This window comes from Pangasianodon hypophthalmus, chromosome 12 (genome assembly GCF_027358585.1).
Source record: "Pangasianodon hypophthalmus isolate fPanHyp1 chromosome 12, fPanHyp1.pri, whole genome shotgun sequence".
Classification (NCBI taxonomy): domain Eukaryota; kingdom Metazoa; phylum Chordata; class Actinopteri; order Siluriformes; family Pangasiidae; genus Pangasianodon; species Pangasianodon hypophthalmus.
This window is the reverse complement of record NC_069721.1, coordinates 17,023,184-17,311,541: the sequence shown is the minus strand read 5'-3', so window position 1 is coordinate 17,311,541 and position 288,358 is coordinate 17,023,184. Positions and strand designations below refer to the sequence as shown.

Below are 288,358 nucleotides of genomic sequence, written 5' to 3'. Positions count from 1 at the left end.
GGCTGCCACATCCCAAAACCTATTAGTGGACAAAAACAGCTCTTACCAGTTTACCAAGCTTGATGCGGAGTTACTTTAAATGAACTTGAACTTTGATGGACATCCGTGACTGCTGGCACTAAAGCATGAAAGTACTATAAAGACATATATCAAACTCATGCACATTTTGTCCAATCCTCTCAAAATCCCCAACTATGTGCAGAAGAAATGTAGGTGGTTAATATAGAGCTATCTATAGCTATATGGACATTTCATAAAATTTCTCAAACTCATTATCTCCAGCAAACTGAAGAGATCTTCAACAAACTTTAATGTCTCCCACATTCATATGGTTTACTTTGTCTTGAAAAGATTCACACAATTTTAAATGTTGCTTATGCCGGAGCATTTTCATAAAACAGGGCGCAAAGGCATATCATAAAAAGATCTCTAAATGCTCAAAGATTTGTCCTGTCCTTATCAAGCATGAAAACAGTACAAAATTCTGCACATTGCCAGATCCTTTCCAAACTTTCCGGTCATTTGTGTGAAACAGCACTCTAAGTGCTGTTTCCTAAGTTTTGCCCACAGCCACAGATGTGAGTAATTTAAATAAACTAGTTTTTATGAGACAGCTGATGAAACAGAGTAAATAAAAAATCACTATACACATCACTGCACTGCAGAGTGAAAGCCCCTTGTACTGCCTCTCTGCCGTTGCCATTTCAGAAATGCTGTTTACGAGTAAGCTCTGTTTATGAGACAGCAGATAAAGTGTAAACCTTGAGAACTATAGTCATATTTTCCTTCCTTGTCTCATTAGCACCTCTCCAGTCCCATGGGCTGAGCAGTACAGTGCAGAATCTCGTGATAACTACCAGCCCTGAGTTAGCTGACAGATGCTGTGTAGCATCAAACCCTTCAATGCGATTACTCCACAACAAGATCCGCAATAAATTCAGTAATGGCGACTAAAGCTGTGTCAGAGAGAAAAGTGGGACTTCTCATCAGTGGTTTCGGAAGGACAAAAGGAAGACAGCTGCACCTCCACTCTGTACTATATGCCCCGCCTGACCCATTGACCCAGTAATCAGAAATATCACAGCGTAATAAGCACATGGGTGGCCAGGTCTTCAGTTCACACATCCATCTCCCCCATAGAGAGTGTATTAAAGTACAGAAATAAACCTCATGCCATATTAACTGCTGACTATAAATACATTCAAGACAAGTTTGTTCCACATGACTTCAATGGTTTCATTCTTATACTACTCTAGGACACTAATTACAGTTACATATATTTCTAGTAAAGGTCTTTACATACCAGGTATATTTCTGTCTACTGATTTTTTGTATGCATCTTTTTTTTTTTTTGAAACAACAATTTCGTCATTCAAATATTTATTTCAAAATGATCCCAAAGAAATTTGGAAACTAGATCACAAACATCAGCTATTAGATCACAAAATTCTATCACTATATCGCTATACTACATTCTACTACATCTACTGAGAATAGATTTGGAGTTCGAGTCATTGTCGGGAAGGCTCTATTTAGCTATTCACTCCTTGGGTAAAGCTCAGTATGCAGCATTTGAGTATTTTATTCACTTGTCAGTCCGTAGTCTTTTTCTAAGAACTCTTTTTGTGGTAAGCGAAGGTGAACTATAAATACTCTACTCTTGATTATAATCTGCCCAGTGAGGTTTTCTCACATGTAGTCCACCTGAGCAGCCTGTGTTTATTCTAAAGCCTCAGGATTAAGATCCAACAGCAACAAGGCACACTCATGACTCTGTAGACGTCATTCCTGAGGCGTCTGTATGCGTGCTTACAAATTCTGGCATTTCAGAAGTACAGCAAAGCTTTTTTGCTAGTATTCATTTATTTATGCAAAATCAGTCCATTACTTCCAGACATTTCTTACCAATGCATCTCTCTAACACTTTACATTAACTAATTATTCACTGCATTAGTTAGCAAAAATTAGCAATTATTGCTAAGCCATAAATAAAATTAACACAGTAATTAACTATGTTAACATGTTTTCATTGATGTATGTTTAAATAGTAACCAAGTACTCCTGCATCAAGTAATGTTTAGTCTATCCATGATTAAATGTAAGTGCAGATAAATTAAAGTACAACAGCTAACCTCGGGTCAGTGAGTCTAAATGATGAAATTCACCAATGAGTCTCACTTATAAATTATACTAATTAACCATAATAACCACAATATTAATTAAGTCATTAGATTATTATTGGATGGAATAAACATTGATTAATGCAAGTGTTCATTATTTGGCCTATTTGTTTTTTTTACCTAAAAATCAGTAAATACAAGCATTAAATCTTTGAAAGCATTACTTATGTATAATGTATCAGCGCTGAAGTTCATTGCGTGTTAATGTTAGTTATTGCTGTAAATTTATATTTAGTGTAAAACACTGCCTTTAACATGTGGACATAAAGTTATAACCTCAGGTATAGTGAATGTCTGCAACGTCACTCACTATGCAGCAAGAAACATTACTAAACTTCACTCAGCTTCTACATCAACTCACATATCAGCAATATCAGCACACACAGCAGTGCTGAACAACAAGGCATATCTATATCAAGCATCTCCCTGCCACACTATGTCCAGTCTTAGCAAAAAGTTAAGGATTACGTAAGAATGCTGCACGGTGCTTGCCAAGGCTACATAGTTAGCCCTCTCTGGATGAGTCACATTTCCTTTGTGTGATATGAGCTTATTCTTATTTCACCTACTCCCCAGTCGTGCATTCCGTCACTCCTATTTTTAACCCCATCTTCATCCCTGACCATCCAGCTCCCACAACTTTGGCACATTAATCACATCCTAAGCAAATCTTCTGTTAGTGCTGGCATAAACAGTGCTGTTCTGTGTGCGTTAATCTGTGGGACTCTGGGATGCTGATGAGAGATTTCTTGATGTCTCTGTCTTCATTAAAGCTGCATCTGTGCTGGTTTCAGCTCTGCTGAATTTCACAGTGTTACTGTGAGCATCCCACATTGTGTTATGGCCCTCCTACTGAACAAGACAGCATCATCATGAAAGTGTTGACCAGTCATGTGCAATGAAACACTCGCCTGCAGCAGTACGGGGAAAAAAAGGCTGTCTTCTCTTATCTTCATGTAGTGTAAGCTTGATTTGTTTAACATGGTACAACATAATGTGCAATAGGACAAAAAAGCAGTTGTACAAGGTAGTAACTAGATAATACAGATACAATGAAAAAAGCAAATCATTATTACTTGATATATTTACCTGGGCCTCAGTGACATCAAATGCTACTTTTTAGGACCATGTTCTAACATTTTCTGCAAGTCTATCATTTGATTCCTATATAAGTAACCTAACTTTAATATTACCATTTGAGAAACCTATTCAGAATAAGACATAAGCAATCCCTACACAAGTCTGAGGAATTAATGCATGCTTTCATAACATCTAGACTACCTATTTATTAAGGGTGTAACAAATTGCCACTATTCGTATTTGTAATTGTATCTGTTCAATGCTTCAAATATTCGTATCTATATCTGGATTTAAACGTGAAGTGGGTGTGGCCAAAAAAATTGGAAAGCGTTTTCTTTGCCCAAGCACCATGCCCATGGAAAACACAGGAAAACACGGGTAAATGCTAGCACTGTTACCAGTGTCAGGTCTGTGCATTCTGGCTCTGACAGTTCCTCAACCTCAGCTACATCACTCGGGTTTGTTTGAATTATTGCTCTCAACTAGAGATTTGCACAAGACTGTTTTTTAAATCTGGTTCATGGAGATATTGTTTTTGTTTGTACTTCTTATCTACTGTCTGGCTGTACTGCTATCTCATTAAGCAAAGCTCGGTTAGTTCCTAAAGCTGCAGCTTGTACCCTTACTAGAAAAAGTCAGAGCATATCACCCCAGTCTTACTCAAGCCTCACTGATTCCCTAATAAGACAAAAGCTCTGAATGTCTTAGCTCCAGGCTATCTTGCTGAGCTCCTGTTGTAGTATTATCCATCCGGAGCATTCAGCTAAGACAGGCCTACTGCTAATCCAAAATCTCACTTGTAGCTCAGCCGGTGGAAGATGTTTTTCTTATATTGCAGCCAATCTCTATAATAGTGTTCCAGAGAACATCAGGAATGCTAGCTTTTTTATTTTATTTAATTAGATCATCTCATTAATGTGCTTATCTCACATACCTAATCTCATAATACTTTTTAAAGCACAACTAAAGATTATTGATGCCTGTATGTTTGTAGTTATTAATTTATTAATATTTTATGTCTCAATCCTTGAAATATTCTTAGATTTATAATTAATGCCTAAATATTTCATTAATATGCTTATCCCAAATAATAATAATAATAATAATAATAATAATAATTATTATTATTATTATTATTATTGTTGTTGTTGTTGTTGTTGTTGTTGTTATTATAATATTGGTGGTGGTGTTGTATTTACTTAAAATGCTATGCAAACTAACACCCACACACCCACCCACACACACACACACACACACACATTTTCCTAATCTTGGAACCAACTGAATCCACCCATGTAGTTTGATGGCATCCACAAGGTCACATTCTCTTCCAGGATTCTCTTCTCTGTTCACAGTGTAGATGGGGTGTAGATGGGAGTGTAAATGGGGGTTTGGTTAAAATTGTAATGCAATTTCTCTTCAGTGACAGAGCAGCTGTCAAACACTGTGCCAGCATGTGTATTAAAGCAAGAGAAGTATTCTGAGCTTGTTTTTCTGCATTACATTTAAAGAAGGTACTTCCCCTAGAGTGTGTAGTGTGTGTGTATCACTCTGTGTGTGTGTGTGTGTGTGTGTGTGTGTGTGTGCACTGAATATAAATTAGTGAATCTCATTTCATGGTCATCTCAAAATCACCATCTGAAGCATGAATGTTTGGCCCAAGCAAAGCTGCAACAGCATGGCAGTCACATTTTGTCTAGATCTTAATCCTCATGACCCATGGGGATAAAAGAATGGGGATCAGAACTGCTATTTTATGAACTGATTGAGCTGACTAAAAACAGGAATTCAAGGCATTATGCATGAAGATACATTCAAAATAAAGTAAAGAGAGAAGTAAGGAGATGAATATTAGCCAAATCTTAATATGGAAATGAAACACACCTTTTTTCATGTCCTCTATTATGTATTATTATTCACACTGTAGTTCCACTCTTCATCCATGTTTAATGTCATATCTCATCCACACAAAGGAAAGATCTCCCTCATGTTAAAATCTTAATGACGGCACCAATAAATGAACTGAAAAAGAAAATGGTCCTTACATGTTTTATGAGTAATGAGATTTTCAACTTCATACAGGCCAAGAGACCAACATAAGGGCAGAAAAAAGAGAATAGAGAAAAAGAAAGGAGGAACAGGGGATAACAGGAAGGTTGAGCACAGGAGGAGAAAGGGATCATTTCATCTTATGTTGTCTGCTCCCCTTGCCCCTCTTGTCTCACTTGGTGAAATGTTAATATGACAGAGAGCACAAGAAAGAGCTGTGGCTCAAAAATAGGTCAGAAGCAAAAGAAAGAGGGGGAAAAGAACAGCTTGCCCTCTGATTTACATGAGAGAGAAAGAGAGAGGGAGCACAGATAAAGAGAGGTTAATGCAGGATCAAAATGAGCTAGTTTATAGCAACAAAACTGACATTTAACCTTAAAATCCTGGCTTATTGTTTAGTTTTGAGAGGCTGGACAAGTAAAAAGTAGTGGGGTTAGAATAAAACTGTGCTGGCTAAGTGCAATGACATTTTTTATAATGATATACAATTTGATATTTATTTATAAATATCTGGCCGAGCTTACAACAAACCATCTTTTGTGATTTTTTGACTTTTATGTGGGAACTATAGGACACGGCTAATTCCTTGCCCGATAAATTTGGCAAGTCTGGTATTTGATTCATTTTGTTATATACTGATAGATTCTATTAAGTATATAATGCTTCCTGTGTAATGATGCATTGACTTCCTAATTTACATCAAGTTGCCACAACTAAGTTATTTGCCCTTATGTATGACGAATAAAATAATTCAGTCAGATGTATTTAGTATGTATTTGACTAAAGTAGCCTACTGAGTAGTAGCACTGCTTTAGCGCTTCAGTACTATATGAACACACAAGTCAATACTATTAACTACTATTGAATACTTGGTAATTACTCAGTAAGTAATAAAGTAATGGTTTGGTAGTTCATTATGAACTATACAATAATTACAAAGTCTTATATATCTCTTGGAGACCTACTGAGATTAATTACTAATCCCCTCAGCTCCTCAAATACTGTCTTAGCTACCTACTGAAGAACTACTAGCTGATGCTGCCTAAAACACTTCAGTAACGACAATATAATTATTAAAATATGTAAGAGGTCACCACATGCCATATTCACCACCATCCCTTCTGAATTCTCTTCGAACCTTTATATGTGACATTATGAGCCAATTTGCACATTGGACTATAAATGAGACTCAAGACACTTGTGTCTAGTTCTTGTCTGCAGGCGTAAGTGTGCCAGTGTTCCTTCTGAATAATCACAAAGACATGCTGACATAAATATATCACTCTGTGATATGTGTCCTAATTCCATAGTTTTTGAGATATAATTTCCAAATACTACTGAATGAGTAAGTAATTTGAGTGTATTAGATAATGACTGAATTGTCACTGTGTCCTTCCCTAGGAGGTAAGGATGATCTGGAACAGTACTGTGTCACATTATAACTCACTGCTAATGAATAGTTAGATAGTAGTTCTCCAGGAAATTGGAATGTATTGCTGAGATCACAATGAATTACCAAACTATTATTTTACTTCTTACTGAGTAATTACTCAGTATTCATTAGTAGTTAAGCTTAGGTGTTGATATACTACTAATTTGTTCCTGTTTAGTCCCTGCATATTTACCTATGAGTTAAAAGCATTGTAAAGTATTACTTATTTCTGCTTAAGTGGGGTGACATTGATAGTGTACATTCACAAAACTGAGTTGAAAGAAACAGGACAGGACTTTTCAGACTTTGCCTGCAGTCACTGAACTACTGCATCTATGCACAAATTAGACTCAGCAGGGAGTAACATTAACACGATTCTTGACCACAGTAGGTTTGAAAATATGACTGTGCAGCAGTTTTTGTGTGAACTGCACTTCCTCATTTCGTAGCATATAAGCTCAACAGATAAAGCAATATTTTGTCTTGCCAATATCCTTGTTGTTGAAGTTCTGAGCCTTGTTTAAATCTACTGCCTTTAATGTGTTTTAAGCCCTTGCTTTGTTTACGTGACTACTCTTTGGATTATCCTTTAGTTTCATTATTTCATGCTTGATTGTGTTTGACCATTGCTTGCCTCACTGTTTTGAGTACCGAACCGTGTTTTAGATTCCTCAATAAGGTCTCTCTAAATGAATGCTAAACCCTCCTCCTTAGGCTGGCAGATTTCTATATATCACATTATCATCAAAGTTGACCTCCATTATAGCCTATGCTCTGCACAATTTAGTGAGAAAAGCCAGTGGGCCCAAATCTTCACTCTTCTTCACTCCTGACCTCTTAATCACAAGCTTGGCCTCTTTATTCTACAAATGCAATTTGCACTTCATGTAATTTTCATTCGGGCCCTCTGTGTTCGGGATGGCCTGTTACTGTAATACAATTATTAATGGATTAATGCTTTTATACAGCCTCACTGCAGACCATGACCCTCATTACCACATGTGGCACTGTAGAAAGAGAAATTCTGCTCTCCAAGGAGGTCAGTCCACTTCTCTGCAGCTTTCAGCTACCTTTCATGCAAAAGCGCTTCTGTGCCTCACTCTCACGCTTTCTCTACCAGCTGTGTACACAATATCTGACTTTATAGACCCACACCAAGGGGTCCTAATCGGCTCTTATTACTGCTGTAATCACTCCTATGTGATGCTCAGTCCTACAGAGAGAGAGAGAGAGAGAGAGAGAAAGAGGGGGGAGGGGGAAGGGAGCTTGATAGTAAAATGTATGTGTGCATGTATGCTTTTCCTCTCGCTTTTTATGCTTTATGAACAGTGTTAACGTTCAGTCCTCCCACCCTTCAGCACTCGAAAAACATATCCAAGGCCACTGACATCTCTCTCTCTCTCCCTCTCTCTCCCTCTCTCTCTCTCAGCTCTAATTATACTGAGAAGTAGGCTGCTGTTCTAGTTCAGAGCACCCAAGTGGGTGGCCTGATTCACCATCAATGGAAGGACAGAGGGAAAATGTGAGTACATGTACACTCAAGGCCAGATGTACTAAACTGTTTGCGCCTGTTTTTAGCTAGAATTAGGCCGCCTTCTGTGAAAAAAAAAAACTGACAAAGTCAGTTCTGCACCGAACTGACAAATGTGCAGTTTAAATACTGTTCATGCGGCAATACACAAACTGCCCCTCTCCCTCATACATATTACACAAAAAGTGGGAAGAAAAAAGGGTGGAGAAATGGAAAGTGTTGCTCATCACATATTCGGTTCAGTGTACTACAGTTCCATGTGGTTTTGTCCGGCTCCCAAACCATGTGTAAATTTGAGTTTGTGTTGCTTAGAGCTTTATGGGTATTTTTCTGCAGATGGTTTGCCAGCGTGAGTTTTTTTATTCATCCTCATTTTCATATGTCAAAAAGTATAATAATAGGGTACCATTTTAAGATCTTGGTGACAGAACAAATCAGGGAAACTGCATCTGTTAATATTGATTGTCAATTGGGATTTTTTGGCACGCGATCTGGCAACCCCAGCCATAGCACATACTGTATGTCAGAAACACATTCATCAATTTTTCTCAGATCTAACAAAGAGAACATTGCCATTTTCCCAAGACTGAGTCAATTACAGGGAAAACAAGGAATACGGTTTAAGTGCACATTTTTATAAGCTGATTCTGTAAACAGCAAACTGAATTGCCAGTAAAGTGCTGTAAAATTTACAGTTAACAACTGTAAAACATATGAGCAGTAAAGTACTGTAACATCTTACATAGTACTATAAGATATCACACAACCCACTACATTTCTTCAATGGAGGATACAACTGAGCTGAAGAGTCTTGATCTAGGACCCAACCATGACAGTTTGGTGGTGCTGGGATCTGAAAATACAACCTTCTGATCTTAAACGCAAAGCCTTAACCACTGAACCATCACAACTAGCACTAGTAATGCATATTGGCTCATCCACTTCTACCACTGAATTAACTCCACTAAAAGACTGAATCAATGGGTGGTAGTTGAGCTGGTTGTGGTGGCTCAGTGGTTAAGGCTTTGAGTGTCAATTTAGAAAGCTGTGTGTTCAAATCCCAGCCTTGCTTAGTTGTATCCTCCATCAGCCAAATGAGCAAATGTACTAGATTATGTGCTATTTCAAACCATTTAAGATATTACCCCGGTTGCCAGTAAATTACTGCAAAATCTACATTATTTTTTTACAGTGTGTGTCCACGTTCTTGTTCTTGGTCTTGTGTACATTATCCATGTTACTGAGCTTGCATTTTTGCTTTTCTCTTTTCTCTGAGCTTTTTGACAGCACAAAGCCTTTAGTATGTGGTCCCAGGCACAGGTTGCATGGTGAGCTACATGATGCCTTAGTAAATTAAACAATAATGTACTGCGAGCACATTCTGCAGCTGCATCATTTTTTGTTTTGCACTGTGCCCCTTGATGCGTGTATATCTGGCCCACAGGTTATATCTGGTCAGTTTATAAGGTGAGGGGTAGAGTTGGGCCAGTTGTAACACTATCAATTGGTCCAATCAGCAACACGCTACAGTGGTGACACTCACTCTGCACATGCTCAGTAGCATCCTCTGTCTGCTTGTAAAAGAACAGCAGCTGATTCACAGGTTTTATTATAAAAAGTCAGGTTTTTTGGAATTCTCCTCATCTGGAGAACATTTTGAATTTTTTTTTCTGCAAATTAACCAAAATAAGCAAGTTCTGATCAATGTCTAGTTGACAATGCAAAGCTGGTTAGCTAGCATATCACATTTCAAGATGGTTGACTGTGTGGATTCAGTAGCAACAGTGATACCAGTACACCTATGAGATTCTATTTCTAATTCTATTCTAATTTTTTTTTTTTTGAAACACAAGGATGGCACAAGGAAGAAGCTAAAAAGCCCCAAGCACATCAGCTGTTATTCACAGGATTCATGTATTTTTGCGTTATACAGTGCCCAACATTTAGGCACCCAATTAAAAATATATATTTTGTATACTTTAGCAAATAAAGTGCTTTATCTGGTGCAAACTTTGTACAACTATATGAGTTTTCTATTGTATGGTAATATAAATATATACTTATCTGTTATCTGTCCTTATCCGCAGACTTCCCACAAAAGTAATTGAGATGTTACAGCCGACCCCACCCATGGTTCCTTTAATTTAATTTTATGCATCCTCTGATATTAATATGAAAATGATATCTGTGAATAGTATTATTTTATGAATAGGTATCAGATGACTGTACCTACCATGCATTTACAAAATGGAACTGTGAGTTAATTTATTCATATGATTTACCAAAAGAGTAACAAATGTTACAACAGACCCCTCTCTCCCCTACACATAACATGTATCTACATCCATTGGCCAGTTTTTTAGGTAAATCTACCATAGAGGTGCACTTGGTAGGTAGACAATTACTGACTGTAGCCCAGAATACACAGTGTTCTGCTTTTCCTGATGTGTTTGTACAGCACAACACCCACTAACATGTCAGTGTCACTGCAGTGTTGAGAGGTCCACTACAGAAATAATATCTGGACGGAGATGGCCCTAGGGTGGCTGCTTTTCACTGATGAACAGGGTGGGTGGGGATGACAAATGCATAATAACTGTAGATACAAGGGAGCTACCTGTGCCTAATAAAGTGTATATTTACGCATATAGTAGTGTGTGTGTGTGTGTGTGTGTGTATGGAAAGCATTATCAACAATTTTCTTTAAATCATTTGCTTGGGTTGTCTATTTCTCTTTTCTCTGCATGCTCTGCATATTTCTCTTTTCCCTCTTTCTTTCTCTCTCCCTTTCTTCATATACACACATTTACCAAGATGTTTACAAAGCCACAAATCTAATTCCATCATTAGCGGTTGCCCAGCAACGCAGTCTCCTAAATGATCATCTTATCAGACTTATCTGGTACAGAGCGCTTTCAAAGTGAGATTGTAATTATCGTCTTCAACAGTTTTGAGAAACCTTGCCCTGTTCAGACAGTAAGCTCTTCCTGTATCAGACAATCAGCACACTCATCCTCACAACCATTTCAGATCCTAACATCATCCCCATTCCACACCTCCCATCCACACAGGCAGAGAGGAAGCAGAGCAGAATTAAAGTCTACTTTTATTTAAAGAAAAATGTGACAGCACCTAAGTTAGAGAACTAAGGAAAAAAAGGGGGTTAGAGAGAAGAAAGAGAGAGTGAGAAAAAGAGAGAAATAGAGAGAGAACATTGGCAACATGTTTACTTGCATAACCATGAGTAGCTTTCAGCGAGGCTGAGGCTACGGTTGCCAAGCAACGGCATCCGTGCAGCAGCTGCATTGCGCCATGGAGTTGGGAATATTGTGTGTGAAGTTGACCGTTTCCCCTCCCCCATAAACCCTCAGGACATTTCATTAGAAAGGTGTGGCTCTGCTCTCAACACAACAGACATCACATATAACTCATGATTAAAGTTTATTTTTATAATGTGAAATTGCGGCCACTTTTGAAGTAAAGCAAACCTCAAACCTAAACAAACCCTCACACACAGACACCTACACACGTGTACGCACAGTTCCACAGATCCACATATCCAGCAGGCTGTCTAGATACTGATGTGCTGACTCACTCCTTGTTTGGAGAAGCCGAGAGGGGGGCAATGGGGGACAGAGAGTGAGGGGAGGCTGCAAACCTGCAAACTTGCAAACTGTAGATCAAACCGTTTTTTTGGCATTATAAAATCCACAGTAAACAGAAACTGATCTCATATATTTTGTAATTACACAATTTGGCACCAAAGTGCACACAATTTAGCATCAAAGCAAACATGCTGCAGCTCCTCTCTTCTCTACAGCAGTGTCTGCAGTCATACACTCCAGTACTACGATGTTCCACCTGCATCTTATGAGGCAGCACTGACACCAACTGGTCATGAAGACAAACACCAGGTCACAGATACAACGACGCACATCAAGAGAAGCAAGCAAGGGTGTTCAGCTGTTTGACAGGTTAATGCACTGTCCCCCAACTCTAACCTCCGTCCAGACAAATTTGGCTCTGGGTGGTAACCTTAGAACCATTGTCTGTGCTGGACCCTTGGAAATGTCCTCAGAGACACCCCTTGTTTACAGGAATAATAATGAACATGTATAGGGATTGCGCACAGCTGGATATATCTTACATACTGTATACGTCTGCTCAGGCTTAAAACCTGTACAAAATGGAAAAAGTTTAAGGAAAAATAAACTTATTGCACTTGTGCAACTGAGGCTGTTTTGTGCCCAAGTCTATTTGAACCCAGCTGATGGAACAAAATAGACCAGTTAATAGAATGAATAAATAAATAAATAAATAAATAATAAAATATATTAATGTTATGAATATTTAATAATTTCATAGTTCTAGATTCTTCAGTTTCCTCCTGCCTCCCAAAAACATGCTGGTAGATGAATTAATTTGTCCCTAGGTCTGAATGAGTGTATGCCTGGTGTCCTGGGATGAACAGGCATCCCTTCTAGGGTGCATTCCCATTTGAGTATTTCAGAAACTGATAATCTCTTGGGATTTTCCTGCACATCACAGAGTTTGCACAGAAAGCTGTGAGAAACAAAAAAAACATCCAGTGAGTGGCAGTTCTGCGCGTGAAAACACCTTGCTGTTGAGGGAGGTCAGAGATGAATGGCCAAACAGGAAGGCTACGGTAGCTCAGTCAACCACTCCTTACAACCGTGGTGAGCAGAAAAGTATCTCAGAACATGTTGAACCTTGAGGCGGATGGGCTACAAAAGCAGAAGACCACACTGGGTTCCACTCCTGTCAGCCAAGAAGAAGGATTTTAGGCTATAGTGGGCACAGGTTCACGGAAACGGAACAGTTGAAGATCTGAAAGATTGGAGTACATGACTGTGTACAGTGTTTATTCAAGTAAACAGATGGAGGTATAAAATGTGTGCTTGTGCTGTTTAAGGAATTTTTAAGAAACCTTTAGGTCTTTGATGATGATCAGGTCACACTGTGAAAGTAATTCATGCAGAAATCCAAATTTCAGCAGGGTCCACAAACATTTTCTCATCCTTGTATATAACTGATTTCAATGAATACTCATGCTGATTTGAAAATGAAGACACACAATACAAAGCTATAGATTCCTCCACCTTTTTACTTTTTGGAAAACACTGTAAATCCTTCAGACCAAGGATGACTTGTATACTGACTTTCTATTTTTTTTTAAAAAGGGGCCTAAATACTAAGACTGTTCTTACACTACCATTAACATTTTGTGCATGAATAGGTCTGTTGAATAAATTAAAGAGTTTCCTCTCTGTGTAGCCACACTTCTGAAAAGCAATAACCTGAAGGCATACTGTTCCTTGTATATTTTCTCCAGACATGCATTTTAAATCAGACTAGCAGCAGAAGCAGGGTAGAACAGGTCTCTTCAGTTTGTTAGGAACACCTCAGTGTCCAGTAGGTCACAGCAGCAGTTGAATAAAAGTGAGCTTGTTGGTGGAGGAGACCCCACTGTGCTCATCTTTAGTAACATGATTTTTGTGGGCGTCAGGCTTTTTTTGCTCTCCTTTTTGGGATCGTCTTATGCATGTAAGTAGCCTGATCCCTTTTGCTTTCATTTAGTTTTAAAATGGTTCACAAGCATCCTATAGGCTCTATTCTATTGCTAAACCTCGTTGGTTTATGATATATTGTTATTTCATTTTAATGGAAAATATAGAACACCGTCTTTTTGCAGAATAAGATATTATAATATGTTATGACATAATCAGTGCATGAAAAGCCATTAACAGTCTTAAAAATATTTCTTCCTGTTCTTGACTTGACCTCAGTTTATTGTTCGTTCGTGCTGCAGGCTTGTGTGATTCTCTACACTTGGCCACATGTGATTAATCTTTAGGTGAATGTTACATCACTGTTAGTGAAGGGGAAAGACAAATACTTAATTGCACTACATGAAAGTGGCAGTGTTCACTGTATTGCACTATACAGTGCAGTGCAAAGGTTTGTACACCCTTAGGACAAAATGAAGAAGATAAGTTTACTTTATATCAACAAGGTATTTAGGTGGTTATATTTCTGAGATGTTCTTCTAATTCTGTTCTCTAATAACCCGCATGCCCACCCCTTATAACTGCCTCCAACATCTTTCATATCCAATGAACAGCTTTTGTATCCCCACACATTTTTCTTGCTATATGTTTTATCTCTGACAGATTATTCAGATCAGGTCAGCAGTCTGAAATCTGACAAAACATAGACTTGATTTGTGTCGATTTTGCCTTATGTGTTGGATTGCTATCTTAAAGGACACACCCACATTTCTTTTTGAACATTTTTGGAAACATATTTTATGCAGATTATTTGTATAACAGATGTATATTCATCTTTGTTTTCCTTAAAACCATGGGGGATGCAAACCCTTGTACAAATTTAAATACAGCCTACAACAATTACAACAAATTCTAAGAGCTTACAGTCGGGTGGTGACTTGACCTTCAATCTGTCCTCTGTGGTAGTGATTCCAAAATGCTTCCAGATGAAAGAAGAAATCTACCACCTCCAGCATTCGCTGATCTCAGAGAGTAATGTAACAACTCTGGCTGATGGTAATGGGCTTTATGATCCGGAGTGTGACCCCAGTGGACTCTTCAAGGCCAAGCAGTGCAATAACAGTGATGTGTGCTGGTGTGTGGACAGTGCAGGTGTGCGCCAATCTGACAATGGTGACAGAAACCTTCAGTGTGAGGAGCCTGCTGGTCAAAAGTCAGTGTAAATACATTCTGGCAGTCTGAAATATTAGCCTAAAATGATTTACTTTAAAATACTTAGCACTGTCTTCTCCTACAGCTGGGTTCGTATTGAGATGAAGCACAAGGAGACCAGCAACCCCTTGGAGCCTTCCCAGTTGCAGAGGTGATTTGGAGACTCTGTGATGATTTCCCCTGAATTGTGGCTTTTCTGGATATATAGTTAATAATAAACAACTGCATAAAAAATTCTAGTAATTGGAACGTGGTTACTTATTTACAGGGCTATTGCCAGTGCCATTCAGGAACGAGACAATGTAGATCCAAATCTGAATAGCAAAACTGAAGTCAAGGTGAGAATGAATAAGAAAAAAAAAACACAGTAATGTCTTCCTATTTAATCCATCAATTAATGCATCAATGTATATCTACACTATATGGCTAAAAGTTAGTGGGCACAGTGCAGAACTTTTCCACATCAAAAGAATTTATATATCAAAATTTATTTCTCTGGTGCAGTATGATGTTGATGCTCGTCTCATCACCATAGAGGTGAGGAAAAACCCAGATGATCAGACACAGGATCTGTCTCTATTGACCTACTACATGGAGAAAGATGTGAGAACACAATACTTAAGAAGTGTTCATACATGCACTTCAGTTCTGTTGTTATTTACTAAAAATGGTTTATTAATTTCCACAAGGTTGTGGTGCAGTCACTCTTCAATGACCAAATGAAGTTTGAACCAACAGTGGAAGGTGAAAAACTGGAGATTGAGAGCATCATGGTTTACTATGTGGATGAGAAGGAACCCACAAAAAGCAAGCAAACGCTCACTACAGGCTTTCTAACTGCCACTGGTGTGTTCGTCATGGCAACTTGTGTTGGACTCCTCATTCTGGTCGGTCCCCTTACATCGCTAATGTTCTATATTGATAGATGACAGCGAGATATTAATGTCATTTGTGTAAATCAATGTAGAGTGCTTTTCCACATCTTGTAGTGTTATAGCCTAGGACTGAAATGGGCATAATTGAGATTATGCTATATGTCATTATTCTACAGATTTTCTGTTTACCAAATATCAGTCACTGGGTATGGAGGGCATTCATCAAAGAAACAACCATGTGTAACTCTGAAAGAAATGGAGAGATCTACAACTCAGATGGGAGAAGCCTTTCACACAACAATCATAGCCCAGACATTCCATAAAGCACAGCTTTATGGAAAAGTAGTGAGAAGAAAAACATTTCTGAGGGGAAAAAAATAAATACAGTTTAGAGTTTGACAAAAGGCATGTAGAAAAAGGTTATCTGGTCTGAGATCAAGCATGAACCTTTTATCTGTGGTACAACGTGCTACATTTGGTGGAAACCCAACGTTGCCCATTACCCTGAGAACATTATCTCCACAGTGAAACATGATGGTGGTATCATCATGTTGGAACACTACAAAATGTGGAAAAGATTAAGGGAGTTGAATACTTATGTAAGGCTCTGTATGGCCTTGAAGTATTGAAGTATATTTGATTTCTTTTGAAGTGTTTGTGTTAGTATGCAGTTACTGTACTTAATGTTACAGGAATCCAGAGTTTACCGATATCTTTCCTCCTCCTTTAGTTCCTGATCAGAAGACAAAAGAGGAACCAATATGAAAAAGCTCAGGTGAGGTTACCGATGGCTTTATTTATAGACATTCTGTAATCTAATCTGTTAGAATTTACTACACCTCAAAACACTGACTAAATAGGATACCTTTTAATTAATTCAAACTTTCTTAGGAGGTATGTGTTATGTTAAGCATTTGTCATGTGTCCGTTTTGGGATTTTATTCTGATAAACACTTTGTGTTGAGTCCAAGACAAAAGAAAATGTTAAAATGTTGAATTTCTTTGCAGACAAGTGAAATGGAGGAGATTTAAGTACTAAGCTGAACTTCAAGCTGGTGGAAAATGATGACACAACAAAACATCTTATGATTATAAATGCATAAATTGTTTATGATTATATATTTATGTTATTGTCACTTTGCTTCTCTTTTCCTTTTTCTCTACCGTTGAGTAATATATTTTAAATGAATCCTTTCAAATAAGTTCCACATTGTACTGACACTGGATAGACATTGTGTATTTAATATTACTCATCATCATTGTCACTGTCATCATCATCAACAATATTATCCGTGTAAGACTTGCCAAATATCCCATTGAGAATTGCTTAGTTTTAAGAAGAAATGTTTATGTTACAGTCTGAACCAATAGTCAAACTGTATAGCTTTTGTTTCAGTCCTGATCACTGAAAGAAAAACAACGCCGATACTGTAGATTAGTCTGTACTCATCACTAGTTAATCTGTATCATGACTGTAATGTACTGTAATCAGATGCTTATGTATCTGATAGATATAAAGTATAAATCAACTCATATCATTAAATACCATAAAACATAGTCTTATATTTTATATTAAATATTACACTTCCAGAGATTTGAAAATGTATGGTTTATATTATTACAATTTCACATTTTATTTTGTAAAGATTTTTTGTCACATACAAGGAGCTATATACAGTATATTCATTGTGTAAACAGTTACACCAATGTATTGCTGGAATTATTACACTTTTCAATAACAAAACAGTTAAAATTAAATTAATGGTGTTCATAAAAATTGACTTCTTGTACTGTGGATATTTATGGACATTAGTCTGTGCATTTACAATTACGTTGTTGATTGCAGTAGTCTGGAAAACTGAACACTAACAGTAAAAGGCCCTACAATGCTAACATCTACTGGCTTTCCGTGAACTCTGGACATTCATTCATTCATGCATTCATTCAGTCATCTTCGGTAACTGCTTTATCCTGGTCAGTGGAAATCGTGGGACATCAGTCCAGCGCAGGGAACCAGGCATACACATTCACATCTTGAGGCAATTTTAGTGTAGCCATTCCACCTAGTAGCATGTTTTTGGATGGTGGAAAGAAACTGGTGAACCCGGAGGAAACATAGGAGGACATAGGAGAACATACACAGAAAGGCCACATGGACGGTAACTCTGAAGCGGCAATGCAATCCACTGTGAAGCTCTGTGTTGTTATATATATATGGAAGTGAGACAATTTTATTTAATGATGTATGCCTGATGGTCTGTATAAAGATATAGAGGCTGTTTACGTTTCAGCAAATCCACAAGTATCTCAGGTCATTCCTGTGGGAAAAAAATATTATAGGAAGGGGATTTTGGTGGATTTGCTCATGTTCAACAACATTAAAAATGTAAAATCCAAATATACAGTACCAGTTGCTACAGAAACACTCCTAATAATTTATTAATGCTAAATGTTTACATCTTTTCCTTTGAGATATATAAAAAAAAAGTATTGTCTTGTTATTCATGAATAAAGGCACGTATATAATTGGCACTTATGTAACATAGTACATAATTGTGCTAATAATGTAACTGTGACTTCTTTTATTTTATTCAAAGTAATTAAAAACAAATAAAACATGGCTAAGACACAGAGAAACTGTAGTAAGCTTTTAGTTGTTGCGTCACTGCAGGAAGCGTGATGACGTGTTTCCGGCTCTCGTGCTGTCGGTGGCGGGAGATTCCAGCATGGCCGTGCAACCAAAACAGAACTTGTCCATGGACAGTGCGTCCGAAACTGGGTTTCTAAACTTTTATTTTTCCATGCCAGAAAAACCCGACACTACGGTGAGGATATTCGATCGCAGCGACTACTACACCGTGCACGGAAAAGATGCTAGCTTTGCTGCAAAAGAAGTCTTCAAGACGATTGGAGTTATTAAAATGCTCGGTGCAGGTGGGTGTGATTAGCTAGCTAACCATCAAGGCTAAGCTGGGTAGAGAAATGTAGCTCTTATGTTTACCTTACTTAACTAACCTCCTGAAAGTGTTCCTGCAAACCTGTTTACATGATCACATTTTCTCTGAAGCTCATTAGGAATATTTATGTAGGTGATTAGCTCAATTAGCCGGCGACGGCTAGACATTTAGCTCTCATATTAGTAATAGTTAGCAGGATGTACACTATATGGTCAAAAGTATGTGGACACCTGACCATCAAACTTATATGTGGGACTTTCCCCAGACTGTTGCCTCGAAGTTGGAAGCACACAATACACAAAAAAGTAGCATTACAGTTTCCCTGGAACTTATTGGAACTAAGGGGCCCAAATTTGTTCAAGCATGACAATGCGCATGTGCAGAAATCAGCTCCATGAAGACATGGTGTGCCAAGGGCCTGCACAGAGCCCTGATCTCAACCCCTCTGAACACCTTTAGGATGAACTGGAATGCTGACTGCACCCCAGACCTCCTCACATGACCTCACTAATGCTCCTGTGGCTGAATTAGCAACAAATCCCCACAGCCACACTCCGAAATCTAGTGGAAAGCCTTCCCAGAAGAGTGGGGGTTATTATAACAGGAAAGGTGGACTAAATCCGGACTGGGACTTTCAACAAACACATGTGGGAGTGATGATACGCAAACTTTTGGCCTTATAGTTTATTTCCCTTTCTGGATAAAAACAACTCGCCTCTTTTACACTAACAACACAGATTTGTTTTACTTACACCACAAAGTTATTCAGCTTTAAATACAGCTACTGGTGAATGTAGCAGATTTATTTACTGGAGACAAACTTTTTATTCCTGAAATTTTAGCAGCTGTCTTCCATAGAAAAAGCCTGGAAACCCCAGAGATGCCATTCTCAGACCTGAAATCAGTCACTGAAATTCGCGCGCAATTCATATACAATGAAACCAGTGCAGTGTATACCATTAACATGATCTCACCACCACTTTGCCACCCCATGTCTAAAAACCTTTACACTGTTAAAATATAGCTCCACATGTTTGTGCACTTTTTCATTTTATTGGAATTAGTTTAGATCTAAGTTGATATTATTTTTATGCTTTTGCCAAGAACGTCTGCTGGATAGGTTCAGGGTGCTTTTTTTTCCCCTGAAATAGCACTTTATGTGAAGAATTTGATGTAAACTTTTCTAACCTATAATTCAGGTCATCCATATATTTGAATTGTTCTCCCATGTTGTTGGAGATGTTTGCTGTGTTGTGTAGTGTTAATCCTGAACTCTGGTTGTGTGAAACGCAGGCAGCAGGAGGCTGGAGAGTGTGGTGCTTAGTAAGATGAACTTCGAGGCGTTTGTGAGAGACCTGCTGCTGGTCAGGCAGTACCGTGTGGAAGTGTACAGGAATAAGGCAGGAGGCAAGAGCAGCAAAGATCACGACTGGCAAATAGCCTACAAGGTAAAGTTACTCTGAACTTCATCTAGACACTCGGCCAACTTTTATTATCTCCATGACAAGGCTTGAACACCTAACCACCTTCTGTACAGTTTTCTACTGGTATGTGATTCATTTTGCCATGTAACCTTACAATTAGGCTCAGTCAGTATTTTATATATATACTCTGTAGATACAGTATTATTGATAGATATTGATATTTATCAATAATCAGATATTGATTGTCTGATATTGATATTGATAGATCCATTATCAAGTTTATTTCACAGTCAGATCTATAACCTGTGATTGCTGTACAGTTTGTCTGTTTTCACCTCATCGAAGCCCGGCAAGGTAAAATGTACAGTTGTATAGACATTTTGTCTGAAGCCATCAGTTCAAATAGTGATACGATACTCAGAACGAGTGCAAACATTGAGGAAAAAGCAGTGGAAAATAAACAAAGGTACTTTAATTAAAAAAAAGTGGCAGATGATTGATTACCCAGTTAACAAGCTAATCTTTTGTCAAGAATGTCAGTGTAGTGATGATAAAACTTAAGTTTTCTGTTTTAGGAATTTATCACACTTGTGGTTATATTACCTCTGGTTTGGCACAATTAACTATTTCAATCTCTCACACTCACCGTTTTTCTTTGCAGTAATGAATTCTAGTACGTTTGTTCCAATTACACATAATACTTAAATAATTAACAAATGAATAGTTTCATTGTTTTGTACATTTAAAATGTACATAGTTACATTTAGGGTGTTGCTCTATTTATTGGCCACTGTTATGTAAATGTATTGTGGCCTATTTTAGTACCTGTGCTTCTACTTTGTTTTTTGTGACTGTTCCATCTCCATGTATCTGGATGTGTGTTTTAGGCCTCTCCAGGAAACCTGACCCAGTTTGAGGAGGTTCTGTTTGGCAGTGGAGGAGGTTTAGGGGAAGGGGCTGCTGGAGTGGTGGGGATCCGTGTTGGAACAGGGAGTGATGGACAGCGTGTCGTGGGTGTTGGATATGTTGATAGCATACTCCGAAAGCTTGGTGTCTGCGAGTTTCCAGATAACGACCAGTTCTCCAATCTGGAAGCTCTCCTGGTGCAGATCGGCCCCAAAGAGTGTGTGCTTCCTGCCGGAGATACAGCGGGAGATCTGGGTAAACTAAGACAGGTATCTACAGTGGGAATCAGATGTAATGCTTTGATTTTGTGTGTGACATTGACATTGTGTGAGCAGCTCCCACAGCTGATGTGGTGCTTTTTTTTTGTTCATGCTTCAGGTGGTGCAGCGTGGAGGCATTCTGCTCTCAGACAGGAAGAAGGCAGAGTTTACAACCAAAGACATAGTTCAGGATCTGAACCGTTTACTGAAGGCTCGCAAGGGAGAGACGGTGTCTAGTGCTGCACTCCCAGAGATGGAGAAACAGGTTAGTGGTGATGTGTAGACGTTTTAACTTTTGAACAATGAGAGTCTCAGGAATAAGCACTGTTTATACGCCCGATAATGTGGGGTTTTCACTTGCAGTAGTAGAAAAAGACAGAGGCACAGTGGCTTAGTGGTTAGCACTGTTGGACATCACGTGTCTGCCTTGTGTGCGTGGAGTTTGCATGTTCTCCCTGTGCTTAAGGGTTTCCTCCTCAAGTCCAAAGACATGCATTTTAGGCTGATTGGCATTTCCAAATTGTCCATAGTGTGTGAATGGGTGTGTGAATGGGTGTGTAAGCATGTGTGCGATTGTGCCCTGCGATGGGTTGGCACCCTGTCCAGGCTGTCCCCTGCCTTTGCCCCAAATCCCCTGGGATAGTCTCCAGGCTCCCAGCGACCCTGTGTAGGATAAGCGGTACAGAGAATGGATGGATGGATTACAACCAGTAAACATTTCAAGTATGAACTGTAGCTTGTTCCTTCTCAGTAGACAGGTGATTAGTAAAAAAAAATGCAATTAGTAAATAATTCTAAAATGTACAGAGATAGATATTTTTCTATTGGATGCACAAAATGTTTTTTTTTTTTTTTTAAAATACTTCATCAAGGTCCTGAATTGTCAGCACTGCCAAGTCATAGATAAAGTTTACAGTAGTTTATATGTTTTTTCCACAGATTGCTATGTCCTGTTTGGCTGGTGTCATAAAGTATCTGGAGCTTCTTTCTGATGAGGCCAACTTTACTTCCTTCAAAATGACCACATTTGACCTCAGCCAGTACATGCGGCTCGACAACGCTGCTGTGCAGGCGCTTAACCTCTTCCAGGTGAACTTATTAATATATTTACATATAATATCTGAATTGGTGCTTTTTACGCTAATGTATGTTTGCGTGTATAAATAGGGCTAATTGTCTTATTCCATAATATCGTGTCTTATTCATGTTGCCTCTCTGTGCTGTTACATATTTGCTTTTTGCTTATTCTTTACTATTCTTATTTGTAGTACGGTGGTAATTAAATTGACACTGTATGAATATCTAGCCCAAGCGTGCATCCTAGGACTACACCGACAAAGTGCCAGTGAAAAATTGTCTTCCTCTTCTCTTGATGTTTTGCCTCCAAACCACAGTGAAGACAAACAACCTCCACATCCTCAGAGTCTTTATTTAATCTTTATTACTACTAATAATAAATCTAATGTAGATAGCAAGCTAGGCTAGATAGTTAGCTGATACTTGCTGCAACTGATAAGAGTGTTGCTGTGGTTAAATTAGGGGCTTTTTCATATCAGTACAAAAGGAGCTCCAGCTAGTGCTTTTTCTGACCCAACAAAAAAACACCAAGAATGAAAGCACCTTTAGTCTCTAGATGAAAAATGACTCTTAGTCATCCACTTCTCAGTGATTCTCTTAAATATTAAAGCAGCAGTGTTCTACATTTCAGAAACATTTTAGTGAGATCTCCTAGTTTTTATCTTCAGCATTATCATTGTAGGATTCAGTCCATTTACTGTAATTTATTTGTCCTTGAAGGGTTATTTGTCCTTTATTTGTCGTAGCTGTGTTTTGTCCATTTCATAAAGTTTTTGATAGATCCATATGTCCTGACTGACTACTTGTCCTCTTTCCGCCTTGAGTGTGACATCACAAGAAATATGACTAGCATGAGAATATGGTCAAGAACTTTGGCTCATTAAATTTTTTTCTCCATAGGCTTCCTCTGATGATCCAACAGGTACACACTCCGTAGCAGGACTTTTGAACAAGTGTCGAACACCTCAGGGCCAACGACTGGTCAACCAGTGGCTTAAACAGCCTCTGATGGACAAAAACAAGATTGAGGAAAGGTGAGACCATTTTACCATGATCCATCCTTAATTTATGAATAAATAAATGAGGATGAAAATCTATATTTAGATTAGAGAACTGAGTGGAGCATCAGTGGTACTGTATCAGAACTAGGAGTGAGTCTGCCATGGCAAGAGTTTCAGTGCGGACTGTAGTTAAAGCGTAATCAGCTCTTAAGGAAGGAGCAAACATTCTTAATCAGTCATGCTGTTTGGTTATTTCAGCCAATGCCATGCTGGTGAATTACTTCCACCTTGTGTTCATGCATGGTTTTGCAGTCCTGAAACATCAGTCATATTGATTAGGGCTTAAATGATCATGATTTTATGTGTGTCTTTTATTTATATATTTATAAATATACACTGAGCAGTGTCAGTGCTTAGATTCAAAGATCTATCTATCCATATATATATATATATATATATATACATATATGGATAGATAGATCTTTGAATCTAAGCACTGACACTGCTCAGTCTCATTGTGTTTAAAATATAAATTAAATACATGTTAAATATACTATGACAAAATAAGATCTTGAATATTTAAATCATTGTTACCACTTTAGGCAGCTATATAGACAGCTAAAAGATCTTAATAGGATACCTGTGATTAATACCCCAGAGGATTAAATAACAAAATCTAATGTTAGAAAATGTGCATACCCAATTATCAAACCTCACCAGTATAGTTGATTATGTTTAATTGATTAAAAAAGCCCAATATTGTCATCAAAGTTAAATTTTTTTTTTTTTTTTTTTTTTTTAATATATAAACATTTCAGAGGGTCTGAAGACATTCTTTCCTGGACAGATTAAGATTTAAAAAAGAGTTTTATTTCTGCAGTAATGACACAACATTAGGGATTCTGTGAACCTATGTATTCCTACCCTTTGTCCCAGGGGATAGTGAGGGCTAAAATGCCTAGCTTTATCGTAGAACAGCTGAACATGCTTGCAGGAGAACACTAACGACTAAGTTCTGTATACGTGAATGCATTGCACTGTATTAACAAGGAATGAGGACCAAGCCTTGGCTTTATAGTGTTCTTGTGAGTTTTGTGAAACTATTGGGATAAAAACTTTTGTCCCAGATGTGGAAATCATCTCTGATCTTGTATTTTGCCTCCTGTTTGCTAAACGTTCTTTGTCTACTAGAAACAAGCAATATATATTTACATTTACAGTATTTGGCAGATGCCCTTATCCAGAGGGATTAACTGAAGTGCTTTATACATCAAAAACAGATCCTCATGCTAGTACACATAAGTCAGGGTTTAAGAATACTATCAAGGTTAAACCCTCTTAGAGAGACAATAGTACGAGTTCGTATAGCCCAAAAAAAAAAAAAACTGTACAGGTTGATAGTTTAGAATCTTGATGCATGTCTTCCTATACACAATATAATTAATGTACCGTTACTTACACAAAACTAGAATAAGCTATATGTGAACATACACCATACTGTGTGGTTTGGTGTAAATTGCTAAACTCTTTGTCTGCCTCAGGCTTGACCTTGTGGAGAGTTTTGTGGAGGACTCGGAGCTAAGACAGAGCTGCCAGGAGGACCTGCTGCGTCGGTTGCCTGACATGAATCGCCTGGCTAAAAAATTTCAGCGGCAAAACGCCAACCTGCAGGACTGTTATCGTGTGTATCAGGCTGTGGGTCAGCTGCCGGCGCTGGTGCTGGCCCTGGAGAGACATGCTGGTATGACCCCAAGCCTCTTTTATCCAGTGTTATATCCACACAAAGATGACTCAACACGTTACTTTGACAAGATTTTTGTGTAGAGATTTGGAATAATTTGAGTAACCCTCTCCTCAGGTCTTTTTCTTGTGTAAGTAAATGTGACTGGTAGCGTATTTTAACAATTCAGTAATCTTTAACAGTCTGTATTTTAAAGCTTGTATTGGAGGGTTATGCATTAATGCATTTAGAACACAAATCTCCATCCTTTCCTACCACTGACAGGCAAACATCAAGTCCTGCTGAATGCAGCGTTCATTACACCCCTCAATGACCTCATCTCTGACTTCTCCAAGTTTCAGGAGATGATTGAAACTACACTGGACATGAACCAGGTCAGCCACTTTTGTCTGGTTATCTCCGCTGTTCTGTACAAGGTCATTCTTTTTTTCTCATGGTTATTCTGTTAATGCTGTTTGTGGTCCATTTATAGATTGAGCACCATGAATTTCTGGTAAAACCCTCCTTTGACCCCACACTGAGTGAACTGAGGGAGAGCATGGACCAGCTGGAGAAGAGCATGCAGGCAGCTCTAAACAGTGCAGCCCGAGAGCTTAGTAAGAAGGATTCTGGTTAGATTTGTGTGTGCTGCTTTTGGATAAAGATTTTTTTTAATAGTCTTGGGTATGAGTAGGCAATGAATTCAGTTCTCATTATGTAAACATGTAATTTGCAAATTGTCAAGTCCTGTTTGATTGTTGTTTTTTCTTTGATCAGACAGAAAACAACAAGCCTATTACTTATTTCTGTTAAAATAAGAATCTGTGGCATGTTGCTGTCTACAGGCTGTTTATTAAGCATATTATTTTATTATATTATGTTATATAAGCAGTTATAACTAGTTTTGTAGGCTTGCAGTTAAAGCTGAGTGCTACCCAAACAGAGCCCAGTGACGATAAAGAAAAATGAAAAGTTAGAATACAACAAAAATACAACTTCATACTAAAAGATACTATCATTTAACAAGGTGCCAGTATTTAGGTGCCTGCCGAAGAGGCATGTTGTGCCTTAGGTTCTAAATCGTCGTTATGTTATACTCTATGTAGTAAGCACATATAGTTAATGGAAAACCATATGAGATTCAGTCAGTGTTGGAGATGCTTAAATAAAATTTACAATAAGGTGGGGTTAAGCTTGCTGTATTTAAATAAACTTTCATGATAAACAACACAAAAAAATTTTTATTTTGTTTTCCTACATCCAGTTAGCTTTTCTTCGGTTTAAGAGATAAATGTGTAATGTGGCTGTACTGTTGATGCAACAGTTATAAAATTAAAGGCTTATTAGTATTCAAATGCATCTAAATGCCAAATTTATTTAATGCCTATTAATAGCTTTCAGTATTATTCAGCTGTGCAAAATGAGTTCACAAATGTGTGGGTTTTCTTAATGTGCTTACTCGACTGCAAATGATTCACAATGCCCTTCACTATTTTTCACACACTTGTAAAAACACTGCCTTGTTGCTAAATAGTCGCATCTTTTTTTTTTTTTTTGCTTCAATCTGTCTGTTTGTGCTGTAGGTCTGGAGGCAGGCAAGACGATAAAGCTGGAATCCAACGCACAGGTAGGATACTTCTTCCGTGTCACCTGCAAAGAGGAGAAAAGCCTGCGCAACAATAAGAAATTCACGACCTTGGATGTGCAGAAGAACGGAGTGCGCTTCACCAACAGGTGAGAGGTTAATCCAGATAAAGATTAGTGTGATAGCGTGACCTGGGTTTAGTGTGTGATAACAGGAAGGTGATGCTTTACTGCTTTGCAGTAAGCTGAGCTCTTTGAATGAAGAGTACACCAAAAACAGGGAAGAGTATGAGGAGGCTCAGAACGCCATTGTAAAGGAGATCATCAGCATCGGTGCTGGTAAGGAGCATACCTGTCTTAACGGCCTTTCGTTAGTCTGAATTAGCACTGACAGGGTCCTGGACTGATGTTGTATTTGGTCTCTAGGTTATGTAGACCCACTGCAGACATTGAATGACGTGATAGCACAGCTAGATGCAGTGGTGAGCTTTGCGGTCGTATCCCATGCGGCCCCTGTGCCCTATGTGAGGCCTACCATACTGGAGAAGGGTACCGGCAGGTTAGTCCTGAAGGGAGCACGTCATCCTTGTGTGGAAGCCCAGGACGATGTGGCCTTCATCCCCAATGATGTGACCTTCACTAAAGGAAAGGAGATGTTCCACATCATTACAGGTACACTGCTGTCGACTGTTGTCGATTGTTGGAAAATTCAATTTCATGGTTATTTGGAGCTGAAGAGTAGGGTGGAGCAGCAGGCCATTACAGGGGGTGTGATCTATACCAGCTGACATTACATAAATCTTACAAACATATCAGAGGCTTAGAAAGGCTTTATAAGGCAGAAAGCTGTATGGATTAAAGTCACCATAATGGATTTCTGTCATATATTACAGTGCCTTTATTCCAGTGTAACTACAATCTCTATGCATGAATGATTCACTTCACATGAAGTGAACACACGGGATTTAGATGTGTAGTTACAGATGTAACTAAATGTTGTAATAAATATAGGAGGGTTCTTTTGCACATCTTCAGTTAAAGCAGAGGTCAGACCAAACGCAAATAAAATTTGTCAGGCAGAAAAGTCAGGGACGCAGGATGTGAAAGATGCACTTTTACTTCTGGTAGCAGTTACTTTCACCTTTACGCCATCTTTATATAGATGAAGCCTCAGTCTTGTGAGCCAGAAGAAACCAAGAAGGCAGGACTGTGGTCTCTTTGGTTGGTTAAAAAAAGAAAGAAAAAAGAAGGAGCTTGTGATTATTATATAGCCTGGCTTGGTGCAGATCTTGGGGAAAATGTGGCTGTTTGATCTATTGACAAATGCTAGTGTTTTGTTTTGGGTTTTCTATTCTGTTTTTACTATACAGTTCTGTTTTTCTCTTTGCCTGCTAAGATTTTCTTGTGTGCAGTGCTGGTGTCTTTCATGCAGAGGTGTGTAGGGAAAAATGGGGATTTTGGAGGTCACAGCTCAATGCTATCTAAAACAGTATTACAACAGATATATATATATATATATATATATATATATATATATATATATATATATATATATATATATATATATATATATATATTCAGTCAGGTCCATAAATATTGGGACAGTGACACAGTTTTGGTAATTTTGCCTCTGTACACCACCACAGTGGATTTGAAATGAAGCAGTCAAGATGTGACTGAAGCGTAGACTTTCAGCTTTAATTCAAGGGGTTTAACAAAAATATTGCATTAACCGTTTAGGAATTACAGCCATTTTTTACAGAGTTCCTCCATTTTCACAGGCTCAAAAGTAATGGGACGAACTAATATAATCATAAATATTAGGATTATTTTTATTACTTGGAGGTAAATCCTTTGCAGTCAATGACTGCCTGAAGTCTGGACCCCATGGACATCACCAAATGCTGAGTTTCCTCTCTTGAGATGATTTGCCAGGTCTTTACTGCAGCCATCTTCAGTTGCTGCTTGTTTGTGGGTCATTCTGCCTTCAGATTTGTCTTCAGTAAGTGAAAAGCAGCTCAGTTGGGTTGAGGTCAGGTGACTGACTCTGCCATTTAAGAACATTTAATTTCCAAGCTCTTGGGCTGCTTTCACAGTATGTTTTGGGTTGTTATCCATCTGTACTGTGAAGCGCTGTCCTATCAGTTTTGCAGCATTTGACTGAATCTGAGCAGAAAGTATAGCTCTGTACGCTTCAGAATTCATCCTGCTACTTCTATCAACAGTCACATTATCAATAAACCCCAGTGACTCAGTTCCATTGGCAGCCAAACATGCCCATGCCATAACACTGCCTCCACATGTTTGACGGATGATGTGATATGCTTTGGATCATGAGCCCTTCCTTTCCTTCTCCATACTTTTCTCTTCCCATCATTCTGGTACAAGTTAATCTTGCATCAGAACTGGTCAGGCTTTTTTTAGAGGTTTTTTTTTAGCAAAGTCTAATCTGGCCTTTGTGTTCTTGAGTGTTACCAGCGGTTTGCATCTTGAGGTAAACCGTCTGTATTTACATTCATGAAGGTGGCTCTTGATTGTAGACTTTGACAATGATAGGCCTACCTCCTCCAGAGTGTTCCTGACTTGACTTGGTCTCCCAGGCCTTTTGGTGTTGCTGAGCTCGCCAGTGCATTCCTTCTTTTTAAGAATGTACCAAATTGTTGATTTGGTGACTCCTAAAGTTTCTGCTATCTCTCTGATAGGTCTGTTTTGGTTTTTCAGCCTAATGATGGTCTCCTTCACTTGCATCAACACCTCTTTGGACGGCATATTGAGAGTTCCCGTGAACAGCTACCAAATGCATATTCAACACTTGGAATCAGCTCCAGACCTTTTATCTCCTTAATTTATCATGATATAAGGAGGAAACAGGCCACAGCTGGCCATGAAACTGCTTATCAGTCAATTGTCCCATTACTTTCGAGCCTGTGAAAATGGAGGAACTCTGTAAAAAAATGGCTGTAATTCCTAAACGGTTAATGCAATATTTTTGTTAAACCCCTTGAATTAAAGCTGAAAGTCTACGCTTCAGTCACATCTTGACTGCTTCATTTCAAATCCACTGTGGTGGTGTACAGAGGCAAAATTACCATCACTGTCCCAATATTTATGGACCTGACTGTGTATATATATATATATATATATATATATATATATATATATATATATATATATATATATATATATATATATATATATAATATACGTACATCCACACTGTATAATGGGGATCTCCTACACCCATTAAACTTTAATAACAAAAAAAAATCTAAGTCTCAAAAAAAACCTCAAAGTCTCAAAGACGTGTGTATTCCCATTCACAAGTCACATTTTGCGTACCCTGTCTGCGTAACACATTTAACACACTGTGCTTTTCTGCTCTTCCCTGTAGGTCCAAATATGGGTGGCAAATCCACCTACATCCGTCAGGTGGGTGTGATCGTGCTGATGGCGCAGGTTGGCTGCTTTGTGCCATGTGATGAAGCGGAGGTGAGTGTGGTGGACAGTGTGCTGGCCCGTGTTGGTGCAGGGGACAGCCAGATTAAAGGAGTGTCCACATTTATGGCTGAGATGCTCGAGACAGCCGCTATCTTACGGTCAGTACTTATGACCTCTTAGCATTATTATTATTATTAACCACTTACAGCGCAGTGTGTTACATGTATCTCATTAGAACTGTTTCAGAAACCACTTTATAGACAAATAGATGAACATTGAAATTAAGCATTGCTAGGTTCTTGATGGCAAATGTCTCAGCCCTGATCTTCATTTTTTCATTTTTTTAAACATCAGTTCTGCCACTGAGAACTCTCTGATCATCATTGATGAACTGGGAAGAGGGACTTCCACATACGATGGCTTTGGCTTGGCTTGGGCCATCTCTGAGTACATTGCAACACGCCTGAAGTCCTTCTGCCTATTTGCCACTCACTTCCATGAGCTGACCGCTTTAGCACAGCAAGTATCTACCGTGAACAACCTCCATGTCACTGCACTGACCACAGACAACACTCTCACCATGCTCTACAGGGTGAAAACAGGTCAGTCATGTTTGATAGTATAGGGTCAAAGGTGAAGGTGGTTTGCCCTGTCATATTTAATATTAAAATTAAACCTACACTTTACTGATTAAACCCGGCTTTAGACTGTGATTACAGCAGTCTTTTTCAACATAATACTCATCACATTATACAAGATGATCTCAAAAAACTTGAATTCTATAACAGACTTTGCTGTAGTGTGTGTTCACCCTGTCAGATTATAGGATGAAGAGTTTCTAATGATGGCCCATTAGTGTGTTTTGTTTACAGCTTGCCATTGCCACTACCATATTTGTGGCTGTCCTGTGAGTTTCATGTCATCCTATGTCATTCTTCTGTTGATGTTTCTTAGACGGGCGTCGAAGCAGTGCTCACACTCTCAGATTTTAATAAAAAATTTTCAGAAACTGCCAGAACTTTGTTGTCGGCTGCCTTTGGTCACGGTAGCTCTAAATTTGTTCTAAGGCTGCTGATCTCAGCTCATGGCTGAAGAATTCTTTAATAGTGTGTGCTTACTGTCTATGACAGCAAAATCAGGGTAAACATCATACAGATTAAACCAGGCTTTAAAGGTATAAAAAGAACAAAAATTTATAAATGGCAAATGTAAATAGTATTTATAACAGTATTAGTATAAGTATAACAGTATAATTTACTATTAGAATATTTTATAATACAATTTTAAAATAGCATTTTAAAAGGCATGATCTTGAAAAAACGCCTTACAGATTAAATCCAGAACAACTATAACAGCAAAATATAGAGAATTTAGTGTTTTTGTTGCCGTATAATTCTAATTGTGGAGTTTTTGTATGATTTGTATCAAATTTCTTGTATGAAATTACAAATTATACAGTCCTAATGTATACTGTAAAGGCAAGAAATTATTTCACATTACATATTACAAAATCCTTTTTGTCTTTGATCCATGGATCTTGTGTATTTAATATCCGGATGTGCCCTCTGATCAGGTGTGTGTGACCAGAGCTTTGGGATTCACGTGGCTGAGCTGGCTAACTTCCCCAAACATGTCATTGCGTATGCTCGGGAAAAGGCTTTGGAGCTTGAGGAGTTTCAGGATATCTCCACAGTTGACGAGGATGCTGGACCTGAAGCTAAAAAGCGCTGCATGGAGAAAAAGGTGAGGCGATCAGTGTGTGCATGTTTTTTTTTGGGTTTTTTTTTTTTTGTACATGCTCTGTAATTTATTGGATGCTCTGCAAAACCTAAAACATACTTCTATTTTTTCCTCCTGTTGATTCACCCATAGGATGGGGAGAAGATCATTGAGGAGTTCCTGAGAAAGGTGAAGGCTCTGCCTGTCGAGGACATGACTGATGAGGCTATCAAAGCGGAGCTGCGCAAACTGAAGGCTGAGGTGGTCGCCCAAAACAATGCCTTTGTTAATGACATCGTTTCACGTACTGAGAAAGCGAAAACTACATTGGCATAAGGCTTGATGAATTGTGAAATACGGTTCCCCTTCCATGTGTATAATACTCTAAGAATAACCTATAGCATAAATTTGTTTTAGAGTTGCGTCCTTTTGCATTTCATTGTTTTTCCTAGTAAACATGTACTGTATTCTGCCTGTTTCTTTTTATTGCTTTCTACCATAATGTTCTCAAGTATTTTTTTTGTGTGTGAGGAAGCTTTTGGTTGTCTTGGAAGATGGTTTAGTTCATGTTCACTCCAACAGTGCTGCATTGTAGAGAAAAATAAATCAAGGAAATTTTGCCATCTAGTGGGTGAATCATATATCAGAGAATTGGATACAGTGTGACCCTGACCAGGATAAAGCACTTACTGAAGCTGAATGAATGGAAATGCCCTCTTAATTCATTTGTGTCATTTCACAACAGGCACATTTTATCATAAGAAGCAAACTATGGAATATTTGTGCCAGGATTTTGATTTTAGTAAATTTTCATATGTGGGTTTAACATTAATTTGAATTAAAAATTTGTTAAAAAAAAAATCAAACAAGCAAATTTCATCTTTGTGTTTTGACAGGAAAACACACATTCACCATCAGCCACCCAATCGTTAACTGATGATTAGCTGAAATGACTTAATCCTTGCTAGTTTACTTTTCTAAAGTGCTCAGATGTAGCATGTGTAAATATTTTAATCCAAATTGAATGAACTATATTTAGAATGTGTTGTCAACTTAAAAACTTGATTTTCAATTTCAAAATAAACCATAAAGATTTTCATATTTACATAATCCTAGCAATCCAAATCCTATTGACTGAGAATAATATTCCATACCATTTGGAACTTCTTTCACACACACACACACACACACACACACATCTGGGTTTGTGTGTAGATCTGGAAAACCGGAAAAGTAGGATGTTTAAATGCAATCATTTCTAATCCAGGAGAAATATGGAAATTTCTGAAATGTACAGGAGATAGAATATCTATACTGTCACTGTAGTATACACTACTGACACTACAGACTTATTTTCTGTACTAATACAGCCTCACTAATACATTTCATATTTCTCAGGTTGTTGTACATGAAAAACAATCTTAGTACCATAGTTCTGAAAGATTAAAAAAGGAAACTGAGATAATCTTTAAAAGGTTTTGTTTTTATCAGGAAAGTGAAAGAACTCTATATAGGCCTTATCTTACAATCAGATCATTTCTAAGTTGGACTACACTTATTTATTTAAAAACACAGACACTAATGTAACGTGTCAGCACTCTCGTATACAGTATGATAGTGGCTTTATGCAGGATTGCACATTTTACTTTATATGTGGCATTGTTTAAAGTGCTGGAGGTTAGGATTCAACTCACTTTCAGCCCAAAAGATCCTCAGTATGATCCATCGATCCTCAACGTGTTATGCTTTTATACTGTTTCTGTAAGGGGCTGTAAACTTTTCAGCCACAGATTGATACCACAGACTGTGATAAAGATTCAGTTTAATGTCCTTCAAAAGATGGAAATATGTCTTTTGGTTCAAATCATACCAAACACAATAGACACTGCTCCCAGTATCCCAATGACCTCAAAGCAGAATAATCCATTGGTTAAAACGCAGATGAGAAGCCTTGCCTCACAGTGCCAGGGTTCTCGGTGTGAGCCTAAGCTTGGGGTACTGTCTGTGCAGAGTTTCACATGCTCTATATGCATGTTCTTCCAGTTCTCTGGCTTTCTCTCACCTCCCAGAAACATGCTGGTAGGTGGCTTGGCGATGCTAAATTGGCCATGAGTGCAAATGTGTGTGAATGTATGCGTGCATGCATACATCCAGGGTGTATTCTCACCTCACACCAAGTGTTCCTGAGATCCAAATCCACCGTACTCCTGACCCTGATAAAACTCTTACTGAAGATGAATGAAACTTAAGAGTACACACATTACAATAAAATGCTTATATTGTTAAAAACTATGCAATATGTGTTAAATGACATGAGTGATAAGGCAAAAAATACAGTTTATATATGATGATATGATTCACAATACTTCGCAAGTATCACAGTGTTTAGTGTTGCTGAGGCATTGCTAAACAAGCACCAACAAAACAGATGTTTTCACATTTTCAAAATGTAGTGAGTGTATGTAGTGTGTGTATGTTGTGAAGAGAAAATTAAACAATTGGACAAAAATAGGGCTGTAGTGAAAATATGGTGCAGTGGGTAACATTACCACCTCACAGCTCCAGGGTCCCCGAGTAGATCCTGAGCTCAGTTACTGTCTGTGTGGAGTTTTGAGTGTTCTCTTAGTGTCTCCTGTGTGGGCTTCCTCTAGGTTCTCCAGTTTCTTCTATCCATCCATACTCTGTACCCCTTATCCTACACAGGGTCACGGGGTAGCCTGGAGCCTATCCCAGGAGACTCGGGGCACAGGGTGGGGAACTATACCCATCGCAAAGCACAATCGCACACACGCTCACGCAACCATTCACGAACTACAGGACGACCTGGATGGGGTGCCAACCTACCGCAGAGCACAATCACACACACTCACACACCCATTCACACACTACGGACAATTTGGACAACATAAAACTATGTAATCTGGAAATGCCAATCAGCCTACAACACATGTCTTTGGACTGGGGAGGAAACCAGAGTACCAGGAGGAAACCCCCAAAGCATGGGGAGAACATTCAAACTCTGTGCACGCAGAGCAGAGGTGGGATTCGAGTCCCCAACACCACCGGTGGGAGGCAACAGTTAGCAACAAAATCTGGGCGAGATCTGGCTTACTTTAGGCCCTTCTGGTTTAATTCTGGCACAGTTTTTTTTCGCAGTCTTGTGTGAAACAGCATTAGGCTGAGCTCTGGCATGAGTTTGCAGCTTAAGGGCCATTTGAGGGGAGTGGGCCGTGGTGGTATGTGGGCCTAAATTCAACCAGATAAAGCCCACAACAAATTTTGCTATCTGTTCTCCTCAGTTTCTCCCAACCTGAAAAAGCCCATGCCGGTAGGTGTGCTATATTACTCCTAAGCAGGAATAAATGTGAATATGTGTGTGCATTGGTGCACTGTTCTGGATTTATTTCCGCCTCACGTCTAGTGTTTATAGGTATGACATTTACAAATAAATAAAGTAATAAATTAAATAAACGTATGTCATTTGGACTGATAAGTTAATTACATAAAACAGACTAGACCAGCCAGTCTTAATTACTTGTTAGCATGTAAAAAAGCAGTGACACGTCATAATGCTGACAATACTCAAAAAATGTGTAACTTGATGCTAGTATATCGCGGTAACGATACAGTATTGTCATATCGCCCAGCTCTGGGAGGTTAAGGGAGGTTTTTTAAGCTAACATCTGACGTCATTTTAATCACGTACGCATACGTGTTGTGCGTTCACGTTATAGTATATAGAGTATTTAGAATCACGTGACGCCCATACCCTCTGCTGATATTTAGGGTTGTTTATTGAGAGGCTACAGAAGAGGGCTAGAGGATGCACAAGTGTAATTCGGAGCGCGAGCGGATGCAGTGCGTGTGTTCCATTGGCGAATAGAGGGATCCCTTGTGATGTCCTCCCCCTCCCTCTCTGGCTCTCGCGTGCGCGCGCGCGCTGTCTGTGAGTGCGTTAGCGTTAATGGCTCCTCCTGCGCGAGAGAGAGACACCGAGCTCCAGCACCGAGCAGCACAGGGGGAGCTGTCCCAACACCCCGAAAAAAAAAAAAAAAACTAGCTCTCCGTCAGCGAAATTTGAAGTGTTTACGCATTTGAGTTGGTTGATTTGAAACCGAGGACCCCCATGTTAACGACGGAAGAGGAACGTTAGAGGAAAGCGTTGTGAGTTTTTGAAACAAACAAACAAAAAAAATCAACTCGCCAAATGAACTCCGTCAGAGCGACCAACAGAAGACCCAGGCGAGTATCGAGGCCGCGCCCGGTGCAGCCCGAGAGGAACAACGGCGAAAGAGGTGAGGCGCGCTGAACACGCCACCACATAACGACGATATCCTCATTTTATAATCTTTTCACGCAGTTGCGTCGGCGTGGTTTTCCACGAGCCGGCTGTTCCAAAGCCTCGAAGAGTGAGACGCTTCAGCAGGAAACATCGAGGCTTATATAGACCGCGCCATACAGGCCAGGCCAGGCCGCGCTTTGTTTAGGCTTACAAATATTAGCTTCTCTGCTAACGCTGGGATTAGAGCTAAAACTCAGAGTCATTGTTAAGTTGCTGGACGTTCAATTAAATAAATAACGCCTTGAATGGACACACATCCTAAATAGTGTGTTTTATTGTTCAGGGAACAACAAAAACTTGTGTTTGGATATTAAATCTGCGTTGCGCAGCTGGTTAGCTAGCTAGCCGGTGGGCTGCCATTTTGGAGGGGGGGTTGTATATGTAGTGATAGCTAATGCTAGCTAGTTTGTTAGCTAACTATCTATCTATCTCTCTCTCTCTAGCCACCGTCAAGCTTGTCAGGCAAACAAAATATCCAAATGAGTGTTACAGAAAAGAAGGAAGGATACACAGTGTGTGCGTGTAAAACTGTGCCTACTGGGTTGCAGCATTGTTTAAATTCGCTGTTGTTTTATTTCAAACAGATTGCACAGTAGCTAGCTAGCTAGCTCGGTGAGTAATTAAGCTAACTAGCCACCAGCAACTACGCAGTTGGGTTCACGCTGAAGCAGTGTGAAAAGAATTGCTCGTATTTCAGGATTGCATTTGTTTATGCTGGGTAACTGTCAAGCCAGCCAGTGTTGGTCTTAAGGTTCATGTCAACAGTAGGTAGCTAACTGGAAACGCCATGGTTTCACTAAACATCTCGGTCGACAAGGCCTCGGTTTGCTTGCAGCCATAGACTACTTTATGTGGTGATCAGAAAGCATCGGTTTAACCCTTTTCAGCCAACAAGGATCGTCGTCTGGTGGGTGTTTTGTGGCTTCGGTCGCCCACAAACACGTAACCCTGGAAGGTAGACCTACCTCTGTGGGTATTGTTGGTCTTTGTATTGGGGTTGTCAGACATTTTTATTGTTAGTTGATTGCAAGTGGGCTGATCAGCTGAGCTGATCAGTCAGTTGGTTTCCTATTTGCAGTAACTCGTAGTCCATTATTATTAACCATGCTGGCTGTCTGTCTGTAGTGCATGCACTGTTTTTCATATGATTTCGTATATGATAAGTGCAATCACCTTTCATATTCTTTAATAAGGATGCATTGGGCCAACAATGAGTATCAAGTCTGATACTGCCCTGAAACACTGGGTTGGTTTCAGATTGGCTTGTATTCTGTGAACATGTGGTGTTAACTTGCACAACACAGGGCATGAACTGTACTAAAGAATATTATTATCCAGCCTGTGATGTTTCATATAACTTGGTAATAGAAGCTTGCAGAGCCTAGGCTGGTTAACTGTAAGGATATAGTCCATATATCAGATATCGACAGGCACTCGGTTCTGATAGTAGTTAATGTGTTTGTTATATAATATTAAGTCATTATGTTTTTGATCCACATTCAGGTGTTGATTCATTCATTTTGACAAATACATTTCAGTTGCATGTCTGAACATGCAAACCCCGTCCATTAGTAAAGTATATTCTGTACCATGTTGTACATGTAGCCATAAATCAGCCAACATGTTACTTTTTAGAGAAGACCATGAACTTCATGTTTACCTATCAGTATTGCAAAAACCACTTTACTGTTGGAAATGCAGTGACATGGACTCAGACAATATTAAGCATTTTGACATCTTGTCACCTTTTGCCACTGATTAGGCTTGCCTGATATAGGTGTAAGAGGAGAAAAGTTATTTCCAGTGACAGTACATAAGACTAGAGCATCTTTTATGTTGTTTATCTTTAAATTTTGGATGTTGTCTCCAGGTACCAAATGTGCAGTAGGGAGGAACAGACTGTAGACCTCTCAGGTGATCAGTACAGCAGGTAGGTAGGGCATTCGCACACAGAGGTGATGAACAGGTAGGGATTCTGCAGTACGGGTTAGTATCTAATGCAAAAAAAAAAAAAAAAATCTGCAGATTTAGTAGTTTATTAGGTTCAAGACAGAATTTGATGGATAGTCCTAATTTGCAGAAGAATAGTTGTAAGGTGGTCATTGTCTTATTTTCAATTTTTTTGCAACATCAAGTCTGCCACTATAGACGAAGTGACACGATTCCCTAGCCCTTTGCATTTAGATCAGTGGTTTTTGTTGTAGGCCTCGGATGATTTTCCTGCGAGCGTGTATCTATTTTTACACGTCTGTCCTGCTCTGTTACAGCTAATCTAGTTTTGACTTTTTAGTGGGCTTCTCAGTAACTGTGAGTTTGGCTGCGACGTTTTCCCCGGAGGACAGCATTATAAAAGGGGTTACCCACCCCCAGGCAACCTTTCCCCACTGAAATCTCCCAGAAAGGGGAAAAATACTATAATTTTACAGCATAGCTGTAGAGGGTGAGAGGTCCTACTGTAGAATGTGAAATGCAAAGCTGATTGAGGTTTTTCTTCTTTTGTCCCTCGTCTTTGCAGATGAGGACGTCCCTGCAGATATGGTTGCAGAAGAATCTGGTCCAGGAGCTCAAAACAGTCCATACCAACTCCGCAGAAAGTCCTTGTTGCCCAAGAGAACCGCGTGTCCCACAAAAAGCAGTATGGAGGTAACAATCAGCTGGGGAAGCAAACACCACACCTTACATATGTACATTTGTACATGCTCTTTTAAACACAGTAAAAGACACCATGAAATGAAAATCATAACACAGTTTCTTCTGTAAAGTGGGGTGTTTCTGAGTGAAACAGGCTTAGCCCTTACACTTACATATAGCTGGCAGGGTTTTCTGTTGGCGGCGGGGCATGGGGGATCATGATATCACTGGTTAAAATAATTTTTGCCTGCATGTGAATGGTGGCATAGTTAAAAAATCATAACACGCTTGGAGCTGAACAAAAGTTATAGTATTTAAATGGAAGATTTAGTAATGTAAGTGATTGAAACATTTAGTGTCAGAATTGATTTCAGATTGTCTTTACATTCCTGTTTGCAGGGAGCCTCCACTTCAGCCACAGAAACCTTTGGTCATAGAGCAAAACGTGCCCGAGTGTCAGGGAAGTCCCAAGACCTTCCAGGTGAGTGAAGAAACGTATGATGACTTCTCATTGCTCTGAAAATATAGATGTAACATCTTTTATAGGGATTTGACAGGGGATAGACACTTGAAGAAAAGAAATGCCAAATACTTTAGCCCTTACTGCTCTCAGTTTTATGAACAACTAATAGGTAGTATTCAGATTTCCTTCACATTTCTGTACTGTCCTTGGTCTGTGAAATGCTTCTGTACATTTCATTATCATGGTGTCCTAACGGTGATTCACTAATTTAATATCTATAAGCATATAGTGGTTTCTTTGCCGTTGTTTTATTTCATGCAAGACCAACATATACAGTTTGTAAGTTACTGTTGCTAAGGAGAGGAATTAAAGGGTCTTCATCACAACTCTCAAATGATAAATAATAAAATGCCCTCTTACTGTCAGATTCTAGAAGTTTGATATTTTTTTTTCCCCTTTCCCTTCCCCTCTCTCTTCTCTCCTCTCTCTCTCTTTCCCTGTAAGAATTTGTATTAATATTGGTGCAGGGGTGCTGGTACAGATTTCTCACTGTGAATCCCGGGAAGCTCTGGTCTGTGCAGTTTTGTTTATTAACTGCTTGACGCTCAGTGGTTTTAACAGCATTAAGCCGTGGACTGTTCTGTTTCTGTTTCATGTGCGTGTCTTATTTGAATTTCATAGATCGCAGGCATGTCAGTTGTTCTACATTAGCATAAATGAGGTAGGACAATAAAAGGACAGCAGCGGCACTCTGGTTTAATTTCTGTCCTGTCCTATCCTCTAGCTTCCCCTGCAGAACAGTATCTACAAGAAAAGCTTCCAGATGAGGTGGTCCTGAAGATTTTTTCCTACCTGCTGGAGCAAGACCTGTGCCAGGCTGCTTGTGTCTGCAAGCGCTTTAGTGAGCTAGCTAACGACCCTATTCTCTGGTAAGCAATCGATTTTGGACTATTTAGTTTTTATAGGTAATCTTCAGTCTGTTTTGTCGCTCTTAAATAAGAAGCATTCCTGCACATTGTATTTACGTTGCTACACAATATGCTGCTTGTTGCCCTTTGCAGTACTGATTGTACAGAAAGCTATAATATGAAAATAAGCCAACAGACAAATCACATCAGCATTTTGTATTGCAGTATGATGTTCCAGATGAGTGTCTGTGGGTGTTGAATCATGAGATTAGTGTGATCACAGGAATATTAATGTTTAATGCTCTACAGTAGAAATTTGAATTAGATGTATAAAAATAGTAATAAATTTACTGTAACGGGTTCACATAGTGAAGCATAATGTAATATTCAGCTAATATTTTTTGATTGTCTATAAAGAACCTTATTGACCTTGTTTTATTTATTATTGTAGTTCCAGTTCATTTGGATGTTTTTTCTTGATGTGTACCACAGGAAGAGATTGTACATGGAGGTGTTTGAATACACACGGCCCATGATGCATCCAGAGCCAGGGAAATTCTACCAGATAAACCCTGAAGAATATGAGCAGCCGAACCCATGGAAGGAAAGCTTTCAGCAACTGGTATGAGTGTCTTGTGAAATGTCCCGGGACATTCTTTAAAAAAAAAAAAAAAGGGTGGTGGGGGTGAAGGATTTATATCTTCTGCCATTTGAGTCACAACTGAACATTGAACATATTGCTTTGGTCTTTTTGGGTCTATGCAGTAATTTAATTGTTAACCTTTTTTTATTTTTTTTTTTTTTATTTTTTTTTTTTATAAAAACAGTATAAAGGTGCACATGTAAAGCCTGGCTTTGCAGAACATTTTTACAGCAATCCAGCCAGATACAAAGGCAGAGAGAATATGCTGGTATGAAATTCTTGTTGCCTTTTTCTGAATGAATAAATAAATAAATAAATAAATACATATACATGGCTTGCTTATCCAACCCATATACCAAACCTAATATTTTGATATATCTGGTTTGCAGTACTATGACACCATTGAGGATGCATTAGGAGGAGTACAGGAGGCCCACTTTGATGGGCTGATATTCGTTCATTCTGGAATCTACACAGATGAATGGATCTACATCGAGTCTCCCATTACGATGATCGGTGCAGGTGAGTCTAGTTTTTAACTAGAGCAATTCAAATACATTTCTGATGTGTGCCAGATAACGGATCTGAAATATTTTCTCCTTTTTTTTTTTTTTTTTTTTTTTTTAATAAACAGCTCCTGGAAAAGTAGCTGATAAAGTTGTCATTGAGAACACTAGAGATTCAACATTTGTGTTTATGGAGGGGTCAGAAGATGCATATGTAGGTTACATGACCATTAGGGTAAGTCTTGCATATCCCTCCCAGGTTTTTAAACTCCTTGTTCTAACTAAGGTGGCAGGATAACTAAATATTTTGTTTCACACACAGTTTAACCCAGATGATAAATCAGCTCAGCACCACAATGCACACCACTGCCTGGAGATCACAGTGAACTGCAGCCCGAATATTGACCACTGCATTATCCGCAGCACCTGCACAGGTAACCTCACGTCTTAATGTGTTTTATTCTTTGTTAACCCAACTTGGCCCTGTTTGCTCAGAATGTAAGTGAATGTTTTAAAGCTTGCAAAATAAATCTTTCATTTAAGAGCTTGAAAAATTAATAAATGTAGTAGTCTCCTTGTATTGGAGTAAATATCAAAATGTACCTAATAAGTCGCTGCTAATTTTATATTCTAGACTCTTTGCATATTTGCTACTTGAGCTTCACTAGTCTATGTACTTTACTTCATGGAGATTGTCCCTGTGATTTTACAGTGGGGTCAGCGGTGTGTGTAAGTGGCCAAGGTGCATGTCCCACCATCAAGCACTGCAACATCAGTGACTGTGAAAATGTGGGGCTCTACATCACCGACCATGCGCAGGTAAGAGGCAGATCAAAACCTGCAGTACCATGCAGAGCTGGTTCTCGCTTTTTTTTAGGGCCATCAGCAGCAGAGTATTATTGATGAAGTTGACTATAATTGTGTCATCATTTCATCAGAAGAAAAACCCACTCAAAACAACTTGCATAACAATATTTATAACTGTTCAGTGGGCTAAGTAGTGGTCACGCTGGCTGTGTGCTTATTCTCTTTGATCTTTATTTCTGACTGCCCGCATGAGAGTAAAAACTTCCAGCAGGATCTTGGTACTGATGCAGATGGCAGTGGGTATTAGCCCTTGCTTCATTTCTGCCTAAAGAGACCAGCTCACCCACCTCCTCATCTGTACACTCTAGCTCAGACTGACAGGGGTACAAAGCCTCAAATTTAACGCTAATAGTACTCAGATAAAACCATTGAGCTTGTCATCTTCTAGATCACTAACTAGCTGAGCCGAGTTTGTTGCTGACTATGCTCCCTACCTAACACAGGGCAACTGTGTTGTGTCGCTGCATTGCATTCTGGAGCTTGGAGTCTAACTTTTAGCTGAACATTGGCAAAAACTGATATCACTTTTCTTTGAGATCATAATAAATATTTCCACAAATATTTCCAGTGTTTTTCTTTAAACAATGGAGATGGAAATGATTTAGGCTTGAAATATGCTAAAATAAATGTTAGCTTCTGTTTTGAAGAGGAAGTGCTCAACCACATGGAATGTAAATATAATGTGTGGAAATGAATACACTCCTGAGTAAAGACTATTGTCTAAATGTATTGTAAAAACTAACCCCAACCAGTCAGTCAGTGCACAGCTCCATGGGTGCATGCATGTACCAGTGCCCTACATGATTTAATACCCAGTGTGCTGAAATTAGACGGCTACACAGGTACTGCCTTAATGTGGTACCGCATAATGCAGTCTGGAAAATTTAATATTTGCCACCACAACAGGACCTACTGGTCTTGTGTTTGGATACACACGTTTGAAGCTAGTAAACATTAACTGCTTTATTTGTTCAACATTTTCAGTTAGTCATGGCAGTAACATGGCTATTGTGGTGAAGTCACAAGTTTGTTGGTATTTTTGCCAGACTTGTAGATGACTGCAATGTTTACTTGTAATAGCTGATTATTCAAGGGAGCCCTCTTGTGGACTCAGGAGGTTTAAGCAGTAAGCATTTACTTATACTTATTATAACTAGACAGCCCTGAAGGATATTATATCTAATGTAACACTGTATTGCTGCTGTGTAGTTACTCATAACTACATGCGTGGGTGGTTGTTTAAGTGTAATCCCTATTTAAAAACCAGTGGTGTCCTTACAATGCATGAATATTCACCATTTATTGAAAGTCAAAGTAGACATTTTAATAAATATATAAGCAAAATAACATCAGGTTATGTAGGACAGTGAACACTTTTAAAATTGTAAGATGTGCTGGGGCCAACAGTAGAGAGCTGGCGTTGTAATTGGGTTTGTTTGACGTTTCTAGGGCATTTATGAAGATAATGAAATCTCCAACAATGCATTAGCGGGGATCTGGGTGAAAAACCATGGCAACCCCATCATCAGGAGGAACCATATCCATCATGGCAGAGATGTTGGCGTGTTCACATTTGACCATGGCATGGTAGGATCAAGGCTCCATTTTGACTTTATGATCTCATTGCTCTCTACCAGCCATTAAGTGAAAACACTTTTTTGTCTCCCTCTACAGGGCTACTTTGAGAGCTGCAACATCCACAGAAACAGAATTGCAGGTTTTGAGGTAAAGGCGTATGCCAACCCCACAGTGGTGCGCTGTGAGATTCACCATGGCCAAACAGGAGGCATCTACGTCCACGAGAAGGGCCGGGGCCAGTTCATAGAGAATAAGATCTACGCTAATAACTTTGCTGGTGTGTGGATCACGTCAAACAGTGACCCCACCATTAGGTTAGTGTTCCTTATTTGTCCATTTCATTTAGTTTGGTTTTCTGATGTATGTATTCAGATTAAATAATGGACAGGGTATGCTAGAGATGCTTACTTTTGTCTTAACTGTTACAAGACTACAGTTGCTCAGTAATGTGTTGTATTTTTCCTCCAGGGGTAATGCCATCTTCAATGGAAACCAAGGGGGCGTTTACATATTTGGTGATGGCAGAGGTCTCATAGAGGGCAATGATATTTATGGAAACGCCCTGGCTGGCATTCAGATCCGAACTAACAGCTGCCCTATAGTCAGACACAACAAGATACATGATGGGCAGCATGGAGGAATCTATGTGGTGAGTATAGGTTTATTTAATTAGGAGGGTAACCGTATTTTTATGGATAACTTTATCTAGCTTTAATTGTTATAGAATGGCTGCAATTATATCCAGCAATGTTTTGGGGTCTTGCTTAATGGTGTGTGTAATGCTCACATGTGTTTGTAGCACGAGAAGGGCCAGGGTGTTATTGAGGAGAATGAAGTATATAGCAACACTCTGGCAGGAGTGTGGGTGACCACAGGGAGCACACCGGTGCTCAGGCGGAACCGGATACACAGTGGCAAACAGGTGGGGAGATCCTTCACCTTTTCCATCTCATGTCTTCCTTTACTTTGTGATTTATGACTTTCATTCTGAGTTCTGAGTGATTTCTGTTCATAGGTTGGAGTGTATTTCTATGATAATGGTCATGGAGTATTGGAAGATAATGATATCTACAACCACATGTACTCTGGTGTACAAATCAGGTAGGGTATGCAATCACTGAAGTTTGTGCCTGTTATCTCGGTGGATTTGTGTGTGTGTGTGTGTGTGTGTGTGTGTGTGTGTGAGGACTCGTCTATTACAAATATATATTATCAAATATTTATGGTTCATACCTACAACGTATCCAAACTTTTTTTGTGTTGACACAGAACTGGAAGCAACCCTAAGATTAGACGAAACAAAATCTGGGGAGGGCAGAATGGAGGCATTCTTGTTTACAACTCTGGTAAGTTAATTATGTGGCACCTCCCTCCTCCATTCCACAATTAATGGAGCTCTGAGCCCAAACTGGCCAATCCTTTTTTTTGTTTGTTGTTTGTTTTTTCCCTCTCTCTCTCCTTCCCTCCCCTCCTTTGGCTGTATTTGGGCCGTGACAGTGCAGCTAATGCAACTATTTTTGGATTATGGATCTGCTTGTAATACAGAAGACCAGTGTTTAACATTTAAGGCATTTTTTTCCTCAGGGTTGGGCTTCATTGAGGACAATGAGATATTTGACAATGCCATGGCAGGAGTATGGATCAAGACCGACAGCAACCCCACCCTACGTAGGAACAAGATCCATGATGGCCGGGATGGCGGTATCTGCATATTCAACGGCGGAAGGGGTAAGGCACAAGAAAGTGAAGTCTTTACAAATGCAAATTAACAGCAGTGTGTTGGACCAGTGTGATCTATGATTATGGGTTTAAACACTGCTATAAATGTTTCTGTGTCCAGGATTGTTGGAGGAAAATGACATCTTCAGAAATGCTCAGGCTGGTGTCCTCATTAGTACCAACAGTCACCCAGTGTTGAGGAAGAACCGAATATTTGATGGCTTTGCTGCAGGTCAGTTGGCTGTTGTATGCGCTTTTTTTTTTTTTTTTTTTTTTACAGAAACAAAATTTTGTTTTTCTAGTGATCATGTTACACACTTTATGACTGCAATCATTTATTTATAATTTCTTCTTTTTAGGTATTGAGATAACAAACCATGCTACAGCAACTTTAGAAGGCAATCAAATATTCAATAATAGATTTGGAGGGCTGTTTCTTGCCTCTGGTGTCAATGTCACAATGAAAGGTAATTATCGTTATTGAACGCCATAACTGCTGTTTGTCTGTTTTTGCTGGTTGACATCTAATGCAGCTGTTCCTTGTTAATCCTTCAGACAACAAAATCATGAACAATCAGGATGCCATAGAGAAAGCTGTGAGCAGAGGTCAGTGCCTGTACAAGATTTCCAGTTACACCAGCTATCCCATGCACGATTTTTACAGGTACAGTAACTGGTGTGGTGATCACCTCATTGAAACATGCTTGGAATTTTAAGTTTACTGTGTATTAAAGTAATTTCCTTTTTCTCTTTGCGGATTCAGGTGCCACACCTGTAACACAACAGACAGAAATGCAATCTGCGTGAACTGTATTAAGAAGTGCCACCAAGGGCATGATGTCGAGTTTATACGACATGATAGGTTAGTCCTGCGGTTTTGTTGTTCATAATCCAGGTTCCTATAAGCCACTCATTTGCTAACTCTGTGCTAAAGAGTATATGATCTTAACTGAACTATATAATTAACATTTTTTGTTGAATATTGCCTAATCCATGCATGCCTGATCTAATCTATGTAGGTTTTTCTGTGACTGTGGTGCGGGAACGCTGTCAAACCCTTGCACATTAGCTGGAGAGCCGACACATGACACGGACACTCTGTATGACTCGGCACCTCCTATAGAGTCTAACACATTACAACACAACTGAGGCTCAACCTGTTCTCCATCTCAGCACCCTGGTCTTTAATTTATCCTGTCTACAAAGCAAGAGCTTCTATAACTTTGGTCTTAGAAAGACTCTTCGTACAACGCGACAGGACAACAGACTTTTTAGACTTGAATAAATTGTTGTATGGTAAAGGAAACCATTTTGAGTGGAGACATGGGACTCCTTTGGATCTCTGCCTGTTTGCTGGATAGAGATGTCTCTATATTGCTAAAAGGGTTCTGATGCAAGCGGATGCGAGAGATTCCCTGTTCATTTTCAGTTGGCTCTCAATCTGCAAAGAGTTAATAGTTGACTAAAGCTTTGGAAGAGTTAAGAGCTGCACAGAGAAGCAATATGTTGACTCAGGATTTTGGAGATTAAGAGAAGAGATGACAGTGGTGTCAACTTTCAGCAGAAGAACGATGGAAGCGTCCAAACCGATAAGCCTGTGCAGTCTCTGATGCGTGCAGGTTCAGGTGAAGTTCTTTTGCAGTTTTGTACAGACGTAACAGTGGCCAGAAACACACAGCCATCACCCCTCCCCCAGAGACGCTGCCTGGATAAGAGGGAGAGCCATGATGACATGGCTTCCTTGGCAACTGTTTCTAGGTAACAGATTTGCTGGTTATATGTATGGTATAAAAAAATTTAAAAAAATGTGGTTAGCACTTGCTTTTTTTTTTCTTTTTTTTTTTTCTTTCTTTCTTTTTTTTTTTTTTTTTTTTAAACGTTAATGTTATTCTGATCAACAAATATGATTTTAATGCTTTCTCATGTAGTTTTGTATTTTCAAGCAAAAATCTTACAGTATTTGAATGTCTTTTATTTTATTATATATTATAATTATTATTGTTATTAATATTTTCGTTAGCGCATGTTAGGCTTGTAATCATACTGTGTCTCAGCATATAAATTCTTTCTGTGAAAGAGGAATAGTGAAAAGAAAAAAAAAATTGAAAACACTACAATGTCCTCCAGCTATGGTTTTCGATAGGCAAGGTGTGAAGCAGTTGTCAATGTGTGGTGGGGTTTTTTTTTCTTTTTATTATTTATTTTGCCTTTTTTTTTTTTTTTTTTCTTTTTTTAATTAATTTTTATAAACTTTCCTCTGGCTGTGACTCTTATAAAGCCTACGTGTGGTCCCACAGCTCACAGTATTTGCTTCACCTTTCACTGCCATTTAGACAAACAGGGACATTTCCCTGTCCTCCTATTTTTTATTTTATTTTTTTTCCCCCAGATATAAATGTCTGCCTAAATGTTTGGAAAAGTGATTTCTAACCAGACGTTAAAGTGCTAATAAGGTCCCAAAGGAAATGGAAGTGTTTGTGAACACTGGAACGTTTATTAATTTTTGTGAAGTCTTGCTTCACTTACGCTTTTATTCTTGTCCATAGAATTAATTTCATGGACAGTGATGAGTATATCTCCCAGTTTTATTAGACTATATTATTTTCTTTTGGCCCATTATGTGCCTGTTTGAGTGATGAATATAATTGAAAAGCATTGCTGGAGTTTGCCATGTTTTAAGGCCCTTCGAAGCTGAAACACAAGTCTCTACGGCCTCATTGTCTTTTTTGCCCCTCTCTTCATCCCCATCTCTGTGTAATGTGGTGACTGTGGCTTCTCATGCCGCCGCAATTGTATGCATGTACCATAACATCTAGACTTAATATATTGTGAAGTATTCAATAACCATTATGTAGATGCTAGTGTGAATTCAAAAAGGGTTTAATTTCCTAGAAAACAAAAGAAAAAGGAAACTGGTCATTTTTAAGAAAATAAACTTTATTAGATCAAGCCTCATTGCTTTATTTGTGTGAGAATTTACACATTTGGTGTCAGAGTTCATTCATAAATTTCAGTGTGTTTTAAAGGTTATTGTCGGAAGTTGTTTTTTCCTTAATATTTGGGTCAAAAAAAAAAGTTCTCGGCATTTACACCACTGTTGTGGTGCTGCTTTTAGACCTATTGAGAACACCTAATATTCTGCAACCATCAAGATCTGGGTTATGGGGATTTATCAACCTTTGGCTTCCATGCATGCGTATTATTCCTGTCAATACGATAAGTTGTAAACATTATTAAAAAAAACAAAACAAAACTACTGGTCTGCTTTGAAGAGCATGATAAACATGGCTCTGTTACATAGTGTAAAATGTAGTGCCATGATGGGTGCAGGTGTGGCCTGGCTGTAAGTAGCCAATACGCTGAGCTGTCTTTGTACGCCAAGCAAATATTGTGAGAGCAAAGTCCTTAAATCCGCAATGCTCCGCACTATTGGAGAATTTTACTGCAGCTTGCCTCTGAGGGTTTTATCCTGTCACTGATAAGACATCTAGGTCATTATTGACTCAATTCATAAAGCCAAGGCTTTCCTCAATACCCAGGTAAATATGGGTGTTCTCTGCGCAAACAAGCTAAACAAGGGCCCTTCAAATTCTACAACAGAGGCTGTGTTTACTGAGGCCAGCTTGACGGTGCTGTGTAGAACACGCATACTACTACAATTCACATAAAGCTACAGTCAGCATGAAACTGATCCGAGCTCACATTTGAATTGCCTCAGCTGATTTTTTTCACCATTTCACCTGTTTTATGGAGAGTTAACAATCGATTTGCTTTTAATTTTGTTAGTAAAAAACATAATTACAGCTTGACTTGGCACTTGAGTTTTCTTTTGCTTGTGTATATAACAATTTTAGCAAATATCTTTGAATGGTTTTTGGTAACCTGATTTTATATCCGTCGTGGGTCCATTCAGTGTGACCTAAATCATCTAAAAAGGACAGGGCATGACTTTAATTTTCAAGGTTAACAAACATTTTGTCTGGACTCTGATTAGCACCTTTTCCACATCAGATTTGTTAAAACATTTAAACTCTACATTAAAAGACTCCCATGAGGTCATAAAAAAACAAACAAAAAAAGGATTCCTGTATCACTATTTTCTGATCACTTTGTGAGTGATTTATGCACTCCCGCCATAGTTGGCATTCAAAGACATGCATGTGCATCAGCATTTCAGCTATCTATCTGTTGTTGTGGCATTCAATTAGATGTATGTACATTACTAACAGCTAGAACTCGTGCTTGATTGAATGAAAACGTATTGTTTACACATACTCTTGGCCTTGAGCTGCTTATCTGTGAATGTGTGCTCTGGTGGCACAGTGGTTTGGATATTAAACTAGTTAGTGTGGTTAAATGAAGTGAGGCTCTTTAGAGTTGTTCAAAACATTTGCACAACAGTTTTCTGTCTTTGTATCTGCTATTTATACACCATTTTTATTGGACAAAAATAATAAAATATATTTATACATATAAATATTAACAAAAATCATTAAACACTTAGCCTGGAAGTCCAGACCTATCCCAACAAGAACTTTGTAATCTTAACAGATTACACAAATTATTTAACAAAATACAAAGTACAAAATAGGCTACGTAAACATTCGGTGCATGTAACATGTAAAAACGTTAAGCAGTGCTGCTAGTCTGCACTTATTACTTGGGTAAGAAAATCTGATAGTATTGGTATTAACCATGTTATCAGGTAAACCTACCACATGGATGCACTTGGTAGTAGCACAATTACTGACTCTTATATGTTGCACAATTTGTCAGGCCTCCTCTACCCTGTTCATTAGCGGAAAGAGTGCTGTATATTTCTGTAAATATTTTTACTGGCCACATTATTAGATCTCATCAAGTCAAGTCGCTTTATTGTCATTTCAACCATATACAGCTGGTAGAGTACACAATGAAACGAAACAACGTTCCTCCAGGTCCATGGTGCTACATAAACAACACAACTACAAGAGACTACGCATTACTACATAAAGTGCACATGCAAACGTATGCGAACAGCACAAGACAGTACAGTAATTACTAAAATAGGACAATAGGCACAGTAAGAGACAGTGCAGCGTCGAACAGTACACAGTTCTTGTGTGAAAGTGTCAGATGTAACAGGGAGTGCAAAAGAGTATATTGTGGGTACACAATTTTTCCATGCCCTCTGTGTGTTAATTGTCATCTAGCCCTTCATTTGTGTCCGTTTCTGACAAAAGCACCGCTCTTGGCTGGATATTTTCTGTTGCTGGACTGTTTCTCAGCCCAGCAGTGATAGTAAGGTGTTTAAAAATCCCAGCAATGCTGGTGCGCCTGATACATACATACCAGTACAACACTAATGCCCAGCTACCATGTCAATGTCACTGCTGTGCCAAGTAAGATCTGGTCAGTGGTGGTCCTGTGGACAGGGCAGAAGAGTGTGTGCTTAGGAATAAATGGCCTACACAGGGTCATAACCAGACCTTTCACCTTGGGCCTTGGGCAGGTGGCCAAGTTGGACCCAACGACTTTACTGGGGCGAGAGTGGGATAAAATACTAATCTGCATCCATAATGTGGCTACCCCGTATCTGTGAATGGCCTGAGTAGGATCCCCGTCTGACATAAAACATAGACTCCTACGCAACATTTGTTTGATGTCTAGCAAGTTACAAAAAAAATCATAGCTAACCTAACATTAGGCTACATCTTACGAAGTATGCTAGCGTTTCAAATTCAGTGGTATTAACGAGATGTAGTTACTAATGAACTGAAAAAATCCAGTGTTGTGCCTCCAAATATTGTGATCAGTGGAGGCAGGGAATAGTTCAGTTCTGCTTTAGCTGCCTAAACTTGCTTGTTGAAATGAATTTTTGAATTACCTAGAGATCTTGTCATGTCATTATGCTGCTATTTTGCTAAGATTTACTCAGTCTTTCAGTTTTGCATCATATGTAACTGGTAAATGCACTGACTATTAGTACTACCACTGCTACTACTACTACTACTACTACTAAGCATGGGGTGGCCAGGCTTCACACTGGGGTGGCACTGGCCACCCCGGCCAATGCTTAGCTACGTCCATGGGGATACAGTCAATAACTGTATACAATACAGTGTGACTTAGATGATAAAATGGCTAATGTGTTTGTATGGAAGATGGAGGAAGGACAACTCAGGACTACTGGATCTGTTGGTGTTTAAAGTGAAAGTACCTGTTATGAAGCCATGTTGCATTTCTGACATGGTGGCACATGGCTTCATGTTGACTGCTTTTATTTTGATATTGATATTGTATTGTGCTCTGAATGGCAGGGCTGAAGGGAAGATAATTCCTGTTCTTTCAGTCTGTAGTCTGACCCATTATAATCAGACGCCACACTTCCGTGAGTTTGATCGAGTAAACAACAGTGAAACGCTTCTTACTTGAGCGCGCGACATTCCGTTTCAGGATCCGCCTCCAGGACTTCCCCCGCCAAATGACGTCACGAGGATCTGACCTCGTTTTCCTCAACGTTCCTTCGGAGGTTTTGAATTTTAAAGCAGCCATACACACCGGGGAGATGTTGGGCTCGAGCGCGTGACGTCACACGGTGCTCTTTTTAATGACATCTGTATTAATTCAGAGCGTGTGTGTCCTATCACCTCTGATGATATGAAGAAATGATTATTATTAAATTATATATATGTGTGTATATATATGATGTTGGGTGATGGTGTTAGTGCACAGAGAAGAAACGCAACTGAGAGACAGCACGTGGTGTAAATATAGGAATGAACTGTGAACAGCGCAATTGCTTAGGTTTGCTAAAAAAAAAAAAAAAAAAAAAAAAAAAAAAAGCTACAGTGCGCTGCGGCAGTTGTCAGGGGATATCGGAGAGCTTCACTCTGATTGGCTGGAGGGGCCGTGTTGCCATGGCGACGGACGGGGGGGTACGGTAGCGTTGCTGTGCGGCGTGATCTGTGTGCGCGCGGATGGAGGAAGCAGCTGCTGATCTTTTGACACAGTAGCTACAGCAGAGAAAAGGCAACTGCATGAAACACACCGGAGCTGTGGAGTCCGAAACGACCTTAGTATGCACGAATGTAAGTCAGTGTCTTTTCATTTAAATTCCGGAGAAATGTTTGAAAAGGGCGGAACTAAATAACATTTTACATAACCGGGCTGTTTAATGATATTGTAACGTGTCATGTAAAATTCCGGGGCAATAAAAACACCTCAGCCTGCTCTGTCCCTGTCCCTGTCCCTAATTTAATTACAGCGAATGTTTCATAGACTGGATATTTACTCGACGTAGTTTCACTGTCGAGTGTTTTTATTGTTATTATTATTATAATTGGGCTTTATTTTACTTGTTTTGTTTCGCCGTGAGAGGGAAAACAGTCTGACGAATTGTTTCGGACCATGTGATCCGGCTAGCTAACTAAGTTGAATCACCGGAACGCACGCATTTCGCCTTTCAGCTTACACAACGCGTTCAAGTGCTCCGTTTAACCGTGTTTCATATCATTTAACAGCGTTATTATTCAAACAAAGAATGTTATCAAGCCAGAGCTATAATTAGCCACCAGTACATAGTTTCAGAGAAACGAAGAGCATTTGGAAGCGAGGCAGGCAGCTTTCAGTCTGAAGAGGCGCATTAGCTTCAGTGCTATGTTAGCTAGCCTAGCTGACTTGGTCGAAAGCCGAGGCTGTTTATTTCACATTAATTATTTAAGCAACACTAAGAAACATTTGGGTTATTGAACACTTCGTGAGGAATATAGTGCTTTGAGACGTGTTCGTGTTTTAAGTAACTTTTTCGTCACCTAAAAGTGGGAGAATAAAACTTTTAAGCAGGAAATGTAATGTATTCGTGTATTGGAAGGTGATTAGTGAATGTTACAGTAATAAAGTGTTTGTTTTTAGTGCTGAGGATGAACTCAGGAGCTGTGGAAAGTGTGTGATTAGGGAGCACAGGGTGAGGAGCTGTTCTTGTGACTTCTGACTCTGGTTAGTGTAATTACTTGCGACTCTAAATGTACGTGGCGTTTCAGATCTAAGATATGTCTGATCAAGTCCATATTAACACATTGTGCACTCGACGCCACCGTCGTTCAGGCGGCATTTCCGGCACAGGCTGCATTCTGCCTGTGAGTGAGTGAGTGAGTGACACTGACACGTGGTCTCAGAGAGAGAGAGAGAGAGAGAGAGAGAGAGAGAGTGTGCTCAGAAACAACAGAAAAGGGAGGGATCGAGGACGAGTAGCTTGTGTCACATGATCATGTCATTTAGTTCTGGTTTCATGGCTGAAAGAGTATCCACTTCAACGCCTCACACTGTAAACACACAACAGTCATGCACAGCTTGTACATAATAGTCCAGTGTTGTTTAGGTGACGTGATCATCCCTGTCATCACAGTGGTGAACAACTCTTTTGTCAGCGCTGGGGGTCATACTTGGTGGTTGTAGAAAATTTCCAACAAAAAACATATATGTACCTCCAATGCCGTAACCAAATTGATATGACAAGATTATACATTTTTGCGTTGTATTGTACAACTCATCATTGTAACATGCTGGATTGTGTAAATGATACAACATTAACGCAAAGGAGACAAAACAGACGAAGGTGGGTATCAATTTTACAGGCGGTTTTACATCATGGTCTTACACAATCCAACATGTCAAATTGGATGCGAGTTACTTTATTTGATCACCAGAAGTTGCGTTTGCGTTCGACCGTCTATCACAGCTCACGAGTTGGAAGATATTCAACAGCCTCTGTTAGAGGGGTTATATTTTGTGATTCAGGTCATGTTAGCTCTTGCTTTCAGAATGGGATTCGTCCACTGTGTTTTCTCAAGGCCTGACTGCCACGCTGGATTACTGAATGGTGTGATGGTTGTCTCTTTAGTGTCGCTCTCTGGAGGGCTCTTGTAGGGCACAGCAAATGATCCCTTGCTTATTGCTGCTCTCCTGACACTAGCCTGGGAAATTAATTAGCCTCATTATGACTCGCACAAAGACGGATATGTTCTGGCTTTTCCTTGCATGGAAGTGTTCTTTCACAGAGTAAGAAAATGCAGACGGTTGTTTTAGTAGTCCCCAGTCTTTTCTGGAAGACTGGCTTAAATGTGCTCTTTGAGTATTGTTACACCGGTCATGTTCTCGATCAAATATAGCCATGTGGTAATGGTGCAAAATAACTTAATCTTTGACTTCTTTGACTGTCAAGACCCAAAGCGAGTGTCTTTTTAAGACCCTAGAATAGTATCTAACTGGGTGGACCAGATTTTCAAATGGTACCACTAAGCAAGCAGGCCCGACTTGTGTCCCTGCTTTCAGCTAACGACCGTGCCTTTGTTTGGCGTTTCCCCCTTCCTCCTCCTCCTCCCATCTTCTTGTTATGGCCCATCTGCACATATTTCTCATGTGCAGTTCGCCTCTTTTTGTTCGCCGTGCCCTCAGCCATGGGCCGAGAGATGCAGTCTGGCGTCCCCGGGAGGCCGGGACGCTTGGGTTGCCATGGTTGCGCCATGACACCGGGGCGTGGTAATCAAATGGAGGCACTGCTCTGGATTTCATTTGCAAATGCGACCCACGGCCAGAGCGCACTCCCAGCCCCCACTCCCATCCTGCCTCAAGCCAGCCTTGAGTCCTCCATCTTCAGCCGTGCTCACTTTCCCTGCCATCCCTCTCTTTCCTTCTGAAAGATTTAAGATTTTGCCTCTGAACCCAGGGCCTCTCTGCCTATTGATGGCCATGCTAATGTCGAGCGCTGCCTTGATGCGAAGAGCCGCAGCCCCCCGTGTCACCCTGCTCACAATGGCCTCCTTTGTGTGGGTCACTCCTGCCTGAATGAACTGGGTGTGTTTAATTGAGATGGCAGGGTGTGAGGGTGACACGGGACGAGGAGCAGGCGGTGTGCTGAGGCGACAGAATGCACAAGGACCATGTGGACTATGTGTGTACACACGTACGACTCAAAACGTCTAGTGAAATAGTTTGTTCAGTGTCTAATTGATAAGTGGATGATAGTTGCTAGCCAACAATACTGTCTTTGAACAGCAATCCAACTGCAGTAGCGTGTTTGTTTAGTTTCGTTTATTTTACATCACACCTTGTTATTTATCACAATAATGATATTTGAATTTTTTATATATATATATATATATATATATATATATATATATATATATATATATATATATATATATATATTTCACAGTAGATATTGTGCATATATACAGTATATGTAGATATCATTAAAATGTCCAGAAACTCATCAGCAATTAGAAAATTGATGAATGAAGACAAAATCTATAGAGAGTCCTTACCATTTTAAAATTCCACCTTTTTTCAGTAAATGTTAAACCTAATCCCTGAGCTGCATAATACAGTCAGGTTTTGAACTCACTTGATGTTTTTTTTTTTTTTTTTTTTTTTTTTTCTTTTTTTCCTTTTTCTTTTTCCCTTTAAATGTTTGGCTTGCTCAGAATAGAAACCTGAGCCACATTGATGCAAAGTCTATGAGGTTTAGGATTACAGCTTTGCAGATTCCATAACACTTTATATCTGAGTCTAAGAAGCGTGGGCTTTGAAACATGACCACATGATGCTCAAAATGGGACGCTAAACAAATTAGCAACTGAGACTTCATGCTACACAAGGCAGCGAGTTTCTAACACCATTAAGGAGTTTCAGGGTCAGAAATGGTTTAATGTTTCAAGAGAAAGCGGTCTGGAAGTTCGAGTCGTTTTCTCACAGCGTCAGAGACCTTTGTAAGTAAAAATATCTGAATCCAGGATTTATTTATTTATTTTTTTAAAGGTGAGAAAGTCTTCGTATCAATGGTTATTATCAGTTATTAGTCTCCGGCTGCTGTGTAATTAGGCTAGGTGACCATCCTGCTGAGTCAAGTCAAGTCTTCCAAAACGCCCCAGAAACTCTGGGAGATGCTGACTCATGACTGATCTGACTGCCATAAGAACATTGTAAGGGCGAGACAGAGAAGCTTCTCTGTGAGAATTTCTGACAGTGATGTATTAGTCGAGGAGGGCTGATTACGCATGCTGGGCCGTGCAGTGCACGTTTCACTTACGTTTTTTTTAATCGGAATAAATTCTCTCTGGTTTTAAATTCAGAACTGAAATGTTTACATCTCAATGTCATATGCACATATATGAAGAGGTGTTTAGGGTCAACGTTACACTAAAAAGTGAATGGAGAGTGTCTTGCCAAAGTGTAACAAGTCACTAACATTAGTTTAACATCATCTCGGTGAGTTCCAGTCGCCTCACTCGTGTCAAGTTGTGTCTCCTCCCAGCGTTCCTATTGGTGTCCTGCAGAAATTGGCTTTTGAAATATTAATTAGATTTCCATACTCACCCTTCACTGAACTTGTTTGTAAATCCATGGCTATACACTTATATGTATAGATTATTATCAGGTTATTAGGCTTTCCTCATCACCATGCTTTTGTGATCCCAAAAAGCGCTTGCTCTCCCGTGTGTGAAGAACTTTTCATAGTGCAGAGGCAGTTCCGTGGTGAATGAATCCCTTAAACGCTGATGGAAATTAGGCCGCCAGTGCTGGATGACGATAAGGGAAATGGTGGTTATTTTTAGAAAATTCATCTCTGTTAAAAGGTATGTTGCTTTCTCTTTAGAAGAGTGATACCTCTGATATACAAGGACTCTACTTTCATTATTATGAGACAGGAAGAAAATAAGTGACTGTCTTTCACAACAATTCTTATTTATAGCCACAAGAGAAACAGCAAAGCCCTGCTAATTGAGAAGACAGCTTTGTGATTGTGTTTGTTGGAAAATTCCATGCCCATACATTGGCTATTCAAATGAAGATACGCCTGTGTGTGTGTGTGTGTGTGTGTGTGTGTGTTTTGCAGCTGCTCCACCCATAGACATTGTCTGTGTTTGTGTTTGAAGTGGCTGAGAGCCGTTGAACGGCGTCATTAGCATTGTTTCTTTTCGAGGATGATGAGCTCGTCGATGTGCTGATGAGCTTGCCGGAGCAGGTTGGCTTTGTCTTGCTAATGGAGGTTAATAAGAGCGTGTGTGTTGCAGGGATGAGAGCAGAGTGCAAGGCCAGCAGACGAACTGACATGAGCTGTTCCAAACATGCTCAGGATAAACTGCTAGTTTGTGCCCTTTTTTTTTTTTTTTTTATAGAGAGAAGAACAATTTTGAAGTGTCCACTTCCCCCTGAGCAGAGATTCCAAACAGCTCGGTCTCATGTTTCAGTAAACAGTTTTCCCGTATTCTACTGAAACTGAACTGATGATTTTGTCAACAAGAAGAGTTCCTCAGGCAAACAGGAAGAGGTTTTTGACTTGCGTCTATAGCGCAAGGGACAAAAAGTCATGAAAGAGGAACAAGCTGCCCTCCCCCAAACCACTTTCCTGAAAGAGAGAGAGAGGCATGGAGATAGGTAGGAGAGAGTGTGATTCAGAGCAGCACTTTAGGTGATTATTTATTTATCGACGAGCTGTATGGTTTCCATGGCAGTGCCTCATTTGAGTGGTAGTAGCAAGAGAGCGAAGCAGTCACTCTCCCTCAGACTGCCAGCCAGATCCCATTCGCTTGAGCTGATTATTTATTCATCAGTGTATTCGGCGTGATTTCCGTGGCCGTCCATCAGTGGAAGCCATTTAGCCTGCATCTAGGCACCGCTCTGATTGGTCGCCAGGACTCTCGGGGCTTCCTGTTCCTCCAGGCCGTCTGTCTCTTGCGTCTCTTTGTCCTTCTCTGTCACTTCTGTTCACAGACAACATTATTGAGCTCTGGATCCAGGAGCAGTGGCTTGCGCTGTGTTTCTATGGTGGTTAGATTGGCGAGGCCGTTGCTGTTCCAGTGCAATTTTTAAGCTGACGGCAACGATCAGGGTCCTTTCAGACATTTGAGTAGAGTCCTAAGAGGCCCTTAACATTGTGCTGAGGATCCTTTCAAGAGCCTTTCAATTCACTTACGAAAGGAGTGGGAAAGGGAGAAGCAAGGGAAAGTGGAGGATCAGATGGATGACTGATGGTCTACAGTAGCTACGTGTTTATATGAAGTCTAACAATTCATTAATAATACGAATAAAAACAATAAAGTATATAGGCTTAAATCAGTAAACTGGGCGAGGTGTAAACCCTGTATTTTTTTTAATCTGAATTTTTGCGTATGTTCTGCATGTGTGCTGATCACCATGGCGGCTTTCCTCACTGGCCCTGCGAGAAAACAAAGCTCATGATACAGATTTTAGACTAATTAAAAGTAAGTGAGAGCTTGGAGGGCGGTGGACTGAACACTTAACTAACATTTCAAAGCAGAATGATGCAGAACACACATTGTTACTACAGCCTGCATTTTGCTGAGACTGACCAGAGCTGTGTCTCAAACGGTTTACAATTCACTATGTACTTGATTTGTACATGACTTGCACTGTGTTCATGACCTGTAATGTCTCAAATCAAACACTAAATTTTTGCATGACAATTCGCTATGCGGTTCCTCACATCATTGAGCCTCATAACCTCTGCAAGAACAACTGCCATTTTATCGTTCATTCATCCACAGTAACCGCTTTATCCTGTCAAGGTGGATCCCTGGGAACTCTGCATCTGAGGCGGGAATACACTTTCTATGGGATGCCAGATCATCTCGGGGCTCCATGCAAACACATTCACACCCAGGGACAATTTAGCATAATGATTCCACTTACCGGCTTGTTTTTGGGAGGTGGGAAGAAAACGATAAACCCACACAGATGGGGAGGGCATGCGAGAACATGCGAGAACTCCACACAGATAGTAACCCAAGCTCTGGATCGAACCGGGGACCTTGAAGTTATGCAAATACTGTAATGCAAAATACTAAAAGTTTTTATTAATAAAAGTTTGTATTGTCTCTAATTCCAGAGCCAATTTATTGTTCACCCTTCTGTCATATGATCTGTGGTTATAATTCTGTCTGTAATCTGAAGCTATAGTAGCCCACGTGGAAATAAATGAATGGAAGAAGAATAGAGAATGCTGGGTTCAGACCTCTCAGTTACGATTGTCCAATTATGACAATTATGACTGTCATAACAAATAACTTGACAAAAAAGTGGATTATTTAGAGAACTGTTAATACTCACAATTCACAGAACCAAATATTAATCAAATATACATCAACACTGAAATTCAGAAATTGTAGATTATTTAAAGAAGTAATGCCTTAATATACAAACCATAGCAGACCTGTTATCGGACTTTAGGTCCTTTAATCTGTAAAATTGAATCTTAATAACAAACGTCCCTTTCTGTCTTCTTTTCCCTTTCCTCTTCTCTCCATAGACCCTCCAAGTTTGATGGGTCCGATAATCGGGATGTCTCCAGATAAGAAAGCCGAGTCTCCAGGATCTCAGGGTATGTGCGGAGCAGGAACTCTCCCAGAAGCAGAAAGCGCCTCCAGTCCACTAGCCACTAGTCTGGACAGGATCGGTCCCTCCGGGGCTGTGAGCAGGTCTGGACTCGAACCTGAGGACGATGAGCTGACCAATCTGAACTGGCTCCACGAGAATCTGCTGCAGAACTTCACCCTGGGAGATGCGCAGTCTTGCAGCGGGCCTTTGTTTGACATTGAGGGCAGTATGGGCTCTCCACGTGGACACAGTCTGTCCTCTTCCTCCTCTTCTTCTGTCTCGTCTGGGAGTCCAGGCAGTGAACGGGATCCCCTTAAATCCAAGCCTCCTTTTTCCTTCTCCCTTCTGATCTACATGGCTATTGAACAGTCTCCCAGTAAATCTCTTCCTGTAAAGGACATCTATGGATGGATCCTGGAACACTTCCCTTACTTCTCCAGCGCTCCCACTGGCTGGAAGAACTCGGTGCGGCACAACCTGTCTCTGAACAAGTGCTTCCGCAAGGTGGAGCGTGGCCTGGGGAAGGTAAGAACACCTAAACGCTGCTGTTTCAGAGACGAATATATATTTAGCTGTGACATTTTTGTCGATCTAGGACTCTGTATAAACAACTGGTTGTTTTTTATTGCCTTGAGTATCAGGATTATATCAGAAAAGGATTATAAAGGTAGTAATGCAGGTATAAATACACAAATTTAAATCTGTTTAGTCTGGTTACTCTGGTTAGAGACATATTTTAGCCAGTGTGGGGGGAAAAACAAATAGTCGTGCCAAGCCACATTTGACCACCACTTTACCTATCAATACATTACATGATATCACAGTGCTGTTGAATGCTCTGTTCTGATTGGTCAGAAAGTGTTGATTAATTTTCTACAACAGCAGCTCAGACAGTAGTGCCATCTGCAAGGGTTACATTAATGTACACTTTGTGGTTTCTATACTAACAACTTGTATATGGACTTAGTTGATGGACATTTCACATAACCAGATTTAAAAAACGTGTATATCGATATGTCAAACTTTTCTGTGAGGAGACGTTTATTTAATATTTTCGGAAGGAGTCTCCAGTGTCTGTGCTTTGTAACAGTACGGGTAAAGCTGTAACTTAATGCTGAAACAAAACTTTAATGATTTTGTGGTTTCTTGGTAACATGACTGCATTTTTTGGTCTTTTCTAGTGTGATGTGAGATTCAGTAATTAATGCAGATTTCTTACTGCTGGCAAATTACCGGGGTATAAGAGCAATTAAACGCTTTGTTGTGCTGTTATTGGAAAATAATCAACTTCGTGTCAGGCCTCATCACACAGTTGTTTATTACTTTCCTATTAGAGCATGCCTCATGCACTTAGATGAAATGCACATGGTCTATGACTTCCATGCCGTATCAAACAGTTAAACTTTGGCAGCTGAGCTTTGAAAAAAATGTGGCTGTTTAAGAATTTGAAATATGCTTTTTTTTTTGATGCAACAACTGTCTTTTGCAAAGACACAGGAAGTTGGCCGTCATGCTTATTTGCATATGTCACCTGACACAGCAAACATTTTTCAAACGTATTTCAGTTTAGCTAACCAGAGACCACAAGTGTGACTACAAGTGTAAATGCATTTGGTTCAAATCTTATCAAGTTGTACTGTAAACAGGGTCTAGGTGACTTGTGAAGTACACTGATCATGACATTTATAACAAGGCTGGAACAGAAGAAGGCTGATTTTAATTTTTGAGAGCAGGCCACATAACCGATTGCGCAGGTTTACAGTCGAGCTTCCATTTCTTTTCAGCGCGACCTGCAGAAAGCGAGATGGCTTGATGATGTGATGTGTTACGTTAATGTGTGTGTGTCTGAGTGAATCTGTGGGTTTCACGTGGCGCAGCCTGGTGTCTGTTGCCATGGCGATGTTTCCTCTTTCCTGTTTATGAGCCCGGCTGATGATTTGAGTCAAGGTCATATTAACCCTGCAGGGCCACACCTCATACAAAGAGGTGATGAGTCCGGTTTTATGTACACAAGCCAGCATGCACACACACACACGCACATGTAGACAAACAAGCAAACATGCACACACGCGAACGCGGTACAGTTCTGAGCTGTTCCACCATGTTGCCTGAGGAAGCTGCTGGGGCTTTTGCAGAAATAGGCTATTATGTATGACTGAATGCTACACAAAGACAATAGGTTTACTCCTATATTTCATAATGTGTGTGTCTGCGTGTGTTTCTGTGTGTGTGTGTGTGGTGTGGTGTGGTTGTATGAGTAAGCACATAAAGGAGTGTATTCGTAGTGCTTCCTGAAAACAGCTTGCTGAAGTCATGCTCATTTCTTGGCATTCTGCTCCTTCCCTCTCTTTAATTCAGGCCAATGGGAAAGGCTCTCTGTGGTGTGTTCACCCTGAGTTCCGGCCCACGCTGATGCAAGCCCTGAAGAAACAGCACTTCCCAAGCGCACAGGCTTTCTGCACGCCACCTGCCTCTCCTCCCAGGTGACCATCTTCAGCAGTACGCTCTAAAATCAGGGCTTATTAGCCGTTAGTTTCAGCCATTCATTTAGCCAGTTGTCCATTTGTGATGAACAAAAGCAGCAGTCCAAATTTACACCATATTTTCCTTGTATTTCTTGCAGACCTACAAAATATATCCTTTCTTAATTGTTGTTGTAATACTGGATTTTGAAATTAACGAATTCTGATGAGCCTGTTAACAAACCACAATTTATGGGGTTTGCGTTTAAAATAATTTCAACCTTTAAATGATTATTTTAGAAATGATTTAAATGATTTATAATTATTTTAATTAAAAAATGTAATTATTTAAATAATTATTTAAAAATAATTTTGGTAAAGCGAAACAGGCTATTTGTTTAACTCTTGGGGGAAAAGGTTAAAGCTACGACCCTGAAGCGTTCTTTGATTTTCCCCCTTTGTGAGAATTGATGAAGGCTCTATGTAGAACCATACTTCAGAACCATACAACAAGGTTTCCAAGAGAAATCTTGAACAATTAATCGTCCAAACGGATCCTAGTGGAAGGCTTAAAATGTTGTAATCGCTGTTTCATGATCTTTGACTGGCTATATAGTGATGTTGACTTGGAATCATTCTTTTTAAATGGCTATTTAATTCAAAATTATTCCTCTGGTAGTTGTTCACGTATTAGTAGCGTTTTAAAAAGACGTGCCAAGCATGCAGTGCAGCCTTGTTTTAAACCCATCTGTTGTCGTCATATTGAAGATTGTACGTTTGTTTAAAAAGGCATGTAGTAACTGTATAAAAACAGGCTTGTTCAGAGTTGAGTTGGTTCAGCGATGATTGTTAGGTTGTACAGAAGTTGCCACCAACGTACAAAGCTGTTGAAAGACACATATTTTACAAGGTATATGTTTAGCGATATAATCACAATATGCTATTTTTATCCATTTTGTGCAGCCCTAAAGCTACAGTGCCAGTACTGTGCGTAATGAATGTCTCTCTGTTCTCCGCAGTGCCTCGTCTCCTCCTTGTCACCTGTTCTCCTTGGAGCAAGGCTACTCTCTAAAGGGTAAGTGGACTTAACTACAGTGCCTCCGAGCATCCGTTCTCTTCTGAAGGACTTTAAGTGGGTCATATCCTTCACACACCATTAGCAAATCTATCATTACACATTTAAGCAGATCACTCATCTCGGCTCCTTTTGTTCCGCTCATCCTCTGCTGGGCCACACCGAGTGCAAATGCCATCTCTTGCCTGTATTTTGTAACCTTGACAACCAAGGCACTGGTGCTTTTGTAATGAAGGATCACTCTGGCTGAAAGTGGCTCATTCATTCACGCACACACACATACACACACACACACGAACCAAGACTGGTGCACTGACAGTCAAACCTGTGTCCATTCGATGTTTTTTTTTTTTTTTTTCTCGTTTCAGAATGTGATTTTGATGCTGCCACTGCCATGATGCTGTTAAAGTCTGCCTCAGAGCAGAACATTGACCCATGTAAGAGAGCGCCATTATACAGACGTCATCCATCTTTCTGTCATTTCCTCTCCTCTAGTTTTGTCTTGCATCTGTTGTTTTGTCTAGACTTGTCTAGACATATGTATTCATATCCCTTTTTTGAAGTTCGGATGAGATATTCACCAGTTGTTCTGATCATCTCTCTGTCTCAGATGAGCAAGAGGGGCCGATTGATCTTTCCCGGAGGGATCTGGTGGTGGTAAGCCGGGATCCAAAACAGGACCACAACTACAGCAGTGTCCCCGTATCTCCCTCTCCTCGGCAGACGACGGGTTCCAGTGCTGCCACACACGGGCAACAAGAAAGAGCAGGCTGGGCAAATGGTAGTCACCCTCCGTTAAAGAGGGCCAGACATGATCCCAAGCCTGAGCTGGATGAAGAGTTGAAGGAGGCAGCTGGCTCACTCCTGCACCTAGCAGGCATTCGCACCAGCCTCGGTGCCTCAAGACGCAAGAGCAGGAAGCTGGACAGGAAATGAAGCCTGGCTCTTTAGCCTGCTTACCCTTTATTTCCCTTTACACCCCTCACTATGTGACTCGTTCCTGTGGCCTGTCCCGGCCTCTCTCCTCTGGTTGAAGTTAATTTGTTTGAAATTAATCCTTTTTTTTTTCTCAAAATATTCCAGTCATCTCATCCAACGGGCAATACTAACACAAACACAGGAGAGAAAAGCCATACTGACACTTTCTTTTGTTGTACAGAAAAGATTAGGAGAAACAAAAAAGAAAAAAAATCAAATCACCCATCAACCTATGTTCACAACTAAAAGAGTTTGAGGGGAGAAAAAAGAGAACTTTGGGGAGGGGGAAAAACTCAGAGGAGATTTGCATGCTTCCACCTCTAAAAAAAAAAAAAACACCACAAATGTATATATCTTGAGAATGAATGCATGACTTTCACAAGTGGCTTGGGCTTCAGCATAATGATGAAAAGCTAGATAAGAAAAGAAGATATAAAAGTGCCATTGATTTTGGATCATAAGACTTCAGTTAAGAAATATGATACAAAGATAAATGCAATAATTAGTTGACCTAAATACTTGTAGTTATTTTATTTTTGTACTGCTGTTTTTTGTATTTCGTCTGGTAAAGATGACGTGTCCCCTGGAGCCCCGTGCACTCGTAGCTATGATGTCAAAACCATGTGACTTTTCTCTTCATCCTGATTGGATCAGTGCCCTAACCCCAACCTCCCTGAGCAGTATCATTGTAGTGGAGAGAACAGCATGAAATCGGAGCTGTGGCTCTTTGCGTTCACTTCAGTATTTATCTGACGATTATCTCTGTAGTAAGTGTAGTCCCGTGCCATTACGTATCCAGAATTAATTCCCCACATACGTTTACATGTGTGTCACTTTAGCATATAAGCATCTATAGGACACAATGCAGTGAGGCGGATATAACCAAGAACTTTTTTCTCTTTTCAGCAGCCCATTTCTTTAAGCATCACTATTATCCATGTTAGACTTCTAGCTGTCTGATTGATTTGATACGAATGCTGAGAGAAGTCAGAGGGCAGGGTTTTCGAAATAAATCTTCTCAGTGGACATTACTAGGAGCTGTATGCATGGGGCTTGTGCTTCAGGCTTGGATGTAGCACTCCGCTGCACAGATGACCTCGAGAGAGTTGCTCTGGCTCGAGAGGAAACTGGAGACAATGTGGACTCTGGAAGAAAAGCGGCTGTGGGAAGAAAGGAAAAAAACACTTGCCTTTCTGCAGCTCTGTAAATGAGGAAGTCATGGGAACGGACCTACAGGAAGCCAAACTGATGAGACAGGAAACTGATATCGTCAGAACCTGCTACTACCAGGACTGGGTTTGGTGCGAGTACTGGACTTTGCAGACTCTCTGTCTAAACTCACACTTTGGTTTATGTTTTCATGAAACTGTCAGGGGTGTCACAGCTATCTTTGCAACCCTCATCTTTTTGTTTTGATTATTGTTTCAGGTTGAGTTCATGTTTTAACTGCCTAAGTAAGTGAAATACCACTCATCTCTTTCTAGTGATGGCTAAATTATGCGCTAATCAGGAACGATTGCACCTGACAGGCAGGTAAATGCTACAGCAACTAACTGAGCCTGTTGAACCATGGTGCTACTAAAATCTTTTAGGACATGTCCTGTGTCCTCTGTGTGTGTGTGAGCTCACTAGTCCTGTGGTACCTGTGAAGCTATTCAGCAAATTTCCTGATGCGATCTTTTAACTCTTCCCTATTTAATTGCATCACTTTAACTGTTGCCATTGTGAAGTTACTGCCCAAACACTTTTGCCAAGGCTGCCAATTTCCCCTCAATTTGTACATAGTGATAACACAGGATGCAAGTATTACTAGAGGAGGTTTAGAGGAGAGCGACAGAGCCGTAGTGTTAGATTTAAAGGTTGTAAAAAGCAGTCACTTGCTTCTCCCAAAACAAGAATAATGACTTCTGAATATCTGACCCCTCTCTCTGTGATACAGCATAGTGATAATTGTTTTATTATTATTATTATTATTATTATTATTATTATTATTATTATTATTATTATTATGCTCCACTAATTCAGAGCTGCCAATCAGTTTGCTTGCATTTGTCTGCCATGTCTGTCTGACAGACTTCCATCTTTTGGTTTTGTAAGCTAACATCTGTTAATAAAATGTTTATAAAGTTTATTTTTGCCAAAGATATGCAATTGTTGCATTATATATGGTATTAAAATAAAAAAGGGTTTCTTTTAGCCTGCTTGTCTCTGACTTTTGCAAGAAAAAAAAGGTTTATGTTGGCTTCATTGAGCAGTGAGGCCCCCTGGTGTTTAAAAATGGTAAAAATTGATCAAAGGCATTTGAATAATTGAGGATGTAGGGGAGAGTGGGGTCATTTGTAGCATTTGTCACATTTTTTTGGTAAATCGTATGAGTAGAGTATTCTAAAGCTCCATTTCTTTGACACATGATAGGTACCTTTGTTTGTTAACTAATCAAAATAAATAAACCCCATTTGTTAATTTTATGTTAATATCAGATGATATATATATATATATATATATATATATATATATATATATATATATATATATATATGTATATATATAAAAAATGAAATGTTACCGCTGACTCAGTTCAGATCTCAGTTCATTAAGTCTGAGTCAGATAATTATATTTTTGCTGTTTGTTTTATACAGTAAAGAACTTAGTTCTTAGTGTACTTAGTGTAGTTGTACAATGCTTGCAATAGATGAAGCACTTTCTTTGCTAAAACATACTCTTAACTGGGTGATTCATTCTTGTGGAAAGGAAACCATTTTTCAAGTAAGTGGAATCTCTCTTATGTTTTGCATTAAAGATCTTAAATACTTTTGCTATTGGTATCACCGTTACAGCTAAGCACACACAGTCAACCATCTTGAAATCTCATATGCTAGCTCACCAGCTTAGCTCACTATTAATCATGTTAACTGACAGACATTGATCAAAACTAGTCTGATTTCATTTGCAGACAAAATGTATTCAAAATGTTCTCCAGATGAGGAAAGTTATTTTCATAACTCAAAATCTGATTTTTGATGCTAAATTCTTCAGAGCTGTGACTAAGTTGGTGTTCTTTTGCAGGCAGGCAGAAGATGTTATTGAGCATGTGCAGAGTGAGTGTCATCACTGTAGCTTGTTGCTGATTGGAGCAGTTGGTAGTGACCCCACTCTCCCCTACATATGGCGTAATGAACAAACAGCTGAAATAGACCAAGAGAGATACAACACTAGTCGTCAATGTAAGTTTATTTATCCCCTATTTAAAAATACTTTATACATCATAACTAACCATTTCACAATGAAAGCATATAAACAGCTATATTGATGGCTTTGATTGGAATTTGATTACTGCTAATAATAAGCTATTGGACATATAATAAAGTAGTTGAATAGATACATACATTTATAGATGCAATATTATTTGGTGCTGAATATTTTTGGATATTCGCTGTGTGTGGTTTTCTGTCCACTAAGCCCTTGACCCGTTGCCTTGAACTCCAGGCCTTGATACGTGAGGCATATCATCGTACCAGATTCCTCTTCCTGTGTGTCTTCATTCAACAGAGACCAGCTGCAGCTGCCACACATCTCCCATGTCCCACCTATTCTTTCAAACTGACAATTTCAAGGAGGAAAATGATCAACTGTCTTGTGTCTTGTTGCCCAACACGAGTGCAGGTGCACAGATAAGCTGCCTTAGAGTCCGCACTGAATAAGACTTTGCTTCATGTTTCATACTGGTTTAGTCACGGACGCAGTTGTAAATCAAACATTGAACATTTAGGACACCTACCGAGTCAGGTCCCTTCTGGTATAACATCTGGACTTGGGTCTTGCTGCAAGGTTACTGTGACACTGAACATACTGTATGTGCTAAACGAAGGAGGAGTTGAGATAAGAGCTAAGAAAAAGCAAGAAACATCAGCGAGTTGAGGCTGTTTTGCACACATATATTTGATGGTAGCAAATTTTGTACAGCTGCATTCATTTCTTTTTTTGTCCAAACAAGTTTGTACAGCTGTATTCATTTCCTTTAAGTCTAAGCAGCATGGAACAGATCATATGTAGATGAGAACAGCTTATAGTGTATGAATATGGAATGTTTGGGGGGTCAGTGGGGATGAGCAACATGTCCCAATGAGTATAGCGTCCCATCACTATTCTTGGGTGAGCACATCCTAGGGCCATTATGCAGAGAAGATGTTTCTGTACGATAGACACGGGCGCGTGACTTGAAGCAGCCAAAGCGGCTGGTGAGAACAAAGAATTCTTGCTTGAAGCTCTTGGTGAAGAAGGCATAGAGGAAGGGATTGGCGCATGAATTGATAGGGTAGAAGAGCACAAGCAGCACCTTGGCATGTGACACGGTGATAAGCGGTTGCCTGAGAGCTGCCGAGATGGCGAAGAACGAGATGGGCGCCATGCACAGGAAGTCTGTGAAGACTAGCACGGCCATGCGCTTGGCCACACGGGCGTCGGCACTGTCAGGTACAGAGGCGGGGTGCCGCACTGTGACATAGATGCGCACATAGCAAGCGCATACGGCCACAAAAGCGAGCACGTCGAGAATGAGCAGCAGCATAACGTAGACCTGTGATGATACCGTCTCTACATCCATGGGTAGACAGATGCTGGTCTTCATGTAGCTGCTCACACCTACCACTGGCATTAGTGCAGCAAGCACTGAAAAGAGCCAACCAAATGCCATGACACCACACGCATGGTGTAACCGCATTTGGCGCTCCAGGCGCATGGCGTAGGTAATAGTATGCCAGCGCTCGAGTGTGATGGCTGTTAGCGTGTATACTGAAAGCTCACTTGCAAAAACTGTGAGGAAGCCTGCTGTGCCACACCCGGCACCCGTTTGCCACTCGATGCCATAGTTGTAGTAGTGCGATCGGGTTTGTACATCCACTGAGGCGATTATCAGTAAGTAGAGGCCCATGCAGAAATCAGCAAACGCCAAATGACACATCAGGAACCTGGGTACTGTCAGCTTTGTGCGGCTACTGAGGAGCACTAACAGAACTGTGAAGTTTCCCAAGACGGCCAACACACTGATGAACCAGATGAGGACACGCAGGAAGGTGAAGCCCATGATGTCCTCGCACGGGTTGAAGGCATCTGGCTTGGGAAAACAGCTCACTTCTATCACATCCTTACAGTGCTCTTCAAAGAAGTATGGCTCCTGGTTGCGGATGGTGGAATCGTTACACAAATGGTTCTTCTCTGACCTGTATGTACACATAAAACATGCAGTAGTTCACTTGTATGACTAGTATGACTGTGACCTTTTCACTAGACATAGTGCACTATTTTGGTAGAATTTTGTAATCATATCCAAAAATATAGTTGAGAATATAGCCACTATAACTTTCAACTGACAAAGCACATTATGTCCAAATAAACATTACTTATTGGCCTACTTGTAGTAATAAATTGAGGTTTAAATTAAACCCCTTCAATGTATACCTTAGCAGGTATAGAACACCCAAAATGCACCTACAGTATTGTAGGAAATACAGAATAAGGCACCATTTTAGATACAGGGTCAGTTCAACACTCTTATCAACATAGATTCATGGAGTCATGTATTCCACCTTAAGATTATTGCTTTACACACTCTTAGAGGTAGTGTTTTATTATATGAGGTGTGTGATTGTGGACCACACCTTCAGTGTAAAGAGTGGTAGTGGAATTGTAATGGGGAAATAAATGTGAGAACCTATGCAGAGTTCTGCACAGCTTTGTGCTAGACAGCCTGCGAGCCTCCCAACTAAACAGAGCTATCAAAAAACTGGAGTTTGGGAGAAAGATCATGCCTGAAGCTCCACTTCCTTCCTTCTTAATTTCATATTAAATATATGACAAATTCGCTATAAAGTGTACTATTTTGGGTATTTTATCATTTTGTAATCATGTCCAAAAGTATAGTTGAGAATATAGCCACTATAACCTTTCACTGACAAAACAGAATAGGTCCAAGTTTAACATTATTTTTAGGCCTGCTTGTGTTTTAGGTTTGGATTAAACCCATTCAACACAAGAGACTAGTCAAATATCTATAAGAACTCAATAAATATAATAACTTTGATCATGGATTTTTTTTTTTTTTTAAATGTGCAGAGTTTGGCAGGAAGACAACGCCTGAAGCTGCACTTCCTTCCTAATTAACTTAATATTAGATATCCACGTCTTTCTTTCTTCACTCAGCACCCCTGTCTCCTCCTTAATATTCAACAACTCCTACCCAAGAGTCTTTGGCCTTGGTCATTTAGCTAAGGGCATTGCCTGTATTCACAAAAAGTCTTGTGTAGGAGTCACTGAGTAGTATGGACAAGAAGGTGGAGGTGGTTTGTAAGAGAAGCGAAGGGGAGAGATGGAAATTTATAGGAAGTTGTCTAAGCTGGGGCATTAGATGTGGTCTTTCTCCCAAACTTTGGTCATTTCGGGGCCATTTTTAAGCTAGTGATCGCAAGGTTGTGATTTCCGATCCGAATACTGCCAGGGAACCACAGACGGGCCCTTCAGTGTTGCCCTCAACCCTCCACTGTATACGTGGATTTATTCTGTCTTAATTTAAGCCCTTTGGATAAAAGCATCTGCCAAATGAACAAATGTGAATGTAGTATGTGCACCATGACTCTGTAATATTGGTTTGTTTACTTGTTCTTTTTGAAGTTTTTGAAGGCACAGCAGTGGCTGGGGTATGTAAGGTTGGCCTGGGTGAGCTCTGTGAATATCTCCAGGTTGGGTAACCATCTCAGAGAGTAGACTGAGGTGGCAATCAGCAGCTTCAATCTCCTCAGCATGTTCTCTGGCAAGGAACTGATTGCAGTGCGGGAGATGTCCCTGTACAAACAAGCATATCTGCCTCAGGTAAAGAGAAATATTAGCAATGAATGTGGGCATTATGTCTGTAGGTTGGATTTGCAGCTGATGATTATGCATGTGATAATTAACAGGATACTCCAATGTTTTATTATTATTTTTTTTAAACTCAATATCTATCCAATGCATATGTAGCCGATGAGCAATTACCACAGACAATAAGCTTTCCTGTATTGAAGAAGAATGGAAAACTAGTTTACTCAATACTCATTTATAATAGAAATCTAAGGCCAGCTGTAGACTGTAATATATGTTTAAGTGACACACATTTCTATAGAACACGTTCATTAATTTTTCATTAAAATATCTTTGTAAAGAGAGCTCTGTATAAATCACCCTGCTTTTCTCAGGGCGTCGAATTTCTGAGTTTGCGTTACCAATGTACGTTTAATGACACGTGGATATCATTAAACATTAGGTAGAGTATAAATACCTGGAGCTACCTTTTAATGTATTGCTCCAGTGTCAGAAAGTCAAATTAAACTACCTAAGTAGTAGGACATTCTCATCCTACGACCTTTTGTGTTAGTTTAACATTTGCAGTTTTGAATTTGTCTTATATGCAGTATCTGTGTATTTTATGTTACCATTTATTGACAGTTGAGCAACTGCCCATAGACTTGCTTTATGTATGTTTTTTTTTTTTTTTTCCTTTTTTCCAAGTAAACAAGTTTTCTATTCTTTTGTCAATTCAGGGGAACACAACTCTACAGATGTGGTTAAGTATACTTTTAAGTAAATTTTTGGATGTCCATGTGACATGTAAATAGTTTACTAATTACATGTTTAACTGTTGAACAGTTTAGAAACTATTGTATGATAGCCACGTAAAGGGAAAGCTGTGTAGGCAGTGGTGTAAAGGTTCTTGCTGGAGTGTGCGATGCAGCTGGTGGGTTGAATTGTTGTTGACTGTGAGAGCTGCTCATGCTTACAGAACGAGGGGGCCTTCAGCACCGAGGAAGGCGTAGTTGTGGATACGCTTCAGCTGTTGGTTTCCCATGAGAAACCTGGGGGAGGGCGGAGGTTGTGTCAGAGAAGAACTTTTTATAGAGACATACATTTTATATATATGTATAAAACTATATATATATATATATATATATATATATATATATATATATATATATATATATATATATATATAAATGGTTTTAAGGGCACTTACAGTTTTTCTATTTTGGTGCCATTGAAGGCATTTCTGTCCACTTCAGTGATCCCATTCTTTGTCAGTCTCCTTTAGGATGTGGTAGCAGTAATAAAAGTGATACCACACAATTTTTATTATTGTACCACAAATAACATGCAGTTCGAATAAAGGAAGAAAGAATGATCCTCCCCCAGAACATACTTACAGTTCGATTATTGTACCACTGGTAAGTCCTGCAAAAGCATTACTGGGTATCACTTCAATATGTATGTTATCTTCTAGGTCACTAAAAAGCAAAACAGCAAGTTTTCAAAGAAAGCAATTTGCACTGATAATTTCATTTAATACACACTTTCAGATATACCTCTAAGATATTTATTGAATGCCTGGGTTAAGTCTGCCTTCCTAACCTCATATATAGGATAATTTTTAGGGATACAAAGGCAAACATCCATCTAGAAATGCCTATACCTGAATATATATCTTTATCTATATCTATCTATCTGCGTCTCTCTCTCTCTCTCTCTCTCTCTCTCTCTCTCTCTCTCTCTCTCTCTCTCTGTCTATCTATGTACAGGAAAGTGTTATATACATACAACAGGAATTCAAAAGCAGCAGACTGGACTTTGGAGAAGTCAGGTAGGACTGTGAGACCCGTGTTTGAAATAGTCCTGAAATGCACACAGACACACTGATGTAGATTTAATGAAACGATATGAAACCAAACAAACCACTATATTTTGTAGTTTTTGTTTCCTGTGAGACACTGATGGATTAATGAGCTGTGTTTGGACCATTCTGCCTTTTGCTGAGATTTTACAGCACTTTTACCACTAAGTTTAGACAGAACCTCCAATGGGAATACATCCCCTTTGCCCTAGAAGAATACAGAAAAGTAATACTCACAGATATCTCAGTTTTGGAAGTCCCCAGAATGTGTCTCTGTCCATACTGACAAGATTTTTTGATTTAGTAATAGTACTGCAATGAAGAAAACCAAGTAAAGCATTTTAATGTGTGTTATTAGAATTATTAAATGTTTATAGTTAACAGTGTTGTTTTTCTTTGTATTTGCTGCTTCTGTTGCAGCGTGTAATTCCCTGAGGAGGAATATAATGTCTAAACAGAAATAAATATAATGGCTCTACTGGGTCCAGCTAAGAACTTACATCTCTTCCAGTTTAGTCAGGTTTGCAAATGCGTAGGCTTCAATACGCTGGAGGACTCCGTTCTCTGACACCATTCTGAGTGAGTGATAACAGCCATAATGATCATTTCACACTGACATCATCAGCAACACAAACAATAATAAAGCAAGTGCTAAAAGCCTAATTTGGTTGTAGGAAAGTACAGTTTACATATCTGCTAGATGTTTACACACTTAATGATCTTCCTGAGGAAATAGAGTTTGCAGTATTAACCCACATTTCTTTTCATTTGTTTCTTAATTTTAAGGTCACATTCTAAACCAAGGCTTGAGCCTAATTTACAATATATGTTCTTCTCATGGCTGCTATATTTCTGCAATTCATATCTGACGTGTTTTGTCCCTTCCCTGTATCAGAGACTAAACATGTTTAATCCAGACTAAATACTGAATATTTATGTAAAACTAAAACACCATTTGTAGTCTTAAACACACACAGACACATCCACACATGCATGCACACCCACACAATACAGTGGTTCCTTAATATTTTTACTCACATTTGCTTGAGGTCATGAAGTGATGACATGGCTCTACTTGGAAACATGATGATCTGAGTCAGCTTGATCTCCCTGACCATAAACAGAAAGCTTATTATCAAATGATTATCAGTGTGTAATACATTAACAGAGTGTAAAACACTAATCTGTGTTGAACTGTTTTAGTGTTAAACTTAGTACATTTATTTCTAAATACAACGTTATTAATATATCAATCGCCTGAATTTGCTAGAAATTACTTTTTCACTCACACCTGCGAAGGCTTTGGACAGTGTTACAATGTCACAGTTATCATGTAGACACAGGTCTTATTGTCGCACTATCGTTGTGTATCTGGGATGTTCTGAAAGGTTCTCACTAATAGAAGAGATGTTACACGTTTTTATATAAATATCTTTTACATTTTACTTATGTTTTCCAGATGCAAAGCGCACAAATCTTTAAGAACAGAAAACAGTTGGTAACACTTTACTTGAACCCAGTGTCACAAGAATGTCATGAACATGTCATGCAAAATGTCATATTCGGTGGTGAGGAATAAAAATCTATCATGTTATCATTATTGGCAAATATCGTAATAGCGCCTGTAATATCTGATTCCATAGCAATGCTTATTTTCACTAAGTGTGCATTAGTTAGTATAGTTTATGATACATTTTATGATGTAAGAAATTACCTGTTTATAATTGTCTGTGTTTTTCCTATATCAAGACGCCTCTAACGTAGATCTTTTCATAAATGTTATCACAGTTCTAAATCAGTGCTTCTGATAACAAATACCCATGTAGAAATTAACCATAGTACAAGCTTAGTAATGGTTAGTAATGGCACCAAATATAAGAAAAATAAAGGACTTATGCAGAAACGACTGATTTATAAGGTAGAGCGTGTGGAAATGTGTAATAAAAAGTGATAAGAACAGAGTGATGATGCTGCCATAGACCTAACAATAACATGTCATGACAGAATACATAATATTTTATAAGATATATATGTCAGGTGTTATATGATTATGAGGTCAAAGTGAATGTAGCACTTATTTCGAGCATTACGACAGTTGTGATGATTTGTACATGTGATAATACATGTAATAAACCATATGCTCAATAGAGACTAAACATGACACTGACATATACAACTGAGCATAAACTCTTTAAAACTTGGTGACTCCATGGCATGTTTATGAACAGTTTAAGTAAAGTACTACCCAATATTTTTACACAGCACAAAAAAGTCAGAGTTGAGTTCTACATATCCATTACACCAGATTTCAGACAGTTTGACTGAAAATGAACAGTAAAATTATTGTGAAAACTAAATGGCACAGATTAAAAAAAAGAAGGAAAACGTAATACATCTCATTCAAACAGCAGCACCAGAGGATTAACAGTGGCTGCAGAGATTTTGAAAAAAGTAAGATGATGCTGTGAGCAACGGGCTGACATGGCATGCAACCAAATGCAAAGTAGGAAAGAAGACTCCAAGTAGTAAATGCAAAAACATTAACTTGAAAGCAGTTGTGCCTGGACTTGCCAATGCAAATTTGATATGCTTTTGTTAGATTAACAACAAGAGTACCTATCATTTCCTACACTACAGAATATCAGAGACAAGTACAGTACGTGCTAGTGTTCTCTTGTCTTCTTGTTTGAATAGATTGATTCATGGGGGGGAAAGAAGACAGTAATAAGAACGATTGAAATCAGCTCATTTAGATGGGTGGCCTAATGTGAAAACAGCCCTTTTGGAAAGTATGAATGTTCTTTCTTGATATTCTTTGGAAATCACTGGTTACTGTAGCATGTTATTTTCACACTCACACACACACACACACACACACACACACACACACCCTCCCTTCTGTGACTTCATTATTAAAAGTACAGAATACATACAGGAGCTTTATTTGGGACACAATATGTCACTGTAACTAGGTTTATTCCTAATGTGCTTGTATGAACAATCATTAAATCGCATTTCTTTTAATACATTTTTACAGAATAAGATCCACTTGTCTTTAAGATATTTATTACATATTTATTGTGTCTCTTTATGTTCTTTGTGAAATGGTTTCTTTATCTTAATCATGCAAAAAATTATGACATTTTTATTACTTCTGCTTTTATTGAGCTATTTCCTCCTTTTGCTTCCTTTAACTTAGAACGAGTATGATAAATTCACTTTTTAAAAAAACAGGTGATAGTCTCTCTATGTCTTAGTGATATTCTTACAGTGGTTCACATGGGTTGTCAGCATAGGAATGTGTCTGGATTATCTGCGGTTACGATATTATTCAGAATGAAGGGAGCCATCTGCAGCTCTGTGTCTTCTCTATCAGTTCCTATCAAGCACAGAACTGTATGTTCTAGCTAAGTAGCAAATTCGTGTTGCTCAGACACATGCTGCAGGGCTCCTGTACTCGTCCCAAAAATGGCTGAACTAAAAAGTAGCCAGATTGAACGTAAAGTCCTATTCTGGAAAGGTATGCAGGAATGCAGCATGGTGTAATTTGGGCAGTGTGAGGGACAGCACTGCGCTTAAAGCTAACAGCTACAGAGGCAGGTGTCTCTGAGAGTGACGTCATTTCTGCTTACAGAAATAGAACCTACAACAAACCTCCCAGGCTTAATGAGCCTACGAGCTGAACATGTGTTCTTCTCTCCCTCCTTCCCTCTCTTTTCCAGTCAGAGTGAAACATGCTGAATGAAAACAGTTTCTTGTGCTTGAAAAAAAAAAAACAAACGTGATTTTTTTTTTTTTTTTTTTGTGATGAATGAAAAACAGGCTATTTCTGCCCACCCCACCAGTCCAAGGCTGAACTGTGCGTGTGGAGTCCAACAACCTTGAGATTGCAAAATATATGTTTCAGGAATCACAACAGCAGCAAAATTTTGTTGTCAGTCAAAATTCTCAAAAACAAGAATAACAATCAGCTTGAAAACAATAAAAGAATATTACTGCTGTAATATGTACTGTTGTGTGTTTTCTGTATACAATGCTGTGCAAAAGCCTTTGGTACCCTACATTTTCTATACATTTGCATATATGTGCAAATGTATATAAGTGTTAAGTGCAATATCTTAGCTGCTTTACTATCTTAACTGAACAGATCTGATCATTTATGTTAATATTTATATCCTTTTATATTTATGTTATCCTTTACTCCTTTTATTTTATTCTTATGCACCATTAGGAGGGACACTCAGTTTCGTTGTACCTTGTGCAATGACAATAGTCTATCTATCTATATGCCCTATATGCTTGTCTTATATTTTAAGCCCTCTGAATTAATTAATTTCAGAAATTAATTTAAAAAAAAAAAAAGGTTACAGGGTTTGCATAGTATTGAGTTGTATGTCTTTAGAGAAATTAACATATTAAGTAATATATCACTTTTCAGATAGAACCATTATCCAGTTTCTCTGGGACCTGTAGTAACAGAAACAAAGCCTGTAGATCTCAAAGATGCTTGAAAAACCTACTAGATGATTTCTTTATGAAACTGTATAAAAGTGTACCTAGGAGAACTGATGCTGATTCACACCAAATTTTGAATTGGATTACTCCTTTACTGTTCACTCTATTTTATTGTACATTTCTTTGTAATTATAATTCATTATTTTTATCTAATACCGCATTTTTGCAACAATATAAATACACTCACATGACACTAAATGAATAAGACAGGGTATTGTAACAAGTGTGTAATGTATAAAGTGCATATACTTACACGTATGTGGTATTTTTTGGTATATGGCATGGCATCTGATGCACTTTGCTGCCAAGACACAAGAAGGAGCGAGTTGTCCCATTGGCCAAACAAGCATAAGATCCCAAAAACACATCCCCTGTGTGCATCATGAGCCAAGAGAGCATGAAGCGAAGCATGACCACCCAGACCAGCTTCTTCATTGTGATGGAGAAATGCACTCCCAGTATACTCTCTCTCTGTGCTGTGTGGTTGAGTGATGGTTTATTTTACTCTGTTAAAGCCTGAGCAAGGCCTTCAGTGCTGTGTTGCTGAAGCCTCCATCTCCACACTCCAGGTAAGAGTCGGAGCTGTTTATGTGGATTTGTGGTGCTGGGATGCTAGATGTTCGGAGTATTGTGGCTGGAGTTGTGGGAAGGGCGATTCTTGCTGAGCAGCGTGGTTGGTTTAGAGTACTACAGCCAAAGCCATTGAAGACCTTGGGAGAGACGACCTCTGATAACGGCCGTATGTAATGCTCATTTCTATTCCCAGCCGTCTTGTCCTCCTCCTTCTCCTCCTCTACTCCAATCTCATCCCTCTCTCCACAATCCTTCCTCCCATTTCTTACCAAGATCCTCACACGCAAACATGGCCAAGTCCAGCATGCTAGCATTCAACGTGTTTCACTGACTTATAAGAGAACCAAATCTCTTTCTCTTGACATTTCTCCAGAGGATGGATTTCACATATTATACTGACTAGCTCTTTAGACTATGGTTTTAAAACCAGCATGGTTGGCAGACATAATGCTTTCTTATAGCATATAATAACATGTTCCCTGCAACTCTTCCTTGAATGGGGGCATCTGAGGTTCTATGTTGACCTGCACTGTTTAGTCTTAAAATATTCGTTTGTGTGTGTCAAAAGGACATGTGATAGTAGTGAACAATGTGTTCCCTTACTCTCTTCAGTAACTTCCTGTCTATAGAGTTTTGACTTTAAAAACAAGTGCAAAATTAAGGCTGCAATATGACAATATGATATCAATATCACAATAGCTTACATGACAGTGTGCTTTCCTGAGAGTATTATAGGTATTGTGAGTATGTATACAACACTGAATTCACTGTTATTATATGCATCTAAATTGGATTAAGTTTAGTAGATATGTGGTTGACCTTGGTTAACAGTTTACAGCTCATGTTCTGTGTATTTATTGTCCTGGATATTTACTGTCCTGTGTATCTATTGTTCAGTTCTGTGTATTTATTGTCCTGCACTCGTCTCACACTATTGTGTAGTGCACTTTATGTAGTCTTGCGTACCGTTCTGTGTTGTGTTGGTCCTGGAAACAACGTTTCATTCTGACGTATACTAGCTACAGTATATAGAGGAATACCAGTAAAAACCATTTGACTTGAATTGATATGTAAAGCCACTCTATTCTATTTTACTAATTACTATTTATTTACTATTTAGTATTATTCACTAGTTTACTATTAATATCTGTTCTCTACATACATTTATATATTCATATGTTTAAATTTTATTTTTCAGTATTTTCAATATTTATTTTACTTTATCGTATCTTATTCACAAATTCAGAAGTTGATAAATCTAAGCTTGCTTTTGCTGCTAATTTTATTGGGATTTTAGTCATACAGTGTCTTTTCATTTACACTTTCTGACATATCTAAAGGGAAATGTTGATACTCCTGGCAGTTTTGTGTTGGTTTCCCCAACACTATGTCTTTAAATTATCTATATACACTCACTGATCACATTATTAGGAACACCAGTACACCTGCTTTTTCATTCAATTATCCAATCTGGCAATCATGTGACAGCAGCGCAATCCATAACATCATGCAGATGCATATCAAGACCTTCGGTTATTATTCACTTCAAATGCAACAATGAGGAAAAAATGTGATCTCAGTGGCATGGTTGTTGGTGCCAGGCTGGTTTGAATATTTCAGAAACTGCTGATCTGATGGGGTTTCAAGTGTTTACACAGAGTGGTGCAAAAAACCTCCAGTGAGCAGCAGTTCTATTGGTGGAATTGCTGTTGATGAGAGAGGTCAGAGCAGAATGGCCAGACTAGTTTGAACTGACAGGAAGGCTACAGTAACTCAAACAACCACTCTTTATGTACATGTTTAGGCTAGCATTCAGTACCCAATTTATGGTCATTTCAGTTTGCAATCACTAAGTCTAAATCTGAGGTCATTTTGGTTTGTATAGCTGCCCTGAAGTAATTTGTGTTCACCTTCGCCAGCTAGTCTGGGGTACATTACATTAGCTTTCGCTAACTAGTCAGAGGTAATTTTCAATAGCTTTCACTAGCTAATTCATGATAATTTACATTAGCATTCACTGTATAATCTGAAGTAATTCATGTTAGCATTTGCTATGTTGTTCGAAGTCATTTACGTGAGCATTTGTTTGCTAGTCAGAGATAATTTCCCTTGGCATGCTAGTAACTAGGGTAATTTAGGTTAACATTCTGTAGTGTTATTTCACTATTACAAAAATGATTTTACTTAGACATGATTTCTACAAGATGCTAAATGTGTTGTGCACGTTCTCTTACACACAGCCTTCTTTTTATTTTGTTTTCATCAGCCATGGATTTAAAAAAAATTCTAAAATCTGCAAAGAAATAATTAGCATCTGCTCACCTCTCTCAGATTTTTGTACAATGTCAGTACTAATACATTCATGCTTAATTTATGCCACAGCACAGCCTGCTGATCACAGCGTGACCCCTGTTTGGCATCAAGAGGCCCCTTGCGGCAATCGCAGGGAACCAAAAGGTTTAGTATTTTCCAACAGGCCACTTTTTTTTTGACTGACTCCAACTTGTCCTTGACTATGTCACACTATATTTTAGCCTAGTGAATAGATGTGCTGTTGCTATTAATTAGTGAATAAGATCTAAATGTCAGCATGATTAGATGGATGAGACCATATGCCACAGTGTGACTTGTAAATGTGATTGCACAGAAGATTATTTAAATGCAGTAATTCAAGGTAGGAGCAGATTTTTAAGTCGGAACATGTAATATTTTGCAAAGCTGTCATGATTTTAACCACTTGAATAGCGAGTGTATGGTGTGTGCATTTGAAGCTCATGGAGATAATATTACTAGGATAGCCTTCTTTCATCTCAGAAATATTGCTAAGATAAGAAATATAATGTCACTACACGATTCAGAAAATGATGCAATGCCTTACTGTCTGGATGTTCCAGTAGGTGCTTAAATAAGCTCCAGTTAGTCCAGAATGCAGCAGTCGTAGTCCTTACTAGAACTAGAAGATATGACCATATCCCTGTCTTATCCACCCTGCATTGGCTTCCAATCAAATTTGGCATTGATTTATAAAATACTACTGTTGACCTATTAAGCACTGAATGGTCTCGCGCTGCAGTACCTGAGTGAACTTCTGGTCTTTTTTGATCCGCCACGCCTGCTTCGATCAAAACGTGCAGGCTCTTTGTTGGTACCTTGAATAGTGAAGGCTACAGCAGGGGACGGAGCTTTCTCTTACAAAGCCCACAGTTATGGAAGAGCCTTCCGATTGGTGTTTGGGACTTTTGTGAATAGTTTTTTCTTAGGTAAAGGAGCAGGTCTAGAGGGTTCACGGGTATAGAGTGTTGTGGTGAACTGGGATGTTGCCCCCCCACTCTCACGCATTCACTAAGGTTTGTTGACGGTGGAGTTGCTGGCCACTTTATGTCACAGGGCACCCTCATGTCTCTGTTACGTTCTAGATCTCCTTTTCAGTTATGCTGTCATAGCTAGTCTTGCCAGAGTCTCTGCTTGCACTCTGAACACAGTGTACATTGTCCTTAACCTACCTGATCCAGCCTCATGCCCTACTTTTGGTTGGAGTTCTCATCACTTGGAAACCCACTAACTGCTGCTGAGGATGGCCCCATATGGACAGCCTGAGATTACATGAGATTACTGTGGATGGTACCACTTAGAAACCCTGAAGATGGGTTTGGACTGCAATTGATACAAACAGTTTTGCTACGATGCCTTAGGAGCACAATTACTACGATAGCTTTAGGCCTGCAATTTGCCACAAACAATTTTGCACTCAAGTCTCCATCAGTGAACAGTTGATAACTTCAACAGAGTAGACTTCATGTGAAAACTATAATGAATTTCCTGGTTACACAATTGCACTTTTTGACTACATAGTACAGTTATAAAGGGAAATTATTTATAATCGCACTGTCAGATGAGGATGGGTTCCCTTTTGAGTCTGGTTCCTCTCATGTTTCTTCCTCATATTGTCTCAGCGAGTTTTTCCTTGATACAGTCACCTCTGGCTTGCTCAATAGGGATACATTTATAAATTTAAAATTTATATCCTGAATTTATATATTTCTGTAAAGTTACATTGTGACAATGTCCATTTTATATATATATATATATATATATATATATATATATATATATATATATATGTTCCATGTGAGGTATTTTAAGAATGCCTGACTCCAGCAGTGCAACTAGAATGCTACAAAAATACTGTATATGAGGGTACATATGCCAGATTCTGTGTGCTTTTTTAGTTCAGCAGTATCTCTGACATTTAAATAATTTGTGGATCTGTACAACACAGCTGGAGCTCCAGATTTATAATATGACACACAACGCAGGCATACTCATCTAATCAGAAATAATTAGGTGTAATTGCAATGTAAAGCAGATAATTTGTCTCTTTATTATTTAAGAATGTATAAAGTGTGCATGATACACATGTTGCAAAGAGAGATAAAAGGCTGTGGAGGAAAAAAAAAAGAACAACAAGAAGAAAACTCCACTAATACTAGGGCTTCTCTTTATTCCTCATTTCATTTTCTGTTGTTTTGCATGCTTGTCTCCCATAATTAAGTGTTTTTGTTGTAGTTTTGCTAAAATTAGCAGCACAGCAGGCTCTGAGAGCTCAGAGAGCAGGTTTGTTTTGTCTGCCATAGATGTTCAGGTTCAGTGTTCAGTAGAGGAAGTGAAAGCTGCCCCTACTGTAAATTCTTCATCACTCTGATGTCTGTACCCAGGGGAAAATAGAGTGTGGGTACTGAAAGTGTCTTACAGAGAACCTCCTTTATTGATGTGAAGTATTGCAGAGTTGTGCATTTTAGATTTACAAGCCAGATGAAATGAGTTGAATAAATTGTTATTGGTTTGAGAACCTGCCAAAGTTGTTGATGATATGTAGCACTTGCGGGTGAGTGATTGAAGCTACGTAATCACCTTTTCCATCTCATTGTGTCTGTAAGGCCACCACATCTGTTGCGTTTTGTTGAATTTGGCATGAGTGCAGGGCAGGCTGAACTTTGGCTGATTGAAAAACTGATAGAAACAGCTAAATGATGAATGGAGCCACATGCTGGCTGAATGATAGAGTGAATGTATAAATGAATAAGTGAATGATTTGAGAGAGCTGAGATTACATTTTATATAGCTAAGCCAGAGACAGTAACCAGGACAAAGAGAATGAAATGACCACTCACTCAATTATACGTACATTACACGTCGATTATAACAAAACATTCATTTCTCAGCAGTAACCACTTTAATCTTTGGACACCAGTCCATCACAGGATGACACACACACAAATACACACATCCACACACTCGTTTACATCTAGTAGGGTAATTTAGAATGACCAGGCCATGTACTAGTTTGTTTTGGGGAGATGGTGGAACAGGTTTTGTAACAGTTTTATTTCACTGGAAATGTGCGAGTTGGTCATTTGTAATGGAATGATTAGAGCTTTTAAAGAGAGTGCACTTTTAATTGTTTTCATTTATAAGTTATCAACATATATGTAATATTTAAATCACAGTAGGCACATGAATGAAATTCATACTTTTTAATATCTAGTGATGGCTATCTGGGTGCTTTCATTTGAACACACTTATTGTGGCCCTAGTAGCATTCCTACTGGCCCCCAGGGGTCAGTTTCCTGTGTCCACCTACCCCTTCTATACCTTTTACTAAAGTCATAATAGTTTATTACTAAGTATCCATGATTTGAGAGCATGGTTCTTGAAACCTATGATGCTTGGGTTTGTATTTGTAGTATTGAATGCTGTAATGATGCTTTGGAATGTATACTGGTTGCAAAATGTATAATGAATTGTATGCTTTTTGTGAAATTTAAAGAAATGGAAGTATACTATTACTAAAATATTCCTGGTCAGGGGTGTGGTGGATCCAGAATCTATCTCAGGAACACTGGCTGTGAGGCAGGAATACACCCTGGATGAGATGCTGGTACATCATACTTTCACACTTAGGTACAGATTATTTTTGCCATTTCACCTTCTAGCAGGTTTTTGGAAGCTGTGAGGAAGCTGGAGAACCTGGAGGAATAAGGTTTTAATTCTGTTTTAGTACATTTCTAATATAATGAAAGTGCCGTAGTAGTGCAACCATAATAGTTATAAAGTATATTTTAATTTCACTCTTAAGCACAGTATATGGTCAAAAGTTTGTGGACACCTGCCTATCACACCCATATGTGGATCTTTCCCAAACTGTTGCCACAAAGTCGGAAGAACAGTTGTATAGAATGTCTTCGTATGCTGTAGCATTACAATTTCCCGTCACTGGAACTAAGGGACCCAAACATGTTCCAGCTTTGTGCCCCTGTGCACAAAGCGAAGTCCATGAAGACATGGTTTGCCAAAGTTAGAGTGGAAGAACTTGAGTGGTCCTGTATAGAGCTCTGACCTCAACCCCACTGAACACCTCTGGGATAAATTGGAAAACTGACTGCGCCCCAGGTCTCCTCACCCGATGTCAGTGCCTGACCTCAATAATGCTCTTGTGGCTGAATGAGAAAATCCCCACAGCCACGCTCCAAGAAGGGTGCAGGTTATTATAACAGCAAAGAGGGACTAAATCTGGAATGGGATGTTCAAAAAGGACACAAGGGTGTGAAAGTCATGTCAAACTTTTGACCATATTTTGTATATGTACATCATGGAATAAAATACCTATATCATAGTATAGTTAAAGCATAACAAAATATACTTAACTTAGTTCAATTTTAGTATGGTGAAGTACACTTGATACAATTAAAGTATGGCTTTAATAGTATTTTTGTACAATTAAAGTATACTAAGTACAGAAATAGTTCAGTTTTAGCATACTAAGTGTTTTAATCATTAGTGTGCCGCCAATTACACTAAAATGTGCTGTAGCATAATCGAGTAAAGCATACTTATTTCACTGTTTGTACAGGGAATGTACATTTACCTATTTATTTATTCATTGTGTTCCACCAGAGGGCAATAAAACACCATCAGAACACACATTCAGCTTCACCACCAGGGAGCAGTGTTAGACAGAGGAAACTGCAACAGGCACTCGAATATTTGTTCAGCTGTTCGGGCTGACTTACACTCTATCTCTGATACAGCAAAGAACAATCTCTCTCTCATACATGTATGCCATACTGTATGTAGGTTTTACATATGCAGGAGAATGGGGATGCATGTGATTAATATGTTTACTGTGCACTGCTAGAATTTTTGCTGATCGTGTTCCTGGTGCTATGCAGAGCTGTGAGGCAGAGAGCACTGGTCAGCATGTCTGATGCACATTTAATGGCTTGAACCTTTTAGATTCTTCGCTATCTATCTACATATGGTGATCCCAACATAGATTTTTGTGCTCATCTCTGAATAGCTCCATGGATCATCTTGTAGAGCGGATACAAAAAAAAAACCCCTACACATGACTAAAATACACATACGCAGGAAGACAGACAGTCATTCAGGGCTGAAATAAAAAATAGCAAGTCTATTTGTGAATGATTGTATAAGCGATTACAGTTTTTTTCTTATTTATATTTGTGTATTCTTGGAATCATTTGCACTCTGTGCAGACAGGTTTGTCTAAAAGTGAATATTCTTCCTAGAAAGATGGGAATCAGCAGAGAGATGGAGCATGTCAGTGGTCAGACGCATGGTGAGATTCACTCTGACAGCTACCTCATTCTTTTCACACGTTCTCCTTCACAAGATCAAAAATCACAGAGGGCTCAGGTGTCTGAAGCAGTGGGATAATAAAGGGGTTTTATAAGTTCTTTATGCATTTCTGAACACCAGGGAGGTTTTTCAAAAACTGGCATGGTTTATTTACTGCTCCCTCTCTCTCTCTCTCTCTCTCTCTCTCTCTCTCTCTCTCAATTTTTTCTTATTTGAAGTAACTGCTAGATAAAACTGAGATAATGCTCATTTCTTGGCTGTGCTATAAACATGCATAGTGATTTGCATTAAATTTCCTTAAACACACCTTGGGTAGAATTCAGGCTCTAGCATAAGAATGATTTGTTTACTTCTTGCCCCTGCCTGCTATCCAGGCCCATATAAACAAAGCCCACGTTCGTTTGTTAGCTAGCTAGTTAACATTGCACTGTCTCAAAATTGCTTGGCCAGTTATAAAAAAAAAATCAGCCAAACACAAGAAATACTGGCATACCAAATATTGATTTGTTGACGCAAGGAACTCATCAACACAAGGAAAAGGGTGATGTTTATTTTAGTCACACTGATCATTTCAGCTCTGTTAGCCAGTTTGGCTAGCTAGCTTACAAGCACTGCTTGGCCATTAAATTAAAGTTAAATATAAACACGTAGAATACTGACACGCCAAATAACTTAACGATTTGTTGCTGCAGTCATTGATCCAAGCAGCGAAACTGTTTATAACATTAAGAATTGCATTATCTGTCTGGAAGAAATGTAGCTAATTCAATGTCCACCCTCAACCCCCTCACAGTCAGCAGGCTATCCATCCCCTCGTTTTATTTGTTTTGGCATCATTACACTGGATTTCGCCATGTTTGCCTTTCTTAGCGGTAAACATGGGGGTGTGTCTATAACGACTGACATGAGGGATGTAAACACAAATGAAGAGTCCAGCAAGGACCTGCATTTATTAGGTGCTAGTTTGGCAGGAGCTGTTTTTTTAAGGCCTATAATATACTTCTTTGGATAACATTGTTTCACTAATGTTTCATTGTGTTCTCCCAAATACTCCCACATTATCTGTAATAGTAAGCAGCAACACAGGGACTGGACTGGTGTGTGATGGGGAAAATCTTAATGCCACAGCTAGCAGCATTGAAGTAATCCAAATTTAACATTTCCTGAGTGTTATGAGTAAAATGTCTATGGTGCTGTTCCTGTATGACGGCTAATAATGGTATAGTTGGTCATTGCATAATGATATTCTGTTGTATATAATCTATGAATCTGAAGTGGGTTTTGTGAGTTTCTTTTTAAAATTTTGTTGCAGTGGTGGAAATCATAATCCACCATTATAAAAGCTGTTATTATTATTATTATTATTATTATTATTATTATCATTATTAGATAAAACAAATATAATATTAAGTTGGACCTAATGTGTTTTGTTGGTGGAAAGTGAAGCAAAAAAGATCTATAGTTACAATGAATAGCTAGAAAATTATTCTACACATTTAAATAATGAGTCTAATCTTTGAATAGTTGGATTATATTTATAATGTAAATCTGTGATGAGAGGATCTGAGGAGTTTAATGTCTCTGTTTATAGTTAATGTCTCTGGCTGCAAAAAGTTTAAGAACCTGGGGCAAAGGAATCCAGTTGTTGGTCTTAACATTCATAAATAATGCTATCAAATGATCAGTAGATCATTCTTTGTGAGAAGTGGCATTCCTGGTGTTTTGCTTTTTGAATATTTCTAACTATTGGTGTATATAGATTACTATTGATATCCTTTGGATGTATCATAGGTTGATGATAAAGCAGCAATGCAGAACTGGAGGAAGCTCATCCATGATGGAAGTTTCACCACTTGTAGAAATCAGCAGCTGCCAAGCAGTAATACATTTCTCTGTTTCATGGACACTTTAGTCAAACAACCAGCACTCACCAAGACTATTATTCTGCTATGAATGGAGATTGCTGTACATTTTGACTAGAGATGTTCACGTTTACGCTCCATCAGTCTTCTTTGTTTTCTCCTACAACACCAGTCCAATCAAACACATCATGCTCATGAACTCAGCATGGGCAGAAACAAACCAACCGTTGAGAAGAGCGAGGACAGGAGAGAAGCGGAGGTGCGAAAGACGAGTAGGGTTGTAAGAGAAAGACTCCTGTACTTGTTTGACTTTTTGAACCAAAGCCTGAGAATGGTTACAAATTCTATTGCAGAATAGACTAAGTAACTAAGCACTGAATGTGTTTCAGCCAAATGTGTCATGTGCTTGGAGCTAGAAATTGGTCAAACATAATTGTTTGAGTCATGTACAACATTGGTCTCTGGCTAGAATCACTTCTTTACTGGACACAAAAGTGAAGAAAAATTCATTAATTGTGTGGTGTCTGTCACCAAAAGGATTTCTTTTGCTAATGGCTTGAGAAGGCAGTATCATAATTTGATCATACAGTTCAATGTTTTGGTTTCTTTTCTTTTCTTTTTTAAAAATTTAGCCACAGTATTATCAGCTTCTTGCTGAGGTGCTAACATTTATGATTTAGCCATAGCATTTACGACCCCTTGCTATGGCGATACACTGTTCAGTGATCAGTCAAATGATAAAATTCACTCTGCAGAAAAAACAATCCACTGAAAGAGTAATGCCTGCTGTTAGCATGGAGTCATCTTGACCACTGACATATGCTAAAGGTTTTCTGGTAAAAATCTGTTTTCATTCTCTTGTCAAGATTTTCTTGTTAGCAGCTCTGTATTAAATTCACTGTTTAAAGTCCCTAAACGCCACAGTTATCTCTCAGTGCAGGTGAAAAGAGCATTAGCAGAACAATACGAGTGGGATTATTAGCTCATGTGATATCAGAATATAAAAAGATGATACCTGACCTCTAGTGGTATAGTGATTACTGGAAAGGGTTGGGTTAGTTATTGTGAATTACAAAAGTCCAAAAAAAGGTGTTGATGTGAGCTTACCTGCAGATAGTCTTGATCATGTTTCCCTCACAGAGGTCATATCAGACCTCACCCACAGACCACTGGACTCTGGTGTAGAGGAAGGAGTTTGCTTAGAGGGGTTTATCCTACACACAAAGATGTGTGTTTATAAAGTCTTTACTTTTAGTAAAGTAAAACATCTTGACTTTTAGTTGTGTTGACTTTTAGTTGCTAGGCCTCTTGAGCCAGCCTTGGACCATGATTCTCAGAGTGAGACCATGCGTACCTGCCCACTGAGCCATCAGTGCAGTGTGCAGGAGGTATGAATCATGCCTCGGGTCAAATCCTGAACAAGGATTGGATGAAAGGATATTGTAGGGTGTCTGGCTTGATCTGCTGGTATTCAGGATAAAGTGTTTAAAAATAGGCCAGCCCATGCGAGGTTTGTGGCTTTGGGGGAGAAAACACGATTTGTTATTGTGCTTTTTTTTCCCATTGGATGTCGGTTTATTAAAGATTAGGTCTGCTTTTGGATGATAAATATGCTAAACAAAAGCCCTGCTTTTTGTCAGCATTAGTGACTCAGCAGGTGTGTGCGTGTGCGTGGTGCTGAAACTGTTGGTTCAATGCTCAAGTATGGCTGAAAACCAAGGCCTTGAGCCTACACGAAGAAATATAGGGGTTATGCTAATCAGGAATGAAATAAATCAATATTAATTTGTAACAAAGCATGTAGATAATGTATGTATACACCTGCTTATTCATGCAATTATCTAATCAACCAATCATGTGGCAGCAGTGCAATGCATAAAATCATGCAGATCCAGGTCAAAAACTTCAGTTAATGTTCATATAAAACAGAAAAGGAAAAAAATGTGATCTCAGCAAATCTAACTGTGGCATGGTTGTTGGTGCCAGGCAGGTTTGAATATTTCAGAAACTACTAATTTGCTGAGATTTTCATACAAAATAGTCTCTAGAGTTCAAACACAATGCTTCCAAAAGCAAATTATGTGCAACGAGCAGTAGTTCGGTGGAAAGAAACACCTTGTTGATGATGACAAGAAGTTTTAGATGACAGGAGGTCTACAGTAACTCAAATAACCACTCTTTAGAACCATGGTGAGCAGAAAAGCAGCCCAGAATACACAACACATCAAACCATGAGGCAGATGGGATACAACAGCATTGAGCCACATTGAGCTCCACTCCTGTCAGCCAAGAATAGGAATCTGAGGCTACAGTGGCCACAGGCTCACTGAAACTGGAAAGTTGAAGATTGGAGAAACAAGCATCATCTGATATGTAGCAAGATTCGTTTTCTTTCAGCACTGCAAGGCACTGTTCTTTCAGAACGGTCAGCATCAGACAGAGAGGGACTGGAGGGTGCTGCTTTAGCTGACTTGAAGGTGAGAAAGCAGAGTGAGTTCTAAGATGAGGAAGGCTGTGCAGAAAGTAGAAGTAGTTTTTTCATGTCATCCGACAGATCTGAAAAAGAATATTTTGCTGGTAGGGATGGGAGCACAGTAAGTGAATGAATACAGGCACATGTTTTTAAAGTTTCATCTAACTGTAACAGTAGAAGTGGAAGGAGATGGAGTGTTGAGAAGAGTGGAAGAGAACATGACACAAAGTAAGGGTCTGATACATGTAGAAGAGTTATTGTGAGATTTGATGCAGTGGAGATTGGACATGTTCTCCAGATTGATCCAAGTCTCTACGAGTGTGAAGAAATGAAAGGAGACACAAGACTTCCTTGTTGTCCTTTCTCGATGGACTCCCACAGGTAGATTTCCTCATCTTCTTCCACAGAGACTGAGAGAAGAGGCTTCTGCTACAGCTGCTGCTGTTCCAAACTTGCTTAAAGAAATACTTCACAACTAATTAGCTTTGATTAGGTACCAGCTGTGAGAGCTGAATAATTGCTAATTGAACAGTTTCAGGGCGCTAATAATACTCCACCCCCTGTGATTGCCCAGCTATGGTACCTCAAGGTAGCCTAAGATTCAAATCAAGCAGGAAGCTAATGAAATTCGGATCAGTAACCATACTGTGCCATGCTGGCTGGTGGAAAACTGTTACTGTTCTTTAGACTGATGCTATAAATGAAGTGGTTTGAAAAATTCTGGTGTCATGGCTAAATATTTCGCTCATCTTCTTCTGTTTGGAAGAGGCCTTTATAGCCCTCAAGACTCAGCTTTAGATAAATCTGTTTGATCAGTGAATGTCTGAATGTCAGTGAATGTCAGTAAGCCTGTGGTTACTGTACATGACTCAAACAAGTGACATGTTGGCTTGAAAGGTTGGAATACGGTATTTAATGTGTTTTCCTGAAATGAGTCCACATTCACCTTTTCCAGTAACACAAAGTTTGTTTCAGATGAGGTATTGGGGTGAGTTGCTAGGAAACAGACATATTAGAAAACAGTTAGCTATCTTACTTATGAAAAGATTTGTCCTTGGTGCATATTTAAATGGGCATTTAACGTTCATGTCCATGTCACCGTGTTTGATGTTATGGTTTTGGATTTATAGTGGAGTAAATTACTTTAAGAGTACTACTTCGAAATGATTAAAAGTTCTCTATTTCAGGATCAATGAGTGGAGGTGAAAGCCTTATCTGTAGTGGGAACAGAGGCCTTGGACACCAATCAATGGAAAAGCCTTTAAGTAAGTCAAGAGGAAAGGTCGATGCTGAGACATCTTCCCACTGTGAATGTTTGAGGCAGAAAGGGTTAAAAAGCATCTCCAGTTTGAATCATCATCTGAGGTCTTTAATGCTTACATACATCTTATGAATAAGCGATGAAGGTCAGATAGGGTCAAGGCCATTCCAAACATGAAGCGCTTAATATTTAATGGCAGAATATTTCACAGGTAGAATTCTTAGCTGTTTTCCTTTTTCCCTTCCTAAAGCTATAAATGTCTTATTTGATGGAATCCATGCATCTTGCGAGCCTGGGTGGAATTCTTCTCTCTTAGGACGTCAGTTTCTATATGAAGGTTTTTCAGAAGTACGCTCTTAGAAAAAAAGGTTAAATCTAGAACTCTAAAGGATTCTTTGTTTGTCCTGGGATAACTCTTAGAGGTTATATGTAGAACCCTAAGAATGCTTCTCTGTCAGAGAGAGAACCCCTGAAATTTCTTTTCTGTGTAAGCCAAGATAAAATAACTTAAAGACACTAAGTGCTTTAAATACTAGAAAATAAGAGAAGCAAAAGCATTTGAGTAAATATTTAAGTATTTTGCAACAATTAATACATGTACTCTTGGTAAGTTACATTTTCATGAAGAAATCCATACATTTTATTCATTACATTTAATTTAAACCTTCCAAGTGCCCATTGCAAATCTAAAAGATCAGAACTTCATTGTTTTTTTCCTTTCGGCAAGCTTCCAACTCGGTTTTCGGTTTTGTTTCTGTGCATGTTCACTATAATATATTTATTATTAAAATCATCCAATGAAACCTGTAGAAAGGAGTGCTCTGATTGAATTTGTTCCTCATTCATTATATTTATTCCTCATTCCTCATTCATTGACTTAATTTATGTCAAGATCATTTACTCTTTTCTTTTAAATATTTGAGTACATTTGGACACTAACTTTCACTCATATATAAGCTTTATATGTGCAATTCAGAACAACAATCTATTGAATCTAGTCTTTTGGTTTAACCTTTTGCTTTTGGTTGTAAACCCTTTTAGTTTTCCTCAGGTTAGTCCAGTTGTCTGTAGAAGTATTAATCTGTTCCCTGCCCCTCAGAGAACGAAATCAGGGCTCCAAACAGGTAGGTACTGAAATATATGTTTATTTTCCAATGACCTTGTTACCACCAGCTGGGCCAAATGACCCAGAGATAACAAGACACAGTTAACCAACGTGTGACGTGGCACTAAACAAGGACTACAGAGTGCTGAATGTTTGATTAAATTGCTACAAAACAGCCTTATCTAAATACTCAGTGCCTGATTTCCCAAAAGCTCTCCAGAACAATGAGTAGAATAGTGATGTGATATTAGCACTTTGGTGAAAATCAGGCTAGATAAGAAAAAATCAATATAACAGGCTAAAGCCTACAGCACAGAACAAATAAAAGAGAGCTTCTGTCTCCGAGTCCTCCCTCCAGCTTTAACAGTGTGTGTGTGTGTGTGTGTGTGTGTGTGTGTGTGTGTGTGTGTGTGTGAGAGAGAGAGAGAGAGAGAGAGAGAGAGTCTGTGTGGTGTTGTGTGATGTATGATAAGGACTAATGCTCCCCTGACAAGTGTCCATGATCACAGCAGCAGGCGAATCTCAAATTCATCACACATAACAGGTGTTAATTCATTCTCTCACACCAATCTCTGCTTTCCCCAACCTCTCTCACTCTCATGCCCAGCATCCTGTCCTCTGTCTCTTTTTTCTTTCAGACTAAAGGCTTTACAGTCTTCTGAGATGGTGTATCTTATTTGAACACTGATGCAGAAACCCGGACGTTCTTCAGGGAGCTTTTAAAATGCAGATATAGTGCCATCTGTGAGTCATCTCCCAGCGCTTTTTCTTTTAAAATTGATGCTTCTCAGGAACAAATCATGACCTTCTATCTAAGGATCTATCTGCCATTCAGTTTTCATCCAGATAGAACCATGTAATAGTATGGTTACAAAATATTATACTTTCTAGCTCTTATAAGATGACAGAGAATTAAAAAAAATTTGTTGGGCATGGTTTGTGCTTTTTGTTTAATGTTAACTCCTTAAACTTACAGATTATTATTATGTTAATCATCACATATTGTAAATGGCTTAAGGGGGCTTAAACATTCAATAACAATTTTAACGTATCAGTAGTATTGTTCTACCCAATCAATATGAAATTCGTCTGCACAGCATGCTACTTTGTTCTTTGCTCTAAAACAATAGATTCAAATTAACTGGCAATGAAAGATTTTGAAATAAATAAATAAAATAAATAACTAAAAAATAATAACCTTGTATAAATCACAGATTATCTTCAGAAATGCAATATAAGATTAGATTAGGTTAGATTAGATAAGATTAGATTAGATTGGACATACATCCGGGAAACCGACAGTAGACTGGCTAGGCATTTCTTTAATCCCTTTTGTACCATTAAAACGAAGGATTTCTTCTTTTCAGTGCCAAGACACTTCAGCAACAATGGACACAGCATTAACATAAATAACATCTCTGTTAGCATTGTCAGTTGTTCCCATGGCAGCAACAAATTGAGGAAACTTCAAGAGAAGCTCTTCTAACACTATAAAGAGTTTAGAAACTTTAAAATGGATGTCACGTTTTGACAAACCAATCTACACACAGGTGAGAAACAACAGTGGCAGTATAGAGCAGTTTCTCTTATGCTGTATAGGGCAGTTTGCTGACATGTTTCGGGTCCACTTGTCCCCTTAGACTGAACACTGCAAATCAATACAAAGTTATTTTAACTGATCATCTTTATCCTATGATGAAACATTTCTATACTGATGGGAATGCTCTCTTCCAGAATGACCCCACCCCCTTCCAGAGTGAACAAGGGCTCACTGAATGGTTTGATGAGGATAGACGATAGACGATGTAAATCACATGGCCTTCGCAGTAAGCCATGGCCTTCGCAGTCAACGGCTCTCAAACCAACTGACCATCTATGGGAGATTTTGGACTGATGTGTTAGACATGGCTCTTCACCACCATCATCAGGTATTCATTGGGTAAATGGGGAAAAATGGTGTTCATCCCTCCAATGCAGTGTTCTAGTGGCTCATGGTGGCCCAACATCTTGCTAACCCACATAGCTGTTTTTCCCTTTAATTTGTCATCCTTCAGTATATTAAATATCAACTGGTTTCACCTCCTATATTTTCAAAAACACTTCCTAGATTATTCTTTAGATAGATATACAGATAAATGAGATCTCCATACTTGAAATCCTCATATGTACAGTATATGCACATATATACCTGCAAAGATATTTAAATGTTTTAAATATACGGGTATTTACATCAGAATTTATTTCTCACACTGATGCATAATAATACAATTGCATAGCAACAGCTGAGAAGTTTCTGTCATTTCTGGCTTTTATACCAGCAACAGGAGCAAGGCAACACCTCAAAGGTCCTGGACTTTCTATCAGGTATATTACTGTCCTTTCAAAATGGTTCATTCTTCTTTTATGAATCATCTACTGTAGGTGGGTGGTACAGTCTGAATGGGATCAGTGATGAGCAGAATAAGATTGTCATCATGAGAGGGTGGGCCATTCAAATCGCCGCGATATCTATTCATGGGGAATTTCAGAAATAGATTAGAAGGCAGATAAAATCATCGAGAATGAACAAAAAATTGTTATTCACCATTTTTTACACTTCCATTCAAGTCTGCCACTGTTTCAGATGTGCTGATTTATTACTACTAATTAAATGGAAACAAATAGAAATCTAGGTTGCCTGTATTACAAATGTCTACTATATATCAGAAACTGGGTTAACATTATGAAGCCTTTATGGCTGAGCCTTATATCATGGGGTCTCATCGTAGGCATAAAACTATTATGCATACAGAAAGGAACACTCTCACTGAAAGACAGATAGGCCGTGGCTCTTCCAAATAATTATCATAATAAACAGAAAATTGCTGTTAGCATGTGATTATTTATAAAACCACAGTTTATAAAACCACATAAAACTTATGGGTTTGCTGTTTGTCCCTTTGTGTACTTTAAACTTTGACTATACGATGTTCACTTAGTCTATTTAGTCTTTTTCAAAATCCATTGGGAGGAAAAACTAGACTAAATAGACTATACCATGCGCACTTAAAACTCTAGTTTTTCCTCCCAAGGGATTTTGAAAAATCAGAAAATAATCCAGCTCCTTCATGTTTATTATACCTACTACTGTATTTTACATGCTCTTTCTCAATCTCTGTTGATGTGTTATGGATAGTGTTAGAGATGAGGGCTGAAATAAACTAACCCCAATGCACAAGAAATTTAAGGGTGTTTCACCCAGTGTAATCACTTGACATGACTGTCAATAATAATCTACAGTCTGGGCTCGAAAAAAATCAGCCATACTAGCCCATTTATACCAGCCAACCCTTCAATACAGAGAGCCAATTAGCACTGCTTATGTTACACACATACACACTGTAAGATTTGGGTTATAGATTCTCACGGTTTCTCACGGTGGATATAACTCAGCCGGACTTGAAGAGATAATGCTGTTTCTCATTTATTTCAGTAGGTTACTATATACTCACGTAGGATTGACAGATTATTCCGTTGTCAATGAATGAAAGACACATCCACACACATGGCAAGGTGCACGAGAGTGAGAGAGAGCACACATGACGTCATCATAAGGCGATCATTACAACACACAAACAAATACAAATTCTGTCACTGTTGTTGTGATCTGCTATAATAGTGTCTGTCCATAGAGGATTAAAGTGACTGGCCAGTATAAAGTGGGAGGGACTGCAGAGATGGATGATATTGGGATGATGCATCATTGGCTTCCTGACTAATGATCATGGTGAGTTGGGGTGACACAGAGGGAGAAACATGGAGTCAGGAAATGATTATGGCAGGCAAAAAAAAATGACAGCCTCTCTGACATCTCTCCCAGTGCCCAACCACATGAGACAGAGTGATAGGGAAAGCCACTCAGATAGGCCTCAGTGCGTCACTGCCGCTATGAGCGGTGTGCTACAGGGTTTTTTTAAACCAGCTTTGTGATCTTTAAGACCTTTTATATTTCTGACAGTTTGATACCTCACACTTTGTATGATGTGCTTGATACACTTGAAATAAAACACTGGTAAATTTTCGTATAATTGTACATATTTTGCATGCACCTGTTTTCTATGCCTGTCCTTATGAGATAGTTATAGCTAATTCGTTCATGGACAGATGCATGTACAGTTCATAGGTTGCTGCCAACAGGAAGGCCAATTTATCCCAGGTGAAAAACACCCTGAGCGTATCATCTGTCAAGCTCCTTTCAAAATGTCAGTCTAGTTCTTCACTCAATCATCGTCACCAGCAGAGTTGTCCCACATGTCAGACTGACAGGCTTGGTCTGTGAATCAGAAGAGCTTCTTCGCTGTTTGACTTTCTACCCTCAGATTTATTCAAATGTAGCACTGAGTTGCACATTTCATTGTGAGCAGAACTGCTCTAAGGACACGATGGCTGCCTCTGATATTCAGATCTGGCACTTCACCTGGAAGAGTTCCCAGACATCTGGAGCATAATGCACATGCTGAATACGATGAAACAGCCACATGTCCTCCTCGGCCAACAGGGTCCCACTTCCCATGCCTTAATTTCCCTCTCATACATTTCCATTTCCAAACAGATTTCAAATTTCCTTTTGATATCCGATTTTCAATTTCACTTTCACTCTGCCGCACGACTTATTGTCAGCACTCAGGTCTGCAGGTATTATCAGACATGGCAGCTTCTCAAGACCCTGCCATTTACATTCCATCCAGGGAAATGTCACAGTGCAGCAGTGTCCCGTTGAGGTAGACAGATGGCCCCCAGGTGGGCCGTGGTGCTGGAAATAGAAATGATACTATGCTGACCTGTGGAGAACCTTGATGAAGTTCAGGAAAGTGATCAATAAAAAAACTGCCATCTTCAATAACAACCTCACACATCTCAGACATTTAAAATGCAAGTAAAAGTTCTTTACTATATATGCAAAGCACAAGGCAAATAGTTAAACTAAAAGCATGTACAATTAACTAATCAGGTGTAACAGGAATAAGAGACATTCGGTATGACGTACATAAGTTGAAAAATATAATGGTATACTATATGGTAATGGTATGGTAAAGCAGGACTTGATCATTTTTAAGATCTGTTGGGAACCTGTGTCCATATTCTTTATTTATATTCTGTTCCCTTCCCTTCTGTTTTTGAATATTAGGTATTTTCTGACTTTTATTTTAAAACAGCTTCTATACAAGGAGTTTATAAATTTGTGAACTCCTTTGCATTGGCAATATGTGGGGATTTGTGGTTAGTAGTAACCAGTACTGCACTGCACTGTGTGTGTGCACTTGGATGGGTTAAATGCAGAGCACAAATTCCGAGTATGGGTCACCATACTTGGCCACAAGTCACTTCACTTCACTTCATTTCACTTCACTTAACAGTGCAAAATCAATAGGTTGCTGAGGATCCATTTATTTAGTTAGTTAAGCCGGGCTTACGCTGTACGACAAATAGAAATCATGTCATCTGACTGTTACACTGCACGATTCGATCTCTCAATGCAATGGTGAAAACTGCATTACAAAACTGCATCACTGCATCACAAGAGCTCTGTATCATACCTCACAATGCAGATGCTCACACTGCATGAACCTCCACACTGAAATGCTATGATGCCACTAGCATTTGATAGACAAGCCAAAAACAGTGTGCACATTTTATACGCTGAATCTTAGCAAAAACAGTTTGCACATTTTATGCACTGATAGTGTTGCCATTGTTCACTTACTGTCACTTCCATTACCTTCTTTTTTCTTTCTTCTCAGTTTGCAGTTGGATTTAAACTTGAAAAACAAGCTGCGTGCAGCCTACAGTTCATGAATATGGTTACTAAGCAACCACAACACCGCTGATGAGATAGCAAGGTCAAAGATAGTCTTTAACTGACGGTGCTAACTAGGCTTTTAATATGAATATCGGCTCATGACACTACTTAAACTACATGTCGACATGTCCGACAGGTTGATTGAATGCACTTTCATTGACTGAACGCATTTAAATATATTGTTTACCTTCTCATACTGTACGAGTCACACGTTATTTGATCACACTTAAAACAAAGTGTGATAGTTGGCAACATGAGATGTAAATTGTTCCAAAATTATAGTGTATGCCAAGCCTTAGTTTAGTTCCAATCCAAAAATACAATAGTGTTATTTAGAAAATCACTAGTGTTCAAAAAACAGGGGTCAAAATGCAAACGAAGTCCAAAACACAAACCAGTAAAATAGTCTGACGTCAGAGATCTGCAAAATTGAGCATATAATTCATTTCCAAGGTACTTGAAATTCTCTCAGCACTACAGATTCGGACCATTTAAAATTGCTAATCATGTCTTTGGCTTTCTTAATACAAAAGCAGAAATAAATGGTTTGGCCTTGCAGAAAATGTCAGCAAAACACTGTAGAGTGACTGTGAGCATTAAGTGTAAGCAGACTGAATGTACATGAGTCTAATTAGTGCTAATGAAAAAAACTAGACTGGTGACTGAGACTGGAGAGGTGAGGCAAGCTATTATGTTATGGGTCTGGGGTGACCACCTTATGCTGATACTTATTAATGTAAATATGCTATTTTTATCATTCATTCATCTTCAGTAATCACTTTATCCTGCTCAGCATCACAGTGGATCTATAGCCTATCCTGAAAACACTGCGTGTGAGGCGGGAATACCTGGCATAGTACACCAGACCATCACCGTGCACTATTCATTACCTCAATTTAGCAAAGACAATCCACTTATTGTCATATAACCCTGAGTAAACCCAAGTGAAACTCCACGCAGACAGGATAGAACCAGGGACCCTGGAGCTGTGAGCTGGCAAATCTACCCACTGTGCACCACTGTGCCACCCATATGCTAGATTTATTCTTCTTACATTTTTCAATACAGCTGTGTATTCATAAAATGTTAATGCTGCTGTAAAGATGGACTCTTGTATGTCATAATTTTATGCAAATTATTACATTGATTAGATTCACCAGAGAAACCACATATTTAAGCATTCGCAACTTGCAGTGAATTACAAGAGGCCTAAGCTGTAAGTTTCCTTATTGAGACAGGAAAAGAAATGAGGAGATAAAAAAGAGAATATTAGATATAAAAGAGCAGCTAATGACAGAGACAAAAAGGAAACGAGGATGGAAGTGGCAGGCAATAAGAATAAGTTGGAAATCCGTCCTAATGTGTTAGTCCGGTCTTTAATGCAGGTAAATGTAATTTTTTTTCTTACCTGCAGAACAGATTCTCTTTGTCTTTTTCCCAGATGCATACACCTCTGAGATTTCTGTTTGTAATTAGAGGCATGCAATGGCATAGCAGTTCTGCTGGAGCATTACTGTGACACAGTGCGGAAAGCAATGAAGATTTATTGCGAAATTATGCATATCTACATGTGCACTCCCTTCATTTTATCTTGCAGAACAATCGTGTAAATGCTTTTATTTTAGCTTTTTTTTTTTTTTTTTTTTTTTTAATATAGCTGTATGAAGCCATTCAGGATGAGAAACCATTACACAATACACTCCAACCACAATCCCATTTCTTCATTGCGGGAAACCCTCACATTTTCCACAATTATATAAAACACAATAAAATAAAAATAGTGGTTATCATTTAGTTAAACACATTGAAAAGGTTTTGTGTCCACTTTCAGTTCAGAATGGTGCATGAGTGTAATGAGTGATATCAGGGAGTGTTATCAGAGTAAAACAAGGACCATATGGCTCTCCTGCTGAAAAACGATCATCTAGTATGTAGTGAACACCTTTATATGGTATGTAAGCTTAATGGGTCCATCTTACCCTTCTTTACAGATGGGGAGCTAGACAAAGAAAGCCATAGGCATCCCACAGGGTTTCACTGACACTGCTAACATAAAGAGCATTCAAAATGAGATTGGTAAGTGAGGTTTGAAATGGAATAGCTTCTACTTTATATATTCATAATATCATATAGTAAGATAAAACAAATAAGAACAATAACACTACAAGTGTTCCCTATATCTCTTGCCCATTAAGAAGGTTTTAAGCATGACAAGGTGAAATTATTCACTAGTGAGACATTAGTAATTATACAAAAAAATTACTGTTTTGTAAAAAATACAAAACAGTAATTTTATATGCTGGCAGAAGCAGAGAATTGAAAATATTTACAGAGAGAGAGAGAGAGAGAAGCTGAAATGCTGATAGAACAGACAGCTACATAAAGCAAATGTATAATCCACTGAAGAGTGCTTGGTCATTTTTCAAAATGTCTGAAAGTGTCTCCTAACTATGTTTTTGAAAGTGTGAAGTACAACAACAATTCTTATGTTGTCTACTGTGAGTGAAAAAAAGCCTTACAGGATGCAACCGGACAAAGCAATATCTCAGCTATGATGAATGACTCCATTTATGCAAGAGTTTTGCAATTAAATTCTGTACATATCACAACCCTTGTATTGTATGCTATGCTTAAACATCTTCTGACAGTGAAAATGGTAAATGGGTGGATAGGGAACAGAATTTAGTAGAAAGTATGGTAAAATGAAAATGCTCACTGCCTTAAGAGAAACAGACAGATGACATATGGTAATGTATTTCTAAGAGGGAACATTTGATCTATTGGCAAAAGTAGTTGGAAGATTTAACTATGTTAACTTAGGAATGAACTGATGTATAAACACACACACACACACACACACACTCTCTCACTCACTCACTCACTCACACAATAAACCAGGAGTTTAAGGAGTTAAACAGTCCTCTGCAGGTTGCCCAATCAAGCCAGAATCTTACAAATTGGCATATTTGCACATACACGCATACACACACACACACACACACACACACACACAATAAAATGAGTATAGATAAACTACAATGACGTGCTGCTATTTTAAAGAGTATAAAGAAAAGAATACTGTCATGACACACCCACAGTGCAGCACTTTGCAAGGCCATACCTACTCTTCATGACATTCTGACACATAAAGGCACAAAGGAAAATACACTCTAGTAACAAAAACACAGCAATGTGAAAATTACACTGTTCATATTACAGTGCAACAAATTCAAATAATTAATTAATTTTAAATTAATAATTAAATAATTATTTTCATTGTGATACATTTTGAAGTATTAACTCCTTACAGTTCTGCTTCATTATTCACTGAATCACCTTAAAGCATATTATTCAGTACCTACTATAAAATATCCAATAACTGACGTGAAACTAATAGGGAAAGTGGGTAGTTACTATAGTAAGTAAAGTAAGTCTAGACTTGCTGTCAGTACTGAGTTTAACAGGTAATGATGGATGTATTGTTCATAACTCAATGTAGTTGACAATGATTGCATATGAACTTTAAAACTGTTCTGGGTCAGAGCAAACCAAATTCACCCCAAATGGAAATATTTGTCTGTTTTAAACACATCAGTTACTTTTTACTAAGTGGTGGCCCACTCATTCACAGCTCCATACATATTACATTCCGCTGAAATATTAATTTCCTCTTTTTGTGACCAATGATGTAAAAAATGTTGCTATTGGACACACAAGCCAATGTTTCATTGATTTGCTCGCCTTTCTAGATGTTGCACAATCATGGGGCAGCACAATCACTGCCCTATTGAGCTTCCACAGCGTTATTATTACACCAAGTGGTCAAAAATGGGAACTGCAACCAGAGCTAATAGAGGCCCACTGAGACAGGACTCACTCTGCCCCATGCTCGATCTGTGAAGATTTTCAGTGACATTTCTATTACACGATATGGGAGAAGGGAAAAGGGGATCATAGAGTGGATAATGTGTGTATATCAGAAATGCATGTGCACCACTGTGACCTTGTTTTGCACACAAAGGCTGAGAAAAAGAAGAAAAAAGTGTCTCCCTTTTCCAATGTCCAATTTTTTTGGGCTAGTTTTTGTAACGTCGCAGGTGCCTTCTCAGGCAAATCCGCGGCCACCTGCATGGGTTTTTATAACGCGGCTCTCTCATGCAGGTAATCAGCGTAAACGTGAGGCACCTAGCCACGCCTCTTCATAAGCCCTCCGACTGCCTCACTCCACATGCGGACACAGTGCAGCAAAATGCCAGGCAGCAAAATGGTGGCATGCTGCTCTATTTAGTATATACTGAGGTTTAGGGCCAGTTATATTTAATAGTAGGGAAAGATTTAGTTCTTTCAAGTTCAGCCAAACGACAGGGCCATTTTGTGTTATTTTCCCGCCATGCTGCAGTGCTTTTGTATTGAGCCGTTGGGTCTGAGTTTCCCCAAGCCTGTACAATTGACAGTATCACATAAGCACTATGACCCTCGTGCCTATTAACCCTGGTGTTAGCTCAGTGGTTAATGCTACGGCTCGGTGCACTCAACCTACCTTGTTTGTGCCTCGATTGAAGCGTTCGTGTTTTAGTCAGAGCCGTTTTGCGGTCCGTCTCTGCACTTGGGTCCACTCCACACCATATATTGTGTATATAAGTGGGCCCTGCACAACGTTATTATACATCCTAGCGCCAAGACTCGTAACAGTTTTGCTTGTTTTTTTTTGGTGTGGTTTTTGAGATGTACTGATGTTTTGAGGTGTTTTTGCTGAACAGTGCCCCAATTCCCCTCAGGTGACACCCCCCCCCCCCCCCCCCCCCCCCCCCCCCACACACACACCTACTGACAGTCACTCTCCCCTCTGAAGCTGCAATACTTTTTCTATTTATTTATAGTTTATTTACTATTTATATTTTTGATTTAATATATTCTATATCTGCCGTTTACATATTTCATATTTATATTTATATATAGCATGTTCATCTTGCACCATGGTCTCATGCACTTTAGTATTGTTTTACCATTGTTATTGCGTTGCATTTTTGTATTTTTGTATTCTTCATTTCATCTCCCCCCTGACTTTATATCTTGGATTCTGTGTTTGCACCTGACATCAAGACAAATTCCTAGTACTGTAGAGTGTCCTTTACTGTACCTGGCAATAAATCGTTTCTGATTCTGATTCTGATGTAGTTGGGTTGGAAGTTTTGCTGAAACCTGGCAATCCTGGTTAATGATATTAGCTCTTCTGTGTGCCCCTTGTGTGAAACGCACCTGCTGTATCGAACACAGTTGAACAAAAGTACATCTAAAATTGCTCAAAACGAGATGCTAGACTGTATGCTGGATGACTATATGGTGGAGATTCTCAACTGCCTAATAAAAATTCGTTAGATAGAAGCCTATAGCATAAGTCCTGTGTGATAGCCTCACAACTTAATTTTGTTTGAGGCTCTGTCATTATTAATGTCGTCCTGCCTCATCAAAATCTATGGTCACCTTATCTTATTCCAGAACGAGCTTAATTCGTCAGCTTCTTATGGGTTTCAAGAACTAGATTACTGAAATAAACCGCTTACCAAAATGCCTTTTGAGTGCATATATTATCTTTATACTGTGTTGCAGAGGGTCAATATTGTCTTGCTGCTTTTATACAGTGGGAATTTTTTAATTAAGTCCTTACACAGCTGGATTTCATGACCAATTTATGCATTGCTTTCTTAAGTGTTGAGCATGAGAGTTTGGAAATAGACTAACCACTTTCCATTACACTTACAGAGATAGAGTGTGTTCTTCTCTTTTGACTCTCTCTCGTTTCCTTTAGGCTTTCTATTCAAGGACGTAAAAGCAACAAGGTTTAGATTTTATAAGGTAACACAATTCATGCCATTATCATTGTGTGAGAACAGACTTGAAGAAGGCTCTGGGCAATGCACAGACTACAGGCAAGTCCAAACACAAAATGCATTAGTACGACTCCCTAGATCGGAGATGCTGAAGCATGGGGAACATTTAAAGAGATCTGTTAACTGGAGGAGAATGAGACTAGGGAGAAGAGGTCATCATTGCTGACATACTAGTCCCACATGAGTGCTGAAACTCCTTAAGTCCTCCTTACCCAAGACCCACAATCAAAGCTCAGATAAGGATGTCAACCTCACTCCAGTGCACCAGTGCCACTTCTGAAATATGACTCCGCAGCCTGTAATAACAACACAGAGCATTCAATTACAACCCTGCCTTTGCCAAGGTCCTTCTCTAGGGGGGCAGGGGTGTCGTATATATACCAGTCTGCCTATATCTGTTCCCCTCTGGGTTGAGTTATGGCCCTCCACCCAGACTACTGCAGCGCAGATGAGCTTCACACTCATTCTCACATCCCCTCCACTACACACAACTGCAGATAGCACACCACCTCCCATTTAATTAAAAGTACACAATTATTTCATAATGATTTATAGAGCTGTCATCAGGCAGGGGGACGAGATAGAGGCAGAAAGTGAACTTCTCATTTTTTTTCTCGTTTTGATAGGGAAGGCAGAGCAAAGTCAATTGTTTTGTCTCCCTCCTTGTAATCTGCTGAGGTTTCTGAAGACTTCAATAAAATGGTGCAGCACATCACGGCATGACCTGCTATTTGCAGTAATTGAGGTAGAGTAAAAGTATTTTGTACTTAGAGCTGGGGAAGAACGATAAGACAAGCTTGTCAGAGTGCCCCTGAGCAGATGGCCAGCCAAGGAACATAATTATATGGAAACAGGAGTTAGAGCAGTTAATTAGAGGCATTGCTCACATCCAAGACTGTTAATGTAGATGCCCAGATATTCACTACTTCAGCATTTCTGCCTGCATGATTCATTCTCTTTCCTATGGCAGCTGTGACAGATGTGAGTTGTTTGTGCAGGGACTTGCAGGAAATGAGCTGAAAGTGTCCATTCAGGACTTTGTGCCCAAGACCCAAGTTTCACTTTTTGCATTTCTTTCTAACCTCTTGAGACCCAAACTGAAACGTTTTGTGCCTTGTCATGTCATCTTATTATTTCTGTTTATTAGAACCTAAACTATGGAAACAAATGAATGTCTTCAAACAGGAAGAGATTTGGGAAAAGAATAATACCCATCTGTCCACATATGAAAATTTTACCAGCATATACATACTACATAAATGTGATGTCCTCATATGATGACGGTTTTAGACATTTAACCCTCAGCTGTTTCTGCTCTTTAATATTTCCAAACCTGGAAACAGGTGAACAGTTCATGAACAAAATAAAATATTAATCTCCAGAAGATTTAGAAATTATTGACTGTGATATCATGTAAAAATTACTAGTGCTTTAAAATATGGCATCAACTTTTCACTTTATGTGCAGGCATAATACTACTACTGCTACTACTACTACTACTACTACTAATAATAATAATAGTAATAATAATAATAATAATAATAAGTAACAATGTTGTGCCCGTAATTAATGCCTCTTGCTATCAGAAAAGTTCAAGCGTGGTTACTAAATTTGTATGATTTCTTTAGAATTGTAGATTATTATGCTGAGGTGTACCCAGGGATGTGTGGGAATACCATCCCTCTGCTTTAAAAAAACCTGCTTGAAAAAACTGTTATCATTCTCGTCCAGCCGATTTAGTTTAATGTTGTTATGCCACTATAGAATTATAATTCGACACTTGATCCATATCCTGATTATTTGTGAATATGCCAATTTGTAAGATTCTGGCTTGATTGGGCAACCTGCAGAGGAGTGTTTAACTCCTGAAACTCCTGGTTTCTTATCTAGTTTTTCATCTCAAGCTGGTTTTTAAACTGTGTGATTGCAGTGGTCATTTATAGATTATTACTTTTCACACTGTACTAGATGATCCCAATAAAATCTCAGCTGAATCTATGAAAGAATGTGTGATATGTCTTCTCAGATTATACAGTGAAGATTCTCTAATGATAGACCTGCAATTAAAGAAAATGACTGCTTTCTGCTTCCATGATCAGTCAGAGGATCCAGGTTCATGCAGAAAATGGGGTCACATAAACATAAACATTCTTCAAAGTGAGCTTGAGGTAATAAGGATTTTTTTTTCTCTCCATTAGCATACTTCATTTACATTTCACACCAGCCAATACAATATTTGTAGCTGTCTCTTGAGTTTTGCATCATCGTAAGCCAGGGGTGTCCAAAGTCCCGCCCCAGGGCCAAATGTGGCCCGTGAACAGATGTTAATAGACCTGTGGCTTCTCTCTTAGAATGTATGATAGGTGGCTTGCTGGCCACACAGCAATTTTTTCTTTCACCTGACAGTGGCAGCAGACTGTGTTAACACAGTTAGCTAAATTACAAGAGCCTTTTATTCTCTGACTACACCTTCAAATTAATTTACTGCGTAATATTTAGTCATAGCTACAGACAAAAATTGCAGCATTAACAGTGAGAGAGTGATTTCCTAAGAGCTTTTTCAAATAAGTACCTTCATCAAGAGCCATAGCAAATGCACATGCCTCATATGTCAACAGACTATTGTGGTAATTAAGGAATTTAATATGATGAGACATTATGGAACAATTGATGGTTGTTCTTTCTGGTGCTCCCATTAGGGGCCACCACAATGGATCATTGGTCCAGATATTTGCACATATTTGATTTGGCACAGGTTTTTTTTTTTTTTTTTGTAAAATTCTTGTATATGCTGGATGCCCTTCCTGACACAACATTCCCAATTTTATCCTGTCATGTGCCACCCACTGGCTGGGGTCTGTTCCCTGGTCGGGAATCAAACCCTGGTCACGGCGGTGAGATCGCCAAGGCCTAACCATTAGTCCTCCAGGGACCTGCTATGAAACAATTCATGGTCAATGCAAAAAAAAAAAAAAGTTCAGAAGAACACGGCAGAGAAACTGAAGCGGCTTGGCAGAAGCAGCTTTTCATCAGAGCAAATGCGGAGCAGAACTTTACTAGAGCTAATAAGTGGTGATGCTTCCAACCAATAATCATGGAAAAGCTTTTGTGAATTCTTGAAAGAGTCCTTACCTCAAGTGGATTTGCAACTAATCATGTCGCAACCCGTGGTGGTGGGGCACATATAAAGTGCTGTAATTCCTACGGCGTTCACTCAATTTGGATGTAGATACCCTCAAATTAAAGCTGAACATCTGCACTTCAACTCCAATATACAGTAGTAGAGTTATATGATTTATGGACCTTACTGTATGGGCTTGTTTTTTTTATGTTGTAAATATTTAGTATTTTGCATAATTCATCAATAATATTTGGTGACTGGCCAATAGGTATTTTGATGTGGTCTAATCTGGCACCCTTTGAAAAAAAGTTTGGACAGTCCTGTCCAAAGCAGTAATCCTACTGGGGGCTTTCAGATGAGCATTGTAGAAGTAGTCCCACTAGGAGATTTTACTAAAAATTTTGTTTCACTTTCAGAGCTTTGTCTTCGGTTGTCTTTAGTCACAACAGCACTAAATCAGCCGCAGTGAGCTTGTCACATTGTATGTTCTAAAACCACCAAATTCATGACCAAAGATTTTTATGACGCACAATTTTTTTTGTAACAGTAAAATCAGGCTGAAAATCAGACAGTGTAAACCTGGCTTTAAAATATTATTCAGTAACTACTAACTACTATTCACTAAAGGGTGTATAGTTATAAGAGTGCGGAAAGAAAATCTGGAATAGTCTGCATTGCAGTTTTAGCCTCCAGAAAAATCTAAGCAAACACTATGTACCTAGCCACAAAAGATCTGTGGAATTTCTTTAAAAAATAGAGAAAAATATCTTGGGCAATGTAAATATACGTTAAACAGCTTGTATTTAGTTAAAAAAAGGAACCCTTTAGGTTGGGTTAGATTCAACTTTATTGTCATTGTCAGAGTACTAGTACAGAGACAACGAAATGCAGTGAGACACAGAGCCTCGTGATGTGCACGCGATGTGCACACGCCGCCATCTTAGTGATATTTCAGCTGAAGAATGCACCAGAAGTGGAGTGTAGAAGTCATGGAGAGGAGATGGTGAAGAGGAGATTTTTTAAACACTTTATTTTCTTTGACAACAATGGTCTTTTATTTTCTGAAAGCAGTTGGTTTCATTTGTTTTCTTTTTAGTTAGAGATGATGGTAAGAAAAGGCAACTGCAGGTAATTTAGTAAAATAATTGACCCCAGTTTCTAGTTGCTTACCATCACTTGGTTCAAAAGCAGGCACAATATCCATGACAACCTTTGCCCACGCAACATGTGGAAGATATACTGAAGTATTTTCAGTAATGAAGGCTGATGTTAAGGCGTTTGTTGCTTGAAGAATGAATGTAAAACTGTACAATTAAAAATCTCCAGTGTTAGTCTGTTGGGCGTCATGGGGAATAGCAGGTAAAGGTTACCAACATGGTCACTGAAGCATTCAAAATGGATACTACACGACTGGGGATTAGTGAAGTGATTTGTGGGTTTATACTATGATCTGGATACAATACGAAACTTCATTAGACATCTGAGTTGCCTTGGCAACGGTGTCTGCTGCTGTGAAGTTATTTCAGTCCAGCTAAAACCTGTCTTCTGCTGTCAAGATTCCTATTTAGCATACACTCATACCTCACATTCTATATATTTTTCATACATTAACATCTTGTGTATATATTCAACACATTTGCATAATTCTCTGTATAATAATAATCAAAATCTTACTATAAACAGTCACCACAAAGAAGTCGGGTTCTGGGTTCTGCTCAGAGAAGATGGGTTCCTTCCTTAAAGCCTCCTTCTTGATGTTGTCTCAGCGAGTTTTCTTGCCACTGTCCCCTCTTACTTGCTCATTATGGATTTCAGTCTAGACCCAGATTTCTCCCAGATTTTAACGCTGCTGTATGCCAATGTCTATTGTTAAAATGACTGTACATATTAAATAGAATCAAATTGAATTAAGTTGAAATAAAACAAATTGATTTCGCTCAAAATCAGATTAGGTCACTGATGTCATTTCCAGGAACACTGTAAGGTATACTACATTATTCCAGATTAAGCACTTAGTAAGCTGTTACCATGGAAATGACAGACATTTAAATCAGACATTTAAAACAAAAATCTTTTTCTCTTTATGAAGAAATACAGATTAATATCTACTTTTTGCTGAACTAATGCTCCAAATCACACATTTCAACTTTGGAAATTGGAAACAGTTGTTAATGGTGAAAATTTAACAGCCCTGTCATCAAAACCACAGATACAGATTCTAATAAACAGACATAAGTTCATCATAGAGCTCATCAAAATGTTGAAAGAAATTAAACCACCATATAATTCCTAAAACCATATTTATCCCACACACTTTGTGTATCTCACAGCTTGGAGACAGAAGGATTAAGCCAACAAAGCACTGATAAAAAAAAAATCTCTTGGCAGTTATGATATAGATATTTAGATCATTTTTTCCCCTTCAAAGAGATGATGACTCCATTTCTAGCAGAGCATAAAGAATCGCAGTCTGGCCTGCTTTATATTCATATCATAGGACTGTTTAGTACTCAGTAACAGCAGGATTCTGTCAGTTGCTGTCATATAATCTGATGAGAACAAAGAGAAATAGTCAGTACAACTGCTAGGTGAACAGCTGGATACATATTAAAATAAGTTGGCTTTCTTCTGAATGAAATACAGCCTCTAGATGACCCAGGATTGTTGTTCTTTAAAGTGTCTACTGATGCATGATATTTATTTTAGGCCATCTGCTATATTCCCAAAAGTCCCCCACTGTCTTAACTCAATTACACTATTTGTGATATTTTCTGTTATGAAATCATATTTCCAGTAACATCTTGGATTTCTGTCATTTTTTTTGGATAATAATCTACTTTCATGCTTACTTTTTAAAGCCTAGACTAACAAAACTGAGGCAGAGCCTCGAGTAAAATTGTTTAATAATTTTTTAAAAATCTTCTGGTCACTTTTTCCACATAAAGTTCAACGTCGCCACAATAAGACCTGGCAAAGACATATGTTGGGATTAGACGTAGGCAGCAAAACCCCTTTGTGATCATTTGACACTATCTAATTTAGGTTTTAGACTTGAGAAGTATGTATCAATGTATTTGTTTATCTGTTCAAAAATCTAAATCTCTGATTCTAGACATGACACTCTGTTTTGTGTCATGAAGTGGAGGTGGTCGTAAGCGCACTTTTCAGGCAAGCACTCCCCCCATTTTTCTCACAACTTGACGGTCGTGGGTTCGAGTCTCAGGTCTGGCAGGGATTGTAGGTGGGGGGGAGTGAATGACCAGTGCTCTCTCCCACCCTCAATACCACGACTGAGGTGAGACCCTTGAGCAAGGCACTGAATCCCCGACAGCAAAAAAAGGCTGCCTGGTGCTCGTGTGTGTGCGCGCACTTGGATGGGTTAAATGCAGAGCACAAATTCTGAGTATGAGAACACTACATATCCTCCTCAGCATACATGAGCTCACAGACACCTTCAGTTGGCTGTGATTGACATGGGAGAGAACATGGCCAATTTTGATCCTTGGCTCATGGCTGTGGCAGTGTCGAGACTCAAACTCGCATCTCCTGACGACAGGGTGAAAGCTTTTCTGTTGTGCCACTCTGGCCAGCACAAGCCTTATACTGAGAATCCAGATCAACAGAATCAATAGAATTGGACTCAGAAGTCAGGGAGGGGTCAAATGATCAGACTAACAAAGATTAATCAAAAGTGAAGGGAAGGGAAGAAGCAAAAGTCAAACCAGAAATAGCAAACCGAGAAAACAACATGCAGAAATGCACATGGAAAATGGCAGAACCTCACATGAATTAGGAATGAGTGAGCTATATATACACAGTACAATATATATATATATACACACAGTACTGTGCAAAAGTCTTAGGCACGTGCAAAGAAATGCTGTAGCACAAAGATGCCTTCAAAAATAATGAAATTAAATGTTTCTACATTAAAAAAAATACTATAAAGAGCAATAAACAGTAATAAATGAAACAAAGTCAGTATTTGGTGTGATGATCCTTCGCTTTAAAAAAAAAATAGTAGTCTCAGGTACAGTGTGTGCAGTTTTATAAGGAAATGAGCTGTAAGTGTTACTGAGCATCTTGCAGAAGCAGCCACAGTTCTTCTGGAGACTTTGACTGTCGCACTTGCTTCTTATTTTTTCAGCAAAACCCAGCAGCCTTCATTATGTTTTTTTTTGGCTGAAAAGTGTCTCTTATGTAATATTCTGCTTTCTTTACTGACATACAAACCTTTTTCTGTAACATTTAATTTTGTGCTGGAAAATTAATGTTTGGAATTCTAAAATGTTTTTGTACTGAATCAATAATGTAGGAGTCATAAAATAAAAATCTATAACAAAGTTTGTACTAAAAAAAATAGGGTGCCTAAGACTGTTGCACAGTACTATATATATATATATATATATATATATATATATATATATATATATACACGCAATGAGTTAAATGAGGATTAAACAGGTCATAGGTACAGTCAGTAATCAGTTGAGTGTGAGTGATATAAAGTCTGACATGGATTTGGGTTTGGAGTTGTGGTGGCTCCTGGATTGGCGGTGGATTCAAACTCAGGGGTGTCCAATCTTATCCACAAAAGGCTGGTATGGGTGTTCATTCCAGTCAAGCAGGAGCCAAACCTGATTCCACCGTTTTAATCAGGCTATCAATAGACTATCAGGTGTTGCTCCTGCTTGGATGGAATAAAAACCTGCACCCACACTGGCACTTTGTGATTGAACATCCCTAACACACGGTCTAAAGTTGGATCCAGGTATGATTTCATAGCTTTTATGAAATATCCCCATAGATTCAGTATAGCATGCACTGGCATATTTATAATGCCAATAAATATTACTGAATAACCTTAGTAACCAACAAGCTCTGTGATCTCATGAGAGCTTATTTCTCTTTCAGTTCAATTCAATTATGTTTGTAGAGCACCTTCAGCAATAGACATTTCACAAAGCAGCTTTACAGAAATCTCCCTGAGACAACATGTGGAAGAAACCTTGAGATGAGCCAGACTCAAAAAGGAACCCATCTTCTTCTATAAATCATTACAGTATACCATTAAAGAAGAGTAAAGTCAAACAGTAGTAAGTTAACGTTCAAAGGATGTTCAGTATGAGAATATTGTGAATAAGTCTTGGCATAAGCGCAGGACAGCCATAATGATTACAACAGCAGGTGGAATTATCCACTTGCAGTCTCCAACTTCACTGCCTCAATTATATATAACTCAGAGCATCGTTATATAATTAACCTGTTAACATAATTAACATTATTAACTCACACCACATTAATTTAGAACTTCTTTTCTAAAAAAGTCAAAAAGTCTTTTCTCTCTTAATTTTCTTGGTCGTGTTTTGGTTATGTAGGCAGATATGTAGGTACATAACACATGCATATACACAACAACTTCATCCTTCTCTCTGGCATATAAGCAACATACAATATTCTAATCAACACAGAAGACACAGAATGTTCTGACTATACAGAGGTTATATTACTTGTATAGTATTGGTGATTAATTTCAAAATAAAATTAGTATTGATTAGGAAAAACACTATCTAAGGGGAAAAAATTATATGATAAAATAACTGACAATGGCATAAGCGAAGTACTGTCAGAGGTTGTAAGTAAAAATATTAGTAATGATCTGATGTTTTTGAATTCTGTAGTAACTTGAAAATTCTACTATGGTCTGTGAGAATAAATGTACATTAATAATCAAACATTAGCATGTGCAAAACGGAGAATCAAATGATGCTTCTTATTAAAACTGTAAAGCACTGCAGTTATGTGGCACTGGTAGCAGAGCGGTGCGTTGATGCATGTATGTTAACTAAGATGATGCCAGCAGTGTGGGTGGATTTGGATTGTGGCAAAGATCTGAAGCTGCATCTACTGAGATCCCAAGTTTTCTGTTTCACAGCATCGTGATGTAATTGGCATTTTTGTCACAAGTTTGCTGCACGACCTTCAGTCTGTTTCTCACCAGTGTTCGAGATTTACATAATTTAAAATGTAAGATGAAATTCCATGATACTGTGAAGTAGTTTTGCAGTCACATATAATATAATATATATATATATATATATAATTCATGTTTGACAGTATATGGATTTGTGTAGTGAATTAACATTTTGAAGCACTGCCTTAAAATTTGTGGCTTGTCTCATTTTATTATTTTGTCATAACTAAAATTTCAGTTATATTGAAACAATGAAATGGCATGTTTTCTGTTTCAATTCCCCCAAAGTGTGGAGGAATAAAAAAGCGTATTATATAAGACAATGATCTGCTCTGTTAAATGTGTGCATTCTGCAATGCAGATTTTCCCCTGTGCCTCTGGGGATGAAACTACAGAGATTTTTTCCCCCATTTTGCCTATAATACTGATGCTTATGAAGCGTGTTGACTTGCTTTTGAATTCCATTTTGTCTTAAAACAATATTTCTCATGTTATTGCTTTTACACAAGGCAAATCTTCTTCCAGTCCAAACACGTCTGAGGTAAAATTATTTGCACAGCCACGTTACAGAAACCAGTTAATGACTCAGACTCAGCTACACAATGAGATGATTTAGTTGTCCTGTGGAACACAGTAGAGCTGCTGATGTTAATAGATTTCTAGTCATAATCATTTGTCGTCACCCGCCTGCACAAGGCTGAAAAAGACACCACGGTACAATGGATAAAAGCTATTAAAGACCATTCAGTCTGATATACAACCACATCTCATCATGAAAATGTAACTAGGGGATTGTACAAAAAAGACAGATGATCATTAGCAATCTTGTGCAGGTTAGGCCTACTGGGAAACTATTGGGGAAAATAAAGAACACTTTAATATGCATATCTATAATAAAGTAGTGCGAACACATGTACACAAGGGGCTCCTCAAATGTTTTCTGGATAGTTTTTAGTCCTTTGCTTATTTAAAAGGGTTCTACCTGGGATCCTACGTGATAAATGCAACATTTTGTTGTAGGGTTCCACATAGAAACTTTAAGACTTCCCTTATACCAGCGGTTATCGATTTGATGTGGCCTAGGGCACATCTGCATAGCAAATACTGTTTGGGCCAGAAAGCAAATAGTATCAGGATGTGCAAAGCTGATAGAGATGTATCTGAGAAGACTTGCAGCTGTAGTAGGTAGTTCTACCAAGCATTCACCCAGGATGTAAATACTTATACAATACATTTCTGTTTTACAAAAATGTTTACTACAATATGTGGAAAATTTCAAGGAGGGTGAATACTTATGCAAGGCTCTGTATTTCCTACACTCATGAATACTGAATAGACATTTTATTTTACGCTTTAGTTTTCATTAAATTTACATTACATTGTATGGCTGTATGGTAATGTAGAGTTCTGCATAGTAATTTAGAGTTTCTTGTGGATGCATCAATACTATATTTTTCAGAAGAAGTATGAGTAGCTCTGTTCATGTGGCCATGAAAAGCATACATGTGTGTTTGTGCATTTAGGGTACTAGACTTGTTCTTTATAGCGAGTTGATTTTAAATGACGTGTATTAGCTAGCTGTATTAGTCACCTTGGATGTAATAGGGTTGCAAAGAGAGTGGGTTTTGTTTGTCTGCTGTACAGCTGAAAGTAAAGTATGATTTTGTTTTCATTTCGTCTTGAATGTCAGAAGCCCTCGTTGTCAATGACCAATAGCGGCTGATTGTCAAGGACAACACACTGGGTAAGGGCTATTATTTTCACCTAGTGTTGTTTGAAGGCATTTCCTCTCACCTAGCTTGAATTTCCTGCAAGGATGGTTGCTGCAGTGCGTTTGTGACAACTACAACCTCGTTTTATCAGTTTAGCTCTATTGTAGGAAGGTGCTGCAGGACCTTCTCTTGATATTTTCACAAAATGCACAAAATTGCAGTCTGCTTTGCTGTGATTGCCATCATTAATAGTGAAATACATCCAGACCTCTGCCATTTCCTGTTGCCTATTCATTAGTGCAACAACATACACTAAGCTAACATCACATATTATTACATCAGTATTAGATGCTGATATCGGCACAGTTTTTTATGGATTGATGGATCTCTATCATTTTTTCCAGTGTAGTTTATGCCTTTTTTTACATTAGAAGCTCATTTATTTATAACTAATAAAATAAATGCTTTACTATACATTTCTTAGCAAATTAGGTTGACTTTGCAAAGAGAACTTTGATACAATAGATATTATGATAATATGATCAAAATATAACTCCATAAAAATGGCAATTAATTAATTGAATATTATGCTGGTTAACATTTCTAGAACTTTAATTAAATAAGCCAGAGTTATTCTTATTGTATTTAATCTTAACTACAGTGAAAGCAATAAGGAATGTATGTAGTTAGCACAATGAGAAATTGAAGTCAGGACCCACTGACTGGGTTAAAATGATCAGTCAGGGGTGTCAGAATCCCATCCTGGAAGGTCACAGCACTGCTGAGTTTACTGTTCTACCTCATTTAACACACCTGATTCAACTCATTGACTAATTTACAAGGGCTTCATGGGCTGAAGATGGTATGCTAGAGTAGGAAAACACAAATCTCTGTGTAGCTGTGACCCTTCCTGACCTGAGTTTGAACCTGCTTCCCTAAGTAAATTTCCACAGGACCATCTTCAGACCTATTACCCTCCCCACCTGCTCTGCTCTTCTTCCCTCAGCAAAGTCGAAATGATGCCTGACAAACGGTCTGTGGCTGCTGGGAATAATTCATGAGCCATAAATTGGCGAGGATGCTTCCCTATAGTGGTGGTTATTTCATGCAAGTTGTTCCCTCACCTCCTCCTGTGCAGAAAATGAAAAAGCGGCTTCAACCTGCAGGTCCAGCGTTGTGACCGTGTGCCCACAGCATCCAGCGTTCTGAGGGCACAGCGCCGTTCTTGTTCAGCCATGCATGGTGTATAAGTGATGATCATTATCATACTGGATCAATGACCACCTGCAGGATGAAGACCTAGTATGAGGCCCTGTGAGATGACCAAAAAGGTGTTTCAGTGCAGGTCTAATGCATTTTGTGCTTTGAATAACATACTCATTTGTATTCAGTATATCTATCTATCTATCTATCTACCTATCTATCTATCTATCTATCTATCTATCTATCTACACACTCAGAGAACACTTTATTAGGAACACCTGTACACCTACACATTCATGCAATTATCTAATCAGCCAAATGTGTGGCAGCAGTGCAAAGCATAAAATCATGCAGATTCAGGCCAGCAGCTTCAGCTAATGCTCATATCAACCATCAGAATGGGGAAAATGGGATCTCAGTGATTTTGACCGTGGCATGATTGTCGGTGCCTGACGGGCTGGATTGAATATTTCAATAACTGCTGATCTCCTGGGATTTTCACACACAACAGTCTTTAGAGTTTACACAAAAGGTGCAAAAAAAACAAAACATCCTGTGAGAGATGGTCACTCTCTCAATAGTTTTTTGTTTTTCACACCATTCCGTGTAAACTCTAGAGACTGTTGTATGTGAAATTCCCAGGAGATCAGCAGGTTCTGTATATATGTACATACAGTCATGTGAAAAAATTAGGACACCCCATTAAATATTCAGTTCTTTATTAAGAAATGTCAACATGTCAATTTCTGATCTTGTTTTAATTTGTACCTGTAGATGAAAGTGATGTAATTGCATGTAAACAACAAAAAAATCACTTTGTTTTCACTTATTAAACAAAAGAAATCAACAAAAATGTGTATTTCAACTGAGGAAAAAGTTAGGGCTCCCTATGCCCTAATGTGTTTCCTCCTTTGGCTGAAATAACCTAAGTGAGACATTTCTTGTAGCCATCTACCAGTTTCTGACATCAACGAGAAGAAAGTTTCCCCCACTCCTCAATGCAGAATTCTTTCAGCTGTGTGATGTTTGAGGGGTTTCTTGCATGCACAGTCCGTTTCAAATCACCCACAGGATCTCAGTAGGATTTAGATCTGAACTCTCCATTTTTTTACTTTTCAGCCATTCCTTGGTGGATTTACTGGTAAGTTTTGGGTTATTGTCATGTTGCAAGGTCCAGCTTCAGCTTCAATTTTTTGACAGATGATCTCACATGTTCCTCAAACACCTTCTGATACAATGTAGAACTCATAGTGGATTCTCTGATGGTGAGCTGACCAGGTCCTGCTGCAGCAAAGCATCCCCAAACCATAATGCTTCCACCTCCATGTTTCACAGTTGGTATGAGGTTCTTTGCTGAAATGCTGTATTTGGTTTACGCCAAACATGCCCTCTGTCATGGTATCCAAATAATTCAATTTTAGACTCATCTGTCCATAGCACATTATTCCAGAAGTCTTGGCCTTTGTCTGTGTGTTCTTTGGCAAACTTCAGTCTTGCCCACATGTTTTTCTTAGACAGCAAAGGTTTCCTCCTTGCACACCTCCCATGATAAAGTTGTGCAGTCTCTTTCTGATTGTAGATTCATGCACTTTGACATCAACTGTAGCAAGAGCTTGCTGTAGGTCCCGTGATAATATTTTAGGGTTTTTGGAGACTTCTTTAAGCATCTTGCAGTCTGCTCTTGGGGTGAATTTGCTTGGACGGCCTGACCTGGCCATGTTGGCAGTTGTTTTAAATGTTCTCCAATTGTAAATGATTTTCCGGACAGTGGAATGGCTGATTACAAATTCTTTTGAGATCTTTTTATATCCCTTACCAGACTCATAAGCATCAACAATCTTCTTTCTGAAGGCCTCAGCATGGTGATACCTCTCACTTCAACAATTAAGAGCAAAACCAAACTAAATGTCTGAGGTTTAAATAAGGCAAGCCTCCTTCAAAATGCTCTGTAACGATGTTCTAATAATTTGCACCTGATGTGATACAGCTGTAGGTAATTTTAGCCATTTTAAGTACAAATAAGTGTGGGAGTGTCCTTACTTTTTCCTCACAAGAAATTGGATTTTTTTAAAATGACATTTTACAGATCATTTTAAAAAAGACTTTTCTTTGGTTTTATTTGTTTAATTATATTACTTGAATCTCCCAATATTGTTAAAATGAAGATCAAATGTCCATATGTTTAACTATGTTATAAAAACACAGGCTTTCATGGGGTGTCCTAATTTTTTCACATGATTGTATGTGTATTCAGTATATATACAGCGTGTCCCAAATGTCTCCATATAGGGGAAATTAACACTTTTTAGCAAAATGAAACTTTATTTACAAAACATCCTCTACATGATTGCCATTTCTTTGTAAACACACATGGAGTCGTCTCTCCCACTCATGATGAACTTGTGTTAACACATCTAGTGTTATACATGTAATTACATAATTATTATGTAATTATTCAATATGTTCTTCTTTTGTCAAAGGCATTCTTAAAAGCTATCTGGAAAAAAAAAAAAAAAAAATATATATATATATATATATATATATATATATATACGCATACACATAAACTAAGTATGAAAAATTTTGGAAGACATTTTGCTAAAAAGTGTTAATTTCCCCTATGTATGGAGACTTTTGGGACACCCTGTGTAGGTAGTATGTGTGTACATATATATATATATATATATATATATATATATATATATATATATATATATATATATATATATCTCAGTCACAAGTAACATCATCGCATTTTAAAATCCGTTCACTCCCTAAGTGAAAAGGAAGAAAATTTAAAGATTTCATTCTGATTGATAAAGATACCACTCTGAACCGAATAGGCTTATGTCCTTTTTTCTACAGCAGACAGCATCCTTCAACTTCATCAAAGCCTGACATTCACTGTGTGAGGAAAACACACTTAGCTAGCAAGGTTTTATATACCATATGCAGGCTCACTCTTTTTTCACTGTGTGTGTTCAACTGGCTCCTTACACACAGTATTTTCAGGAAGATTGTCTAGGCTTAGGTCTAGATTGTCTAGATTAAAAAATAAATTAAAATATTCCCATATCATTTTCGTGAAACATTAATTTGAGATGTCAAAATATATTATAGACAGAAAGACCTAATTTTGGTCAAGACCTGATTTTTCATCTTTTTTTTTGCCTGTTTGCCAGAATCCAATCACACATATGATATCAAAAACTGAAAAAACAAGAAAATGGTAAATACCAGAAAAAAAAGCTTTCATTGCTTTCAGTGGTGTCTCACTCCCTTTTCATTAATACATGTTAGGCAGCACAAAGTAGCAGATGTCCAAACCTAAAGACACGCCTCATGCCAACCAAGCATGTCATGCAAAAAGACGAGCCTTATGTGCTATTCCCTACTAACTGTAAAGTGTATTATGGGCACTTTGCAAGCCCTAGATAACCCATAGGTCTAAACCCACACCATATTCATTACTTAGAGGGTTCTGCTGTTTTGCACTCATGCACCAAACCACAGTGGAGGGAATATCCAGTGCACTATTGAAATCTCACAAGGCATTGCAATAGCAAATGTCCAACTGTTGTACCCATAATGCACTTTGCAGGGAATTGGGGTTAGGGCTGCATTTTTGACAGAATGGTACCGTACATGTACAGATTTCCCCTGGGTTGTATTACGTGAGTAAGATTAAAGAGTAATCTCCCGAAGTGATATGAATTTTTTAAAAAAAAGCCACTGCTGCTCAACATGTCTTAAACAAAACTTGAGGTGGATCTTGTTTAAAAAACCCTCAAGTGCCAATGGAGACGTGTCTGTGTTTTTCACTGCCAATTCATCTTCCTCTTCTCACTCCTCGCTGTTTTTCTGACACTCAGACGAACAGCGCTCATCTTTTTCAGTCTAACAGCTTATTGCAGCAGTGTTCTTCCCTGTTCACATGTGTATGTTTTTGTTCTACAGTCCTACTCTAATGATGTCACCTGCACAAACAAACACACATACACACACACAGTAGATAGAAATATATAAATAAAATAAAATAAAATTATGTCCAGCAAAACCAAGCCAAAACATTCTTTACATTACCAAACTCTTTGATGTGATTTATGGTGTTAACATGAACAATAAGAGGCAAATAGCTTTAAGTCTTAATTAATATTTTATTTATTTGTTCGATTTTTCAAAACTATTTTTTTCATAATAAATCTTCACTTTGAGGTCGTTAAAGAATTGTCACAATAAAAACAAAAGAAGGTATCATAGAAAAATTGTACACAAATAAAAACACAAATAAAAAACAAACAAAAATCTAACATTTATTCTGAAATTTTATGTATTTTGTGCCTCTTGTGCATTCAGTGTAGTACAATATAGCAAAGAGGAGTGTTCACAAACAATACATTTTTAGTTCTTGTTGAGATTTGTGTCTTCTGGCTGAAATATTTCAATACATAATATTTTGGGATCCAGTTCACTGTCATTTTTTTACATCATGATGTCATCTCATAATAAATCCATGTCAGAATAGCAAAATGATATTGCTTCAACAATTCCAATCATTTTACTTTGCGATGGTTTGCTTTTTTCCAAACACGAAACTGGTGTTTGTGTCTTTTGTATGTTGACACGAGGAGTAGTTGCGAAAACAAAAGGTAGTGGCAGAAATAAAATACTGGCATTGAAGGTGCGCATAAAGGAGAAAAAAAAATACAGGAGCCCAAAGGTTCATAGCTAATGGCAGAAACGGTTCTATCTCTATAGCAACACATTAACATTTAGATTTTTTTCTGTTTTTAATCATTTTCCCAGTTGCTTTTACTAGAAAATGTTTGAAGAGCAGGTATACTGTAGTTGGCATCATCTATATAACAGGCTATAAAACACCACTTCAGCCACAGTCCAGAGAGCACACATAGATAGTCTTTGCACCGTATATAAACATATGTAATAAGATACTTCACGTGCATGGAGTATTTCTCAAACTATCGCCAAACGACCCCACCGTTCTTTACCTTAATCATCAGCATCACCACCGCATCGCTGCTGTCATTATCATGACAAACATACAAACAAAAACAACGATCGATTTTACACTTTGCTTCATAATAAGGCCTCCATAGTCCTCTTTGACCCAAGGTATTCATCCTTGATATTGACTTATGTTTGGATCCTTCATCTTTATCTTCAGTTTGGTTCTGTCTCCAGATGGCCAACACTGCCATTAGAAAAGAGGGGGCGAATACTTTGGCTGATTGAACGATCATACAGTAGGTAGCTTCTCAGTGTAATAAGTCTCTTTTTCCTCTCATTTAGTGAATGTCTTTTTAATTTTCCAGATGTTTATGGATTTTCTGCATGTAGAGGGCATGTCCCAGTAACACATACACAGGCAACATAATATGAAACACAGTAAGACCTCAGTTCTGACCAGTGGCCATGTCTTTAAGAGATTCACCCTAGCATACAGGGTTGTACTGGCTTGTCCCTGTCCAGAGGATTGATTTTCAATTTCAAGGTTCCTGTCATTCTCACTCAATTCCTTTTGTACACACGCATAGCTTTGTATAGTTCATGTGTGCTTGAGTATAAAGTATATGTTCTTATTGTTAGTAACAGTATATCTGTGTCTCAGTTAAAACTAAGACTGTGCTTTTTTTCCTCTTAATTACTATACACAGGGTTGGTGTCTCCTCCCTTTCGCCTGTGTGCTTCTGAACACAGGAACTGGGAGGGGAAAAAGTCTGTGGGATCAGACGTAGTACTCTTTGTCTTTGTTCTTTTTGTTCTTGCTAGAGATCTTGGCCACGCCGATGGGTTTTTCTTTGACCGCAGCTCCGTTGGGCTGTGTGGCTGAGTTACTGATGTAGTTGCGGCTCTCGTCCACGTGGTACGAGCCCTCGTCACGGTTGCGGTATTTGTACATGGCGTAGAGGAGGATGAGGATGCAGAGGGCGGCGGCTGCTACGATGCCCACCACCATGCCCGTGGTGCTGCTGGACTCGCGGATCACCTCCGGGCTCGGGTAACCTTTCGCTTCCGGCAAGGGAGGGTGCGCTGTATATACGGCAGAGACAGAAAGAGCGAGACTGTTCATTATAAACATCAATCAATCTGCTTTCCAACAGCAGCCTTTTATCATTGATAAAGCCAAGCACTAATGAGTAATCAACCCAAATATTTACTCGATGCAAATACAGTGCATATAGTAGTACAGTTAGTAATAAGCCCTTGATTGAAAGTAAGAGAGTTTTACTGGGAAATGCTGAAGGGAGGATAAAAAGGCTAGACATGAAGAAAATCAATCCTTTAAGAAATGGATTTGACGGTTTTGCTCAACTGGATTGACTGATAACTCGCTAACTGCTTTGTAGCATATACAGTACATCAAAAAAATCCATGGTAACATTGATATGTGCATCTTCAAGGCGTTGGCCTTTCGCCTGCATTCACTTTACAGCTTTAATGCAATCTACTCATCACATTGACTCTAGCAAGCCATAAAGTGCATCTTGTTATTGGCTGATGCACTAACACACAGTGATTAAATTGGATGTGCCAGACATTTTTTATCTCTGGCGACCACTGAGTGAGCTTCATTTACTTGCTGTTTATTTCCGAGCAGAGAGATAGCGATCTGTTTTTTGTGATTTATGTCATGATTTGCTTTAACTCGCAATGAGAAGGGGGAGTAATTCAGCATCTGCATGGCTGCAGGCAGAACATAAAACCTGTAGTGAAATGACACCTGAAACAAACAAGTCCCCTTACTGTCGCTGAGTCAAGTGCAGCCTGCAGGTGTGGAAAAATATGATGATAAATGTGTCTGAAGAACAAATCAGGTTTTTGGCCCATGTATTTGAATAATAGAGTGATCACACCACAATGCAGGAAAACAACAGAAACTTAATTCCTGCTAACATTATTATTCAGCTTTATCTCTGTTCTAACTATAATAACCTCATTCATATTATTCACTAGACTAGTCTGCATCTCTGAAACCTTCAAATTCTTGCCTTAGGAGGGAATTTTCATTATTTCTTTGACATGTTTACAATGCTTCTGTAAATGGAACAAATGCATGGGTTACTTGCAGCTTGCATTGAGCTGCCAAAGAAAGCCCATTTTTGTTAACCTTTATTCTTTTAATTCTTTGTCAGAAGCAGTTGACAGCATTAGCATGTAGCCACACTGCGGAGAGATTTGGAAAAGGTGTTCAGGCCGTGCTCAGTGGCCTTTTCCAAATCTCTGTTCTTAATATCAAACATCAACCACCATATTTAAAACACAAACACACATCAGACGAAATCATGATAGAATTCAAGTTGATTTTAAAAAGAAATTAAGACATTAATTAAACAATGTCAAGCAGTGAATGGATGAATTTGAAATGAAAAAAAAAAGAATATTGTCAAACAAAACAGAACTATGATTTATACTCTAAAATAACAGGATCCTCATGGGCTATTTGGATACTTAATGGTTCTAAAGAATTTCTACTTGAAACCCTCTATTGTAGGCTCTATAAAAAACCTTGAAAGACTTTCATGAGTGTACAGGCTCATCATTATGTGCATATTTGTATTAAGGGTTACATAATAGAAATTGTTCCTGGTAGTTCCTTTCACTATAATAAATAATTTGTTCTTGCATTAGTATTGCATTAGTGTCCTGAATGGCTATACTCAATAATCACCAGCTAATTTCTCAAGTCCAAAAATGTGTGTTTTGTCCCACATGAATCACATAGGTCAAATACGTTAAATAAACATTTGAAATGATAATTACGTTGTAAAAAGACAGTAACTGCTTTTTCCTGGTTGGGGTCAGGGTGAAGATGCTTCATTTTTCTGTTAAATTGCATGCTTTTCCGCTCCAATGCTGATTTTCACAAGTCAAACCCAATTAGTCATATGCGAAATTATTTGATTTCATCACAAGAGGGAGTTTAGAATAACCTGACTCATGATTAACCCCCATAACTTATTTAAATGGTTGATTTTAAGGTTATTATGGAAAATGAGCTGCAGCAAAAGAAAGACACATGGACAGCAATAATAAAAAAGAAAGATGACTAACCTAACCCACCTGAGGTTGGGTCACATGGGTCAATGTCTTCATCATCAGTGGGACATTCAGCTGATGCTACTAACAGATCGTCCTGGAGTAGAGAGAGAGAGAGAGAGAGAGAGAGAGAATGATTAAAAATGTTTATTTCCAACACTAAGCTTTTGCATTGTTGACTGTCTCATCTGAGCCTTGAGCCTGTGTGTGTTAGAGACACAGACAGAGACTGCTGATGCTGAATCAAGAACCAAGATGACCGTTAAGAGAGAGATGTGATGCTCTATAATCCCTGTATATTTCCACAGGCCTAGCACTCTCTCACTAAAACACTCAAAGGCAATAAACAACATTGGTTCAATAGTAAGCATCATCATGTAAGTACTGTATAACAATATACTCTTTTTTTTCTGCCAAACACCATAGTAATGTAGCTTTCAATCCTGAATCCTTTCAATCCTACAAAAGTAACCTAAAACCTTAAATTTAAACTTTTCATACAAACTGTTAGGAATGTTCAAGCCTGAGACCATGCTGAGATATCTGTAGAGTAAATCGAGCTACAATTGTACAAATCCAGAACAGCATTAAATTATAGAAGCATATACACACGCACGATAACAGTATACACTTTGCCGTATCTGTTTGTACGAAACGCATACAAAGAACATTAATTCCATCCCTCCTTGGAAACTAAAAGCAATTGGAACAAGGCCATATACATGCAAATGCACATATTAACAAACAACACACAGCAAAATCTTGCCTCTGTTCCGGTAATAGTCCCAAAAGGAAAGAAAGCCATTGCTGCAATCTTTCTGTCGATGGAATCCTACTGCAGATGATCAGCACAGAAATCAACTTAGATGATCGTCCGTGACTGTAAAGCTGATCTGCTCTGTGTGGAGAATGTTGGTGCTACATTCTGCTCCGTTCTCCAGCAAGAATCTGACGATGTGAAGTGGTGGCATTCATTCAGCGCCAGCATTCACACCTCTCTGATTAGCCCTGTGTGGATTTGACGCCAGCTGGCGCATGCCTGTCTGTGTGTGAGTCGACAGAAAGGCAGAGATGGATATAACATCGATCTGCCTCTTTGTAGTCTCACACACACACACTCACACACACATATACACACTACCCACGGGCATCAGGGCAGTGCCCACTCCAGTCAGGACGTCTCATCGGCACCACAGACTTCCACCCCACACAAACAATGGTGGGAGAGAGAAAGAGCGAGAGATGTTGGGAGTGGGAGTGCCCCCTGCACAGTTATATCAGTGTAGTTGCCATTACCACACGGCAGCATTTTTGCTCACAGCAGTATCTTTTCAACTCCCAACTCTCAAACGCTCTGCAAGTAGGTCAGTGTGGGTAAATAATTTAGATCTATGGTGCTGGGGCACTGGGCAGATAGCAGAGGGAAGAGAGAGACTATAGCTCCACTCAGGCAACTTAATGCACCTTAGCTTGCTTTACTGGCAGGACACATTATCACATAGACTGATATCAGGCTTGGGTTACTAATGTTAGACGTATTATGTTAAGTCTAATGAAATCTGAGAAATATTGTTAATGAATTAAATGTTAATGAGACTGGATATAAGATTTACACTACTGTATAATATATAAGTCCTGTATATGTGTGTGTGTTTCTTTTAAGTCTGATTTCTCTCAGGGTTTCTTTTCTTCTTCATGTTGTCTCAGGGAGTTTTTCTTGCCACTGTCACCTCTGGCTAGATCATTAGGGATCCAGATCTACATCTGGATTTCTGTAAAGCTGCTTTGTTTGTTAAAAACACTATACAAGTAAAATTAAATTGTGTGAGAAAGCATTCTGGTCATGTAAACCGAATACTATAATATGTTAGATTAAGAATTAGATTAATCCCTATGTAACTTCGGTAATTACGAGATGAAGGCTTAGACATTTGAAAACCTTTAGAGAGAACTAAAATCAAATATTTCTTATGCAGTAGAGACTAGATAAATATAGGCGTGTTTAAAAGAGTCCAATCCTGATATATATAACTCTCTAACTACTTTAACTGTGGAAGTTGCAGCCGTTTTCTTGGCCATTTTTCCCCACAAAAGTCACTTCAAACGCTGTCAAGATATTGCTTTCAGAAACTGATTAAGAGTAATCAGTTAATTAATCAATTAACTGATTAAGAAATCTTGTTGATTTTGACACTACGTACTACCTCAGTGATCAGGATATTCAGCACATATAAACTGATATCTTTTTTTGGAAACATATGCAAAAATAACCACACAGAGAAGCTCCACAGCGGAAGCAGGAAACAGTGCAGACCAGCTCACAGAACAACAGTATCATATGCTCTTTGCAGCAACATTTTATATGTGAAGAAATGTGGCTGGAAGTTAGATTTTTATATTATGTCATGTATTTTAAAGGAAATCTGGCTGCTATCTAAAACGTTACTGAAGTTCATATAAATATTTCAATGTAATTATTGCCAAAATTTGATTTGTTGGAGTTAGTGCATTATTTGTAGAATATAAATGCACTCATTCAACTTATCTATACTCTTAACACATCTGCATGCCCTAGGTCCTCTCTCTTTCTATTTTCTTGCTCTCTTTCTCCCATTTCAAAAGTGAAATGTCTCACCGAAGTGTCAGGACTAAAATCAGACTCCTCAGATGTGGTATTACACAAGCAGTGAGCATGAGGCTCCATAAAAGTCAAATATGACTAAGACTGAGCTCTCAGCCTCCATCTGCTGTACTTTACCATCCTCCTCTGCCTACTCAACAGCTGTGCTGAGTTGGACATGGGGACATGGGGAAAATGAGGCAGAAAATGGGTTAAAGCAAAGAAGAGAAGATAGTTTGCTCTAACTTATAAGGGTACCGTGTCAGAGCATCTCAGTAGAGGATTCTCTTTCTGTGTTTCCTCTGTTTCTCTTGTATATAATTACTGTGCAGCCACGAAGCACAATGAATAGCCAATGCTGCCAAACGGGTAGGGAAAGCATGTGGGCCAGAGAGTAGAGAGACATAGAGAAAGGGAAAAGCAAAAGCTCAGCTCACCTACGGACATACTGAGAACCAGCTGTGCTCTAATTAGAAAGCACCACCCCTGTTCACCCTCTCCAATTAGAGAGAGAGAGCCACAGTTCAAAAGAAAGAGCCGAAGTGAAAAGAGCTGACACAGGCTCAACAACCTCTCTGTCTTCTCCTGAGTCCTAACCACTATCCCACTACCTCCAGGCCCTAATTCTAACACCCTCTGCCATGCAGGCTAGTCAAAAAGAGCATTACTGCAAACCAGCTCCATCCATTTACCACTAATAGACATCACATCCTTGTCTCCCTTTTATAGCTCTTGTTTCATCTCTATAATAATCCTCCACTCTAAAAACCCAATCTATATTTCATGGCCTGCTGTTGGAGTGCCATCTTCTGTAACTCTTATCCCCATCTCATCCTTGACTAACTCTCTTTCTCTCCTCGGTAGACGGTGCGAGCATTCACTTCTATTCGTGCTACCTTCAACATGCACGACCGTCTGTTTCTGTTGCCATGGAGATGCAGACCGTTACAAATGGCAGAAAATAAATAAATAAATAAAAACTCTGTGGCTCAGCTGGGACCTGCAAAGCAAAGCCAAGCATTGATTTCTTTCTCTGCTTCTTGGGTGAGAGTGGGAGAAAGTCTGAGAGAGAGTAATAACATCAAAGTGCCTTGGCTTTGCTTAGCTCTTTGCTAATGAGACGTGAATATTCATGTAGCAGTACTGGTGCTAAATAGAGCTTGGTTCTGCTCTCAGCTCTCACCTCCGAGAGCGGTGTGTTTTAATATAATTGAAAGCTCACACACATGGAATAAGAATTGTTTGGAGGCACTGCAGTGTTTCTTCCTCTCTTCACACAGCCGGTTCCTCTTATAGAAACCCATGACAGAGAAATGGTTTTACAAGATCAGGAAACAGATCAAGAGTGTAGATGCGAAGAAAGGCCTGGGAACACTGATACACTCTCACTGTTTAATAAAGAGAAAGTCTACAATGGCAGTTTTTAAAACTAAAATTAATGAAAGAGGAACTGTTGACCTCTGTGCTTGTTTTGCACTTCTTCTCCACCTTTAGGATTTGGAAATAGAGTAATATAGTAAAAGACTGGATTTTCACAGGGTGAAGATCAGCATGGCTGCCTGAGAATGAGAACGTCTGTGCATAATCACAGCTGGCTGTTCACACACACACACACAAAAAAAACAATGATGATCTATCTTGCTCTCACCATCACACTGACATCAATAAATAAAATGTTGGCTGAACCTAAAGAAATGAATGACTCCCTTTACTTTTGACTCCTTTTACAAATTTAACGTGTATGAGCAGAATATCTTTAACTATTTATAACTGTACTAGTGAAAATGTTTAGACTCAGAGATCAGAGATCAGGGAGCTTGAGTGGAGCTTGAGTGGAAGAAAAACATTAACCACATGGCTGTAGAAACTCCAGAACCTCAGAGCTCAAGCCAGCTCTGTCTCCAAATCCAGCCCTGGCAAACAAGAAGCGAGCTATAGTTGGAGGGATGCTGGACTTTATGAGCTCAGTTTTGCACTGCAATCTTATGGGACAATCTTCTGTTGCCATGGGCAATGGTACATACTTTTAGATGTTTTTATGATCTTAAGGTGTACAAACAGTCTTTTACTTTATATAATATAAGTCTCTGAAGAGCTGTCTGGAGAAGAATGGGAACAGGAAAGCTGTATAGAAAGGAAGGAGAGGTGGATGAACTAGGGATGGTGTCATGCAGTTGAGGAAGCTGGATGAAGAATGTAAGTGGACAACGGTGTAAAAAAGCAACTGCCAGCTTGAGAAGAGAAACCAGTGCTGATGCATTTGGAATAAAGAAACGACATCAACAATTGTTTCTTTTCAAAGCACTACAACTTTTCCTCATGCCCTCTCTCCTCCTCATCTTTCTCCCAGCACTGTGCAGACAAAAGGTGCATGCCTCTTCCCACTGCATGAATATGAAAAAATAAAGCCTCTGCATGCGAAGATGGCTAGATGGGTGAGCGACCGTGAGAAAGAGAAACTACCTGGGATGAGGAACAATGCCATCTCGCATCCATAGCAGCCTGGCTACTCTGCCTGCTTCCTTTACACAGCTGATGCCTTTGTTTTTTTTTCTCTGTTAAGTAAGATTGTGTCCTGGCTTTTTCTCTTTCCCTTTTTCTCGCTTCCTGTTGTCTCTGCTCCTAAAGCAACACGCGTAAATTCAGTCCGCTCTGTGAGATCAATAATGATGCCAGGAGAAGTCCTACTCTGGTAGGGAGATGAGGAAGATAAATTGTCTGCGCATCAGGAGAGCCTATCAGTGCCTTCTACAGAGTATGAGAGTGAGAGAGAGAGTGAGAGAGAAAGGCAAGTGGAGCAGCAGTGGAAGAGAGAAAACGAGAAAGAGAGTGATATACACACAGAGAGAGGGGGGCGAGAGAGCAAGAGAGACGGAAAAAGATGGTAAGAGTGTGAGCGGTCTGTCTGGATCACCTGACTAACTTTGGCCAATCAGGAACCCCGCTGAGCCAGAGGTTACTAAGGGTTGGTTACTAAGAATGTTTTTCATGCTTTTTTTTTTTTTTTTTTTTTTAGAACTGTTTATGTGAGTATTGGTTCCCATGTTGTCAAATGCCACAGGGACACATTCACATTCAACAATCTAAAATCAAACATTACATACTCTTAAAATAGGCTTCCACAGCAAAGGCTTCAGCCTAGGAGCAATGTTTTGCAATGTGTGTTACACAACACATACATGGTATAGAGACTCAACATGACTGAGGGATGATGCTCACTGCAGTACAAGCTACCTCACACTCTGTCTCCTTACTGCTTTATCTAAAGGAGGTCTCTCCAGCTGGGACTATCATTATCCCCAGCAATATTAAGCACCATAAAACAGAATATGCAGCCTTTGCTTCAGATTTTGCAATGTATCCAGGGAATGTTAACACTCTGACACACACACATACACACAGAAGCTCGTTCCTTGTTTTTATGTCCTTTTTTGCATTACCGTTGGTCCCATGGGACACGATTTGATTGCTGTGACTGCGGAGTCCACACACGGTGATGGAAGGCGGCCGTAAAATAATAAATGTGATTTCATGAATTCATAAAAAAGAATAAAACCCACACCATAGCGCCATGTAGACGGGTGTGGCGGTGACAGTTGTGGTGGTGGATTTTTGGGTGATGAAAAATGCCAACTAAAATAGCACTTTTACATTATATTTTTGGCAGACTTAATGAGTCAGTACACAATTTAAATATATCAATCAATGTACCAGGGTGTACAGTAATTATATGATGAAAGAGTGAATAAAATTTTTGTCAGGAACAACTATGTAAAAAGAAAAGGAGGTATAGATGGAGGGAGTGAGGGAGAGAGAGAGAGAGATTTCATTAACCCACTTACTGCACAAACACTGCTATTGACTGGCTAATTTAAGTGAAAATGAAGCCCTGGGACAAAAGTGCATTGTAGGAAAGCGTAGAAAAAAAATCAGTATCCATTATATACACAAGCCCTGAGGGGTGCAGGCCATTTAGCCTGGATAGTTAAAGGATTTATACACAGGGTTGAGTTTTTCCCTGCTCTTTTCTCATGATGCAACGGCAGGAAACTGTTTAGAGCCTTCACGAGAAAGTAGGTGACAGACTTACGACACTAAACTGCTGATAAATTTGGATCCCACTGAGTCACACAGCTCTAAAAGATTTACTGAAACAGATTTCTGTAATCACAATAATAATCAGCGGAAACTGTTTCCCATATCCTATCCCAATAAAGTGTTCATATAGGGTTCTTTGGCTAGTTAAGCCTTCTCAGCTTTCCAAATGATTCTACCTGGAACTTTCTCTTACAGAAGAACATTTAAGAGTCAATACATTATAATCACGCTGATAGTTGAATACTGTACTGTATGTACACTCAGGCAGCCAATCTACGCTCATATCTCAGATCTTTGGATCTTTTGGAAAACATATCCTGGTGTGTTTAATGACAGGTATTATGCCTCCTTCATTATTTAAAGCTTAGCAAGTAGCACACTATCCTATTATAATAAACACATTTAGTCAGTCGGATAAGTCCTGCTGAGCTAAAATGCACATCCATATGTAGAGAGATTTGTTGGAAGATAATGTGCCACAGGCATAAGAAAGCTCCATCTGAGAATTGCATAGTGAGAGAAAGAGATAAGGTGGTATAAAAGGAATCTAGACAGTGATAACAAGAAAGAAAAGAAATACAAAGGAACTGTGATCAAACCTAGCTGCACATCCAGAGCTCAGTCGTCCTGAACTCAACTCACAAAAAAGTCAGCTTCTGACAGAAATATTAAACATATCATCTACCACGCAGATGCAAATACAGGAGATGTGCAATGTGGGTTTTTTCCTACAACTGCTTTCTTCCTTCGAGAACAACTGTTTATTTGTTGCTTTTGGAAGTATACTGTTTTTATGTCTCATAAATAAAGCCAAATATCTTCCTGAATAAAATGGAAGTCTCATAAATAATTATGTGTCATAAATAATGACTAATTTCATCCAATGCTAATCCACTCCATTTGAAGTGAAAAAGAAGTCTGCAGACAGCAAAGAGAAAAATGATATAGGTAATGTTTCACATGAGGGTTTTCTTAAATAACATTACTTACACCACAGCACTGTTGAATTCTCAAATCTGGTCAGAAGCTATTGATGAATTAACGTTCTATAACAGCAGCTCTGACAGCAGTGCTGGCCGTAATACAAATAATAGGTTTATATTAATGCAGCTATTTTAATATATTATTGTTTCTATAGCAACAACTTATTCACAAGGACTATTCACAGGGCTAATAATAAACAGATTAAAATTTGTTATTTAATGAAGAAAAATGTATAACTGTTGATTTGGTGAAGCCTTCTGTATGAAGACGTTTATTTAACATTTGTGGAAGAAGACTCCAGTGTCAGCGTGTTGTAAAGGTCAGTAGTCTTCTTGTGCTTTCCAGTTTCTCAATAAGTTGACAGCTTTTTTTTCTTATTAACTTCAAGAAAGAGAATAAAGAGAGGAAATGTCTGTTTATAGCTCTTGTAACAAAGTGATAACAGGAACTAACTTCCACATCATTAAATGTAACTATAGACATATAAATGGTAAAATGTTGTGTTCTTTAATTAATAAAAATAGTCTTTCTTGCAGATTTCTGTAGCATAAAAGGAATAAAACTACAGGATGTGCTGTTATTCCTTTTATGCTACAGAAATCTGCAAGAAAGACTATTTTTATTAATTAAAGAACACAACCCATTGTGTTATATCATATATACTTCGTAACATGCTGTGATTTAATTTCTCCTAATTAATGTGGACTTAATTTGACTTATTCTGATATCACTTGCAGTTTTTCCAGCACTGATGTTTATGGTATGCTAATGCAGATTATTACAGTAATGATATTTATATGAACCCTAATGCTGAACATTACAGTGATACAATTAAAGGACGTTCTGTATGTTTTAATTATTACCACAGTTATGTGCCTTACAAACACTGTGGCTACAGTACAGAAAATATGTTATACTGTAAATATTGAAAATTCTCGGATTGTATTTAGTTATGCAGTATTATGCCCACAATCTGATTATTCTCCACTTTGAAACTCAGCAGACCTTTTGTCCATTAGTCATTATATCAAATGCTATCTAAGCAAGCCTAAATACCACAGGGGTTCATTAGTTTCAAATAAAATGAACATGAGCACAGCAGAGAAATAGAAAGTTATCCTGGAATGATTGTATATGTATGTGTTACTCTAGAGAGCCGTTCCAGATTTGTTGATGCCTGACCTCCAAGCAGCACTGCAGGGGAGATGACGATGAGAGTAATTTTGTTCAATGTTGCACAATGTTGCAAGAGACCAATGCATCATGATGTAAATACAATTTAGATTTTTAATTAAGCCATAATTGTGACAAATGTGTTTAGTCATAGAGGTCAATATGCAAATGTGATTTTGTTTATGATTGATTGTGAGTGTGTTACAAGAAATAATAAAGCACATAGGCATTTAATGCTTGCCGTTTCTATCCCTTGTAATGCATAGCCATTTCTACACACTTTATACAGACTAAAAACTCCAGATCTCCATTTCTATTGATTCTCTGAAGTATTTTGTCTGATGAGAATCTCTCTCTACATGGACATGCACTAAGAGAGGACAGTGGAGGCAGGACAAGTTATTAGTAGTGATTACTAAGAGCTCTTGTACTTCAGTGGAAACTATACACATCTGTAATCAGCATCTCTCTGAGAACGCACAGCTCACATGCCACCCTGTCTCTCTATAGCCCTCATCACTGATTAAACATTTAAGCACAATTACTGCATTAGATATTTCCTAAATGAAGTGGTTGCTTTAGGAGAGAGACAGAGAGAGAGACAGAGAAATTGAGTGAGGGGAAAAAGAAAACAGAGTGAGAATGGAGAATGTAGACACTGTAGTGTTAAGAGAAGTGGAGTTGTACATTTCCATGGCAACCACATCACATTCTCCTGTGTGGATGGCTGTGTGCCCACCATTTTGTATCAGGATCGGCTCAGATCAGGGTGCGATAAGCTGGCATTACATCTTAGCCGCGACAGGTCAAACAATATCCGCCATTGTATAACCAACAATTTCACACAACGTGCCTGGGGTGCCTTTGAGCCAAGACGTAATTTAATACATAAGCCCTGGAATTAGTTTTAACCACAGCAAATTATGATTTCATTGTCATGGAGGCTGAATCACGATATGTGGCATCACGCATGAGGAGACAAGCCCATCAGCTTGGCCTGGCCTCGGCAGGCCTGTCAATCAGCCTGCTCAGCCCTCCAGCACTGATATGTAATTACAGAACGGCAATTAGGGTTCACTGTCAACGCCTGAGTGATGCTCGTACAACACCCACTGCACCAGAGAAAGAGAGAGAGAGAGAGAGAGAGAGAGAGAGAGAGAGAGGCAGTGCAAGGAGGAGAAATATAAAGAGAAATATTGAGGGCAGATCTCAATGACCAATAAAAGAGAAAAGCTGTTCACACCTCTGAACGATTGCTCCCCCCATTTCTCTTTATGTGACTTTACCTCGTATATTCACTGTCCAATCTCCCTCTGACCTCTCTGTTTCTTTCTCTGTCACTGGTAGCTGTGCAGGAGACCATGAATCACTTTACAGAAAAAAGCTTTGATGAAACCTAAACAATTCACTTCATCCACAACCTGTAATCCTCCTACAGCCATTCCATTCAATCCAACAGATCACCTCAGCATGGGAGGGTGCTGATCTCAGTTAAAACTGGAGCTGTCCATCTACCCATCCATCATTCATATAGATAATCTATACAGTCAACTCCAGAATTCCTGGTAACTTTCAAGAGAATAAAATAAACATCACTTTCATTTTTTTCATTCAAACAACTGAACAAACTGCTTACTTTCCTCTATCTAACAAAAATCATCCTTGTAAGAAATTAACAGTATTTTTTTTCTCATAAATGTATGCGCCACATGTATTGGCATCCCAAAGAATATTTAAATCTTAAATCTACAGGAACTCTACTGTTGCCCTTAATATGCCCAATTATGTGGTTACACACATTTGCTATCAATTACCCCATATTTGGGCCCCAATAGGCATTGTATAATATGTTGGTGGATCGCTGGTGCTTTTTCAATTGATTCATTCATTTATCTTCAGTAACAACTTTATGCTGATCAGGGTCACTGAGGTTCCGGAGCCTATGCCGGTAACACTGGGCGCAAGGCAAGAGAATTCACCCCGGATGGGATGTCAGTCCATTGCAGGTCATCACATACATATGCACTGAAAGCTAGGGGAAATTTAGCATAGCTAATCCACCTACCAGCATGTTTTTGGACAGTGGGAGGAAACCAAAAAACCTGGAGGAAACCCATGTGACCACGTGAAAGAACATATGAAACTCCACACAGACATCAACCCAAGCTCAGGCTCAAACTGAGGACCCTGGACTGTGAGTTGGCACCACTACTCACTGTGCCACCATGCCACCCTGTTTTTTGATATTTTAAGGCTATCCATATTATACTGTACATGCTGTATGTAAGTATATGATTGCTCATTTTCATGAAAGGTGCCAATACTTCTGATCAACTGCCACGAACACAGCTATGAGACACAGAATGCTGACTGACCTGTGGTGTTGTGGTCTGCTTGCCCTGTCGGTTGGACGCCGTGGTGGTGGTGATGTCCGTCAATGAGGGCGAAGCTTCAGAGCGGTTGCCCGAGGCAGAGGCACTGGACTGGGGTGTGATGGACGAGGAGGGCAAGTCACCAACCAGACGGGCGCTGCCCTCCACGCGCACGTTGGGTTCACCCTCGGCAGCCATGTTCAGCACTTTGAGGCCGTTGTAGTACAGGCCAGACAACTGGCCCTGAAATGGCCGACTGCCCCGTTCACCACCACCGATCTTTATGGTAGTCTGGCTGTTGAAGATGGTGAGCTGCCGACCTGCCAATGGACAACGTTACACAAATACAGGAGCGTTCACGCTATGAGTGCATACAAACATACACATACACACATTCTATGGCTCTCTCTCACACACATGCACACTGAGGAGTGATGGAAGCTGACGGTGAAACACACGACAAAAGTGTCCTTATTCTTCCTGAGGAAGCATGGAAGCAATAAATTACTCTAATGCTAACAGCAACACCAGTAATTTATCGACTCTGATTTAATGGGCTGCTGTAGACAATGCAAACAAATGGAGACGATGAAGAAATTGGCTCCCGAGTAATCAATGGAGCTTTGCTAAAAGGACAATCAAATGCTTTTGGGTGGTAAAATATTCACCCTCTGTTTGTGAAAGTAACAGGCAGAAGCAAGAAAATACAGATGGAAATGATTTGTTTTCACAGTTCGTGAGCAAAACTTCACTGTTGATGAGATTGCCTTTCAGCAAGGGCAGTGGCAATTTAAATTAATTAGACTGAAATAAGGCGCATGTGGGATGGTTTTACAACTACATGACACATAAACCATTCATCATGATAATAACTTCATTAAAAAGAAAAACAAAGAAACAAGCAAAGTTCAAAATCAATCATTCTGAACATTTCAATTTATTACATACATTACAGCATGCACTCAGAAGTCTTTTCCTTTCTTATGGGTTTAATTTGCTTGTTAAAGGGACTTCATATCTGATGCCAATAATCATTGAAGCTATTTAAGATGCATTTGCTTTGATTTTTTAAACTCTGCACTTTAGCAGTTTCCAAAAGCAATACGTTTAGCATAAAATAAATGTACATAAATGAATTAAACATCATTGTCATCACTACGAATTGAAAATGTAAAAAAGTACTTTAACTGCTGATTTATAGTTTTACATTTGGAAACATTATTTAAGTATTTTAATGATATATAGATATAATTTTAATGATTGAACTAACTTTATTATCAGTATATTACCAGTCCCTTTAACCTGTAATTGCCAGGTAAAACTGATTACATATGCAGTATATAAACACACATTATTCTACTGTACAATGCAAATATTACAGACTACATTGGTTTAAAGTTTTAAAATTTGTTATACAGGGGATTTATGTTTTAGATGGTTTATTATTTGTGCAGTATATCACTTGCTTATGATGAAATTATCTTTTATTTAAAGTTTTAATCAATGTTTTTACCTTTGTCGAGTAGCCATTCGTCAACTACTCGACCGAGCCGATATGGGATTCGCTGTCTAGCAATCGCCAGGCGTTCGTTATCAATGTTGCCTTTAAAGTTTAAAGAGACATTTCATTGTTAAAATCTGAAAGGTGAAAGATTAAAACCGTGAAAAAACTGCCTCAACTATCTAATTTTTTTGGTTTGAAAATTTGGTACATCAAGATTACATACATAACACTGATAAAGCTTTTCAATCAGTCAATTAACTTTTATTATTTAAGCCAACAAATTATCCCTATATTAATAAATACTGCAATATATGTTAAATATTCACCTACTCTCTTAAGGTTATGAGAAAACAAGCAAAAGCAAAAGTTTAAATACAATGTCACTCATTTACAAAATACATTTACAAAATGATAATCCTTTTAAATCTTTTTTTTAAGCAGATTTTTCATCTAGTTATACACTGCTCATTTTAACCTAGACATTGTCATTGCAGTACATTCAAACTTTTGGAAAGCCAATTAGATTTTAGTAACACAACTGCTATCTAAAAGAAAATATTTTCATTCATTTACGTTACACTAATATCTCACTCTAATTAAAAACAACACATTTAGACAGCAAAAAAAGACAGCAATAAAATATTAGCAAAACACTCCAGAATATAGGCAGCAGGGAGATAATCATAGTTAAAACAATGAAAATGTTATCAGTCAGTTTTCAGCAGAACATATTTGTGAATTGGAGAATTGGCGATGACAAAAGCTTTGTCCTCAGAGATTCATCACAGGAATTTTTTTCTAATCCCAGATCCTTTAACAAAAACAGGCAAAGATGTGTTGTCACCTGGGAATGAGCTGCTCTCACATGTGGATATCTGTATGCCACACCAGGTTGCAAGATTGACAGGTTTTGCTTTTATACACACAACAATGTGTCAGCTACTTATTGCTCTCTGGGATTCAGCTCAGACGAAAACATTTACTCCACTTCCATTACAGCCTGCATGTAATTGCTACTCCTATATTCCATCTCGCAAAAGAAAAGGGAACCTGTCGAGTTGTGATTCCTAGAAAAGTATAATTACACTGTGCAATTTTTACCCCCCTGAGTCATTAACTTGTTATTTGCCAATCAACTGAAAGTCTTTCTTTGTGTTTCTCCTACTTCATTATTGCATAATTACACAATATGGAAAACGTATCCTGTTTGACTCAATATCCAGAAAGGCGAGTGACGGAGGAGTGCAGGTGTCTGGAGGATAAAATGCATCCTGCTCTCCCAATTTCCCACACACATTTGGTTTTAAACCTCCCTCATGGTTCTGAATATGAGAAATGTGGTAGTGCTCAGTATATTGTGGCCAGGCAATAGCTAAACCTTGCAATTTCTAACAATGTCCTCTTTATCTTTTCATGCAGTGAATTCTATATTCAGCTCAGAAAGCATGACTTGCTTCTCAGACACGGCATAAAACTGTGAAGACGGCATGAGACTGCATCTGTGATGTGATTTAATTCTGGAGAAAGTGAGATATAAAAGAAGGTTCTGGTAAACAGATGCTCCTGTATTAGGACTATTTCCTCTTTTCTTCCTCTCTGTCACTGAATCGGTGCATTTGTGTTATTTTATCTTGTAGTAATCACCAGATTAATAGCTTAACAATAGAGAAACAAAAATGAAGTAAAAAATATTGGGCTAAAAAAATATAAAAAGATACTGGGATCATAGAGTACTAAGAGAAATGTTGGATTATTGATTGCGAGTTCTACATGTCAGCAGAAGCAAAAATATATTTAATGAATGCTCATTGCAGTAATCATAATAATTTTGTAATAAGCTATTAAAAAAAGACACTGTAGCACTTTATGAGATGAATGTGATATAGGTAGCATGAATGTAATATAGGTAGCATTGTTATAACAATCAGGTATTATGCTATATATGTGTGGCCTATGAGAATAGTCAGCATTTTATTTAAGGGTAAGGTTCATATGGCTACACGACACTTACATAAGCCTTTTGAGAAAAGTATTTATAAGGGCATCTGTTGTCTTAGCCACTGCTTTTGTCAGGTTTAGGTCATGTTGAGTCAAGTAAGAAATATTGTGTTATGACACTTCCTAGGATAACATTAGAATGCTATTAAGTGTACTTCTGGTATTATTAAATAAATTCTGTTTTTATATATTGATTAATTTTTGCCAGTGTTTCACAGGTAGTTATTAACAATGAGTTACAATATTCGTATCTAAGAGATGATTGGTAACCATCAAAATCAAACTAGGAAAATAGACACAATTGTGTTATTATGATGTCACTGAATTGTCATTGTGCTTAAGGAACAGAAAAAATATACAAAACCTGTGTCATTACAGTCTCAAGCCATTGCCATAGTGTGCCAGAGTGTTGTACATAACTCTATTACATCATCTAAAAATCAGTCATGACATTCTAAAGTAGGTCAGCCCCGAAAGTGCCATAACACAACCTAATGTCAACAAAAATCTGTTACATGACTCAGCTGTCATGACATCAAAATCTTTTGAAATAAGCCTTTTTAAATGATTATGTTGATTTACAGTATATCAGTAGAAAGAGAAAACACTGGAGTAATGGAAAAGATGGCAGAGTCTAGTGACCAAGCGAGTAGAGTTTGGCTTACAGAGGAACTGTTACGTAAATGTGTATAAAGGCTGCAAGAAACATTTCAGCAGGAAGCCTTGCCTTCATCCCAACGAAAGGGAATATGTGGCCAGCTGCAGGGGGTGATAGAGAGTCCCTGCCCACTGGCCCCTGACCTTATCCCAGGATTAAAGGGTTGAAATGAGGGCTGGCTCCTGACTGATGACCCTGTAACTGGCCTTAAGACCCTGGCAGAGCTACAACAAGCAGAAATGCTCAGTATGTTTTACATCTACCTGTACAGACAACCATCAGGAAAGGCTTATGCAGGTATCAGTAGTCCTGTGAACACTGCCCTTAAGTATAGTATTAGTGAATAGTCTCAAAAAGACACTATGTATAATTAATACAGCAATCTGGATGTTTGTTTGACTCATTGTTGAATGATTGAAGCTATGTAAGTAAATTAAGGCTAAATGAGGGGGCTACATACCGTAAACCACCTCACATATACTGCTATCCACAGCGGACTAACCTAATCACTTCCTTCTCCTGCTTTAAATTCATGATAAGTGTTCAGCATGTCAGAATAAATGAGAGAACACAAATACCGTTTTAGAAAAAAAAGAAGTCCTAATAACTGATTGAGGCAAAACACATTGTCATTATCATTCTTGTAGTTAATTCAAATTCGGGTTGGTTTATCAGCCTTTTCCTGCAAAGCAGCGTCAATCAAGCTCTGATTAAATGGAATCATCATGGGCTTTTTTTGGGTTGGAGAGAAGTTTTGCTCCTGCCGTCTCCGACACTGTGTTAATTAGCATTCAGACACTGATTCATGGGGCTCATTTTTCGTTCTCTAAATTCGCCAAAATATCAGATCTGAACAGATCCACATGAACATGATCTCTGATTGTCTTCTTGACTGACTGACAGCTGTTTGGGGAATTTGTTTAAATTATGTATATTTAATAAAGGATAATAACGGAAATAAATCCTTGCTCCCTCTTTCTCAGTTTCAGCTGTTCCTCCTTCTTTCCTCTCCTCCTTGTTCATTGTACCATATGTACTTATTCTGTGCATGTGACAGACAAGCACGGTGCTTCACAATAGCAACCCTGTGCTGCTACATGCTGGATGATGTAAACGTGAGAAAGCCTGATGCTTTTAGTTAGCTTGCCTGAACTGCTTGAAATACAAAATGTCTGCCCATGGATTAGATTAATCCTGTTAAGTTCCTTTCATACGAATGCCGAATCTGATCGAGGCTTTGGGTAGAAACCCCCATCTAAGGCCATAATGATTGGGTGTTTTATCTATACCTTAGGGTATGGTGATAAACTGTAATCATAAACTTAACGTAAGATATAGGATTTAATGATTTTGCTAGTCAAATTTTCTAATGTGCTTGGAAGTGACGAGAAAAATAAGACTGGAGGAATGTAAAAAACAGGTCTGCCTTCACACAGATTCAATGCAAGCTGAATCTGACTTTGTCAGTTCTCTCCCCTCTCCCTGTACTCGCCAAAGACAAGTATAATTGAGGACGTGCTTGAAGTCTGCATACAAAATCATCTGCATAATGGAAGTGATATCTATGAAAAAAGCTTAACATTAACTGAAAACAAACAGTTCCCTTTTCATTGTGATTGACAAACGAGAGCAATAGGATTATTCCTCATCTCTGATCTATAGTTAAGCTTTTGTCAGGGCTTTTTCAGGCGTCTGTGAGGCTACTGAATTGGATAACCTGTTCTTTGACATTTTCAGCCTTATAACCCCCCTTCCCGTCCCTCCAGCCATCATCACTGCTGACATTTAAAAAGGATAGCAGGGTTACCTTTTTAGACCTGAGAGAAAGAACAACCACAGACAAAAAGTAATTTTGTCCTTAACCCTGCAATTGAAAGTCTGGTCCAAAGCTCCGACAGCCTTTATTATTGATATTGTGAATGTCTAAGTGAGAGTATGTACGTGTGTGTGTGTGTGTGTGTGTGTGTGTGTGTGTGTGTGTATATGTGTGTGTGTGTGTGTGTGTGTGTGTGTGAGAGAGAGAGTTTGTGTGTGTAAGAGGATGTGGGAGGGGCTTACCTGTTGGGTATCGCTCAATGACTGGCAGATCATCCACCTGCAAAGTGGCATTACCACCACTCCTTGTAAAGCGAACTATGTGGTACTTTCCATCATTTACAAACTTTGAGGTTTCTTCAATATTTATGTCATCTGTGCCCACATTGAACACCACTCTGATATTGCCTTTGTCCTGTACAAAATGAGAGAGAGAAAAACTGTCAAAAAAATGTCAAAAAATTTAAAAAAAAGCACAACATTCTGCAGCATTTCTGTCTATTCTCCAGTATATATAATTAGTTCACTATTCAGTGGATTATTTTATCACATAAATGTAAGAAAAATGATCACAAACCTGTACCAGTGGTCTGTGTAAATATTAGTTCAAAAATAGTGATTATTTTTTCTTCTTAAAACCATGAGTGGCAGCTATGCTTTGTATTAATTAAAGAAAAATAAATCCCGGTAAGTAAACTCATTCATTGAACACAAAAACAAAACCATATTTTATTGGTCCATGCATAATTTATCTGGAAGCACAATGCATCAAAAAAGATTTACTAACACTATAATGGACTCTCAAATAGCAGCATTTATAAGTTAATCTCTTCAGTTTCTATTTTAATTAGGCTATTACATGAAGGAAATGCATGACAATAGAGAAAGATGTATTTTTCTACTTGTATTCATGCATTCCTATTTCTTGATGATATATTGCATTCATAAGAAAAGAATGCTTCATAAATTGATACGCTGCATCTGTAAAAATTGTGCTTAATACTGAAACTCCTGTCTCACCGGAGTTAATGAGATGGTCAAATGTTAATGAGGAGGTCAAATGAGGATGTTGAAGGAATTATTTCTTGATTTTCTGCTCGGTTTAGCTTGCCATTTTTAAATTTAAGGTTGCATGCAAACGCATGAAAGATAGACGCATTGATGTGTGACAGGACCATCACTTAGAGTGTTATTCACTCCATTCGTGTCGGGGTGCAATTCATATTAATATACATGATGCATAATGTTAATAAACAACACAAAGACACTAACTTTTATCCAAGATAATAATGATAATAATGTTGTGTAAAAGACTCAAACAAAATATATTCATTTAATAGGACCCTCCTTTTAAAGCCCATACAACAGTGGCCCAGTCACACACATTAATCCGAGGCTCACTGGTATGGAACATAATTTGGCACCTTTTTCTGCTGGTATTTTAATATTGATTCTTGTCAGTGACTATTAATGTGCATCAGGCAATGTGATACACATCTACACCACTAGATGGCCTCAAATATTAATTACTGTTTGGTCAAACAGTGATACTGCAGAGTAGGATTATTTCACTTCCATTATTTCCATGGAAACGAGAAAAAAAACCCAGACATATCTAATTAATTCACCAAACATGTAATGTAATGGCCTGCTGTCATCACAGCTTAACGGGGATGCAAACATGCACGGCAGTGTTCATGTATACAAAGCTGCCCTCTTCCCATAATTGCTCTATTTGCATGCGCACTGCTTGCTGTTTGTTTTTGTAAGTAAAGTGTCAGAAAGCATTTTTATCCGACCCCACTCAGACCCCTAACACATACACAGTTTTGCTATTGTTGAAACTGTCACTACAGCTAGCATTCGGAGAGAATGAGGTAGATGTTAGTCAGGAAGCAAGCAAGAACATAGGCTACGGAATACTATTTACAGTTCTCTCTACAGTTCTCTGTCAGGTGTAAATAATCAGACGAAATATGAGTGACGGGGAAGAGAGGAAATCCATTCGTGAACATGACTCATACACACCTTTCTAACAGGGCAAAGCCTGACACCAGAGTTCATTCATTACCTTCCCTAAGAAAGACATGGCTCTTCTGACTGTCTTGGGCTCTAAACTCAGCAGCTCTCAGGCTGAGGAGAGTCACTCACTCTGCCACTGCTTGGGCAGAAACAGTATGTTCCTCTAGCTCATCACAGCTCATAACGAGGCCATACTGCCTATTAGCCGTACCTTTTCCTTACGGCCGGTGTCAATAAGTCAATGTCTGCACTTCACCCTCATCACCTCACCCTCTCTATATAATAACATTCCTCCCTGGCCAATTTCTCTCTGTCTCTCCATTTTTGCTTTTTTTGCCCTGTGAAGTGATGTGGGAGAAAAAGGTTGTGCTCTGATGAGCCGTGACTTGCAATGCTCCGCGCTAAATCAGAGACTGACCTCCCTTTCACCATCCACTCTGGACAAAGAAGATGACCTCAACCCAGTGGCTATGCTATAAAGGCTCCTTGACTTTGTTCTGGTGGGAAGGGAGGGAATTATAGAAAGAAAAATTGAAAACTGAAAAAAGAAAAAGGAAATAATACTAAAGTGAATTTGACAGCAGTGTTAGAAAAGAAATGATCATGCGGGCAATGGGCAGCTAGTTCAAACACATTACACTGCAACTCCACTCTCTCTCTCTCTGTACTCAGGGAATAAGCAAATAAGAGCAATGGACTGCAACAGAGTGTGGACAGGGGCAATGATTTTTAACCTCTTTGACTTCGAAGTGGGTTTAATCACAGGAAGCACGTAGGTGGCCATAGTTTAAGAGATACATGTACCACTGTGGTAGTGTCTCTGTCCTACATTCTGTCCCATGCGTAATAGTGTCCCAGATTAGACACACTCCAGTTAAAAAGCTCCAACATTAATGCCTTTGAGGCAAAAGACGCAAAAGAGGATAGAGTAAATGAGCCATGACACCAAAGCCCAAATTACTATGAAACAATAAATGCTTTGGGTTGTATGTTTCACTATGTGGTGTTCTGTAAATGAAGCATAAAGTAAATAATAAAATGATTCTATTGACTATTGTCCACTGATGGCCCCCTTTTCACCTGTAAGGCCCTGGTGCTGGTTCAGGAACTATATATTTATATATATATCAGTTCTCAATAGCTAAACTAGTTTGGTTCCATCATCAAAATATTACCTTGAGCATCTTCAGTTTTTTCATGTCCACTATTTAAAAAAGAACTATGCACATGGTTTTGAAAATTGAAAAATGAAACATTTGCAGAATCAGTGCTAACTGCAATGATTAAATAAGACTTGCACTGATAATGTTAATGCTAACAAAACCTGCTTTGACACTTTCAGCTACACTCTTAAAGTAAATAGTTAAAAAACACTGAAAATATTCATCTGTTATTTTATCTTTCATTGTCTTGAACCAGACTGGCCTTGTAATATAAAATTTTGTTTTTGACTGCAAATATTTTGATCAAATAAGCCTATTTTATACTGAACCCCATGACCATGTCTCTGTGCTCTCTGCAGGCGCTGAAGGGTTTCTTGGGAAAATATGATCTCAAAGCCAAAATTACCACCGTAATGTTATTGTTTTTGGATTGTGTACAGAAACTCCCATATCTGATTCTGTAATTATTCATCTCTCAAACTGGTGCAATCATGGTCTGTTTTTAAAAAGGGGTTGCTGTTGTCTGAACAAACACCGGCTTCAGGTCCAGCACTGACACTGTGTCGGTTGAAAATTGGAGTTCATCTAAACACGGCTTAATCCCTCAGCCTACTGCACTTTAGTTATATTTAACAACTGCTCATGTTTACTGGAAATGACTGAATATCATATAAATCAATGTATAGTGTGCTTGTGTTGTATATTGTGTATTGTATATTGTGTGAAATGTGTTTTCTGTTGTTGACTCCACAGACCAAGACAAATTCCTTGCACACACACACACACACACACACACATCATGTGTGTATCATGAAGTTTGTTCTGAATGCAGCCTCCAGAGTTTTCTTATTTCATGTAGGCAATTAGGCGACGACCACAGTGCCACCCTGACTGATGGAGCATTTTAACTCAATGTGAATGGCAACAATCTTCTCTTGCCAAAAACAAAATGAGGCAATTGTTCTCAACATGTGAAAGCAGAGATTACAATGAGTCTGAGAGAGTTGAGTGTACCGCGGGTCTGATTACACGATCGTAGCAAAACTGCAGCATCCATTCAATGTTTGTGTCATTATTCAGTCGAATAACTAAGCTTGAGGCAGAATAATACGTTTGTGATATAATTGTTTTGGAATTTATTGTTTTGCACTAATTGGTATTAATCAATAGATGCAAAATAATAGTTAATTACTATTATTATTATTATTATTATTATTATTATTATTATTATTTGGATGTTTGCCGTGTTTCAAGGACAGCAATCACTGATGCGCGCACACACACACACACACAAACATGTCCTATAGCACACAAAGATACACAGCTGCTAAATCCCGAAGGGCTGATATAGTGTTGCTTCAGGAGCCACTAATGATGTGTCTCATTTAGCGAATGGTACAGACTGTAGCTGCTGGAATGTGACAGTGTGTGTGTGTGTGTGTGTGTGTGTATGCGCACTGCTGAGGAGCCATGGCATTCAGCCCAAATGAGCACAGCAACTGTGAAACCTCAGCCATTTTACATGAAGAGCCTCTCTGCAACACTCAGGCTAATGCCTAGGGCTAATGCCTAGGGAGAGTGTTTAATTGGACCAAACACAAAGACAAGCGATACGTGCTTTCATAAATAAATAGTGGATGATATCAAAATAACACAGTCATATATGACACTCTCCATAATGAATGCACCATAATGTATTGGCTCTGCATGTCTGGGGATAGGACTAGAAACCACTGTGCTGTGTGTGCAGAATATGTGCTAAGGAAAACCACACAGAGACACACGAGCACACACACACACACACACACACCAGATTTCTGTCATAATGAGAGTTAGATCTAGACCATACAAGTTAAGATTTCTGTTTTGGATCCTCTGAGACTAGCACTTGGCCCCACTTCCTCTTAACTCCCAAACCCAGACAGAATTTCCGGAAGCCATGCAGACGTGTTCTCATTGCCTGTCCCTCCGGCGCTCATCTCTCGTTCTCTGAGAGCCAAGCAGCAGTCTGAATACAGATGAAATCTCTTAAAGCATTTTCCTATCAGTCTCTTCCACAAATCTATACCCAAACGGATGTACTAGTAGCCTGCTATTTTTACCATTATCCCCATGCACCTGTAATTAGACTTTAACAGTCAGATCTGGTTGATGCTTTAGCTCTAAACTGACAACTTGTTAAATAACACAGTGAGCAATGCTTTCTTCCGGGGGAAAATTCACCTTTTTTACTTTCAAGTGATGTTTTTCACTGGTAGTAAAATACTGCAAACTTTGAGCTTTTCACAATCAACAGTTAGAACGCTGTATTGTTTATTAAAGGCATATTTGCACCATAGTTTTATTTCCACTCTGATGTTTTTATCCCACAGCTACAAAAGCAATTTGTAGAGTTGGGGAATGTAAAGTTGGTAAATGTCTAAGCTGGGCTTCTGTCCATGGAAGGAAATTAAAATCGTAAAACCTAAACTAGCTTTTTATGATTAAATCTTTTGGGTAGAATGCATTTGAGTCAGGAGACTGGTCAGTACAGTGGTTTCATTTCATTCTTTAATAAAACAGGGGATTAAAAGAATCTGAGTTAGAGGTGAATACAGGCAAGTGTTATTGCCACAGAGGAGGTGTAATGTGTCACTTTGAGATGGTTCCAATTTTGTCTATATATAGCATTAGTAAGGAATAGCACTTTTCGCGGCATTCAGTTATAGTAAAATAATCAGTCACGTTGTGGTGTGACGAGACCTGACACAAAGCTTTGTTACTCTTACCACCACAGAGTACACACACAATAACCAAATCCCAAAATGTATTGTACTGTTGTAAAACGTTGTCTATTTTATACCACAACAAGTTGCCATTAATTAAATAATGGTGCATCATACTTTTTCTTCATTTATAACTATGTTTTATGATGCGGAATGTTTTATTTTCAAAATAAATTATCACGTACTGTATGTTATAGCAGTGATAAGCAGTTGTTTCCTCACCAACCTCTCTTTTTTTATATTTTGAAAATGTCATGTTACTGAGAAACCGCAAAGCCCTCTGTCCTGAAGACTTTCCTGTGTCAGAAAAGTTAAAGTTACAGCTCTACCTCTGTTACAAAGTGTTAACACTGGAGACTCCTTCCAAAAATGCTTAATAAATGTCAGAGAAACATTCGCCATATCAACGATTGCACATGCTTATTAATCCGTTTAAGTGGAGCGTCCACTATACAAGTCCCTGTGTACCTAAATCATTACTAGCAATGACAAAGCACTAGAATGAGCACATTAATAAAAACCTTGCAGCTAGAACTATTATCAGATCTGCTGTTATAGAAAATTAATCAACAATCAGAATTGACCATTCTACAGTGTTGTGGTATAATTTCTGTTGTCTAATAATACAAATACTGTTATAGTCTTAACATTTAATGTTTTTAAATGAAATATGTCCTAAGTTCCTTTCCCAAAGAAAAAATGTCTGTTGTAGAGTTCTACACAGAACCTTTGATGGTTCCCTGACAAATCAAATAACTGAAATAATGTAGGACTCTGACATGTAATTTCTCACCTGATCCTATGAGCTCAGTGTAACGTAGGACTGCCACCCATAGCCTTGTCAGATGTTAATCTATTCATCTCTCACTTCATCTCTCTCTGAAGAAATCTTGACCACTGTACCATGATTTTCTCATCTGCCTCTTTCCTATTTCTCTTTTACTCTCTTCTTTATATGGTCTGTTTTTCACAATTTCTCAGTACCACTTTGCATCCTCCTGCTGAGTTAGCCTTTGTCTGCCATCAATCTTCAAGTGGACTGATGAGTTCGTTAGCTCCACACACACACACAAACACACACACACACACGCACACACACACAACACATTTGGCATTAAGGAGTGTGCCAGCTTGGCAAGTTAAAACAACTAGGCTTGGAAATTTGCTTTTTAATTCTCTTTATGTGTTTTACACCTCCCTCAGTCTGAATGGTGTATCTTATAGCTACCATGGGTGCATTGTAGAGACCATGGGACTTTTGGCTTTGGGTCAGAGCAGCAGTCGTTAATGTACCATTAGCCTCACTATCGAACACAGAATATAGCAAAAGTGTGCCAGTATGTTTGAATTTCTAATATAAATACCCTTCTGCTAATATTTAATTCGATTTTACTCATTAATTATTTCTTATAATGTCATTATTATGATTTATTGTTTTATTGCTTTCCTTTAAGTTTTCCTAGAATCAGGTCTTATACCTGATCTTTATAGGGATTTTCTTTTTTCTCTCTCAATCACTGTCTTAATACTAGGGACTTTTAGCAGTGACGCTATGGAGGCCGAATGTAAAACTGAGCTGTACTGCACATGTGTGAATATGACTTCCTGCCACCTAGCCGTACTCGCCAAAATGTGACATTTAAGTGCATTAATTTCTTGTTTTTTAATGTGTTGAATTGCAATTATATGTACACTGTTCAGTGAATTCAGAGCAATTTGGTCACAGACATTTCTAATTGAATCATTTTTATGAAGATATGTCAGACACCAAACACCTAAAGATTATAGTGTATCTTCTAAAGCATAAAGCCATTCTTTTTGCATTGTTAAATGACATTTTCAAAGACTGTCAAACACTCAGGTTCCACCACAGAATTAGATTTATTGCTTAGAGACTTTAGCTTCCATGTCCCTACAGCTGTCGTTGCTTAAAAAAGTCCCTATTTTTTCCATCTACTTTTTCCTCCAATATTTTCTTCTTCCCTCTATCTCTGGCATTTTCTCACTCTCAGTGCAAGAGCAAGTGAAAAAATGATAGGAAGTGAAGGATGACGAACGATAATGGCTCATTGATAATGATATGATGGGATTAAATTAACTCAATCACAAATGTTGAGGGTCATGCACATCACTGAACACGGAGGTGACACTGTCTGTTTGAAAAATCGAGACATCATTGCCTCCTTGTTAACATGGTCAGTGATCCTGGGTTAATTCACTTTCACAGACGCGGTCAGTGGATAATGATATCCTCCGTGCCTTCAGGCAGGTTTATCAAAGCACAGAGCTACATTACCACAGGGCCCATTAATGTCAATACTGACAGCCTTAATCTAACCGGTGTCTAAACACACTTAATGAGACAGCAGGGAAAAGCACTTTTCAATTAATTACGGTAAAAAAATGACACTGGGTGTTTGCAGTGTTGTCAATAATACTGGAAGTGCACTTAATGATGATGCAGGTACGGCTAATTTCCCCTCCTACGCTTTGGTGATTCATTTACGAAAATGTCTTTATGCTGGGTTAGGAGTCAGCATATCAAAAAATTTGTATCCAAAATATACACTTATAAATGTTAGAACTATGCGACGTTTAAATATTAGGCTACAGTACATCTCTACACTTATGCAAATCAACAGCTATGGATTTTATAATGCATAGCCATGTATTTTACAATGCATTTACAAGAAGGTGGTAACACATGCACACACACACACACACACAATGCCTACATTTGTTGCTGTAGTATTAGTATATATATCTTATAGCTGGGAAGTGCATGTAATGTATTTTTAAAGCTTTATTCTGCAGTGGTCCTGAAGGTCCTGAACATTTCATAAAACATTTATAACTTCACTATATACACATTTCTAGTTGAAACATACCCACTAAAGGTACAAAAGGTATAACCTTGAGGGTACTGCCCCAGCGACAAGAAGAGGTACAGCTTAGCACCTTGTTTCTGACAGTGTATATTAATCATTTTCTGTTAGTCGAACCGTGTTTGGATGCAAAAAAGCCACGTCTTATCTTTGACCTTTAAATATATGCATATGTCCTTTTCTTATGATTAATGCACATAAATATTAAATGACACAATTCCACTCTTACATCTTCTCTGGAATGGAGGAAAACGGGAGAAAAAAGGTCTCAGGCTCTCAATTTTCATTCATAAACAACAGTTCTAACAATTCTAACATATCACATGTTTGGGATTGACCTAAATAAGATACATGGAGTTATTGATTATTTCAATGTGAATAAGCTGAACATGCCAAAAGGAGATAAAACGAGATCTGAGAAACGTCTTGGAGAAGATGTGCTATATATTCTGAATACTTGAATAGTGCTTGCATACGCCAACACACTGGCTTTTTACTATTTAATGATTCAATAATATATTTAAAACCCATGGAGCAGGCTGGTGAAATAGCAGTGAGCTAGCTTCTGGCTAGCAGAGCTGCTTTGTGTGTGTGTGTGTGAATGAGAGCACGGTAACCAAGACAGAGGCTTTGAAGCTGTGCTCGTGCCACCAGCCACCAGCGCTCAGCTGCACTCTCCAGAAATCACAAGAGCTCAGCTGGAGAAAATGCAGTGTGATGTCACTCCTTAGAGAGAGACAGAGAGAGAGAGAGAGAGGGAGAGAGAGAGAGAGAGGGAGAAAGAGAGAAGGAGAGAGAGAGGCTGATTGTTATGTGGAGTGCTTCATGATTACAGAAAGGGTGGGCTAAAAAAAAAAACATTCTACCACTACCAGCTCATCTTTTTCCTCCTTCACTTCTCCTCTCATCCTCCTCCCCTCATATCCCTGTGCTCCTCATAATCTGGTGCAGAGACAGAGAGGAGAAGCACAAAAAACAAGCACAGCCCAGTGTCCCAGGGGAGACGCAGGCCTCCATCAAAGTGCTGTGTGAAGCCGAGAGAGCCGAGCAGAGCACCCTCTGTAAAACTCACTGCATGCTGCCATGGTTATTCATGCTAGAAATGTGGAAGAGCTGGAACATTTGTGTGTAAAGCTACTCTCTGTATGTGGGACGAGACCTGAAACATCATCATCATCATTCTAACAGTCTGCTCCAACGCTTTCTGATCATCTGCCTGAAGAGTTCTGGTATGTGTGTGTGTGTGTGTGTGTGTGTTTGCATTGAAATAAAGAAGCCAGTGATCACACCCTTGAGACTGCTCTATTTTTTAAATTAACTTAAAACAAAATTGGATGGTCTTTATTATTGTAGCTCTAATATGCCACATAATCCAGATACTGGATTACAGTGAAGAGGAGGAAGTGCATCCAATCTGGCAACCTTGCTGCAAAAGTGTGCTTGCGTGTGTGTGTGTATCCAGGACTCACTATCTGCAATTGCAAGTAGTCTCCGAGGCCAGATGAGCTGTCCACTCTGACCAGCACTGCGTCCTTCTGCTGCGTGCTGAAGCCAACTGCAAGACGGTCCGCCCTCGTGCTTGGCCTGTCATTGGGTGGCCAGGTGTACACAATCAACCCACCATCACGCCCAAATATGTACGTAGTTCCCGCTGTAGGGAGAAAGATTATATTTTTTTAGAATGAGCTTAAGACCTATGCAAAAATGCATTTGCATTTCCATTAATTAAGATATTTAGTGTTCTAATGCATTTTATCTTAATGATATTAATGAGTCTATTTACATGTCTATTAATGATATTAATGAGTGTATTTACAAGAAAATTACACAGACATAATATGATCATTTTATATGAAACTTTAAACCCTAAACCAGACATTATGGCCTTGAGTCCAACTGCAGACAACATATATAATCAAAAAACCCAAACACATTTATTCCTGTTAGTTACAAAACACTCGATTCATGCAATCAATGCAACAATTCTTCATTTTTAAAACAATTCCAAATGGCTCCTTATTAACCACATATGCTCACTACTAGATGGTACTGATCCAATACCCAGGATATCAGCAAAGAATTGTTCATTGGATCTCGGTGAAACAAAGAATGAATTTGATCCAATCCTTCAATAAATGGAAAAGATTGGAATTACATTCGGAAAATGACATTTTTTAACTGGAAATGATTTTATTTTTTAATTATAATTGAGTTTTAATACATTTATACTTTATTATATTTATTATATTTACAATATAAGTGATTTTTATGTGAAAGACTTTAACTGAATAAAAAAAGCTGTGGTTTTGTGCAAGTTGTGTTTTTGGCTATGTAATTTTTCCTGTATTTTTAAGTGCTTCAGTTAAAAACAAACAACAGATGTGTACTGATATTCAGGCTGATACTCAAGGTTTCAGTACCTGTACTGAAACAGGAAAAGTAGTGTCATGCCACCTCTACTCACTACATAAGGTACAACACGGTATCACAGAATCTACATAGGGCACTATAGAGTCACTGAAGTTTTCTGAGACAGAAAATCAGCAACTCCAATAATGCCTTACAAGTAAAATCATTTTAAAACACAAAATTAACCTCTTGAATGCCCAGGATCTTTTAGTGGTGTTAGACTTACATTCCTCGCTTTTGTAATGATACACGTTTCCTACTAGTTTCACTGTAGTTACTGAATAATACGTTGGGATATTAAGGGGTTAAAATATGATAAAAAAAAGTATGCTATAAATGGATTGCATTTATTTCAGCACTCTTTACCTACATCTGGCAACACAATAGTAATTTATCTCTCAGGTTTAGAAAATGTGTATTTTGATATGTGACATACATATCAAAATACACATTTTTTTTTAGAACATACAACATAATCCTAAACATACAAATTAAGGCTTTTAGCTTAATTAGAATTTTTTTGAATTACAATTTTTAGCATTTGTTACAATTCTTAGATAGCCCTAGTATATGTGTTGTGTGTTACTGTAAAAATCTCTTTGTAGCCTATGTTTGTGTGTGTGTGTGTGTGATTGTGTGTGCATGCATTTGCGTTTTACAGCCCATTACAGTTTTATAGCCCAGAGTGTGGGAGTATCTTGATGAGTCCATCAGCGGGTCAGACAGCCCCTGCTGTTTCCTGATTGGAATAATTACAGCCCTTGTGTGACCCTCACGGTGCCGATGCCACTTGGGAACACCTGCATGTTGGAAATGACTGTGACAAGATGTGGCCTGGTTGTGTGCATACACACACTCACACCTCACCTAAATCACTGAGCTGATTGAGCATCTACTGTTCTATTTTGAGCTGCCCTTTGTACCTGCCAACATACTGGACAATCAATCTTGCCCCGCAGTCAGCGTGAAGTGGTCCGGTGCACTGTTTCAACATGCATTTAATCTGGGAGAGGTGAGAAAACGCACATACACACACTCACGGATTTGGATCAGGCAGCTATTTCTGCTCAGCACAAGCCATGGCCTGATGGAGCTAATTACAATGTCACATGCAGACAGGCCACTGAGCCTCTGATTCTCTCAATGATTCTTGCAAAGCGCGAATCAGGAAAATGGAGCATATTTGGAAGAGACAGAAAGGGATAGAATGATTGAGAGAGTGAGATTAAAAGTGGGAGCTGCATTTGAGTCTGATGATGTATATTACTGTTAATGGAGTTGATCTCATTAGTCCAGCGCCTGCACCAGATCTTTTCATCCAGCGTGACTTCCATAGTAATAAGCATGTGTAAAAATCATGGCATGCCAGGTGCTTGAGGGCAAAAACACAGAATAAACCGCTAGTTAGGCTGGAGCTGTGGGATGTGAGATGCATTTCAACTCAGCGCCTTCTCTGCAGCAGGAGGAACAGCTGTGCAGCCCAGCTCTAGATCTGTTCCTTGTGATCCAGGAGCGCTATGATGCTCTCTGCAGTGCTAACATTCTGCAGTAAAGTGATAGTAACAAGGTTTAAGGCCTAGATGGTAATATTTCTTGTTATGGTTCTTTACTTGTTCTCTCTAGCTCCATCTCTCTTTGTGTTGTGTCTCTGTTTTTCAGAAAGTCCATGTGCATTTCAATGAGACCCTTTCACGCCATGTCAGCATTCAGCCCATATCCCCAACCACAAAAACACCCTCAGGGTCTCTTGCACATCCACACACACACACACACACACACACACATGCACACACAAAACCCACAAAACCACATTTTCTTCACTGAGGCTGGGAACAGCACTCAGACAGAAACAGCTCTCTTCGTGTTAAAGGAAAAAAGGAGCTTTGCTTGTTAATGAGGCTGTCAGATACGTGGCAGATACGTATGCACACACACTCAAAGCTGGAGGTGATTTTTTGTTTTGTTTTGTTTTTATGCTGTGTTTAAAATGGCCATCTATGCATACACCTCATACTAAGCCCTGCTCCAAAGCAGTGTACCGTAGTGTTTAAGCATCAACATTTTAATAACCACAGTCTCATTTTGGAGTGGGGGATGCAAGGAGATATCACTCCCTGTTTAAATAAGATAAATAGATCTTCCTCCTCATAAAACTGCTGTTGAATAGTGTTGAATAGTATCACATACAATGCCTAGCAACAATAGGAAGGATAACTACACAGTGTTAGCCAGTTAAAAATGAGGGAAAGCCATAAATCATTTTAATACTTGATTACACTATTTCACATTGATTAGGTCATTATGTTAGCTAACTTCTGTCTTGTCAGGTTTTTTCTAGAGTTTTGATATCTGCCAGTACAAGATCTTATATTTACATTTTACCTACTGCTAGTATGCCAAAGATACTCTCATAATGTACTACTCAGACAACATTTCCAAGTTCATGGACAACGCTATTGCCTCTGAATCTGCAAAAGCTAAAATGAAACGGTTAGCAACAGCTACACAGCTTGTCACTCTGCTTGTTTTAATCCTTTGTTGTAGCTATGTCAGTTATTAACAAATTAATATATTAATATTAATATTTTCCCCCAAATCCTCCTCTTAACTGGCAGCAACAAACCAGAAAACTAGCTATTTATGCTAGCTATGCTATTACCAAATACTTCATTACAATTGCAATGACTCCTGCTCCAAATTAATCCAACTTAAGACTGGAGTGGGTTTTAGTTGCCTCTGTCTTATTGCATCATTCTTACATGCAATGATCAAAACTTAACACATTTTGAGTCATAAAATGTACAAAAATGAAGTAGTTTGAGATAATTCTGAAGGAAGTGCATCCTTGAGTGAATTTGACAGATGGGTAGTCACATGAATATAATATAGCAAGTGATAGTTCTTCATGCTATGTAGAACAAGGAATATTATGTAGTATACAATGTATATTTATGATTGTATTCATTATAGAGAATACAATCATGCCATTTTGAACCCTAGATTTTTTGTTATTCCTGTGGGGAAAGTAGAAATAGACTGAACCAACATACTAGTCTAGTTCAGTCTTTTCATGTGATGGAGCTCCACAGCAGCTCCCTCATATTATCACTCCTCTCTCCTTCTCTCTCTCCTTCTCTGTTCAATTTTCACCCCTATGCCAGAGTTGGTTAAGAAGCCCATTGATGACTATTGAAGTCTAATGGGGTTAACCCTCTTTTTTGAGGTCTATTTTCTGAAGCTGTTAAATGAAGCACGGACTCTGTGCAAACCAAACCATTAGCCTCTTAAATACGTCTTCACCACTTGTGGAGAAACGCTTGTGGAGAAACGCTTCAACAACACTCAAAGGTCAATCAGCATTACACAAGAAGTAGACGTGAGAACCAGAAATGGGAGAAAGAGTGAGGGAGAGAAACGAGGACAGTGTGTGAGTGCCTTGGAGCAATACTCTAATGAGACAGATATTACCTGGCCCTCCGGAATCCCATCATAAGCCTAATATGTTTTATGTGCCGAAAAATTAAATTAAGAAACCTTTTTTTCTGTTGCCAGAGGCTTGGAGGCTCAAGCAAGCTAATATCACACTCTATAACACAGTTCTATACAGGGCGGCCGGAATCTATATGAACAAATGATTATTCTCTACATGTGAATGGAAGAAATATAAAAGTCGAGCAATTTATGTGCAGCATTTTCTCATGTACTAGTCTAAGTTTTAGTGTAAAATCAAAAGTACTCAGTAGTGACATAGGGAGAAGTCTGTCTGATGAAAGTAAGGAAGTAGGAGGACACCATAAATCAGATCGACTGTAGTGCATTTTCTAACTAATCCTGCTGACAAGCAATTTTATGTCCACTATAGCACTTTGTGAGGACCAAGGTCTCCATGATGACAAGAATACATGACAAATTTAACCTTGTTGGTTTCGATCATGAAGAATTATACTTGAAGAACTAAAAGAACCAACATACTAAATACTGAGATTCTGGTTAGTGTTAGGTATACACAGTGTTATTTAGCCATGATAATACCTGTGTTAACAAAGATATACCACACATATAGCAATACAAAGAGTGTGTTTATTGGCATACGCCTGTAAATGTGGTTGGCATGCAAATTTGAGGAGTACATCAAATATTACTTGCAATTTTATTTTGTTTATTAAACTTTCAATGCACAACACACAAAACTGAGGCTTCTGCAATAATAAACAGGCCATTAAAAAGGGAATTACTGCAACTCCAATTACCAGACTGACACCAGAGAAATCCAAACCAACAGGGTAATTACAGACAGCAGCCTGAGCAAAACACTGGCCACCCGAGGTGTATGTGTGTGTATACGCATGAGTATATATGTGTGTGTGTGTGTGTGTGTGTGTGTGTGTGTGTGTGTGTGTGTGTGTGCTTGCTGACTATTATCATCAGCATAAAGAGTTTGCTGGACGCTCGTAAATCTGACTCCTGTCTCTCGCTGCCTGGCTGGGCATTGACTCGAGGTGAAGGTTTAAAATGAACCGTGGTGTTTACGACTGGCAGGCACAGAGCGTGATGGGCTTTTCTCCTCTGTGCAATAATCCTGCCAACACACTCATGCACTTACACACACTCTAGGGAAGGTTTGCTGACTTCAGCCTCCTAACATAAGCCAGACTTCAAGAGTCCTGTACGCTGGCTCAGAACTGGGCTAATGTAATCTGTTTTTTGAACATCATACATGTGTAGGGGGGTTTGGAAAAATCATTCGCATGTCACTTTGGCTGAACTCTGGCAAACAGTCTAAAATATTTTTGGCAAAAATTGTTTTTTTTTTCTTTTAACAAAACATATATTTCACTGAAACAATGTGGAAATGTTTTTTTGTCTTGCCTGTGCTGTGTTCCTGCATAAACAGCTCATGTCGAGTAAGGAGCCAGTTTAATAAACACAGTAGTAAGAACAGCCACTGTGCCTAAAGATGTCTAAAGCCTCACTAGCTAAGTGTGATTTCCTCATACAGATCAAGCTGTTGGATAGCTTTGTGCTGTAGCAAAACGGATAGAAGGGTAATCAACTAATTTGTAATCCAATATCAGTTTTTCACTTTTCACGGTAACCAGCTATAACTTTACTTTTGGTGGAGATATTATAGTATATTTCAGTTCAAGAATGTCTGTAGTTTTCAGAACTATACATAGTAGAAAATGTCAAAGTTTCACCATGTGAAGAATTTTCCCTGGACACTACATATATGTTGCTGAAGATTCACAATTACCTCACACTTGGCCGTTGTGGAAAACCTAGCTCCTACTGTCTCTCCCAGTTGTGGTGAAGGTTCTGATATGAAGCTCATTTTTGTATACACACACATTCTACAGAATCACTGGTCTGTCAGTTACATTGTTACGCTGGTCAGGACACATAAAATCTGAGTGGAATCAGATATGCGCAGTTTCTTAAGGCACACACACACACACACACACACACACACACACAGAGCAGGATGATATCTCAGCTCGGCCAGAGAGAGCTCAGATCTCCCCATGTGATAAAGACAGCTTTTCACCTCTCTGCTCTCCAGGAGTAAAATCAGCTGAGGGGTTTGTGGTCAGGAGCAGCGCTACTCTCTCTCTCTCTCCTGCTGACCTTTCAGGGGCCAATTAGGCCATGACTGTTATTCTGGGCTGCTGGTTGTGACACTCTATAGCAGCTGCTGTTTTGCTTGGCTATGGGTTTTTTTTTCCTTTAATGAGCCTGGCTGGAGCCCAAAGAAAACACAGAGCTGTGAAAAATTGAAATGGAGGAACAGAAAGAAAGAAAGAAAGAAAGAAAGAAAGAAAGCATGGGATGAAGAATGGAACAAAGGCAGAAAGGGATGGAAAGAAAGAAAGAAAGAAAGAAAGAAGGCATGGGATGAAGAATGGAACAAAGAAAGAAAGAAAGAAAGAAGGCATGGAATGAAGAATGGAACAAAGGCAGAAAGGGATGGAAAGAAAGAAAGAAAGAAGGCATGGGATGAAGACTGGAACAAAGGCAGAAAGAAAGAAAGAAAGAAAGAAAGAACAAAGAGAAAAGAATGAAACTAATGGTAGAAAGAAAGAAAGAAAGAAAGAAAGAAAGGAAAGAAGGATGGATGGAATGAAGGAAAGAACAAGTACTGAAAAAGGTGATAAGAAAGGAAGGAAGGTAGGAAGGAAGAAAGGAAGGAACATTTTTTTCATAAAATTCCCAAATGAAATTAAATGACATGGAAAGAAAAATGTGTGTGTGTGTGTTCGTGTTTGTCATTATCTCATGCTTTGAGCTCAGCGAGTGTGAGTTACAGTGACAGGATGAGAAATCTCTCCGGGGTTTCGGCCTCAGTGAGTTTAGATTACACACCACAACTCCTCACAGCTGAGGATCTCTTGCCCTCTCTCTCTCACACACTCGCACACACACTCACACACATACTTTCTCTCACACATACTTTTTTTTCAATTCTTTCACTCCTTCGCTCCTTCTGGGAGAGTGGGACAGTGTTTGAGAGTCAGCATGTCATGTGACTATATCATGTATCCCACATGCTATACGTACACCCACAAACACACTCATACAAACTCTCATACTCAAACACAAACACACATAACACTTTTAGCCAAGAGAGAGAAAGATAGGGAGAGTAAACTCTGCCAAGGTGGACGTATAGCTGATCTCATACATTCAGTAATTTGGGTGCTGTGAAACCATCATTTTGGATAGAAGTAACATATAATGTAGAGTGTATGGTTATAGTGTCTATACTGCTGTGTTAATTTGCACCTTGTATGTCCTACACACCTCAGTGAAGCTATGATTAGCTATGTTGCGTTCATCGAAAACACAACATTATAGTTATGTCTGCACTTCTAACCCCTGAGTAATTTTGTGTAATTCTGTGTAATTTTGTTATATAAATGTTTAGTCTTATGACTGTCAGGTTAAGCAGATAAACAGTGGTGCTGTGTATTACTACACCTTCAACTACTAAATAACGAAATGTAAATGTAAGATGGCACCAGTCCCTAGTGGGGTAACGATCCTACCCCAGATTCTGAACAAAGTTGGGCGCGTATTGATTGGAGACTACTAAACTGTATCGTATTGTATTGCAGCAGTTTCAGTGGTATCGTCAAATATCAAATTGCCTTATGAATGCAAATCGTAGTACTGTATCGTAGTAGATTCAGTGGCATAATTAAATATTGAATTGTTACAATATGATTTCGATTCATAAGGCATCATACCATAGAAGATTCACTAATATTGTCAAATATCAAATCGCTTTATGAATCGAAATTGTATCATATTGTATCATAACAGATTCAGAGTTATTGTCAAATATCAAGTCGTTGCCTTATGAATCAAAAATCGGATTGTATTGCATTATAGCAGATACAGTGATATTGTTAAATATTGATCATTGCCTTATGAATCAAAAATGTATCACATTGTAGCAGATTCAGTGGTATCGTCAAATATTGAGTCATTCCCTTATGAATCGTAAATACTTATCATATCATATCATATTATATCATAGCAGATTCAGTGGCATCATAAAATATTGAATCACCTCATGAATCGAAAATCATATTGTATTATGTCATAGAAGATTCAGTACTATTGTCCAATATCGAATCTTTGCCGTATGAATCATAAATCATATTGTATCATATCATAATAGATTTTGTCAAATATCAAATTGTTTCCTTTTGAATCAAAAATCATATCCTATCATATATTAGCATATTGTCTTCTAATCTGATTCGTCTTATTCACTGAATGTGAAGTTAGCTAAGGAGGTTAAACAGTGGTTAACAAGGCAGCATTAAACACATGTACAGCTTGTTCATTTGGCAGAAATAGAGAGACAAATTGAGAGGGAACAAGAGGAAAAAGAAAAAAAGAGAAAAAGGCCTTCACATCAAACCACTTTGTAGGAGTGTAGAGTTATAATTCGTCTCGCTTTCTGCTTTCATATACACTTTGCATCTAATCACTTGAGAGAGAAAGCGAGAGAACTCACGCGAACACACACAAACACACATACATACATGGTTCAATGCTGTGCACAACATACCATACGAGTAATAGCTTTTAAATGGTAGCTTTTAAATGGTTATTAAAGAGACGAGAGAGCTCGCTTACAGCACTCACACTGCTCATTTTACTGTATGAAGCAGTGGAGCGAAGAGTTAAAAAACAGTTGGAAATCTTGCACGGATCAGTTGTGGAAAGTAATTTATTTTGGTGTAAGAATATGAATATCACATTTCATGTCTGAATGAATTGAATATTACTATTTAATGTTGCAGGCATGTAGATGTAGAATTAAATTTTCTATATTTGTATTTATATACTGTATGTAATATGTGCATTTACTGTCAGAAAGAATCTGATTGTGTGGCATATTTGGAAATTTAGTGATTGTAGAAGGTGGCAGGAGGGATGTGTGTGTGTGTGTGTGTGGTAAAATTGGAATAAGGTGGATTATATGGACTTCCTGGGTATGTGTGGGATTTCTGTTGTTAGGAAGATGTGTGGCTCCTCGATGTATATTTTGAGGGTGGCTGTAAGAGTCTCTTGAGTTTGTGTGTGTGTGTGGGGGGGTGTTTATGGTTAAGAGGGAGTGAAGAGGCAGAAGCATTAGATCTTCATGTGCTGCCTCGCTGCCTGGGGTGACACACATGTGCAAAGTGGCTCAGTGATCTCAGCACGCCCAGCCATTAGAGATGCCAGCTGTGTCACACACATTCTCAAAACGAGGAGAAGACAGAGAGATAGAGAGATGTTGAAGAAAAAGAAGAGCATTAACGAAAAACGAAAGATACTATCTCTGTGAAAGCATGATGAATGACTCCTTTCACATCACAAACTTTCACTTCCTCACGCATTCCTGCCTGAGTTCAATTATGTTCCACTTTTTTTTATCAGAGTTCAATCTGTTAGAATAATAGTGAGAGGCAGCCAGGTCCTGTTATATAAGCCTAGAGCATCACAGTCTGACAGCTTGGGCTCCTCTGCACACAGCGTGCAAATCGGCCTGATAGTTTTAAACTGCGAGTCGCAACAAGACGCTTGACAACAGACCGGGAGGCAAAAGGCTGGAGGGATTGTTCAGGAGGTGTCCATTTTACAGTGTGCACAGCTCCTGTGAGGGCAAGCAAATGAGCTATTATAGCAATATGCTGGAAATGAGTTTCAATGGAGAGGGGAATAACAGGCATAGTGTACAAATGAGTCCCAAGCCCTTGGGTCTAATGGTCTCTTAAAAGCCTGTCTCTTTCCCTCATGAACCTAAGACATTCAATTTGGCCTGCACACTGCATTACACACACACACACACACACACACACAGCCACACACAAATATACTCACTGCACATGCTCACTACATGACCAGACAATAATCTGAGTCTCAGGTATCAAGGATGGGTTCAAGAAACGTTACAGAATTCTTCCTTCCGTGAATCATTATACATTCAGAGCAAACGGCATGTTCACTAATATTTCTGCAATTTCTTTGCATCACCACTTATAATCATGCAATCATTCTCCCTTTCACTGGATGATGAGTAATCAGACAAGCATATATGAGTATGAAGAGAAGCTCTACGCACTGTGGCCTGAGCGCAGGGAGGCGTGGGATCTCTGATGAGGCATGTCCTGAGCTTGATAATGGTTTCCCTGACCCCCGGACGTAGCGGTGGCTGAGCTGAAGGCTGGAACAGGCTCCCAGAGGATCAGACACAGCGTTAGCGGGAGCAGAGTGGAGCTCAGGCGAAGAGGAGCCACACCGGACCCCACACATGCTGCTTTTCCACACATGCTTCCTCAGTCCAATTACTGAGCACAAGCAGGGGGGGAACACTCAGAACACCTGGCAACTCATGTCCTCTCTCATGCTTTTTACTCTTACCGTGCAATGGGACAACATCAGCGACAGACCACCAAGGTAACAACACAAAATAAAATCCACCCTGATTGGAAGATTCTTCAAGTATCTGGGACTGTCATAATGATGCATTTAAGTAGAACGAGCAGTTCTACATTCTGCACAAAAGTGGAAATCCGTCAGGAGAAAGAACTGGGCAAACATGAGAATCCAGGGCAATATTCCAGTAGATCTGAAGGAAGAACAGTGAGAGAAGTCTTCATCTGCGCTCTCCCAGTACTCCTGGAGTTTACTGGCATACTCTAAAGCCTCAATCTGCAAGCCATAGAGCGGAGGCTGCATCCCTCAAGCCCAGGGGAAAGAGACGAGCGGAGTGGCTAGTGGCACACACACGACGAGATCATTGCTGCAGCGTTTAACTCCATCCACAGAGCTTCTCCCCCTCCCCAAACGACACACACTCCCACACAGTTACACATGCACACTGGCTGCTACTGGTTGCGACTACAGCACCTCTCGGAGGAAGCATGAGGTGAAACGTCACCAAAAAAGCAGTGGTAGATGAAAGAAAAAGATATAGTAGTGTGGAGGAAAAATGGAGCTCCTCAGAAAAGTAGGCTGTATTGAAAACATGTGTGCAAGGACGAAGTCACAAGAAGTGATGAGACAAAGTATGAAGCCAAATTTCATCCTCCTTATCTCTCTTCATTCCCTCTTCACGATAATCTCTCGTCCAGTTTCTGTAGAGGACCGCAGCCTATTTCTGTGCCAGCCAGACCTGGCGAATAAGTGGAGTAGAGCGAGAAAAGGAGAGAAAGAGAACAGTGGAGCCCGGTTGGCTTTTTTTTCTCCCCCTCCTCCTTCTCTCTCCCTTATTCTCTCTGTTTCACTTTTCTCTATCCCTCCCCCTCTATCGTGGAAGATTGCAAGGCTGTGCAAGGCTGCACTCTCTTCTTGTTTATCCAGCCTCCTCTCCCTGTCTCATTCTATCCTTCTCTCTGTTAGGAGAAAAGAGGTGCAAGAGGGGGGCGGTTCAGTGGGCAGGTGCAGCTCAGCTGGGATTCAGAGTGAGAGAGGAAGCGAAAGACAAAGGAGAGAGAGAGAAATGGCTGGCTGGGCTTATTACACAATTAAACCCTGCCAAAGTTCTATTCTCACACTTTGTCCCAAACTCAGTGGGATGAATTCATTTTGTTCTCATAATGTCTGAGAGCGAACAGTCAGTCCTTGGAATTTCTGTGCTTAACACGCTCAGAGCCTGTATGACATAAGCCCAGTCCTTTGTATGAACTTCAGCACCATGGACAGTGACAAGTCAATGCCGTGGAAACAGTAGCCTTAGCGAGCAACGCTTCAGGAAGCACTAAACCAACCAGACACAGGATAAAAATAAATAAATAATGGGCACCATTATTTCTGTATGAAAGACAAAAAATATTGAAGAATATAGCACCAAAAGAAAAACAGTGAAATATAACCTCCTAAACCAGCATAACAGGAAATCACAAAACTACTAGTAATTTACACCCAAGCCTAACCACTACCTGAGATTATTATAGTGTCAACCCCCATTATAGCAAACTATCACACCTCCATAAACAATGTGACGTGTGTGCATGAAATAAAGGATAATAAAGCCTACAGGTACTGCACTGTATGTATCCCAACACCGGCTGTGTTTGGGCTGTGAACTTGGGAAAGCCGAAAGTGTGGCTCATGTCATATCCTCCCATGTGCGGAGCTCTCACTCTTGCAGTTAGGACTGTTAGCGCCGCATAATTATAGCTGACAAAGTTGAGCTGTTAGAGCTGCTTCACTGGGGTCTCGAAAATCATTCAATCTTCAGAGGGAAATCACAGCAAGTCATTCTGAAGACTATATTTTTCAGTGGGATTCAAGCAAATGACACAAAACACTGGCACATTAGTGGAATAAATGATTAAATATAAACACTCAGGTGTAATCTGATGTATTTAAAAATGGATTTCCCATTGACATTTTGGGACAAAAAAAAAAGAGAGATTGTACTGCTTACAAGGTTGCCACCTGGTGGTAGCAGACTGCCTTGTAGTAACACATACCTGGTTGAACCACGTTTAAGTCCGTTCACTTCAGTTAACCTCAAAAGCTAATTCAAAGGAACTTTGAACACAACACTTGCATTGAAGTAGTCAAACATAATGTAACAGCAAGGATACTAAAAGTTGAACTACATGGATTTCCCTTCTCATTTTTCTTTGCAATATCTCACTCTTTCAGTATAATGCATCTCATATTGTGTTGCACTGAATGATTTTTCTGTTGTGATGCAGGTAGATTTTTGTCCTTTTGGGAAACACTTATTCTTCTTAGCCTTATTATTAGTTCTCCTTTCTTTCCACATTTACATTTACTTTACTCCACACTTCTCCATCTGTCTAATGATTTCAGAAAATGTGTTAAAGTAAGAACATCCACCTCCCACAACCACCACGACCACTCTAACTTGAGAATATTGACTTTTTATTACAGCGGAGATTGCTGATAGCAGCAAGTTAATTAAAAATGATGCATTGCTTTGTAGAAAAGATGTTCCATTTGAAAGGGGACAGGGGGCTATTTTTACCGGTGAACAGCACAATCGTATCAGATTTAATTTCTCGGAGCAGGAGTGTGTTATCTATCTTTACCTCCAACATGTCAGTGTGGTCATTTTTTATCCTTAGCACACCATATCAGACCTGTATCAGTCTGCTTAAGTGCACTTATGCATAGCTAATCAGCACGCAGTCTGCGGCATGGCCTGTTCTCATCACTTTCCCCTTTTAATCACAACATTCAACAGTGTCCCATGATAACTGACAGAAATCAAAGTGCTACTTTGCTTGTCAAACTTGCTGCGAGGGTGTGTGAACAAGAGTGAGTTATGCATTGATGAAAGTGATAAGTACCAGATTGACATAATTACACATTTGGGATATTCACACAGCAATTGGTGAACAGTTTGGGTGCAGGGTTGGTTGTGTATGTGTGCGATACTCCCTATTACAGATAGGGAAAGTATTTTCTGAGCAGGATAGCTGTGAATGGGCTCTTGATTAATCTTCTGTCTGGAGATAGAAAGCAGTTATGTGGCATTATGTGATTGAGGACTTAGGACATTAGTCCACTTTAACAACCCTGATGCCCCAAGACAACTGTCGACCATCAGATCCCAACTATCAACCATAGTCTTTGTGGCGTTTAATGCACTAGTCGGCAATGAGCAAGCTGTTGTGTGATAAAGAAGGACTAGTGGGTAGAGATTGGCAGCAACCAAACTGGGAGAAAATGGGGGTAAAAAAAATCTGCTAATGTGCTCAAACTTTCCAACCCATCTGCTAAAGCTAGCTATATATTTTTGCAAAAAAGGGACCAAGAAGGTAGTAAACTTCACCTTTGCTTGTCACTGGAATTAGAATGCTCAATTCCATGTCATTTTTTAAGCATAATGTGCCCATTTAAGGTACAACAGTCCTTAAGGTCTAATTATATAACTTAAATGAGTTTTATACTGTATAAGAAGAGGAGTCTGAGGTTACAGTGGGCATAGGCTCACCAAAACTGGACAGTTGAAGATTGCCAGGTGATGTTTTCTCGATCCTCAGCTGTCCAGTTTCTGTGAGCCTATGCAAATTGTAGTCTCACAACCTTGTTCTTTGCTGAAAGGAGTTGAACCCTATGTGGTCTTCTGCTGTTGCAGTCCATCCGCCTCAAAGTTTGACAAGTTGTGCATTCTGAGATGCTTTTCTGCTCACCACAGGTGTAAAGAGCGGTTATTTGAGTTACTGTAGCCTTCCTGTCAGCTCAAACCAGTCTGGCTATTCTCCTCTGACCTCTCTAATCATCAAGGCATTTCTGCTTGTAGAACTGCCACTCACTGGATGTATTTTGTTTTTTGCACCATTCTGTATAAACTCAAGAGACTCTTTTGCATGAAAATCTAAGGAGCTCAGTAGTTTCTGAAAGTAGCAGTTTCTCAATCCAGCCCATCTGGCACCAACAGCCATGCCATTGTCAAAGTCACTGAGATCAGATTTTTCCCCATACTGATGTTTGATGTGAACATTAACTGAAGTTTTTGACCTGTATCTGCATGTATTTGTGCACGGCAATGCTGTTAGATGATTAGCTGACTGGATAATTGTTAGAATGAACAGGTGTACAGGTGTTCCTATAAAAGTGGCCAGTAAGTGTTTAGTTTTTGTGATGTGTACAGCTTTTCACAGAAACATAAGGCAAGATCACTGTGTGATCAGCAGTCAGCTTTGGTTGGCACTATTTCTTTCTCAGCTTGGTATGCCACAGGCTGCTATGCATGTACATTATGTTCATCACTGTAAGGATCTGTTGCAGTTCATTTGGTGCAGAGGCTCCTGAATATTTCCATTGACCTATGTGTTACCATTAAAGTGCTAAATAATGGTTTGTCTACCCCTAACCCTAACTGTAACCTCAGTATCAAAAAAATAAATAATAATAATCTATAGCTTTAACTACAATCCCCAATTTTCTGGAGAAAGCACTTTTTTGAGAACAAGCCTAATATTCTAGCAAGGTCAAAACTGTTGTGTGTTCTTATCATTACAGGAAAATTTAATCTCTACAAAGAGAGAAATACAGTACAATCTCCAGCCAGCAGCAGAGTAGGAGACATAGAATGAGTCACTCATTTCTCTATGATTTAGTGACCAATCCCTTAGCATGTGGGTATGAATGGCTGCTGAATATGTTGTCCTTTCAAATTTATGAATATGGCAGTAGGTGTGAGAGGAAACAAAAATGATTTGGCAGTTAACGAAAAATGTGAATGTGTAGGTGTCCATGACTCAGTGGTATGTGTTAAAACGAAGGATTGCACATTCTCCTCCTATCAATTTTATAAGAGTCCTTGTACTGACCATGTGCGAGAAAAGGTTTTAGAAAAAAGTATGAAAAAAGAGAAAGTAGAGTGAAAAGATCAGGAGGGAAAATGAAGCAAGACTGAGAAAGGTTAGCTTATCTGAAGCCTCTGAGAGACATTTTCTCATCTCCATTGCAGGGACAGGGACATGGAGGATGCAAGGTGAGCTGTGTGGATGGTTTTCCAGAACAAAAGCAGCCTCTTATCAGCTAGCTGGCTCGCAGTGTGGTAACACATCCGCTTCTTAAAACAGCTCAAGGACTTTCTGCGTCGTTCCGCTTTCTGGCACTCAGCACTTTGGGAGTGTACGAGAGATCCGAGGCTCTTGGGTCAATTTGTAGGCAAGTCTTTTATTTTGTGAAGACAGTGCAGTGTCACAAACAGGTTCATAAACAACACACACGTATGCTCTCCACATGGAAATGAGCAATATAATTCATACCAGTGTGAAAAATGTTTTAGTCATTCTTTGCCGCAGAGGACTGAGACACACGTGTCCATAAACTAGTGATATTTTTCAAGCTTCTGGCTCAGTGTGGTCCTATCATGCCCCCTAGTGGTGTACCAGTGAGACACTTTGAATATTATGAGTGCTGGGTGAATGATCATTTGTGTCAGAGTATAAAGCAAACAGCAGCTGTGTGTTGTGTTGAGCTGCAGTATGGAAGCAATATGTTTTGTTTCCTAATGTGTTGGACTCGTTTTCAGTTTGCTGCTAATTTTACTTTGGTTTGTATCTGTTCTTTGTATTAGTCTCTATTTATTTATTTATAATCAATTCTAAAATTATAATTGTATTTTTTGTTTCTTTTATATAATTTATACTGAAGCAAATTGTTTTAACTCTTACAAATTGTTTTTGGGTCTATTTTATTTTGGTTGTGTCATGGTGGAAGTAATAAAATTTGTATTTACTTTCTTGATCACATTTTGAGTCAATTCAGGGGATATAAATTCTTACTCCTGTAAATTCCTATTCCTATTCCGTTTACCCTCTTGTGGTATGCTTAAAAGCCAGAATTACTAAACAAGTACAATTTTATGCTGATTATAGCCACAACCTCTAATTAGACAGTGAAATTAACTGACCAAGTGAATCTGTAGCTCTCAAAAGACTCCAAAAATGAAATTTTGCCAGCTAAATTGTGCTGAATGTCTGGTCTCAAAACAGACTTGATTTCTTTGCTCTTATTTGGACTCTCACCACATTAGTCACCACAGTTTTTACTCAGTCTAGACCGGGCATGGACTTGGACTCATGTTTCATCATGTTCCCTTTAAGTCTGGATATTTTTAAAGACTAGCTGAATCAGTGTCATTTAGAGACACTCTGTGTCTGTTAAACCATTTGCACAGCCATTTTTGGCAATCAGCCTGACAAGTTGGGTAAATGATGGATCTCAGTAGTCTCATGTTTCAGAATCTGTTCACACTTAAGGAGTAAGGAGGCATAAACATTCACTCACCATCGTTGCAGAGCGGCCCTCCAAACGACGTCATACTGCAGTCACAGGTAAAGCCCTCCCACTGCTGCAGACACACACCCTGATTGGAGCACGAGTCTTCCTGACAGGTAGTGCTGGGACCTGCACAGAGAGACACAGAGAAGTTTGAGAGAGTCATTTAAATTCATGGGCACTGACCAATAATCAGAAGAACAGTCTAGCAAAATGACTATTAACGTGGCAACAATTCACGTAAGGAATCTCTTCATCATGTTCCACATGGGCCTAGTACTGATTAAACTATGTGACGATGCTGCGTAATTGTAGATTTACTCCATATCATGTGCAGTAGAGCAGAAGGAGACTAAAACTAAGTGCAGTAATGTATAATGGTTTATATGAGTGAATGAACTTTAGGCAAGCAAGGAATGAGAAAATATAAAATATTATAATTGGTAGTTGGAGTATTATCATTTATTGAAAATTAATTAAAATCAAAAACCTTTTATTGATCAGATTTGTTAATATTTTTGTTACAAAATAATGTGAGTATGTGACTATTCCTTGATTAGAAGCCAATTATTAGCATGTCCTTTGATATCAATATTGTTGAAATATTTTGCAAACTAGTCTCATATTTCCTTGATAATTACTTTATAAGGATGGCTGCATTTTGTTGCAATGTTGCAGTCAGCCTTGAAGGCAATTTCTGGCTCACTGACAGCCTCCTTCTGTGGCTACGGTAATGATAACAGGTCTCCTTTGTGATAATGAAGTCTGTCGCTGATATTGTTGAAGTGGATGTTAAAAAAATGCCTGGGGAAATGAAGCCCAAAGATAAACGGAGGCCATCTGGAAGGGGTCATTTTGTGCTCAGTGTCTAGTGGTGAAGCAGCAGGGCAACGGGCCAGGCATATTTTAGCCGGCAGCAACAGTTCTGTTCCCATTACCCTCAGCACTCTAGTAGGCATGTAAAGCAGGGCACTCAGCCGTCAGACCCCTCTCATCTCTATCATCCAGCCATTTGGCCAATCACCCGTGCAGAGGTGGCCGACAGGACAGATGAGGCTCTGAGACTACAGGTAATACAATCCAGATGAGCTCAGTTTCTTCTGTCTCTCCTTATGTGTGCTACTGGAGCTCACTTAAAGTGCAGTGTAGTAGGGCCAGTGAGGCACACAGCATGCACCGTCTCCTAAGTGAAGCCTTATTTAGCTGGAAAAAGTCATTCTGTTGCATTCCCATTAAATGATAGCAATATGATAGCAATATTTAACTGCATGGGGAATCTCAACTAATTTGCAATTTGTAACTCATTTCCATCAGATTCTATTTAAACTTACGGGGTCTAGACTACATGCAGTAGGTGAAGGGGATCAGAGTCAGGAAGGACAGCATTAAAGCCAATCACATGCCTTCATTAACAACAATACATAAATGTGAGCTGTTAAAAACAGTCATGACACAAAAGTGAAGGAGACTGACACAGGACACTTTCAGACTCTGGGCGATGTAAATACAAGATTTGTGTGCTTTTTTTCAGTGCTTGTATTTACAGGGATGATTCGACTCCAATGTCACGTAGGTAAAAATGATCGACGACATTAGACTTTCAAACTCGAGGAGGGGTTCAGGGAGGCACTTGGTTTAAACATACATATATCTATCTACCTTGCAGGTCAGCTTTCATCAACGCAACTTTTGTCAGCCAAACAAATAAAGAAAAGCAAAATACATAAGATGTTAGTAAAGGCACAAAGATGTTTGTGATTACAGAAAATTAATAGGTAAAAGGTGAAAAGCAGAAAAGAGGGAAAAGGAGTGAGAACAAGACAGACAGGGTTAGGATTGGGTGCACGTTAGTGCTCAGAACTGAACACGGGAAAAGCGGATGAGATGCAAACATGGTGCTAAAACTGCACAGTAAACATACAGGAAAAAGGAAAAGATCACAAGTAGGTGGTAAATACTAAAAGAGTGGAGAATGAGAAGAAAAATAGGTAATGCCTGTCATTAAGGTGGAATTAGTCAATGGCATTAATTCAAATTAAGAAACTATTAACTCTAGCATTAATGCATCATAAGAGATCATGTTAAAAAATGATTAACAGCTATATTAAATAATGTAGCTAAATAATGAACAATAGCCAATATTTATACCATCCATGCCTGAAAACAGGTCCTCATAAATGACCATAAATAAACTGATATGATACCCAGCAGGGATTACAAATGAAAATCAAAATTTTCCTTTGAATGTAATCTAAAACACAAACAAAATCTGTTTCAGAAAATTGTTCCAGAAAGAAAATGTTATTTTAAAAATTGCTTAACCGGTTAATAACATTATTTTTCCCATTCCAGTGGGATTTCATAAAAGCATAGCCTTAACCTAAACATTTTCCCAATAGGCCTAAATTCTTCACTTCCTGCACACCTGGCAACAAAAGATACAGAAAGATACAAAAAGTTGAGGCAATGGCAGGAAAATTTGTGTTTTTCCCTACAGTTCTGCAAGCAACAAATCACACTACAAGTAGAAAGATGGTCTGAAAATGTTAATACACATTATTAACCATTCTTTTATTTCATTCTAATCTGTTTCCAACTAAATTGGGGGCATGGAACAATGGAGCAGGAATGAACCAAAATGAAAAATAAATTGTTTCTAATCCCTGATACCAAGTCTTGATGATGAACAAAATTCAGGTTACTGTGTATAAATGCTGAAACTCTCCATTAAGCTGCACATTTCGTTCATGGTTTGTCAATGTTAATTAACGCCATAAATAATGCTAGTTATAGGAAACAAAGCAAAGCATGACTGAGAAATAGAGTGCCTGAGATGTGATTTGAATTATGACTGAACACCTGGCCTTAGTACTTTCAGGAAAAGTGACCAGAATAAGTAATCCCCCCTCCACATCTTCCTTTGCCCACCTTCACAGCCCCGCTCCACCTGTCCTGTAGTGCTCAGTGCGTCTGACAGCAGGTCCGGCAAACGGCCGTTTAAGTCCACAGATGCCAGGCAGCCCTGAAAGCCCTCTTTAGAGTGCACCAGCTTTGGTAAGTCCTTATACATATCTTTAGACACTCCTCCAACAAACAGGTCACCTAGAGAGTGAAGGACAGGGGTCTCAGATTGACATACTGCAGTACAGAGAAAGCCTATATTCTTGTAATGTTTGAATCTCATTAACATTATATAAACTATCAAGGTACTGCCCTCTGGTGGCTGACTGTGAAATGTACTACTGTACAAATAAAATAAAAGCAATTGAATCCAATCCAGTCAAAAACAGAAGAAAATTATAAGAAATGCAAGAGAACAATGCTATTATTTTAATTGAATGGTGACCCCTACCTTTCAGATCCAAGTTCTTAGCCCCCATAGTGGTTTGTGTGGTGATCTTGGTGTCGATCTTGACTGTGTGGAGGTTGTTGGTGTCACGTGAGATCATCACGTTATGCCAGTGATTGTCGTTGAGAGGTGTGTTAGAATTGCCTTTGATGAGGTGAGCACCATTTCCCAAATCAGATACATAATGCAGATAACTGTTCAGTACAGAGAGAAGAAAACAAGCACAAACTGCTCAAGCACAGTGTAGGAAATAAAATAACGCCTCTTAACATCAATGCACCATTTATTAGTGAAGCCGTGGCAATTATTGAATTCAATAATTGTGTATATTGATTTTATATTTAATATCTAAAATGTTATTATTCCATTCTAGTATGTTATAGTAACATACACAGGAACTTCTATGTTCATACACAGGAACTTCTATGACAGATGCTCCACAGAATCTAAGGTTATTACTAAATTCATTTTAAAAGCATATTATTATTTAACAAAGAAAACTGTATAATCATTGATATGTTGTCTTCAGGACACAGGACCTTCCAGTTTCTCTGTAACATGTCTCTGTAAAAGCTGTGCTTTTGTCATAATTTCAAACAAGAAAAAAAGAGGATGCCATGGTGTATAGCTGCTATACTATAAGCAATAACAGGAAATAATTTGTCTTGCAGACATTTGGGATGCTTGGGACATTCTATTTGGGCTATAACATTAAATGTAACTGTAAACAGTTAAAAAGCATGATGTGTTGTTCAAATAATACATTTAAAAAATTGTAACCGTTGGTTATTCCTCTGGTATAAGAGGAATAACACATCCCATAGTGCTGTTTTAGGAAAATATTCCACTTTGGGGTGCTAACGGCATCACACCACACCAGGGTGGATTATTTTTCAATAACAGCATGGCCTGAAGTGTGTTATTCCTTACATATCTTATTTTTTAATCTCATTTATTTGCAATATAAAGAGCATTGATGGGAATATCAACAATGTGTAGCCAAATATTACTAATAAATAAGTAAAAAATAACATTTTACTTCTTTTTTTACTCTTTTTGTTTTCTTTTTGTCTGGCTCAGAAATTAGATTCACCCAAAGGAAGAACAGATCTGAACAAATCGGAACAACTCCTGAGTCATACAGAGAGAATGGGGTGTTGGGGGTGTAGGGAAAGTCTTCTTAATGTTTTTCTTTAAAGTGCAGTTCATCTAGCAGGCAGCAGAAAATGGCTCTTTCATGGTAGGTTATTTAAAGCTGAACAGGTTCTTATTTAAACCGGATGTGTATGTCCCCTGCATCAGAACATTATTAATGGACTGTTCATCAGTATGGAGGAAAGCAGCTCTTACCCTTTAACCAGTTCCACCACAATAAAGTCATTGCCATCTCCTCGGTTGTAGAGGATCAGTCCATCAGGGGAAGTGGTCTTGAACTGGAGGAATAGGTGCATGGAGTAGTAGGCCTGCAGAGTTGGTAGGGTCACATAACTGGTACGAGACTTGAAGGTCACCGGGTCTGCCACGATGCTCTTGTAGCCAATCATGGCATTTAGCTCACAGTAGTCAATGTCCCCATTCTTGCACAGGTCGATATAGGACATGCCATTGAAGGACAGGCCCTGCAGGTGCCCGATGAAGTTTGAAGGAACAGCAGGCATGTAGAGCTTTTCTGTAACGATGCCCGTCTCGATGTTATGGAACTCTAGCTGTGTGTGGTCGCCTGTAATTTGGCCTTCAGAGGTAGACCAATCAGATGAGAGATTTAGAGAAGGACAGAGGAAAAACTGAGTCAATGTGAAGAATGTGAAAAACTCAAACCAAATTAGTATGATCTAGTGGGAGGGAAGAAAGCACTTTAATATTTTATAAATATCTTTTAAAGCCTGCCAGGAGGGACTGCTCGCACTCTTAAATCAGGGAGGTTATGTGAATTTAATGTATTCCCTGAGTTTCAGACTCCAAATGCAACAAATGTTGAAGAAATTTCCTTTACCCCCAGAAGGCATTATATACAAGCCAGTGCAATTACTGAACAAGAAAAAATATTACATTGCATCAGCTGTAAAAAAAAAAAAAAAAAAAAATCCTATCTCCTATGGTGATCAGCCATTTGTGTTTGTGTGTGTAGGATGAGGAGATGACGTGTACCTTCTGAGGGCTGCAGGTCATCCACTGTAAGCTTCAGACTTTTCCCCCTTCTGACCACACGGACCGTGTGCCATTCATTATCATTCAGGTTCTGACCCGCAAAGATGGTCTCAGGGCCCTTACCTACAACATAGTCCCACACATCCATTACCAGCGAGCAGAGAAGGAAAGAAGGAGGGATGGGGTAATGAAAGCAAAAGAGCTATAAATCATGAGGAATAAAAGAGAGAGAGACGGCAAGATACAAAGAGAGAGTTTAAGAAAAGAAAGGCGAGTAAGAAAAAGTAATCCTATTTTGTGGAGAGATAGGAACAGCGCAGAGTTAAACATCGCAAAATGACTCCTTAGCTCTCTTACACCATATTCACACACTCATCCAAAACTGCAGCGATACTGAAAAGATATAACTGTTTCACTTACAACCCATTTCTAACCTGATATAATGCCCTATTTTTAAAGATCAGAGTAAAACAAAAGCACGGCAGATGCCACTGGTGCTAACTGACAGCGTGACCAATATCGATGTCCACCAGAGCAAAGTATCACCTTTCAGCCACTAGATGGAGACACGCAACAAGGCTTCCCTCTTCTCTCCCACAGGAACCTGTCCAACATCAGCTCAAGGCGAATGATGGCTTGCTGCATATTCGTCTCGCATCCCTTCAATTCCCGAGTGTTTAAGGCACATTCAAAGCCCACGGAGTGTAAACTTCATTCGAGAAGGCAATTTCTCACTCATCCAGACCCCACCTTATCCCACGCACTCATGCTGCAGAGCAAGAGCACTTGACGCTCAAGCTTCTGGTGGCTGTTGTCTCTGCTCATCACTTGGCTGGGAGCTATGAGGGCAGGATGTCATTGTCAGAGCTGCCTGAAGCACGTCTCACTCGATAACAGGTAAAAAAGAGGCGCCATTAAAGAACTGCCAGGCTCGCTATCGATTTCCCATCTCTCCCTAGTCTCAATTACTGTGAATCCAGATCAGGCGGCCATGAATCAGCCCGGGGGTGGGGGGTCGGGGGGTGGGGTGTCCCAGAGCTCCCTCTAAAGGAACTTTTGCACTTTACATCTAAAAGAAGGAACTGACAATATACAAAATTCTACCTCCAAGCATCATTATGTGTAATGATATAAGTGACATTGTATAACTTTTACACAAAGACAGTGGGAACTATATCAGTGGGAACTATATAATGTGTCTCTTTGGCCACATTGCCATTAGTGATTAATATCCAGATCGCACAAAAAATGCAGCAGAGACCAAAAGCTTCTTTTCCAGCTTGATGAAGCACCTCGTTGCCATGGAAGTAGGACAGCTGACCATGTGTCCGGTCACTTTTCTTCCTCTCCTCCAATATGGAGGAAAAGGGCAAAGTTAAATAAAAGAGTGGCTCTCCAAGCTGGCTAGAACATTTTGACAGGCCAGGACCAGTGGGAGAGTGGACACACACACACACACACTTGTCTTACTATCCCCTTATGAGGACATTCTACACTGCAAAAAATGCTGAAAATATCTTGAATATGGCCAAATTTATCTAATATTTATTACTATGAGACTATTACAGATCAAATATAAAATTATTCAGCTGAGATGCTTTTATACATTTCATGTTCTAAATTGTCTTTTTTTCTATGGTAGGGTTAATTTTGCTTCTTTCTAGAAATAAATGCTTAAAATTAGAGAAAAAAAAATCTGCCAATAGAACAAGACTGTAACAGGAAATACTAGATCAATTTGACTCTATTCAAGATATGGTTACTTGCTAAGATGTCAATTCTTGACATAATTATTAATGCAGCTAATTAATTATATGCCTGCCACTAAATGTAACCCTAACTTTAACCTCAGTTTAACTTTTTAAATAAAACCTGGAAAAGGAAAACCCAAACAGAGCAGGTATAAACAGCTACTTTGACTGCATTCTACAACCTGCCACAAAGAGGGCAGTGACCTTGCACTACAGGACATCATTAGCTGAATTCTATTTATGAGAGATTTGCAGAGGTGGAGAGATTTGCTTCATTAAAAAAGGATTAACATCCCTGATTTACAGGGAGTCTAAATTTCAGCATGTGCTACAACCCAAAGGAAGTTTACAGCAATAAATAACATAAACATAAAAACTACATACCAATAAACCCCAGCATTTCATTTATTCCTATAAAACCGGATTTTATAGAGATGAACTAAAAGGCTGTAAAATCAGGACGACCCACCGTTTTTCAGTGTCTGTTGTAAATGTCATTGTGCCACAAGACCAGATATGAGGCTCTAACAAGTCAAAATACAGCCTGGTTCAGCCGAGAGCATGCACTGACCCGACCATTTCTAAATAAATAACTTTCAGCGTGCTGTCACTCAGTACACATTAATAACCTACAAGCTGATGTGACAGCGTTGTGCAAGCACACTGTCATCCTGGGGGCAGTCACAGCCCCTAATTGGCATCATCTTGCCCGTTTTTGTAAAAGAACAGCAAATCATAAACACACGTTCATACTTACGCACTACTAGAGAAAATTAATGAGAATACAAACACAAAAGGCTGCACAGCAGCAGGTGGTTAAAGCGTTCAAAACCTCTGCATCCTTTCTTCCTAAGCGTAATAAATATTAAAACATCTGTTTTTCGCTCAGGTTTAGAGATTTAGAGTTCGTACAAAATGAAGTTTCGTCCTTGTAAATGTAATCTATACTTTACGAACACCAGAGTGCTGTTCAGTCATAAATTCTAATTGGACAGCTTGGTGTTGATTCATTTTCTATAACAGCTGCTTTGACAATAGTTCTAGCTGCAAGAAAAATCACAGGATTATATAACTGCACTCTTTCTTATATGTTATTGTTTCTATAGTAACAAATTGCACATGAACTTATTTGACAGATGTGCCACATAAACAGATTTAAAAAATCATGCGTAATTATTGATATGGTGAAGTGTTCTGTAAGGAGACATCTATAACATTTTTGAAGGAGTCTCCAGTGTCAGTGCTTTGTAATAGTCAGAAGTAAATCTGAAGCTTTAAGTCTTCAGGACAGAGGACTTTGTTGTTTCTCTGTAATATTACAGGGTTCTTTTTGTCTTATAAACTTTGAGAAAGGAAAAAGAGGTTTTTGGGCTGGGGAGAAAGCCATGCTACTAGCTGCTATAAATCACAGGATAACAGGAACTAACTTGTTTTGTGCACTTTCCACTGTAAAAGTAACTATAGATGGATTAAAAAGTATAACATGACATTTTTTAATAAATAAAAAATTATAATTGTTGATAAACTGCGGTGGTATGAGAAGAAAATCATCAATCTGCTCCCTATAACAGCACACTCTGTTATGCTTTATTCCTTACCTAATACTGTATATTCTAATTCTAACAGGTCAAGTGTATGTTGCTACACGCATTAATTATCCAAGTTAAAACAAAAGGCAAAAGGGTGGGATAATGTTCCACTTTTTTCTGAATAAAAACAGCAACACCAATTTTCTAACAAATTGCCTCATATCACAACATCATTTCAGCAGATTTGCTTCCTGTGTGACTTTCAAATCGAACTCACTGAGCGCACATTAGTGTCAACCTCTTTCTTAAGATAAAAGATAAAGTGTCAGCAGGGGAGGAGAAGTGAGAGCGTTTTCCATCACTGATGTGTTTATTACACAGAGGCCTCAGACACAGTCTAGCTGCATCTCTATCTCTCGCCTGTGTTCCCTGCAGTTTTCCTGAAAGCATGCATACCTCGCTCTGTCAGCCCTTCCTCCTCAACTCTGCACTCTCTCACACTCACACTGCACATCAGCACTTTTCTGTGTAATTATCTCCCAAGGTACTGTGCCGCATGGGTGGGCATCTGTGGACGAGAGAGACGTGGAGCACCCTGACAGCTTTCCCGTAAACCAGAGTTGGGAAGCTCCACTAAGGAACTAACACCCTAAGACTGCTCAATTCTCAGCTCTGCAATGTGGCGTGGATCCAGGGGCTAAAAACTCTACACAACACCGCCTCACATTAACATCAACTAATATTCCCGCTAGTCCTGCATCCCATGGAGCCTTCTAGGAAATGTTAGTTAGTTAAAGGAAGCTCTCAGAAGTGGTAGTTAGTTACAAATTTTGGAATAACGTTATTAGACCCGGGCGGTGAAGAGTCCAAGAAATATTCATGACACACACGCTGAAGGATTCGCTGAAGGCTGCACTAACATGTCTTACATATGGATGAAAAATGGAAATTTCTGTTGCACCAACTGATTATAAGCAAGATTTACTGCTACAAGGAGTCAAATTCGAAACTGATTCTAGGATAATCAAAACATTGGCTAGTTTATCAGAGTGCTGTGTCAAATCATATTTACAAATTGTAGGCTTGTAGACAAAAAGGGATTAATGAAACAAATCCTATCAGTAACAGTCCTAATCCTAACAGTATCAATATAAACATGTGCGGTTTTATACACAGGTTTGTATGGAAGTTCATTTCTGCCAGGTTGATCACATAGTGTATAACAATTGCATGAAATGAAATCATTATCGTGATACAAGTCAAAATTTGATCATACTTCATCATGATTTCAGCAAAGCACTGGCATCCTATCTAAGGGTGTACTCCTGTCTTGTATTCCCGAGATCTGGGCCAGGATGAACTGGTTACTGAAGATGAATGAATGGAGCCAAGATTTTAGAAATGTACACACTGCTGTCAGGAACAGATTTTTTTTCTCCTACGTTACTTCTTTCCTATCAGAAGATCTTTCCATTTTTTTCCTTTTAATGTTAGCCTACATCTGTATCTAAGCATCTGGATGTTCATTTCTTGAGTTTGTTATTATTTTAAATATATTGTCAGCACCGCAAAAAAAGAATTATCTTGACAAGTGGAAATATCTTGAATATAGTCAAATTATCTATTATTTCCTATAAAATTACAATATAACAAATATAAGTTTATTAAACTTATTTCTAGTCATTCTTACTCATTTCAAGCTTGAAATAATCCTGTCCTATTGCCAGATAGTTGTGCTCGATTTAAGCACTTATTTCTTGAAAAAAAGCTAAATTATTTGCCAATTGATAATTTTGCCAATAGATAATAAATACCTTTTTTTAATAAGAAATTTGAATTTGAAGAAATTTAGATTTGACTATATTCGAGATGTTTCCACTTGATAATATGCAATTTTTGCAGTAAGAAATACTAACACAGCAGGTTTTCATTCTTGCATTACTCATAGCATAAATTACCAATGGGCTCCAAATGGTGCAACACTAAAGAATTTGCCCTGTTGTTGAGAGGTTGAGAGTTTACATCATGAGGATGCTATATGTACCAGGGTGTAACTTTAGTTAGTGTAACAAACAAAGTCCTCCCAAAAAATCAAATGTACCTACAGTATTTTATTTACATGTTCATTTTATATAGTGCCTTTCTAACACTCAAGGTCAGTTGAGTTTGTAACACTGAAAGCAGACAGCCGCCTGATGGTGCGAGATGGAGCTCAGAAAGATTGGCAGGAGCAAGACCATGGATGGCTTTGAAAATAATAAAAAAAATCTCAAATTGAAATATCTCAATATATATTTAGCAGTTTAATCTACTTTAATTACAACCTGCTGGTGCAACAGTCTCCTTTACAAACACTTTAAATCTCCCATTGTAGATGCAGCATTTGGATGCCGGATGACTCAGTTTAAGGGACAAACTGTTATTTCCCTGGATGGCAACAGATGAAAGTGTCAGTCACTACGACAGGAGGTTTTGGGTTCAGTGCCCAGGCAACTGCTGCACGAACAAAGTTAGTGATTCTGCCCAGAATTGAGCATCGCTGAGACAAATTGGGTTAATGCCACAGTGATGGAGCAGCATCCTGGTGAGGGGACATAATTATATGACCATCTGTTCTAGCGCTCAGAGAGCAGGAGCTTCTGAAATGCTTCCTGCGAAATAGCCTTTTAATACTTTCCTCCAAGGATATGCTCTGAGAAGTGAACACAATCACACACTACACATCGAGCGGTAAGTAGTGGCAAAAATAAAGCGCTTGAACATGCAACACACACAGACACACATTTCCCATTCCCCTGCGTGTCACTTGCGAGCCCTGTGAGTGCCAGCACTCTCTCCTCTGTCGACCGCACTATTTGCATTACAAATGAAACACAAGCTACACTGCTGCATATTTATGAGTGCGACCATTCCAGTAAGTGGCAGCGCTGTTGCATATTTATAGAGGAGGTTGTTCCAGCGAAATGAGGTTCTTCTGAATTCACATGAATCCCTCATTTGAGGAGAAGGATGCTCCAAACACATCTAAATGTCGTCCACTTGTCATCCGTGAATGTGTCTCCAGGAGTACCGAGCATGAGGTGCTATTAAATCAGCAGCCTTCAGTTCATTCAATAACAGCTTCTATTTGAGTGCGTACGTGTGTTTTTTTATGTGGCAATGCTTCTTTTACTTTATGAAGACTCCATAATGACAGGAGCGCACAAAAATTTTGAGAGGAAAGCATGGAAATGTGGCAAGAATGTGGCTTTTATTTAAAAATGTAATGGCACGCAAAATGTTTGGCTGTAGTAACTCACTGTAGGTCAAAGACTAAAAGGGTTCAGTTCAGTCAGATTCTTAACAATATGCCACAGACGATAATTTGAACTGCAATTGTCTTAATTTAATTTTACGTTTTGTGTTTTCAGCTGGAAAACAGAGTGGAATTAGATAGCATAATATTTTCTCAGGCAGCAATGTTACCCACAGCGCAGCCTGTATAATATTCAAATGAAAATTATTTTTCATAAAATGGACAGCCTTACAAACACCCTCTGTCTTTGACAAATATACACTTTTATAAAAATATAATAAATATTCTTCCTAAAAGTTGATAGGGAAATGCTGTATAGTAGGGATCTGCAACGAACATTTAAGCTTTCCCTTCAGTGGGACAACTGAAGAACCTTGAGTGTTCTGCATTTATACATTTATATATTTCTCTTAAGAGTGTATGATAGTTTTTTCTTTAATAAAACAGATAGTTTTGGTTGTAAAATAGGACTGGATGAGCCACGTTTGAAGCTGTTGTAAACTCCTCGATATACACACACCTGTGACACATCACAATGTTTGAATTATGTATTAATGCTAAAGGTTTTAAAGCAATAACTTAAAATTAAGCCACTGCTCTGTCCATAGAGCACAACAATCCATTATGTTGTAGAATAAAACAGTCCCTTATGTTCCTTAGCAACCAAACCATGGTGTGCTGGAAGTGCATTGTGAATATTATTAATAATACATTCATTGTTATTATATCATTATTTATTGAACACTGGATTTTATCATATTGTTTTTGCTGCCATTTTATAAAAGCATAAAGCCACTCAAGGGTTTTGCATCATGCCTAAGAACATCCTTAACTGTGACACAATCACTGTAACACATGCCCTCTAATTGCTTATAGCTTTAATAAGATCTGTGTGTGTGTGCATCTGTTTACCGATGTGTGAGTTTGTTAGGGTGAGCAAACATATTGTGAGCATGTCATTGCCTTCGACTGTTTGTACAGAAGTGTAGCTGATTCTAGTGAAGGCATCTGGGTCTCTCTCAGTATGTGTGTGTGTGTGTGTGTGTGTGTGTGTGTGCTTCCCTGCCTGCACAGGGAGGGAAGAGTAGGACACAGTCAGCCCCCTGAGAAAGCTCAGCTGTGTCCTAGTCTTGGGCGTTCTCGTCAGGTTAATGCGGATCACTGAATTATTGTTACATTAACCGATGTAGAGTCAATGTGGGGTCAGAGGCACTCCACTGAAGTGAAGCACCACCCCACCACACACCTCTCTGTGTCTCACTGTGTCATAAATAATGTTCATTTAAGTTCAAATTCTTTTCAGGCTAAAGATGCTGCATTATGGAGCATGTATGGAAAAAGGCTTCTGGCCATTCAGTGAGAGCTCCTATAAGTCTGACAGTGTGCCTTATAAACATGACAGGACATATGAAAATCTGAATAGGAGAAAATTTGAATTTTTTTTACCAAAGTAAAAAGTACACTGAATGTAAAATCAGGAAAAATTGTTTTCTCTATTTAGTTATCCACCTCCAGTGATTTAAAAGGTCATGCCTAAGAAGCCTAAGAAGCTTTTGATTGGTTGAGGAACGCAGGCTCAGCTATGAAAAAAATAAATAAATGTGAATGCTGTTGTTACTATGCAACACAAAAATGGGATATTTTTGAAGGCCGTGTTTGACTACTGCATCATGGCTCTTAGAAAAAGGTGGAGGCTGATTATTACCTTTACTTCCAATGTGAATGAGCCATGCCAAAATGAGTCACTCAAACACAGAGATGTGGAGAAACAAACATACACGCGCGCACACACACACACACACACACACACACACACACACACACACATACAGACACAAATAATGCTCTTTTGTGTGAGACTCGTGACACAACTGCTAATTACCCAGAGCCCTTAAGAGAACAGACATCAAGCTAAGCTGCGAAAATCAGCAAGTGACTAAATTCAAAATGGAAATTTGGAAAGAGCAAGGAAACCACGAATGCTTGTCTATCACCTTGCATCATCCTTTTTTCTCTGTTTTCGCTTTGCAATCTATCCCGCTCTGCTGTGAGGTTAATGAGAATACAAAAACACCTCAGCATAGCTCTGCTTCTCCTGCTCTGCTTTGAAATGAGAGGAAAAAAAGCTCATCCCTTTAAGTGCAGTGGGAGCGAGGGAGAAGAAGAGATAAAAAAGAAGAGACAGGGGAAAAAGGAGAGAATGACTGAAAGCGGGAGGCAGAGTGAAGGGGGATTTGAGAAGAGGTTCTCAGTGGAAATGATCTGCGTGAAGGTGTGGGAACTGCTGCAAGCTGGAGTACGATCTGTGAAGGAGACGCTTAATCATGGCTCTTCATAGCCACAGCTAGCTTCATTTCTCCCACTGCTTTAAAATGGCTGCCAGAGAGCTGCAGGCTACACACACACACACACACACACACACACAGCGCTACCTGAGAGCAATCTAGCTCAAGCTCTACGTCACTGAACCCTGGTGGACATGATAGCTACCATATCGTACACACACACACACACACACACTCACACTTACACATTTTCATAAATAAAATTCATTCATTCGTTCATGTTTCACACATTTCATCATATTTCATTCAGCATTACAGAAGCAGAGCTAGAGGACAGAGGGTTAAGGAAGAGAATCACTTACTGGTAGTACAGTTAATCCTGATACAGTCTAGATGGGGAAGAACAGACAAGATGTAAATTCAGCCTTCAAGGTTATGACTGCAGACATCCATTACAACACACTGTCCACAAACTGGGGACAGACACACAAACGAAGTGGACTGGAGAGCATCTGTCACACTGATCAGACACATATTTTCTCTCTCTATCGCTCTCTCCTCTCTGCCTCCCACGTCGAGATAATGAACTCCAGGTGGAGGGAACACACTCTCACATGCTATCTCGGACACTCATAAATATTCATATCCTCGCTGATCTGTAATATATTTAGAATTAGGGAAATTTGGCAAGTATAGAAATGTGATTATATCCAGATCCATCTGAGTCCAGAACTCCTGAATATTCAAAGATGGCTGATTAATTTCTTCGAAAATGGCCAAGGCAGAAGCAAGGAAGAGAGAAAGGAAGGGAGAATCTGGTCAGCGTAACAGCATGCCCTCACCACCGGCGCTTCTGCTGCTCCAGTATGCACATATGTTAAAAACACATTTCCCTTTAATGAGCAAAAGGAGTCAAATTTATTGTGGAAAAGGGCTGATAAATAGGACAGAGAGGGAAGACTCGTGCTTGTCCAGGCACACTGCAGCAGAGCGCTGGAGCATGTCCACCGTCAAGCTAAGCCTCTTGGGAGTGGAGCTGAATTCGGAATGCTTTTCTGGGCAACAAAAACACTTGCAAACTCTTGCAGAAAAGTCTGCTTTTCATCGCACATGTAAAGAGTGTGTCATGCTTATGTACAAATATTTGAACACTTATTGTCTCATACGGTGCATTAAAATAGGGCTAAGGTGTATGTGATTGGTCACTTATACATATTAAAAATGAGTTTTTAGAGCTGGGTAATTCTCTAAAACATTAGCTCAAGCAGTAAATAATTTTAATTAATACATATTGTATTATCTTTGTTTTAAAGAAGAAGGTTGAATGTATTTTAGAGCTCTCTGCTGTCTACAAAAGAACTGTAACAAAATGATTGCCTTCCCCTGTATTACTCTACATGCCTTGTTAAACTACCTCAGCCTTCCGGGCTGCTATTTAGGGATGCTTTTTGGGGGCGGAGCCTGTTTCTGTGTCGGAAAATGTAAATCCTAAAATGAAGAAGACCCTCACAAAGTCTTATGGCAAATCACAATTTTACTAAGATATCTTTGAAATTGTATGATCCATATGCTTCTAGAAAGATTTACATAAGAAATGTTACAAACTGCACTCATAAATCAATCCCACATGTGGCAATTCTCATTTTTATTACAGATGCCACTGCTGTGTAAATTATTTAGACACCATTCAACATTCCTTTCACTACAAACAATACAAAGGAATACATCTGAAACTCTCTTTAATGTGGAAGCAATATAGCTGCCTGTTCTGTGTCTACTGTAATAAATAATACATCTTATTTTAGTCTCTGCTGCAATGCAGAAGCTTCTGTTATCACCAACTTTTTCTAAAAGTCTACCTATGCATTACTGGATCGATATTTTTCTGTGCACCAGCTTCGAAGGTGAGTGTGTCTTGATAGAGTGGAGGGTTGTGAGAAATCCAGAGCAAATCACAAATCCAGCTCCTTTCTCTCCCATGAGGCTGTAGCCCATTTGTGTGTCGTCAACCACAGCAAAAATGTGGTCGCAAACAGCCAGAGAGCAACGTATGCCCGTCCGAACAGGGAGTGCAATCGTGTCTGGGGTAGAAGGCAATGATTTGGACGTGTTTGTCTGTGTCTGTGAGTGTGTGTGTGTGTGTGTGCGCATGAGTGTTAGGAAAAGGTGAAGGCTGAAGAAGCTTGTGGATTAAGGGCAAGCCTAGACATGCTATTTCAAAGTGGACAGGCTGAATGTCATTGTGTTTTTCGTGAAGCCTGATGGCATTGGGTGACATTATTTAAGATACACTCCTTGGTCTGGGGACATTTTTTTCTCATTTTTTTTCTCATACACTAGTCTTACATCTTGGGCGACTAAACACACTGATGAGAAAAGCTTGCGCAGCAGCACGGGATCAATCGTATAATCATTTTTATGATTTCTGTGATTCAAGTGAACAAGTGTACCTTAGCAATATTTTTATATTTTTAGTATAAATATTCAAATCTATCTATTTGTCTATCTATCCTATCCATCCATTTGTTATACACCTTCCTATTCATCCACAGTACTGTTGAATTCTCAAATCTGATTGAGCAGAAGGTACGATTATTTGGCATCATTATTTACAAGGCAAATAATAATGCATTAAAGCATAGCAGGAATTGTATTCAGCTTTCTAAAACTGTTTCTAAAAAATAAATAACATATAGAGCACTATGTCCGGTCAGTTCATATAATATATTATAACTTGAGGTACACGTACTGTAGTAATTTTACCTGACGTTATGAAATCAAATACAGATACATATGCTTTATAAATTGTTATGCACATAACTATAACTAAGTATATGCTTTTATACAGACTATGCCAGGCACTATAATTTATTATAAAGTATTATGAATAATATAATATAATATAAATGCATTTATGATGTTATGAATACTGGATTCATAGAAATTGTTATTTGTTAGTTGTGAAATTAAAATAATATAATATAATATAATATAATATAATTTGAAATCTTTAAACTGCACAGTAGGAGATTTGCCTGGTGTCTTCTATACATTGTATCATAACTCTTAATTGTCTCTCGCTTTCATCACTGGATTGTACTACTGATCTACACGACTGAACACATGGATTTCTAACCTGTTTATTGAGGATTAACAGATTATAGAGTTCCACTAGGGTTCAAATAGCAAAATCCAGACACAGACAAACATAATTGAAGCTTTACTTGACTGGCCATAATAATCAGGAAGGATGTGAAAGTATAGTAAACTAAAAGTGCACTCCATGGTGGGAGGGGCTACAGCACGCTCATCTGGGAGTGTGCGCAGGGCCGCAGAACCTGGCCTTTGAAGGATGTACACCGTCCCATTCTCTCTTCAGCACACAGAGACGATAAAAGCATATGCAGTGCCTACTGTATGTTCAGGAGTGTGAAAATTACTGAATTTTATAATGTTGCAAAATTATAGAAGTATATCTTTCTGTATGTTTCACTGAATTGTGAATACTTAATGAAAGATGGTAGTAAAATGTGAAATAATGCTTTCATATCTTGCACCTATAAAAGTGAGTATGAACATTAAGATATACGGTATATTGTCACACGTGAGTTTAAGGTGTATGTATTTGTAGAGATGTAGAAGCAAACGCTCTGATTGGGTGAGGTACCTAGATTGACCGTGAGTCGGACCCGCCCTCCGTCCAGCTCCAGGCGGAGTGTGTCTGCAGAGTTGCGAGAGGTTGTGGCCATCAGAACACCGTAAGCTCGCTGGGAGCGGAAGCGCAGTGACACGTCCTCTGCCTCGGTGTGCATCACCACCGGCAGCTTGATCTTCATAAACTTACTGCCATCATAACTGAGGATAGTGGCATCTGAGAGAGAAAGAGAGAGAGAGAAAAATTAGATGGTGCTATAAAGCATTGAGAAGGGGAGGTGAAGCTGACGGCAGGATGAATGCCATGAAGCCAGGACCGTGCTGTGGATCATAAACACCAAGGTTCATAGAGACAGATGAGTGACAGGTTACTACAGCCTTTTACAGCTGGACACTATGGTTGTCTGCAGTACCAGACAACCGCACAACAGTGCTCACCATCACTGCACACAGAAACTCAGGCCATGAAGCTCATAAATAACGACCTTACATCCTGGGCTTCATTAGTTCATTTCCATACGAAGCATAATTTATTAACTCAATCACCGGTAATGTATTCGTACTGCTGTGTGGCAGGGCTCGGCTTTAGAGCTGCATTTTACAGCCACAGCCTGTCTCCATTTCTCTAATCTGTTTATACGTGCAGCAATCACTTTATTGGCCAATTCAATTAAGCGGCTAGATTCTAAGCCACTGCATTTCTTACAGAAGATAGCAGTGCACTGAGAATGGCAGCCATTTTACTAGACAACTGATGAGGAAAATGTCCAGACAGCTAAAACCTAGAGAGAAAATGTCTGCATGGTGTTAATTAAAAAAAAATCTTTACAGTCCACAAATTTAATGAACTCAAAGGTTTTATTGGATCACATCTGTTCCAGTGTGAAAACTGGCCAGTAATATAGATACATTTCTCAACACTTGGCATGAAAACTACTACGAATACATCTGTCTTCAGTGAAAGAGCTCCAGAGACCTCCATGGCTGCAGGCTAGCACCAATTAGACTGCCCTCCTTTTTACGCACACACAAGCTACTCAGCTACTGTAATTTCCACTGACTGTCTCTTCTCACCATCTCCTGTTTCCATTAGCACGTAGCCAAGCCTGAGAGAGAGTGAGTGGGGGGGGGGGGGGGGCTGAGCCAGAGGAAAACAAGCAGAAGACAGAAGAACAAGCATGGCAGTGTGCATACTAATGAGCACAAAAGAGAGCATTCTGCCCCTGAGGAGAAGCACCTACGTGTGTGTGTATGCATCAGGCTGTGTGTGTTTGCGTGGGTCCTCACCTGAGGCTCTGGTTGTACTAGTCTTTTCAGTCCAAGCTCTTACTAAATATTGACTTGTTTGACAAGCCCTCAGATATAGAAGAAGGTCATTTTGTATTTTCTTGGTCATGGCTTTCTGACACACTTCAGCCCCATGTGTTATTGCATAAATAAGTACAAAGGAGACAAAACCTGGACCATACCTAAAAACATTTATGTGAATAGCCATCATTAGATGTTCAAGTGTCAACTGAATTCTACTAAAGCAATACCTGGCTTACCTAACATCTGGGATATATGGAATAAGAAATATATACTAACATTTCAATAAATTAGTCTTATTGGTAGATTGTAGGGTGTATTTTTTAAGTCAAAATAGCAAGACAGTATATCAAAATAATGAGATAATTTGAAATAATGAGTTATTAAACTGAAATAAGTCAAAGAACTGAAAATATTAAACTGAAATTATCAAGTCAAAGAAATGAGATATTAAGTCAAAGTAATGACATATATTGAACTAACAAGTTGAAATGATATTAATTTGAAATAGCAACATAGCACTTTTCACAGCTTGTGAGTCAGGGCTTCTGTGCAGTCACACTAAATTTCACAAGCAAAATTACATTCATTTTTTATTTGAATTCATTGAAAACCCACTGAGTACTGACCGACCAGAGAGATGTCCAAGACAGGTCCATTCTGGCGTTAACTTAAATTTACCCATAAATTGGGTAATTTATGGGTAAATTGGAGAATAAGTCATAGTTTTGTTTCATATTCAACTTGAAGCCTTTTTTATAAGACTATAACAGTAATTTTAGTCCAAACATAATAAATGTTTTTGTGCTCACTGTGATAATGGTTTGGGCAATGCCCTTTGAAACAGTCCTTCATATTGTAGTACAGAAGATCCAAAATGTAGGAAGCTAATTTTAGAAATGTGCAGATATGAGATTTGATATAATACTTCACAACATGACTAAATTATTCTGGAAAAATTGGATGAAGTCTGTCTTGAAGATGGATTAGCCTGGATAACTTTTATTGTTAGCGAGTTAGCTAGCTTGCTAGCAAAGGCTTGACATGTAAGATTGACATGCAAGGTAGATTGTCAATGTACAAAACTGTGTATATGTAGGAATATATTTAGATATAAAATTCATTTAGATAAGGTAAAAATTGTTTCTTTTCATTATTCTTCTCACCGCAATGTCGCTAGCTACAGCCAAAATCCTAACAGCTAAATTCAAACCTGCACTAAAATTTATTTCACTGCCAATCTTTCAGTACTTCTTTAGTCATACTCACAGACAAAAACTGCACATTTTAGTCTGTTTATTTACAAGAATGTGACCTACAGTCAGACAGAGCCAGATACAGTACATTTGCTTTATTCTTTACCATAAATCTGGGATGGTTTGTTTGAGCTCCCTTATTCCCCAACACACTTGAGGTTCCATGACAGAGGGAGTCACAGGACAGTGAAAGCCCATCTCCCTTGAGCAAAGCCCCTTCTGCGACCTTTAACCCCCTCCAACCCATTCTTCATTCCTCCATACCATCCGTCGCTACAGTAGAGGCCCCAGCTCACTGACAGCTTGACAAACGAGCCATCGCCTCATCTTTAGAGGAGTAGTCTCACTCCAGGAGAGGGGATAATGAAAGGAGCAGGATAGCCAGTGGTTCGAAAAGACTTTCATTCCTGCCCTCCTGCAGTGGTGTGTATTCATGCGACAGGAGAACCTAGTGCTGTGGCTCCTGAGCTGCCTGACAAGCAGCGCATTACATCCAATCAGGGCATGATGGAGCAGCAGCAGTCTGCACTATGAAGAGGGCTGCAGAGGTCACAAATAAGATGACATGCTTGGAAAACTGAGCACGGAAACCGAAACACGAAGGCAGGGGTTGGTGGTTGGGGTGATGTTGGTGAGGGAGGTGGGATATGGGGATTGGGAACATTACAGATATAAAACTAAACCAAAAAATGAAATGCACTGAAGTGTATAATTTAGAAATTTAGAAATTCTGGAAGAAAAGAAGAGACAAGCAGGTAGAACAAAAAATTGAGAAAATGAGAGGTATAGGGAATAAGTAAAAGAAAAGAGAGAAAGGACAGTAATAAGGAGTAGCGTGGGGGAATGAAGGGAGCACTACAGTGTGCACTTGTGCCGTGTGTTTAAATCAGAGTTGCTGATAGGTCTGCTCTCTACTCTGACATCAACAAATGGTAGCTGGAATTCAAACTGACAGAAATGTTCAATGTTTGTCGATGTGAGTATTGCAAAATTTTACATGTAAAAAAATTATGTAAACAGCTTTCTTAGTTCTTAATTTGAATAGGTTGAATTTGAATCTGTACATTAGTGTTATAATAATAATAATAATAATAATAGCTAAAAGGAATAACTAAAGGCTAGTCTTTTCATCAGTTTTTTTTGGGTTTTAAAAAAACAAACACAAAAACCTCTGACCATGACACCCATATGTGCTTGTTGAACATCCCATTTCAGATTTAGTCTCCTTTTTGCTGTTATAGTAAGCTCCACTCTTCTGGGAAGGCTTTCCATTAGATTTTGGAGCATGGTTGTGGGGATTGTCCATTCAGCAGTCAGCTTTCCAGTTCATCGCAAAGGTGTTCAGTGAGGTTGAGGTCAGGGTTCTGTGCAGGACACTCGAGGTCTTCCATATTAAACTTGGCAAACCCCTGAGTGCTTTGTGCACAGACGCACTGTCATGCTCAAGCATGTCTGGGCTGGACCCCTCAGCTCCAGAGAAGGGAAATTGCAATGCTACAGCATACAAAGACAATCTTTACAATTGTGTGTTTCCAAATTTGTGGCAACATTGTGGGGAAGGCCCACATATGTGTGTGATGGCCCTTTAGTGTATCATGTGAGTGTGTGTATAAAGTCTCTGAAAAAGGCAATGTCCTACTTCCTAACCCAGTCAGATATGGTGGACTGCAGGTAGAAAGGAGTGTACATGGATCAGATCACTCTCTCCATCTGCACCTCCATCTGTTCCTACTTTCATTAACCACTCGCTCCTGTCCAAGACTCCTCCTCTGAAAACCACCCTAACAACCTAACACCTAATGTATGAACACACACACACATTCACACACACGCTTCCTGTGCCTCCCTCTTAATCTCTTTTTTCTTGTTTCTCACTCTCACATACTCACATACACAAACACCTGACATGCCTATATTTGAGCAAGCACTTTCTGAAGGTTTTCATGACACTTGGCATAGCTGTAAAGGGGGAAGACACACCGTTTGTGTGAAGTGTGTGTAGGGTGGGAGTCAGGAGTCACATGTTCGTGTTATACCTCCCTGCTGAGCCCAGCACAATCCACCAGCATGCTGCAGCACTCAGGAGCTCTGCTCGCTACAGGGATTACGGAAATGTATGTTCAACATTCATGATAAACAGGAAGATTTGGCTCTGAGGCATCATACATAATTCAGCTATGCTCATGCTTGGATCCTGCATTCCAATGGATGATTTGCCATCTACAAATTTTGACATGCAACACAAAGTCTCGTAAGTCGGAGCAGCGGAGAGTACAACAAGTTTGGTCCTGTGAATTAACATTAATAACTTGCCAACATTGCAGTGAACCAGGTATATAGCTGAAGGAAATAGAAGAGGATCCTATTACTGAATCTCGGAATCTCTCTGCCTGACATCCTATCAGTGTGATCAATGAAACTGATGTGATACACACCAATGTTGATATACATCGCAGATAAAAAAAAAAAGAAAGAAAATAAATAGACATTCAGTATATTGCTGGATTACTTCAATTACTGGGCAATTTCTGTGTGATTTTCTTCCAATTGTTTTACAGACGTACAGTAACCAGGTAAAATGTAAATCTGAAACAGACTGAAATAGACTATTTTAAAACAAATCTACAAAATTCTACTGGGTTTCAGATTTCGTTTTCAGGTTTCATCAAAACAATTGAGCAAGTATATTTACCAGAGTAATATAAATAATAACAATAAAAATAAAATTGCATTAATATTCACAGTGAGCTGTCACTGCCACCATGGACAACTCTTCCCCAGACCACCAGAGTGCACCCTCACTCACTTTTTTGAATCTCTTCTCTTGTTGTCTGCTCCATTTCCTTTCCTGATTTTGCACACCTGTTTTCTATTTCCCTATTAGTCACCCTATTTAAGTTCCGTGTTTTCCCTCTTTGTTTGTTGGAGCATTACGCTGATGTCAGTGGCTTGCTTGCTTGCTTGCTTGCTTGCTTGCTTGCTTGCTTGCTTGTTAGATTTTGGTTCCTGTTTGCACTGTGAACAGCTTTTGGTTTCTAGTTTACCTTGCCTTGCTGTGCCTAGCATTAGCCTAGCCATTTGTTGTTTAGTTTTTGGTTCTTTCCCAGTCCTAGTTTGTGCCTCATTAGTTTTCTTTCATTAAAGAATATCTGCATTTGCATCCGCCTCTCTGGACTCTTCTTTGTCCCCACATGACATGAGCACACAGGAAACTTGTACTAAAATGTAAATAATGAAGTTTAGTGTCGACATGGATCTTTTTCAGTTCAGTAATAGGCACATTTATGTACAAGGGGCACCATGCAGGTTGCTGAAAGACCCATGGACATCATCAGTGTTTTTTGGAGGTCATTATTTAATTTCAAGTTAACACAAACACTCCATGCATGAATTTATTTATTAAGTTTATTGAGTAAGTTTAGTCACTGATGTGATAGGGGTAAAGTAAGTCAAGTACTTGTGAAGTACAGGAATCCAATGTCCAAGCACCTGATCATATATATATATATGTGGAAAGCTTATGATTATGTGTATATATATATATATATATATATATATATATATATATATATATATATATATATACACACACACACATATATACATATATACACATAATCATAAGCTTTCCACTTCTTCGGCTGATTTAAGCATAAGGTGGAAGGAAAAGTAAACGCAATTTTCAATCACATATGTCTGAATGCTTGGCCTGATTTCTTTCCTCTTCCCTTCTTCAGGTTTAATCCTTCTATAGAGGTCATGCACAAATGAGATTACTGCTCTGTGTTGTATGGCCGGAATTGGGAATCATGTTACAGCAATCCATATGGCTTCACACAGAGTAATGTTGACCTGCCCCTTGCCCAGAACATCCACTGTGCACCTTTGCTATAACCACAGTTTTGTAGTTCAGTATACAGTAACTCTTGTTATTTGACAAATTTATATCTGCTTGAAATCTAAATTGTTATTCATTTGGTTTTGAACTGATGTGTATGCAAACATATGCAAATTGGGCTGTAGAAATGCACAGTTTTGCTCTTGGTAGAATATTGAACATTGTGTTCACTGAACTCATGCTCTGTCAAAGCAATGAAAAATGCATTCACAGCTCAGTCCACATACAACTCTGTTTTGCTAACAGTGTGAAGAGGTTACAGTAAACTGAACAGTGCCTGTTAACAATTGTTAAAATGTGAACTATCATATGCATAACCTATTTCATAAATGTGCGTTACTGAGTAAAAAAAAACACAAATGTAATAGGAAAAGAATCAATGATACAGTGATGTGATTCCATTACTACCCCAAAGATAATTAATTCCCAATGACATCATGCCCCAAAGTATTTATATGTAAAGTAATAAGTAGAAATTGTATTTGCCAATAATTACAATTTCCTTACAGAAAACTTCACCAAATAAACAATTACACACTTAAAAATATATTCGTGTAAAGTATCTACAACTCACGTCCCTGTGTAAGTTGTTACTATAGAAATGACAACACATTAGAACAAGCACATTAATATATAAACTTGTGATTTGAGTTGTCAGAGCTGCTGTTATAGAAAATTAATCAACTAGCTAGTTTCTATAAGAAGATGTCTGCTTCAGCTCAAGCAAACATTCATTACTTCCTCCACAGCTGCCACATTTGGTGTCTTTTTGTTAAATCCCTTTCACATCCTCCTCCGCACATCCTCTTTCCCTTCCTCTATTCCTCCACTAACAAACTGCTCCAATTTGCCAGTTAAATAGTTGTGGGGTATGTGGATGGATTTGGCAGCACTCACTGGAGCAGCACTTCACCATCTCTCAGGCTCATAGCGTTTCTGAAGCTTGAGAATGCAGCATCACCACTAATCTCTATTGTCCTAATTGGTCAGATCATTTCCATAATTCCTGTATGCAGTAGTGACAATGCAAACACAACAGACTGTGTTTGGTTGAAGCAGCCAGGACTTGGCTGCAGGGGGATTACTGCGCCCAGACAACTGGCACATTCTTAAAGGCAAAACACTCCCATTAAACAGCTGGCCTGAGTCCGAGCACTTCAAAGAGATAGCGCTGATGGGCAGCACTAGTGGACAATGATATTTAGCTCAATACATGCAGAGAGGAAATGGAATTTATTGACTGTCTGTCTCTCTGTCTTTGCCCTGTTTTACATGGTGCACTGTAGGGGTAACTCTGGCTGTGAGCATTCATCTGGAAAAACAACAGCACTGAAATTCTGCCAGGGAAGGAAATTTAAAAAAAAGACAGAAAAAAGAAAACATAATGCATGCTTGAGTGTCTCTCTATGAAGGTGACATGGATTGGAAAGAAACCCAATTACCACAGTAACAGTAACGTCAGCTGTGCTGGCTGCCTCACATTCTTTCAAGGCCCAGCTGACAGTGGAGAAGCAGAGAGTGGGTGGAGATCCTGTTCAACCCACAGCCATCTTAAAACTTTGCAGGTTTGGCCTATTACAACATGTAAATTATGTAGCGCAATGCAGTATCTGCCCGGAGAACAGCCTGACATTTGCAGTACAACTCATTTTAGCTCAAGAAATGATGGACTCCTTAGTCACAGTGTCCTTACATACAGATGATTAAATTAATAGTCAATTCCTAAAAGAATAAAATATATTGAACAGCCATGCAAGCAACAATGACTCTACTTACATGGCTCAGAAATCTCTAATAGCAATGAAAACCATGACTCACCTCTCTCACAGGAGCGACCCAGGTAGCCAGTCCCTGAGCAGTCACACACGTAGCGGTTCCAGCCCTCCCTGCATGAGCCGCTGTTCAGGCATGGGTTGCTCAGGCACTGCTTTGGAGGTTCTTTGGAGCAGGAAGGTTTGACACCCACAGCTCTCTGTGCCTCAGCAATGCGCCGGATGTCTTTGCTCTGGCCGTCCATGAACAGGTCGCGCACACAGCCCACGTAACCATAGTTGAGCAGTGCAGTCCACACCTCGGTGGGAAACACCAAGCCAGCACGGTCTTCCGGCAAACCACCCAGGTACAGAGTGTCATCCAGATCCAGGATCTCACTCTCGCCGGGAGCGTTATAGGGGGTACGTACTGAGTTGACAGAGATGGTGCCTGAAAAGAAACAAGAATGGTTAGAAGTTTAAAGCTCAGTTCATTGTTCTTCAGTTATGTCAGGGTCACAGAGAATCCAAGGGCTATTCTGTTAAGCAGGAATACACCCTGAATCACAGGGCACATTCACACCTAAGGACAATTTAGAACCGCCAACTGCTGGGGTGTTTTTGAGAGGAAAAGGGAGAACCCAGAGGAAACCCACATGGCCACAGGGAAATCATGCAAAATCCCACACAGACAGTAACCCGAGCTCAGAATTGAACCAGGGATCCTGCAGTTGTCACACAGCAACGCTATCCACTGCACATTGCACATTGTAATGTCTAATGTGTTTCTATACCTGTAATATCATTTTAAGGTTAGGTTAGGTTAGGTTAGACTTTTATTGTCATTGTAACATGCCACATGTACAACGAAATTTAAAGTGTCGATCAGTTTAAGGTGTGCAGTCATACATACATTCAACTTTCAACCATATAAAAGAAAAATGCTAAGTAGCATAAAAAAGATAAAAGAAATACTGTACTAAAATAAGTTAAAGCAAGTTAAAAACAACCTAACCCACCCTCATACATACTTCCCACCTATTGCACGTTCCCGTGTAAGCAGCGTTTTATTGAGTATAGTTATGATTGTTGAGTGTCGTTATGGTTGTAGGATAAGAACTATTTTTCAGCCTGTTTGTCCTTGCTCTGATTGTTCTGTATCGCCGTCCTGATGGTAACAGTTCAAACAGAGAGTGCCCGGGGTGTGATGTGTCCTTGAGGATGTATTGGCCCTTCTTGAGACAGTGGGAACTGTGTAGTTCTTCCAGTGTTGAGAGAGGGCAGCCGACGATCTTCTGGGCCGAGTTTATGACCCTCTGGAGTGCTTTTTTCTGAGCCGCTGTGCAGCTGGTGAACCATACGCCGATGCAGTAGGTCAGGATGCTCTCTATGCAGCACCGGTAGAAGGACAGCAGGAGTCTCTGAGTGATGTTATTCTTCCTCAGCACCCTGAGGAAGTAGAGTCTCTGCTGGGCCTTTTTCAGCAGTTCAGAGGTGTTTGTGTTCCAGGTTAGGCCTTCCTCTAACTGAACTCCCAGGAACCTGAAGTCAGCTACCCTCTCTACACAGTCCTCACTGATGAAAAGTGGAGATATGTCCGTTTTCTTCCTCCTATAGTCTATGATCAGCTCCTTTGTCTTTCTGGTGTTGAGGAGCAGGTTAAAGGTATCTTAGAAAAAAAATGTGATTCACAATATTGACAACCTGATATACAATGGATATCAGGTTTCTCTGTACAGCCTGGAAATTACCACCACCCCTGTGAACAGGAGTGCTGCTTAGCTGTCCCTTTTCCTTAAGACAACTCATGAGGCATATAGAGGTGTGGCTCAGGGGAAGGGAAAGGTTTGTCACTTCTTTCATGGCAATTGCAATGCATCTTGCTGGCAGCAGAGAGCTGTAAAATGTACAAACTGCTCTTTTAGTAACTTTAAAAAATAGTAGAGTGGGATTTTTCAGGCATGGTGTGAACCCTATTTGGTTTGGTTCACTGACTCAGTTGAAATGGGACAATATTTAATACCTTTTTAACAAAATGTAATACCACTTAAATGAATAGTGACCATTACAGGAAGATTAAAAACCCATTTGGAGTACATTAAGTGTATAACTTCAGTATGTATACCATGCATTAAATAGTTTATGAAGTGTTTAAGTCATCCAAGCCATTGAACCTTCTATTAGTAGTAAGTCTAAGCAATTTGGTAAGAAATTGCCTGGCACTTCTCCCTGGATGACTGACACTAATGATGTCATGAAACATATTAAGGTAGCATGACAGTGTTTGGGCCCCTGAGATGTGAATCACATGCATGAAATAGGATTTTCACTGCTGTGGGGAAGGTATAGCATGCCAGTGTGCTGCACAGTAGAATGAATGGTCATGGAACATTATACAATAAATTGATAATAGCAGAGTATGTGGAATCAAAATTCAGTTAGGACATTTAGTCCATTTGGGGCCATATTCACATAAAAAAAACCTTCTAAGCAGCACTACAAGTCTGTAGCTGAGAGTTTCTTATAAATGAAAGTATTTTAGTAAGAAATTATAGCAGTACTTAAGAGCGATCGATATATGAAAATTGATAGATGCAATCCCAATTCACATTGGTATATTAAAAAGTGCAAAAATTAAAATGCTATTAAAATACTAATTGTCAGCCTATGTGTCTAAATGAGCAGGATTTAAATTACTTAGTATTTAATTCAACTTATACTTACAATTCACTAAAGTACTGTATCGATTTAAACAGCACTTTTAATTAGCAGACTGTACCCTAGTGTAACCACGGCTTTGTGGTTTGTGATTATTTGTAGTTATCTAAAGGGAAAACCAGTTGGACAATTTCCAGGCTGAATTCCTGAATTCCTGACTGACTGCACAATCATCGCTATACCCTCATGAATTTTTTCAAATGTTTTTATTGTAATTAAAACTTTTCAAACACATGAACTTGATTTGAAATGGATCACAAGCAGCAGCGATTTTGGACTATTCATGATTTGGTTTTATAGACATAGCAATACTCTGTGCCTCTGGAATTTAGAAATCTTCCTAAATTAACCAGGTAGGGGATACTTTTACCCTTAATATTCTTTTTCAACCTGATCTCATGAGAAATTCATACAAATTCAAAGAAATTAGGGAAATATGTTTGGATTTTGTTAAATTTCACATGACATAAGTCATTAGAAAAGGACTGAATACTAACTCCACCCCTAACCCTAACCTTTGTATACAGCTTAAGTCATGCGAATAGTTACAAATTTGCAAATGTGTGACCATGTTGAATTTTTTTGTGAATAGATTCAACAATGCAATAATTTTGAAGGCTTGACTTCAGTGCCACCTACAGTTCTTAGCTTAAATTTTAGCTTGAAACTGGTACAGAGGTTAATACAACTGATAACGATCTGCCTTCAAGGCAGCCCCTTGCATTGACCCTAATGATATTAAACTCTTTCATAGACTTTAAATCAGCCTCATTGTTTTCTTGGAGACAGGTCACTAACAACATTTAAATCCACAGAGCAATTCTGCATCACCCCCCTTCATTTTCCTCCATTACATGCTGCCATTCTTCACGCCTTAAAGGCAGTCACAAAAGAAAAGTCATTATTTGCATGATGGGCCTTTGCAGTCAGGGATATAATGTACATAGAGAGCTAGCCAAGTCCTGTTTATTAATGTTTAACTGCCCGAGTTCAATAAAACACCATTATAATTTAAAATGTGACTGATACTGGCCATTTGCAGCATGAGACCTTTATTGTGTGGTGAAATGCAAACTATTTAATCCTTAACCAGGGCTAAATTTGTGTAGCTGTAAACAAATAGGATACAGACAGTGGGAGTAAAGGAGGAGAGAAATACAAACTGACAATAATAATCCAAACTTCAAAGTTAAACCTCAAGCCTGTATATTACAGACAAGCTGAAAAGATTGTACATGTTTTTTCCTGGCCATACTTTATAGTATTATGTGTCTATAATATCTGTGCAGTTACATATGAACTATATTTATGACTATAATGTAACTACTGACTTTCTCTCTCAGGTCAGGTAATTACGTGTAACACTGTGAGTGTAATTGTATACACGATATAAGCTGCTGGTTTGTACAAACTTTTCTTTATAACTGCATCAGGGTTGGCACTATAAAGTACATTGCTATACATTGTATAGAAACTATATAAATGCTAGGTTACATATTAAAATAAATGGACAGCTCCTCTGTAGTATGGAGATTTTGTAATCATAAGAAAGGTATTATTAGAAAACCAGAATTTCATACAAACAGCATTTCAGCATACAAACAGCATTTCATGGCTAATTAGCTGAGAGAGAATGTTATGATAATTGATAGTTTATAAGATATATGGAGGTGATTTTTGACCCAATGGTCATAAATCAGTTGTCACATTACAGTTGAGATTCTTCATATTAGTTTTTCTCCATTTGGCCAAAAACGTGTAGGTTTAAATGGTTGTACATTTCACGAGTTGACGTGAATGTTGCTTCTCTTAATTAAAGTTGTCACACCTCATCTTTCTATTGTTTAATCTCCCTGACACACACACACACACAGACAAGTGCAAACCATCTTGTCCAGTGCATTGAACTTGGCAATTATTGCCCTAAATAGCAGCCAAACATCTCTCTCAGGTCATCGGTAATGAGCATGCTCCATCATCCAGCCTCTGGTTCTCAGTGCTCACAGATTACACAGCACGGCACTACCGTATGGTGGGCCTGCCTCTATACTTCCTCATACACACACATACACACACACACACACAAGTAAGAATGCACCTATATGCTCTTTCTCTAACACATACACACAATTGCCAAACATACAGCATGTAAACATCCATACATACGGTATATATACAGTATCCACACATATGCACATACATTCTTACATACACATCCCGTGCATGTATGAGTATCTTTGGTGTGTGTGTGTGTGTGTGTAGGCCGCCAATTCATACAGGCTGCAGAGTGACACAGCACAGCTCATTCTGTTTGGCACACAGTTAAAGTCCCATCTGTCAGTCCCGTTTCAGATTCCCATAGCCTGCCAATCTCACAGCTTTTTTTTTTCTTCTTTTCCATGCCATCAAAATGTGACCAAACTCACCATGGCAACAATGCAACACTGTATTAGGCGGCTTATGCTAATCTCGTTTTAAAGACGTGATGGAATTGAGCTTCACGGATAGCGTCTATGGAGTATGCCTGGAAGAAAAAATACAATTTAAAACCATAGAGAAAATGTCTCCTCTCTCTCTCTCTCTCTCTCTCTTCTTTAGCTGAGCCCTATTAAATCCCAATTGAATACTGCATTACCGTGAAACTAAAATACCACTCTTGCTTTAGAAATCTGATTTCATAATTGCTCCATGCGCCATTTAATTTTCTCCACATAATTCTCGCTCGCTCGGCAAGTCAGAATTAATGTAGGTGACCTGCATATCTATCTCCGGAGAGAAGAGGAAGATGAGCGTTTTTCACTGAGGAAAGAAGCCTCAGATCAATAAGGCAAAGTTTGGCAGCTGGAAGGACAGAGGACCAGAAAAGGCCACTCTCCAGACTTCAGGCAAGCATGTTGCTAATGGAAGGAAGTGAAGGAGGAGGGGAAGAATGAGGGATGAACTGTCTTTACTGGGCAGTGCCAATCGCTAACACTCTCCCTCCTGTGGGAAACTGACTTCTGGTTTCCATGGCAACTTGTGCAGAGAAAACAGTGGAAGCGAGAAAGAGGAAGACGGGAAGGATGGGGCCGTTCATATTTAAATCCCAAACTGACAGAGCATCTTCAGGCTTTCATACCCATTCATATTTGAGGCAACACATTAAATGCCAACATGAATCCATCTACTGCCGCACTAAATATACACTTAACGGTACAATAAATAGAATTATCTATGGAAATGAGACAATTTGTTGTGTAGGGTTTTTTTTTATTAGTTATTTTGAAAGCTCACTGGAATTTGAGCGTTTGTAAAATGCCCTTAGGTTGATTCTAATTCAATCTGAAATCTATATTTTTTATGATATAATCGTAACCTCACTAAATCATCACCGCATATACTAGAAATAAGAATAAATACAACTATTTTACCTGATCTGCCATCTCTCTGGAAGTCCACATGGTACCATTCTCCATCGTTGACCTTCTTGTTGACGGCCCGGGTCTTGGTTGTGCCTGAACCCATGTCTAGTAGAAGGTAAAGGTGGCCATCAAGCATTTCAATAGCAAAGAAGTCCACCTTCATAGTTTTGGGGCCCTTGGGGTCTTTCTGCTGCTGCTGCTTGGGCTTGCCGTGGCTAAAGAGCAGCAGTCCGTTGGGCTCGGTGGTGCGAAAATCAAAGGAGATGGAACCAGCTTTCTTTGCAGTCCACTTGCTGAGGGTGATGTAGGACTCGGGGGTCTCGAAGGTGACAGGGTCCAGCGTGGCCACGTTCTCACACTTGAACGCCACCATTCCACTAACCTTCATCTTGGGGTCGCCTTGTTTGGCCAGACGAGATAGCTCCAACCTCACATCGTTGTTCTTGTACACAACCTTTACATGCAAAACAAAGAGCAAAACAGAGATACAAGATAAATTTGAGAAAAATATGATGAGAACGTAAAACCCAAAGAACAGACTGATCCACTTTAAGTACAGCTTGTTCTGTAGAAACAGTAATAATATATAAAAGTAACTGTCATTTGCTGATAATTATCACTATTAACTCCAGTTTATAATTCAGTTATTTATCTTAATAACCATTCAGTACCTACTGTGAATTCTTCACACAGTGAAACTAAGAAAGCGATATATCTGTGTGTCAAATAAAAGTGTGGGAGTTACAGGGGTTAACTGAGAAAATGTGTTTTGTGTACTGCAGAAATTATAGTGCCTATGACATTTACACAGCTCATATGAAGTTTAAAGGGGTAGAAAATGTACAGAAAATTATACTGAATTAAAAGTATGGGTATTGTGTCCTACATGTTCACCTAAATGTATTGAAATATGTAATATTAAAAATTATATGATAAAAACCTCATATGATATGATTTTCATATGATGAAAATCTGAGAATTGAAAAATATAAATGAAATTGCAAGGAGTAAAACATTTGCCAAGTACAAATTGCCTAACCTGATACTGAAGTATAGTAATGAAGTTACACTAAGTAAGTGTTTTTCACTTCTGCACAGTTACTCCATTCATCTGTTAGCTGAATGAGTAAGAAATACTTTATTGTGCTTGAAATCAGACACAGATGAGCAGGAAAGTGCATTTTGTATCATATCTGTATTAATGATTGATGACGCAAAGTGGTGTGTGAGACTGCACTGAGCTAGTGTAATTTTGCATAATGTCCATTTTAAAAAAAGGCTCCAGACGGCTGAGATTTTTCTTGTCCAACTGTTCTTTTTTCTTTTCTCCACATGGCTGAAATGCTGTGATTTTTTTGACCCAGCAACAGTCTGGTAAGCACTCAATATCTCCCTCTTTTAATTCCATTTTGATTTCATTTGAGCCAAGAAAGAGATAATGGAATGCAGATACAATAAATGGATACTGATGATGCTTCAGAAATGTCAATCACTCGGCCAGGCACTAGAGCCATCCCTGCAATTAACGAGCCACGCATGTTTTTTTTTTCTTTCCCTCTGACCTGTCCACTTTGTGCGCTTCATAAACTCAGAAAATTACAACCTATATCTAATAAAGCACTAAAATAAAGTGTCTGTAGAAGGGACCTAATTAGGGGGTTGAGTCAGGGATAAGGACAGGACTCCCTGTGTATCTCTGTGACGTGAACTGGACCCTCAGCACACTAGAATATGTTTTGAGGATTGCCAGAGCAAGATAAAACCCTTTAATGATGGATACAGTCAATTATAGAATAAATAACAAGACAAACATACCACAGATACAACTGTGTGTACACAGTCAACTTTACTACATTCACAAATGTGTACCTGTGACAAACGCCATTATTGTGTTCTTGACCATCATAATTACACTCATCCGGTGTGAATGAGTAGAAAAGAAGATGAGTCTAGAATCTTCTTGCTGTGGCTTATTGACGGAGTATGAAGGATTAACATGTTTACAGGTTTAAGACCTTGGGCAGCCCTTCTAATCTGGAGAAATGACATCATTACAGCATGGCCCAAGAAAGGGATTACATGTGAATGTGAGGACAGAGCGCTACTGATGGTACCAGTCCAGACATCTGCTGCATCACAAGTTGCACCTTCACGCCCTGACAAACAAACTCATTGATTTCTTGTGTGTTGCTTTTGAGATGAAGGCATTAGCTTCAAAGAATCTTTACTGAGCCTGAACCATGCAGCTAATTTGTTCAGGTGTGTCAATACGATGACACACAGTTGAGTTGTACCAAAAGCTACTTGTCTGATCTTAGCAATGACCCAATCAACAAGTCTGTTTCATGACCATCCCAAATCTTTAGTCAGCTAACTTGTGTGTTTCCTGTCTTTTTTGGCCTTTTAACTTTATTTACCTGTTTAGAACTGATTACCACTATTATTTAACGTGACAATATATTAATATATTGTTGCATTCGCATTGCTACTGCCATGTCTGCATGATGTTTCATTTTATTTATGGATGCATGTATTTTCCATTGTTATGACAATGATGGTCAGTATAGCTACCAACTGTTCTTTGTGGATAACTTCAATTCAGTTCGTTTCGATTCATTTGATTTGATTGGATTCAGTTCACAAAGAAAGTTGACTCCTAATGAAAACTTCTGAGAATGGCCCAAAACAACCAAAATGGCCGAGACCATGGGTGGTTTTTTTTTTTTTTCGGTCAGAGGCAGAAGACAGTAGAAGTATATATATTTTTTGTCCTTTCAAACAAAACTCTGCAAAAATTTATCTCAGCTATATTAAAGCCATCCTTCAGAGAAATGTAACAACTACACTACGAACTAGAACGACATAGAATTTGAGAAAGACTATACAAACGTTTTTGTGCAGTCTCTCTACCACTGGCTCAATTTTCACATCCATGTTTCTTTTTTAGTGAAAAAGACTATGATCACAGAGCATCCCACAGAGGGAGTTTTTCCACTAATAGAAAGCTTATTTACCCTATTAGTCAAACCTTTAGCTTCCTCTTAGTCTGAAAGGTTATTTATCCTGTTTGTCACGCTCTTGTTTATTTTGTTTATTACTGCTGCTGTTGACGATCTGTGACCTATTTTCAAATTAGCAGTCTTCAGATGTGAGGCAACCTCATCAGCAATATTAATTAGTGAATGCATTTCAGCTGTGCTGGGTGTGAGTCGGAGGCGGCTTATGGGCCTTGAACTGAAAAAGCAGCACACGCTGATAAATAATTCTCTCAGTTGTTGATGCATAAGGCTTGTGTTTTACAGGGCAGAGAAAAGTGATGTGACCATAATGCGTAAAGGGACACCTCTAATGGGACAACACTAACAAGAAGCAGACCAATGCTCATATCAGCCACTACATAAAAAAGCACAATATCAGAGTGTGTGGTTTTCGTTTGTGTGTGTATATCAGTATATATCAGTATATATCAGTTACAAAAAATGCACATTTACCTGTTCTTGCAAGTTATTACAGATAAGCAGTAGGGTCTGTCTGAGGAATGTACACTACAGAAGGTGTGTTTTTTAAAATCCATATATGGAAATGAGAGCAGCTCTGAGTGGGTGTGGCTTGAGAGGCAGAGCTGGGAATGTGGGCATGTCTTAAGTCCATATATGGAAGCACTAGTATTAGCAATAGCAATTTGTATTCCCACAGATTGTTAGCCAGCTAGCAACCTTGACATGAGTCCAATTCACTGGTTACGCCAGCTAGTTAGGACACAAAAGAAATTTTCCAAGATTTCTTTTAGTAATATTCATAAATGTTTATAATATTCATTACTAATGCTAGCTTACAAACCTGAAAGATTATCTGAAAAGATTTCTTAGATCAAATTCATAAATGTTCATTATCTTCACTACGAATCCTCATCAGCTAACTTAACTTTTGTTTTAGAATATATCATTGCCATTCATTGAGTTGTGTTGTTTCTCACAGCATTTCTATAACTACTATGGACACCATGCCCCATCGTCCCCCACATGTTCCGTAGGGAAAGCGACACTTGTCCTAATATGTTTAAATGATATTATTCTGAACTTCTGTTGCTAGCCACTGTGGTAATTTGAGATAACCCGGCAGGTTTCTGTAGCACTTTCTTAGGTCAAATTCATAAATGCTCATTATCGTCTCCCCTAATGCTAGCCAGTTAGCTAACATAAGTTCACTTAACTGGATATCCGAGAGCCGGACACCTATTCTGAAACATTTTAAAGGGCTAGTCTTTGAGTTTAATATAATTCTGTCCCACTCAAAGACAGACACACCCATCAGTCTGCAGACAGAATCCCTTTTTAAAACGTGAATTTTCTTTTAACATATCTTTCCTGTGGTGCAACTACAATTCTGACATTTCTCATTCATTATATATAACAAAATACACAAAATCAACCATGTGCAAACTTAATTTAATATAAAGTTAATTACTAAAAGGTTCAGATCAGCAGCATGTGTTTTTAAAACTGAGCAATGCCAGTGCAACTTGCAGTGAGTAAGGCTGATACAATATTTGATTGCAATATTTCATTCTCATAATATTGCATAATATATCTAAGATTAAAGGGCGAGTGTGTGTGTGTGTGTGTGTGTCTGTGTGTGAAAGGCAGTTGTGGTTACCTCCTTGAGGCAGCCCATAAAGTTGTTGCTAACAGGAGATCCAGGCAGATCGGCAGTGCTGGGGCTGCCCCCGACATAGAAAAAGTCATCGGAGCCTAGCATGGTGTAGTCCTCTTGTGTATATCCAGTGGTGGTGAGAATCCCATCCACGGATATTGTAACCTAGACAACAAAGCACAGGGAAAGGACACGCTATACTCACACATAACTTGAATGCTGATATAGGGCTTTAGTCCCCCTCGTAAGGATTTGGATAATTAGTTATTTTGTTTTCGCTTTTGATACTTTGTTCAATATTTAGCTGTTGATTTAGAATAAACCCATTTTCATGTCTGTTTCAGGAAAGAGATATTACACTTTTTTGTCTTTAGATATTTCCATTTTGGTGTTCAGTTCTAGTCTGCCAGACCCACAGTATGGGTAAGATCAGGTTAGGTTAGGTTAGGTTAAGTTAGGTTAGTTGAGAGAGTGAGCGGCACAGAGGCCCACACTCGGTGTTAGTATAGCCAGTACTGAAAAACAAAGATAAATCAGCAGACACAAAAATGGTGTTAGTAGCATGTGTGTGCTAAAAGTTAGTATTGCTTATGTACAGTGCATGTCGACTACTTTTCATGTTTTTATGTTTCCATATAATGTAAAACAAAGGACACGGCATGCCACAGGGGTTAGGAATGAAAGCACAGGCAATTAGAGCCGCACACATTTCACACAGCTCTGACTGAATGGGAAGCAGGCTTCATGATCTCTCCCTCCCTGCATGCATACAACGAAAGAGAAAAGAACAATTATTTTCTGGGATTTAAATTGGACAGGAATAAAAGGAGAGCAAGGGAGAGAGAGAGAGAGAGAGGACCACAAACAGTGAGCACAGCTAATGAGACCAATCACAGGAGAGTGTGTATATGTATGTTTGTGTGTGTGTGTGTATGTGCATGCAACTTGCTCACTTAGAATATGAAAGCAAAGTCAAGATACAATAAAGGAAAAAATACTAAGCAGCCACCCCTGTTAGTCTCAAATGGCCTGATGCAATGCAGAGATGTGAGTAAAGGGGTGACGAATACCAACGCCATGCGAAGTGAAGGCCCACGGTGCTGCTGGACCAATGAGACACACACGGAGCCAGCTAACCGAGACCAGCCGGTAAGCAACATTTCACACAAAAGAACAAAGAACAAAACAGTAAGGGAGTAATGTAACTCTAAAACATGGACAAAAACAAATGGGATAACTCAAATAGATGATAAGATAAAGAAAAAGGGGACTTGGGCAGGGAGGGGGAAGTAAGCGTAAAAGAGTACCAACCGCAGTTTCCCCCATTTTTTTGTTAAGTATTGATGTCTACGGTTCAAAGAAAGGAAAATAGACACACGGCAAACCCAAACTAAGAAACAATTAGAATGATATCTACCGAACAATGTAGTTTGTTTACCATAGCGTGTCCAATGCCTGAGTGCTTTGTGGAAAAGGGGGGAGAAAGGAAATTAAAAAACAGAACACCATTCCTTAGTCAAAAAAGATGGTCTGTTGCCAAGGTTAGTACATCAGCGTTGCACGTTAGTAAGAGGTAATTGGTTAGTAAATGACACATTCCATGGATGAGAGGTTAGTTTCTTTTCCCCAAAAAGCAGGTTAGTAACATTTAGAAAAGAGCAAAGGAAGAGAAGGAGAGGAGAAGCAGACTAGAGTTTTGCACCAAAGTGCTCCCAGTGCTGTTTCATCAGGAATTCAGCCGGTCTACCATATATCCCACACTGTTTTACTCAAAGCTCAAGCTCAAAGCCTAACATTGCTATTATCTGACAACTGGATTTCTACATTCACTGCCATACTACGTCATTATTATATGTCTTGTAAATCTTGACACTCCAAAGTCTAGACAGGTCTTTATGTCTTGTCTTGGTATTTTGATATAATGTGATGAGTGATGCTCTTGTAGGAAAGTATTGATATTTTTTTCACTCTTTTTATATCATGTTCTAGCATACAAATCTACTGCACAAGTGTAAGATTTTTTTTCTCAGGTTCGAAGCACATCCACTTTCCTATAGCTTAATAGAGTTCATAACAGATGCATACTACACATAGACTTACTACTAGATACAATAATACATGGTGTCTATTATTCTGCCTGCGGTTTTATTCCCACATTATCATCATTAATCTGAGTTAGAATCTCTTATGCCAGGACATTATGGATATTAACATTTCAACTCCTTGCCAAGCAGCCTTTGCAGATTTATGATTTCTATTTTTAGTGTAACTTAATGCCAAAAATACTTATCAATGCATCTACTACCAAAGCTATGGCAAGAGAAAGCTTCCTGTTTAGAGCTTTTATGATAAATAGAATTTTATCCAATCTTGACCACCGCCTTTTGTGCGCGGTTACCTGACGGAGGTTCCTGGTAACCTTCACATCATGCCAGGCATTGTCATTAAATTTCCCATTGACAGGCTCAACCAGGGCCTCGAAGGCCCCAGAGCCCAAGTTGATGACCAGCGAGACAGCACCGTTCTTCAGCGCCAGGTTGACGTAGTCAGCCGATTTGCCCGTGTGGAGCATCAAGCCATTGCGCTGCAGGGTCTTGAAGGAGAGCGTGATCTCATCACTGCTGCTCTGGATGGGGTTTGGAGAGAGGTCGTAACAGAAGTACTCCGAGCCCTTGAAGGTCGCCACATACTCCTCTCTCACTGAAAAAGACAGGGGTTTGGGGAAGAAGGGGAAGATTGTGGTACTTTATTGAATGCAGAGACTCATTAAGACTCACAAGACAGTTGAACAGACTTGACAGAAAGCATTATCTTCCCTGCAACACATACATGACCTCACAAATGCTCACGATTGGCTAGTGGTACTCTGATTGACAGGTGAGAGAGTAATGCCAGCCTACCCACCCAGAGAGCACGGACAGTTATGCTCTCTTGGACTCAGACTCATGACTCAGACTCCTGGTAGAAGGACAAATGCCTTTCTGTAGTGCCATTTGGGAGCCCATTTGCCAGTTTATTAGGTAAACTTAGCATATAAATGACTTTGTAGGTATGTACAGACTCTAACCCACCTGTTACTACGCACAATTTGTCATTCCTCCTCTACTCATCCATCAGTGAAAAATTATCACCAATGAACAGATATTATTTGAGTGGGGGATCATCCTCAGCACATTAGTTTACCTTGAATCCACCTTGTAGGTGTACAATTAGCACAGTAGTGCTGTTTGGCTGGATATTTTTGGTTGGCAGGCTAAGGTTTTTTTTTTTTTTTTCAACGGAATACTGATATTGAGATCCCAGCAACACTGCTGTACCTGATTCCAGTGCCACACCCTCCATTGTTTGAGTATCATTTATGCAAATGTTATATCTTAGAGGTCAGTGGTAATCATATGGTGGTCTCTTTTCCACTGATGGATGGATTGAAGGGGACAAATTGTGCAAAGCAACAAATGGGAAACAGTCAGTAACTGTAGACCTATAAAGCAACCTACTGTATGGTAAGTTTAGCTGATAAAATGGCTAAAATGGCCAGTAAATATAGGAGGAATGAAGACATACTGAACATGTACCTGTATTTGTTTAGACCCATGTTGTCTATTCATCAGCAGTACCACGTGGATATGACTTACTGTCACTTTACTGTGTATCCAAAGACTATCTTTCCCGTTAATGAGTACGGTAAATATGATGCAGAACAACTTACCTTTTGTCTCTCATGAATGCTAACCAGTTATTAACAACATGCACACTCTCACCTCTGAGACAGAGGTCAGAACCATCTGGTCATAAATGAGAGCCAAGGATCATAAATAAACCAGCTACACACTCTGTGCCATCATTACCATATCACACTCTGAGACCCATTACTGTAAGTGTTCCACACACCAACACACACATACACTTTATTATTTAAATAACTACATAGCTTAGGGGTTATTTTGACCACTTACCTTGAACTCAGTATTCAACTATTATAAATGTGAGTCTGAATCTATAATTCCTCTACCAGCAGAAGACAGATAATACAATGACTCAGATTTAGTGCGCTCAGTGCCTCCTCCTTCATGTCAAGAATTTTAATGAGACAGGCTATCTTTTTAATGGCCAATTCACAACAGGACTGAACTAAATTACCATGAATCCTGGAATTTACAACACAATTAGGTCAGTGTACGGGCTAATTTACAACAGGATTATCTAGAATATTCTCAAGTGGGAAATGCTGAAGGGTATCAGCAGCGTCTCTTTGCTGTGCTGGAGGTAGTGAGGGCTCAGGGATGAAGGGTGGATCTGAATCTGGCTCTCCTCCATCTCCTTTTCATTGAGCTGACTCAGCCTGAGTATGACACAGTGCAGGAAGCTGCCCACAGAGTCACACCAGCGGGCCAGCATTCATGCATGGACACACGCTCACACACAGTTTTACAGTTGTACACTCCCGTACATGCAGGTGGAATGCAAGCAACATCAGTATGTTAATTTAATTTGTAAAACTTCGGCGTCCCACCCTGATGCCAAGCGTGGCCCAGCCACCCTGAGTGCTTTATCTCTGTTCCATCTGGATGTTTACTAATGTGATTTTCTTCACTCTCCTATCTCTCATCTCCCCACTTCTTGCTAAATCAGATTCCTCTCAGCAACACACCACAACCATAACCACACTACACACTCGCAAGGAAATCCAATTCTTCAGCTCATGTGACATTCATGGCACTGAAGCCATTACTCTAGAAATAGACTCTTCATCAAACAGCTACATTTTCTATGTGACATTTTGTGAAGTGCAAATAACCAAGAGTGAGTGACAGCTGAAGACAACATCAAACTCCATTTGTTACATAACACTAAATTCTTTGTGCCCCCTTTTTCCCTGTGCTGGGACTATATTCTGCCATCCTGATGACTATTTCATTCATAATTTTTTATTTATTTTTTTATTTTTGCTAGTGGCCGAATGATGAACCTGCAGAAGCAGTAAAAAAAAAGTAAGACACGCTTATTTTGCAATTACCGGCTAATCAAATTCAATTAAAATCTAGAAATGCTACAATAGGCTCTTCCCTGCATTTGCTCCTGCTCTCTCTTTCTTTTATGTTTTAACGCTACAGGCGACAGTTTTGCCCTGAGGACATGGAACAAGGAGTGGTTACAATGTTGTGGACTGTGTCTCTATAGGGAGACAAGCTGTCGTTCTTGTTGTTTTCTCTGAATACATCCAACAGCCTGCATGACGTGAAATGAATGTAAGCTCTTCTCCTTCTTGGCATGTTCCTTAAAAAATGTGATACGCCAGCTGTTTGTCAATAGTGCCTGGTAGGGGTGGGTTAAAGAAAAGTTAATTATGCATTTAAAAAAAAGCCAAGCCAATAATGTCACCATTAATTGAGTGAAGTCTGGGCTATGCTGCAGACAGGATCTGTCAAATCAATATTGCTGGAAGTTCTTAATGAATATATTTTTATTCCCCATATACTTCTCTACATACATTCATATTAATACACCCACTGCTCTGTTATAAACTTTATACCACAGAACAGAATTGCTCTGAACTTGAGAATTAGATTTGAAAGCTGATGTATAATGTCATTTCTTGATGTTTAATTGGTCAATTTCATTTCCTCAGAATATTAATTATGCATAATGACACCTTTACCTACTACAAGCTTTTCTTTAAAAGGGTACAATGAAAGCAGTATGAATTATTAATAGAGAAATACAAGATTAACTTTAGGATTTTAATTTATGCAGACAAATTTACAGTACATGTGATTCAGAAGTTAAAGATACCAAGAGGATGCAAATAAGAAATAAGAAATTGACAGCTCTAATCATTTTTCCCCTCATGATGTATCACTGTTTTAGCCGCCTTTAATCGCCAAATAGCATATTACATTCTGTAGTAAGTCTAAGTTTATTGTCATATACGATAAATCAGTTTTAAGGCGGTTGGTGTTTGCTTATTCTTAAATCTCTTTCAGGCTCCTATAGTGGTATGTAGCATGATTTGTCTTGCAGACTGTAGCTAGAACATTCTGAATAGGAAGTTTTCATTCAGCTTCCGTTGACAGACAGGGTTTATGACACAAAAGCTTTTTTACAACTCAGTTGAGTCAATATCTCCTGGTAGGAGAGATAAATGGCTGAAGGGTCAATATCCCGATGTGACAACTAAAGCCGGAATGCTGTTTAAATAATACCTCGCTATTAAGTATGGGGGTGGCGGAGATAGCAACTGATAATGGTGCTCCAGTTATATTAGCACATGTACCTTAGTCAATGTTAATGGTTGTATCTGTTCCCAACACCCCTGGCATTTCTGAATTACTGAACCTTTTATTTGACCAAGTGCAGAGCTATGGTGTTAAATTACATTATACCACAGCGCTGGCGAATTCTTGAATCAGAAGGTGTGGATTAATTGTCTATAACAGCAGCTCTGGCAATAGTTCCAGCTGTACCATAAATGATAGGTTTATATCAATGCACTCTCCTAATACATTATTATTTATTTGGTATTAGGTAATTCACAGGGACTTATCACACATACTCTAAGTGTGTTGTTATTTCACAAAAAAAGTATACTCATTGATTTGGTGACGCTTTCTATCAGGGGATGTTTGTGTAACATTTATGGAAGGTGGAGTGCTTCGTAACAGTCAGTAAGTTTTTCACCTTGAGAGAGAGTCTTAAGCACAGAGGATTTTGCGCTTTCTGGTTTCTCTGTAACTGCACTTTTTTGTCATATTAACACAAAGATAGAGAATAAAAGAAAGCCAGGTGATAACGCTACTATAACATAAATGATAACAGGAATTAACTTGTTTCATAACATTAACCATAACATTAAATGTAACTATAAATGGTTAAAAAGCACAACATATTGTTCAGTAATAATTACAAATTGTAATCTTTGGCAAATCGTTGTGGTGTGTATGAGGAATAACACACTTCAGGATGTGCTCTTATAGGACAATAATTTACTTCAGGTTGGTATCACAACACCCCAGTGTGGATTATTTTCCTAAAACAGCACATCCTGGTGTGTTTTGTTCTTTACTTATTCCATCAGGAATCAAACCTATTCTAAATAATGTATATTAAGCCTACAACTGAGGTTTAGATTGGGGATGTAACAATAAAATTCAGTATCAGATCGAATTTTCCTTTTTTCCCCAATTTAACACTTGACAGAATGTTGGTATTATATCAGAATCGAGTATTGTGTGATATCACATCGTATCAAAAGTCAATTTGGTGCATCCTTTGATAGGATTGATGTGATCAAAATGTCAGAATCAAAAACATTTGTTGTTACTTGGCAATGCTTTTGATGGGGACATTGCCCTATCTACGGCACTGGCTGATGGTCACTACCCTGACAGCAGAGTAATTTGAGAGAGGTGAGATAAATGACTAGTCTAGGCTATAGCACAGAAGCCATTTAAATCTTGAGGAAGACTGCACTACCCCCCATCTTCACCACAGGACAAAATCATTTACCAGCCTATTCAAACAACAGCTCAGCAGCACCTCCTATTTCATCCCTCCTTGAAGAAGTAGAACCAGTACAATCTGGATCACCTCCTATTGTCTATCTATTTAATGGCACTGTCTATATGTGCAATCGCCATCTCATATCAAAGGAACAAATGCATGAATGAATAAAAGGATAAAGGGAGAAATAAACAGTGACTCACGCTGTGTAAATCTCTGTCTAGGACAGAGTCCTGGGAGGGATGTGTATATGCTGTAACAACGATCTGTTGAAAAGGGATTCTCCAGCTGTTAGTCACTTCATCACCTGAGGTATGGACTTATAAAAGACCTGTTCTGACCTTTATAAAAAGATTAGTGCTCTTGTATAAAAAAGTCTTTCCTCAGATCTGAATCCTCAATACAAGCACTTTTTCCCTCATCCCATTTCTTAATCGGGATCCTTTTATTCGAGTAACCACAGACAGCTATAGTTAGGAACACTGACAATGCATAAAGAATGACACGTAGAAGAACTGCAATAAGCAAGTTGTTGTTACATGCGTCCTTGTTCACACCTCTCTCCACCATAACACATCCCCCCTTCTCCAGCATTTATCATCATCATATCTCCGGTCTTCACACCTCCATCCCCAACACCTTCAGCCAGCATACATCCCTGAACAATTTTCACTCAGCAAGTGTGTGTGCATATTTGTGTGTGTTTGTGTGTGAGAAAGTGTGTGTGTGTTAATTGTGCTCAAATAGTCACCTCGCCTCCACATACCCTAATTTTTTTAAACACGGATTTTGTCTTAAATGTTTATTTCATGACTTCTGCATTATTGAGTCAATAAAAAAATGTTTTAGATTCCAAACATTACTTTTCCAACAAAAAATTAAATATTACAGGAAAATGTTTGTATGTCAGTAAAGAAAGCAACATATTACATAATACACCTCTTTTCAGACAAAAATCATAACGAAGTCTGTCAGGTTTTAAAAAAAAAACCTGAAATCAGAGTCTCCGAAACTGTGGCAGATTCTCCAAGATGCTCAGAAAAACTTGCCAGCTAATTTCCTTATAAAACTGCACAAAGTGTACCTGAGACGACTGCTGCATTTTTAAACAGCAAAGGGTTCTTACATTAGTATTGTCTTTGTTTAGTTTATTACAGTTTACTGCTTTTAATAGTGGATTTTCTTATGAATAAATGTTTAATTTCATTATTTTTGAAGGCTTCTTTGCTTTATAGCATTTCTTTGCATGAAATTTGCACAGTACTGTATATAAATATAATCCTATTATGGTGGAGGATGTACAAGCATCTAGAATATGGTGTGTGGAACATCAGGTGTCTGTGTGTATGGAACACACGATCCAGCAGTTCTTCCTGTTCAATTGCAGATGGAGATGAAAGTGCAGTGGTTAATGAGAGTTGCTGTGGTGTTGGAGCAGTCTAACGACAGTAAGAAAAACAACAGGAATGACAACAACAGCAGATAATAACACTGCAATTACCCGAGCTAAATATATACCAGTGGCTATGGACCACTGACAGCAATAACAACGCTATTAAAGCGAGAGCGGACTGCTGAGCTGGTTATGCTGACACTAAGCTTACACAACTGCTAACACCCTCAAGTAGCACTTAATACACACTATCCACTGAATTATAAGTAGATATATACTGTATGTAATAATTCCAGCTAATGATTAATTCCTAGCTGCTAGGGCAATTTTCAGTTAGTGCTATATTAGAACACTGCATTACGTATAAGTACATTGTACCTTTGCAGTGCATCAATCTTCATGAGTAGGATGGTTTGATATTGATTTATCAGTCAATTGATTATCCTCCCCCCTCGTAAATCAATCTCTGAACCAAACTGAAACACTGACGATTGCAAAAGGAACAAAACCCCCTCTGGCTCATTAATTCTGACAACAGAACAGCTCATTAGGACATATTGTAATTAATATCACAACGTATGGCAGGTATTGTAGATTTCACACAATACATGTCCTCAGGAATTGTTTAATTATTTATACAGGATAATGACAAGAGCCGAAAATGAGATCTAAAGGCCTGCACACCACAGTTCTGTCCTTTTATGTGAGACCTTCAATGAGAAATCAATGAGAGACCTTTAAAAAGCTTTCTCGCAGAGATATCAATTGCCTGTGAGCACTCGTCTCCAGGTCCCTTGAATACATTGCATCAGGCAGCCTAACATTTCACCACATTTTAACATGGACCATAAAGAAGAAAGATTAAGAAGGCAAAAAGTGCTGCAGGAGAGAAAACGTCAGAAAAATCTATTAGCAAAACTACAGATATGGATTGGATTCCGGGGAAATACACGAAGTTGGGTGGATGTATCAAAGAATTCTAAAGGATTTAATAAAATTAAACATTTTAATCAAATTTACACTCACTGCTTTGGCTACGGAAAAGTGCTGATACTGACTGTAAACATAATTATACTGTAACTCTTTGTACTATGGCCACAGGAAACATATTGATCGGCTGACATGAATTAATTCCTTATATTGGGACACCTCTGAAGTAGAGTGAGTTCAAATTCATTGAGCCTGATAAGAGAAATACATATGAACGAGCCACTCTTACGGCATTCACTATTTCCGAAGTCAACATTTTCTGAAAGCTCTGAGTTCATGAGTTGTGTCAAAACGTTGGTGTTTCTCTGTATGGCAGAGACCTTGGATGTTAGTGGTAGAAGGTAAATACAAGCATAATGCAAGTTTAGTCATAGGTAGTCTTTTCTTGATAGGAAATGTTGAAATTCCTGATGGTTTTGTCATGTTTCCACTGTCATTCTGCCATTTTCTGGATAAAACCCATTAAAGGATGCTAAATCATTAACTGCAATCATGCTCAACGTCTATATTTCCGTTTGCCTAGAAACCATATCCTCATAACTTTAACCACTTTAACAGCGAGCATATCATGTGCTTGGCTTTCATGTCAAAAGAAAAAAGAATTGTTTGGAGGCAAAAATAATGTTGAATTTTTTTTTTTATAATCAAACCCTGGTTGATACTTTTCCAGAACTTGTTTTGACAAGTCCTTGGTTTTTATGATACAGTTTGTTTAGGTATATTCTCTTACAAACTCTGAGGCCTTTCAGGAAAAGATGTACTTATCACATTTCATGACACTTTTATTGCATGCAGTTGAACTAATTCATGAACTGAATTTCGATGACAATTGCCTTCACCAGAACAGCAATGGGGGGTTAATACTTATGCAAGCACATCTTTTCCACTTTTTATTTGTAAATAATTTTCCAGATTATATAGATTGTTCCACTCATTTTAATATTATGGGCTGTTGTGTGTAGATTCATGACATATAATCCCAATTTAGTCAGTTTCAGTTCCAGCTGTGTGGTTTCTTCATGGATGCACAAATTAGAGGAACTTGTCTCTGTCATGAGTCTGTGATCAATTTAAGTAAAAAGAGTTCTGAGCAATAAAGGAAAGTATTATCAAAGAAATACAGAAGTACTAAATAAAACAAATCTTGCCAGCATGGCGTTGAATTAAAGGGTATCCAAGAATCCACCCACAACAATCTCAAATGAATACAGGGCAGGGTAAAGGTGAAAGCCTCAGCCAATTGTGAGTTGAACTGAAATTCCACAGTTAGTGATAACTGGATGCTAAGTGTTGATGCGCTTTTAGGTAAAAAGAGGCAGGGAAAACTGGAAGCAGTCCTGGAAGTGGCTGCATGCTATCTGTGGCCATGACCACGAGCAATCCGGAGCCAAACTGCTGACCTTTTGAACAATGCCTGCCAGAAAGTAATGGGCTCATTCTTTACCACTGTCTTCATTTAAATTCCAATTTTGATACTTGTCTTCGAACATGATACAGTATCTTCTTAATTGTATCAGATCACCCTTGAGATCTACAAATAATGTGTTTGGGTTTCCGGAGTCATTATAAAGCTATTTTGTTTGTGGTTATGGATTCATGGTTTCACGTTGAACACAAACATCCATGAAATGTATTCATATCCACTCATATAACCTGGGAAGATTAGCTAAATGCTCTAAACACACACTTCCTGTAACACAGTAGTGCAGTAGTGAATCAGTGTGATGAGGCACACAGTGTCAATTCAGATTTTTCCATCTACCTCCACAGTCCTTCATTACAGGCTTTTTCATGCAAAGTACTGTGGTAGCACACACACACACACACACACACACAGGCATACATGCTGATATACACTACGTGCATCTCTCTTGCTATTGAGCTCACTTTAAGGCGTGGAATCTCAGCATTTAAATGCCTGATTTTTTCCACACTTGCTCATGAAAACAGAAAAAGAGAAGCCATGGTTAAGTGTTGCAGGGGTGCTGCATAAATATCTACAGGGTCTGTGAGAAGGTTTGATTCATCGTGTTTTTTGACATCCGGTTAAGGGGATGCTGTCATTTGCTGTCATTATTTATTTCACTTCACTTCCTCTTCTTTCAGAACCTTTGCTGTTCCTTATTTAAAATGTCCCTGGCTGTCACAGTTAGCTACCTCTCTAAAGCATCATACCAGCATCCCTTCCTCACACCCAGGCCTTGCCATATGTCCCAGGGTTCAGTGTACTGCCAACTCTTCCCCTGCCTGCACACCCGAACCCACAGCGCATAGTGAGTGAGAGAAATAGATCAAGACAAGCTGAGAGGAATGGTGAAAGGGAAGGAAGAGAGAGATGCAGAGAGAGAGAGGGATGGGAAAAGACTGAGTCTGGTGGAGAAAGAAGAGCTTTGTGCACTCTGTGAGAGCTCTCTGCTGAGCTCTCTGAGTGTAATTTGATGTAATGGTCTGGCTGTGAATGCGAATATAAGGCTCAGTATTGATACAGAATAACAAGAGACACGAAAAGCTGAACATCTCTGGCCTTCACAACAGTAACACACTGCTGAAGCATGTGTACAATATGCCAGGAGTCAGGGTTAGTCTGATCATCTCTAAATTGATCAGCACACAAAAGCAATGGGCTTCATGTAGCTTTATTACTCTATAAATAATAAAAAATTATAAAATAAAATAAAGAATTATTCATAAATCTTTTAGACAAGCACTTACACAAGAAATGTGGTATTCATGAAAATCCCATAACTGCAGAAAAATATTGGTAACCTACTCATCCTCCTGACTGTGTGTAAACTGATAAGAAAATAAGAAAACCAACTAATGTAAATCTCATTTGATCAGCCTCAAATAATGTCATTTGAAAGTTACTGCACTTTTATATAGGGATTACACTGTCAAGCTTAAATCGCTTGTGAATTTCAATTACACACAAATTTACTGAAATGTTTGTGAAACCCAGTCATTTCATAAATGGAATATATTAAAGACATATTAATTATGAAAAAAAAATAAAGAAAGCAAGGCAACATAAATCCATAAAGTAATACCAGTAAGACCAGTCAGTAATTTCTGGTGTGCGAGAGTCACTGAGACACTTTGCTTTGAATAAAAAAATAGCGGTTTCCCTGTTTGAGATGCTTGGTGTCCGTGATCACCTGGGTACAGTATTTATTTTCTCCATTTTCATGTCAAACCCTTTTCTTTTCCCCTCACTTAATTCACCAGAAAAACTTCAACCAGAAATGTTTAGTTCAGTTCGGCTTATGCAAACATTTATACACAACTTTACTAAAAGATTGGTAAATGAGGCCCATTGTTTACACACACACACACACACACACACACACACACACACACACACACACACACACAGGATGGGCCGAGTGAATGAACCCAAAGCATGCTGGAAGCCTAAAAATTAACCTAAAATGCAAAATCTGTCTACGCAGGAAATCACTGTGGGTATATTAATATAACAATTAAAGAAACATCCATTTTTTGGATCAATTTATGTTATCCCCTTGTGACAATTTTTCCATTCAGTAGTTTATGTGATACGAGTCTGTGGAGTAGTGCTACTGCTGCTTGCTTTCGCAATATACAGTTATAGGCTTAATATTGATTAAGCCTATAATGTTGAAAATTCAACAGGTTCTTAGTAGTTAACTGGCCGGGTATCTTAATTAGCTAACTGCTAACAGTGATATTTAGATATTACAGAGGGCAGGAGGACCAAGTGTTTCTAAACTGCATGTGTATTCATGTGTATTCAGAGATCTTGATATGTTTAATCAGGGTAAATGTATACAGATGCTTGTAAGTCTTTTAGTAGCTTAATGGGCATGTTTTATCATACGTAGTATAATTTTAATTACATTTTATTATGTAAAATTACATCTTGGGGGGTACTTCAAATATGAGAATATAATACAGCTATCTCCTTTGTGTGTGTTTTTGTATTTGTCTGCATGTCTCTTCCGTCACTTAGCCAACAGTTTATTAATCCACTATCTTCACTCTGCCATACAGTAGTTCCCTGATCGCTCTGTGTTACAGATAGCTCTGTGTCTAGTGGCTGTTAATGGAGTGGCTGAATGCTACGGTATGTCAGTATTCATCACTTTCCTTTTGCTGATTTCAGTCAACAGTCCAGTAAAGGCAGGATCAATGTGTTTCTGTTCTCATGCAGAGCACCACTGAGAGAAAAGATGTGCTCTCACACTGCAATATCCCAGCAGCCACGGTGAGATCCTGTCAGCATCTTAACACATTCCCCACCACAATCCCCCCACCACTATCTCTCTTTCTCTCTCCTACCTCTCTCGCACCTCTCTATCTCCCGCCCCTCTCTCTTTCTCTTTCTCTCTCTCTCTCTCTCTCTCTCTCTGTCTTTACCTTCTAATGAGATTCAGTATCCTGCCCTCCTCTCACCTCCTCAGGCCGTCGACTGACTCACTTGCTACAGCTACACGCTGGCAGCCATTTTAAAACCCAAGATGGCACACAGGAAGGTAAACGCCACACTTCAACAAGCAGTGTCACTGAGAAAAAGCCACACAAATAATATATGCAGTCCAAAATAGGCTTGGGTAATGTATCCAAAATTATCAATCACAATATTTTTCAAATACAGTGCAAATTACAATATATAGAAAAGAACAATATGTACATATTATGATATACATTTTTAATACAAATGACTACTGAATTTTTAGTGATTTTGGCTTCAAATTTGTAGCCTCACAAACTGAAGATAATCACACATGAATGATTTTTTTTTTAAATCAACAGTTATGCAAACTGCAATGAAACAAACCAGAGAGTAAATTTCCAAAATATATTTTATAGTGAAAAGTCAAGAGGTGCTGCAGCACAAACTGGGACATTGACAAATTATTCTTATGCTCCTATTATTCACTATAACATGATGTTTTTTTCTAACTTTTTCCATCACAGTTTAGTGCTACTCAGTGCCGTTCGCATAAAGGTGCCACTTCTGCATAGGTTTTGGGATTTAAATCAGTGACAGTTATAATTAATATGTGCTCATATCAGTGCTTGCTGTGCAGTGATTCAGCAGTGGTCTCACAGATGTGCAGGGTTTTTTTTAGACATTAAATGTGGACCAATTGCACATGGAAAAATCAACCTCAGGAAGTGAAAAACCATTAGCAAAAAAATGAGAGTGCTCCTGAATTACTGTGTGACTGTGCCTAGTGTGCATGTATTGATTATTATGGGTGCTGATTTGAAACACAGAAGCCAAGCATGGTGCAGCATTTTTGGCACCATATCATAAGCTGAGAAAAAACCCCGAGCCATATGAGGAACAGTTTCACACTGTGGTAAAGCGTGAAAGCATGAATACATCAGTTTTTGCTTTACTGTGATAGAAACACCATTTGAAAACCTCCTAATTGACTAAATTCAACAAGTGCATCGTTTATGCCTAAATACCACCGTCCACTACTCCAACATGCGATTAACATGTCAATTTACACACACTGTCCCTTCCCCAAGTTTGTAAATGCCTAGCTCTAAACATCGACTAGGGAGAAAAGACAGAGAATGTTGGCAAGCAGAAATGTTAATTGTCAGTATGTAAGGAAACAAGAGTGGGTTGAGATGGCAGGGAGGGAGACGCAACTGCTCATTTCCCATGAGTCTGTTTTGTGCCCGTCTCTTCCCCTCGGATCAAAGAGGAGAATTTAACAGCGTGCCTAGAGCGCACACAGCAGCAGGACACAGGAAGAGGAGGACAGCTTCGACGAGGAGCACAAAATACAAACATGAATCACAACCCAAGCACAGCTCATCAAAGCACTCCTGCGTATTGTACTCAAGCAGAACCACTTTGCCACGACACCGTGTTTATTCTTTAGCTTGCTTTCACACCAGAAAAACACCATCTGAGATGCACAACAATACTGGCAGGTCTGAATCCCTTTCTCCAACGCCGACACACTCCATCACGACCCCTTAATAAGAGAACTCCAGAGAAAAAGAAGAGAGAGAGAAAGTGAGCAAAGGAAAAAAAAGGTCTATTGGAATGGAAATGGGAGTGTGTGGGTAGGCGAAAGGACAAAAAGGACGATGCAGTGAAAGCAATCCTGTCCCCAGATGGAGAAGAGCCTTATGCTTGCCTCAGCCTCCTCCACCTAGTCTCCCAACAGACACACACACACACACACACACACACACACACAACCAAGGTAGGGCTTTATGAATAACCCCATGATCCATTAAAACACACACACCAAAATGAGCTGAGGGAAAAGTGCTGCCGCTCACTGATAAGCCCCACCGCCTTCTTCTGCAATTAATCTACATAATTCTGTGTCTTTCAAATTTCAAGTCATTCCTTTCATGCCTCAGCTGTTTACTTACTTGACGCTGAAGTTAACGTAGAAAGCCTGACGCTTCTCTATCTCTTTCTTTCCCTTGCCGTCATTCCTTTGCGCTTTCTTCTTTACCTTTATCTCTTATTTATTCAATCTGAATGAAACTCTCATGGCAGGACATGGCTCTGCTATGTGCACCCTGTTTACAGTACCCACCACACACACCTACATACACACACACATGCACACAGGTTTCAGAGGTGACTGCTGACTGCAACAATACACGCTCCACTGAGTACCTTACACACACGACTACAGCGCTGTCACTTATCTTCTCTTGCATGGCCGCTCCGCCAACAAAACACTTCACTCTCCCTCCGCTGAAGCTCCATACAACCTTTCACACAAAACCCAAGCCAACCCTTGCATGAGTCATGCATTTATGAAGAAGCTCGTACCAGAAAACATCAGCATGTGTGATTGGGTAGAGATGTGATCTGTGCGAGTTAGAGAATGAAGTCCAAGTCTGACATTCATCTTGCTCGAATTCTACTCGTCGCTGCACAGAGACTGGTTTTCTGATGTTGAGGTGAAAAAGAAATAAAAGTTATTTCTCAGAGCACGGCTTGAACAGTATCAAATAACAGAGCAAATGTAATTCACCCTTCGCGGTTCATGGCAGAATTGTTCTCTCAAATATTGGTGTATTTGTAATGGAAAAGCCATTATCTTGATTCAAGCCCTAAGGCTAGTCTTTACCACACACAGAGAGAAAAAGGCCATTTTTAATGACATCCACCATGAGTAACACTCGCCATGGAAATCTCAACAGATGTCATTCCCTCAGCAGCAGTAATCACAGCCATGTCAACTGTGGAGCCTGACACTACGTCAGCTTTTCAGTCAAATATCACTCACAAAAAGCAATATAAATAGAGATACTGGACCAACTCTCAGTGTACAGCATCATCAATTACAGTTAAGATGTGACACACAGCAACAAATAATAAGTCCTACTAGAAGTGACTCTTTCCTGTTCCAAGCCTCAAGATGTCTTTGTGCTGTTCTCTTCAGCTGTTTATTGTTATTTGTGTTGTGGCCATCCATCAACGAAAGAGAGAAAATATCTAGTTTGGTCTTTTTGTCAAAAAAAGTTTTAGAATTGTAATATCCATACATCAATGCCAGATGTAGCAAGTGACAAAACAAAACATCTAAATGTCCTCCAAAAATGACCAAGCAAAGTATCTGTCATTAGATCTGTCAATGTATTCCAGAGTCATCTGTCAAATCTGAGAGCTACTCACTAGCAGAGCTGCTGTATTTGCAGGGGATTGTGGGTTCAAACAACAAACGGGTTGGGGTGTACTACATTTAAATACTATCCCCAGGAGTATAAACTCAGATTTGCAGTTTAAACAATGCAGAGAATAATACTGGTTACTACAGAGTGCCTTGCATAAGTATTCACCCCCATGCACTTTTACAACTTGGAACTGAAAATGACTTAACTAGAATTTTACTGTTTCATTTACACAATGTCTAACATTTGAAGGTGCAATCTTTTTATGACACTGGACAAAAAGCAGACATTTGTTACTTGCATAAGTATTGGATCTTGGGTGTCTGCCAAATATAGTGCTTTGTGCCAATACTACATGTACAACATGTCTTTTGGCAAAATCCAAGCATGATTTCATATGGCTTTTTCAGTAATGGCTTTTTTCTAATCACTCTTCCATAAAGCCCAATTTTCTAAAGAGTCAGGGCTATGGTTGTCCAATGAACTGGCTTCAGCTTATGGTTTCTGAGCTGTGGATCTTTACACTTTACCCAAAAGTTACCCTTGGCCTCTTGATTGCTTCTCTGACTAATGCCCTCCTTACCTAGTCACTGACTTTTGCCTCCTCTAGAAAGAGTCATGATTGTACCATATTCTTTCCATTTTATAATCACAGATTTAATGTTCAGAGTCTGGGATATTATTTTTGTAACCAAACTCTGATTAATACTTTTTCAGAACTTTGTTCTGGACCTGTTTTGATAGGTCCTTGGTCTTCATGATGATTTTTGTTTAGGTATGTTCTCTGACAAAACTCTAAGGCCTTCCACAAACAGGTGTATCTATACTGAGATCATGTGACACTTTAACTGTACACAAGTGAACTCCATTCAACTAATTGTGTGACTTATAAAGACAAGTGTTTCCCGAGAACTAATTTAGTGATTTCACTACAATGGGGGGTGAACACAACATTTTATGTTCTTTATATGTAAATAATTTAGCAAAATATATATTTCAACCATTTCAGTATTATAAGCTATTTTGTGTAGATTTATGCCATAAAATCCCAATTAAGTTAAATCCTTTTTATACCCAGGCAGTTCTTTGATTGCCCCTTTGATTGCCCCATAATCTTAAAGAGGTGACCAAGTATAACAAATGGAAAATAAATTCCATTTCCAGGAAACATTATATTCATTTATACAACAGTTAGTTCCAGGCCACTAATTTGATTGATTGAGCAAGGTTTCAAGAGAGCTTATATTTAGTATAACTGCACTGGGATGTCTCACTGTGGTCATCACTCCACTCGTCTGTGTTCGGTACATAAAATTCCACCTCCTAGTTGGAAACGATTGCTACAGTAGTGTTCGCGACATCATGTAACTGGCCTGGTGCTTTCCTTAACAGCAACAATGCGCTGTTGTGCTAAGCAATAGCAATAACCTGAGCTATGTATGCTTTTGACAGAATTTCTGGACTTTTAGCAGAAAATAGCAAAAAACAAAACCCTATTTAGCAGCTCTAAAGAGAGCAACATGATGTCACTGAGAGAAAGATAGTAAGAAAAAGATAGAAAGATAGAGAAAAAGACAGTGAAGGTGTGAACACTTGATGAGGAAGGAGAAGGTAATGATGGCCACACAGCAGGCCCACAGACTGTGATGTGACTGACACACTTCCTCCATTATCGAGCTCTGCAGGCACCGATCCACAGCTCGGCTCTAGTGAGTGTGAGTCACCCGGCCCCACGGCCCAAATTGGCACTCTCTTTGAAACGGATGAGACGGGAGTGCTGAGCCATTCTCATGGAGGAATGGAAAAGAGATTATATTTTAGCCGTCTAGTGAAGAACTCATCTCTGGGTGAGGAGACAATTTATGAGAATTCAAACACTCTTCTGTCTCATCATGTCAATACGATGATGTAATATGCACAGGTAATTGAGCACACGCACATTATAAAAGACTTCAGGCTATTGCCCAAATGAAGCAGAATGTGTAAAGAAGAAAGAAACAGAATATGGGCATGCATTAGCAGCCTCTAAAACGTAATTTTTTTTATGTCTGGGATCCAGTGAGTAGACAAGAGGATGGGCCAAGGGCAGCAAAGCCGAGCGAGCACCACCCATCCTGCATGCCTTCGTGCTGGTAATTTACAGGCACGTCATTAGATGAGACTGCCGGACATAAAGCATCACTGAATCAATCTCACCAAGCTGTCGCCAGCCTGGTAAACACTGCGGACGCTTGCGGACGCTCCCTATTATGCTGGGGATTAATGGTGTTGACAGAGTATTAACTCACTCTGAAAGGTAAACAGGAGCTCTTTGGAGAAAGGCAGAGCCTGACACTGAGCCAGAGCCCAGTGAGGATAAATCCTATCCCCGATCTGGACCAGCACGAATGGAGAGAGATGAAACAGAGGGAGAGAAAGAGCAAAGTGAGAACTGAGAGCTTGACTTTGATGAGGGATAAAAGAGCAACACTACATAAGGACCAATGTCGTAATTTATCTACAGGAAAAGCCATTTCACTTCAATGGGAAAAGATGTAGGAAAAAAATTGCTTCCAGTAGCAGCATTCCTTCATGATGAACCCTGTTAATTTACAAACCTTTAAAGCTTGAGCCAATAGAAAACAAGGAGCTGAACTGTGGTCTCTTTTTCCTGAAAAAAAAATTGTAGGAACTGCTAATTATGAAGTAGCAAAAGACTTTCGCCATGTGATAGCAAAACCTATAAGGCCATCTGTGCAAGTCTCATATTTTTTTACTTTAGCTTGATAGTACTGTATAATTAAACAAACATTGTCCTCTGATTCAGCACCTGACTTTTCAATTCCACCAGTTGAACACAAAAATTTAACAAAAATATCATGCAAAGAAATTTAAAAACCAGTAAATACTGCTGATTGTTTTTTCACATTTTGTCTTGCAAACTCACTCACAACATACAGAAAAAAAACCAATAACGGACAATAAACACTTTCTGATGTGGAAGTATCGTGACTTCAAGCCTAACCAAGTGTAATAATGCATATCAGTTCTCTGTTTCACTAGTCTACTTTTTATCTGCTTCTCTACTAAAAAATGTACAGCAAAGACCGCAAGTCCTGGAGAAACCAAATTTGGCAGAAAGGTGCACTATCCTCACCTTTACTCAGGTAAGTGTGGAGACCCGCCTGACGGTGCCAATACAGCTCAATGTTTTATGGTTTGGGCTATGCTGCCTGAACTTTGAAACTTACCATAAAAAAGTTTCACATAGGTTATAAGTTTTTATATTTTTTCCCTGGCTCACAGCATGAAACATTACAATTTTGACCATCTAAAGTCATGACGTTTTGAATAATAGCCATTGTTAAAAAATGAATAAATAAAAATCTGCAAAATCTTATGAACATTATGGTGCTTGGACCCCAGTGATCACTGTGTATAGCTATATTATTATGTTGTTTTCAAGAATGTGATTTATTATGCAAATGTCAAATTGTAACCTGCCAGTGAAACCTCCTCAGTGGATTAATCTATTATTTTTTTATAATTCAATGTGACTGCTACTTGACATGGGGGCAATTGATTTAGATTAAGTTGTATGAACAAATAAGACTAAGAATAGCAGAAAACATTGCTCTCTCTATGTGTTTAATATAGCAAGCTATTGTTTCTCTCCATGGTGATCTCTCTGGACATGGCCAAGGTCACAGGGCCTACTCAGCATGCAGAACCAAGCCCACCATCCACACAGTACTCTCCAGCTTGCTGTCCAGCTGTCAGTGCTCTTCTGCAAGAGAGCTGCCTCAAAGGTCATTTAGAACCTCTCCACCACTCACACACAAACGAATCCCACTACACACATGCTGCTCGAGAGCAAGGCTGGACGTCCATTGTGACTGGCATGTCAGGCCAGTCTGTGTGTCAAGGAAGGCAAGTGAATGCCGCAGGGACACCAATCATACCCAACTGTTGTCGCTATACTTCCCTGTCTGAAAATAACTGTATTTTTTCTAAAACCATGTTTACATATATATATATATATATATATATATATATATATATATATATATATATATATATATGTATATACACACACACACACACACACCTTAGATGAACTTTCATTAACAAGAACAATCGTTAGGTTAGCCCTGAATACAGATTAAGTCTGTAAATACACTGATGTGTTCTTTCTTCAAAGCAATATTTGACCCTTGAAGAGCATAAACACATTTCTGAGGCCAGGCTGGTTTCTAGACAGTGGCTGAGTCATTGCTCACCTTGCATAAGGAAGGTGTGATGATAGTGAGTGTGTGATGTCTCCAGCTCAGTTGCCATGGAGCATAATGAGGTAAATAGCTATGCCACTGAAAGACTGGAACGTTCCATACGCAAGATAGATGAAACTCCCCTAATTACTGGATCCTCTCCAGAGACTTGCATATTTAAGACAACAAACCCACACTGAAAAGTCCACACTACTTAAGAAAGTCTTGTTCTGTATGAGGTAAACAATCACTAGTTAATGAAGTGGTTAGCACCAAAGAGGAGCACTACATGATTCAGCTTTCAAGCTGATGATATGTGTATAAATGCATTCTACTCCCAGTTTGTTGTAAAAAGCCCCTGGATATTACCGTAACTGCCCACCCCCTTGCTTTCTTTCCAAGTGAGACAATATGCAATGGAGCTGCTGTGGGAGCTTACACTTATTAGTCTGTTTGCTGAGTTTGGTTTGGTTTTGCACTGTGCTTTATGAAAGGAACAAAAAAAAAAACACAGACACACAAAAACAAAAGTTGGCTGAGGGAAATGTAGGGGTGAGGACTTACTTGTAAAACTCTTCATTCATTGGTCAGAAATATGGTGATGGAAAAATAAGGGAAATCACAAAATTCACTCAAGCAAATTAAATGATTAGATAATTATATAAATATCTACCTTAAACATTTCACATCCAGAATTTATTTTCTCTTTGTATTTGTCGGTCCAAATATCCAAACACATCACATCCATACAGCACTCTCCTACTCTCATAACGCTCTCTCCTTTGCCTCAGTTTGTGCCTTGAGACTGACTTTAACAGCTTGCATCACTTGCAGTTGGGTTAAATTGCTTTCTGTCTGCAATCAAACTGCACTAAACTTCGTTTGAAACCAGACCGAGATTACCTTGCTCAGGCAAGGTGCTTTGTGCGATTTGTTCAGGTGCAACTACAGTGTTCTCACCCGCACCAATGGAGAAAATGCACCAGGGTGGATTTGAACAGGCTAAATACTGCATATGTGAAAGCACCCTAAGGCTGCAAGGTCTTTAAAAAGGACCAATGTGAGTGACAATGACACTTTGTCACCATAGAGGCAGCAAAAACCCAACAGCAAATGCAGTCACCAGTGGGCTACATAAACTAATTAGAAAGTTTTGCCTTGGGCTTATCGTCTTCAAGGGAAAGTGTTGGAATCTAATGAGAGGTTTAAAATCAGTAAACAGTGCACGGCACAAGAAAGGATCACAGGCTTTGCTTCATATATGTTAATCCGTACTATCTGGCTTTTCTTTCTCTCTTTGGATGAAAGTATGTTTTTGATCTCCGTGTGTGTTCTGTAAGGTGGATTTGTGCATGATGTGCCATTAATGGAAGAAATCAGCCACATTTCTATGTTCTGCACCACAAATCTCCTATACACCAGTGAAGTTATCCTTTGGTGAATTAGGATATCTTCTATTGTGTGAACTCGCATGCATTTATTCAATGTGCTTGCAGATATAAACACATATATCAAAGCATGGCAGTGCATTGCTTTTCTCAGATAAAGGGTTTAACACATGCAGAGTGTTCCGGTGGAATAGACACACTTTCCTGTCTCGTCACGTTCAGGTCACATTCAAGCGCGCCGAGCGGTGAGGCTTTTATCTCTGTTAGCTCACCATCCTCTAGAGCAGAAGCATCTGTCTTTTTCTCCTTCTACACAAACACACACACTCACCCATTCGCCTTTACTTAATGGACTCCGCTGGGTGCGGCACAATCTGGTCAGAGACATGGGCGAGCCAATGAAAAGAGCAGATTATCATCTGTATCTGTTTGTATTAGCCACAAAGATTTCATTAACTGCAGTGGGATGGGTGTTAAACTGTGAGCCAACTGTGTATGCACAGGAGCACATGGATGCAGGGGAGAGGCCAGTCATCGAATGTGTCAGAAATAAACCCTGCACCTAATTATGCTTTGGTTGCACAGCAACATCCTTCTCCTCTTGAACCTGAAGGAATGGCTGTGACTAAGAAATACCTGCGTGTTAATTGACTTATTCGATTTCCTTCACCTGGGTTTAGTTGACATTCTTTAGCTCAATGCCAGTGACTGATTCTTGAGATGTGTTTGTCAATTAATACCAAAATCAATGAGAGTACATGCTTTATCCTAATAAAGCACACCTCACAAAAGGAGACAAACTCCTTTAGGATTTGTTGGCAGCTGGATTTACGTGTCACTTGCACAGATCGTCACTCTTTTCTTGGCAGGGATGTTTGAATGAGCTTCAAGCAGCCATTTAAGACTCAAGGAGGCACTAGGGATGAAAAATGTATGTGAATTTGTTTGTACTCCTTGCTAAATTCTCTGCATTTTCTTAGTAAGTGACATAGTTGGACATAATGAGTTTTCTGAGATCTGCAGGTTCAGCTTTTGAAGCTCTATTGATGCTTTTGGAGGCGGTGTGAGCATTTAAATTGTCTCATTTCTACTGTCACGCAATACTAATACTGAAATCACCCTGCTTTGTACTTGTACTCTCTGAACATTTTACAGATTTCTCCTCTTTTCTATCAACAATCCACTGGATACTGGTGTCTTCTAATGCATTTGCTTCCTCTTAAAGCGCCTCTTTCGTGTCCTTTTATATTTGCAAACACTTCCTCTTCTTGTGTCTTCCCATTGTTTTTCTCACTCTCCCAAGCTGGAAACAGTCCACACTTGGCTGCTACAAAAGTAATTTGGGCCATCTTCAAAAGCACCAGAGTTTCTATAGCAACGGTCTTTTTTATTTTTACCCCATTTTCTCACAATTTGTTCACTGTTTCCACTCACAAGCTAACTCTCCCCTATCAAACAACAGCTAGCACAGACTCACACATGCTTCCTTCAAATCAAATGAAGCCAGCCATTGCGCCTTTTCAAAGTGTTGGTCACGCTACATCATAGGACAGCTGAACACACTCAGAGGAAAGTGCGATCTGCCCTCTTCTACATACCTGAGTTTACAGATTAGCTAGTGAGCATGGCACATTTTGGTCTCTTGGACTCCTGGCCACAGCTGGATGTGTCCTCAACTCTCTTGATCTACATGTCCAAAGATTTATAGTGAGAAATCTAAATATGCCTGTATGTGTGAATGTATAGGTATATCTCTACCTTTCATCGCAAGGAAGCTCTAATTGCACATCTCTGCGTGTATGTGTGGACAGAAAAGCAGTGTGCGTGTCTGAGCACGAATCTCTGAAGACAGCTCCACTGAGTAAAATGGAGGACGGAGGAAATTAAGTGCATGGCTTTATCTGCGGAATCTGGCACTCATCCTGGCCAGACTCGGCAATACATCATTTAGTGATAGTCCCACTACAGACAGACATGAACCGAGGAGAGATAGACAGATAGCAGAAGAGACAGAGCATACAAGAGAAACTTAACAAGAAATAGACAGAGAAGCAGTGAGACAAAGAAAACTAGGAGAGAGAGAGAGAGAGAGAACAAGGCGATTCTGAGCTCTTTACTTCACAACTATACTGAGGAATGTTACACTTATTCCTGACCATTATGACTATCTTTTGAATGCACAACACAGTGTGTCTCTACTGACCTTAGTTTTATAGCGATCAGAGATTAACTACATTTGACGTCCTTTTGCCAAAATGGATGTAGCACCTAATATTCTAGCTGGCAAGAATTTGAGCAAAGCAACAGAACATTGTTTTAAAACCAAAGGCTGCTGCACAGAACCAATTGTGCTCTCTCCATTGAGACGTGTCAGCAGTGTTGGACAAAGCAGCAGGCTGGAATGAATCACCTTACTGCAGTTGTATCAGTCCACTGAGGCAAAGCAACACAGATTAGGCTGTGAGAAATAATAATGCAGTACAGCACAGCATGGTAACAAATCTGCGATCCCACATTTTCTCATTATTTCAACTGCCAAGTGACCCACAGCATAAATAAGTACCTGTGCTGAATTTGGTTACTCTCTTAGCATTTGTCAGGGTCCTAAGAGGACCAGACAGGGGCATATGAGTGGAACTATAAGTAGTGCAGACTATTAACGTTGTCACATTTTCACTCTAGCCAGACGAATAATGTTTTGAAAAACACTAGCTAGCTAGAATCATGTTTTGAGGCACTCTTCAATATTAGGCTATGTACACACTGCAGACTTCTCTGCAGATACTGATTTCTTGGGCAAGTGTTTCAAAGACTACTCAGTTTCAGTAAGTTCTTTCCAGTTGTGCTTGAATTGATTCCCCATATATCAAGTAAATAAGTATTTCCCCATACTTCCACCTAATATAGTCACTTGCTGGCCTAAATTGTTGTATTGCAATGCTGCCAACAATGAAATACTGACACTGACGACATTGATATGCAATGTGTGCTGGGAAAAAGCCACATGAATTCCAATCTGACTGTTCTCATTCAAGTTACATGGCCACATATCGGATATGTTTTCAATTTAAGACCACGTATGACAGTGGGCCAGGTCTAATTTGAAAAGATTGGATTTTTGTGTCCACACGGTCATGAAAAAAAAAATTAGATGTGTGTCACATTAAGGCAGAAAATCAGATTTGTGTCACTTCAGCCTGGTAATGTGAGCATAGCTTTAATGTCTTCATAAAATTTCAGTTGAGCACAATGAAAAACCTGGAAAGTTCTCTTCCCTCAACTACACATATGCTTATATACTGTATGTATATACATATATGGTGCACCCAATAGTTAACACACCCTACAACTCAATGATCAATCATGTGAACACACTAAATGAACAACTAGCAGTATCTCCAAAACACACACGCATGTGGGTAGTGACAGACAGACAAACACACAGATCTGTCAGCATCTGTGTGACAGTAATGCACTGAAATCTTATTGACTACGATGTGGAGGACACAGTATAAACAGACAACAGGATTAGGATTAAAAGCAACTGCTGTCTGTCTGTCAAGGAGCAAATCGATTGAGTACGGAATGGAGTGAGAATGTGTGTGAGGCATAAAAAAGATACAGAGAGAAGAGGATGAGATAAAAGAGGCAGTGAAAGAGTATAAGAAGATGTAAAGGAGTGGAAGAGAGAGATAAAGAGAGATGGGGAGGGGGAAGGAGAGAAGGAAGGAGGAGAAGTAGAGGAACAGAATGGCTGCTGACGTCTTCATATGCCCACATCGTATTTAAGCCCAAAGGAGAAAAGCGACTTCAATCGTGGCATGCTCGTCATCATGTGGACTGCTGCATACAAACACACACACACACACACACACACACACACACACACACACACACTACACTAGGCACACACGACACTCACACTTGTTTTTTTTTTTAAATTAGAATTCATTTCCGCCCCCATTGCATTTCTCATATCTCAGCTTATTTTAGTCTCTTCCTCCTGCAGCCTACTTAAGAAATCTGACAAAGGCAGGTACAGCATCTCCTGTACTAGACAAGAAGGCAAATCACTACACTACAGAAATAATTGAAAGAAACACATTTAGGGTTACAGTTAGGGTGGGGTCAGGGCTAGGGTCTAATTTAGGTTTGTCTATTTCTAGACAAACTCTAGTCCAATGCTAAACCTACAATTTGGGCTAATTTTTTTTTAGGGTTGAGCTAAGGTAAGGGCATGTTTAGGGATGGCCTAGGGTTAAGGTTGGGTTAGAATTGGATTACTGTTGGGCTAGAATTGGAGTATGTCCTATGGTTAGGATAAGGGTAGGGTTAAAAATGTGTCTAGGGTTTGGACTGGGATAGAGTTAAAGGTTTTTTTTGGGATTATGGTTGGGCTAGGATTGGGCTAGGCATAGAGTAAGCATTTGTCTAGGGCTAGGACTGGGCTAGAGTTAGAATTTGCCTAGGGGTAGGATTGGGATGGGGTTGAAGTTTGTCTAGAATTCCTTAGTATTGGGGTAAAGCTAGGACTGCGTTAGGATTAGAGTTTGTCTCAGGTTAGGGTTGAGATAGAGTCAAGGTTGGCCAAGTGGGGTTTAGGTTGGGCTGTTAGAGTTGAACTTGGGTTAGGGTGAGGTTAGCAATTGTACATTCCTGTGAAATCATCAAAATCCAATCACATTTCCCATGCTTGGTCAAATTTCTACACTTCTTTAACGAGCTCTGGCTCAATATCCCACTCAATTATGTTTAGCCACAAAGCATGTTATAGATATCTTTGATCTGCTGGTCTGGTTATCTTATTGGAAAAGCAGTAATCACTATGATTACAAACATTGGCAATAAGAAAAAGTGTAATACCCTTAATATATAAGTAAATTGAATGGGAAGTACATATTACTGTTTATTACTGGGAACTACTGTTTATTTCGTCTTAGATGTTCTTTAATAAGAGTAATGTTGCACAAATACTGCTTAGATAGCTTTTCTTTAGGAGTATATCTATCCACTTTAATCAACACCCATCAATTTTCTGTGGACACCGCTGAAAATAAGCACATAGCTCCAATACTATAACAAATGCTTGCGTAGTGAAGTGGTACACAATAGACACTATATATTATGTGCAGTGAGTAGGGTAGATATAGACAGAATGGACATTATCTGTGATAAAGGATGGGATACATATGTGGATGACAGATGAAGTATTAATCAGTTAATCAGCCTGTCTGCATGTATTCTTCATTATCTGCATACCCATGTACGTAACTACTCAATCAAGCGAGTGTGCATCTGTCACTACTCTGTCTCTCTCATTTTCTCTCCTCCATTCCTATCACCACCCATCTCTATATCACTCCACATCTCTTCCTCTCTTTCTTAATTTCTCAGCCAGTCGCCTGCGCTGACGTCTTCCCTCCCTCACTTGTAATATGATTTATTTATACTCTTTCAATTCCCCAAAGAGGAGGCTGTTATTTCTTCTCTCCACCATCACTAAATGCAATCTTATGGCTCTATCAGCTACAGTGATTCGTCATTATTTAAACCCACGTTTGCCTTCACATTTCCTCCCAGATCCTGACTGCCTCCCACAGCCCCACCTCAACTGCATTTCAATAGCTCATTAGTCCCATTCACAGACCGGAGTCAAAATAATAGCTAAACAAATGAACAAATAGGATGGGAATGGTCTGTTTCGCTCCTCCACATTTCAGTCTAATTTATCTTAATTACAGAACACCAATCTCATCAGGGGAGGGAAAAAAATGTTACCACGAGTAAAAAAAATGACATTAGCTTCAATGCAACTGTTATTTCGACCGAAGATGGAGTTGATTGAAGTTTTTAATTAAATTCTCCCTCAAATGACTTGTTACTGTCTGTCTTTCACCCTCCTCCCACACACACACCTCCCTGTGTGCTTTGTTATAAAGATAGGTAGGTACGGATGAGTGGAAAACTTCTCTATGCCCTCATTTCAACTCTGAGCATCCTTTTCCCCATCCAATTACCACTGAGGGCCTCTTTCCTCCATGCCCCCCTGCCCTCTTCACATTGGTTGCACTCTCTCTTCCCTTCTTCCCTTCCTACTCATGGCCACTCGCCCATTCAATAGACACCTTGATGAATGAAGTCGGGCCAGGAGCGTGAAACACTATATTCTGCTGCGGTGAATTTCCCTCTTCTCTCTTCTCCTCCACCTCTCGCTCTCTCTCTCTCTCTCTCTCTCTTTCATTCTGACCTTGCAACCTGATTACAGCGTAATCCTCTCCCCCCTGTGACATGTCCTGGGCTATTTCAGTGGGTTGCCAGGCGACAGGGACTGCCTGGGACCCCTTCTGGAGGCAATAGAGGGCGATGTGACCGCAAAACACTGCAAGCATCATGCATCTTAGCCTAGTCCACCACCTTGTGCTCCATGCTTCTGTCACTCACTCACTCACACACATACACACACACAGAATTCAGCATGCTTCACCACATTGAGCTACTTCACTCCATCATGCTGTCAGTTACTCACTCACTCACTCACTCATTCACTGGCATCCATCTTAGCATCCTCGGCAGCAGCATGCTTACACTTCATCTCAATCCCACTGTAATTAATTCATACACTTTCTGATTCATTTGCGCACTCCCTCACTGACAGGAGCAACCCAGTGCATCATACTCTTTCTCCTACTCCATCCCACTGTCATTTAGTCACTCACACAGTATGACCAGCATCCATCTTAACATCCTCCACAGCACTGCTTTTGAAATCAACTCATGCACTCATTGATTCGCCTATGTGGCCTAGCATTCATCTTGCCTCATACAGCATTATGCTCTTTTCCTAACTTCCTCACTGCTACAGGAGTATTTGCTATGGGGATGCCTATATACACTGCATTCTGATCATTATGTCTATGCATATTATCCCACTATTAATCATATAAACCTGAATGCTGACTGGATGTGATTATGTTCAGGTGAAGTTTAATTGTTTAATGAGGGAAGTTGTGACTTAAAGTGATTAACACCCTAAATAAGGTGTGCGTAATTATTAGGCTTCTCTACCTCAGGAAAATGGAAAAAAAAGAGATTTAACTGAGATCGAAAAGTCAAAAATTGTACAATGTCTATCAGAGGGATGCAGCACACTGCAGATTGCAAAATTATTGAGGTGTGCCCACCAGACAATCAAATGCTTTGTTATGAATACTCAACAGGGTCGCAAAAAAAATGTGTGGAGAAGAAAAAGCGAAAGTTGACTGCAAAAGACTTAAGAAGAATAAAATGTAAGGTTACCAGGAACCGGTTAGCCTCCAGTGCCACCATATTTCAGAACTGCAACCTTCCAGGAGTGTCCAGAAGTACAAGATGTCAATGATCAGAGACATGGCTAAGGTAAGGAAGGCTGAAACCCGACCACCACTGAATAAGACTCACAAGCTGAAGAGTCATGACTGGGCCAAGAAATACCTGAAGACTGATTTCTCAAAGGTTTCACAGACAGATGAAATGAGAGTGAATCTAAATGGACCAGATGGGTGGGCCCGTGGGTGGATCACTAATGAGCACAGAGTACCAGTTTGAGTGAGGCATCAGCAAAGTGGAGGAGGGGTACTGCTGTGGGCTGGTATCATTAATGATGACCTTTTCGGGTGGACTGAAAGATAGACTGAAAATCAACTTACAAATCTACTGCCAGTTACTAGAAGACACTTTCTTCAAGCAGTGGTACAGGAAGAAGTCAGCAACATTCATGAAGGCCAGGATCTTTATACAGGACAATGATCCATTGCCTACGTCAAGGTACACCACTTCTTGGCTAGGCAGAAAAGGGATCAAAGATGACAGAATGATGATTTGGCCCCCTTCCTCACCTGACTTCAATCCTATTGAGGATTTAAACTCCTGGGCCAATCTCAAGCGTGAGATTTACAGTGAGGGAAGACAATACACCTCTTTGAACAGCACTTGGAAGGCTGTGGTGGCTGTGTCAGCTAAAATTGACCGTGAACAGATCACGAAGCTGACAGATTCATTGGATGGAAGGCTCATGGCGGTTATTGAAAAGAAGGGTGGCTGTGTTCATCACTGAATAGTTTTGAAGGGCCAAAATTGTTTTTTTGTTGTTAATTATGTTAGTTATTTGTTAAATAATACTTCAAGACTGAAGAATAAACAAGTGAGTGAAAAAAAATTACTTGAAATTTAGTTGCCCAGTAATTGTACATGCTAATAATTTCCCTTGAGAAAGACGGATCTCATTTTTTCTTTATTAAACGTTATATTTTGGATCAACTGAGACCATTTGTTCACCAATAAAATTAAGCTGAGAAATACCATTTGCCTTTGTGCATGCAGTGTATTGTGATATTTATCCCTTCACACTGTTATACTATATAATACTCTCTAGTCTCTGTTGCAGTACTTACTAACTATAAGTTTGAGGTTAGCAGAATGTTATAGCCTAACCTTCTTATAACCTGTTAAATACATTTCTGAATATTATGATAATTTTCTCTCTAGGTAATCTCAGTCACTCTGTCATGTCTGAAAATGTTATCTCTGTAAGTGAATCTTTACCATTTTTATTATATGGCTCCAGTTTAATGTTCAAACCTTGAAATATTGTCATTTTTCACTTGATTACTGCTGCTACAATAATGCTTTTTTCTGCTAGTAGAGCTATAGGATTATTAATGTTAAATTAAAGCCAATATATATATCAAGCAGTTATGCTAGTTACACTCAACAAAAACAATAAAGAAACCAGTAAAACGTATAGAAAAAAGTCTTGCTACTGAAAATATGATGTATACAGTATCATCACCCCTATCACTTCACCAAACACTGAAACCACTTCCTGTCCATGTCCCATGTCCCACTCACTAGTGCACAATTCTAAAACATTTATATGGTTTTCTCTCACTCCAAGTCATATACACATGAAAAAAAATGCAAATATGCACAGGTGGAAGATATTAACCATCAGAATAATATGATCTTATGGCCACGTTCACATAATCCCCCCTCTTCTGAGTTTTATTTCAGTTTCCTCCTCAATTAGGCAATATACACAAGCTTAAAAGGGTGAAGTTGCATGATGCAAAATAGTTTTAGTGTATTGCTGTGAAATGATCCACTGCAAGCGTGCTTGGAATTGGTCCATGGTGACACATGAGGTATTATATGAGTGTTAATGTTCACAAAAGAAACAGATGCACAAACAATAGTGGAGAAACTAATGTACAAACAGCACAGAGACCATTTCAGCTGCATTCCCCACTTATTCAGAGTAATCACTGAAGAGAAAAAAAGTTAAGCGCTATGATAATTAATGCCTCCGTAGACCAGCTACGCTGAGCAGCAAAGCTTTCAGAAATCTTCTGATTGAAAAAGAAGTGAAAAAGGAAACCAGAACAATGCACTAGCTCTCTTAAACATGAATCTTCCTCTCCCTGAACAAGTGATCTTAGCCCCTTGCTGTCTTAAATAGCTTCAAACTCTAGATTTTATTACACATTCAAGCTGATTTGTGTCAACAATCTGCAAACTTAAATTTTAGTATTTCACAGAGTACATCTGAGCCTGAAAAAAAATCATGCAAGTTATAAATTTGCAGCAGTAAATGAGAATAGGCACAGCTCCATAATATTTAGTTCAACATTTCATTTCATAGTAATCTACTATTGTGCATCGGTATAATGAGAAAATGAATCATAGAATAGATATGTACAATCACTGACCACTTTAATAGGAACACCTGTACGCCTGCTCATTCCTGCAATTACTCTTTCGGCCAATTATGTAGCAGAAGCGCGATGCATAAAATTACACAGATATAGGTCAAGAGCTGAAGTTAATATTCACTTCAGACATCAGAATGGGGAAAAATGTGATCTCAGTGACTTGGTTATTGGTTCCAGACACACTGGTTTAAGTATCTCAGAAACTGCCGATCTCCTGGGATTTTCATACATAGCAGTCTCTAGAGTTTACGCAGAATAGTGCGAGGAAAAAAACAGTAACTCAAATAACCAGTCTTTACAACAGTGGTGAACAGAAAAGCATCTCAGAACACACAACACAACAAAACATGAGGTGGATGGGCTACAACAGCAAAAAAGCACAATGTCTTACCATTCCTGGTTCACAGAAACTGGACAGTTGGAGACTGGAAAAAGACCAGGAGTCATGTGGTTTGCTGAGCTCATGATAACAGTTTCTGAGTTTTTGCTCTCTTTTAAAAGAAAAAGCCCATTTTGAGGAACGCTGTGAGCTTACACTTGATAAAGAACAATAAAATCAAACACTTGGTATGCAGTGAATCTCTCTCACTAAACAAATGTTTATCTTTGAGAAGTATGTGTGTGTAATGGTTTGAATTATTAACAATCTACCTACTTTTTACTGACATGTACAAATTATACCACCTTTCAATTCAGTTTGTGAGCTGGAAAAATAAATACCGCATATATTAATGTTTATGCTTTTGTTTTTGTTCTGTTCACTTTTTAAATTATTGGTTTTGATACAAAATTGAACAAGCCTCTCTTGTTTTTCTTCTTGATTGCTCTCCTCAGACTGGATGTAAGGTCCAGATATCAGCATGGACAAGATGCTGCCTCCTCCACATTTCGACAAGGAAGGCAATTAATCATCGCTCTGCCTGCCACAATTATAAAGCAGACTCTTTCTTCTCAAATTACGGCATTAAGTGATCCATTGAAATGAATGTGCAAAACAATACTGCCTCTGACCATATGTGGAGATTTCTACCTCCTCCAGGGAAAAGCGGCTCTGATGATATAATTGCTGTCTCCACTCATCCTCTCCATTGTTTGGCAATGTGGTCACTGTGTGGTATACACACAGACGCTGGCATCATAGCTGCACTAATTAGTCTCACTGATGAGCTCTGTTTCACACTGTAAAGTGTGATGGACTGTTCCATTATGGACATCGAAACACACTTTCGCCCTACTCATTACACTACACCTGATCGGAGGCTGAATAACTAATAAAATTGAAATTCTTGCTTAAGTGGGTCCTTTGTGCAAGAACATCTACTGTTCCTGGGGAAAAAAAAGTAAACGGGTTACTAGGAGGCTTAATTTTAATGAGAAGCTATAAAAGAAGGTAATTAAAGCTAATTACCAGGTCTGTAAGCTGGCTGGCATTGAAATCTATCAGCAGAGGCCTCCCTCATCACAACATGACATATTTAGAAAGGTTATATTTATGGAGGTCAGCCACCATTTATACAAAACTAACTTCTTACCAGGGATTCTTACCAGCTCCTAGAGCTGTTATTTATTGCTCATTGCAAAAACCAGACCTGTGTATCAAAAAATCAGCTGTAATCCTAAACATTTTTTAAATGAACTGCTGCCATCTATGGAGCTGGTACAAACAGGGCCTATGGCATATCTACCCGCTTCAAGCCTAATTTCACATCTACATGGCAGATCATTTGTCCTTCACCCAGGTTCTTCCTGGAGAGGAAATCTCCCTAGCAGGCTGCCTAAGGCACTAACCCATCTTTCTCTCGTTCCTGACCTCCTCTCCGAGTGCCTGCGGTCCTCAGGGTGTAGCTACAGGCAGCTGGACATTAATAACAGGTAGCGCTCTTCGTTACGCCTTCCTGTCGCCCCAGCAACAAATTAATTCCACTTATTTATCTCTTTCGCCAAGGTCGGTGCGGGTAGAACAACTGTTTATGGAGCGAAAAGGACAAGGAGTTATGGGTGATGTGCAATGGCTGACAGCACCGTTTGTTTTCTCCGCCACACTGCAAGTGAGATAAAGCTTATAATGATCAATTTGATAACAAAACCTCTGCTTTTTTCTGCCCCCCATCACCATTCTCCATTCTTTTTTGATGAACAGTGCTTTTTTCTCACAAGAACACCAGCTGCATAAAATGAGAAAATAGTCTGAGCTAGGACTAAATGATGAAGAGGCGGCCATTTTGAGAGAATTTATCATGGCCGTCATCATTTTCACGCAAGAAAATTCTTGTCAGGCACTATTGTCTTGGAAACAAAGGCAAAGAGCCAGGGACTTCTAGCAAACTCCATTTCCGTGTGCACAGAAACACAGAGCACCCTCCCTCCTGCTGACACGAGCAGTCAATTCATGAAAAATAACACAAACATGTCTCTATGCTTCACTGCACAAAACTCATGATTCACCTTCAGAGTGAAAAGGACGCTGAGGTTCTTGACCAAGAAGAAGTTGGTGACTCAGGGTTTTTTCACTGCTTGGCAATGAGAGAAGAAAATCAAATAAAGCACCTGGAGAAGGAAAAAAAAAAGATGCAGACGTTGAGAGTTTTGGGCTTCAGGAGGACTCAGAAAGCCCTTGTTCATTTGCCTGTGGCTGTCCTGGATGTGCTCTACCTGTGGTATATATCTACTGACATTTCCTCCAGATCTGTATCAGAGCAAGGTGTCTTGAGGAGATGATGACTACAATCACTGGTGACAGTCCAAAATGAATTATTTACTAACCCTCCTTAAGAGCTGTACCTATATTTCACTAGAGCCCCCATAATACCACCATAAGACCTCAACCCAAGATAGCAAGGATGGATAAAATGGAGACTGAACCCCTGCTTCTTACAGGGCAGCTTTCACCAATCCTTTTCCTCATTGATTTTTTTTCTCAGCAGCTTCATTTGAGCAGCCCTAGTCCTCCATTATTAATGTGGCTGACAGGCCTTTCAGTCAGGTCCTGCCTCCTGCAACCCTGCCACTCACAAAAGCCATTTGAGCCTGGAAATGAGCTTCCAGCTGTACACTAATACAACAAAGCCAGTGAAGGCGGCAAGGCAAGAAAACAGCCGAAAGCCTTGGATTACATCTGTGACTGTTAAAGAAAAGCAATGAAGAGGTCGGTGCCCCCCTACTCAACGCTGAAGCTTCTCCTGGCCCAAGGTGAAGGTAAGTCAATTACAAAACAATTATATATTTATCAGTTGTGTACATATGCACTGTAGTGGACAGTAATCCTATAAGACACATACTCATACATGCACACATACTTATATATCCACACACTGTTTTGGCTGCTGGCTGTGTCTGGGTGTAGTGTTCCTTCCCCTAGGCTCAGCGGTTGCCCAAGTCCCTAATGGCCCAGAACTCTGGCATCTCTGCTCTCCATCCTTTGGCTTGTGCAACTGCTGTGGCAGTGAGAAATGACTGCAATATCCCAGTTCCACAGCAAGAGTATGTCAGCAGTCTAACAGTGGCACCTTAACAGATTCCCCCTTCTTCTTCTCTCGGCCTCTTCCCCTCCACACCCCGCCATCACTTTCCACTTTCAATTTAGTTAAATCCAAGGTAAACTAAATCAATTTCAGAAGACAAATTAAACCCAACCCCCCCAACCCCACCCCAATGCAGCATTCTACACATGGGTAATGTCGGACCAGCATGAGCATTTATTCAGATGAGTGAAAAGAGCAGGATGAAAGCACCATTCCCAGCAAACAGAAGGTATAACACATTTACAATTCCGCTGTATCAGCAGAGAAGGCACAGCCCTCTTTGACAACCTTGAAGAGTATGTTTTTTGCTGTTCTACATCTAGTACAAGCTCCACTCACAATTGCTGACATCTATAATTGCATTAATGAGTAGAGTGCAGGATCATGACAGTCTGGAACCATTTGAGATATAAAAGATTTGACAAGCATTGCAATTTTGACAGATGTTTACAGTCCCTCTCTTGCAGTGACTTGAAAAGAAGAGGTCAAAGAAGAGAGCTCAGGTTTCAGAAACATTTAGTTGATTTTTTTTAATGGATGGAGAGAGAAAAATATAAGAGCAGAGAATCTTGTCATAGTTATAGCTGTCATGTTAGGGAGGGAAGGTCTGCTCCCACTACCCTTCAACCCAGACTGCAGAGTGGAGCAGCTTTTATGTCTCAGTTGTCTGGTCCCCTGTCTGACTTATCTGCCTGGTTTATTCTGACACCTAAAACTGTCACAGTATGAAATTTGTGACACTATAGCCACCAAACTGAAACTTAATAATAAATACCATGACCACTGAACTGTATGTATCAAATCCTAAATACCAAAACTACTAATCCTGCCTAAAAAAAAGAACAAAAAATGCTGATGCAACACTGTCCAATAAGTCATGCTCAATTTGAAAGTACAAAAACTAACTGTGTAACTGCCTGATTTTAATCATCCACACATATTATTGCTAAAAAAAAGCTACAATTGTTTAATAATTATGTAATAATTGTCTTTCAGAGTCCTCCAACTGTCTCACTACAGAGTTTGAGACACTCAGATACACAGCTAAAGTGTTTTGCAAAGAAATCACAATTATATAAAAAAAGCAATGTTTACAAACTGACAGAGATGCATAACACACATGAAATTGTGCAATAAATGTTGTAAATGTACTAGTATATCATTCAAGACTGGTCAATGCAAATCCTGGGAAATATCTGTTAAAAGCCGATTGACCATGAGATTCTGAGTGGCACAACAGGAAAGAATTTACTCTATTGTCATGAGATCAATTGTCAAGTGTGAATCCTGATGATGCCACAATATTCAGCTGATGTAGCATGAGCAGCAGTGTTTTTTTTTTAAAAGATGCTGCAGCATGCGTGTCCCAGAAAGCATGTCCCTTCATCCTCCCCAGCTCATAGCTGCTATGTGACAGGGGTGAGCTAGCTAGTGAGTGAGAATTGGCAAATGACCAATTGGGATGAAATAAATTATGTGTGAAAATGACAGTGAAAAGATAATTGTAACTTCTTTCAGAAATTAAACTTACCAATCAGACATTAATTACATTCAGGCCTAACACTGACTAAAATCTCTTTCAAGTTTTGGTCATTTCTAATGTAAGAATACATTTATAGTCCAGTTTGCTATAAAAATCAAGACTTATTTTTTAAGCTTGGCACCATCATAAAATGAATAATTCCTGTCGACAAACGTTAAATCCGTCAAATATCATCCTTATTATTAAACTGCTCAGGATTCAATAAACTGTCCAATTTCCATATTTCCAATTTGACAGGTTGTAGGAATATAAATTTATTCCCGAGTCTTTTCTCCACTTGAGCACATTGCTTCCACTTATCATGAAGAGGGAAGGAGAGAGCGTGAGAGAGAGAGAGAGAGAGAACTCATTTTCACCCAAGTTAAAGAGCTAACATTTCATCTCTTGAGTTCATTAATATATACCAAAGACATGAATATGGATTACTGGAAACCTTGTGAAAGAAAACAGCTTCACTCATCCAATCTTTGTCTTCCATTTTAAAAGGTGTGAACTGTGATATACATTCAAGGGGAGAAAAGCCTGATTATAAGGAAGATAGATTATACCACATAGCCTATGTATGCATTAATATATTCAATCAGGAATAGGAATAAATACTGTTAACAAAAATCTAAGCTCTTCAATGCATGGCAACACCACGAACACATGGAAGTACAGCTAATGAAAAAAAGAAATTTCTTTAAAATCTCAGCTGTTCTACATGTATATTATACTTCATATTTGCCTGTTTGCCTATACTGATATGGGTGAGGAAGAAACCAAATAGATTTTTCATTTGGAAATATTTAACTTATCTGTCAAATGTATTATTATTATTATTATTATTATTATTATTATTATTATTAGTATTAAATTATTTTAAACCCATTATTTTATACCCTTGAAAAATTCTGAAATGCAGCCTTTCATTTGCTATCGAGTGTGTGCAGACGTCACTTTTTGTGCAGTTTCAGAACATCCTCACTGTAAACACTCTGTGAAAGAGTAACAAAACACAGAAGAAAAAATGCTGAATGAGAGCTTAATGAATTGATTTAAAATTCTTAAAGTATGCTCTGTCATAAACATCAGATGAATAATCTCAGAGACAAAATATACTATCTGTAAGATGTTATAAGGGCTGTTAGCACATTTTTGGCCTAAAGGGCAACAGGACAGAGACGCAACATCTGGCATTCGGGAGAGAGTGGAAAGTTCAAGGTGAACACTGAAGGAGAGACAGAGAGAGAGAGAGAGAGAGAGAGAGCTCTTTTTGACTGCAAAGAGACTCCATTCACACTTCCTAGTGAATTGTTTCTTTTTCCAGCATTAATAGCCATTTTCAGCCTTACACATCATAGGTGACTTCCACTCACACATTTATTAGCATCTCCAAACATATGAAAACAGATTCAAGTTAAAATATACCATAACTTAACATGGAGTATAAATAGATGAGAGTATAAAAACTGTAAAATTAATTAAAAAAAACATGCAAATGTTTATTTTTCAGTGGAAATTGCCAGTGAAGTCACTGAAAACACCACTGTCTTTCTGTCTCCAATCACAACCCACAGTGTGAGTTTTATGTTAGCTATTCTTGCTATTTATTTAGTATGCACCTGTCTTTACTGGTGATTTACAGATAACGGTCTCTGGCACAGTTTCTTGAGAACAGAATGTGCACAAATTATCCCTGTCCAAGGTGTCTGTGCACTAGTCATCCTGATTTAGTGACCCTCTAACTAGACACATGATCAGACCCATAGCCAGAGTGGCAGTCTGCCCATCCACTGCTTCATATTAAAGACATGATTGGCTATATATTTTGAGAGGTCTTGCCACACACTCAACTTCAATGAATTTAGGATTTTTCAGTAGGTGCCTGTGTCATGCACGACAGCTTATGCAAACCTACATGTCACTTAAAATGTCACAATACAAGAATCAATTCTTTTTTTTTATTCAACTGACTACCTTTAGTTTCTTTGTTTCTTTTTTTTTATTTTGTTAATGCCTTTGCTACTTTGCTGTCAGAGACTGGGGAACTTCCAGATTTTGTTTAAGTGGCTCTGACAGAATTAATTTGTTGACTTAAATGATCCATTAGTGTAGCAGGCACTGGGCAGGACATGAAGTCAGGTTGCAACAGTCCACTTATAGTGCAAAACAACTCACAAAAAGCTCTGTCAGCCTTACTGCTAGAGCACGAGCTTAACTGCCATGCCAGGGATTTAATGACAAACAGCTTTCCATTTTAATAAGAGGTTAACAGCAGCCAGTCCTTGTCCTAGAATCAATTACATGTAGATATGCCTTAGGCAATGCACACTTATTTAAATTCTGATAAGTTTATCAGACTGCCAGAGATGTAAATGGCAGCTTATTTCTAGAGTTGACATCTGGAGTGGCAACTATTATATTATTAGAGCGTAATTAGCAAACCAATTATGTAAATGCTGAGAAACAAAACAGCAAAGGTGAAGAGTATACACTTTGCGTTTCTTTCTTTGTTTTTCCTTTAAAGAAACATGTAATTGGGTGCATCCAAGTAGTTTATATATTCAAACCTTATCTAGCTTACTATAATTTCTTACTATACTACTATAGTACTTACTATACTATTTACTATAATTTCTCTGACTATAAACTATAATTGATCTGATCATCTTAAAATCACTGGATATGTAGCAAATAGCACCTGTAAGAGAAAGTAACTGAAAGTAAAGCTACTGAATATACTTCAACAAATATCTATAAAATGTCTGCATTATGAGAATCAGGTCTATGATGTAGGTCTGAATATAAATATCTGTATAAAGGTCACAAGACAGAAATGGCCTCATAAATGTCAAATTGAGAGAATAATAATCTCACAGTGTCTTCTATTAAACAATTTCTCTGTTCCCTTCGGGACAGCAAGCTGGAGATTAATGAGTACCAAAGTGCCCCAGGGGTACAGAGTGGAGCTGACCGCTATACTGTATATTTGGCAGGTCATGAAGAATGGAGAATTGGCAGAGTTCAGTACCCTATAGGGACACTCCCTCATCCACTCTGCAAGACAAATGTCACCTTTATCAAAGGTAGCTAAGAGAAGGATTTAAATATGAATTATTTCAATGCAGTTTTGCAAAGAAACACTCAAAGACTGCTGAATTAATTTTTGCTTTATGCAGAATGCAAATTTGCCATATTTATCATTCCATGGCCTGTCAATCACACTCTCTAAAATAATCTTTTTGTTTGGGGTTTTGTCTCAAAGCCTTCATGTTGAGATAGTCATTTGAAATATTTTCTTATCACTTCTTAGCCTGTATTTCAAGTTTACATATGGCACTCAAAAGAGCACCTATAAATGCATATACTATACGACTCCCACAATCCACTTTTTTCAGAATTAAGTAATCATGATATGGAAAATCCTTAGCAACCTTTCCTATGCATGTTCACATATTTTAATAGACAATCCGTCATCATTATCACTTCTAAGTGTATTAAAATGACTTTAAATGGATTGTATTTATATGTTTCTGTGGATGTGTTATTTGTCTATGTGTGGGTTTAATGTTATTAAAGGTCAAAATAATGACAGTAGTTTATACTGAGTATCCTTTATAAAGTAGCCATTAAATATTAACTCTAAAACTCTACCAACGGAAACAGTAATGAATCACAGTATCACATTGTTTCTTGTTCTAAAACAATAAATAATGTGAAAATAATCCCTCAAATCTGGCTGATAACAAGCTTTATTCTAGGAAGACAAATGACAAGGCAATGTGATATCACCTGCTCTACTCAAAAGAGATTTATTTATGCTGATATAGAATAACCAAGGTCAGACTTACTCATGCTGAAATTGAAACATACACGTAAGCTAAACTAAGGTGTTGTTTTGATGCTGGTCTACTCCCACTGTCTCCAGGGCCATCATCATTTGGCTGCCTAAGATACAGCTCTCCATCACAGCTACTGCAATGCATCAATTCAACATTCTATTCTCTGTGTCTCTTACTTGGGTCGTGACTGTGTCTGTTTGTATTGACCATTCAATTACCAGTGATTTTCTTTTTGTCAGGTTGTCCTGAATTGAAACTTTTAACAAAAAAGCCAAGTCAACAGCTAAATTGCACATCATATCATATGGCAGAACCGGGAGATCAAAGAACTACTGACGTAGGATATTTGGACCAGAAGCACACTTTCGGTCTGTCTGGGAGATGAACTGAATCGATTCTGGGAAGAGGCTTCAAGCTAACAATAGCTACTGAGTGCAAAAGTTCAACAAATAATAGAATCATAGAGCTACAGATTGGAAGGGTCAGAGATCAAACATGGTTTGATATGGTTTGATATCACCAACCTCATCCTGTAGGTAATACCAGCCTTCAGCTCAACTACTTTTACGTGTGAGTCAACAGGAAAAGAAGTAGACGTGTCATTATCGTTATAGTACCAGAGTAAATGGAAAGGCTAATTCCATTTTAATTAAACTAACTCCTCCCACATTTTTAACTTGAGATCAGTCAAGAATTTCACAAATTGGGATCTTACACAATCCCCATCCAATAGTGACCATCCACATTGGACATAAGAACCCTGGGAGCTTCACTATCACCCACTTTACCCATCAAAAAGTGCAATGTCACAATATTCTGGTCTTTCTTTAACATTTTAGCCCCAATATTGCCTTTGAACATTTGTTTGTCTATCCTATGTCTATATAAAGTCCACCATCCACACATAAGCTTAAAATCCCTATTAAATACTGCAACCTTATAGAAGGTCTTACTGCTTTCTTCCCAAAATCTCTGTGACTGCTTTTGGTCTGCTGGTTGGTGCCACTCTAACATATATCTGAGTCTGCCCATTGCAGCATTTAAAAAAGTCATGGAAGAATATACATTATATCTGAACCTTCAAACAGGGATTTATATGCTTCACTAAATAAGACATTTAGAGTACTGTACATATACAGTAATATGATCCACAGCAAGGAGGAAATGAGTGGCCAAATGCTGTACTTATGGACTGGCTAATTCCTCTGCAATGTTTCTGGCATTTGCTTATAACTATTTTCGAGATGTGTCCGTATGTTAAAGTTCAGATGTTCTGCAAGAACTTATTGTGCATGTCGAATCAATCTTAAAATACCTCTACCAGAAAATCCATTTTCCATCAAACCACCAGTTTCTTCACTGGTTATGTGCTCAGTTCAATGGGAGTGGAAATATGAAAACATGTGGTAGAGGTGATAAGTCAAGGAGCTTTGAAGAATTTTTCCTTAAGTTTTCACAGCCTTTCAGTTCAGCTGAGCCACCTTGGATGCAGACAGAGGTTATCATGGACAAAAGCAGCAGAGGAAGCCTTTCAAAATCTCAAGATGTGCTTCACTTCTGCCCCACTATTACAGCATCCCAGTCCCTCCCCTCTCTCTCTCTTTCTAGGGGTAGAAGATAGAACTACTCCAATCTGAAGTGGCAATAGGAGCTGTTTCCCATCTCCAGGCCAACCCTGTGCTGTGAAAATGTTCACTACAGGCCAAAGGTATGAGAAGCACATTATTGTTTAAGACATCTTGCATTATTAAACTGTTTTTTTAACTATGATATATAATTTGCCAACAGTCAACACATATTTATCTATTTTTAAAACTCCCAATTTAACACGTGAGTATCTGTGTGGAGTTCTCTTCTTTCTCTCTGTGGGTTTCTTCTGGCTTCTCTGGTTTCCTCCCCCACCAAAAAAACATGCCAGTAGTTGGATTGCCTACATTAAATAGTCTCTAGGTGTGAATGAGTGTGTGAAAGTGTACACATGATGCCCTGTGATGAACTTTTCGTCCCATTCAAAGTGAGTTCCTGCCTTGAGCCCAGGAGAGGCCCTGGATCCACCAGAATAAAGTGGTTACTAAAGATGAATAAATGAATGAATGAATGAATAATTTAACAAACCTAATTCAGTTTATCAAACATATAGAAACATCTGAATATGAGAAATTGGTGCAGTAAAAATTGCAATTTGTAATTTTATTTTAAATGCAATAGTAAAATTAGCACATTATTGCTGCAGACATTTAGTCAAGCCCTAAACATATTACTGCATATTACATCTAGAAAAAATAAATATTTGCAAAGTTAGTTTTGCTCTCAGACCTTGGTCTGTAGTGTACTCATACAGATTCTTCTGCAAAAAAAACCTGTCACCAGCTGAATCAAGGGAACATGAGACCCACTTGTTATTCAGACTTGATTTGGTTTATGGGTCCTTCTGGAGAGGTAAGAAGTGTAAATAACATGACATCTCACATATCTTCCTGATTTTACTTCATCTAGGATGAAACCCCTGATCTCTAAGAGAATTTGAGATATGCCAAAATGACCTGATTTTATGTGAATGGTACACAGATCTATGCTATCAACACCTTGCTAGAATTGTATGTACATGCAGTACTCGGAGGGGTACGGCTCTAATGCTGACTAGTGCTGGATCCTAGAGCCACAGCTAATTTTGGACTTCTTTGGACTTCTCCTTCTGTCCTCAGGGTCACCCTCTGAGTCTGTCATCCCACAGCTGGGGCGAAAGTGCATCAGGAGGGTACATCCATCTTATGCCTTCTGCTGATTTTGCCCACACTGCACCGAGTTTCCAGCCAATGTGTTGCCAGTCATTACCTACTTGTGCATTCCTGAGCCTTTTTGTTTCCTGGGTTTGGTTTCATTGTGTACTGATTACTTGATTGTTCACTGTAGTATGTGTTTTGCACTGTCTACCGCCTGTCTGACCATTCTCTTGGAGGGTGTTAGTTCAATAAATACTTCATACCCTGCAATTTGCATTCTGACTGTGAAATTACCAGCTACCTGTGAAAACTGGTAATGACACTTGAGCAGTCTTGAATTTGATCACACCCAAGCCTGAAGGGTGTCTCAAGATAGCCTGACCTGGTGGCAGAAATACTGACAGCAAAAATATCACTCTAGACAATTAGCTCCTTCATTTTCACTGTCCTATATAAGGCACTACGTGAATGCATACATTAGCATAAGCAAAGTTATTTAATAATATTTACTGGAAAACTGCAAAATCTACATATGCAATGAAATAGTCCAGAGTTTCATATTAGATGGAAATAAACCATACTGCAACATATAAAACATACTCTTATTCTGAGAGATGTCCAGCTTTCTAATTTCTGTTATTTTTTGATATCAGCATTAAAAAATGCAATGCATTCACATTTGCCCTAATGCGCTGTTGATGTCAGTGCTGAATTCAAATTCCATTAATACATTAAGAATGGGACTGGCATAATGGCATTTAAGAGCCAAAGTACCTCACGGCGGCCAGTCTGACCTATTAAGAAATCATTACATCTATCCAAATGAGAACCCTGATCCAAAAAAGCTCTGAATGACATCAGCTGATTACTTTTTAATTTGATTATGGGAATTTAATGAGAAAATCTTTTCATTAACAATGATCAGAGTAAGATAAAGGGTAATAGTGAAACTATTTTCATCCATCTGCTGCCTGGTTCTTGGAAGCCTGTCTGGCTACTGCCTTGATGGGGTCAACAAAAGGGAACAAAAACAAAGAAATAAGGCCCCTGCTACATTAAACATTGCTCAAATAGTAAAAAAAAAAAAAAACCAGAAATAATCAGCCATTGCACGCCAAATCAGCCACTACATGCCTTCGGCTCACTGTGATATATTAGAGATATATTATATTATAACACAATGCCACTCTCTTTATCTGTATCTGTTTAGTGCTCCAAAAATCTGTATCTGTATTTGGATTTAAACATAAAGTGGGCGAGGCCTTAGCCAGATTTATTTTATTTATTATTTTTTTTAATTAAAAATCCCAAAGGTAGAAAAGACAGTACTGTCAGCATGGAATTCTAGCTGTGACAGTTCCTCAATCTCAGCTACATCACTTGAGTTCATTATTGTCTCAACTAGAGACATTATTTTTTTGTTGTTGTTCCTGCCCGCAAAATCATCTAACAAATATAGTTGGTTCTATTTCCAAAAATATATACATACTAGTAGCCTAATCAATGTCCCAATGAACACCTCTAGTCCTACATGTCCTGTACATGATCTTGCCTTTCTGGCAAGCTTTTAGAAATCACAAAAAAAAAACAAAACAAAAAAAAAAAAACAATATTGCACCTCCTTCATATCAGTATTTGTATTTGTTTAGAACACACTATCTATTCAATCTGAGTAATGTATTCATATTTGGTTTTATTCCAATACATATAATATACATCCATTATTCAAACTATGATTCAGTCTGTTTTCTGAGCCTAAAGGGTGTTACAGAGAGCACACCCAATAAGTGCCTCACTGATAGCCAAGACAGAACCTCTACAACACGTAAACAGCTGCTTATCTGCTCCCAGTAATAATGACAGTCTGGAGAAAGAGCTGCTGATATAACGGGCCTATCAATCACAAAAAATGGTTTGTGAAACCACTTTGTGACAGCAACATCACAATAGCTTTTCATCTTGTATATCTTAAGTGAAATATCAGCCAGATTGATTCCATTTGTAACTATGCACTGTAAAAGGTACCCAATTTAAAATAAGGTCTAGCGCTGAGTGGTTTTGGAGATATGGAGAATGAACTTCCAAATTTGGCAAAAAATGACACAATAAACTCAGGATTCCATCAAAAAATTGTGAAAGGCCATGTCTATCCAGTAACGCTGTAAGTAGACTGTAAGCTATAACACTACTACCTCTACCTCCTTTTGCACCACTACAGTTTACAAAAGTTACAGTTAGTTATAATGTATTTTTGCATTATGTGTACTGCCTTACTTCCTCGTTTGCAGTGTGTATTGTCTTGCACTTGATTGACAGGAATAAGCTCTACCTTTAGTGATGCAACTGCACTGTCCTGTCTCTTAGTTTGTACTGCTGTGCTTTTAATATTTGTTTCACTGGTGAAAGCAGTGAGAAGGCTTTTCATTACACTATACTGCACTGCATTTCTATAACGGCAATAAAGTTAATAAGTTAATAATAAAATAAATTGAATTGTATTGAAAAAGCGTGTTAAGAGTACCGACTTAAGCAACAAGATTTCCATTCGGCATGACACCTTTAGAGATCTCCTTCTTTGAACTTTCCTGTGAATGAGCAGTGAATAATGAAGGTAGGATGAGGTACTGGATATGTGATTGATGAATAGCTGTAACCTGCTATACCCTGCAAAAAAATGTGCTTTTTAATGTGAAATTAGTGACCTTGTGAGGCATATACTACAAAAGGAAAAAAAAGTTGTTCAATCAGCACTTTTCAAACTCTATGTAAAGGTCTGAATTACAGGTCTAGCTAAGGTCATGCCATTCAGCAATGTAAGGCTGCCTTTACATCAGCAGCCATGGTACCAGTACAGTGCTCTCCACATTTTCTTTCATAACTGATAACTAAACTAAACAATTTGTTTTGTTGCTATTAAAAAAGAGCACATTTATTTGAAAGCATTTCACCACCTCTTGATGATATCAGTCACATGTGAATGGATCTGACATTGGACAGTCAGCAAGGGCTTGGTGTTGCAGTAATTTAAGAGGCCATTTTGCCTTTGTAATTACATTAACGAGGCATCCATGGTGCAATGGTGGAAATAATGGGATTTTAAATACGTATTGATCAACACGTCACACCAGGTATCTTTTCCTCCCTTTTGTAATCAGGGTCATCTGGGGCAGGACCACATCTGGTAAGCTACTCCCCAGAAAATAGATTCACAAATTTATCATCATTATTTGGAAAACAAAAAAAAATTATAGCTATAAGACTACGGCAGGAATACAAGTGAGAACTTTTGAGAAACTAAACCTTTTTAGTAGCATTTCTCATTTAGACAGACACAAAGGGTACAATCCTGAGGATTTGCTATAAATATGTTGTAATTTCTTACACTGCTATGTCAATTACTCTTAAAGAATTCTGCTGTGAAGACAGTGCACTCGCATCTATGAACCATACAGCGCCTTGAGCAGTTACAGCTTCAGAGCCACTTCATCTGCAATGGCAGCAATTAGAGGCGCCAACCCTCTACATGCCACCCAAGTTACGACACATCTTTCATCTACCCCTGAGCAAGTTAACATAAGAACGATGGAAATACAAGCTGCAGTGAGCAGACAAGCCCAATCTGTCAGACACACACTTCACCTATGCTGCTCGCTGCATATTTTAATGGAAATTTGTAGTTTATTCACCTAATGATGCATAAATCTGAAGGTTTATGAATTCAGGGGCAGAGGGCAGACACTTAAGCTGATTATTGAAGGTGACCTGCTCACACAAACTGGGAGATCATTTCTCTGGCTAGAAGCAAGGACACTAAAAGATGACCCTCTTAAGCCTGTTTAGAGCATACCTCTGAGTCACCCAGATCTGGCTCGGAAGTGCAACAGCAGTAAATCACAACTACAGCGTATACTGCAAAAATGACCTCCCTTTTATTTGTACTAACTCAGCACATTGAAAAATGGAGATTCAGATTTGTGTTTCTGTAAAATTAAAATGGACACTCAGTACCTGAACATTGCTACAAATCCAGTTATATTTTTCTTTGTGAAATCAAGCTTAAGCCAAGCAAAACTTTCATTATGAATCTTAAGATGACAAGCATACAAAATCAGAAGAATTTATCCAATAAGAAAAAGTTTTCTTTAACATCTAAACACAACCCCACTGTACTAGTAGATGTAGTTTTGTAGATGCTTGGTTATCCCAGGCATAGCTAATAAAACTTTTATTTAAAAAAAAAAAAAAAAAAAAAAAGTTAACTTGTTATAAAATAAATTTTGTAACACTCTGTCCATTTGGTTCATTTCCTAAGGATTTAGAGTTCATTTTAGCTGAAAGTAAAGACCAAGATTGAGGATCTCTTTAATAAAATAACAAAAATAAAATAAATAAAATAAAATTGAAAGCAGAAAGACTTCATACCCAGCAAGCAGGGTTGACTAACATGCACCATTTTACACACAGATGAGAACCAATCTTCTAGAAAAATCTTCTAGGAAAACAGAATTAGCAGAACTTCAAATGCCACCACAATTGCATATAGATGCTTTAAGGGAAGTTTTATTTTTAGACTCTACATCACCCATGGGCAGAAGCACGCTGAAGACAGACTGGTGGCCTGAACATAAAGTCTAAGAGACCATGAACTCTGTATTAACCAGCCAAAGGCAGGAGCAGCGAAGCTCAAATAAAAGATATAAAGTGCACCTACCTGCTCCACCAGGCTCGGCATTTTACTCTCTCACATCCATATAAATGACATAGTTGAGATTTAGCCATGTGTGAGCGTGTGTGTTGTGCCCTAGTGCTGAATAAAAGGCAGTGAGGTCTAGCATGCAGTGGCTCTGACGAGGGCACCCACAGTGAAAGAAGAGTGAGCAGCAGGGTCAGGAATGTGGTGACTTACCTCAGCGGGAACACGCTCTTCAAAATGGCAGTTCATTATCACATGATAAAAATAGCACCACTAAATAAACTTCCTGTAAATCCATTTGGGATAGTAAAAAAATTGGTGTTCTATAAAAATCAAATAAATTACTGTGAAAATCTTTGGTGGTGTAAAACCCTTACCTGTTCATAAGAAGTGAAAACAAACAGTGATGCTCTATGTATTTCAGTGTGCTCCTTATTGAAGTTTAATTTATAAGGTTTATTTACACTAAATTGTCAATTATTATTATTATTATTATTATTATTGCAAGATTGTAAAAGCTGTAAAATAATGCAAGCATTAATTTGTACAAAGTATATCTTTAGTATACATTATCACCATCTTTATTATTTGGTGACGTTCAGTAAATCAGTAAAAATAACTGCGAATCTCATTTGGATATTCACTAGAAAATATATAATATAATTTCTAAACTGTTTTAGTGCAATAGCTATATAAGCTGTCATTTGGTGTGTTAGATCTTCCCTGCTTAAACGTGCTTCTCTCACTGGTATGTCAGTTGTGTTTATTATAATATTCTTTATTCAACTAGACATATCTCATCCTAACCTGAAGCTGAGTGAATACCCGTTTTGCATTTTCCTGTGTATCCAGGCATAAACATTTCCACAGCAGTACACACCTACCTTCCAGCCCACTGGGCATACTGTCACGACATCACACATCACACAATAAATCAGAGCAACTCAGAATACCCAGAAAAAAACAAACTGTGGATGCATGTATAAAGCCACAGGTACAGGAATATACATGAACAGCTTAGAGCAAGAGCTAATCATACTGTGAAATATATTATGGGGAAAAAAAAACATTATGTACCTTTACTTTTACCTAGGATATTGACATAATGGTTCCGTGAAGAGAAATTCCAGAGAGATACAGGGGCGATACAAAGGAGAGGAAAGAAGCAACTGTAAGAGTCACGAACTTACGTAAGATTCAGAGAAAGGATATGAAAGGTTAACATTTGACCTTGCTCCATGCATTAAGGGCACAGGAGAGGAGGCAGGCAGAAGGGACGGAAGCTTCCAGATGAGGAACATGCCGAGACATGATGGCGCGAGAGATGGAGGGAAAGCATGAATATTGAACAGAGAGCTAATGCTTTCCTGCTTCGCATCTTGAGAATACATGCTAGCACATTTATAAAGAACAAACAAACCCTCGAGAGATGTTCTTCAATCTCCAGCCCAACCAACGCGTTCAAAGCATTATTTTTCTCTCTTTATGAAAATGAGGTTGGCAAGCAACAATGGAATAGCAATCAGTTGCAGATGACTGAAACTGATAAAAAAAAAATAATAAACTGAAAGAAATACCACAGTAGAGGATTTAAAAGAGATAAATTAATAAATAAATTGAAAAGACCAAACCATCCATTGAGTCAGTGCCAAGCCGGAAAGAAAGCAGGCCCAGTAAATCCCTACCAGCAGTGACACGATGTGAGGAGGAATCAGCACAAAGAGCGAGAGGGAGGCAGAGGAAGGATGGAGGAAAGGGTGGGGAATGGCGGCAAAAAGGGGGATAAAGGAATAAAACTCATACCTTGGTCGCCCATCATCAGGTGCGCAAGACCTTAAGGGAAGACAAGAGCACAGTCAGCACAGAGAACGGGATCATGTGGAAGCTTTCTGTCACATTGACATACAGGCATCTTGTGAAATCAGGATGCCTGTGCTGTGAGGCCCGGGGTGTGTTACAATTTCAGGGAGAGAGAGAGGGCAAGGAGGTGAGAAGGAGAGTGGGTGTGTTGGGAAGGTTAAAAAAGAAAAAGCATTTCCTCAACCCAATGGTTGTGATGCTTTATCTGTCACATTTGAAAGGGACAAATCTATGAAAGAATCATTTTATTGTTGTCATAGATCAAACATTTCCTCCAGCTAGTCAACCCTTTCCAGAATTTTGATTATATAATTTTGACAAATAGCAATATTATCATGACTAGACACCTGAAGATATTCAGACATACTTAAATAGGTCCTAAACATTCCTATTACGTTTTATACACAGTAATAAAATAAACTCAAATGATATTTTATTTCAGCAACATAAAAACATGAATCTATCAGTCAACAAATATCTATGTCTGAAATGAAAACCAGCAGTTCCCATTTCATCTTTCACAAAATATCACCTGTAAATTGTGCCCTTTCCTACATACATAAAAGATTCAATACCTTCAAAGGAATGAATTACAATAGAGCACATATTTTACCTGTCTAGATTCTAAACGGTGTGTTGGAACCACCAGCCGGGAATGTAAAATATGATTTGTCCCCAGTACTTACCCTCTGTCCCTGAAGCACACGATACAATTTTAGGAAAATTGACAGCATTTTGCTAGGTTTGAATTTCTGCGTACATTTTCGATTGCATGCATTAGTGAGTGTACATCTGTTTGAGAGCTACCAGAAAAGACGAAAACAGAGCCTCTGAATGCAGAGGCAGGAAGCTCTTTTGGTTGGTGGAATTTGGACATACTAAGCAGGGACTGATTTTCTCTCATTTTTTTCACCCAAATGTTAGAGGTCACAGGACAGAGGCCAATCCCTGGGTATTCTGACCAACACCTACATTAAGCAATGGACATAAAGCTAAAGATGGAAGGAAATGTGTATACCTTTTACCTTCTAAGTAACCTCAGAGACGGTTCCGTTCCCCAACAGGCAAATTTGGATTCACTTACCGTTCTTGAGCCCCCATATTGTTAAAAAATACATTTAGAATATTTCAGGAAGAAAAGTTTGAGATATGGAAATAGAGAGAAGTATATGGCAAAGGGGACTTGAGAATGAAAAGAGAATAGAAGTGTGTAGGTGTACCCACCTCCAACGTAGACCTCTTCTGGAGGACCGGCCGAGGCGTGGAGAAAAAGAGGAAGACATTGATTAAGAGGCATGCAGGCTAGAAGGTGGCCCAACCTTGAGGACTACCAAAGCTACATGCGTCTTATCATCCTGCGCAAATGCCTAAGCCAATACAAATGCTGCCATGGAGGATAAACCACAGGATCTCATTTCCTTGAAGTTTCCAATATCCATTTCTAGCTTTGAATAAGGTCCAGACTCTTAACTGTCATTAGTGTATTGAACTTGATGAACATTCAACCAGGGAGACATTTTTTTTTTCATTGCTTGCCCAATTAGAGTTTGTCTGTTGAAATACTCTCGCTTCTTCCTGTTGTTTCTTTTTTGCTAATCCCATACTTCCTCCCCTCAGCAGCTGGGCCCCATTAGTGGTAGGGAATGTACTCTGTTTTCTTTGTACCACGCGTGTGCATAATAACAGAATTTCACTGCTTTCACACCAAGGAAGCTCCACATTTTAATATAAATGTAGAAATTCAATCTAATTCAAAACAAACATGCCGAATCTTAAATAAGTCTCCCTGGTTGAAATAATTTTACTAAAAGATCTTAGTGAATGAGTGTTTATAATGCCAATTAAACATGTATTGAAACTGTAATATTTCAGAGAGCATGCACAAACATGCAAGAAGTTAAATACCTGAAAGCAAAATGAGAGTGATCAATATGATATGATTAACTCCTAATATTTCTGAATTATTCAAAAAGTTGTACCCTCTCACTGTAAGTGCAGCTTTAACGCATAATAAATTGAAATCAAGTTATGAAGTAACTCATGTTTATTCAAGATAAATAAAAAAAAAAACGTTTTGAAGGCAAATCTGTCACCTTAAAGGCAGTACATTTCTAAATGATTTCTAGAGATTAATTTGCTTAGTCGTAAGCCATGCAGCGGTTAAATAAAGAAATCAGGTGATGCAGCATACACCTACTGAGAGAAAACAAAACCGGTCAGTCAGGTCAGTAATAATAAAACGTACAGTACCTGTACTGTGATGGATTACTCCATATAGTCATCATAAGAATTAATGACTATGTTTTCTGACTATATTTGACTGTTATCCTTCTCTAAAGAAAAGTACATTACCTTGAGTATAGAGACAGTCATGCTTTCATTCAACACAAACCACTCTTTCCTTGGGCCTGCCTGTTTCTGGGCAGCCCCTGTGATCCAAGTCTCCCTAAAATGCCACGTCTATCTCTTAATGTTTTGAAAGCATCCAGGCCTACCTCTGTTGTTTTGCATCTCAAGGGGAACAATGACCCAAGACTTACCGCCGCAGTCTGCTCCGCTCGACCAAATACAAATTGCATGCACCACAACTGCCACTAGAACAAAAATGCTGATGAATGAATGAATAATCAAGAACATAAAAGGTGCCATGGCATAAATAATGACAAAGAAACATTAAGCTGTTTAGGTGCTGCAGTGCAGGATGGCATATGTTTTTGCAGACCTACTCCTACTGTGTCCTCTCTTGACAGATTTTTTTGAATAATAGGAATATCTTTGTACACTGGCAATCGAATAATTGTTTTACAATGAATGATGCATTCAAATTTAGGAAAAAATACTACTAAATATGAGGGCTGATCACTGAGAACTATCAACCAGACATCCTTTATAGTGTGCAGTATTGATTTTATGTTCACATCCACCCTCTGCCTCAACCACTACTACCTAAGTGGGGCCATTATCTCTATTATAGCATGTACCTATAGCGCATAGTACATTGATAATCTTTATTTTCACTTGCATCTATATGAAAGAGACCTGAGATTCCTCTTTGAGCCTTTCTGGCAGGTCTCTGCTGGCTTGACTAGCATGTCAGGATTGTGTAGCTTCACTCTAGTACTGCAAACAGAGTCAGAGACATGTTGGCTCACATCAAACTGACAGCTTGTTTTGAGTGCTGTCCATGCAAAGTGCTGTGATTTTAGGGTGAAGGACAAGATTTACACACAGAGAGCACAAACATATACAGTGGCTCCAGTGTGGGCTTGAGCAGGCGTGGTGCAAATGCTATGTGACGCACGGACGTACAGTGCCCTGTGTAAGCAGCTACAGCTTCTCGATTATGTGTGTTTTTCAGACTGTCAGAGGGCATTATTCTCAAACATACATATCCACTGTATGTGGCCCCTAAGGGCAAGGCATTCTGTTACTAAAATAACTGTTACTACAATATCAGCTGTTGGCTCAGTGGATAGGGCTCTGGACTACTGATCAAAAGGTTGTTGGTCCGATTCATGGTATTGCCAAACTGCCACTGTTGGATCCTTGAGCAAAACTCTTAACCCTCACCTTCTCAGCTAAATTCTAAGTCACTCTAGACAAAAGCCTCTGCCAAATGAGTAAATGTAAATTAATTATCATCAAGCTAATGCAACCATACATAGCAGCTATTATTACACTAGCCCACTAGTCTTATAATAATATTGTTAGATCTGTTTTAGTTAACCAGATTATAACCACATAATAGAGTATTTCAAGAGCATCTCCACACACCATAGTATCAGAAACTAGAGTACAACTATATAACTATGAACATCCACCACAACTACTACTGGTAGCCATTTTCATCTGTCAGCAAATCTAATCCAGTGTATCCTTCATGTGAAGGTGTATACAGTGTGTTCTCTAATACCCTCATTCGATATCGCCAAGAGATTATAGGGCTTAGTCTGTGTGCTTTAGCTGCCGACTTTAGAGAAATCTCTATCTGCCATATATCTGTCTGTAAAACTTATCACCAAAGATTATGGAGGGAAGATATTAAGAGGTCTTGAAGGCTGAAGGTTGGCTATAAATATCATAAAGGTCTATTGTAAATCATAGTAGTAAGTGGATAAAGGTTAACCTCACTGACCTTTTGATTGAGTATATGGCAATAATAATATATAATTAACCTCTAATTAGTACTACTGAATGGAATTCTAAATTAACAAGATGTTAACAAGACGTACTAGTTTCACACAGGTGCAGGGGGCTCTTGTTTTGAGAACGTAAATGTTTATTCAGTAGTTTATTCCACTGATCATTGAGCAGACTCATGGTTAAGACTTCGGACTACTGAAAGGTTGTGAGTTCAAATTCCAGCCCACGGCTGTGTCTGAGAGCAAGGCTTTTAACCCTCAAATGCTCAGTTGATTTGGAGTTGGATAAATAAGTCTAACCACGATGATTACGTCAAGGAATACATTCAATGCTTGCGCACTTGACATCTCTCTACTTCAGAGATGCCAAATATCTTAGCTAGAGATACTTCAAATGGGCTTTATATGCAGAGTGAAATAACCCTTAAATTGGGCTGGTCTCATTGCACAAGTGCACAATTGCTCCAATACTTAATTAAATACAAATAACATATGCCCTACACATAACATAAGCCCTAAAATGTGACATATTGCCTCTCTAAACCCTTTCAATCTGGAAAACCGTCATGATATTTAAACAAAGCAGATAAGAGAGGAATTATCGAACCGCTGCCTGTACAAATACTCACTGGCAAACCGATTCACTACACAACCAAATGCTCCACGCATATAAAACAGTCCAGTTTTCTAACAGCCTTCTTAAACACACATTTTACACATTAGATGAGTAAAATGTACAGGTGAGAGGCAGCTGATATGCCCATATGATACACATCTTATGGCTATTACATTTGAAAAAAGAAAGAAGTATAAGCATAAATAGTAGTCTTTAATAAAAATAAATGTCCTAATAAACCCCTTGTTCCCAGCATTCCCAGCAGTGTAAAAAAAAATATCTTAAGTGTAGTACTGTTATTCTCTGCAGTGTGGGCCGTCTCTCCCACTGAGAGCCCAACACCTGCCTCACTAAAGAATATTATTACCACAACTGCCTGTCGAGAGAATGACTGAGCATTTGTACATTGAGAACAGAAACATTAAATCCACACACCACCCATTTTCTTCCGTACAGTGTACAAAAGCGGCCAATCCAGTTGGTGGCCTCTGACTGATGCCTTTGCCCATAAGGGTGAAAACCATCATTACTCCATACGAGGTAGAGGAAACAGAGGCTCTTTCCTGCTTCTCCCTCAGCACAAGACCCTTGCATCAATATTTAATAACTAAAGGAAGGACAGAATAAGGATAGAGATGTGTTAAAAGACACTGAGTCATTTAATGAATCTTTTACTCCTGCATCTTTGTCACTAGACACTAAGTTATAATGTATTTCCATTCTCTTTCCTAGCTTTAAAAGTAGGCTAACAATAGCAATGACGGTCCATCCTATTCAAATCTTGTACAATATGAAGGAAAAGTTGATACTATTATTATAGTTTTTTTTTGGCATCATCCAAGCCAATCTTTTAATCTGTAAAGAGGTATGACACTAATATTCTGAGAGCTCTGGGTGTGCCATTAACTAAGGCATTTGCATTTCAATTTGAAGCCTTAAAACATAGCTTAATAACAGTGAAATATCTCTTAAATTAAATCAGCTCCCTACTCTAATAGTGATTCATTAATACTTACATATTACGGACTAAAAACAGCCATACTGTTGTCAGCCATATGGATTTCTCTTTGCATTATGCAAAGCCCAAATGCTGTGTCTCAATAACCAAAACTGAACAGTGAATTATTTTGTGAATCATGAAATTAGACTGTACTGTCAGTCTCAAGGTATGTCTACAAAATGCTCATGTCATCCCACATTGTGTGTCACAGTGTGGTACGCCAGTTTTCTCTAAAGCACCCAATTCCACCAGCACATCCTCCCTTTATTATGTTGATGAAGATTCAATACCATGTTGAGAGCTTGAAATACCATTTACAGCAACACCAAATTGTACTTTCATTTTCAGAGAACAATCCTCATAAAACTGCATGTACAGTCCTGATTCTGGATTACTAGGCCAAAATTTACTCTGTGGGAATGTAGTTTCCTTGGTAACATGGCATGTCATAAGCCTGAGACACAACTGACATGGAAACCATCAACAGAGGGGATTGCCCAAAATGAAAAAAGAGAAGATGGAACAAATTTCAAAACTGTAATTGGAAGCCAAAGAGGGAAGATAACTGGACACCAACCAGAACACCCTAAAAACACTGTAGTGTTTACAGACAAGTTAACCACAATATTATTCCCACTCGTTTCAAAACATTTCCATATATATATATATATATATATATATATATATATATATATATATATATATATATATATATTACTTCAATCATTTTACTGCATCAACTTTTCTTTGGATTTATGTGCATTATGAGTGACAAATGCACACTGTTGTGTATGATTCTGAGAGATTATATCCACTGAAACTTCATATTTCCTAAACAAAACAACTTAACTTATTTAAGTCGATTACGCCTGTCATATTTTGTCAGTTTTGAATGAGACCACTAAATATGCTGTATTCATTTCCATATACCAGATCTATGTGAGAATTTTTTTTTAAATTTCATTTTAAAGAATTTTATTGTTGGTAATCGATTCTATATTGTCATCTTAAGAAGTATGAACACTCTGCAGAAGCTGTAGCAACAGAAATGCTTATTGCTCTTAACAATGGTCTTTAGTACTAATCTAAACATGTGATGTAACATGACCAATGGCCACAGTGGAGGCCTGAAACAAACATGATGTTGCATGCACATCTGTCAGAGGTACTAGTGCAAATGTATTAAAATTAAAAATCAAGGAAAAGACTATGTTGGGGGAAAACAAAAGACATTTCAACAATATAACAATGGCTCTTACCTTCACTGCAGTCTTTCCCCTGGAATCCTGTTTCGGAGCAGTCACAGATGGGTTCGTCGTTGACGATGCTGCACACTCCTCCATTCAGGCAAACATGGTCTGCTTCACAAATGTCACTGTTGATCCCCTCACTACCAATTATCGTCGGCTCCGAACCATTCACCTTCAAATTGGTTATCCATCCTTTGTACGGAACCTGGTCTTTGATGGACGAAGATGTGAGCCGTAGGGCTACTGAGCGCAGTTCGGGAGGTATCCCCCCTAAGAATAAATGACTGAACACAGTCATGTCCCTTCTTTTAGATTTCACTTCCACCCACTTGATTTCTTCATCCACAATTAAAGTGGTGTTTTTGAAATTCCTGCGCACCGTGACCGCATGCCAACGGCTGTCATTGACCGCAGTATCGGATAGTACAGTGGCGGGCTCAGCACAGAAGATTGAGAAGCGCAGACTGAGTCTACCATTATGGAGCAGAAGTTCCAAGAAGTCACAGAATCCCTCGTCGTCAAAGTACACTAAAAGTCCATGTGAGCTTTTTGTTTTCATGTTGAAACTCATCTCGCTTTCACAGCAAGCATTCCACATCGGAAACCTCGCCCACTGGCCTTCAGCACCAGTGAACTCCATGCTGGCCCCTATGTCAACCAGGCAACAAACCAGTAGGCCTATCCAAATTATATGCACACTGCTGCGCATGGAGAAGCTCATGGTGAATTCAGAAAAGTGATAACAAGACTAATCTAAAATGGTATATAATTAATTGTTTTAGGTTTACAGTCTTAAAACAGAAATGGGTTCTCTGTGACAGCTATAAATTCGGGCTAATTTTCCTTTACTCATTGTTCTCAAGAAAAGAGAAGGCCTACGTTATGGCCTAATCTTAATTAATGTAGACAGCATATAGCTGGAGTGTTAGCCAATGTAATAAATGTAGCAAGTATTTAGCTAAAATATGAATAATCCTAAATAATTCTACTAAAATGTAGGCAGATTTAAAATTCCCTCAATGGAATATAAACGGGCTGTAGTGGGGCATTTATCAAGGTATTTGTCAAGGTATCCATCACACGAAGTCACGTATATACAGGGTGCAAGTAAATTAGGCCACCATGGGTCATATGAATAGATTAATTAATAGTCATTGTGTTGGCCAAGTATCACGTAGACAAAGAAAAATAGAAACTTCTCAAAGTGAGGCTAATATGCAGGCCCCTGTAGGGCCTTCAGTGCTCACAATCTCTCTAATCACATCCAGTTTGTCATACTGATCCGCAATCTGAAAAGAATAAGAAACAATCTTCTTAAAATTAATTCTTGAATTTAAAACAAAGAATATTTATGACATAAGTATGATGGGAAACATACAGCACTACAATACTGTACTTGCAATTAAACAATGACATGACCAACACTGATAAATAATGACCAGTGAAATTCATTCATAGAATAAACTAAAATCTTGTTTTGTGAATAGTAAAGTTAGCATTGTTAGCTGAAGAAAGGTTAGCCCATTAAAGTATAGTGGCAGCTAAATCTGCTGAGTCTAAAACCCAAACTCTTCACCCTACAGTCTATACTCCACACTCTTCATCCCATAATCTATACCACACACTCTTTACCCTACAATCTATACCGTACAATCTATAATCTAAAGTCTATACTCCACACTCTTCACCCCATAATCTATACCACACACTCTTTACCCTACAGTCTGTACCTCACACTCTTCATCCCATAATCTATACTTTACACTCTTTACACCATAGTCTATACTCCACACTCTTCACCCCATAATCTATTCCACACACTCTTCACCCTACAATCTATACCACACACTCTTTACCCTACAAACTGTACTCTACAAACTGTACTCTACACTCTTTACCCCATAATCTATACCACACACTCTTTACCCTACAAACTGTACTCTACAAACTATACTCTACACTCTTTACCCCATAATCTATACCACACACTCTTTACCCTACAATCTATACTCCACACTCTTCACCCCATAATCTATTCCACACACTCTTCACCCTACAATCTAAAGCACACACTCTTTACCCTACAAACTGTACTCTACACTCTTTACCCCATAATCTATACCACACACTCTTTACCCTACAATCTATACTCCACACTCTTTACCCCATAATCTATACCACACACTCTTTACCCTACAATCTATACTCCACACTCTTTACACCATAGTCTATACTCCACACTCTTTACAGCATAGTCTATACTCCACACTCTTTACCCTACAATCTATACTCCACACTCTTTACAGCATAGTCTATACTCCACACTCTTTACACCATAGTCTATACTCCACACTCTTTACAGCATAGTCTATACTCCACACTCTTTACCCTACAATCTATACTCCACACTCTTTACACCATAGTCTATACTCCACACTCTTTACCCTACAATCTATACCCTACAATCTATAATCTACAGTCTATACTCCACACACTTCACCCCGTAATACTGTATATACCACACACTCTTCACCCCACAGTCTATACCCATTGGTCTTAACCCTAGACTCTTCACCCCACAGTCCATAGCTCATAGTCTATACACATAGTTTATATTCCAAGGTCTATACCCCACCACCTATTCCCTATAGTCTATATTCCACAATCTATACCTCACAGTCTATAAACCACAATCTACAGTCCACAGTCTATCCCACAATCTATATCCCATGGTCTATATCCCACAGTCTACACCCCACAGTCTACATCTACAGCCCACAGTCTACATCTCCCCCCTTCCAATCTATACCTTAGTCTATATCCTAGTTAATACCTAATAGCCTATACCCCACAATCTATACACCCATCTATACCCCACAGTCTATAGCCCACGGTGTATGTCCCATGTTCTACATCCCACAGTCTACATCCCATATTCTACAGCTCCTAGTCTTTAACCCTCACAGTCTATACCCCACAATCTATATACTACAGTCTATAACTCATGGTCTATACTCTACAGTCTACACCCTCTGGTTATACAGAGGTATACATGTTTTTATTGATTCAGAATGACATACAAGAATTTTACTTCACTCCTTTTTTATGTGATAAAGCCAGCCTAGTACAACTATTCATGAACACATTACTAATGTGGTGTTTGAAATGAAATACTTGTATACTGTATTCTGCCCCAGCATATACTGTACTGTATAGTGTGTGGTATGCATTCGAGTACACAATCTAGCACACAGTTTAGTAAATCATTTGGTATTCTGTGGTCATTCACTTGTCTTAAATTGACTTGTGAATACAGGTTCCTCAGAATCACCTGAGACAGTTTCATTTGTTCAGATGCTCCATTTCAACTATGTGGTTAAATTTAAAAATGACAGTGCTATTTATTGGAAAGATTTTCTCAGATTTTTGGTATAAATGATGTTAATTGATTTTTTTTAGTAATAAATAAATAAATAAAAGCATTTTCAGCTTTCCATTTAGCACTGCTTTTTAGCATAGCCTACTTAGTTAATATAACTAAAACACCTTACACATAACTGTGTAGTCAATTTGATATGAATATTGATTCTATATGATTTTTCAGATTTGCGTTTAAATGTTGTGAATTAGGTTATTTTTACAGTTAACTTGTTTTTTTTAGAAAATGTAATGAATTTTCAATGTATATCTGAATAATTTTTTCCTCATGAACTTTTGATGGGTAAACATAGGATAATCATAATCAACTTTATTGAATATAAGCCTGCAAATTAACGTCACTTATGTTATTGTTCTGACTATTCTGAATAACATGCTGCCTTTATGAGCTATTTGCTCACAACCAACTGAAGTGGCTGGGAATTTAAATCCAGTTGCACAAATGTGTAGAGAATGTAACTGCTTGAACCTGTTTAAATGGTAGTAAATGTCAATATTACCAAAGGGAAAAAAACTGGGCACAAATGTGTGAGCCCATAATGCAATTATCCTCAGCCTGCCACATAATGAGAGACTCCAAATGCGTCACTGTCACGTCTCTCTCTCTCTCTCTCTCTCTCTCTCTCTCTCTCTCTCTCTCATATGGAAAAATCCACTAGTGAAAAGGAAGAAGGAGCTACAAACTCCAGGGGCTTTATGTGATACAGGTTGCTTAGAGACTCTGCATCACCTTTAACTTAGTGTCATTTTTTTTCCTCACACGTTTCCTTACATGTTATTGTGGGAAAACATTTAAACATAACTATACTAATATACATATTACATATACATATTATACATAACTATATGCTGGAAACAGCATATTAGTGTAGGCTACTAATTAGTAGGTTAGAACACAGTAGCCACCTTTGGTAACTATGGTAACCTCTAGTGGCGCACTATATTTTTAGATATTATATTATGCTATTTAGTATGGTAGTATATCCTGTTTCCTAACAGCTTAAAGGAAATGCTTTTAACTGATTTAAATTCATTTATTAGTCTAGTTGAAGGGTGTTATGGTGAAAGTTGGACATCAACCTTTTGGACATAACGTGTGTGTGTGTGTGAGAGAGAGAGAGAGAGAGAGACAGAGAGTGTGTGTGTGTGTGTGTCTCCCCATTTAAGTCCCGCATAACGGCACCGCATGCTGTCCTGCCCCCGGGCTGTCCATCAACGCCTCCCGGCCAATCATTACACGCTTTAATTCCCGTGTGTAGTGTGTCAGGTTTACACGGCGGCTGTTTAGCGAGATCAGAGCCCAGTCTTTCCGATGGCCCTCATAAAACATGGGACGCGTCATTAGTCACATATGAGACGGTTTAACTGTTTGAAAAAGCAGTAATGTCCCTGCACTGGCGCCGAAGAGCCTTAAATCTGTAGGCTATAATGTACCTGATTAGATTAAACAAACGGAGAGGAGCGTTTTCCTCAAAAATCATAACGGAAATGCCCGTGATCTAAAAAAAAAAAAAAAAAAAAAACACTGAATTGCGTCATGCACACATTATGAAGCATCTACACATTTTTTCTATCCTAATTACATATTATAAACGGCTTAGATAAGAATCCGATTTTGAAAGTGAACTGGTCTGATTTGAATCAGCGCAGGTGGATTAGTCACATCTACATCTCTGAGTGTGTGTGTGTGTGTGTGAGTGTGTGTGAAGCCCTGGCTCTCTCAGCCTGCCTCTGTCTGTGAGCTGCTGCTGCACGATAAATACCACATGATGGAGACCAGGAAATATACGGCTTCGTCAATTAATGCGCAAAATTACACATGTCGGCTGTAAAGCCCATTGTAAAGTGAAGATTAGACTACAGTGTAGCAGCTAATGAAACACACCTCTGACACGGCTCAGTCATGCATTTGGCTGGATGAAGATCGGAGACGGAATTTCTCCGGAGAAAGCACAGTGCTGCACAAACATCTGCACAAACATCTGCACACAAGCTGAGCCCCATTCAAACGGAAGTGCTCTTTACCTTGAGACAAAGTCCATCGTGTGATCCTTTGATCCGCAGCTTCCCCGACGAAGCCTGATGATTTCCGCATCAATTTAGATTTTTTTTTTCTTTCTTTCTTTCTTTCTTATTTGGCAGAGAAATACCACCGCATCGGTGTTGCGGGAAACGCAAAAGAAATCAGAGACGCGCAGTTATTGTATGCGGATCCCCCTAAAAGTGCTGATGGGGTTAGAAATTTAGAGCCAGAAATACCGCATTCAACTAGACTACAGAACCGCTCATTCTACCCGCCTGAACTGTACAAAATTATTTACACTTCGCACGGATGTAGAAAAGAGAAGCGCCCGCTCGGTGTTTTGCGGTCGAGGTGTTTTCTCAGCTGAGCTTCGCCAGGCACCGTCAGCACCCGGAGACATGCAGTCACGTGATCTGCTCCATTAGCGTTCTGATGGAGGTGGGCGGGGTCGGAGAGCTGGGAGGGGCGTGGTTGCTGCAGCACCATGGACAGCGGCAGCGCCGAGAATATTGTCTACCAGCTCAGGCGTGTCCAGTGCTTCATCGTTGTTGTGGTTTTTTTTTTTTTTCCCTCATTATCCTATGTTTGCAGAACCAGAAGGATCGATGAATTGAGGTGTAGAGAGAAAAAACTTGCTATGAGATAAAATATTATAATGTTTGAATTACCTAGCAAGGCAGTGAACAATACATGGTGAGTGCAATTAGGAGCCTCTACAGGAGCTGTCATGATATGCAACTAAATGTCTGGCATAGTAAAGAGTTGAAAATGTTTTAGTGGAAATCAATTGAGGTCATTATGCAGGGTAGGCCTGACTGTCACTGGTGCAACTATTCATCTCTTATCTTTTTACATACCAATACATGCTTTGTGATGCATCAGGTCCTGGTTTCTTTGGTTCTGCTTTAAAAAGTCGTTGTTCCTACAGACCCACAAGCAACATACAAGTTAAAAGGACCAGATGAAGCAGTGAAAGCCTTAGAAAAGGAGATAGAAGGAGTCATAAAGCAAGTTTTAATAATACATATCAGCTTGTAAAATGTTCTGATCCATAATTAAAAGTCAATCAGTAGTCATAGGTATAGACATTATAGAATACAACATTATATGTTGTATAGAATACAACATTATATGCTTTTGGATGGTACTGTAAAATATTATTCTTTCATTTGACAGGATTCAGAAATAGTTTTTAAAAAGCAGGTTTGAAAGCAGCACTTACATGTCCATAAAATATCATATTTATGTAAATTGTCACAGTTGTTTCTTATGTAATTTGCTAAATAAAGCCAATTCTGTGCCAACCCTGTGGTGATGACCTATCCTAATCTGACTATATAGTTCTTGTCACAGTATACATGGGAATTAAACATGATATGATTGTTTAAACGGCACTGATATACAGAAAGAGAATTGCTCATGAAAGCATGTATAACTGTTTAAATGTCATGATCCACTTGGTCAAACAAGCTTGGCTACCTACCTTTGTCTTCTAAAAGGAAAAAGTGCCTCAAATATCCTGTAGAAACAACAGGCTCTATTATCAGAGTCAGTTGGTTTACTCAGCTGTTTAAATGTGCCAAAGGGCTTCATTTTGCTGGTTTCGCCATTATCTGCCATTGCTCTGATATGCTCACAAGCAACATTCTAGGTAATGAGACCCAGAGATTTCAGCAGTAAGGTAGAAAAAGAGAAGAGGCAGATGTAATTAGAAACCAGGCTTATTAGTGCAAATGTGTCCATACAATATAATGTAATTGCTTTAACGTAATGGTTTGGCTTACATACCTGTATGTTGAGATGACATATTGTTGCCTAAACTCCAGCCAGTAAAAAGAAACTAAACCCCTCTCAAAATACTATTACATTATAATAGATGTCTTACCATGGTAAGTTGTCTTTCTTTTATTACCCTGCCAATGTTTTGCAGTGTATTTAGGTCTGAGCTTCACGACGTACATGAGAGAGAATCCTTAACAGGTTTGATAATTATAAAAGCATGATGCCTATTCAGAGGTCCCTGCAGACAGCCCCTCCATATCCCTGCTGTTTAATTATCTCCGAAGCAATGTTTCATTCCAAAACATGCCCTCTTTGTTCACAATATCATGCTATAATGTAGGGGATTTGTGTCTTGTCTGTGGCATATATAATTGCAGCGATCACAAGTGCCTGGTTCTGCACTAAAATAATTTCACTTAACACTGCTTAATTGAAGACAGCCTACAAACGAAACATGCCTTTAGATGAAAAGTACAGCCAAATTTGGCCTTGTTCTCTGTCTATATTTATACACGATTTAGAAATATCTTTACTTTGAATACACCAAATATTTTGCTAAGAATGCAAGAATAATGAAGAAAAGACTCTCTTCTAGTACTGAATGTACCTGCTTCTGATAAATATCACTTTATACTTTAGAAATATAGCACATTCCCTTGCACTTCTGAGGGACTTTTATGTGACTCATCCCTTCACATGAGAAAACATTTTCATTAACAGGCTGTACTGCAGTACCTGCAAATTTCCTTACACAATAGTACCCTGTTATTTTTTCCTCCATAAACCACAGTGGATTCTGTACAAGTCAACTGCTTTCTATCGCATTTTATACACTGCTTATTGAAACACACATTCATTTGACAGGAGTCAGAAAGAGGTTGAAAGCAGGTTTACATGTATATAAAATATATTTTTTAACTATTGGGAAAAAATCCTCTCTCATTTTTTTCTTATGTAATTTTGATAAATAATAATGATTGAAGCCATGTACTGTGCCAAGCCTGTGGCGATATTGTTTGGAGCATTTGACAGACTCTGATCTCACTAAACACAGTACACATAGGAATTAAAGCATGAGATGATTGGTTGATAGGCAATGATGTACAGTAAGCATGTATAACTGTTTCATAGGTGATGATGACACACATGGCCAAACATGCTTGGTTGCCTAAGTTTGTCGTCTAAAAGGAAAAAGTGTCTCAAATATCCCGTAGAAACAACAGGCTCTATTGTCAGAGTCAGTTGGTTTACTCAGCCGTTCATACGTGTTTTCATTTTGCTGGTATTGCTATTAGCTGCCATTGTAGTTCTCTTTACACACTTTTTTACACAATTGTTCAAAGCTACATATTTTAAATATTTTTTTTTTTACAGGGTAACGTGGTGGCACAGCATGTAGCATTCCTGACTCACAGCTCCAGGGTCCTTAGTTTAATTGGGCTACGCTCTGTGTGGAGTTTCACATGGTCTGTCTGTGTCCATGTGGGTTCCTTCTGAGTATTCTAGTTTCTACCCACCTCCCAAAAATATACAAGTATGTGGATTGGGCATGCTAAATCGCCAAATTATATGTTAAATTAGCTAAATGCTAAGTGTGAATGAATGTATCCCATGCAAGGAATCCCATCCCATGCCCAATGTTTCTAGGATAAGCTGCAGGATAGGCTCACTGCAACCCTGACCAGAATGAGGTGGTTCCTGAAGATGAGTGAATGAATGAATGAATTTCTTACTATTGCAAATGTCAGTTCTAATAATCAGTTTCAGACTCAGAGGCTCTAGGATTTTCACTGGGAAAAGAGTTTAGAGGCATAAACACTATTACAGCGTATATTGGTACAAGAATTTCATCATGCTCCAGGAACCAAAGCCAGCAAGTGCACTTGAATTGAGCCTTTAGGAACCAGCAATAAAACAAATTGAAAAATAAAAAGCTTGGACAGACCTGTAATAGGAAAATCCACAAAGACTAAGCTACTGTATCATTGCAGCCATGCAATTTATGCAATACAGCTGAGCCAATGGAACATGACCACAAGTCCTATGGGGATGATGTCTATGCAGTACAGTGCATTAGAGCTTGATTGTTATGTAGACCTTTGTCTTCCTCTCATCAGATAAGCAGAATTGAAATCTCCCCTGCTATTTTTCATTGTGTACCAGGCATGTATTATAGGGCACTGGAGGCGGAAGGAGACATTTACATTATTGCAGAATTGTCTTGAAATGTACTCAAAGAGGTGAGTAGAGCCTTATCTGCCACTAACATTGTTTACTTCCAGAAAAAAGGTAGCAGGCTGACATCAGGTGAATGCAGTAATCAGATTGGGCAGACATCTCTCAGCAGCTGTAGTTGGGGAGATGTATTATTTCTTCAGTACAACGCAACTCCTTTTCACCATCACTCTGCCGCCTCCTTTTTAAAAATTTTGGACAGATCAAAACATTCTACACTAAGGGGTGTTTTACAGCGTGCGTCTGTGATAAAAGATCAAAGTGGAAGCTGAGAAATATAGAAGACTCAAAGTCTCAAAGTGACTCACTGTGTGATCTTAGTGCTGTAGTTCATGTGGGAAATTCACTCCTGCTCTATAATATTCACATGGACAAAATACTTTGGGTTTTTCTGTATGTGTCAGATTTGCTAGAGTACTGTATTTTAAATTCTGTAGACATGGAATCACAAATGGAAAATGAATTTGAACAGCAACTGCTTACTTAAATCTCACTGAAGTCTAAACTAATAGTTCTAAGTGTAAAAGGCATTATTGTATATTTGACAACTCATTAGAGGACACAAACAGCAATTGTACAAACAAGTATGTCACGAGTAACAAATAGAAATGTCAACATAATAGCTCTCAACAGCATAATAGCTCATAATAGCTCTCAGGAGCAATTAAAGGGTCCAAACACCGGGACTGTGATGAAGATCCTTTCTGTTTGGTTCTTGAGGATTGTGATTCGTGTGATTTCTATTTTATTTATTTATTTATTTATTTTGATGTTTCTCAGTCAACTGGCAAAATATTGCTCCTATTTCATATAGTACCCATAGTGGCCTACAAACATTTGAGTTGTCAGGTCTAAGTACACAAACATATTGCTGAGATATGGCCTGAATTCTTGTTTCCAATAGTGTCCAAGTGACCCAAGGAAATAAAAGTCTATTTCATCAACTCATAGCATCAGAAATATACTGTACACAAAATTTGGTTTCAAGAAGAATAGAAAGATTATTATTATTATTATTATTATTATTATTATTATTATTACTATTATTATTATCGCTACTTGGACCAAGATTATAATATAACGTGAGCTTCCACCCTATATTATTTAAAGAATTTCATATGCTATCCTCAGTAAATTTATATTCCAGTTGTGCCATAAAACCCATTTAATCCACAAGTGGAGTGTGGCTGAATGCTAATGTACTATTAATATACTATTCTAATAACATACCATTCTGCACTAGAAGACAGATGAGTGGATTTTTTCCAGTTATATCCTGTTGAAGGCTGACTCTACATGGAACACGTCCCTTCAGGCAGCATGTTTAATTGGCTAATTTAGGGATATGCATATGTGTAAGAGCGATGGCAGGAGCAGTTTGTGGGGTATTTAGCAGGCAAGTGCATCAAGTCTGCTGTGTGTTGTGTTTTGGGTTGGTGTGCGTTCCCAACCATGATAAAAAGGCATGCTTTTGTCAGTGGTGAAGGCCATGAAGGAGCACTGCTGTCAGTGATTAATGGCTGGCAGGGTTTACTGTTCTCTGGGTTATGGATTTCCTGTCTTGCGCGCTCTGCAGTGGCTGCCTCTCATTAAACACCGCAATCAAAGGAGGCCCGGCAAAGACCTGTGGCCGGGGAGGGGTGGGGAGGTGCACTGCTCACACAAGGTCTGTGCATAGGCAGAGATGAGGAGAGGAATGAGTTAACAAGTGTCCTGCATTAAACGACCCACCTCACGCACTTGACCAATGTGCTCAGAGATAGAGAAATGAACAGGAGAGGATTAGGAGCTGACTGTAGTCCAGCAAGACCAAAAAAACCATTCTGTCATGTACATGTGGTATATTGACTGAAAAAGCATTTCTCAGTCTAATGAAGTTATCAGATACTCCATAGACAGGCAAGGCATGGAGAGAGGAAATGACTACTAACACATTTGAGTGACAGATAGTGTCCCATGACAGCCAAAGGCCCACACTTTATAGTCTTGTCAGCATTAGACAGCAAAAGAAGGATGACTCTTCTGTACACACTGGGTGAATGTAATAGAAAAGATAGAAAAAATATGTCCTTTCAAGCTACCATACAATATTTTCAAGGTCAAACATTGTAGATGCTGCTTTCTCTCCACTGATTTTTTTTTTACTTAAACATAGAAACAAATATTTAATTCTATATTTTAAAAATTAATGCATTATATTTTTTTTCTAAGAATGAAAATGCTTCTCATTCCAACTCAATACAAAAATCCAATACAAGTACAAATAGCAGCATAACAACTTGAGTGAAAAGTAGAATCTTTGAAATATTTACATGAATGTACAATTTACAATTAGAATTTTTGGATAAGCATGGAACGATTTGACCCTTTGTACAACATGGTCAATGTAGCAAATTTACATTTGTATAGTAATCTAGAAATAGTGTAAAATCTAGAATATTTTTATTCATTTTACATTACTCTTTGTTTAAACTTTTTCAAAATTCTAAAACTTTGTTTATTTTTAGTTTTAAATGAAATAAAATCCCAGATGTGCACTCAGACTTTTAGACCCCACTCTAAAACTAAAATCTTTTGATATCATGAAATGAAATCTACGGGCTGTGTTCAGAGTGAGCACTTTAGGTTCAAAAGTTATGTCAATATTTGCACGGGGAGGAAAGGTCTTCATATTCATATACACTCACCGTCCACTTTATTACTAACACCTGTACACTTGCTCATTTATGCAGCCATCCAACCAGTCCATCATGTAGCAGCAGCACAATGCATAAAATCATGCAGATACGGTCAAAAGCTTCAGTTAATGTTCACATCAAACATCAGAATAGAGAAAAAGTGTGATCTCTGTGACTTTAACTGTGGCATGGTTGTTGGTGCCAGATGGGCTGGTTTAAGCATTTCAGAAACTGCTGATCTCCTGGAATTTTCACACACAACAGTCTCTAGAGTTTACTCAGAATCATGCAGGGAAAAAAGCATCCCGTCTGCAGACTGAAACACCTTGTTGATGAGAGAGATCAGAGGAGAATGACCAGACTGGTCTGAGCTGACAGGAAGTCTGTAGTAACTCAAATAAGCACTCTTTACTACAGTGGTGAGCAGAAAAGCACCTCAGAATGTACAAAACATCAAACCTTGAGGTGAATGAGCTACAACAGCAGAAGACCACCTTGGGTTCCACTCCTGTCAGCCAAGAACAGGAATGTGAGGCTATCATTGGCACAGGCTCACCCAAACTGGACCAGGTGATTTTTTAAAATTCTAAACTGTCCAGTTTCGATAAGTCACTCAATATTTTTTGTTTTTCGCACCATTCTCTGTAAACTCTAGAGACTGTTGTGTGTGAAAAAATCCCAGGAGATCAGCAGTTTCTGAAATACTCTAACCAGCCCATCGGGCACCAACATCCTTGCCACGTTCGGAGTCACGTGTTTGATGTGAATATTCACTGAAGCTCTTGACCTGTATCTGCATGATTTTTTTGCATTGTACTGCTGCCACATGATTGGCTGATTAGATAACTGGATAAATGTACAGTTGTTCCTATTAAAGTCGATGGTGAGTATATGAATGAGAAGATGACAAGCATTGAAATAAACATCTAATAGGAGTCTAGTGTATTGCCACTACATTGCTGCATGACTAGTCCTTGTTTAATTATCACATTAATCACTGCAAATTTGGTTTAATTTAACAATATGGTTTCCACCCTCATCATTCAGCAGCTCATACATTAATACATTTTTCCGTTTTTTATCTGCACAATTACAGGTAGTAGTTTTTCCTTCTATATCCTACTATTCTCCAAGCATCTGAGTTTACTAGGTGATTGTATAAGAGCATTTATAGGACTGCAAAGTGGTACTATTAAACATTCATAGTGACACTGTTATAAAGCTTCTGTGCTCAGACATTCATTTTGAAACTTGCTATAGAACATACTGTATCTTTATATGGAAATATTAAGGCTGTTTGATTAAAAGATGAACAGCATTGCAAATCATAGCAGTGGTAAATACATTTTTATATCCATGGGTGCCTCTTCCAAGTCACCACATAACATCCTTGACATTTTAATGAAGCTGTTCAGATGGCAGTGAATTTATACATCAGTAAGCACAGATAAATTAGATGTATTCCCATGTTGCAGTGCTGTCTAGCAGATTTAATTGTTTATAAATATGTAAATAGTAAATAACGCATCCTATTTGAACATGCAGGGTGCCTATTATCCGAATAGCCATCAAACCATATTTTTCTGTGAGCCAGTCCAGTCTATTTTAACATTGATGAATGAATAAAAATGAATAAAAATGGGCCGGTGGCATGCGGAATTAATTTTAAAGACCAAAGAATGTCCTTTAGCAAATATGACTTTAATAGCCTTCTGTCCAGGTGGCTTTTATCCTTTTCTTCACTTTCCATAACAAGCACTATTAACGCTGAAAAAAGAGAAGCTAGTCAATGTTTGGCCATGGGTGCTTGAATAAACAGCACTTCAGAACAAAAGACAAATCAAGTTCATGGGTTTAAGAGATCTGTGCACACTATTTATAATAGTTTCATCTTTATTATAAAGAGCTTATTCAATTCCTGAACTTCTACAGTTTCTCAGCAACATCATTCGAGTTTATAACTGACCTCAACCAGACTCCCTGTAGACTTTTCTGGCAAGCTATTGTGAATGAGTAAGCTAGGCAACTATCTATCAAATCAAGACAGCAATGTCTTTCCCAAATAAAAGAACTGTTTTCTTTAGCTTTTGGGTTTGTTACATTCCAGAAAGATTAGAAAAGTTTGCTGGGCAGATGATCAGGATCTACTATAAAGCTGTTATGCAGCGTTACTGCTAGTCAAAATGGGGTCTTCTAAGCAGCATTTCATTAAATTGCTTGTATGAATTTCTGGGAAGATTTTTTTTAATAACAATGGAGAATTTTCTTTCAAAAATGACATTAATATTTTTAAAAATTAATTAAATGATTATTTTTGAAGATCCCAGCAGAGATATACTGCCCTCTGCACAGCTCGTGGCCCTACATGGAGTGGCAGATCTATAAATAAAAGCATATTTCATTTGTGAATTTCAGGCCAGTTTGTACCACTGACAATTATAAAAGAAGAAGAAGAAGAAGAAGAAGAAGAAGAAGAATAGTGAACCTCCTAATCGTATAATGTAAATGAATTTATTTATATTTGTCCCACCAGCTTCAAACTCTTCAGGACCTTCAAGTTCATGCAAGTATGAAAGTAAAAATCTCCTGCTCACGTTCCTTTTTTTCAGGTTTCACAGGCGCCTAGTATGGACACAAACGGGAACCTTTCTAGCAAGCTGTCTAAAAAAAAAAAGCTTTCTAAAAAGAGAGTGCATCTCCTATTTGTATCTGTATTTGTATCATTTAGAACACATTATCTGATCAAACAGAATAATGTATTTGTATCCGGTTACATCCCTAATACACACAAAACTTATACAACTTTTATTTAGCCATATATTAAAGCCTGAAACAAAACATACTATAGGTGGAAATGCAATAGCAGAACTGCACAAATAAATGTAGCGAACCATACAATAAGCAGCACTTACTCGCATCAAGCTGCTGAACAGCCGTAATGATACAAGAATTTTTAAAAATGTACAAGAATAACCAGAAGCAGGTTGGAAACAATCCTTTGCTTACTTTCAGTATACACCCCATGCTAAACAATTTAACCACTGGAGCACTGGAGCATGGGAATTTCTTATTGAATATTGCACTAACCCATAATATAGCAATATGGCTCAAAAGAGTAACTTTTTTCCACGAAATCACTGTATACCATAATTAAGGAAAAAAGCAAAACAAGAGAGATGCTGAAAACCTGCATCCTTGGATGCATCAGCAGACCACCTCCTAACACTGCTCATCCTTATACAGAACCATGGTCCCAGGAGACTTTCCTTTCCTAACCTTGACTGCTTCTGGGTTGCATGCAAAGTATCCAGTTCTTTAGTAGAGGTCACTCTGTGCTGGCAGTAACCAAAACCCTACAGCATGGCAGTCTGGAGAAAAAGATTCAGTTTGAGTATGAGTTTGCCAGACTTAGAAAAGTATGACTAGCATATAGATGATATTGATAATGCAGTTGCCGTAATGGGAGAGAGATGACAATACAGCTCTACATAATGATCAATACAGCACTGAGACAGAGCAACACCAAGGTGTAAACCTAAAATAAGTGTGCAGATAGAGTGCAACTATATATTACTTAACTTTAGAGTAAACCTTAAAGATTCACAATTTGTGCCAGTTTTATAAGTATTAGTTATGAATAAAGTGGCACGTGTTTCACAAAGAAAGACAAGCAAACATATACAAATAAATAGTGCACTGAAAAAAAATCTGAATTCTCCTGATATCATGAAATGCAATCTGTGTATTCAGTTGGTAATTTTAAGTTCGAATGTTATGCCAATATTTATGTGGGGAATGTACTTCATATTCAGAGACAGTTTAGACAGGTGCAGGTAGATTATTAAAACGATCTGCTAGTAGTGCACGCCACTGAGTCCCAATTTTACTGATAGGTTTACAGCAGCATCTAGATCACTAAACACATGCACTTGCCTTTAAGTTTAAAAAAATGGGGATAGAAAATATGGTCTGAAGAAGATCAAGTTATTATGGTGATATCTGAATGAGTATATTGCCAATATATTGCTGAATGAATAGTCCTAGTCCCACTGAAAATTTGGCTTAATTTAACAATATGGCTTTCACCCTCATTATTATAAAATAGCATTCAATTCAATACATCTTATTATTTTTACAGCAGCATAAAGCATGAAGCTTAGGCATGGCTGAAAAACGCTGTCCCCTTAAATAAATCCCCAGAAAACGATCTGATGTCTGAAGTGTGTCATTTTTGTTGTTATCATTAAGCAGTGTGTGATTGGGTCATAATAACAACCACAAATAGTAGCTTTTATAAATTATTTGACATTTGCAGTTATGCAGGTCTGAAAGTAAAGGTTGTTGTGGTACCTTCAGCACCCAAAGTACCTACGTCCCTGGCAAGAGGATAAAAAATTCTGCACTGTGAGCTGCAACCCTTAAGGACTAGTCATCTCTCAGAAGTAGGAAATTATGTAGAACTTTCTAATGAGGAGAGGTCCATAGTCTGTTTGTTTTTTTTCTCCCTACAAGACATTAACAGTCAGGTGAGGATTCAGTATTAATGGTCCGAATGGAAATGCTGCAAGATGACATAACACCAATACAACTCTTTGTTATGAACACAGGCCCTTGTGCTTCTGATCAGATATTGTCCCTGTAAACATAGAGAAGTCATTAGCAACCACAAGCACATTGTCTGGCTCATTGTTTGTCAGTACCATGATGACAAATGAAAATACTCACAATTTCTAAGATATCCTAGTCTAACATTTGGTTGAACAGGTTTTATATTGATTATAGATACTGTCCCAAGTGTTAACAACAAGGATGACCCAACCAATGATCAAGAGACTCCTTCTTTTGTGGTAGATGGCTGCAAATATTTGACGCACAGCTATGATGATATCCTTTTTTCTGGACAACCACTGGAGAATTAGAGATTTCTGGTGTCTCTGAAGTGGGTTGGGAGAATTATCAAATATCAAGGTCTGAGTACTATACATACATAGATTATGGACCTCTTAACCATTTGCAGCCCTAAGATGTAGATCAGATCAAGTAGACCAGAAACCTTTTCTCCCAATACTATCTTGAAACCAATAGCCATATCTTGATGAGGTTTAGCAAATCAATACAAAGCTGACCCCACAGAATTACTTTCTGGGGAAAGGCCCTCTTTACCAGGGAGTGTTGGTTTCTCAATACCCCAAGTTCCTGACTCAGCCCAAACCCCCTTCCACCCATGCAATTGGGAAGTGGCCAACTCCCACGTGTGAGGAATAAAATCTGGCTATGTGACCTGGCTGATCTCAGGGCAGACAGATGGGCCTGCCACTAGCCTGGAACCAGTAGGGCCTGTGACAGTGACCATGGAGGAGTAGTTGTATGGGTGGAACCCAGTCGTCCTTAAAATAGCATTACACTCATCCACCATCTCTGCCCTAGAGTCACAAGAATAAATTCAGGTCATTAAAGCAGACATTTGCTTAACGTTGTACCCAACAAATAGCCTTGCTAAGAGTGAGGCGTCTGAGTTCTGGTTGTAGCATTCCATCCTTCATGTTCAACAAACCAATTTTGTACAAGAGCATAAGGGTTAAGTGCATCATGTGGCTCACTACATTTTATAGCCTCTATCAAAGATAACATAGATAGACATGAACCAGTATTTTGGTTTGGTTTGAATTTGGTTTGTCTCTGTTGGCTTGGGGACACACTTAATCCCACTTTTTCTCCATCTAAATGATCATACAAAACCAGGGCATGTTAAAACATATTCAATGCAGCCAAGATCCTACAAACTTGCTCAACTGGTAAGAAATTTGTACTAGGACAGAGGACATAGGGCACTAGGACACAGATAAACATAATGTTTAGGCCAACCAAGGACTGGAGGTGTTGCATGTGGTAATGAAGCAATCTTAACCAAGCAAGAACCGCTTCCTACCGTTGGACATTGACAAGCAATTCATTCAAGAGTTCATTCAAGAGTTGCTCTTCCAAACACTGCTATCCACACCTGACACTTCACCACAGCATTTGGTCTGATGGTCTTTGTTTTAGGTTCATAAAAGTGTATAAAAAAAGACCTCCCCACAAGCAATCTTGTGTGATCTGGGCACATATGCCAATATCTATATTTCCTGAAGCGGAAAAAGACCTTACCTTACCTTACCTTGACACCAAGTGGGTTCTAATGTTCACTGATTTATAAAAAAGAAGATAAGCTGAAAGTTAAAAGGAGAAAGGAGAAAAACACAAACAAAAGGTTGGATAACAAAATAATCCCATGGTGAGTCAGGCCTACTGTATGCTTAGCTACTATTTGTTCTGTGTGTCCAGCAGTGTTTTCTGTGTGGTTTTCTTATTTTACTCTCCCATTTATACTTATCTTTGATGAGTATACTTTGATTACTGAGCATGGCTATGGGCTCTCAAGCAGTTTAGCTATCTTCAGGCAGCACAGAGTCCCAGAGCCAAGTCTTCCCTACTTTTTCTCCCTCAATGACTATCCAATCTTCAGCAAACAAGAAAAATCAGGCTAAAACTCACAATGTGCTCCTGATCTAAAGAGTCTAAAATCTTACTTAAAGTTTTCAAATGAAGTCGTTCAGATTGTTTAAGATAGAATGGGATAAATGATTGACTTTATGGTGGAGTTCACTGCCTCAGAAATGAATGGGTTTTTACTGAGTCAGGTAAATCAAAGGTATGAATAAAAATGAGAACCAAATACATGCCACTACTTGTCGTCACATTTCTATTAAACCAATGTAAATCCTATTACGAGAGAAGACCAGAGTGAATGTTCCACAAAGCACTGGGATATAAAGACATCAGTCATGAGAAGTGTTTCCGTGACCTCTTTGCATGGTGAGCTCCGCTTGTCGCTGATTTCTGTCACTGTCATGAATGGCTACTTAAGAAAATGGCACAAATACGATATGCACAGAGAGCATGTGTCAGGCTGCCTCATATGGTTGAATGTCTGTAAACAGCTACATCATCATGCCTATCTGTCTTATGTCATGAGTCACCCGTGACATGGATCAAAGCATGCATAATTCAACTATCCATGAAAGATAAAAACAGGAACATGCATGGCAGTTCACGGTTTCCATGGTTTTATGGGCGCAGTTTTGGGGCAGTGATTGGGGCAGTTGTTCCATTATCATAGAACAAATCAATCACAATCAACAAAGCATGTAATTAATTGTATGAAAGTTTTAATCTTATACAACAAGGCTAAGGCAAAAAAAAAAAACTGCCATACAGGCCACAGTAAGAATACTAGAGACACCTAAGTATATTGTCACATATATAAACAAGGTCAGAAGAAGAAAGGCAAAATGGAAATAGGCAAGGCTCAGACTGCACGTGAACTTCAAAAGACTTTACAAAGTGTGACAACACAGACTATATATAGTGGAGTAACTGGGATATGTGGAGCAGGTGAGCAGAACAGGTGCCGGTGGTTGGCAATGGCCAGTACAGAGGGAGGAGTGGCTAGGGGCATACCACCTGTCACTAGGACTAGTTCTTGATTTGGTCTTTAAAGCTATAACTTTACCATTTTAATATTTATGGCTTTAGTAAAAAAAAAAAAAAAAAAAAGCATACATTTAAGACTAGAGGTCACAAAATGAGCTACCATACCTCTAGATGTTTCCATAATTGTTACTGGGTTTGTCAAAGGTGAATAATAGTTGGGCATGGTGATAAAGATTACTTCAACTGCTCAGTCACAGGACATGTCAACTTATAACCTCTTCATATAGCATAAATAGTAAACTCTACATTTTATTAGATCCATACTAAGCCTCGCTGCTTGCAAGATTCATCCAACAACTAAAAAAATGTAAAAAACCAAAGAACTTCCCAGGCCATGTTCAAGCCCCTGCATTTATTTCCCACACATTTCCACATAACATAATAATATTAATTTCATTTGTTCCTCCATCTTGAGTAACCTCTTTATCGTGGATGGGACACCAGTCCATTACAGGTTATCACACAAACCACACACACACATTCGTACTTTCATTTCCAGCTAGGGGCAATTTAGAAAATTCACCTGTCAGCATATTTTTAGACAGTGGGAGGAAACCAAAGTACCTGGAGAAAAACATGTGAAACTCCACACAGGCAGTAACCAGACATCAAGACCAAACTTAAGACCCTGGAGCTGTGAGGCAGCAGCTCTTCCTAGTGCCACTGTGCTGCATGCTACTACCAATGAACCAATGCCTTTTTTCCTATTAAAATGTTAATATTTGGGGAAAGTTTCTTATATATTAGACAAATGATTTAGTGGGAAGTGTGATGTAAGGCAGATGGGTGGCTCAGTCAGAGGATGTGTTACGTTTTACACTTCAATATGTCACACACCACCTGCTCATGCTGTCATTGTTAATTTGCTCAGAAATATTACATGAAATCATCAATGTGATTTATAAGTGACATCAGGGAGTAGATAATTGCAGGTACCTCCTCAAATGTGTCATAAAAAGAAGGACTAGATAGTGATTTTTTTAACCCCACCTGAAAATAGAGAAGGTTTCATCATTATTACTGCATTAATACACACAGTTTTAATCCTACATAGACACAGAAGCAAAGTTGTACTGCCAGGCTAAAGTATTCTCTGGACTGCATGTCACCATGGAGTTATAGCAGTGACAGGTTTGAGCAATGCCAGCTGGCTGCGCTCGTGTCCTGAGGCAGTCATCCACTGTTACTTTAACATATGGTCATGAACCAAAAAAAAAAAAAACACGTCTGCTTTCCATCATGACTTCCTATCAGGCCACCAAACCACTTTAGTGCATAAAGAATCCTTAAACAATACATTGCTTGCATCTCTGATTGAACTTTAATCTACTTTCTGCTCCTTGTTCCCTTAAGCTTGGTGCAAATAGCATTGGTCAGCTTTGAAAAGGAGCCAAATTATCTCCTTGTGTAAAACAGACACACTGCACACAAAAATCAGATGAGCAGTCACACACAAACATGCACCCACATAAGCCTCCACCCTCCTAGTCATAATGCAATCTGGAAAATGTGAGCATAATTCTTGCAGTATCCGCCTGGACAGCTATCATTAGACTGGGAGGTTTCTAATTGCCTGGTTTGACTCGGAGAGCACATGATGCTCAGTGGTAATTAATCTTGCACAGAGTCAGAGGGAGCAGAGGATTGTATCATGGCTTCAGCACTTTCCCAAACCCTTATGATATGCTTTCATCTTTTGTTTTTTATACCACATGTGATTGTGCCACTCCATCTCTCTACCCTTACTAATAACATTGCTGTAAACAGACACTGAAAGACATCACAGAGCATTTAGTATTGAGTCTCAGAGGAATAATAAGCAGAGCAAGGTTTGCTGCTGCCACTTCTGGCCAGGATGAGGAAATGATCTTTGGTCCTGATGACAAAATGGATTCTTTCTACAGTTGCTTCTTCCAAGTAAATATTGAAGGCTAAATAATGTCAGTTACCTGACAACTGCCAATATCATATTTATTTCTATACACTGTATAATATATCCATATATATAAAACACAATGGGACATGACATAGTAAATTAATCCTCGACAGTGTGGTGTGACACGTGGATTAGTTTCCAGTAACAGCATTCCCAAAGTCTTTTATTCCTCTTATACCACAGCGATCTGCCAAGGATTACAATTTTTAATTTATTTATCAATGACATGTCCTGTTTTATAATCATTTATACTTACTGTCATGGAGACAAGTTAGTTCCTGTTTTCACTTACTTCAGAGCAACTATTTTTCTCAAACTTTTTTCTCTCTCTCCAAATTAATAAGACAAATAAAAGCTTAAAAGCAAAGTCCTCTGACCGTTACAAAAAGCTGAACTTAAGTCAGACCATAGATGTTACATAAATATCTGCTTACAAAAAACTTCACTATATCAACGAGTATATGTTTTTTCATTGTTAAAAACTTTAAGCTGTTTACTTTCAAGCTTAGATTATGTAGAGCATCTACCATACCTGTGAAGACCCAGTGAATTATTATGATAGAAATTCTAATGTATCAGAAGGAGTGCACTAATATAAACCTATTATTTGAATTACATCCAGAACTACTGTCAGAGCTGCTGTTATCAAAAATTAATTGAAGCCTTCTGACCAGCCCAAGAATCAACAGCACATTGGTATAATAAATAAACATTTAATGCACATCGTGTGACAGAATATTTTTGCAGAGTGGTAAATTTATGCAAAAGCAGGATTGACACATTTATCACCAGCCCTAAGAATACAATTTGGTGCCAGCACCAGTTAAGTGTAGAGCGGCAGCAGCAGTTTTCTACCACTGCCACCACAAAGCGCCTCATCCCCAGAGCATTTTGAAGAGTCAGCAAAGAGCAATCCCACTAGCACTGTAAGGAACCCAAAATAAACTCACACACTGCTCTTATATTATTCTGAAAAAGGAGGAAAATATTCTAAGTTAGGGTATTTGGATGGTTGGCCAAAAGCAGGGAGGTGATAATACAGTGCAATTAGCCCAAACATGGAGGGTTGCTGGAGCAAGGGGAGGATTTACAGCCTGCAGGTCAGCTCTTATCGGCCTGGGGCTTTTTCCAATGCAGGATTAATGTGGAAATGGCTTTTACGTGCCTCACTGGCTCTCTGAATTAACTGAATGATGTATTATAAAGAGGACAAATTAACAGAAAACATAGATTAAATTGCCTTCATGTTCAGCAGTGGCATGCTTTTGAAGGAGGCATCAAATAAAATGGTTGGTATTTTTTTGTTCCTGTTTTTGTTCTTTTGCCTGATCCCTCTTCACGCACACAATTGGATCTTCATCTGATTGAAAGTTGTGGACAGTACGGCTTATTGCAACAAGCATCTTGGCATGAACATTACTGGGTTTTGATTCCTGCACTGGAAATGAAAATTCTGCAGAGTCGCATGTATTATAGTCTCCCCACGAGCACTGTGCATTATGCATTGTGCTGGTGAAAAATTCATCTCATGACACATTTCACAAATAACATCTCATTTCCTGCTTTTCTATTTATCTATGTGATTCTGCTTTGTACGTCCTTGAGCAGGAGGAGGCATAGACTTCTTAAAGGACAGCTATTGGTCTGAAAGGTTAATGATATTTTGATCCTCCAATGCCATTTTTTTCAAGGCACATGCTATTAATATGACCTTTGATCTTTTGCAACATGCTGGGGGAAAAAAATCTATACACCTATTTTAATCACAATATAAATAGCTGTGCAATTTCACTCTGAGGCAAGAAAATGTCATTTTGCTCCTTTGTTATTGAAAATCACAACAAAATATATGGTTCAGTCAACTGCGCCGAATCTCATGAAAGATTCATTTTCATTCATCATGCTTCTTCACAAAGGACCCTCAGGACATTCCCAGAATACGATTCCTTAATGCCGAGTAAAGGAAGCACAATGCACTCAGCCACAAGCTGAGCCAATCCTCATTTAAACTATTGTTACCAGACTTCTGAATATAATTTCTCTTAGTTTGGCAGCGTTTTTGCTTTCTTGGGCTTTGGATTATCCTTATCAGAGATTCTAAAATGTCGCCAATTATACAGTCAAACCACTGCATCCATCAGCATGCAAGCACGTACAGCATACACACATTAATATTCATCATAAGTCTGTTTGCACTTTCCAGGTGCTGCAATGATATGTCTACCACAGGACTTGGAGCAGTATTGCAAATTTTGAACTCAGTGTATCTGATCAATCTGTGTGCTCTCCTAGAACTGCTGTAAAACAGAGTGTGCTTCCAGGAACACACATCCTGTTCTTCTGGCCGTCTGCAGTAATGATTTAAATCCCCGTTAGGGATGGGGGGTGGGGGTGTGTGTGTGTGTGGGGGGGGGTAATTAAGCCTTGACAGCAACGAGTGGAGCTATAAAACACTGACAGAA

The 288,358-nt window shown here is 38.8% G+C and overlaps 6 protein-coding genes across 21 annotated transcripts; 4 read left to right on the top strand and 2 right to left on the bottom strand.

Annotated features, from left to right (window-relative positions):
* Positions 1 to 13,628: 13,628 nt before the first annotated feature.
* On the top strand, positions 13,629 to 17,647 carry LOC113527587 (epithelial cell adhesion molecule). Its single transcript, XM_026915544.3, has 8 exons — positions 13,629 to 13,837; positions 14,767 to 15,013; positions 15,098 to 15,163; positions 15,281 to 15,350; positions 15,517 to 15,615; positions 15,702 to 15,899; positions 16,618 to 16,662; positions 16,896 to 17,647. The coding sequence occupies exons 1-8, from the start codon at positions 13,780 to 13,782 to the stop codon at positions 16,917 to 16,919; spliced, it is 807 nt and encodes a 268-aa protein (XP_026771345.1). The 5' UTR covers positions 13,629 to 13,779; the 3' UTR covers positions 16,920 to 17,647.
* Positions 17,648 to 18,548: 901 nt separating this feature from the next.
* msh2 (mutS homolog 2 (E. coli)) lies at positions 18,549 to 32,600 on the top strand. Its single transcript, XM_026915980.3, has 16 exons — positions 18,549 to 18,821; positions 20,138 to 20,292; positions 21,156 to 21,443; positions 21,553 to 21,699; positions 22,374 to 22,523; positions 23,412 to 23,545; positions 25,054 to 25,253; positions 25,518 to 25,627; positions 25,726 to 25,849; positions 26,816 to 26,966; positions 27,058 to 27,155; positions 27,243 to 27,488; positions 30,208 to 30,412; positions 30,609 to 30,856; positions 31,828 to 31,997; positions 32,127 to 32,600. Exons 1-16 carry the CDS (start codon positions 18,614 to 18,616, stop codon positions 32,307 to 32,309), a joined length of 2,817 nt encoding a protein of 938 aa, XP_026771781.2. The 5' UTR covers positions 18,549 to 18,613; the 3' UTR covers positions 32,310 to 32,600.
* A 3,303-nt stretch (positions 32,601 to 35,903) lies between these two features.
* On the top strand, positions 35,904 to 48,579 carry fbxo11b (F-box protein 11b). 2 transcript variants are annotated; one of them, XM_053238652.1, is made up of 23 exons: positions 35,904 to 36,268; positions 38,186 to 38,245; positions 38,831 to 38,958; positions 39,346 to 39,427; positions 40,194 to 40,338; positions 40,810 to 40,939; positions 41,145 to 41,228; positions 41,350 to 41,482; positions 41,595 to 41,701; positions 41,789 to 41,900; positions 42,179 to 42,285; positions 43,783 to 43,920; positions 44,008 to 44,225; positions 44,380 to 44,560; positions 44,711 to 44,833; positions 44,927 to 45,012; positions 45,181 to 45,257; positions 45,496 to 45,639; positions 45,752 to 45,862; positions 45,990 to 46,097; positions 46,186 to 46,294; positions 46,394 to 46,492; positions 46,650 to 48,579. In XM_053238652.1, exons 3-23 carry the CDS (start codon positions 38,851 to 38,853, stop codon positions 46,777 to 46,779), a joined length of 2,532 nt encoding a protein of 843 aa, XP_053094627.1. In that variant the 5' UTR covers positions 35,904 to 36,268; positions 38,186 to 38,245; positions 38,831 to 38,850; the 3' UTR covers positions 46,780 to 48,579. The 2 variants fall into 2 exon arrangements, with proteins under 2 accessions (XP_053094627.1, XP_026771434.3); XM_026915633.3 differs by lacking the exon at positions 38,186 to 38,245 and having other exon boundaries at positions 35,906 to 36,268.
* Positions 48,580 to 52,526: 3,947 nt separating this feature from the next.
* Positions 52,527 to 66,717, top strand: foxn2b (forkhead box N2b). 3 transcript variants are annotated; one of them, XM_026914881.3, is made up of 6 exons: positions 52,530 to 52,700; positions 59,939 to 60,531; positions 62,365 to 62,489; positions 63,488 to 63,543; positions 63,912 to 63,980; positions 64,154 to 66,717. In XM_026914881.3, exons 1-6 carry the CDS (start codon positions 52,691 to 52,693, stop codon positions 64,477 to 64,479), a joined length of 1,179 nt encoding a protein of 392 aa, XP_026770682.1. In that variant the 5' UTR covers positions 52,530 to 52,690; the 3' UTR covers positions 64,480 to 66,717. The 3 variants fall into 3 exon arrangements, with proteins under 3 accessions (XP_026770684.1, XP_026770682.1, XP_026770683.1); XM_026914882.3 differs by lacking the exon at positions 52,530 to 52,700 and adding an exon at positions 52,740 to 54,226; XM_026914883.3 differs by lacking the exon at positions 63,912 to 63,980 and having other exon boundaries at positions 52,527 to 52,700.
* A 1,018-nt stretch (positions 66,718 to 67,735) lies between these two features.
* fshr (follicle stimulating hormone receptor) lies at positions 67,736 to 78,757 on the bottom strand. Its single transcript, XM_026914880.3, has 10 exons — positions 77,983 to 78,757; positions 74,253 to 74,324; positions 73,715 to 73,789; positions 73,452 to 73,526; positions 73,142 to 73,216; positions 72,751 to 72,831; positions 72,564 to 72,632; positions 72,331 to 72,405; positions 71,174 to 71,359; positions 67,736 to 69,741 (listed from the first exon to the last, which is right to left on the bottom strand). Exons 1-10 carry the CDS (start codon positions 78,162 to 78,164, stop codon positions 68,619 to 68,621), a joined length of 2,013 nt encoding a protein of 670 aa, XP_026770681.3. The 5' UTR covers positions 78,165 to 78,757; the 3' UTR covers positions 67,736 to 68,618.
* A 41,782-nt stretch (positions 78,758 to 120,539) lies between these two features.
* On the bottom strand, positions 120,540 to 270,136 carry nrxn1a (neurexin 1a). Of its 13 annotated transcripts, none has more exons than XM_026915951.3 (22): positions 269,735 to 270,136; positions 264,281 to 265,560; positions 258,488 to 258,502; positions 257,207 to 257,236; positions 208,590 to 208,891; positions 207,630 to 207,653; positions 206,195 to 206,356; positions 201,548 to 201,992; positions 195,487 to 195,870; positions 187,220 to 187,423; positions 183,915 to 183,941; positions 174,693 to 174,815; positions 173,895 to 174,276; positions 172,548 to 172,738; positions 172,124 to 172,297; positions 169,205 to 169,324; positions 151,987 to 152,168; positions 141,926 to 142,097; positions 137,221 to 137,310; positions 135,711 to 136,027; positions 124,476 to 124,557; positions 120,540 to 122,453 (listed from the first exon to the last, which is right to left on the bottom strand). In XM_026915951.3, exons 2-22 carry the CDS (start codon positions 264,990 to 264,992, stop codon positions 122,149 to 122,151), a joined length of 4,443 nt encoding a protein of 1,480 aa, XP_026771752.2. In that variant the 5' UTR covers positions 264,993 to 265,560; positions 269,735 to 270,136; the 3' UTR covers positions 120,540 to 122,148. The 13 variants fall into 13 exon arrangements, with proteins under 13 accessions (XP_026771752.2, XP_026771751.2, XP_026771760.2 ...); XM_026915950.3 differs by having other exon boundaries at positions 258,488 to 258,505; positions 269,735 to 270,135; XM_026915959.3 differs by having other exon boundaries at positions 124,485 to 124,557; positions 258,488 to 258,505; positions 269,735 to 270,135.
* Positions 270,137 to 288,358: the final 18,222 nt, after the last annotated feature.

Excerpts from the sequence above, each read along its gene's own strand:
- fshr (XM_026914880.3), bottom strand. The coding sequence starts at position 78,164 with ATGAAGAAGCTGGTCTGGGTGGTCATGCTTCGCTTCATGCTCTCTTGG. Across the intron at positions 73,217-73,451 it reads CTTCCAAAACTGAGATATCT|GACTATTTCAAACACGGGTC; the intron begins GTGAGTATTACT and ends TGTGCATTTCAG. Across the intron at positions 72,832-73,141 it reads GCTGCTTTTGAATTCCTGTT|TGACCTAGAAGATAACATAC; the intron begins GTATGTATATAA and ends TTTGCTTTTTAG.
- nrxn1a (XM_026915950.3), bottom strand. The coding sequence starts at position 264,992 with ATGAGCTTCTCCATGCGCAGCAGTGTGCATATAATTTGGATAGGCCTA. Across the intron at positions 174,816-183,914 it reads CAGGATTAACTGTACTACCA|GTAAGGGCCCTGAGACCATC; the intron begins GTAAGTGATTCT and ends ACTATGTTGTAG. Across the intron at positions 152,169-169,204 it reads AGGGCCGCTCTGCAACGATG|CGGGAACTACGTACATATTT; the intron begins GTGAGTGAATGT and ends TTCTCCCTACAG.
- fbxo11b (XM_026915633.3), top strand. The coding sequence starts at position 36,181 with ATGAACTCCGTCAGAGCGACCAACAGAAGACCCAGGCGAGTATCGAGG. Across the intron at positions 44,561-44,710 it reads AGCATGGAGGAATCTATGTG|CACGAGAAGGGCCAGGGTGT; the intron begins GTGAGTATAGGT and ends ATGTGTTTGTAG. Across the intron at positions 45,258-45,495 it reads CATTCTTGTTTACAACTCTG|GGTTGGGCTTCATTGAGGAC; the intron begins GTAAGTTAATTA and ends TTTTTTCCTCAG.
- foxn2b (XM_026914881.3), top strand. Across the intron at positions 60,532-62,364 it reads TGGAGCGTGGCCTGGGGAAG|GCCAATGGGAAAGGCTCTCT; the intron begins GTAAGAACACCT and ends TCTTTAATTCAG. Across the intron at positions 62,490-63,487 it reads CCACCTGCCTCTCCTCCCAG|TGCCTCGTCTCCTCCTTGTC; the intron begins GTGACCATCTTC and ends TGTTCTCCGCAG.
- msh2 (XM_026915980.3), top strand. The coding sequence starts at position 18,614 with ATGGCCGTGCAACCAAAACAGAACTTGTCCATGGACAGTGCGTCCGAA. Across the intron at positions 20,293-21,155 it reads ACTGGCAAATAGCCTACAAG|GCCTCTCCAGGAAACCTGAC; the intron begins GTAAAGTTACTC and ends TGTGTGTTTTAG. Across the intron at positions 27,156-27,242 it reads GATCATCAGCATCGGTGCTG|GTTATGTAGACCCACTGCAG; the intron begins GTAAGGAGCATA and ends TTTGGTCTCTAG.
- LOC113527587 (XM_026915544.3), top strand. The coding sequence starts at position 13,780 with ATGATTTTTGTGGGCGTCAGGCTTTTTTTGCTCTCCTTTTTGGGATCG. Across the intron at positions 13,838-14,766 it reads TTTGGGATCGTCTTATGCAT|TGATTCCAAAATGCTTCCAG; the intron begins GTAAGTAGCCTG and ends CCTCTGTGGTAG. Across the intron at positions 15,900-16,617 it reads GTGTTGGACTCCTCATTCTG|TTCCTGATCAGAAGACAAAA; the intron begins GTCGGTCCCCTT and ends CTCCTCCTTTAG.